The 288,358-nt window shown below is 37.9% G+C and overlaps 3 protein-coding genes and 1 pseudogene across 9 annotated transcripts; 2 read left to right on the top strand and 2 right to left on the bottom strand.

The window, feature by feature from the left end:
* Positions 1 to 14,150: 14,150 nt before the first annotated feature.
* On the bottom strand, positions 14,151 to 26,585 carry SLC7A13 (solute carrier family 7 member 13). Its single transcript, XM_002759098.3, has 4 exons — positions 26,480 to 26,585; positions 22,302 to 22,430; positions 17,612 to 17,975; positions 14,151 to 14,463 (listed from the first exon to the last, which is right to left on the bottom strand). Exons 1-4 carry the CDS (start codon positions 26,583 to 26,585, stop codon positions 14,151 to 14,153), a joined length of 912 nt encoding a protein of 303 aa, XP_002759144.3.
* Positions 26,586 to 119,897: 93,312 nt separating this feature from the next.
* On the top strand, positions 119,898 to 122,850 carry LOC100398304 (uracil-DNA glycosylase pseudogene; annotated as a pseudogene).
* A 6,122-nt stretch (positions 122,851 to 128,972) lies between these two features.
* On the top strand, positions 128,973 to 247,066 carry WWP1 (WW domain containing E3 ubiquitin protein ligase 1). Of its 4 annotated transcripts, none has more exons than XR_013527921.1 (25): positions 128,973 to 129,141; positions 152,850 to 152,942; positions 155,416 to 155,506; positions 162,712 to 162,850; positions 163,482 to 163,606; positions 180,483 to 180,620; positions 180,716 to 180,779; positions 184,130 to 184,314; positions 193,629 to 193,965; positions 206,072 to 206,167; positions 208,741 to 208,915; positions 212,647 to 212,701; positions 212,803 to 212,887; positions 213,012 to 213,140; positions 216,871 to 216,946; positions 217,054 to 217,125; positions 219,664 to 219,752; positions 223,379 to 223,538; positions 226,759 to 226,892; positions 226,982 to 227,122; positions 229,315 to 231,145; positions 236,334 to 236,438; positions 239,024 to 239,120; positions 239,570 to 239,642; positions 245,474 to 247,066. XR_013527921.1 is itself a non-coding variant. In XM_035277006.3 (25 exons), exons 3-25 carry the CDS (start codon positions 155,437 to 155,439, stop codon positions 245,571 to 245,573), a joined length of 2,766 nt encoding a protein of 921 aa, XP_035132897.1. In that variant the 5' UTR covers positions 128,973 to 129,141; positions 152,850 to 152,942; positions 155,416 to 155,436; the 3' UTR covers positions 245,574 to 247,066. The 4 variants fall into 4 exon arrangements, 2 of the variants coding, with proteins under 2 accessions (XP_035132897.1, XP_035132896.1); XR_013527920.1 differs by having other exon boundaries at positions 180,713 to 180,779; XM_035277006.3 differs by having other exon boundaries at positions 231,025 to 231,145.
* A 2,232-nt stretch (positions 247,067 to 249,298) lies between these two features.
* On the bottom strand, positions 249,299 to 288,010 carry RMDN1 (regulator of microtubule dynamics 1). Of its 4 annotated transcripts, none has more exons than XM_002759045.7 (10): positions 287,759 to 288,010; positions 286,059 to 286,176; positions 268,192 to 268,279; positions 266,160 to 266,319; positions 263,203 to 263,292; positions 259,486 to 259,541; positions 258,127 to 258,214; positions 255,923 to 255,953; positions 253,437 to 253,570; positions 249,299 to 253,038 (listed from the first exon to the last, which is right to left on the bottom strand). In XM_002759045.7, exons 1-10 carry the CDS (start codon positions 287,885 to 287,887, stop codon positions 252,988 to 252,990), a joined length of 945 nt encoding a protein of 314 aa, XP_002759091.1. In that variant the 5' UTR covers positions 287,888 to 288,010; the 3' UTR covers positions 249,299 to 252,987. The 4 variants fall into 4 exon arrangements, with proteins under 4 accessions (XP_002759091.1, XP_035132901.1, XP_035132900.1 ...); XM_035277010.3 differs by lacking the exon at positions 287,759 to 288,010 and adding an exon at positions 287,378 to 287,587; XM_035277009.3 differs by lacking the exon at positions 287,759 to 288,010 and adding an exon at positions 287,406 to 287,587.
* Positions 288,011 to 288,358: the final 348 nt, after the last annotated feature.

The raw sequence follows: 288,358 nt of genomic DNA, 5'->3' as shown, positions 1-288,358 counted from the left end.
AACATTTTCAAGTAATTTTTTGAAGAGCCTTAATACTTGTGGGATAAAAGATAATTCTCTCCTAAAACATCAGAAATTGTTTCATCAATTCTATCTCGTTATACAAATAAGAATCAGTAAGGCAAGGATGTCTCAGATTGAATGACTCACTTGCTTATTTTGTGGTCACCTGATTTGGAGCAGCATCTGAGATAATCTATAGAGATACTGTCTCTGTGCAATAGCTACTTTGTACAGCACATATAATGATACCCACTAACATTTGCTGAGCCCTTACAATAGGCTAAACAATTGCTACACATAATTTTATTTAAGCCTCACAACAATCCTAAGAGGATGACATATTGTCATAGACAACACCATCTTCACTGGGAACCTGCAAACGAAAGCTCCATCTCCAGTGCAGAGATGGTGGTAATTGTCATTCCCAAAGTATTCATATACCCACCTGAATTTAGAAACATTTTGGCTGGATATCCTCTCCAACTGGAATTTGAGCCTCCATTTTACTTTCACCAGAGCTGGAAATTTATTCAATGCAGTCAGGTTCTACCCAAACCAGCTACCCTTTCTCATCCATCATGACTGATTCATGAATTTGTGAATGAATGAGTGCCCTCATCAAACCGCAAGCTGAGTATTCCACTGAACTTGAAGCCTACTCATCCCTTGGGACTCAATAAGAGCCATTTTTTCAGCTCAGATCCAAGGTAAAGAAAGCATATGGTACTGTCTCATTAGTGGCTTTTTTCTCTCAACCACGTGTGCCCATTATCTTTCAACAGCTTTCCAGAAGAACAACCAGAGAAACTACAGCATTAATTCTTCAATGGCATTGGCTTTTTTAAACCATAGCTTTAAGATTCTGCCTTTGAGCTCATAAAATATTTAGAAATAAATCATTTACTTCTTTCCAGAAGACTTTGCACAAATTTAATAATTGGTTTAAGTCACTTTCTTTATATTGACCTGAGGTCACTTGGATTCTGTTGAATCGACATCAAAAACATCACAAAGTTTTGAGCTCTTGCTTTTTAAATGATGATTTCTACAGAACTTGGAATCAGGCTTTTAAAAGGTTCCAAAACAAGAATGGGCTTTGAGTTCAGATGTGACGTCAAGAGGTATGTGAGCCAGAAGTTTTCAATAACAAGCACAATGCATGTTTCCTGTGAGAAACAGAAAATAATATTATTTTTCAATGTTAGATATTTCTTTTAAAACATACGAACTGCTGTGATAAGATTGGGACCAATAGCTGATGAAATCTAGCTAGAATTCTGCATGGTGCCCAGAGTGACCCCAATAGTTCAGAAAAGAAAGAGAATTAGTTATAGAGGCCACAGGCTTTTATGAGGAACACCTTGTTCTGTAGAAACCTCTCCAGCACATTCCATTTGTTTTGTTGAGTCTTGTTTATGGCAAAGTGCTACATGTGTATTGTATAAATTGAAACTTGAGGCTACACAAACATGTGAGATTCCCAGATAAAGTCCTAGATAGATAGAGTGAGAGACAAGGTCTGTCTTTAATACAATTCAGAGAGATTTCCCATGAGGGGGCTCTAGGAAAATTTTCCATGGTACAATACACTACTTTATCTGTAGTAAGTGACATTGCACAATGCCCTATGCAGGGCTTATATTTTGCTATTTATCGTGCTATCCTGTTTTCCAGAGGAACTGTATCTATTATGTTTTCCACAGAATTTATTTGGATACCATGCTACTGTTTTTTCAGCCATTTAAAGTAATCAAGTCACTAGGAACTGTTGACACTTACTAGTTCATTCACTTACCCACCTTTTCTCATATTTATTCACTTAGTAAAAACTTATTGTATAGCTACAATGTTTACTTGTTTTTAAAATTTTATGGAGTACTTACTGTGTGCCAGATATTGGACATGAAAAATAAGCTGTGTATGTATCTAACTTGCATACACTCATTAGGCCAAATCATGGATGTTATTAAGACATTTATTAAAATTTAAAAAAAATAGGAGTCTTAATTTAAAACAATTGTTAACTACCATTTCTTTAGCGTGCCAGACACTGAGAAAACACTTCCTCTCTCTTTTTAAAATTTTTCCTTCTTTAAAACAGAATGTCGCTTTGTCATCCAGACTGCAGTCACAGCTTACTGTAGCCTTGACCTCCCAGGCTCAAGTTATCCTCCAGCCTCAGCCTCCCCAGTAGCTAAGACTACAGTCATGTGCCACCATACCTGGCTAATTTTTGTATTTTTTATAGAGATCTGGTTTCCCAAGTTGCCCAGGCTGGTCTTGAACTCCTGAGCTCAAACAATTTGCCCACCTCAGCCTTCCAAAGTGCTGGAAGTACAGGTGTGAGCCACTGCACCCCACCCCTTTTCTCATTTTTAACATGTTATCTCATTTAGTTTTCATTTTTAAAAACCCTAAGTGTTAGGTATTAACTCTAATTTGTAGAGGCTAAAACAGGTTTAAAGGCATTGACTAGCTTGGTGTGGTGTGCTTGCCTATAGTCCCAGTCACTCAGGAGGCTGAGGCCATCAGAGTTCAAGTCCAGCCTGGGCAACATAGCAAGATCTCATTGCAAAAACAAACAAATAAACAAACACAAACTATTTTTGGCTTGAAGTAGAAAAAATGGGCAACAGTGTCTTAAACCATGGCCATGTTTAATTAAGTCACATAATAAGAAGTCTGGAAGCAGGCAGCTTCCTGGTTGGTTAAGTTTGCAGGTAAACAATATGAGGGCTTTGTCTGTTTCTCCATGGTTCTCCCAAGGTGGCCAGCACAGCTTCAAGTGTCACATTTTTACATGACAAAGTTCAAGAAAGCTTAGAGGACGTTTTTGGGTTTTTGTCTTTTAATAGTGGAGGACAGTCTTTTTTAAACTCTACATTAGACTCATCCTTACATTTCACTGGCAAAAACTTGGTCCTGGGCGTACATCAAAGCCAGTCCCAGGCAAGGAGGCTGGGCTTACAGTAACTGGCTAAAAACATTTATGGTACATCCCCTTAAGATAGGCGTGATTTTGCCTTTTATTTGTATAAAATCCATTTTCTCTTATTAAAGGAGAAAGAGGCAAACAGTAAGGTCTCCCTCATCCACTAAAGGGCTCATAGATGCCATGCAATAAAGTATTTTCTGGTCGGGCATGGTGGCTCAAGCCTGTAATCCCAGCACTTTGGGAGGCCGAGGCGGGCGGATCATGAGGTCAAGAGATTGAGACCATCCTGGCCAACGTGGTGAAACCCTGTCTCTATTAAAAATACAAAAAAAATTAGCTGGGCTTGGTGGTGTGCACCTGTAGTCCCAGCTATTGGGGAGGCTGAGGCAAGAGAATTGCTTAAACCCGGGAGGTGGAGGTTGCAGTGAGCCTGGAGCCTGGTGACAGAGTGAGACTCTGTCTCAAAAAAAAAAAAAAAATTTTCCAGCTTGCTACAGATAGCCATCTTCCATAAGACTTTAACTCAGAAATTTTGAATGAGCTATTTTTTTTTTTTAATTTTTTATTGGATTATAGGTTTTGGGGTACATGAGCAGAGCATGCAAGACAGTTGCGTAAGTACACACATGGCAGTGTGCTTTCTTTTCTTCTCCCCTTCACCCACATTTGGCATTTCTCCCCAGGCTATCCCTCCCCACTTCCCCCTCCCACTGGCCCTCCCCTTTTCCCCCCAATAGACCCCAGTGTTTAGTACTCCCCTTTCTGTGTCCATGTGTTCTCATTTTTCATCACCCACCTATGAGTGAGAATATGCGGTGTTTCATTTTCTGTTCTTGTGTCAGTTTGCTGAGGATGATGTTCTCCAGATTCATCCATGTCCCTACAAACGACACAAACTCATCATTTCTGATTGCTGCATAATATTGAATGAGCTATTAACCAAAAAATCTGGGACCCACTGAAAAGGAAGAAAATATTGTACAATACCAGAAACCCCAATGAGGGAATGCATAATAATTATTATATTTTTGTTTTAGAACAATTTGGATTACTGAGACAGAAATTTACAAGTCAAACCTCTTTCAACATTTTTCCTTTAAACTTTATTGAGAGTGGCTATTATTATCAATCCAGATTTCTTGACAGGCATTTTATTTGTTATGAAACATATTTGCAGCTGGGCACTCTGGCTCACCCCTATAACCTTAGCACTCTGGGAGGCCAAGGAGGGCAGATCACAAGGTCAGGGGTTCAAAACCAGCCTGGCCAACATGGTGAAACCCCATGTCTGCTAAAAATACAAAAATTAGCTGGGCATGGTGGCACATGCCTTTAATTCCAGCTACTTGGGAGGCTGAGGCAGGAGAATCGCTTGAACTGGGACCCGGGAGGTGGAGGTTGCACTGAGCCAAGATCTGCTGCTGCATTCCAGCCTTGGCTATAGTCCATCTCAAGAAAAAAATTGCAACATTTTAAGCATTCTTAAATTTATTGAAACTTTTTTTTTCTTTAAGCTGGGGTTTCACCATATTGGTCAGGCTGGTCTTGAACTCCTGACCTCAGGTGATCTGCCGGCCTCAGCCTCCCAAAGTGCTAGGATGACAGGCGTGAGCCACTGCACCCAGCAATTTATTGAAACTTTTTAAGCAACTCCATTAAGACAGCAGACTGAAGAAACATCTAATTTAGGCACCCTTCAAATTCCACAGAAATGGTAATGAAACTTTTAAAATAAATAACCTCTCAAAGAAGAGAGCAAAAAAACATTGGAAACTAGAAAGTGAATGGATAAAGGTAACTGATTTAGCAGTCTCAAGACAGTGTGGATCCTTAAACTAAAAATAAAACAAGTTGGCCGGGTGCAGTGGCTCATGCCTGTAATCCTAGCACTTTGGGAGGCCAAGGTGGGTGGATCACCTCAGGTCAGGAGTTCAAGACCAGCCTGGCCATCATGGTGAATCCCCATCTTTTAAAAAATAAAATAAAACTAGCTGAGAAACAAGCTGATTTATACCACACAATGCTCAAATGAATTATGTGCCTCGATATTAAGCATACTTGGGGAAGGCAGAGAGATTTCAATATTTAAGAAGAATTGGGGGTCAGGCACGATGGCTCACATGTCTGTAATCCCACAACTTTGGGAGGCCAAGGCAGGCAAATGACTTTAAGCTCAGGCTCAAGACCAGCCTAGGCAGCATAGTGAAACAGGAAATTAAATAATAGTAACACAAAACCTTATAATTTGTAGTTGCTTTATAATAAAGTAAATTTTGCTGTGTTGTGTGCTGTTTAATATAATACCTCCCCAGCTCTGTTTAAGGCAGAATATTTAACTGCCTTCCTGCAAACCATTTAACCCTTATCTATCCTCCCTACATTCTTAGCAAAGTTCCCAGTCATCCAGAAATTCCTGTTTTTCTTGCTGACCGGCGGCAAGGTCATAAAGCAAATAAAATTGTGGAATGTGTTTCTCAAGATGTTATTTTTCAAATGTAAAGTACATCACAAGACATGTTACAAGTTAATTAACTGTTCCTTGTTCTGGCTTCTGTAAACCTGCTGTTGCCGCATTATCCTAGGTCCATAAAACGTACCCCACTTTGTTTGTCCTTTGCTCAGAATTAGGAAGCGATTCTGCTGAGTCTGTGTCCACATTAAATAAAATCCTCCTGCAACCCCATCGGTCTCTCCAGATCCCTAAATTCCAGCTACAAGAGCAAAACCCCATCTCTACAATGGTGGTTTGTGCCTGTAGCCCCTATTTGGGGGCTTATGTGTACCGATTGCTAAATGCCAAAACTGCCCTCTCTAGCCCCATTCCTCAGCCCAGCTCCCAGCAGCCAGCAGTCAGAGCCATGTCCTTCAGGGAGAAGATTGGAAAGCTTCTCTGGGCAGCACATGACCAGGCAAGAAAAAAAGATTTACAGATACTGACTTTGAAGATTTCTTAACAATCAGTTCAGCTAGATCACCATAGAGTCCATTTTAAAGTCCATAAGCCTAATGCATACATTCAGATTTTCTCATCAACTTTTTGGTCCCTTACTAGTACTCATGAGAAGATCATTAAGGATTATAAGACAACTGAGGAAGGCCTCTAGTCCAACATGGAAAATAGAAACACAGCAGTTTAAAAGCACATTGGCATGCTATTAAACCATGCATTTTTAAAAATTGAAAGAAATTAATTTTATCCTCAAAGATAAGGGAAGATATTACATCCAAGAGCAAAAAACAACATGCTGTTTAAAAGTAATACACACAAGACCTTGGAAATTAGACATATAATTTAAATGGGAGAGAAGCGAAGCATGAGGAAATCTCCAGAGAGTAAGAAAAAAAGAAAGGAAGGAAGGAAGGAAGGAGGGAAGGAAGGAAGGACAGAGGGAGGGAGGGAGATGGTTTGGATGTTTTGTCCCCTCCAAGTCTTAGGTTAAAATGTGATTCACAATGTTAGAGGTGGGGGCCTGGTGGGAAGTGTTTGGGTCAGGAGGGCAAACACCTCATGAATGCTTGATGGTGTCCTATCAGTAATGAGTTCTCTCTGTGAGTTCACATGAGGTATATTTGTTTAAAAGAGCATGGCACTTCTTCCTCGCTCTTCTGCCATGTGATGCACTTATTTCCCTCTCACCTTCTACCATGATTGGAAGCTTCCTGAAGCCATCACCAAAACAGATGCTGGCATCACACTTTCTATACAGCCTGCTGCACCATAAGCCAGAATACGACTATTTTTCTTATAAATTATTCAGCCTCAGGTATTCCTGTATTGCAATGCAAATTGACTAATACAGGAAGGAAGGAGGGGAGGGAAGGTAAAGGGATGAAGAGAAAAGGGGAGGGCAGAAGAGGGGACAGGATGGGAGGAAGGAAGGAGGGGAGAAAGGGAGGGAGATTAAAAAGAAGAGAAGAAAGATAGGAATATCACATCAGCCCAGGAGGTCCAACATAAAAGTAATCAAAAATTAAGAAAAAGAGAGCAACACAAATAAGGAGGAGGAATTTATCAAGGAAATGACTCAAGAAAATTGTCCCAAACCGAAAGAGAGTATTTTCCATTTTGAAAGGGCCCACTGAAGCTCCAACACACTAGGTGAAAGTAGAGTCACAGAAAGTTGCTATTAAATTTCAAAATACTGAAGCCAAAAAATGTTTTAAGAACAGGTGGAAAAAAGAAATTACAGGCCACCTACAAAAGATTAGGAATCAGAATGTACTAGAAGGTATAATTAGAGCAATTAGACAAAAAAGTAAATTTAAAAATTAGAATAATTTTGATTTTCTCAAAAATTTAGATGTCAGTGGAGTAATGCCTTTAAAATTCTGAAGAAAAATTGTTTCCAAAGAATTGTATACGTAGCTCAAGTGGCAAGATAAAATAGACACTTTTATATCTAGACTATCTGATAAAATGTGCCTTTCATTACCCTTTTTTCATGATGTTACAGAAGAATAAGCCCTTTCGAAATAAAAGAATATAGCAAAAAAGAGAAATACTTGGGGGAAAAAAAATAGGAGAAGCAAAGGGAATTCCCAGAATCCTGGCGAAGGTAGAACCCAAGATAATTGCTGTGCTTCAAGCGCTGAGAGTAACCAGTTCAGATGGGATTACGCTAGAAAAAAAATCTATTTGCGAGACAGAGTCTCACTCTGTCACCCAGGCGGGAGTGCAGTGGCATGATCACAGCTTACCACATCCTTAACCTCCCAGTTTCAGGCGATCTTCCAGCCTCAGCCTCCCAAATAGCAGGATTACAAGTATATGCCATCATGCCTGGCTAATTTTTCTATTTTTTCCAAAGATGGGGTTTCACCATTATTGTCCAGACTGGTCTTGAACTTCTGACCTCAAGTGATCCACCTGCTTCAGCCGCCCAAAGTGCTAGGATTACAGGCATGAGCACTGTAATCTTGGCCTGCCTTATTAAAATAATAATAAGATAACAATAAGGTTGAGTGGTTCACCTCAGACCTATTAAATTATATTTTCCAGGGGCCTCAAATCTATGCTCTTCAAAGTCTTCCTTCATGATGCTAACAATAGGTTGGGTTCGGAGTCACAAAGTTTGGAGACTGTTTCAGCAACATAGATGAGAAATGATGGCTGTCCAATCAATACTACATCAGTAAAAGTAGAAATAATGAGAGAGGAGATTTTTAAAAATTTTATTTTACAAAAGTGGAAAGAACTGCTCATTAATACATCCATTAATGAGCAGTAAACACTAACTTAATATCTGGTATCAATAATGAATAGTATTATGAGCATACTATCAGGCTCTTATATGGCCTATAAGAACCAAACTTTTTTGATGTCATACTTAGCAATCCAGGTTGAGGAACACAGAATGCTTTATAACACCTGCAATGCAGGCTCAAGAATGCTTATCTTCAAACTATACTTTAGGCTATAGTAACCAAAACAGCGCAGTACTAATACAAAAACAGGCATATAGTCCAACTGATGGAACAGAAGAGAGAACCCAGAAATAACCCTGCACATGTACAACTATCTGATGGTCTGCAACAATGTTGACAAAAATAGGCAATAGGGAAAGAACTCCCTATTCAATGAATGGTGCAGGGATAATTGGCTAGCTGTATGCAGAAGAATAAAGTAGACCTCTACCACTCAACATATATAAACATTAACATGAGATGAATTAAAGGCTCAAGTGTAAGTCCTCAAAGTCTAGAAATCCTAGTAGAAAATCTAGGGAACACGCTTCACAGCATCAGCTTTGGGAAAAAACTTATGGCTGAATTCCCCAAAACAACTGCAACAAAAACAAAACAAAACAACAAAAATGACAAGTAGGACCTAATTACACTAAAGAGCTTCTGCACAGCAAACGAAACTATCAATAGAGTAAACAGACAGTCTACAGAATGGGAGAAAATATTGACAAACTATGCATCTGACAAGTGTCTAATATCCAGAATCCACAAATAAACAAATGAACCAAAAAAAATTCAATTAAAAAATAGGCAAAGGACATGAACAGACACCTCTCAAAAGAAGAGGGGGAAGTGGCTCATGGCTGTAATCCCAGCACTTTGAGAGGCCAAGGCAGGTGGATCACCTGAGGTTGGGAGTTTGAGACCAGCCTGACCAATATGGCCAAACCCCATCTCTACCAAAAATATAAAAATTAGCCAGGTTTGGTGGTGCATGCCTGTAATCCCAGCTACTTGGAGGCTGATGCAGGAGAATTGTTTGAATCCAGGAGGTGGAGGTTGCAGTGAGCTGAAATCTGCCATTTTACTCCAACCTGGGCAACAAGGGTGAAACTTAGAAGAAGAAGGAAGAAGAAGAAGAAGAAAAAAGAAGAAGAAGAAGGAGGAGGAGGAGGAGGAGGAGGAGGAGGAGGAGGAGGAGGAGGAGGAGGAGGAGGAGGAGGAGGAAGCCACCGCTGCCAAGGAACATGAAAAAAATGCTCAACAACACTAATCATTAGAAAAATGCAATTCAAAACCACAATGAGATACCATCTCACCCAGTCAGAATGGTGGTTATTAACAGATGTTGGCAGGGCTGTGGAGAAAGGGGATCCCTTATGCACTGTTGGTGGAAAGGCAAACTAGTTAAGCCATGGGGGAAAACAGTTGGGACATTTCTCAAAGAACTTAAAAGAGAACTAGTATTCAACTCAGCAATTTCACTACTTGGTATATACCCAAAGTAAAATAATTCATTCTATCCAAAAGACACATGCATTTGTATGTTCCTCACAGCACTATTCACAATAGCAAAGACACAGAATCAACCTAAATGCCCATCCATGGTGGACTGGATAAAGAAAATGTGGTACATATACATCACAGAATACTATGCACTTCTAAAAAAGAACAAAATTATGTTTCTTGCAGCAACATGGATGAAGCTAGAAGCCATTATCCTAAGCAAATTTATGCAGGAAAGCAAAACCAAATGCTGTATGTTCTCACTTATAAGTGGGAGCTAAACAACTAGTACACATAGACACAAAGAGAAGAACAAGAGACACTGAGAACTGCTAGATGAGAGGGAGAGAGGGGATCATGGACTGAAAAACCACCTATTGAATGCTACACTCACTACCAGCATGATAGGATCATTTTCACCCTAAACCCCAGCATTATGCCATATACCCATATAACAAACCTACACATGTACCTCTTAATCTATAATACAATTTGAAATTTAAAAAAAAGAAGAAGAAGAAGAATGCTTGTCATTTGTTACACCTGGGAAAGATCTGAGAAATAACCCACTTTCGCTTTACAGCTAAATAAAGGGATGCTTATTTTTTCCTTCGTCTTAAAGTAACAGAAGTCCATTACTTAGAATTACAATTCTGAAACTCTGTTCTCTATAAAGTTACTGTGACTTCTGTACATTCAGGTAGTTTGTTTCTCATGCTTGAAAAAAAGCACATATGCTCTATTCTGGGAAATCCTCCAGCATTCCTAACCCTCTGGCACAGAGCTGACACTTAAGCAAAGTGACGTTTTTTTCTTCCTACCAGCTTCATATACAAGGTACTGAACAAGCAGTAACTCAGAGAGACATCATCTCAGAAAGGACTAGGCCTAATGGAAAGATGTGAGCAGATTCAATGAAGCACAATTATTTCCTTCTCACCCACATCATTAGTCAGTATAATAAAACATAATGTAAATAGCAATATCCAGGTTCCTGATTGTCAAGAATTCCTAATAATCTTTGTCCACTGGGACGTCCTGGCATCAAGATCAAAATAATCCAGCTCTGGAGATTACCTGGCTATTTCTCAAGTCTAGTTTAAAGTTTCTTTTGAAATACTGATCCTGCTGTTTTAGGAGACATTGTTAATATATATATAGAGAGAATAATAAAAATAAACCTGTTCTGAATAGAGAGGAGGTAGAAGCTTTTCAGGTAGTGTCTGCTTTGCAAATTTCATGATGCAAACAAGAGATAACACCTTGGAGGCCCTATCTATACAATAAGAAAATGATTACTTTCAACTTCAAAGTACGTCACACACAAGTTATTAATCTTCACAGCCCACCTGTGTCAAAAAGTAGGTACCATTAGCCTCAGTTCAGAGAGCATAGCAAATAAGTCCTTGCCTGACGTCATCAAAGAAATTATTGACGGATGGCTTCCCAATAGACTCCTCTTAAAGGAAATGTAGCAGGAGGGTGAATTACTGGTGTTTGGGAGTAGAACAAAAAAATTGCAAAGCAGAAAATTTATCACAAAAATACTTTATAAGGTCTTATTTCCAAAAATAATATAAAATACAAAAAAATATAATAAAAGTCATGTTGTGACTTTCCTTGAAGTCATGAAATTTTATAACCTGTCTCTTGCTACCATCAGCCAATTTCTTGTTACCTTGCTGTGGAACAAAATCTTCCCTGAGAAATTGTACTGATCTATTAGACTTGCCGACATAATGTCCCACACAGTCTTAGAATAGACATGTCTCAGCCATGACTTACATGAAAGATTTAAAAGGTTTAAGTGTATGGTGGTGCCAAAACAGTGAACAAAACTGGAATATTTAAAACAAAGAAAATGATAGCTCCACTCTGCTCTGCCACAGTCAGACCATGTCCGGAAAAACTGCATTGTTTATGGCATAAAAATTTAAGACATTTTACGTTAAAAAGGGCCTGGCAAGGTGTGGAGGAGTCAACATTTTCAAAAGCAGCAACTTTGGACTACTGGGGGATTTTAATCTGGAGAAGACACAGAGCCACAAAATGGCTATCATCAAATATCTGAAAGGATGTCATGTGAAAGAATATTAGACTTACCCAATTGATCAAAATTGCATTGCAGCTTCGTATTATCAGAAAAGCTTTCGGAAAGCAAAGCTGTCCAAAGATAAGACTAGCATCTTTAGCAAATAGTGATTTCCCCATCCCTAGAAGTATACAAACAGATGAGCGACTCACTTTGCATGGCTACTGTAAACATTTAAGATTTCTCCTAAATCTAACGTCATTCAGATCTTTGGTTCTTCTCACTTGGAATTCAAATATCTTCCAGGTCTCCAGAATCTGAAGCTCTGATCCCGAATTTATAAAATGTGGATGGCTTCTATGAAATTAGCTCAGGAACTATTTTGCCACATAGTGTGTTGAAAGCTCTTAGGAAGAGGGAAGTTGGGCAGCTTTCTAAATGCAGTGGAGGTTTACATGAAGGGAATGTTGAACCATGAGGCCCACATAAGGCAACTGTCTTAGGAATAAATAAGTAGTATGTTGTCTACTTATCTACCCTGCTAACCCTGCTAACTTGGATATGTTATTGGCTTCTCCAAAGAAACAGACCAATGGAAGTAGATATGGAGAGAGAGAGAGAGAGAGAGAGAGAGAGAGAGAGAGAGAGAGAGAGAGAGAACGAGAGAGAGAGAGAGGGAATTTATTCCAAGGAATTGGCTCACAGAATTATGGAGACTGGCAAGTCCAAAATCTGTAGTGTGCCCTGACAGGCTAGAGACCCATGGAAGATCTGATGTTGCAATTCAAGTCTGAAGGCCATCTGCTGGCAGAATTCCGTCTTAGGGAAGTCAGTCTTTGTTCTAGCAAGGACTTCAACTGATTGGATGAGGCCCACCCACGATAGGAAGGACAATGCACTTTACTCAAAATCCAACTATTTAAATGTTAATCTCACCCAAAAACAACCCTTGTAGAAACATCCAAAATAATGCGTGACCAAATGTCTGGGCCCCATGACCCAGCCAAGATGACACATAAAACTAACCATTACACCAGGTGATAGTTCCTCAAACTTGACAAGTTTTTTGACATCTGTGGATGCCACCTCTGAAGGATAAAGGGAGACAGGAAACAGAGCTGGATAATGAAGGTCACTGGACATCTTCCCACATTCCCACTTTCTGAAGACATCTCTAAACCAGATCTTTTACAACTGTAAGCGAAGCAGATAAATTCTTTAAATCGAATGATACTGGCTGAGTGTGACTCCTGGGATGCTATCCACTCAGCCATATATTACACACACAATGTACAACTACATCATTCCCAGTAGGTCACACTTGTTAATAAACCAAATGAAGGCACAGTAATGCTGTTCTTCTAAGACACGTCAACATTTTTTTTAAAAGGCACTCAAAGAAAATTGACCTAAGATTCATACTTCTTTTTTTTTTTTTTTTTTTTTTTTTGTGAGACAGAGTCTCACGCTGTTGTCCATACTGGAGTGCAGTGGCACAAACTTGGCTTACTGCAAACTCTCTCTCCTGAGTTCAAGTGATTCTCCTGCCTCAGCATCCTAAGTAGCTGGGATTACAGGTGCCTGCCACCAACACAGCTAATTTTGTATTGTTGGTAGAGACAGGTTTTCACCATGTGGCCAGGCTGGCCTCGAACTTCTAACCTTGAGTAATCCACCTGCCTCAGCCTCCTAAAGTGCTGGAATTACAGGCATGAGCCACCATGCCCAGCCCCATGCTTCTATACCAGTTATTAGCTTGAAAAAAAAAATACAGCCAGGTGCAGTGACTTATGCCTGTAATCCCAACACTTTGGAAGGCCGAGGCAGGCAAATCACGAGGTCACAAGTTCAAGACCAGCCTGGCTAGCATGGTGAAACCTAGTCTCTACTAAAAATACAAAAAATTAGCTGAGTATAGTGGTGAGTGCCTGCAATCCCAGCTATTGGGAAGGCTGAGCCAGGAGAATAGCTTGAACCTGGGAGGTGGATGTTGTAGTGAGCTGAGGTCACGACACTGATCTCAGGCAACAGAGTGAGACTCCATCTTAAAAAGGAAAGAAAGAAACCAAATGCTACATTCTAGAAGGGAAAAGCCAACTGGAAAAAATTGAATTTTTCTGTTCGTCTTCAAATCAGCATCTTCCCTGACCCCCGCCCACCGCAAAAAAAAAAGGACGCAGGAAAGATGAAGAGAAGGAATGCTTTAAAAATTTTTCATCTTCCACTTTTGTTATAGGATCTCCACAAATTCAGTAGAAAAGGGATGGGATACAGAAATAAAATGAGAGAATGGGAGATATATAATCCCTCTATCCAGATATCCAAACCAGAACTTAGGATTTTTGCCACACAAAGCAGAGCTTTAGTTATGCATAATAATTTCCTAGTGACTTTGAAGTCAGATACTGTCTTAGGCACTTTTATATACATTATTTATTTCATTTGAGAAAAAAGTAATTACCATAGGAATTTCATCATGTATGTTCTATCTTATGTTGAACCTTGATTTGGAATCTGATATATGTTTTTTAGAAGGCTATTTTTTTTAACAATTTGCACTTCAGACATCTGTTCCTCAGATACATCAGGCAGGCAAATATTAAATAGTAATTGGAAATAGCAAGTCATCTTCTCAAACCAAGCCAACCTTATTTTAAAGTGTATTAAATGTATGTAAAATAGTAATCCACTGAGAACTAACAGAAGCACATAGACATAGTACGCATTTGGAGACTTTACCAATGGTATCACAACCGAACCCATGTCAATGACTATTGCTACCAATGGAAATGGCAAAAACACCCGAAAAGAGCAAAGTTTAAAAAAAAATTATATATAAAAGTCTATGATTGATACCTGCATATTTATATACATAAAAATGCAAAGATACAAGCTAATGAAAAAAAAGCAGGCTAAATTAGCTGTAAAGTTGAGTAAACCTGGCTTAAAACTCAGGTAAATGCCTGAGTGAAGGGAGATGTTGAAGACTCTCATTTCAGGTTGGAGGAAATGGGCATCTAGCATTTGACTGTTCATGAATGGAAATAACTAGAACCATTTGCTGATAAGATCATTATTTGCTGATCTGGGTAGCATGAATTTGTTAAGAGGTCATTTTTTTTTGAGACAAAATTTTGCTCTTGTTGCCCAGGCTGAAATGCAATGGCACAATCTTGGCTCACTGCAACCTCCACCTCCCAGGTTCAAGCAATTCTCCTGCCTCAGCCTCCAAGTTGCTGAAATTACAGGCACCTGCCACCATGCCCAGCCAATTTTTGTATTTTTAGTAGAGATGAGGTTTCGCCATGTTTGCCAGGCTGGTCTCGAACTCCTGACCTCTTGATCCACCTGCCTCAGCGTCTCAAAGTGCTGGGATTACAGGCATGAGCTACCATGCCTGGCTTAAAAGGGAGTGTCTAAGGCCCAATGGAAGTAACAACAATCTTCTTTGGAAAATACCTCAAGGCAGTAAGAAATACATGACAGAACAGAAAGATTATCCTCAGATCCTCTGTTACACAGGTAGATACTGACAGGTAAATATTACAAATTTATAGACTCAGTATATTAACAAACAAAACACATCAAGACAAAAATTTTAGCTAAAACAATTTCCCTGTTTCATGTTTTGTTTTTGTTTTGCCAAAAGTCTTAAAGACCAGTCCTTGTTACATGCTTTATGTTAGAATTGTATGAGTTCTCTACAATGTTACCCAACCTAGGGAGAAAATTAATATGAATCTATACCCCAAAGATATAACTAATATGAATCTATATTTTCCAGAGATATAACACAGCTTGTCACAATTTATGAAACAAAACCCTTTAATTACAGGATCATTTGTTGGGGTTTAATCATTAAGAATCTCTTCTTGGCTGGGTGCAGTGGTTCATGTCTGTAATTCTAGCACTTTGGGAGGCTGAGATGGGCAGACCACATGGGACCAGGAGTTCAAACCAGCCTCGGCTACATGGTGAAACCCCATCTCTACTAAAAATACAAAAATTAGCTGGGTGTGGTTGTGGGTGCCTATAATACCAACTACTTGGAAGGCTAAGGTAGGAGAATCTCTTGAACCCAGGAGGTGGAGGTCACAGTGAGCTGAGATCGCGCCATTGCATTCCAGCCTCTCCCGGCTGGGCAACAAGAGCGAGACTCCGTCTCAAAAAAAAAAAAAAAAAAAAAAAGAATATCTTCTTAGTTTATAAAGCATCCCTGAAAAAGATACTTTATTGTCTCCTGGCTCAGTATCAGTTATCAAATAATTGAGAGAGAAGAAAAAAATTCCTGTGGGCATTCAAGATAAATTTCAGCCACTTATACTTAGGGCTGCTCTTGCATTCCTTTCTGATGCAAATCTATGTTGAATAATAATATAAGCAATAATAGCCATCAATGTCAGACTCTGGATTGTAGAGTGCCTTAGCTTATTTAGTACATCCAACATTAATAGGAGGTAGGTTTTATTCATTCCCGTTTTAGATATGAAGAAACTGAGGTTCAGAGGTTCAATAACAAGACTAAACTCAGCTACTAGCCAAGAAACTGGACTTGAGCCCAAAGCTCTTACTGATTAGCTTATACTGTTATTTGTTTGTAACAAATTTATCCTCCAGTTTATAACTTCTTTACAATTGTTTCTATTAGGGTCAGCAATCTAACAAAAGCGTGGATCAGAAAACAGCAAAGGCACATTTAAAAGATGCAGCATGTGAAACTGTACAGAGAGCAGACATTGGGGAGGCACCTCCAAAGGGGACCATGGCTATCAGCCCTGCTCTAGATTGGATCCCTCTTCCTTATGTGTTCTCTGAGCGTCCTCTGCAGACCACTAGGTAGCAATCATCACACCGTGATTTTTGGTTTACATGACTGTCCAAATAGATTATAACCTGCCCAAAGGCAGGAGCTGAGTCTTAATTTTTTTTCTACTGAGTACCCAGCAAGGTGCTTAAAATATAGTTGGTTCTTGACAACTAATACTCAAATACACAACAATTAAGAGATGACTGGATGGAAGAAGTTGAAAAGAAGACTGGAAAGAAAGGATGAGTATAAATCAACCAGGGTAGGGATGAGAAGAACATTGCTTTCTTTCTCTCAGCAGTTCTTTTTTATATTTTGTTTTCAGCGAGAGTCAAACACTCCAAAGAGACTGCCTAAATTTGAATCTTGGCTCTAATCCATGCTGTGTGAACATGGGTAAGTGCCCTAACTTTCCTAAATCTGTTTTCTTATCTGTAAAATTGGAATAACCATAGAACCCACCTTTTTTTCAAATCACTGAGCAGATTAAAGGTGATCATCCAAGCAAAGCTTTGAACATCTTACCTAGCCAGCCAAGATTATTTTATTATTCTGATAACCAGTCTATCAGGGCCATCTTTCTCCAATAACATTCTTATGCCACCAAGTTTTTGCTGCTTGTTTCCTTTTCTACAATTAAATGGTGGTCTCCCCTCCTGTGAAAATTTTTTCATCCAGACTGAAAATCAGTTCAAAATAAGTAAAGTTGAAAAAATGAAATTTGCCAAAAAAGTAAGTTGATATTTCAGAATAGCGGATGTTTCCACTTGGCACCTCTCCTTGCCTCTTCTGTTTCCCATCGGCTAAATCTGACTCCGATTGTGGAGGACATTCATATGCATAACTAGTGACATAAGTAGACAAAATGATATCTGGTCAAAATACTCATAATGATCTGTCCAACCACCCAAAGAACTACTTTTCTCTCTAATAAATCATTAAATGGAATCTAAGAGAGTTTATATTGAGTCATCCAGCCAATAAAAATTAAAATTAAAACCAAGAGCAGATTATTCTTATGTGTTTCACAATAACTGAGTATTCAAAAGATCTGCTTATAGATGTTCTGATTATCATCTTAAATACAGTTATGCACCATATCTTTTATTTCTGACAGAAAAGAATTAGAAAATCCAATTGTACCTTATAAGGTATAGATAGGTTGGGTTCCTGATATCTCCACTTTAGTATTCCTATCATTGCTAGTAGAGACCAGAAAGAACTCCTGGAAAAAAGAGAGTTTATCAATTTAATTAGACTTGTTAGGATAATTGCAAGGGATCCCAAAATGACAAGTAGTAGCACAGCTATACATGGAGAAGCGTGTCTATTAAGTGTGTTAAATAGCAAAGGCAGTTGGCCCTCTTGGCTTGCGAAATATATTGCTCTCAATGATTCAGATACAGAAATCAGAAGGTTGCTAAATAATGAAGTAGAAATAGCAAAAGGTATAATCCATGGTAATGAGGGCAAAACTCGATCAGCCCATGTGATAGCTACAGCATCTGCTGTACAAAACGAAAGTACACAAACAAAAGTACACAAAAGAAAACGCGTTAAAAGAGAGATACTAATGATAAACTTTTAAATATTATTTCAAAATAAAAGCAGAAACAAGTAATTAATAGCATTTAATTTTGCTTGTTTATTGTTTATTTCCTTAGTTACACCTACATAACACCTTATAAAGGTGTCTATTGGACCCCTATCACACTATATAATAAATGGTTATCATTTTATATGTCTTCCCCAGTAGACCAAGAATGTAATGTTTTTGAGGACAAGGATAATCCATTTCTTTCCTGTAAAACTAGTGCATCCCTCTGTGACAGACATATAGTAGGCTTTCAGAAAATACTCGTGAAATGAATTGATTTTGTTGAATAGATGATTGAATCCATGCTTATTTTCTAAAGCTAGTTTATTGAGTCAGGATAGTTACATTCAGAGTCCAAAAAGCATAGTGCAACATTATTGACACCAGAATGAGCCTGTCCTACATCATGGTACGATTTGAAATGCTTAACAGAAAAAGGAACCATGTAGATGAAGAAAATAAATTACACACCATTAAAAATATGTATGACATTTGGGACTTGTCTACAGACCAGTAGTTCTCAGTTGAAAGTGAATTTACTCCTCAGGGTCATTTGGCAATGTCTGGAGATGTTTTTGGCTGTCACAAGCAGGGAGGTAGGAGGTTGCTGCTGGTATCTAATGAGTAGAGGCCAAGGATATTGCTAAACATCCTATAATGCATGAGACAGCTCTCTACAACAAAAAACCATATAGTATAAAATGTTAATGATACTGAAGAAGGATTAGGTGCAGCTCTGCCAGTGCTGGCTGGCAAGAACTATACCTCTTTCTACATAATATTTAGCTCTATGCTACAGGTGACTTTTTTTCTTTGTTACTCTTTTCCACATGTTGTTTCTTTTCTTTTAAAAATGATCTCATGTATGTTTTGGGTGAAAAGTACAATAAATAGCACCGAAGCACATAAAGTGAAAAGTAAACGTCCCTCTCCTCACCAACCCTCCATTCACGCGCAGCAAATGTAACTACTATTAACAGCTGTTTGGATCCTTTTCCTGAAATGTTGTATGAATGTATAAGCATCTGCTAGGGTTGTATATGAATGTGCATGTATGTGTACGCTCACTTAGGCATCTTGCTCTTATTAGTACATTTACATGCATCTAATTATTCTAGCAAATTCTCAGTATTCCATTATATAACTGTCAATTAGTTTATCTGCCCATTTTGTGTTGTTTTATTTTCAGTTCGTTTTCAATTTTTTTTTTTTTTTGCTAACATAAAAGGTGTTTTAATGAAAACATGCATGCCTTCCATTCTTGATAGTTGGTCAAGTCTCCCTAGAGTAAATTTTTAGAAGTGGGACTCGCAAGTTCAAAGGTACGTATATTTTAAAATAAGGGTGATATTACAAAATTGCCCTCTAAAATAATTGCATCAATTTAACAACAAAAGATTCTAAAATTATCACTTTCTCTTCAAAATCCTTTTATTATTATTATTATTTTGTCTATCCTTGGCTATCTTCAAAATTCTTAACCATACCTGGGTACTTGATACCAGCTACTTTTAGGTTGCATCTAGACAGGGAACCCTTCTCAGCTTCTGGTTCCATAAAAAGTATTTACTGTTTTAGATTATGTTGTCCTATGCCAGTTTTCTCCAGTTTTAAGTAAGGCATGGAACTCTCAAGAAATGCAAATGCAAGCACCCCTGTCAGCAGCGTGTGGCAGGACTTCAGGAACAATGTAATCCTTGGTTTTCAAAGCTGGAACCAGGGCTCCTCACTAAGGCATTTCCACATACCTTGTTCTAGGGAACACCCTTCCCTTCTCAGTGGTGGAACTTATTTACAATAAAGGCTATTTTTTTTTTTTCTAAGAGAAAAATAGATAAAAAAACAAGTCAGAGCTCTGATACGGACACAGACAAAAACATTACATAATTAATACCACTGTTTCTTTTTCTATGTAAACCACAAATATTAGAATCTAAAATTTATCACAGCCTGGTGTAATTCTTTCAATATTTCTTAAATAAAGTGTAGCATCCAATACATGCCACATACTGGATGCTCTATATTCATCTGGAAACGTTTCACTTCTTTTTTATTTTTAACATATACTTGTTTCATTTAAAAAATGCATTCCTTAATCTTTAAAATTTCTTAATTTAAGAACCTATATTTGGGCCTTGTGGCTCACACCTGTAATCCCAGCACTTTGAGAGGCCAACAGGGAGAACCACTTGAGGTCAGGAGTTCAAGACCCACCTGGCCAACATGACAAAACTGTATCTCTACTAAAAATAGAAAAACTAGCCGGGTGTGGTGGCCCATGCCTGTAATCCCAGCTACTTGAGAGACTGAGGCAAAAGAAACACTTGAACCTGGGAGGCAGAGATTGCAGTGAGAGAGATTGTGCCACTGTACTCCAGCCTGGGCAACAGAACAAGACTCTGTCTCAAAAAAAAAAAAAAAAAAAAAAAAACCAACCAACTATTTATTTTGCTTATAACTTTCCCTCTTATTTTACAAATTTTGCAATTCATTAAAGAAAAGTTGGAAAATTTGGTGCAAACAATAAAGTAAAAATCCCCTACAGTATCATCCCCATTGATCACCATTGTTAATTACTTATTTATTGTTTTATATCATCATATACATCCTGACTTTTTCTTTATTATTGAATTATAAACATTGTCCCTTTTCTTCAAGTATCTATCAACAATATTATCTTTTACAAATTACAGAAAATTCTATCGTATAGATTTCCCATACATTTTTATGTGTTTCAAGCTTATTGGATATTGTTATGATTTTTAATTTTTTGCTAGCATACATAAAGCTATAATGACTGACCATATACATACATTTTTTCACATATGGCTCTAATTATTTTTTTAATTTAAATTTCTTGTACAATAAACATGCAGATATTTGGACACAAAAATATTAATTCAGAATTTAAACAAAAAATCTAAAGACTATATGCCTGAAATAGTAAGCATTGTAGCCAAATTACAAGTGATGATGGTCAAAACACTTCATGAGTCTTCCAAACATGGCAAAACTATTGTGCCACCTACAAAACTGCTATAACCATTATGACACCAAAAGAGATATTCATGACTTTTTAACAACCTGTATGGCCGGAGCACTGTCAGTCATAACAGATGCCAGCTTCAATGAACTATAACAGCTGTACTAGCTGACCAGCAGCCCTGACCACACCCATAATTAACTTTGTAAATTTATTCTGTACATAATCAAGGCAGTTAATGAATCACTGCTTGTTCTGATCCGGTTTTGCATTTGGTTTGTTCCCACAGACACTCAGAAGCTTGACTACATCTAGTTTATAGGTCCCTAAGACACCTAGACCATTATGAATCAACACTCATGCCATATGGCAGCATCCTGCAGGGCAGTAACAAAAGAATTGAGGCAAAGTTTACCAGAAGTTTATAGCAAAATCTCCCTTAGGTTTACCTCTGTGCCTGAAAGATTCACCAAAACAGTAATAGCTGCTCAAAAGAGATTAGTCCTAAAGGTACTAGGTGATAGATTTATCTCACAAAGTGGTTTAATGCTGGCTTGAGAAAATTACTAGTCTTCAACTTTCCCTGTTTCTCGTTTTTTCACAAAATTTCTTTTATTCTTTAAATCTGTTGCTCATTTTTAAATGTGTATTTCTTTAAGATTTTCTTATTCTTTTGTTCTTTATTCTACAATTTGGTCTCTAAGATAGCTATTTTTTGTCAGATTTCCACTAAGTTCAGGATACTTTGCCCCCATAAATTTTAGAGTTGTTCATGGTAAACAACCATATTATTTTACACATCAATATTAATCATATGCATCAACTGAACATTAACATCTACTCTTCTAACTGCCAATATTCTGCATTTCAAATTGATCATTCTTTGTGACCCCTAGAAGAACACTGAGACTTAAACATTTTGAAAGTTTAAAAATAGATGTAAACACTGATTACACGGTATCACTCTGGTGAGATGAGATCATGAAAGGAATACTAATCTGATCTACACCATACATCAACATTATATACATCTTCCCATATTATCAGAAAAGGCATAACCATGCTTAAAGATGAATCTCCTTTCTGAGACAAATCATTCCCTTTGGCCCTCTGTCATTTTAGAAAATTATAAATTAATTCTGTATGTAGGGTAATGAACAGTAAAGAGAGGTTCTGGCTGTTGAAATGATAAGTAAGATATGTTGAAAGGACCAGCACTTTATTTATTGTTTTAGTCATTTGCATACATATCTGAAGAGAGGATTTCCCTGGGTGTCAGAACAGTCAGGTCGGAAATGTTAACCAGTAAATAAACTACAGTCACCAGAGGTAACGCAGTAAATATGCATTTGGAAATTGTTGTTCTGGGTTTCTTCAGCTCCCCTATAATGCATAAGAGGACAAAATCATAACTGGTAAACATTATTTCTAAAATTCATTATTTTTATATTACTATTTTTGTGTTTGTATAAATGTATGCAGTACAAACATGATTTTATTATATGCATAGATTGTATGGCAGTCAAGTCAGGGTTTTAGGGTAAGTAATTTTTCATTGTCCACCTCCCCACTCCCTCTCCCTTCCAAGTCTCTGTGGCTCATCATTTCACTCTCTACATTCATAAATACACATTTTGTAGTTAATTATGAGTGAGAAGGTATAATATTTGTCTTTCTATTTTTGAGTTATTTAACTTAGGATGGTGGTCTCCAGCTGCATTCATGTTGCCAAAAAAGACATAATTTCATTCCTTTTTATGACTGTGTAGTATTCTGTGGTATATATACTACATTTTCTTTATCCAATTATTTATTGATGGACACTTAAGTTGATTCCATATCTCTGCTACTGCAAATAGTGCTGTGATAAACATGAGTGCAGGTATCTTTTTGATATATTGATTTATTTTCCTTTGGGTAGATACTCAGTAGTAGAATTGCTGGATCAAATGGTAGTTCCATTTTTAGTTCTTTGAGAAATCTCCATACACATTATACTAATTTACATTCCCACCAGCATCGCTTCGTGTGTCAAGAATTCGGCTAGGCTCTTTGTATTCATTCAGCCACCCCCACTACACATACACTAACACACACACACACACACACACACTGTTTGGACTGCTGCACACCCATACTCCTAATACAGCTAAATGAAGAAAAAGATGAAATATGCTTCATTATCTCCGTAGATGGTAACATTTCTGAAGAAAGAAATGAAAAAGAAAAGAAAGAATGAAAAATGAAATCTGAGCCCATAAGTTCTGTACCATTTAAAGCCTACTTATGTGTTTAGCCTCATCTATTAAGTCGTAGGCACTAAGTTTGGATAGTGGGAATACAATGGTGAGCAGAAACTACATGCCGTTTAACCTCAAGAAGAAGAGCTACACGAGTTAAATAATTGCATAAATAAAAGTTAAAATAATAGTGACTATGGTAAGTGTCTATATGAAAAGAAACAAGGTGCTAGGAGCTACATTATGTGACAATGTGATAGTTCCTCTTGCCATCTGTGTTTTATATATAGACAGACAGGCCTTTGCAGTTCCTCAACAAGGTCATATCCCTTTTTGCCATAGGGTCTATTCTCTTACGTGGAATGCTCTTTCTATTTGCCTAGTTGGCCCTACCCTTCCTTCAGATCTCAGGAAAACAATTACTTCTTCTGGGAAAATAGGAAAGAAAACTCTCTTCCTGGTTAGCAAAATGTTCCTAGTTTACGTTTCTCATACCATATATTGAAAGGAGTTAAAGAGCCTGTCATAAATTTATCTCTCTCTGTAGGCTCCTGACCATTCCTTTATGCCAATATTAAGTGCAAAAGAGGCCAAAAAATTGTAATTAACCATCATATAGAGTAGATTTTCTAGGACAGTCTTATTTTTAAATATGGTCCTATTCGTCCCACCACTTCCCCAAATTTTGTCCTACTCTGAGAATTGCTCTGCAGAGTGAAGAAATTATCATCTAGAACCATAATATACAATGACACCCTGTTCCCTGCTCAGTGACAATGAACAAAGAACAGACATCTGATCCACTGGAAGCCAATCATTTTCAGTATACAAGTAAATTTATACAAGAATTTGAATCAAAGGTCAAGAGAAAAGGAATGTAATGGTGTTAAAAAAGAAAGGAGGATGAGAAATTTTGTTTTTTAACTTACAAAACTTCCCTATTTTTTTCATATTTATGGTTTGTTTTTTTTTAATAGAGATGGGGGTCTCGCTTTGTTGCCCAGGCTGGTCTTGAACTTCTGGCCTCAAGTGATCCTCCAGTCTAGGCCTCCCAAAGTGAAGATTAAAAGTGTGAGCCACCACTCGCAGTCTGCTGCCCTATTTTTTGTTGTTCCTGAAGATTGGCTGCTCAAATCTTCCCTGAAATATAGCATTATTCTTCCAGTAAGTTCCCCTTTCATTGTTTAAGTTAATGTGTGTGGGTTTCTGCTACTTAAAACCAAATCCCCCTTACTAATAAATATCTATCATTTGACTACATCAAATTTCTTTCATCTATGTCTGCCTGGGGGGTTGGATCTAATGCCCATGGGGTATGCTAATCTGAGCTGATTAAGAACTTGAATACTAAAAAATTAGAAGGTTCTAATTTTAAACCTGCCTGCACCACTTACAAGTTGTGGAACTTCTGGACAAGGTATTGACTGTCAAGGTTTCAATTTCCTTAGAGTGAAAACTATAGAGACAACAAAATTCCAGTCCGAGTGTTTAGCACATAGTAAGTGCTGAATAAATGGTTGTTAATTACCATAGTTATTAAAGCCCTGGGACAAACAAAAGGGGAATTTTTTGGATTAACTGTACTATCTTCTGAATCTTTTACTTGTTCTCATTGCATATTTGATTAGTAACAGGAGATAGAGATAAATTTAATTTATAATAAAAGGTTATATTGGCTGGGCGTGGTGGCTCACACCTATAATCCCAGCACTTTGAGAGGCTGAGGCGGGTGGATCACGAGGTCAAGAGATCGAGACCATCCTGGTCAACTTGGTAAAACCCCGTTTCTACTAAAAACGCAAAAATTAGCTGGGCGCGGTGGCATTCGCCTGTAGTCCCAGCTACTCGGGAGGCTGAGGCAGGAGAATTGCTTGAACCCAGGAGGCAGAGGTTGCAGTGAGCCGAGATCGCGCCATTGCACTCCAGCCTGGGTAACAAGAGTGAAACTCCATCTCAAAAAAAAAAAAAAGATTATAATAGCCAGACGCGACGAATATCCTTGGCTCTTGAACTTAAAAGATGGGTATTCCGGCCGGGTGTGGTAGCTCACATCTGTAATCCCAGAACTTTGGGAGGTCTAGGCCGGTGGATGACTGGAGCTCAGGAGTTCAAGGCCAGTCTGAGCAACATGGCAAAATCCCATCTCTACTAAAAATGCACACATACACACAAAATAGCTGGGCATGATGGTGAGTGCCTGTAGCTACTCAGGCGGCTGAGGTGGGAGGATCAATTGAGCCCAGAAGGTCAAGGCTGAAATGAGCTGTGATTGCACAGCCACACTCCAGCCTGGGTGATAAAAAATAATTAAAAAAAAAAAAAAAATGTTGGGTATTCCTACACCTTGCAAAGTCTCCTGCCTAGAAATCACTATTTTGCAGGTAAAAGTGTGACTTAAAACTTAGTTATACTTAAGACTTATTTTATAAATTAACAACCCAGGACACACTGAAATTCCTCCAGCTTTTGTTCACCACCAGCAGCTTATGAGGAATTCCATAATAGTTTATAGGTTAGTATGAATAAATTATGTAACTATATTTTCAGTTGACAATAATTATCTAACAATGAAACATCTCTGGCAATGGGATACAATGAAACTGGCTCAAGTAAAAATCCAGAAATATTGCTTCTAGCCTTGAAAGAGAGAAATAATGAGAGGAACTTTTGTTCGTTATGCCAGCTGCTGTAATTGGCCCATTTAATCACAAGCCACGTAAAACATTCATCTCCTCATAGCTTTCTTTTCTCAATAGCTTATTTTTAACTCAATGCAAACTGACTTCCTCTCATGTTCAAAATTCACCAATGACTTCTTACATTATCAATGATGGTGGTCTAGCCAGTTCTCATGCTCCTTGACTTCTGAAGCACTTAACCAGACACACTATCCCCTGCTTTTGGAAACATATTGTGATTTTTCTCTATATCACTCTGAGCCTCCTCTGGCTTCCTTCCTTCAGATTCCTTCTGAATCTTCTTTCTCTACCTCCTGCCTAAAAGTTGACATTGTCCAGTCATCTGTCTCCCTCCAACCCTATGCCATTTTGTCCTTCATCTCTCTATGTGCTTGCATTAGTAATCATATCTAATACCAAGACTCTCAGATGGAAACCATTTTGCAGCCACCGAGGTTTCATGCCATGTCTTGTATCTATGCTGCATGCTTCTGTTCTCCACAGCTTCACTCACATTTTTCTGGAATTTTGTGAATTCGATTCAAATTGCCATCTTTTCCACTCAGTGACAGCAAAAGCTGGCTTTTCTCCTGATTGCCAAAGTAATTATATTGTTCCATTATGGCTACCTATTAAATACTGTATCAAATTATTTGTTTATAAGGCACAGAATTATAGTGATTTTAAACCATGAAGTACATTTTGCAGATAAAAAAAAATGAGGCTGGAAAGGAGAAAATATTTGCTACAGTTGGTAATGGCAGACCCAAATCTAGATATTGCCTCTCCTGCTAGACCATAAGCCTCTTTGATAAAGACTATATCTTACTCATCTTGAGGCACTAGTACAGGGTTTTAAAAACAGTCTTTGAAAAGATAGTGGCTACTCAAATGATTTCAAGAACGATAGATAAATTAGTGGCTGGGGAGTAAAGAAAATTGTGTTTAATAGTTAAGAATCAGATGCATATTTAAATAACAAGGAAAATAACTGTTTTTTTAAAGAAGATTAAAGCTGAGAAAAATGAAATAAAAGAATGTGAAAAGTCCTCAAGGGCATGGGAGGAAAAAGATAAGGGGTTCAGGGAAAAGACTGACTTTGAAAATGAAAACTTCTGTTCTGACATGGAAGGGAAGGGTATTAAATATAGCCTCAGAGGAATCTAGAATATCTCTGCTTCTCTACGCTTTAAAGATACTTAAGAACCTACAAAGGACATTCCAGGGCAAGATGATGGCCTAATAGGAACGGCTCCGGTCTGCAGTCCCCAGAGAGATCAATGCAGAAGGCGGGCAATTTCTACATTTTCAACTGAGGTAACTGGCTCATCTCATTAGGACTGAATAGACAGTGGGTGCAGCTCTTGAAGGGCAAGCAGATGCAGGATGGGGCATCACCTCACCCAGGAAGCCAAGGAGTTGGGGAATTCCCTTCCCTAGCCAAGGGAAGCTGTGAGGGACTGTGTGGTGAGGAACAGTGCATTCTGGCTCAGATACTAAGCTCTTCCCAAGGTCTTTGCAACCCACAGACCAGGAGATTCCCTCAGGTGCCTATACCCCCAGGGCCCTGGGTTTTAAGCACAAAACTGGGTGGTCACTTGGGAAGACACCAAGCTAGCTGTAGGAGTCTTTTTTCATACCCCAGTGGTGACTGGAATGCCGGTGGGACAGAAATGTTCACTCCCCTGGAGAGGGGACTGAAGCAGATAGGGTTTCAGCATGTTGGCCAGGCTGGTCTCAAACTCCTGACCTCAGGTGATCACTTGCCTCCACCTCCCAAAATTCTGGGATTACAGGCGTGAGCCACTGTGCCCGGCCTAGTAAAGTATTTCTTAGTTGTCCCCTAAGAGTAAGTGAAAGTGAAATTACTTGGTTTTGCTTTGGTTTGAGAAAACTGACTGTTTTCTGCCAGACTGCATCCAAGAAAATTCACTGTTAATTTTTATAAATATCTAGATAGATGATAGAGACAAGATTCAGATATAGATATAGGCATAGATATAGAAAGACATGATGTAGATTTAGAGGCTCTGCTTCTCCGATTGATTCCTAATAGAAGGAGCAAAAGACTACGGCATGTTATGCATTTCTGGTGCACTACAGTATTCAGGGAGGTCCATGACTCTAAAAATGAAGAATATAAGATAAGAGATAGGCTGGGAGATCAATCCCCATTTCTATTCACCTTCAAGAATATCAGAGATTCTCCAAACTCAGGAGATATATTCCTTAAAGCAGTGCCCTCTAGTCTGAGGATATTCTTGGACATTCTGTGTGGGGCTACTATTATACATCAAAGAGGAAGATGTGTAAGTTATTCAATATTAGGCTCAGCTGTATAGCTCCTTCAGGGCCCAGATGAATATCTTTCACACAACATGTAGGTATGTTCAGCTTTTGGACAAGAACTTTAGAAACTGTCATGTTTGTATCATCTTATAAGTGACTTGTGAAATAGGGGACTGAAAACAACAGAGAGGAGACATACTGAAGGATGTTAAATGTTGCCACCTGAAAGTTTGTAATGATGTTTCTTTCTAACTTTATTTTTCTTTTTCTGTAATGACACTACTAAGAGAAGAGCTGTCATGATGACAGGCCTGAAAGTATCAATCTTATAGAGTATATATTATTAACTCAATTGTACACCTATGCAAAAAAATATTTAAAGGTTTTAGGAAACTTGTCCATTTCATCTCTCTTAGAAGAGCCAGGATTTACATCTAGTCCTGGGTTATCCAAAGCTCATGATCTTTATGGGCATACTTCAAACATTTTGCAGTTTCAGTTCCAGACCACCACAACAAAGTGAATATTATAATAAAGCAAATCACAGAAATATTTTGGTTTCTCAATGCATATAAAAGTTATGTTTATTCTATATTATAGTCCTTTAAGTGTGTAATAGAATTATGTCTTTAAAAATGTACATTCCTTACTTTTAAAATCCTTTATTGCTAAAAACAAAAAAATGCTAATGATTATCTGAGGCTTCAGCAAGTTGTAGTTTTTTGCTGATAGATGGTCTTGACTCAATGTTGATGGCTGCTGACTGACCAGGGTGATGGTTGCCAAAGGCATGTGCCAATTTCTTTCTATTTTCTTCTTTTCTTTCTTTTTTTTTTGAGACAGTCTCACTCTGTCTGGAGTCGCCCAGGATGAAATACAGTGGCGTGGTCTTAGCTCACTGCAACTTCTGCCTCTTGAGTTCAAGCAATTCTCTTGCTATAGCAGAGATTACAGGCACACTCCACCACACCCAGCTAATTTTTGCATTTTTAGTAGGGATGGGGTTTCATCATGTTGGCCAGGCTGGTCTCAAGCACCTGACCTGAGGTGACCTAACCACTTTAGCCTCCCAAAGTGCTGGAATTACAGGAGTGTGCCACTGCACCTGGCCAGTTATGACAATTTTGGAAAATAAGAAAACTATCAAGTTTGCCTCATTGACTCTTCCTTTCATGAAAGATTTCTCTGTAGCATGCTATGCTGTTTGATAGCATTTTGTGCACAGCAGAACTTCTTTCAAAATTCAAGTTGATCCTTTCAAACATTGCTGCTGTTTTACCAGCTAAGTATATGTAATATTCTAAATCCTTTTTCATTATTTCAACAATGTTCACAGCCTCTTCACCAGTTACAGATCTCAAGAAACCACTTTCTTTGCTCATTCATAAGAAGCAGCTCCTCATCTGCACGAATTTTATCACAAGCTTGTAGTTCCAATTCTAGTTCTCTTGCTATTTCCACCACATCTTCAATTTATTTTTCCACTGAACCCATCAAAGTCATCCATGAGGGCTAAAATCACCTTCTTCCAAATTCCCGTTAATGCTGGTGTTTTGGTCTCCTACCATGAATCACAATGTTCTTAATGCCATCTAGAATGATGAATCCTTTCCAGAAGGCTTTCAATTTACTTTGCCCAGATCCATTAGAGGAATCACTATCTATAGGAACTATAGCCTTATGAAATGTATTTCTTAAATAAGAGGACTTGAAAGTCAAAATTCTCTTTGATCCATATGCTGCAGAATGAATATTGTGTTAGCAGTATTAATTTCCTTGTACATCTCCATCAAAGTTACTGTGTGACCAAGTGTATGATCAGTGATCAGTAATCTTTTGAAAGGAATCTTTTTTCTGAGCAGTATGTCTGAAGAGTGAGTTTAAAATATCCAGAAAAACCATGCTGTAAACAGATATGCTGTCATCCAAGGTGTGGTGTTTCATTTGAAAAGCATAGGCAGGCCCGGGCGCGGTGGCTCATGCCTGTAATCCCAGCACTTTGGGAGGCCGAGGTGGGTGGATCACGGGGTCAAGAGATCGAGACCATCCTGGTCAACATGGTGAAACCCCATCTCTACTAAAAATACAAAAAAATTAGCTGGGCATGGTGGCGCATGCCTGTAATTCCAGCTACTCAGGAGGCTGAGGCAGGAGAATTGCCTGAACCCAGGAGGCGGAGGTTGCGGTGAGCCGAGATCGCACCATTGCACTCCAGCCTGGGTAAAAAGAGCGGAACTCCATCTCAAAAAAAAAAAAAAGAAAAGCACAGGCAGAGCAGAGCTAGCATAATTCTTGAGGGTCCTAGATTTTGGAATGGTAGATGAATATTGGCTTCAACTTAAAGTCACCAGCTAAATTAGCCCCTAACAAGAGTCAGCTGTTCTTTGAAACTTTGAAGCCAGATCTTGACTTCTCTTCTCTAGCTATGAAAGTCCCACATGACGTCTTCTTCCAATAGAAAGATGTTTCATCTTCATTGAAAATATGCTATTTAGTATAACGATCTTCATTAATGATCTCAGCTAGATCTTCCAGAAAAACTTGCTGCAGGTTCTAGATCAAAATTTACTGCTTTACCTTGCACTTTTATGTTAAGGAGATGGCTTCTTTCCTTAAACCTCATGAACCAACTTTTGTTAGGTTTAAACTTTTCTTCTGAAGCTTCTTCACAACTCTCACCCTTCATGAAATTGAAGAGATTTTGGTCCTTGCTCTGGATTAGGCTTTGGCTTAAGCGAATGTTGTAACTGGCTTGATCTTCTATCGAGATCACTTAAATGTTTTTTATATCAGTAATAAGGCTGTTTTGCTTTGTTATCATTCATGTGTTCCCTGAAATAGCACTTTTAATTTCCTTCAAGAACTTTATGTTTGTATGCATAACATAGCTAACTGTTTGGCTCAAGAGGCCTAGCTTTCAACCTATCTCAGCTTTCAACCTGCTTTTGTCACTAAGCTTCCTCACATCTAGCTTTTGATTTAAAGTGAAAGACATGCAGCTCTGCTATTCACTTGAACACTTAAAGCCACTGTAGGATTATGAATTTGCTTAATGTTAGTATTATTGTGTCTCAGGGAACATGGAGACCTGAGGAAAAGGAAAAAGACAGGAAAACAGCCAGTTGGTGGAACACTCAGATCACTCACATTTATCAATTATATTCACTGTCTTATATGGGCACAGATCCTGGTGTAAGATGTAGGTGTAGCTAAATTATAACCAGCCATTGTTCTGAAAGTCACAAGATTTGTAACTTCTCCAGTTACTCCTGTAAACAATATCATGATTAGAACCTAAGATCGGCCTTTTCAGGTGTCTTTTCAGACTTTTGTATTTCTGATGACTGAATGACTCCACCTGGAGCTGGGTCTCATGATTCAACTGGTCCTGTGGCCCTGATCCAGAAGTGGATTTAGTACACGAGGACCATTTTCCACACTGCCAGGTCTGTCCTGCAGATTCTGGCCGATGGAATAAATGAGTACTCAGACACAGGTATGCAGTGTCAGAGTAACTAGGTGACTGCCTAGCTCTACTGGCCAGAGAGCAGCCCCGAGAAGCTGGAGCTGCTTGCTTTTATTCATCGCAGCCACAATGCCAAAAACCTGCAGCAAACACAACCTGTAGGTAATTAACATTTACTGTTCCCCTTTCAAAGAACATCATGCGTGATTATGATCAAAGGTCAGTTCCTGGTCAATATAAGTAAATGAGACTGTTTAAGATAAATTCCCCTATACTTCCTTTTACCTACTCCTTGCCCTCTGCCTCAGAGTTATAGAACAGCTGCCTTCAACTATTCTCTCCTAAGGCTCTACAAAACCTTCTGACCTTTCCAAAGGTTTGCATCCTTTCCCTAAAGTTTTTCCCCACTCTGACCGATCCCCCACACCACACCCCTATGATTGCATTCTCAACCAATCAACAGCACCTATTCCCTAACCCCTTGCCAACCAAACTATCTTTTTGAAACCCTAGCCTCCAAATTTTCAGGAAGGCTGATTTGAGTAATAATAAAACTTCAGTCTTCTGTTTAGTTGACTCTACATGTACTAAATTCCCTATTGCAATTCCCCTGTCTTGATAAATTGGTTCTATCTGGGCAGCAGGCAAGATGAACCCATCAGACTGTTAGAAAACCAGCAGTCTCTCAGCCACTAGAAAGGGGCAAGCCAGGAGCTTCTCACAAGATCCCATTTCCAGAGCTTTTTTTTTTTTTTTTAAAGCAGGGCCTCATTCTGTCACCCAAGCTGAATTATAGTGGTGCAATCTTGGCTCACTGCAGCCTAGACCTCCAGGGCTCAGGTTATCCTCTCACATCAGCTTCCTAAGTAGCTGGGACTACAGGCATACTCTACCAGACCTGGCTAGTTTTTTTGTAGAGATAGGGCTTTCCCATGTTACCCAGACTGGCCTTAAAGTCTTGAGCTCAAGTGATCTTCCTACCTCAGCCTCCCAAAGTGCTAGGATTATAGGTGTAAGGCACTGCACATAGCCAATAGCATTGTTTTTATTTAACATATCTCTTAGCTCTTTGAAGAAGTCTCATTTTCAGGGCACTGTTGTTATTTGACATGAATCAGATATTGCTCTGTGTGAAAAATCCCTATATGAAAAGCAGTTGTCTAAAACAATCAACTGTGATTATCTAACACAGCAGTTGCCTAAGGCAACAATACCAGTGTAGGCAAATAAAATCCTAGCCTGGAATATCTGAAGGGAGAGACTTTTATAGGGCCTTTGAAAGGCCCTGGCATATCCCTAAAGATCTAGAAGGTCAGGTGTATGTTCAGGGCTGTGCAAATGCTCAGGAAAGACCTGAAAGAGCCCCAATCTCTCTCCCCTGGTTCACCTTGAGACCCTGTGAAAACAGGAAGTGAAGCTTAAGGCTGACTGGAAAATTGCCTGAGCATCAGAGTGTCTCAACACAAACACAGAGAGCTCTTTGGCAAACAATGGAAGACTTATTGGTTCAAAGTATTTGTGGAAATCTCTAATCAGTCAATGGCTGAATGCTAGTCCCTTTCAGTAGAGAATTCAGAGGTTGAACACTACAGCAAATATAGATTGTATTAGTTCAATGTGCCAAAAGCTAGATGGCTTTAAACGAAAGAAATGTATTGTCTCACAGTTCTGGAGACTAGAAGTCCAAAATCAAGATGTTGTCAGGGCCATGCTCTCACTGGCAACTCTAGGTGAGGACGTTTTTGACCTCTTCTAGTGATTTCCAGCAATCCTTAGCCTTCTTTAGTTTGTAGATAAACTACTTGGTCACATTCTGTCTTCTCTCTGTGGCTCTTCATATTATCTTCCTACCGTGCCTGTATGTCTCTGGGTCCAAATTTCCTTTTTATAAGAACAACACTAGTATTGAATTAGGGTCCACCCTAATGGCAATGGATTAAGCTGATAACCTGCATGAAGACCCTATTTCCAAATAAGGACACATTCTGAGGCACTGAGGATTAGAACCTAAACATATCTTTTTGAAGAGACATAATTCAAACCACAATATAGACTTTACAAATTAGTCCAAGAAAGTGATTAAACACATGTATGCACACACACACACACACACACACACACATACCACCAACAACAGCAGCAGCAATAAAACAATAGCAACAACAAACTCAGGAAAGGAGGAACCTGATTTTGAGAGTCACCATGTTATACTACCTAAAGTGTCCAGTTTTCAATAAAAATGTATGTGGCTCACTTAAAAAAAGAAAAGAAAGAAAGTATGGCCCAAACACAGGGAAAAGGTGGTCAATAGAAACTCTCCCTAGGGAAGCCAAGATGTTGGACAAACCAGATAAATCAGTTCAAAGAATTAAAGAAAACAGAGTAAAAAAGTTAAAATATGACCGTAGCATCTTACCAAATAGAGAATATTAATAAAGACAAATCATTATAAAAAAGAACCAAATATGATTTGTGTAGTTGAAAAGTATAACTAAAATGAAAAACTCACTAGAGGAGCTCAATAACAGATTAGAGCTGGCAGGAATAAAAGAATCAGTGAACTTGAAAATAGATCAAGTACATATGAAAAAATGCTCATCGTCACTGGTCATCAGAGAGATGCAAATCAAAACCACATTGAGATACCATCTCACGCCAGTTAGAATGGCGATCATTAAAAAATCTGGAGACAACAGATGCTGGAGAGGATGTGGAGAAAAAGGAACACTTTTACACTGTTGGTGGGAGTGTAAATTAGTTCAACCATTGTGGAAGACAGTGTGGCGATTCCTCAAGGCCTTAGAAATAGAAATTCCATTTGACCCAGCAATCCCATTACTGGGTATATATCCAAAAGACTATAAATCGTTCTACTATAAGGACACATGTACACGAATGTTCATTGCAGCACTGTTTACAATAGCAAAGACCTGGAATCAACCCAAATTCCCATTGATAATAGACTGGATTGGAAAAATGTGGCACATATACACCATGGAATATTATGCAGCAATCAGAAATGATGAGTTCGTGTCGTTTGTAGGGACATGGATGAATCTGGAGAACATCATCCTCAGCAAACTGACACAAGAACAGAAAATGAAACACCGCATATTCTCACTCATAGGCGGGTGATGAAAAATGAGAACACATGGACACAGAAAGGGGAGTACTAAACACTGGGGTCTATTGGGGGGAAAAGGGGAGGGCCAGTGGGAGGGGGAGGTGGGGAGGAATAGCCTGGGGAGAAATGCCAAATGTGGGTGAAGGGGAGAAGAAAAGCAAAGCACACTGCCATGTGTGTACCTACGCAACTGTCTTGCATGCTCTGCTCATGTACCCCAAAACCTATAATCCAATAAAAAATTAAAAAAAAAAAAAAAAGAAAATAGATCAAGTAAAATTATCTACTCTGAAAAAATAGAAAAAAGAATGAAGAAAAATGAAAAGAACCACAGAGACCTGTGTGATACCATCAAGCAGATCTAAATAAATAAAAAGACATTTCATGTTTTTTCATTAGAAGAATCAATATTGTGAAGACAGTAATTGCATCCTAAATACACTTATGGATTCAACACAATTCTTATCAAAAATTCCAGTAGGTCTTTGTGTGGAAATTGATAAATCCTAAAAATTATGTGAAAATGAAAAACACCCAAAGTAGTCAAAATAATTTAGAAAAATAAGAACAAACTTGAAGAACATTCACTTCTCAATTTCAAAGCTTATTATAAAAGCTATAATCTATACATAGACATATAGACATATGGATTTTTTAATTAATTTGTTTTCTTTTTTATTTTTAATTTTTGTGGGTATGTAGTAGATGTATATATGGATACATGAGATGTCTTGGTACAGACATGCAATGTGAAACAAGCACATTATGAAGAATGGGGTATGCATCCCCTCGAGCATTTATCCATTGAGTTGCAAACAATCCCATTACATTCTTTAAGTTATTTTTTAATGTACAGTTGTTATAATTGACTATTGACTATAGTCACCCTGTTGTGCTATCAAATAGTAAGCGTTATCCATTCTTTTTAACTATTTTGTTTCGTACCCGTTAACCATCCCCACCTCTGCACCCATCCCCCACCACCCTTCCCAACCTCTGATCATTATCTTCTGCTCTCTATGTCCATGAGTTCAATTGTTTTCATTTTTAGATCTCACAGATAAGTGAGAACATGCAATGTCTGTCTTTCTGTGCCTGGCTTACTTCAGTGAACATAACGATCTCCAGTTCCATCCATGTTGATGCAGATGACTGGATCTCATTCTTTATCATGACTCTGTTGTGTATATGTACACTTTCTTTATTCATTCATCTGTTGACGAACACTTACGTTGCTTCCAAATATTAGCTACTAAACAGTGCTGCAACAAATATAGGTATGCAAATATCTTTTCAATTTATGGATTTTCTTTCTTTTGGGTTTATACCTATCAGGGGGATTGCTGGATCACATGGTAGCCCAATTTTTAGTTTGTTAAGTAAACTCCACGGCCGGGTGCGGTGGCTCACGCCTATAATCCCAGCACTCTGGGAGGCCAAGGCAGGTGGGTCACGAGGTCAAGAGATCGAGACCATCCTGGTCAACAAGGTGAAACCCTGTCTCTGCGAAAAATACAAAAAATTAGCTGGGCATGGTGGTGCGCGCCTGTAGTCCCAGCTATTCGGGAGGCTGAGGCAGGAGAATTGCTTGAACCCAGAAGGCAGAGGTTGCAGTGAGCCGAGATTGTGCCATTGCACTTCAGTCTGGGTAACAACAGCGAAACTCCATCTCAAAAAAAAAAAAAGTAAACTCCAAACTGTTCTCCTTAATGGTTGTACTAATTTACATTTCCACCAACAGTGTAGGAGAGTTCCCTTTTTTCCACATCCTCACCAGCATTTGTTATTGCCTGTCTTTTGGATATAAGTCATTTTGATTGGGGTGAAATGATATCTCTTTGTAGTTTTGATTTGTATTTCTTTGATGATCAATTATATTGAGCACCTTTTCATATGTCTGTGTGTTTGCCATTTGTATGTCTTCTTTTTAGAAATATCAACTTAAATCTTTTGTCCATTTTTAACTGAATTATATTCTCAAACATACAGACCCTCTCTATGGTTTGAACCACATAAAACTGGGAGTGGAGTGACACAAGCATCCCTTTACCCACTACCACTATGACTGTCTTGAGTCAGACCTAAAACCAGCCCAGGACTTCGTCTTGCCCAAGGCCTGCTGTAACCATGCCCTGGCTACTGCCTATGTCTATTCAAGGCCCAGGGCTCTACAATCAGCAAGTGGCAAAGCCATCCAGGCCTGTGTTTTTTTTTGTTTTTTTCATGATGGTGAGGTCCACTAGGCCCCAGGTGGATTCAGAAGTGCCATTGAGAAGTCAGAGACTAGAGTCAAAAGCTTAAAAGTCTACCCGGTATTCTCCTGTACTATAGTTCAGCTCAAGATGTAGTCCTTCCCACTCTGATCTCCCTTTTCCAAAAGCAGAGGAGCTTCAGCCTGTAGCCACCACCACCTCTGACCATAGGAGTACTTAGACACGTAGATTAATGGAACAAAATTGAGAGCTCAAAAATAAAGCCTATATTTTATTCAACTGACTTTTTTATAAAGTTACCAAGGCAATTCACTAGGGAAAGTATAGTTTCTTTAGCAAATGGTGCTAGGACCATTGGATGTCCACATGCAGAAAGATGAACTTAGACTTTCGCCTCAGACTATATAAAAAATTAACTCAAAATAAATCATAAATTTAAATGTAGGAGCCAAAGCAGTGAAGCTTTTAAAGGAAGCTTTACTGTTTTGGCTCCTACATTTAAGTCTATGATTTATTTTGAGTTCATTTTCTTCACTAGTAGAAGAAAATCTTTGAGATATTAGGTTAGGCAAAAACCAGAAGCATGGTTTGTGAAAGAATAGTATTGATAAATTGGACTTCAGCAATGTTTAAAACTTTTGCACTTCTAGAGGCACCATTAAAAAAATGAAAAGATAAGCAATAGACAGGAAGCAAATATTTTCAAATACATATTCATGTGGACACTGCCAAGATTTATGGTTTTGCCTTCCAGAGCAGTGGGTTGGACCACCCTTGGGCCCACTTAAGCCACAGCTAAGGCAGCTGGGGGTGCTGCACCCGAAATCAGGGAGCAGAGTCCCAAGGTGGGATAAGACAGTGAACACTGAGGTCCTAGAGACACCTCTTTGGATATCTTGCCTTCAAGGTTCTAGTTTGACTCAAATTTCTCTAAAATGCCTTTGGGGTCCTTCTTCTATTGTCTTGAACAGAAATTGACTTCCTTTTATCCTTATTAATCTTTTTGGCAACTACTCACTTGGCCACACCCTTAATATTCTCTTCCAAATGCGCTTTTTGACTTTTTACATGGCCAGGCTTGGAGTTTTCCAAATCTTTCCATTCTGCTACACCTTTATTTATAAATTTTGATTTAAATCATTTCTCTCTTCTCTAATTTTACTGTAAGCAGCCAAAAGAAGCTATGTAGCACCTTGAACACTTTGTTGCATATATATATATATATATATACATATTTCTTCTGCCAGATATCCCAGTATATCACACTTAAGTTCTGTCAACAAAGTTTAGGACATGGACATAATTCTGCTGAGGTCTTTGTAACTGAATAACAAGATTGGCCTTTATTCTAGATTCCAGTGCTTTTTTCCTCAATCTGTCTGAGCTCCCATCAGAATGGTCTTTGCTATTTATATTTTTACCAACATTCTGATCACAACCACTAATGTAATCCCTAAGATTTTGGCTCTCACTACAACTCTTGCCTTCTTAGCCCTTGCCAGAATTATCCTTAGTGCTTCACTTATGGCAATCTAGCCTTCTTCAATTGTTAAATAAAAATTATACGAGGCCATTGTTTTAGATTAAGGTCCTGAACTATGCCTCAACAGACCAGACTAAAAATCAAATGGCATCACCTACGCTAAAGTTTTAGATCACCAAACCAAAACTAAGGTTTTATCTGACCTTCCAAGAAATCAGGAAAGAGAGAGCCAATTTCCCAAATAGGCTAGTTTCAATCTCAATCAGCATGATAATGAAGTTCCCTCTGTTTTAGTCTTTACAACAAAAAGTAACCCGAAGTAACCTGATGTTAACCAATCAGTTATTTTTCTATTGTTTGGTCTCCCTGTTCTGTTCTTATAAGGAAAGTATTTTTGAAATGATCATCTGTTTTTCGTCTTTGTTTCTGCTTTCTTCAGCCCTTTTCTGTCTAGAGAACCAATCCCTTATGCTAAATTCATTGGATACTTACTCTATTTTATGAAGTGAAGTGCTGTCTGACTCTAGTATTGCAATAGAAACCAATTAAGATCTTTAAGCTAAACTTGTAATTTTGTCTTTTGACATTAGCCTCCTCTTCCAAATTCTTCCTGCCTTTACCCACTACCCATTTCCAAAACTACTTCTACATTTTTAGGTATTTGTTACAGCAACAGCCACACTTCTCAAACCAATGTTCTGTCCTGGTTCATTTTCTGCTGCTATAACAGAATACCTGAGACTGGGTAATATATAAAAAACAGAGATTTATTTCTTACGCTTCTAATGGCTAGGAAGTCCAAGATTGAGTATCTGCAGCTAGTGAGAGTCTTCCTGCTATGTTATAACATGGAAGAAATCATTACATGGAGTGAGAGAAGAAGAGAAAGAGAGTGATTGAACCTATAGCCATAACCTCTTTTATCATTGACATTGTAAACCAAATATAAAATTCTGCATGCCCCCAACTGACTAAATGGATGCCCCACTTTGGGCAAGGGTATCTCAAAGAAACCTGAAAAACTAATTCAGACCAGGATAGGAAGGGTGCAGTGGGGAGGCAGGGTCAGACGTGCCTCATTATACCCTTCTCCTTTTGGAGTTTAGGAATGGTTAGGAAGTCTAAGCCATTTATTATTACTAAAATGGAGATCATGGACTGACAAAACAGATTCTTTGTACCAATAAGACACTCAACTCCAACCTGACTCTCTTATAGCATCACCACAGTGGCAGTTACATCTGCCCCTAAAATTTAAAACTCCAACCTCCAAAGGGGGAGATCAACAAAAGGCTGAAAGGCTGATCATCCTCAATATGATTAAATTTCAAAATTAAATGACTGAAAAATAACTGAATTGACTTTTACTTAAAAATGAATAAACTAAATTTCCTGCCTCATGACAAAGAAGGCCTAGAGACAAAAATCAAAGTGAACTATATAGAAAGTAAAGAAAGGAACACTTGCAAAACTTCTAGACTAAGAACTCTACCCTTTACTGAGGTTCTCAAACTTTAATTCTGAGAATGTGGCAGGAATAGCTAACCTGAAATTTGCATGAGAACATGCTGGTGGGCACATAATCCCCGTGTATCCTTTGCAAATCTAAAAATGCCTGGACTCTCACTAGTAATGAACTACCAAAGAGTGAGTGATGCATCTAAACAAAACATTGCACATGGAAGAGCTCACAAGGAAACCTGGAAATTCATTATTTACTTATTTCAATAATTTACAGACTGGGCACAAAGGTTTACTTATACAAACATTGATTTTAAAATCAGAGATCTTTCAACTATGTTGTCTGTGAACTTTGGAACCTGGTTAAATAATGTCTATTTAGATTCTCAGGCTAACACAGGCATAATACATTGTTCCAACAGATTCTTTTAAATTTCCTTGAATTTAGTAAAAACTGGAAAACATGTTCTGCTTTGTTCCTCTCATTTAGATATCTTCTAAGTGGCCTTTTCGTGCAAGGAAATAATATAGGTTTGCTTTAAATATGTGTTACTTAACATGAAGCATTTTGTTTTTGGTCCTGTTCAGTTTAAAACATTCATGACAGGCCAGGTGCAGTGGCTCACGTCTGTAATCTCAGCACTTTGGGAAGCCAAGTCGAGTGGATCACAAAGTCAGGAGTTCAAGACCAGCCTGGTCAAGATGGTGAAACCTGTCTCTACTAAAAACTACAACACTTAACCAGGCACGGTGGCAGGCGCCTGTAATCCCAACTACTCGGGAGGCTGAGGCAGGAGAATCACTTGAACCTGGGTGGCAGAGGTTGCAGTGAGCCAAGATCACACCACTACACTCCAGCCGGGGCAACAGACTGAGACTCCATTGCAAAACAAAACAAAACAACAATAACAACAAAAATTTATAACGTACCAATCTGTGTTCTTTAGCCTTGCCTTATTTGTCACACACTACTGCACTTGTGTCATTTAGCTGTACCATTAAAATATGAAATATTTCTCTACATGTAAATAGAAAAACATTGGTAAATAATGAAATTACTATTACTTGACTTGGATATTTTGACTTGTATAAAAATTCACAGTTGTGACACAATGGCATGTACGTCAGACAAAGATGTTATTTCAGAAACAATGTGGGGAAATTACTTGAAACTGAAAATTTGGATAACTTTTTTATTACTAGTTCTGTTGCATAATATGTTATATAACATGCTGGCAAAGGAAGAAAAGCCCTACAAAATCATAAGGAAAATGTCTGTCATGCATTTACTTATAACTTAATACTTAGTTATAAATACTAAGAAAAAATATCTAGATTCTTCGTGAGAAGATATATGTCATTGCACTATGAAATGCAATAAAGAACCAGCTATGGGAAAGAAAAAAATGGAGAGTGGGAGGACTTAAGAGAAATGTTGAAAGAAGAAAGAGCTGCAGAAAGAGAGATGAAGAAAGGAAGCAAAGAGATCTAATTTATCCTTTTGCTATTAATTAAATGAAATGCTTCAAATCCTTAGTTCTTCCGAAGCAGAAATTTTTATATTGACATATAATGTTTCGGGGGAAATGACCAATTTATAAAAGCCTCTGTTTGTAAGCAATACAGTTTGCCCAGCATATGAGGTGACACTTAAAGGCTTATAAATAGAGAAACCTGGCAAATGGAAAGGGGCTGTCGAGTGGGAGCACACTAGTAAGCGCACTTTTCAATGTTGGAATTTGTCTTGAAATTCTTTATTGCATTACAAAAATGGGGCAATCTACATTTTGGCTTCAATATCATCAGTTCTCTAAGTATTTGGAATAATCATACTTTGGTGTAACCATATTTGATATAACCATATTTTGTTGTATTAGTTAAGACTATGTGCAAATAAAGATATTGGAAATCTGAGTGAATTTTTAAAAACAGGATCTTTTTTTCTTGTATCAGAGGAAGCCTAGGGATGACATCAGTTCAATGGCTCTCTTTTGTCAGAGGGACTCCCTGACCATCATAGATGGCGGCTAGAGCTTCAGACACATAATCTAAGCCAAAGCAAAAGGAAGGGGAGGGCAGTCGTGCTGCCTCACATGTTTCTTTTACCAGAATATCAAGAAAATTCACAAAATTCTTCAGCTTGAGAGGTAAGAACTGTTGGGTCAGCTAACCAACCTTCCCAGTAAGTTTTCACAAAAGCTGTTTTTAATTATTTGTCCTAAGATCTTTATTATGAAATAAATCAAGTTCAAGAGCTCCATAATAAATAGTAAGGAACTTACCTCAAAAGAACTAAATCTTCAAGGAACTAGGATAAACTTTAGGTTATTACCTTGTATTATACCAATAATAATATTCCAGTAGTGCCCAGCACTGTACACCTTTCTCCTTGAGAACCTGTTTACCTTCGGCCTGTGTGTCCACCAGGCATACGAACTCAGCCCAAAGGCATATGTAGATCAATGACTTACAGATGTTCTCTGTGACCTGATCAAAAAGATTAGCTAGGCTGGTATATTTCTGTAGCTAAATTAAAATTGAAATTCAAGAGACAGAAATGGTCACAATCATTCATGTGAAAGAGCTCCACACAACTGAAATCGACCCATGGTAGATAATACTGATGTGCAGGAGAAGATGATGAAACGAAAGGCTTAGTGCGCCTAAGTTAAAGTAGTGAGAAAAGAATAATGCAGAATTTCAGAAATCGCTGTTTATTTTATATCTAAGGAAAATGAAATGCTATTTATTCCATTCTTTGAATAAATGTTAACTTACAATCTTGGATCAGCAAAATAAACAGTGTTAAAGTGCAACTAACTCATCTAGAAAATCAAAACAAACTCTTTGCTGATTAGCAATGGTTACAGAAGTTCATGCTTTGTATTTCATACAAATATAATATGTTCTGCTACCTAGGAACTTAGAAATCTCTTTGTAGAGACGAACACTGAAACATATTTTTTTCTGGACTATGGTAACAGATTTTTTTAAAGTGGCGAATCGTGCCAAAATTTGGCTCCCTAAGTACTTTGAATGTTTATTCTCTAGTCTTGCTTAGTTTATTTTTCATGTTTCGTAACATTTCTACATGATCAGCATTCTAGACAATCTCTCCACATGGACATAATTTTTCTTCCTCCCCACTGACTTCACATAATGAATGTTCATCAGAACTCTTCTTAAGGAAAAAGTTCATGAAAAGGATTTAGAAATATTTGAACCTATCTTCAAGGCCAACGAAAAGTAGTGAGCCGAACCATCAGACCATAATAATGCTTCTTTCTATAAACTTTTGGGCGAGTCAGGTAAAACACGTTAATCAACAATGTTAAAGAGTTGCAAGTTGTCTACAGAAGAATCTCCAGGCTTCTCTTTATATATGGCTGTTTTGGTTTCTGGCTGAACATTCTGATGAAAGTAGGACACAGCTACCAAGTCTCTATTTCCCATTCTCTGTCTTAAAGGTATCTGACAGAGAGATTCCTCTGAATTCAGAGAAACTCATGGACCTCACAGGACTCTATCCAGGCACAATGTTTGAGATTATTTAAGTTTTTAAATTATAGTTTATATTTGAGAATGCTTTCAGTTTTCTTTTGCCTCCAAACAAGAGAAAAGCAAAGGCAGAGTGGCCTTCATGGCTCAGCATCTGTAGTCAGAAAAGGTCACACATACAAATTAGGAAACTATTTTTGATAACTTGGACATGGAAAGACCAGCTTAGCTCTCGGTGAGCTATTTAAAACCTTGCTCTGGATTCTCAGGCGGCACCAGCTCTTCTGATTACATGTTTACAAGCCAACCTTTGAAAATCTGTGCAGCCTCCACACTAAAGCCAGGACACCCAATGCTATTCACCTTTAAAGTGACATCCAGTTATAACAGAATTATATCCACAAACACCTATGCCCATAGGTGAATATAATTATCTCCATTTAAGAGACAAGTCAATAAGCTCCTTGTCTAGTATCATCTTAAGAACACATGTTAAATCTGCTTGCATAACTTATACTTTTCCAGTTTAGTCACAGCTCCAGGACAAACCTGATATACTGGAAAAAAAAATATTTGAAGAACTATCAGACGCAACTTGAGGAGTATGAGAAGGTAGCAGTGAAGTTTATATATCTCAGAGCCTGACTAGCTATGACCTTTGGCACTTTGCTTAACCTTTCTGTGCCTCAGTTTCACTATTTTAAAGTGAGGGCTGATGGTAATAAGTATACCATGAATTTGTTGTGAGAATGGAAAGAGCTTAATATTTGTAAAATAGTAAGAATCATTTTCTGGAGCATTGTGAGTGCATCAGGAGCATTAGCCATCATTAGTGCAATTCCGAAGACACTCTAGAAAAATGTATTTCCCAATACCAAAAATAATTCCAAGTCATATATTCCCTCTAAATAAAGACAATCAACACTGATTTTTTTTAATGGTGCCATTGATCTATTTCTTTTATCTTGCTCTGGAATAAAGAGGTCCCTATCAATCATGAAACAGTGGGTGTGAAGATTTTTAACTGCAAATGTTGAGTGAGCAAAAGGCCGTAAGTAACTAATGTTTCTCAGTACCTGAAATTAATTTTACTCTGAAGCCCAAATTTTCATCTGAGGAAGAAAACTCGTTCTCACCAATTCAAAGTAGCTTAGTTACTTTCAGTTTAAAAACTCAGTTTCTTATGACTATCCCACCTCTCCTTCCTCCTTTGCCCCTTTTTTCCTGAGTAAAGTTCCTAGGATTGTATGAGTTCCTGGGTGATTTGTAGTGTGCCAGTGAGAGAGGGAGAGATAGAGGTCCTGAGCATCGACCTATGTGTCCGCTGCCTCCCATATGTATCCTCAGCTGGTGTGACACAGAGTCTATTGCCTTGGCGTGGGTGGTCCACATTGCAGACCCCACTACAGGGCTCTAAAACCTTAGCCCTGGACTTCCCTGGTAGATCTTAATTCTTAGCCAAAAAGACGTGAAGGGGAAGGTCATCTAGCTTGTGCTTTCTTTGCTCAAATATGCCATACAACAAAATGCTTTTGAGGCTGTCTTTTGTTTGTGCTAGACTATGTGTTGCTATGCTGCCTACCACCCCAACATTTAATGGCTTAAAACAACAAACCTGTATTTCTGTTGGGAAAGAATTAAAGAGTGACCTGCCTGTGTGGTTCTAGCTCAGGTCTCTTATAAGGCTACCATCACGATATCAGTTAATGCTACATTTTGTCATGCTGGACCCCTGCTAACTTCAGAAGGAATAGCACCATATTCAAAAGGATGAAGAAGGCATATGGAGCCAGCAATGAGACATAGGGTTTATTGAGGGAACTTATACACAGGGACGTCCAAGGGCAGTGGGCCGCACAGAACGTAAACCGCTTGCAAAAAGCTTATAATTTATACAGCATTTTCAGTTAGCACTCTCTCCCATCAACCTCCACCTGACAATCTTCATTTAACCCAAACGAGGGGTCTCGCTCCCCTGTACAGCTTGCATTCTATGGGATGAATGGGGATTCAGATGTTTCTCACAAATAAGGAATGAAACTCTAGGTTGACCACCCCCAGACTCCTTTGCTTGGAACTCTAAATGCACTGTTCTTAAACCATAAGGTCATTCAGGCCTTTCTGCAGAGGTTCTGAATGCTCCCCAGGACGTGGCAGCTAGCATCCCTCACAGCAAGTGATCAGAGAGAGAGAGAGAACAAGGCAGAAGCCATGCTGTCTTTTCTGGCCTGGCCTCAGAAGTTGTATACCATCACTGCTGCCATCTTCTACTGGTTACAGTGATGCAGAGTAGAAGGGGACTACACAATAATCAGTGCCAGGAGGTGGAGATCAGGGTGGCATCCTGGGGCCATTCTCACTTGACTATTCTGCCAAGTTTCTCTCCTCTTCAAATTCCACATGGTCTGCAAGCACAAGTCATCCTTCTTTATAATCCCCAAACCCACTGGAGATGGCACAGGCTCTGGCATTTACCTGGGTTCTAATTTGTTTAACACTTGTTAACTGTCTGACTCCGGGCAGTTTACTTGACATTTCTGCCTCAAAGTTCTCATGTACAAATGGTAGTAATAATTCCTACCACAAAGTTCTGTTGGGAGAACTGGAGCAATGCCTCACATTTTATCTAAGATCTCTGGCTCTTTTTTCCAAATTCTCCCCAAATATCTTACTCCAGCTAAGGAGGAACATTTTTGGTGGTTGGGTTTCTGTCTTGGGTTTTTTTTTTTTTAATTTCCTTACCTTGTAACTTAAAACTACCTTTTATCTGTATCCTACACTTTCGTATTCCATAATGGTTATAGTATACTCTTTGCTTTAAGCCTACCAACTTTAGTTCTTGGTGATTAAAGCCAAGAATTTGGAATTCTGAGAGCACTTTCCTTTCCCAAGCACCTGGCTGCTCTTGGAAAATTCTTCTTTTTTTTTTTTTTTCTGAGGCAGGGTCTTGCTCTGTCACCCAAGCTACACCTGGCTAATTTTTGTATTTTTGTATTTTTTTTTTGGTAGAGACAGGGTCTTGCCATGTTGCCTAAGCTGGTTTTGGAAGCTTCAATACCCCAGTTTGGAACTCAAAGCCAATAACAACAGTAATAGCTAATGCTGACTACAGCCAGTCACTGACACAGTGGTTTATAGATTAACTCATTCAGTCTTCACAATTGCATGGCATAATGTGATACAATATGAAACATGTATTTGGTCTCTGTCCCAGATCCTGGCACAAAGCTACCAAAACCTTTGTAATTTCCTAAGTGAGAGGGTGATAGGAATATCTTTTGTTTGATATTTAGTCTTAGTTCCTGATTCTTGATGCAAAAGTTTCTAAAACCATTGAAATTTTCTGAGTGACAGATGTGTGCAGAGCATCTTTTGTTATTCATAATAAACCCCTTTTTGTGTACCTGAGTTTATGCTGATGAGGTGACTCTTGAACAATTGGGGCTGGTTGCCAGCAGAACCACCCAGGTGATTAGAGCATTGGAACTTTTAGCACTTCCACCAAACCTCTAGGGAGGGGAGAAGGATGGGATGTCAAGTTAATCACTATTGGCCAATGATTTAATCAATCATGCCTAAGTAAAGGAACCTCCATAAAAACTCTAAACAATAGGGTTTGAAGAGCTTCCTGGCTGGTAAACAGATTCACATACAGTGGCATATCCTGACACTAAAGAACAAAAACTACTGGGCTCAGACCTTTCAGACCTCGCCCCATGTACCTCTTTATCTGGCTGTTCATTGTATCCTTCATAATACCTTTAGTAATAAATTGCTAATAGTAAACCAAGTGTTTCCCTGAGTTCTGTGAGCTATCGTGGCAAATTATCAAACCTGAGGAGGGAGTTGTCAGAAGCCAGGATTTGTAGCCACATCAGACAGAAGTGCGAGTAACTTGAGGATCCACTACTCGTGTTGGGCATCTGAAATGGGAAGCAGTCTTGTGGAATAGAACCCTTAACCTGTGGGGTCTGGGTAGTTAGTTTCAAAAGTGAATTAGATTATAGGATAGATATGTCTGAAGAAAATTAGGGATTCATGTGATGTGGAAAGCTCATACATTTACCAGCAGAAGTGTTTTAAGTAGAGAAACAGTTTTCCTTTACATAAATATTATCATTATTATTATTTTTAAATGGGGTTTCACCATGTTGGTCAGGCTGGTCTTGAACTCCCGACCTCAGGTGATCCGCCCACCTTGGCCTCCAAAGTGCTTGGAGTACAGGTGTTAGCCACCATGCCCAGCCCATAAATATTATTATTACCCAAATTTACAGATGAAAGAGGAACACAGAGGTTTAGTGGGACAAGATTACAGAAAATAACAGAGCTGACTTCAGAACCCAGGCAGCCTAGCTCCAGAGTTTATACTCCTAAACACTACTTTATGTCACGTTTCAAGAATGTGCACTTGGTTTTTTCTGTTCTTTTTCATTCTTTGTTTCTTGTAGCACTATATCCTACCCTTAAGGACGTTCTTTTTAACCTTTTGTTTTGAAATAATTTCAGAGTAAGAGAAAAATTACAAAAATAATGCAAAGAATTTCTGATAACCATTACCCAAATTCACAAGTGTTAACATTTTACCACATTTACTTTATGATTCTCTCCCTCTGTCTCTTCTTGCCATAACTCTCCTATGTCTGTATACTATACACATACACAAACACACACACAAACATATATATAGTCATGCATCCCATAACAATGAGGATATGTTCTGAGAAATGTCTCATAAAATGATTTCGTCATTGTGTGAACATCAGAGTGTACTAACACAAATCTAGGTAGTATAGCCTGCTAGACACCTAGGCTATATGGTATAGCCTACTACTCCTGTAATCACCTGATGTGGGTCCTTCCTGCCCACTGCACAGACAAAACCAATTCACTAGGACTGCAGTATTGCAGTAGAGAAAGAGTTTAATTAATGCAGAGCTAGCCAAGTGGAAGGGCTGTAGTTATCACCCAAATCAGTCTTTCCAAGATCTCAGAGGCTGGGGTTCTTATGGACAATTTGGTGGGCAGGGGGCTAGGATATGGGTGCTGCTGATTGGTTGTGGTTGAAATCAGAGGGGTGTAGAAATGGTCCTCATGCACTGAGTCCACCTTTGGATGGGGGCCACGGGACTGGTTGAGTCATGAGTCACAGGTCCATGTGGGGTCAGTCAATTGCCAGAATGCAAAAATCTGAAAAACATCTCAAAAGACCAATGTTAGGTACTAAAACAGTGACATTATCTATTGGAGAGCAATTGGGGAAGTCACAAATCTTGTGACCTCCTGCCACATGACTCCTGATCAATAAAGGATTATAGAAACTATACTTACATTTTAGCAGAACTCAGGACCCTCCCATAATCCTAATCTCATGGCTTTTTACTAGTTTTACAAAGGCAGCTTCAGTCTCTGAGCAAAGAAAAAGTTAGTTTTAGGGGGCGACTATTATTTTCCTTACTTTCAAGTTAAGCTGTAAATTCTCCCCATGGTTAGCTTGGCCTATACCCAGGAATGCACGAGAACAGCCAGACTGTGAAGTTAGAAGCAAGATGGAGTCAGCCATGCTAGACTTCTTTCACTGTCATAATCTTCACAAAGGCGGTTTCACTCCTAGGCTACAAACCTGTACAGCATGTTACCATACAGAATACCATAGGCAATTGTAACAGAATGATAAGTATTTGTATATCTAAATGAATCTCAACATAGAAAAGTTTCAGTGAAAATACAGTATTATAACCTTATGGGACTACTATTGTACATGCAGTCAATCATTGACCAAAACATTGTTACATGGTGCATGACTGTAACCTCTTGTAAGTTGTAGATATAAAACATCTTTGTCCTTAAATATTTCAGGGTGTGTTTACTAAAAACAATATATTTCCTTATATAATTTTAGTATAATTGTCAAAATCAGAAAATTCACATTGGGACAATACTAAAGGTAGTATGCTGGTAGATGTTTAACAACCAGCTTTCCAGATCTAAAGAGACAAGAGCCCTGATTTGTTGCATTAGCTATTTCCTATAACCTAAATAATTCCACTAAAACAAATTTCAGGCTATAAACCTGATGTCACTAGACTTGGAGATGGGAAGAGGTGCACAACCGTCAGTTCTTGTGAACCAGTACAAGCCCACTCCAGCACATCACCGAGAAAGTACATTTTTATTAGTATAATAGCTGTAAAATTTACAAAGCATAAAAGAAAAAGGAAAAATGTCATAATAAAATATTTTTCTACTACTCTATTTGCCCATGTTCAGTTAATACTCAGCTTCATCTAAGTATTGTTTTTGTTAGTAACCAGAAAGAGAAAGTGCAGTTTACCAGTTACAATTTTATGTAAAAGACTAATATGCATTAGTTGTAAAACAATGTTATTCATGACTCAGTGGTATGATGTGTCTTCCAAAGCAGTTAAGAGAAGTTTATATTTAGAATCAAAGAAATGATAATTCTGCTCTATGATTGTTACCATTTATAATTTAAATTACTGCCAGATACTGTGAATTTGAAGCTGTGAGACTGAATCTGCAAAAATGGGAATAACAACAAGCCTTAAGGCACAGGAATAAAATATTGCAATATAATTGTAGTATTTGATCAGGAAATTGATATGTCTTATTTTTAATTGAATATGTACACACATAATACATTGTTTCCCTAAGGCACTTGAGAATTTTTAAAAATGTACACAGAAAAAAATAGAAATGAATATCAACTTTCACACAGATGAAAAATGTTGATTGGATAAATGGTGTTGTCTTTCTCTTCAAAACAGTAACAGTAAAGTCTGAGCATGGTGGCTCATGCCTGTAATTCCAACACTTTGGGAGGCTGAAGCAGGATTGTTTGAGCCCAGGAACTCAAGACCAGCCTGGGCAATATAGCAAGACCCTATCTTTATAAAAATAAAAAATTTTTAAAAAATCAGCATCAGTAGAAATGTTTAGGAAAACTGAAGAGAATATTTTATTTTAGCTTATTTCCTTTTGAACAGAATTTCAAAATTTTTCTCTGAATTTCACAGAGAAAATACAGAAAGAAGTCATTTAAGAAGGTAAATAGTAACCATCCTTTTGTTTTTTAATGAAATAAGCATGCAGATCAATGCAAAGACATACAAATTGTTTAAAACAATATGAACGTATAATAGGTTAAATATGAATTTAGATGCATTCATATGGTAGCTCATTTCAGAAATGAAATTATTATAGTATTTCATCACTATTGATTTACCACATATTTAATCTTTATTTGAAATTGGGATCATCCTCAAAAAGTTGTGCTTTTTTTTTAAAGCTTTTTGCTCTGGCAGCTATTTTTAAGCTTGTCAGGGAAAGAAGCACTTGACAGTGCTCACAAATCAATGGTGTTCATCAAACAAAATGAACTATAAGTTAGAGAATACTAACAGTCAATAAAAACAAGTATCCCATAAAGAAAATATTACTGACAGGTAAAATGAAGATGTGATCATTGGAAGCAAAACTGTGCTAGATTTCTCAGCATTTGGTTACACAAAGTCTTTATTACACCAATTTTTAAAGAATATTCTCACCTTATAAGCAATTGTTTAAAGTTATAATGGCTTTTTGAAATTTATTTTACTGTCTACACTCAGTCTACCTCCTTTGTTCTTAATCAAGGATTAATATATAACCTTATGCAAGATAATACAATCTTGTATATAATACAAGAGATAATCTCTTGTATTATATCCTTCCAAGTAATTTGTCTTTCTCCGGTTGGGTCTAAGATTTTACTTTTTATATTTGGTTTTTACCAGTTTGCTACTGCAGTCTCTAGATATGGTGTTACTTACATAAATTCTGAAATATTCTGTTCTACATGGATCTATATGTTGAGGACCTAACCTTTTCACTAAGTTTTTGGAATCCTAATTATTTATATCTCTTTCAGAGACTTCAATTGTGTAAACAATATACCTATTAATTTTTATCCAAAAAAGAAAACCATGCTAGATTGACAGTTTTGATTTGAAATTTCATGACAGGCCCATACGTATTTCTATGTCCGAAAGGGACATCTAGGTTAATGACTTGAAACAACGGAGCCACTTCTGAAGTTTTAAACTAAAACTAAATAAGAGAAGATGATTTAATAGGATGTCTTTGTCAGGACTTTGATTAATAGAAGGCACATTTCTGAGTTATCAAACTCCACGTCTGTGTCAGGATTACAGCCGTTTCCTGCCCCAGCCAGGAAATGGTGGTTAAGAAGATTTTCCTCAGGGCAACACCAGCAATCATATCTCAAAGTAGAAAAAGTTCATGTTATAAACACAAAAAACGTCATTTGGCTGTGTGATAGTCAGAATGTAGCAGGTTAATGGTATGATTTAAAAGGTGCAGAGAGAGAAAAAGGAGTTAAAGACATTGACAAACAATTCCCTCAGCCTTTCCTGAGTTTTGTCACTTCCCTTCTCCAAAAATACCTCCACTGCTCATGCCAGTATTTCAACCACTGGTTCCAAACCATACAATTAAGTATTCATCCTTCTTTTCTTGATTTATTCTGTGTTCCGACATTTAATTCTTAAATACTAGTGCTAAAGGTAAACCAATCACTTAACACCTTTTAGGGTATTCATTAGTGAGATAGCTGAGAATGATGGCAAAACGGAAATGGGCAGAAGATAACTAAACAGGACACACAAGAAAAATGTTAGTGAATTTTCCCTTGTAAAGCTTTGCCACTCTTGAAATGCAAATATATATCAGGCAATAATCATAATCAGATGAAGCCTGTAATCCCAGCTACTTAGGAGGCTGAGGCAGGAGGACAGCCAAAGCCCAGGAATTTAAGGCCATCCTGGGCAATGTAGCAAGACCTTGAGAGCCTGTCTCTAAAATAATAATAATAATAATAATGATAATGATAAAAGTTCATCTTTATTGAATGTTTACTCTGAGTCAGACTCTGCTAAATATTTTGCTGACATTCATTTACTTATTTATTCAAATACTAAGTGCCAAATGCTATTCTTGATATATGAGTTATATTAACAAAGAAAGCAGATAATATTCCTGCTTCCTTTTTGTCGTTGTTTGAGGCAGGGTCTTGTTCTCCTGGGCTCAGATGATCCTCCTGCCTCACCATCCTGGGTAGCTGGGACTATAGGCATGTGCCACCACGCCCAGCTAATTTTGTTTTCTTGTAGAGATGGGATCTCACTATGTTGCCCAGGTTAATCTTAAACTCTTGGGCTCAAGGAATCTTCTTGCCTAAGCCTTCCAAGTAGCTGGGACTATAGATGCCCACCACCATGCCCAGCTAATTTTTGTATTTTTAGTAGAGATAGAGTTTCAGCATGTTGGCCAGGCTGGTCTCAAACTCCTGGCCACAAGTGATCCACCTGCCTCAGCTTCCCAAAGTACTGGGATTACAAACATGAACTACTACACCTGGTCATCTCTTGGAACTTCTAAATGAAGGCAAACCATGCCATAGCGTCACCCTGACAGTGATGAAATATCCCTAGTGCCCATTGTGGGTGCCCAGCGCTCCTTGCTTGTTCCTGCATGATGCTCACCATGCTGTTTCTACAATTCTTTATTATTTTCTAGATGTCCCATTGAGCCATGAGCTGCCTGAAGGTTTACAATTACTTTTATATTCACAGTATTAAGCATAGTCCCAAGATCGCAGTTGGTGGCCACTAAATGACTGCTGGATGAATAAATTAGCAATTAAATTAGAATTTGAGAGAAGCCATTTGGAAGAAAGCTGAAATGGGAAGACAGATGTAAAACAGCCCCATTAGTTCTTATTCCAGCTGTTCTTTCCTGCAGCCCAGGACACTCACAGAACATTTTACAGCACAGTCAGAGAAATCCAAGGTTAGATTCTCAGCCAGAATACACATTAATTGCATACCTGTGGCTCTTCATTCAACTTTGTTTAAGCCTCAGTTTCTTTATCCACAAAGCACAGACAATGAAAGTATCTAACTTTTTGCTGATGTGAGTATTAGATATGATAATCTATGCTAAACTCTTAACAATGTGCTTAGCATCTGTAATTGTTTCATACATGTTAGTTGCCATCATCACCATCATCATCATCTTAGGTATATGCCACAAGCTTACTAATTAGAGCATCTTTTCCTAAATAGTTTTTTAAGCCAAGAAGGTTTTGACCAAGAACTTTATCATAGGAATGTTGTTACTCATTTATTCTTGCAGTCAAAATTCTCCTTATCCTTTTGAGGCACTGAAGATCAAATAGTTTCTCCAACCCAAAGGAATAAGATTAAGAAGTTTATGAATGATAGATTAATGGTTATTAAACCTACATGCATGACTATGTAATTGTTCAAACAGATCATTCTTCCTAGACAGCAGTAAAGGTCTTTGTTCAACTACTGCAAGAGCTATCTTCCCTCACTATAGTGAGGAGTTGTTTTGACATATCAAACTTGAGAGTTCTTATTAAGTAGAGTCTGCAAGGTAAGATGCAAAACAACAAACTGGAGAAATTGGAACTTAAACAACATTATCATAGAATAATTTCACAGTTGACTGAGTGGGTAAAGAGTACTCTACACAGATGTTCTGAGTGTCTATCAGATAGCTACAGTAGCATCTTCTTTTTAAGGAAAAAGAATTATATGAAGACATTCTTTCCTTATAAGATCAAGGTTGCTTCAGCTCTTGGCATATCCATTTAAGTTACATTTTCAGTAAGAAGAAAATTTAAATTTGCAAAAGATAATTCATTTATTGAGTGGATTATTTAATTCAATAATCAAAATCAATACACAATAAACACTATCTGGCCAGGAATGATGGCTCACACTTGAAATCCCAGCACTTTGGGAGGCCAAGGCAGGTGGATTACTTGAGGTTAGGAGTTCGAAACCAGCCTGACCAACATGGTGAAAACCCATTTCTACTAAAAATACAAAAAAAATTAGCCAGGCATGGTGGCACATGCCTGTAATCCCAGCTACTCAGGAAGATGAGGCAGAAGAACTGTGTGAACCCAGGAGGCTGAGGTTACAGTGAGCCAAGATCATGCTGCTGCACTCCATCTTGGGCGACAGAGTGAGACTTCATCTAAAAATGAAATAAATTAAATAAATAAATAACCATTATCATCACAGTCCTAATGAAATGTGGGAACATCATGGATGAGGAATGACAAAAGTATCTGGCCCTCTTGGCTTGCAATGCAGTTCAGCATCACAAAAGCAAATACTACATTGATCCAAAAGGTGCTAAAAATAAAAGGTTATTTAACAAATATCTCTATCAAGTCATGTTACAGGAGTTACATATGCAGAAGGCACATTCGGAAAGACTCTCTAGAGATGGGATCATTTTATTGATTCAAAATGGATAAAGCTCTCCTGTGAAAACCTAAGGATATTAAATTCCACTTTTCAGTGAATTTTAATGTAATAGATGCCCCTCATTTGTACTCCATAAAATCATTGAGTATATTCATTATGGCACTCATTGTACTTTTGATATTCTTTTGTCTCCCTACTATATTTTGAACATTTTAAAGGTTGATTCTGTTGTTTTCATCTCTATAAACTTAGTCCCTGCCTTGATTTCTGACACAGAAGCTAATCAAAAACCATTCTTCATTGAATGAATGAATAAATGAATATTCTCTAAGGTTTATTGACCACATGGTGTAGTTAAAATAATAGAGGAAAAGAACAAAACAAGTTGCTGAAAATGGAGAAAGCAAGAAAAAGAAAGGAGGAAGGAGAAGCAGAACAAGACACAACAACAGAAAAGGAGGTAAGGAAAGAGAGAAGAGCCATGTCAGAGTGTTCTTTTAAAAATGGTCAGCACTGGCCGAGCATGGTGACTCACACCTGTAATCCCAGCACTTTGGGAGGCTGAGGTGGGTAGATCAGTTGAAGTCAGGAGTTCGAGACCAGTCTGGGCAACACGGTGAAACCCCATCTCTACTAAAAATACAAAAATTAACCAGGCATGGTGGCGCATGCTTGTAATTTCAGTTACTTGGGAGGCTGAGGCACAAGAATCACTTGAACCCAGGAGGTGGAGGTTGCAGTGAGCCTAGATTGTGGCATTACACTCCAGCCTGGGCAACGGAGCAAGAGTCTGCCTAAAAAGAAAAAAAAAGGTCAGCAGTAAAAGTATGTCGTGCCATGTAGATGAAGGCAGCTGATTCAGTCAACACAGAGGCAGATGCGTATGGCACTTTACAAATTTGTCAGACTCAAGATCAAACCTATGAAGTAGCAGATTATTTTTTACTTACAGGTAAAAAGATAGCAGTGTTTGTAATTGCCAAATTAAGGGAGTCTGCAGAGATAAAATGCATTTATAATAAAAGTCATTGTATATTACAGAGGTCCATGTGAAGATAGATCCTGAAGACTATTCCAGAAGTAGAAAGCAAGACATTCTAAAGCAATTTTTGTTTTGAGACAGGGTCTTGCTCTGTTCCCCAGGCTGGAAGGCAATGATGCTATCACAGCTCACTGCAACCTTGATCTCCTGGGCTCAAGCAATCCTCCCACATCAGCATCTCAAGTCGCTGGCACACATACACCTGGCAAATTTTTTTATTTTTCATAGAAATGGGGTTTTGGTATGCCTCCCAGGCTGGTCTCAAACTCCTGGCTTCAGGAAATCTTCCCACCTCAGCCTCTCAAAGTGCTGGAATTATAGGCATGAGCTACCATGCCCTGCCTAAAGCAATATTTGAATCTTCAGCAGTAGAGTTCATCTCTAAATACATGTCCTTTGGGATGCATTTGTTCTGGAACTCAGTCATTCCAGTTTGTCTTCGATGGCACTAACATTCGCCTATCATAAACTAATAACACTTTATCATAAACTAATGAGACATATGCCATCATATGGTATAGTGATACTGAGGTATTTTTTTTTTTTTCTCAAGGTCTCACTGTGTTGTCAGGCTGAAGTGTAGCAGAATGATCTCAGCTGACTGCAACCTCTGTCTCAAGCAATTTACAGGCTTGCACCACTAGGTGCAGCAAATTTTTTGTATTTTTAGTAGAGATGAGGTTTCACCATGTTGCCCGTTCTTATTTAAAGTTTGCTGTCTTATTTATCGTTCATGTCCAGTGATGATATTGGTGCCGACTGCTCCTCAATGCCCCTTTACGTTGTCCTTCTATACTTTTCTACAAGATGGTTGTCTATAATTTTGAAACAAAAATTCAAAACTGTCTCTCGACAACATTTAAGTAATGGAATCATCAATCAAACAAACACACTAAACCAAACAATGAAACAGGTGCCACTTAAGGTCATACTCTTAACAAAAATGGTCAGAAGAAAAAAACTACAAAATTCCGCTGCAAAGTTGGCCAATGCCATGCGGTGAGCCTCCTCACCCTCCTGTTCTGATCGTCATCTATTACCCTGCTGGTGAAGGAGGAGTCTTTCAACCACAAGTAGTATGAGATGGCCAAACACGTGGCAACCAACACTGAAGAGGTGAAAATGACAGCAATTTGTTAGTCAAATACATTCACAGCTCAGAGAAAGAGGATGCTTCCTGACGTGCAGGGACACACAGAGGCTGCACTTGAGAGTAGACTGAACCAGCAAGGGCTGTGGGAGTCAGGCTTTGTAGTAACAAGTGGATAAGCTGTCTCTGATTCCCATTGGGTTGAGGCCTAGGTGGGGTGTGACTGCTCCAACTAAGAAGTGAACTGGCCACATGGTGAGCCTCTCCTGATGGGTCTGGAGAATATCTGGCAAAAAACAGAGGAACTCACAGTTAGGCCATTAGGACCCTGTGAGGCTCAAAGTATCACAGCAGCATTTGAAATATTAGGACTTATTTTTTTTTGACACAGGGTCTGGCTGTCACTTAGTCTAGAGTGTGGTGGTGCAATTGCAGCTCCCTGCAACCTTGACTTCTCAGGCTCAAGTGATCCCCCACCTCAGCCTCCTGAGCAGCTGGGGCTATAGGTACACACCACCATGACTGGCTAATTTTTGTGTTTTTTGTAAAGATGGAGTTTCTCCATGTCACTTAGGCTGGTCCCAAATGCCTGAACTTGAGCAATTCAACTGCCTCACCCTCCCAAAGTGTTGGGATTACAGATATGAGCCAACACACTCAGAGAGGACTCTTCAAGAGTACAAATTTCAAGTTTTGGTACTATCAAGTCAAACAAATGCCTGCAATTTGTCTCTATGTCCAGTACATTACTTTTGTAGTAAAACTAACTGAGTCATCCTATTTTTATTGTAGGAATGAGTGATGAGAGAAACTGATTCAATAGAGGAAGCTAACTCTGACATGAACTCACTTTCAGGGAAACAGACTGATTTGGCGAACTGACCTGAAGCCAGAGGGGACTCACTCTTGTTGATAAAAAGAGCCAAACTCTGTAAACTATTTGAAGAGATTTATTCTAGGCCAAATATGAGTGACCCACCAATGTTCCATGACACAGCCTGTAGGAGATCCTGAGAACCTGTGCCCGCAATGGTCTAAGCAAAGCCAGTTTTATGTTTTAGGGAGACATGGGACATCAGTCAAATACACGAAAGATGTACATTGATTCAATCCAGAAAGGTAGGACAACTTAAAGGTAGGGGGAAGGGGCTTTCATGTTTATAGGTAAAAATACAAAAATTAGCTGGGTGCAGTTTGGGCACCTGTAATCCCAGCTACTCAGGAGGCTGAGGCAGAAGAATCATTTGAACCCAGGAGGCAGAGGCTGCAGTGAGCCGAGATTGTGCCACTGCACTCTAGCCTGGGCAACAGAGCAAGACTCCATCTAAAAAAAAAAAAAAATTTACCTCTGAGACCTGTGGTTACCAAAAAGATACTCTATGTGGGAGAAGGACAAAATCAGGTAACTACTAAAACCCAGAGTACATAATATAAAAGGATGGTTCATTAGGTAGATTGGTATCAGCGGCCCCTGGGAAAATCTTTTACTATATGGATTGTAAAAATAACTACTTTAAGGATAATATCTTTAATATTAAATACTACAGAATGAAAAAGCTTGTTTGGATTGATGAAGAACCCACAGCTCCCTGCTAAACCATTGATGAGTATGTATATTCCAAATGCACAGAGAGAATGTCTAGCCTAATGAACTGGATAAACATCACTGTAAGGTCTGTTTACCCGGAGGAGACTGCTCAACTCTCCCTATAATATTCCAGATGGAGAATTCCAGATGAAGCAGCTGATATGCATCATATGAAAGCCATGTGGGACTGGCTTTAAAATGACCAGGATATTCTCCTATTAAATATACCTATTACCCAGGTCATGGTAAATGTCAGCTCCTCTTAGGGGCAGTGGAAAGGGAATCAGGAAGCAAATGTATTAGAGCAAAGATAAGTTCTGGACAACACTAACCAAGCAAGAATAAGGTGAAAAGAAATGAGAAGGGAATCTACTATGTCAACAAATAAAACAAAGGCTAAAATTAATATGATAAGAAAAGAACAGAAAGAAAAGAAATGGGCAATTACCAGAATTCGTAAAGAGGCAGAACAACATTATTATGGATATTACAAATAGATTAGAAACATAATAGACGTAAATGTAGAGTGAGTCATTAAGATAGATGAAAGGTTTGAGATAATCACCAATAAAGTTAATCACTAGATAATATTGGAGAAGGAGGTGGGGATTGAAACAATGAAGAATATGGAACACAGATATCCAAAATTCAACAGGAGCATCCTGACGCAAGTCAACGTAGTTCCTGTAACAATAAAAGTTAAAGAACTACTGCCAAAAAGAAAAAAAACAACCTCGAATAAAGGATGATTCCAGCAAACTAAACAGACACACTTGAAAGAACATTTAATATAGAATAATCAACAACAATAAAGCCACGCCTTGGTGAAATAATATTTTAAAGATAAAGAAAACTTTATAAAAGTGCTGAGATTATAGGTGTTAGCCACCTTGCCAAAGCTGTCTACTTTTGCACAGCATGATTCAGTCTAAAACAGTGGAGAAATATACAAAGAAAATTTCTTAAAAAAAAAAAAAAGCACATAGCTCAAGAAGATAGCTCCAAAATTCAAACAATCGTTTTCAAATCTGAAAGAATTCCAGAAACAGGGGATTCATAGGTTCTTATCAGGAGGAACAAAAAGACAAAAACAAATTACTAAACTCAGAAATGGAACATCCACGTGAAAGGACTGGGGGTGGCATGAAATCTACTTAAACATAGAATAAATACTAAAAGAATGTGATTAAGAAACAATGACACCTAAAACAATATAAATAATACAAATTTGACAACACACACAGAAAAGTTTAATCAATGGGAATGCAGGCACCAATGAGAAGGGAGGCAGTAGAATTTAGGAGCCCAGGGGCTCCAGGCCCAGATCTGAATTCTAATTTTGCTGAAATCTTAGTGGCATGGCTCTATGCAATCATGTAAACTTTCTGAGCCTTAGTGTTTAAAAAAAAAAAATAGAAATGAGGACAAGTGCGGTGTCTCACGCTTGTAATCCCAGCACTTTGGGAGGCTGAGGTGGGCACTGAGCCCAGGAGTTCTAGATCAGCCTGGGCCACATGTCAAAACCCCATCTCTACCAAAAAAATTTAAAATTTAGCCAAGTGTGGTGTATGTGTCTATAGTCCCAGCCACTTGGGAGGCTGAGGTGGAAGGATCAACTGAGCCCAGGAAGTTGAGGTTGCAGTGCGCTGAGATACCACCACTGTACTTTGTTGCTTGGGCAACAAAGTAAGACTGTCTCAGAAAAAAACAAACAATAAAAACAGGAATTATGTTTATATCTTATGGGGTTGCTTTAAGGATTACATGACTTAGTACACATAAGGCATTAGATTCGTGCTTGGAACATTGTAATCACTCAATAAGTGTTAGCTTCTGCTAGTAACGTCCTCGTATTTCCATAGCAGGGACTCCTATCAATACTGTTTGAAATAAAGGGAAGTGATTTTTAGTGACTTGAATTTCTTAATACTTTTTATTATCTTTTTTTAAGTGTAGAGAAATCATTTAGAACATTATATCCTTGAAAATTTTATTTCTTTTAAGCTCACATACATTTAAATTTAATATTCTTTATTTAGAATATGATCTCATTAAGAATTACTTCCACCAGTTTATAGATCTATGCTTCCATCTGTATATATGTACAGAAAGATTTTTGGAGTAAAGTTATTTCTATATAGTGGAATTGGCAGTCTTTTTTAAAAAACTTTTTTAAAAAAAACTTTTACACAGAATCTTCAATAAAATACTGGCAAACTGATTGCAACAGCACATCAAAAAGCTTATCCATCATGATCAAGTAGGCTTCCTTCTGGGGATGCAAGGCTGGTTCAACATATGCAAGTCTATAAACATAATCCTCCACATAAACAGAACTAAAGACAAAAACCACGTGATTATCTGAATAGATGTAGAGAAGGCCTTTGACAAAATTCAACAGTCCTTTATGCTAAAAAATCTCAATAAACTAGGTATTGAAGGAACATATCTCAAAATAATAAAAGCTATTTACGACAAACTCACAGCCAATATCATACTGAATGGGCAAAAACTGGGAGCATTCCCTTTGAAATCTGGCACTAGACAAGGATGCCCTCTATCACCACTCCTATTCAATATAGTATTGGAAGTTCTATCCAGAGCAATTAGGCAAGAAAAAAAAAATCAAGGGTATTCAATTAGGAAAAGAGGAAATCAATTTTTCTCTATTTGCACACAGCATGATTGTATATTTAGAAGACCCTATCATCTCAGCCCAAAATCTCCTAAAACTGATAAGCAACTTAAGCAAAGTCTCAGGATACAAAATCAATGTGCAGAAATCCCAAGCATTTCTGTACACCAATAAACAGACTAACAGAGAGCCAAATCATGAGCAAACTCCCATTCACAATTGCTACAAAGAGAATAACATACCTAGGAATATAACTAATGAAGGATGTGAAGGACCTCTTCAAGGAGAACTACAAACCACTGCTCAAGGAAATAAGAGAGGACACAAACAGATGGAGAAACATTCCATGTTCATGGTTAGGAAGAATCAACATCATGAAAATGATCAGACTGCCCAAAGTAATTTATAGATTCAACATTCTCCCCATCAAGCTACAATGGGCTTCTTCACTGAACTGGAAAAAAAACACCTTAAACTTCATATGGAACCAAAAGAGGGCCCACATACCCAAGACAATCCTAAGCAAAAAGAACAAAGCCGGAGGCATCACGCTATCTGATTTCAAACTACACTAGAAAGCTACAGTAATAAAAACAGCATGGTACTGGTACCAAAACAGAGATATAGACCAATGGAACAGAACAGAGGCCTTGGAGGCAATGCTACACATCTACAACCATCTGATATTTGACAAACCTGACAAAAACAAGCAATGGGGAAGGGATTCCCTGATTAATAAATAAATGGTGTTGGGAAAACTGGCTAGCCATGTGCAGAAAGCAGAAACTGGACCCCTTCCTGACACCTTACACTAAAATTAACCCCAGATGGGATAAATACTTAAACATAAGACCTAACACCATAAAAACCCTAGAAGAAAACCTAGGCAAAACCATTCAGGACATAGGCATAGGCAAGGACTTCATGACTAAAACACAAAAAGCTTTGGCAACAAAAGCCAAAATAGACAAATGGGAACTAATTAAACTCCAGAGCTTCTGTACAGCAAGAGAAACAATCATTAGAGTGAACCAGCAACCAACAGAATGGGAAAAAATTTCTGCAATCTACCTATCTGACAAAGAGAGCTAATATCCAGAATCTACAAAGAACTGAAACAGATTTACAAGAAAACAAACAAACAAACCATCCAAAAGTGGGAGAAGGATATGAACAGACAATTTTCAAAAGAGGACATATATGAGGCCAACAAACATATGAAAAAATGCTCATTATCAATGATTATTAGAGAAATGCAAATCGAAACCACATTGAGATATCACCTCCTGCCAGTTAGAATGGCGATCATTAAAAAATCTGGAGACAACAGATGCTGGAGAGGATGTGGAGAAATAGGAACATTTCTACACCGTTGGTGGGAGTGTAAACTAGTTCAACCATAGTGGAAGACAGTGTGGTGATTCCTCAAGGACCTAGAAATAGAAATTCCATTTGACCCAGCAATCCCATTACTGGGTATATACCCAAAGGATTATAAATTATCCTATTACAAAGACACATGCACACGTGTTTATAGCAGCACTGTTTACAATAGCAAAGACCTGGGACCAACCCAAATGCCCATCATTGAAAGTCCGGATAAGAAAAATGTGGCACATATATACCATGGAATACTATGCAGCCATAAATAATGATGAGTTCGTGTCTTTTGCAGGGACATGGATGAACCTGTAAACCATCATTCTCAGCAATCTGACACAAGAACAGAAAATCAAACACTGCATGTTCTCATTCATAGGCGGGTGTTGAACAATGAGAACACATGGACACAGGGAGGGGAACATCACACCCTGGGGTCTGTTGGGGGGTCCAAGGGAGGGATAGCGGGGGTGCAGGGAGGTCCGAGAGGGATAGCATGGGAAGAAATGCCAGATGTAAGTGACAGGGGTATGGACCCAGCAAACTACATTGCCGTGTGTGTACCTATGCAACAATCCTGCACGATCTGCTCATGAACCCCAGAACCTACAGTACAATTAAAAAAAAAAACTTTTTTACATTGCTTAACTTCTTTGTATTGATTTTGTATTAGTACAATAAAATAATAGCTGGGCATGATCACTCACACCTGTAATCCCAGCACTTTGGGAGGCTGAGAAGGGAGGACAGCTTGAGCCCAGAGTTTGAGGCTGCAGTGAGCTATGATCATGCTGCTGCACTCTAACCTGGGCAAGAAAGAAAGATCCTATCTAAAATAATAATAATAACACTTGGAAACTAGAACACTGGTTTCTTGCACTACTTAGATGATGCATCTCTATAGTTAGATGCCTAGGCATATTTACTGCTAAAATATGGGATATTGTACAACTGAATACCATGTCCTTGGCAAAACTAGTTGGTTTATAGTCGACAGATCTTTTGGTTCAGCTCTCTAGTCTCATAGAGCCTACAGGAGCTTTTCATCATATTTGTTTTTGTCCTTTTAATTATTGAAAAAGTGATAAAAATTCTTAGAAAATTTCAAAGAAAACAGGTATCAAGAGAAGAGTAAATCCTCTCATTGACAATCTCCCCTTCTTTTCCATTGTAACAACTTACTGTAACTCTCTAGATAGTTATGTGTGTGTGCATCTGTGTGTGTGCACGTGTGTGTGCATATGTGTAGAAAACACTTATCCAGTCACTATTTTTTAACATATTGTGTTCATTCATTTGCATTGCTACAAAAATACCCTTAAGTATGAGTAAATTATAAAGAAAAGAGATTTGTTTTGGCTCACAGTTCTGCAGGCTGTGCAAGAAACATGGTGCCAACATCTGCTTCTGGTGAGGGTCTCAGGAAGCTTCCACTCATGGCAGAAGGAGAGGGGTACATTTTCTCCCTTCCAGCATATTACATGGCAAGAGAAGGAGCAAGAGAGCAAGTCTGTTTTTAAACAACCAGATCTCAAGTGAACTCAGAGTGATAACACACTGATTGCCATGAATAGGGCACCAAGCTATTCATGAGAGAACCATCCCCATGATGTAAATAGCTCCCACCAGGGCCACCTCCAACACTGGAGGGCACGATCTCAACATGAGATTTGGAGGGGACAAAACTTCTAAACCATAACACATATATAAGGTAAAAATACTCCACATACTGTTTCTGCTTTCATTCAGGTTCCCTGGGAATTAGAGTTGACATAGGGATTACAGGCAGTAATCTCAACAACTCCCATGGAAGAACAAAGGAAGCAAGATTGAGCAGAGACAGAACTTGAATTAGGATACCAAGAGCCCTGATAGCCAGGTTACTCGTGGCAACCACATGATTTGGAATGATTTTTCCTAACCTAACACAACTCATTCTTGTTACCAGAAGTTACTTGCAAATCTGATCAATATCTAGTTTCTCCAATAGAGCAATATATGAGCAAAAAGGTCAGAGTTCAGATCCAGAGCCATGTATAAAAATACATGTGGGTCAGGCGTGGTGGTTTGCGCCTGTAATCCCATCACTCTGGCAAGCTGAGACAGGAGGATTGTGTGAGCCCAGGAGTTCAAGACTAGACTGGACAGCATAGCAAAACACCATCTTTATAAAAAAAAAAAAAAGTTAGCCAGACATGGTGCATGGGCCTACAGTCCCACGTAGTCAGAAGCTGAGGCAGGGGGATTCCTTCAGCCCCGGAGTTTTAGGTTTCAGAAAGTTATTATCACGACACTGCACTCCAACCTGGGCAACAGAGAGAGATCCCATCTCAAAAAAATCCACACGAATAATCACTATATATGTATATATTCAACCTGTTTATTTTTTTATAGCTTTGGCTAAGTGTTTCAATGTTACTCAGTAAAAACACATTGTTCATATATTAGTTATTGCCGCAATAATGCTGCATAACAAACCAAATCAGACTCAATCGCTCACAGAAGTAAGCACTCATTCTCAAGCTCAAACATCTGCAGGTCAACAGCAGTGCAGGTGACTTAAACAGGGCTTAGCTAAGTGGCTCTGCTTCTGGCTTGGGTTCAGCCTACAGCTAGGTTCAGGTTTCTTCTGAATGTATTTGTTCTTTCTGAGGCATGCTCTCCTCATAGCATGCCACTAAGAATGCCAAATTAAGAAACAAGCACATCTAAAGCTTCTGCTCATATGATGACTACTAACATTCCATTGGGTAAGATAAGTCACAGGGCCACATCCAACACAATGAAGTTGGTAAAGTAGATCCCACCTATAGTGAGAGGGGAAGAGGAGTGAATACTTGCTGAACAATTACCCAAATTATCACAGTTCATTTAATGTTATAGATACCATCTCACAAATCCTTGGTACAATTAGTTGATGGAAAACATCCCCCCTTTATTTTTAATTTAAGAAAATATTTCCAGGTAGAAATTCATAATTGCATAATATAATTATCCTAAATTATGGTGAAAATTGCATAACTATAATATATGGCAAGAAAAACAAGTAATATTTCTTAATAATTCAGTGACACTAAACAAATGATGAATGGGAAAATGTTTGTTTTTCTTTTAGTTATGTGCTAGCAAACACTAATAAAGGACTTCACAGAGGGTTTAAAAATGTTACCAGAAAATAAACCACATGACTAGGGAACTACCATTAAACAACTGCAGATGGATTCAATACTTAAATCTAAGACCTGCAACTATAAAAACACTAGAAGAAAACCTAGGGCAATTTCTTCTAGACACTGTTCTAGGCAAAGAATTCATGACTAATACCTCAAAAGCACAAGCAACAAAAACAAAAACAGACAAATCAATTTAAAAATGAGCAAAGCGACATGAATAGACACTTTTCAAAAGAAGACACACAAATGGTAAATAAGACCATAAAAACATGTTCAACATCACTAATCATCAGAGAAATGCAAATTAAAGCCACAATGAGATATCATCTTAATAGAATGACTATTATTAAAAAGTAAAAAAAAAAAACAGATGTTGGCAAGAATATAGAGAAAATGGAACTCTGGTACATTTCTGGTTAGAATGTAAATTAGTACAACCACTATAGAAAACAGTCTAGAGATTTTTCAAAAAACTAAAAACAAAAACTACTATCCAATCCAGTAATTCCAGTGTTGGGAATTATGAAGAAAGACACCTACATTCATATGTTTATTGTAACAGTATTAACAATAACAAAGATACGGGATCAAAATTGTGCCCAGCAATGGATGATCAGATAAAGAAAATACGGTGAATGTATACACAGCAGAATACTATTCAGCCATAAGAAATAATGAAATCATGTCTGTTTTACAACAACATGGATGGAACTAGATGTCATTGTCTTAAGTGAAACAATTCAGAAACAGAAAGTCATATGTCACATATTCTTATTTATAAGTGGGAGCTAAATAATGGGTACATATGGACATGAAGTATGAAATGATAGACTTTGGAGAATCATAAGGGTGGGAGGGTGGAAAAGGGGTGAGGGATAAGAAATTACTTTATAGGTACAATGTACATTATTTGAGTAATGGATACACTAGAAGCCTAAACTTCATCATTACACAATATATTCCTGCAACAAAACTGCACTCGTACCCCTTAAATTTATACCAAAATAAAAAGAGTAGGCAGTCCCTATAATTAAGTCAACTCTCCTTTTGTCTCCTGCATAGCATACTTCCTTTGGTGACTTGAGCCATGTTTATGGCATTATAGATGCTCTGCATTGTAGTCATCTCAGGACTCCATGCCAATTTCAATACACATTCTGCTCTTTTCTGTCTCCTCTATTAGCTTTACCTCTATTGCTTACTCTGCCTAAAATGTTTCCTTAGGGATCATTTTTCAAGGTTCAGTTCAGATTGCCACTTTCTCCATGAAGCCTTCTAATGAAACTGAACATGAGTTTCTATGCGTATCCGTTAAATTTATTTGCACAGCCTTGATAGCTCTCTGCAGACATTGCCTCATTGTTTGTGCGGGAGCCTCAGTTCATGCCAAAGGAAGACAAAGGTGTAAGGAAGTAGCAAATTCATGTAGCAGAGGGTGAGGAAACCAACAGCAGTAAGAGAATGAAACTGATGTGCAGAAAGAAGCTCAAGGTGGGCTGGTTCCCAGAACTTGCTGGTTTTTTTTTTCTGTCTCTCTGTGGGCACCTTTACAAGAATCTCCACAGGCACATCTTTTAAAACAAACTTGAGTGGGTTTGTGCCTCAGGCAATAAACTTATGTAGAAAAATTGTGTAAAATGTCAATAAGGCAGGAGAACAGGGTTTGGAGGCTGGGAACCCAAGGCCTATTCACGCTGACTTTCTAGAACTAAATCAAAAGGAAAACCCCAACTTTCCACACATAAGTCAAAAGGATCAGAGGCTACTCCCTTTGCCAGCCCCCTGCCTTTCTGCATGGCAGATGAGAAACTGAAAGTACCTCTGATTGGTACTTCTATGCAAACCAGACTTTTGCACAGGAGTGTAACTTTGTAGGTTCACTTCAGCTTCTGACTGGTTGCTTTTCACAACCAATCAGACTGATTGTAGGCCGCCACTTCATTTGCATGAGGTGAACACCAAGTGGCCAATGGGAAACCTCTTGTGGGTATTTGGACCACAGAAAATTCTGCAACTGGGCTCTTGAGCCGCGCTATGCTTGGGCCCGCTCCCACCCTGTGGAGTGTACTTTCATTTTCAATAAATTTGCTTTTGTTGCTTCTTTCTTTGCTTTGTTTGTGAGCTCTGTTCAATTCTTTGTTCAAAATGCCAAGAACCTGGACACTCTCCACTGGCAACACGTAATATACTATGTGAGGTATGCTCTTTGCTGGTTTTAGAAACATTTTTACCATGCCAAGGGGAAATGAATGAGAAAGCAGGTGAAGTACTTTTCAGGTTTCTTCTTTTCAAAGCAGCTTCCATGGCCGGGTTCAGTGGTTCACGACTGTAATCCATCCCCACACCTTGGGAGTCCAATGCAGCCACATTGCTTGAGGCCAGAAGTTTGAAACCAGGCTGGGCAACATGGCAAAACTCCATCTCTACTAAAACAAAAAATAAACACACACACACACACACACACACACACACACATACATGAAATCAGTCAAGCATGGTGGCAGATGCCTGTAATCCCAGCTACTGGGGAGGCTGAGGAGGGTGAGTCACTTGAACCTGGGAGGCAGAAGTTACAGTGAACCAAGATTGTGCCACTACACTCCAGCCTGGGTGACAGAGGGAGAAAAATAAAAGTAGCTTTCATCTTTCCTTCCAGTATTCCATCTATTTTCTCATCATACTTAGAGTCGGAAAGCACCAAAAATGAAAGAAATGAGGAAAACTGTAGTGGCACTCTTGGAACAAAATGGACCAAACTCTTGTCAAAGGGAAATTTGGTATACATAGTAGTGAGCTTTGACTCCTTTACAAAAGTGTCTTATAAAGCAAAGGTGGGGATGGAGAAGGGTGACTGACTAACCCGAATTTAAATCCAGGCATGTTTAGTCATGGTACTTGAGGACCGACTATAATATAGTTCCACGAGGCCAAGATTATTAAACCCATTTTATAACAGAAGAAACTGAGTCTCGAAGAAATTAATTGGCTGAAAAGTCAACACGAGTAAGTGACAGAAACAGAGTCTATACAATTTGGTATGTTTCCAATGACTGCAAATACTACTGCTCTGAACAATTGTGTGAAGGTTTTTAAGACAATATAAGTTTTTATTTCTCTGGAATAAATGCATGTAAGTTTTCAGCATACAAGTTCTGTACATCCTTTGTTAGATTTACAACTTATCATTTTTTATATCCCTCGAAAAGACTCATTTTGTCATGATGTATAATTATTTTCATATACAGCTGAACTGTATTTCATATATTGCTAAATTATATTGACCAATATTTTGTTAAAAATGTTTTCATCTATATTCATAGAGATATGATTAGTCTATATATTTTTTTGCACTGTCTTCATCTGGTTTTGATATCAGGTTAATAATAGCTTCATAGAATACGTTAGGAGGTGTTTGTTCCTTTCAAACAAGCAAAAGATTCTGTCCTTTCAATTGAGCAAAAGATTCTGTTTTGTCAATTGGAAAAGATTATATAGATAGATGTTAACTTCTCTTTAAACATTTGGTAGCATTCTCCAGTGAAATCATCTGGGCATGGAAATTTCACTTTGGGGAGGATCTTCATGATGATTTCAATTGTCTTAATAATAATCAAGTTATTCAAAAATTCTGTTCCTTATCAGCTGAATTGTAGTAATTTGGCTTTGTTTTGTTTTTGAAGAATTGGTTCATTTCATCAAAGAGGTCAATTTTATGTGTGTAGAGTCATCTGTAGAATTTTCTTCCTTGTGATGTTTGTAGGATATACGGTGACATATCTTGAATTCCTAATAATGGTGGTAATTTATGTCTTCTCTGTTTTTTATTTTGCCAGTCTTTCTAGTAGTTTACTAATTTTATCTCTTAAAAAAACAGCACTTTCTTTTTTTTTTTGAGACTGAGTCTGGCTCCATCACCCAGTGGCGAGATCTCAACTCCCTGCAACCTCTGCCTCCTGAGTTCAAGCGATTCTCATACCTCAGGCTCCCGAGTAGCTGGGATTAGAGGCATGCACTGTCATGCCTGGTTAATTTTTATGTTTGTAGCAGAGACGGGATTTCATCAGGTTGTCCAGGCTGGTCTAAAACTCCTGACCTCAAGTGAACTGCCCGCCTTGGCCTCCCAAATTGCTGGGATTACTTCACGTGGCCAAGAACTTTTTTTGCTTTTGTTTTTCTGTTTTCAATGAAATTGATTTCTGCATTTATCTTTTTTTCTGTTTGCTTGGGGTTTATAGATCATTTTCTTTTTGATGTTTTATGAGAAAGGAACTTAAATTATTGAGATTTTTCCTTTCTAATGTAAGCGTTTAGTGCCATACATGTTCCTCGCAGCACTGCTTCAACTGTCTCACAAATGTTGATATGCTGACTCATCATTTTCATTAAGTTAAAAGTATTTTCAAATTTCTCTTGAAACTTTTTCTTTGACCCATGGATTATTTAAAAATATGCTGTTTATTTTCTAAGTATTCTGGAATATTCCCATAATCTTTCTGTTATTGATTTTTAGTTTGATTCCATTGTGGTCAAAATCATATTCTGCTAAATGCGTTACATTTGTATTTACCCATATTTTAGCTTGTTTCTGTATTCTCTCTTTCCTCCTGGTTCCAAGATATTTATCATTTACTTTCTGTGCCAGGAACTTCCTTCAGTCCTTCTTTTAGAGTAGGTCTGCTAGTGATAATTCTCTTAATTTTCCTTCATCTAAGAATTTCTTGATTTCCCCATTACCTCTGGAGGATTTCACTGGATGTAAAATTTTAAGTTGTTGTTTCTTTTATTTCAGTATTTGACAAATGTCATACTTCCTTCTGGCTTCTACAATTTCTAATGAAAAAGTCGCTGTCATTGAATTATTTCTCCCCTAGGTAATGTGTCATTTCTCTCTGGCTGTTTTCAAGAATCCTCTTTGTTTTCAGTTTTCAGAGGTTTAACTATGATGGGTATTGGTGTGGATTTCTTTATCCTATTTGGAGATCACTCAGTTTCTAGAATCTCTTTTCTCTCTCTCTTTTTTTTTTTCTTTGCCGAATTTGACAAGTTTGCAGCCATTATTTCTTTTTTCTTTTTTTTTTTTTTTTTTTTTTTTTTTTTTTTTTGGGACGGAGTTTTGCTCCTGTTACCCAGGCTGGAGTGCAATGGCGCGATCTCAGCTCACCGCAACCTCCGCTTCCTGGGTTCAGGCAATTCTCCTGCCTCAGCCTCCTGAGTAGCTGGGATTACAGGCATGTGCCACCATGCCCAGCTAATTTTTTGTATTTTTAGTAGAGACGGGGTTTCACCATGTTGACCAGGATGGTCTCGATCTCATGGCGAGGTGATCCACCGGCCTCGGCCTCCCAAAGTGCTGGGATTACAGGCTTGAGCCACCACAGTCCCATCCTTTCTCTTCCTTTCCCTGAGCACCAATGACACACAATTTATATATTTTATTATAGTCCCACATGTCCCAGTAGCTCTACTATTTTCTTTTAGGCTATGTTCTTTCTATTGTTCAGATTATGCAAAGCTGTTGTTCTGGCTTCAAGTTCAATGATCCTTTTCTTTGTTCTCTGCTGTTGAGCCCATCCACTGAGATAGTTTTTATTTCAGTGTTTATCATTTTTAGTTATAAAATTTCCATGTGGTTCTTTATGACTTTTATTTTTGTTGTGAATTCTACTCTTTTCTGAGATATTCTATTCTTCATTTGTTTCAAGTGTGTTTGTGTTACTTTTCTGAAGCATTTCAATAATGACTGTTTTAAAATTCTCATGAGGTGATGATTCTGACATCTGTATCATCTCAGTTTTGACATATGAGGTTTTCCTTTTCGCATTCAGTCTGAAATCTTCCTGGTTCTTAGCATGACAATTGATTTTTTACTGAAATGATCATTTTAGGTATCATCCTTTAACCTTGTCTCTACTAAAAATATATAAATTAGCTGGGTGCAGTGGTCACATTTGTAATCCAAGCTTCTTGGGAGGTTGAGGCAGGAGAATCGCTTGAACCTGGGAGGCGGAGGTTGCAGTGAGCTGAGATTGCATCACTGCACTCCAGCCTGGGCAACAGAGCAAGACTCCGTCTCAAAAAAAAAAGACTCTATATTTGTATTTTAGCAGGCCTCCTCTGACATTACTCCAATGGGTGATGGGGCTCCTTCTTATCATTTTCATGTGGGGGATGGAAGTCCAGATTCTCCACTCAACCTCCATTATCACGCAGAAGGCCAGGGGCTCCTCATCACTGCTATATAGAAATGAGAGCTCAAGCTCCCTACTAGACCTTTCCTAATACCTCCTTGCTAGGAGGAGCAAGGTGTCTCATTAGTGGTTCCCATGTGCCTTCCACTGACACCATGAGAGGAGTGACCTTCTTACTTTTGAGTTGTGGCTAAAGTCCTAATTGTCCACTAGACTACCTCCCATACCACCTCAGTGGGGAGGGTGAATGTGCCTCATTATCTCAGGAGGGTAGTGGAAGTCCTTTGTCCCTGCTGGTCTCTGTTGACAGGCAGGGAGAAGGGAAACTCTTTACCACCCAGAGGGCATGAAACTCCCAGCTTTTAAGCAAAGGATAATTAGCGACCCTTGCTACAGCCTGACAAGGTGGAAGTCTATGCCATCCACTTGGCCCTTATTGGTGGAATAAGGGTGGAGCACAGTTGTTTTTGTGATGCTTGGATGAAGTAGAATGATTATTTTCTAAAAGTTTTCTACTTTGTTTGGCTTCCCTTTTCCTGACCATTTTGCTAAAGAGCACAAGGTTTACTTGGGTTTTACAAAAATAGTTTCAAATTTTATTTTAGATCCAGGGGGTATGTGTGCAGGTTTGTTACATGGGTATATTTCATGATACTGATAATTGGAGCATGGATGATCCCATCACCCAGGTAGTGAGCATAATACCTAATAGTTACTTTTTCAGCCCATGGCTCCTTCCTCCTTCCCTGCTCTAGTAGTCCCCAGTGTCTATTGTTCCAATCTTTACATCAGTGCTTAGCTCCTACTTATAAGTGACAACATGAAATATTTGATTTTCTGTTCCTGCATCAATTCACTTAAGATAAAGGCCTCCAGTTGCATATGTGTTGCTGCAAAGAACATGATTTTGCTCTTTTTTTATAGCTGCATAGTATTCCATGGTGTGTATGTGCCACATTTTCTTTATCTGATCCACTATTGATGGGCACCCAGGAATCAACATAGGTGCCCATCAATGGTGATTGCCCATCATCAGTTGATTGTTTTGTTATTGTGAATAGCACTGGAATGAACATATGGGTACATGTGACCTTTTTGTAGAACTGTGTATCAGACCAATGACTTCTGGGCTGCTAGTTTCTTCAGTACCTAGTCTGTGAAATATAAGGCAAAAAAAAAAGAAAGAAAACCCAGAGAACTTAACTCATGTCATTCCTTGGGTCTCAAGATCCCTAGCTGGTCTGCCTTCTTCTCTCCACCTTTGAGTTTTCTTGTTTTATATATGATGTTAAGAGTCTTTTATTACGTGTATTGGTAAGAATAGGAAAAAGTATGTTGACTTCATCTTCCTGGAAGCAGAAGTCCTCTACTGAGCAATTTTAAAACAATGTTACATATCAAATGACCACATTTAAACCTTGTCATGCGTCAGAATTTGAGGAATTTTTAAATAGTAGTTAAATATCTGTTAAGGGCTGAATTGTGTCCCCTCAAAATTCATATTAAAGTTTTAACCCCCAGTACATCAAATGTGACCATATTTGGAAATGGGGTCTTTAAAATGATAATTAAGTTAAAATGACATCATTAGGTGGACCATAATCCAATATGAATGACTGTTGTCCTTATAAGAAGAGACAATTAGAACACAGACACACCCAGAGGGAAGACCCTGTGAAGACACCTGGAGAAGGTGACCATCGACAAGCCAAAGGGAGAGACCCCGGAAGAAACCAACCCTGTTGATGCCATGATTTTGGACATCTAGCAATTGTGAGATGAAAAATTTCTGTTGTTTAAGCCACCCAGTCTATGATATTTAGTTATGGCAGCCCTAGCTTACTGATACAGTATCACAGCATTAAAACACAAGGTATTGATTTTATTTAATAGGGAAAAAAATCTACATGATAAAAGATAGCTTATTTTTTTCTTATCCTTCCTTTTGACTTAAACTAAAAATTCACAATTGTAACATCCAGCATATGCTCCAAAAATGATTTACTTTTCTCCAGGAGATATATTCTGAGAAAGTATGTAAAAGTTGAAAATCTGGAAAGTCTTCTGCTCTTGAATCTGTTCCATAGCATGCTGAGTAGAACTCCTAAATTCGTGAGAGAAATACCTGTCTGATGCAAAGACAGATGGTGTCAAAAAAGAAAAAAATTCTGAAAATACGTATATGTGAAAAATAGCCACATTGCACCATACAATGAACCAAGTAAAGACTGAAAGTTAGATATAGGGACAGAAGAATGAAGGAAAGAGAGAAAAAAGGAAGACGAGATTGTGGGAAATAAATAAAAAGGAAAGGGATGGGGAAGAAGGGAAAGATATACTTTGAAAAGAGTGAGAGCAGGAAAGAGTATTAAATAATTTTTCTTCACTAAATGTTACTAATAAAAGTTGATGGAGTTCTTCCAGAATGGAAGTGTTCATAAATGTTGATAATAATGTTTTGGAGAAAACAGCCAATGTGCAAAAAGAAAAATGCTGTGGATGTTTATAAAATGACACATTTGGTTTGCTCAGTTTATTTGCTGAAATTCTCATAACAGCAATGCAGAGTAGAAAAAACAGTAAACAGAGTTAGGAGGAGATTTCAGATATAATGACCTTTCAAAACATTGTAATGCATAGAACACCAGAGACTTTTCCTCTCAATATTTGGTTTCAGAAATGTTGAGCCTTCCAAAGATTTGTACATATTGTTACCAATAACTGTTTAATTCTTATTACTGACTGATAACAGCACATGGCCCTCCCATTCTCCAGAGAACTGACTCAGGCAAATGGGAACCACCTTGGGTGTTCAAGGTTCTCAAGCACATCAGCCCAGCAGACACTGAGAAAGTGACTATATCTGGAGAGTATTGCATTAACAGAGACAGAACATAAAACTGAATGAGGGTGAGTTTGCTAATATGGAAACATTTTCCTCTACCACAGGGCTTAATATCTTGGTCAGGGTCTTGGGTGAGGGATAGCTCCAAGGAAGGTCAGAAAAAGTAGTAGCCTACATTAAAAAAGATGCCAGATCTGCCATGACAAATTAGTGGAGGAAGGGATAAAAAGGCTCAGAGAAGTGGGCATGCTGGAATGGGTTTACATATGAAACTGGAAAACCCTCTAGGTGACCATGTTCTACTCCAGATACTTCTAAGCTTAAAGGAAATAAATTCAGAATTTAATCTCAGTGAGTACATTATCCAGTTCCCTCTTTATCGCATCTTTCTCCTAGGAATGACACGAGATGAAGATGGATTGGGGTGATGGGAATAGATGCACCATCCCAGTGCCTTTTCTTGTTCTCAGAGGTTTCCACTGAGATACATTTCTTACTAGCCAAGACTTCAACGTTTCAGATTATTGTCTCTATCATATAGTTTAGCATGATTTATCCACATTTTACTGGAAAAAACTACCAAAATGCTGTTCTGTTTTCTAACGATATATCTGTTTGATAGCAAATTTTCTTTATATATTTAAACTGAAATGAAATATTGCACAAGAGTGAATCCAGAAGTAGATATGAGAATGCAACTGTCTACTCTCTTGCCAAATATTAAAGAGATTGTACAAATGTAATGCAATACCGCTCTTTGCACATTTTGGGGAGGAGGGGTGGGGGAAATTAGTTGTTTTTTATAAACAGACATTATCTAGGTTAACATGCAATATAATTATTATTGATATTTTAAAATTTGTTAAAATAAAAGGTTAAAGTAAGAAGTGTTTCACGTTTAACTTATAACACAGTTAATAATGTAGGTAGACATAACCCACATTAATGAATGAGGACCCACTTTGAGGTCCTCAATAATCTTCAAGAGTGTAAAGAGTTCTTAAGACCAAAAAGCTTGAGAACCACCTATCTAGAGGATGTTTACCAGGGTCCTATTCCTTCCAGAGACAAGCTGAAACAAAGAGATTCTTGAGCAAGGAAACAAAGACTCTGAAAATGAATGAAATGGCATCTCTTTGAGTCAGTAGAATCCTTACAAGGCAGCTCAATGCCATGAGCCCATGGTTTTCTGTCCTCTGAGCTTCTTGCCCATTCTCAGGCCCAGCTTTCCTGAAGAAATTTCATATCTTTCCAATAAATTGACTTTGCTTAAGTTCAATGGGGTTAATTTCTGTTGACTACAATCAAATCATGCTAATGGGTACAATGTTTAATAATAGCCTTTTTAAAATTTTGCCTGAAATCTTTGATTTATAGTTCAAACTCTATTTTGAGTTCTTTCCTCAAACTCAAGGAGGAAAGTTGTTGTGTGGGGGGCCACAACAACAAATGAGAAATTTAATTGGAAAATCCAATTCTGCTCTCCCCGTGCTGCTTTAAACCACTAATGAACTGTAAGCTCACTAGGTACCACCTCCTTTTTTGATTACATGCTGACAAACCAGTCATTAAAGATCTACTTAGCCCTCTACCCCAGAGTCAGGGTGTCTGTTGCATCTTATCTTCAAAGGGTGCTGCATATATAAGTGGAATAATCTACACAAGTATGGGTATTGCTGGAAATGTTACTAGCCCCACTTTACAAAGTACAGCAATTAAATCTCTGCCCTTAAGTCTTCAAGGGAGTACACTTTAAAAGATTCTGGCTACAATCCTTACACCACTCCTCGTAATCATGGCTCCTAGAATAAAAATGGACATTTAGTATCCACAGAAAAGGAATTTGAAAACAAACTGACTGAATAAATTTTCTGTAAGACCTTATTTTAAAATACAATAGACAATTTGTGTTACAAATTTATTTCACTTCCCTAACAGATAAATTTTATATTTCTCCTTTCTGACACTGTTATCTTATTTCTTTTTATTTTTTTCTAGTAGTATACATTCCATGGGAAGCCGTATTTACTGTCTTTGGTAAATGTAATCCTCAGACCCTAGTTTTGACAAAAGATTGACGAAATCTGAGAGTCAAAACACTTAATACCTAGAATGAGCAAGGATACAATCCTGCTACACACACCCTTTGTAAGCATATATCTGAAGGAGTTGCATTCACTCATGGTCATGACATATTTAGAATGTCCACTAAATAGAGAAAATTGATCAGGTTGATAAATCAAATCAAAATTAGATATTTTATAGAAAAATTTGGGATGTTTAGCCTACAGAAATGTGAACTAGGGGGGATGATGGTTTTCTTCAAGTATTTAAATAAAAGAGTTACTAGACCTCACCAATTCATCAGCAGTTTGGGAAACCTACTGGCACAGCTCAGTTTCTGAAGTTAGAGAATTCCCCACTACTAGGACTGTACAAGCTAAACATGCCCTAGGCACACAGGCATTTTTTTTTCATTCTGAGATGCTTTGACTCTATACCTCTTTTTGTTGTTTACTTCACTATATTCAACATCTGAATCTGAAACTCTGACTCTAAGTTAAGGGGAGTCTGACTCTAAGTTGTATGGAACCTACATCATACAAAATAATTCCAAGCTAAAAGTTAATCATCTATAAGGATAAAAAACTTTAAGTATGTATCTTCTTTGTAATGGTATTTAAAAACATAGTAGTGCTGTCCTCAGATATTTAAGAGTACCAGGAACTGTATGCAGAATGAAATAAATTAAGTTTTAAGTTTAAAATATAGTACTAGAAATTTAAAAAGCCAACAGAGCAAACAAGTCCTCTTAATTTGAAATGAGGGAACAAAATAGGCTTCAGGAAAAATAAAAAGATTTTATTTTCATTAACTTTTATTAAGAGTATGTTATAGATTTAATAGAGAAGGGAAAGACAACAGGAAGAATGGATGAGTGCTAGAGGCAGTTTTGAATTCATCTATCAATGAGAACAGAGTGTGTTTATCATTACAAGAAGCAACCTGTCTGGGCAGATGCTGCCTTCACTTTTGGGCATTAGAACAAGCCATGCCAGTGGCTAGACTACACCCTCCGCGAGCCTGCACATCTTTTAAGAAGCAGCCCCATGGATAAAGGCATTTGATTTTCTTTTTAACAAATGAAAGTTATTTTTAAGACAAATTATGTGCAATTTTTAAAATGTGTCTGTTGCCATATGCTAGAGGCTATATATCTAGGAATATGTATTTGCATATCTATATGATCCCACTTAAAAAATGTATAGAGATTTCACACTGATGGTTACCAAAAATTTATTTTTCTGTAGAATTTGGGAAATCCATTCTTAGACATTTCCTGGAAGGATGTATTCAAAGGTAATTTTAAATATTAAGTGATTGTTTTTCAAACTAAATGTGATAAAATTGAAAGTACATTCAAATTAATTATAATAAAAATTCTCTCTAGCAAAAAGGAGAAAAATGTATCTATGAAGGCTTGATCATTAGGATTCAAGCCAAGCTGAAAATAAGGCTATTTGAACAATAACAGTAAAAAAATTTAATGCTTCTATAAAAATCCAGATAAGATTTTAAGTATCTTCTTTTAAAGACATAACAAACAGCAGATGAATTAATGGGGAGAAAATGAACTAATATTCCATTGTTAGTTTAGACGGATTTTTCAAAGTGATATACATTATTTTTAAAAGGATATTGTCCAGAAATTAATATTTAAGAATTATCGTAGATTGATTAAGCTCTGTTCCACTTTTGGAGCAATGGTGGCATGGCTAAGCATGCTATTGACCAAAGTAGAATGAATCATTTGTGAGGGTTTCCATGGAGCCAAGCTAAGTATCAACATGTTTCATTTAACAAATCTCAAGGCAGAAAAACACCAATGATATAAAAAACACAAATAATACCTTCAAGTCTATTGTTATTCACAGTTGGAAAAGATCAACACTAAATGGTATAATTTGGGGCCTGTGAAAGGGGTAGGGAGTACAGGAGAAATTTAGAAACTTGGCTGAAATAATTCTTAAATTCTGCCAGGAGAAACATAAATCTCCACTGTTAACTCTCTTTTTTGATTTAGCACTTTGAGGATCCTGCACTAAACTGTGCAGCTTAGGAAAAATATAAAGTAGGCAGACGCTTCTGCCATATAATTTGAGAAAAGTAAGCCCTCTTGTCTACCCCAAAAATATCTCTACAGCTAGTCTCAGATTTTGCACCCCATAATTAGATGCACATTCTTTCTTCATTGTGAAAAGCTTTTGTGTTCGGTTGTCTTCTGCCAGTGGAAAATATTCCTGGGAAGAGTAAATCTATCAGTTAACATGTTAGAGAGAAGTAGTTACTAAACAAGGGAGTGAGAGGTCTGAAATCACAGCAAAGAGGAAAAGCACTAAGCAAGGTACACCTGAGAAAAACGTCAAACACTTCTCAGTTGTTCCTATGGCCTTGTAAATTTATGTGCATGATATTGTCAGTAATAATAAGTAATACTGTTTTAATACAGTCTATGTGACAATGTGTCAGTCCCCTTACTTGGGAAGCGGATTAGAAATGAATAGTCAAAATGCTCTCGAATACTCCAAAAAGCGTATCTTTTTTCATTTCTGTAGACTAGAACACAAATTAGTTCATGAGTACCTACGTCTGCTAATCGAGGAAGAACATCAACTTGCCCAAAGTAATTCCAGACACTTCTGATTTTAAAAGAAGTAAATTTAGAATTTAATCTCAGTCAGTGAAAACTCCCTTCTTCCTCTTTGACCTCATCTTTTTGTTGTTCGTTTGTTTGTTTTTGAGACAAAGTCTCACTCTGTTTCCCAGGCTAGAGTGGAGTGGTACAATCTTGACTCACTGCAGCCTTCACCTCCTGTGCCTCAGTCACCCAAGTAGCTGGAATTACAGATATGCACCATCTTGCCTGGCTAATTTTGATTTTTTTTGTCTGTTTGTTTGTGTGACAGACTTGCTCTGTCACCCATGCTGGAGTGCAGTGGTGTGGTCTTGGCTCACTGCAGCCTCTACCTCCCAGGTTCAAGAGATTCTCCTGCCTCAGCCTCCTTAGTAGCTGGGATTACAGGGGCACACCACCACCCAGCTAATTTTTTGTATTTTTAATAGAGATGGGGTTTCACTGTGTTGCTAAGGCTGGTCTCCAACTCCTGGCCTCAAGTGATTCACCCATCTCAGCCTCCCAGAGTGCTGGGATTACAGATGTGAACCACTGTGCTCAGCCTAACCTCATCTTTTCTTTTCTCTGGTAGGAATATGAGATGAGGCTAGAGATGTCACAGAAGGGACAATGCTTTACATAGCTTCTTGATATGGGCAAGGGATGCTCTATCCCAATGCCCCCCTCTGGTGCTCAAAGGCTTCCACTACTGAAGTAGAGTTTCTCTATCCTGGTGGGGCCCATGGCAGTGCCCAGAAAACATGTTACAATGCTCTCCTAGCTCCGTTGTCCATGGACAGTGGTGTGTTATCAGCTTAGTTGGCCCCTTGCCTTGTCATGTGGAAGAGCTGCCCCCTGCCACTGAGGTCAAGGGTCAGTGTGACAGCCTTTTTGGGTAGCCACATACAGTGAATCCCAAGCTGTTGTCTGGTGCCAAGAAGAATGAAGTCATATAGACCAATTAAAGGATGGTGAATGTGGAGAATTTTATTGAGCAATGAAAGTGGCTCTCAGTGGACAGGGGAGTTGGAAAGGGAATAGGAAGGGCAATTAGTCTTTTCCCTGAAGTCCAGCTGGCTCTTCCCCTAAAGTCCAATCACCTCTCTTAAGTTTCCTCTCCTCAATGTCTAGCCATCTTTCCCCTCTACTGACTGAGTCTAGGGACTTTATAGGCACAGGATGGGTGGGCTCTAAGTAGTTTTGGAAAAGGCAACATTCGATTGGTAAAAGGACATTATTCAGAAAGATCCAATCAGGGAGAGAGGGCAAACAGGAATAGAAGTTCTCACTTTGGGCTGTGGGTTTCAGGCTTTTTGGCTTAAAGGTGGGGTTTTGCCAGGGACCTGTGCCCCTGTGCCTCCTGCCTCTGTCACTCTCATCTCAACCTCCCAGATAGCTGGGACTACAGGTGGCACAACCACACCCAGCTAATTTTTGTTTTTGTAGAGACAGGGTTTCACCATGTTGCCTAGAATAGTTCCAAACTCATGAACGCAAGCAATCCACCTGCCTCAGTTTTCCAAAGTGCTGAGATTACAGGAATGAGCCACCATGCCTGTCCTGCCACATGAAGATTTAATTGGGGTACATGTGCAGGTTTGCTGTATAGGTAAACTTCTGTCACAGGGGTTTGTTATATAGTTGTATAGATGATTTCATCACCCAGTCACTAAGCCTAAGTACCCAGTAGTTATTTTTTCTGATCCTCTCCCTCCTCCTATCCACCACACTCAAGTAGGCCCCTGTGTCTGTTGTTCCCCTCTAAGTGTCCATGTGTTCTCATCATTTAGCTCCCACTTACAAGTGAAAATATATAGTATTTGGTTTTCTCTTCCTGTGTTAGTTTGCTCAGGACAATGGTCTTCAGCTCCATCCAGTACTGTAAATTGTTGCAAAGTATTCTGTGGTGTATAGGTACCACATTTTCTGTATCCAATCTGCCATTGCTGGGCATTTAGGTTGATTCCATGCCTTTACTATTGCAAACGGTGCTGCAATTAACATATGCATGCATGTGTCTTTATGGTAGAACAATTTATATTCCTTTGGGCATATACAGCAATGGGATTGCTGGGTTTAATGGTAGTTCTAATTTTAGCTCTTTGATGAATCGCCACTTTGCTTTTTACAGTGGTTGAACTAATTTACACTCCCATCAACAGTGTATAAGCATTCTCTTTTCTCTGCAACTTTGCCAGCATCTGTTATTTTTTAACTTTCTAATAATAGCTATTCTGACTGGTGTGAGATGATATTTTATTGTGGCTTTGATTTGTATTTCTGTAATAATCAGCGATATTAAGGGTTTTTTTTATAAGCTTGTTGGCTGCGTGTGTGTCTTGTTTTGAAAAGTGTCTGTTCATATCCTTTGCCCACTTTTAATGGGGTTGGTTTTCTCTTGTAAATTTGTTTAAGTTCCTTATAAATACTGATATTAAATCTTTGTCAGATGCATAGTTTGCAAATATTTCCTCCCATTCTATAGGTTGTCTGTTTATTCTGTTGATAGTTTCTTTTGCTGTGCAGGAGCTCTTAAGTTTAATTAGATACAATTGGTTAAGTTTTGCTTTTGTTTCACTTGCTTTTGGCATCTTTGTCATGAAATCTTTGCCAGTTCCTGGGTCCCAAATGGTATTGCCTAGGTTGTCTTCCAGGGTTTTTATAGTTTGGGGTTTTACCTGTAACTCTATGATCCACCTTGAGTTGATTTTTGTATATGGCATAAGGAAGGAATCCAGTTTCAATCTTCTGCATATGGCTAGACAGTTACTCCAACACCATTTCAATTGAATTATTGAAAGAAAGTCCTTTCCCCATTGGTTGTTCTTGTCAGCTTTGTTGAAGATCAGATGGCCATAGGTGTGCAGCATTATTTCTGGGCTCTCTATTCTATTGCATCGGTCAATGTGTCCATTTTTGTACCAATACCATGCTGTTTTGTTTACTGTAGCCCTGTAGTACAGTTTGAAGTTGGGTAAGGTGATGTCTCCAACTTTGTTCTTTTAAATACAAGAGAACCAAAATAATACCAAACACACTGTCAGACCATCATGCAATGAATATCAAAATCAAGACTAGAAAAACATTCAGAGCTATGTAATTACATAAAAATTAAGCAACCTACTCCTGAATGACTTTTGGGTAAATAATGAAATTAAGGCAGAAATCAAGAAGTTCTTTGAAACTACTGAGAACAAAGACACAGCACACCAGAAGTCAGTGTTAAGAGAGAAAATCATAACACTAAATGTCCACATCAAAAAGTTAGAAAGATCTCAAATTAAACACCTAACATCACAACTAAAAGACCTAGAGAAGCAACAGTACACCAACTCCAAACCTAGCAGAAGGCAGGAAATAACCAAAATCAGAGCTGAACTAAAGGAGATCAAGACATGAAAAACCATGAATCAATGAATCTAGAAGTCAGTTTTCTGAAAAACTTAATAAAATATATAGGCTACTACCTAGACTAATAAAGAAGAAAAGAGAGAAGATGCAAATAAAAAACACAATTAGAAATGACAAAGAGAATGTTACCACTGACCCCCACCAAATACAAGTAACCATCAGGGACTACTGCAAACACCTCTATGCACACAAGCTAGAAAACCTAGAAGGGATGGACAAATTGCTGGACACATACACCCTCCCAAGACTGAAACAGGAAGAAATTGATTCCTTGAACAGACCAAAAACAAGCTCTGAAATTGAATCCAAAATGAATAACCTGCCAACCAAAAAAAAAGCCCAGGACCCGATGGATTCACCACTCATTTCTATTAAACTCAAGAAGAAGAGTTGGTACTATTCCTACTAAAACTATTCCAAAAAAATGAGGAGGAGGGACTCCTCTCCAATCATTTTTTTTTTAAGACAAGCCCTTTCTTTGTTGGCCAAGATGAAGGGCAATGGTGCAATCACAGTTCACTGCAACCTCAACTTCCTGGGCTGAAGTGATCCTCCTGCCTCAGCATCCTGAGTAGCTGGGACCAAAGGGGCACGTGCTGTTACACTCAGCTAATTTATTATTATTATTTTTTAGAGACAAAGTTCTTGCTATGTGGCCCAAACTGCTCTCGAATCCCTGTCCTGAAGCAATTCTCTGGCCTGGATTATAGGTGTGAGCCACCACACTTGGCTAAATTACTTTTTTTAAAGCTAGTCAAATTAAGTAGTGATGGGGTTGTATACTAACTTTCTAAATTACTTTTAAGGCATCACCTGATAAAACCACTTTTCCCAAATATCCTCTCTCATGCCTCTAAATTTGTGCAGATTTATATTGCTATAATCAGAACCCATTGTGCCTATGATTTTTCCATCAACAACTTCCTCTCTATCTACGGAATCTTTGAAGGCCAAAAAAACTCTCCAGTCCCAAAGGAAGAAAAATCAGATATTGAAAATGGTAGGAGATGAGCTGATGTTTGATGGACAGGAGATACCCTTCACAAGCAGTTGCCTGTTCCACTTATTAAATCTAAATTTGCTAAATCTGAAACTGACTGTTGAGTACTACAGAATACTGTTTCATTAGCAATTCATTAATTTTTTAAAATTTCACCTTTATGCATGAATAGATGCATAAAAATAAAAATGAATCATCTTGTCAAGGGACTAGTAATGACTTTTGCTTAACTGCTTCAGGAAACATCTCCTCTCTCTAATGAGAAAATATATTTATACTCAACTAAAGAAACCTCACATTGGGTAGGGCTTATATATGATACACGCCAATACACTGGAAAATTGGACTTAGACCACATTTTCATGATATGTTTTACAATTAGTTGAGCCATAAATAATTCTTCATACTGGAGTTCTGAATATCTTCTAATACCATAGAACAAATGTCTTTCAAAGAGAAGGAAAATTATAAAGCCCACTAAAACTTAAAACTGGTTTCTTAGTTTTAGTAGTCCTTTTATGAATTATGCCGTTCAAAGAGGATTTGCAAGGTGAAGAGAGTTCATCAAAGTAATTAAACTGATGTGGTCATCAAAATGGTTGCCACAATAGTCACTAGTGGTATAGTTCTAGCTGGAGAAGGAAGAGCTTTAAACTTTGAGAATCACAAAAGGAGGTGGCCCATTTGGCTTGTAGTCCAATTCAATAATGTAAAGAAAATACATTGGTTAAGAAAAAAAAAGTTACCGAATTCTCCTGTAGAAACACCAAAATGAATGACTCATGTTATCAAGAGGGTAACTCTAACAGCCCGTAAGACAGACACAGCATCTGTAGAGAGGGAAGATATATTTGAAATGTCACAGCCACGTTAGAAGACACTTTGGTCATTTCTCATAAAACGAAACATATTACAATTTAGCAAACACATTTCTCTACTTCTAAGGAGACGAAAACATATGTCCACACAAAATCATGTGCAGGGGTGTTTTAGTGGCTTAATTCATAATTGCCAAAATAAGTAACCAAGACATCCTTCAGTAGGCAAATAAACTGTGGTATATTCAGACAATGGAATATTATTCAGTACTAAAATAAATGAGTTATCAAGCCATGAAGAGACAAGAAGGACACTTAAATGCATAAGAAGTCAATTTGGAAAAGTTACATACTGTGTGATCCCAACTATATGATATTTTGGAAAAGGTGAAACTATGGAGGTAGTTAAAAGATCAGTGGTTGCTAGGGGTTAGGCAGGGAGAGAGGGACAAATGGTGGAGCACAGAGGATTTTTAGAGCAGGGAAAATACTCTGGCTCTTAATGATGGATACACATCATTAAACATTTGTCCACATTCATAGAATGTACAATAACAAGAGTAAACTTCAATGTTAACTGTAGATTTTGGGTAATAGTGATGTGTCTGTAGGTTATCAGTTGTAACAAATGTACCACTCTAGTGGGGGATGTTGATAATGGGAAAGGCTATGCATGTGCATACGGCAGGAGGTATTAGGTTATCTTTGCACCTTCTTTTTAATTTTGCTGTGAACCTAAAACTTCTCTTAAAAATAAAGTATTTTAAAAAGATAACTTGAAAAGAATCACAAGTGATATATACTTTAATCTATTTTTAAATGATAGGAAAGAGTTCTATAATAATGAAAAATACTGAATTCCATGTTCCCTTGCATTTAGTTACACTAAATTTACCTTATTTACATGTATATAGTATATTATGCCTAACTCTATTAAATCATTTATACTGTTTTATAAATGTTGATTTTTATCTGTTTCTTCCACCAGATTATGAACCACTCATTGAAATAAGGAACATTAAGAGAGGTTCTAGTAGAGATACAAACAGTTTAGTTCTGAACATATGTCTCCAGCATCCAAGTAGAGATGTTAAAAAGGCATTGAGATACTTAAGTCTAAATATTAGAATTGGGATGCATGAGTCTTGATATTAGAGGAGAAATACGGGTTGAGGAAATGAATTACAGTAGCTGGAAGTAATTGGGACTACCTAGAGGAGAGAGTGTGGGAAGCTTAGAGACAGTGGCTCTGGATTGGATTCTAGAGAATTCTGACATTTAGAGGTAAGAAAGAGAAGAAAGAGCAAACAGAAAACAGAAGGAGCAACCAGTGAGTAGGAGAATCAAGAGCATGTGGCGTGTTTCTAGAGTAATGGGAAGAAAAAAATATTCCCAAAAGGAATAAGTAGTAGAGAAAGTCAAATATTGCTAGAAGGCCATGTAAGATTAAAACAAAAAAAACATATCCACTGGATTTGAAAAAAAATGTTCACCTTTGTGGCACTGACAAGAGCAGTTTCAGCAGACAGATGTGTTTGAAGGTAGCATGGGCCAGACTCACGCCTGTAATCCCAGCACTTTAGGAGGCCAAGGTGCATGGATCACCTGAGGTCTGGAGTTCGAGACCAGGCTGGCCAACATGGTGAAACCCCATCTCTAATAAAAATACAAAAAATTAGACAGGCATGGTGGCACATGCCTGTAATCACAGATACTTGGGAGGTTGTGGCAGGATAATTGCTTGAATCCGGGAGGCGAAGGTTACAGTGAGTGGAGATCACTCCATTGCACTCCAGCCTGGAAGACAGAGCGAGACTCTGTCTCAAAAACAAATAAATAAATAAAAGTAGAATGGAGTGTGAGATAAGGAGAATAGAGTGATATAGGGGAAGTTGGAGGAAGGTACACGAGGCCAATTTGTGCATGTGTGTGAGATCATATTAGTATCTTAATGGAAATGATACAGTGAAAAAAGAGAAACTAATGAAGCACAAAAGAGAGGGTAAAATGTAAGAATAAAAATCCTTGAGTAGGAGACAATACATGAGACTTCATTCACAAGTGGAGACATTGGCCTTGGCTAGGAGAGATACTTTTGTCTATTGTGACAAGAGGGAAGAAGAAAATATGAAAAGGATTGTAGAATTAATTAATGGAGCAAAATGAGAATGCTTTACATTAATAACTTCTATTTTCTTGAGGAAATGTGAGGAAGGTAATTAATCGAGAACAAATTGGGCTGGGCACAATGGCTCATGCCCATAATCCCAGCACTTTGGGAAGCTGAAGTGGACAGATCACTTGAGGTCAGGAGTTCAAGACCAGCCTGGCCAACATGGTGAAACCCTGTCTCTAACAAAAAATACAAAAATTAGCTGGATGTAGTGGCATGTGCCTGTAGTCCCAGCTACTTTGGAGGCTGAGGCATGAGAATTGCCTAAACCCAGGAGGCAGAGGTTGTAGTGAACCAAGATTGCACTACTACACTCCAGCCTGGGCAACAAAGCAAGATTCTGTTTCAAAAAAAAAAAGAGAGAGAGAGAAAGCTAGAGAGAACAAATTGGCAGAGCAGGCATGAAATAGTCATCCATAAGAAGAGAAGAGTAATATTATTATATTATTAGAGAAGTATAGTGGGATTTCTGGTGCTGAGTACTCACTTGACATGTATAGTCATGAATTGAGGTGAAGTTAGTACAGTTGGGTGATTTTCTTTTGCAATATTCTGCTATTTAGCTAGAGGCAGAGAAGACAAATAGTTGGATTCAGCTTGAGCTGGAGTTTTGCCAGCCAATTATATGTAGAAAAGAAGAGGTTTGAGAAGCCTTTGCTAGGGAGAAAATTTAATGATGGACCATGAAATCTAAGCACCTTCCAAAGTGATTATAGAAGAAGATAAATGGATACTAACAAAATGGTAGACTCTATAGTTTGGAGGCTTCAAAATACTGGAAGAATTACAGCAGGGGGAGTACTAAGGCAAGCAAATGGAAGAATAGAAGGTAGTGGCTGGAGAGTAAGATGATTGAAATCAAGATTTTGGAAAAGGTTACATTTATGGTGTTGTCAAGCACTGTAGGGGCAGAAAGTTGTCTACTACCACATAATGCTGCATAACAAACCACACCAAAAGTTAATGGCTTAAAACAACAATCTTTTTCTTAATTCTCATATCTCTGGGTAAGTTTGCTAGTTCCACTAATCTGGTCTGGGTTTGGTTGATCACAGCTGGGCTCACTCATTTTGTCTGTGGGAAGCTTACAGATCTGCTTGTGGCTAACTGGTTCAGGATGGCCTCATCTGGGAAGACCACACATGGTCTCTCATCCTTCAGCAGGCTAGTCTATACTTGTTCTTAGGTGGTGGCAGAGGTCTGAGAGAGAGAGAGAGAGAGAGAGAGAGAGAGAGAGAGAGAGAGAGAGAACATGTATGCATCTGGCTCTCTTGAGGCTCAGACTTAGAATTTACATAATGTTGGTCTACACTATTCTCTTGGTCAAAGAAAATCACAAGCCCGCCCAGACTCAAAAACTAGGAAAACTGACTATCTTGACCAAATAAGTAAAGGGTATGAATACAGATAAGAATGGGAAAACTGGGGTCATTTTGAAATCAATCTACTACAATAAGATCTAGGATGGAATCATATTATTGCATGGCCTCACCCTCTTCCTACTATCACCACTAGGAATACATTCATGAACAGATTGTATTTGCATAGCACTTTTGAGTTTGAAAACCTTTTGTAATTATTTGATTGATCTTCATGTTGGTAAGAACAAATAGTTATTCTTCAAAGGGGTTCAGTTTCTGGTTATTTGTTCTATTCTAAAAATTAATCTTACCCATTCATCTATCAGCCCTCCCTATGTCTGCCGTGTTCAAACACGCCCAAGCATTTCCCATCACCTATGTAACCATCTTTCCCGTCAAAAGTCCACTCTTGCCCCCTCGATGATGTCAACAGTAGTCAATGGGAATTAGCCCAGATTGCGCAGTCTGACCCCAGCCCACAGAGGGAGGACACAGAAACAGGGTCTGCATTAGGGATAAAAACTGCTGCTCTCCTTTGTTCTGCACACTCCTTGCATGCAGGAAGTGCTCTTCTATAGAAATAAATGGTCTTGCTGAGAAAACATTTTCTTGAGTGTTGGTTCCACTTTGTGGCACCAAGCATTTTACTTCTAACAATCTGGGATCTCGCCCGGGATTCCCATTCTCTGGTCTTCTCCCAGGGGGAGACGTGTCCCATTGCCTCATTGCAGTGGCCTGAGAAGCTAAGGATCTAGACCCCCACCTGGACTCTCAGCAACATGGGAAGGAAAGGCTTGCCAACAAAAACACCATGGTGACCAGGTAACTCTGTGCACAGGCCAAGGTAAGAAAAGCCATGGGCTTAGCTAAGTATTTCCTTGGTGGTTGGAATATCTTCGAGGTTGAATGTATGTGAATGGTGACAGGCACCACTGCTGTGCAGAGTGAGTGAGCCCAATCTGCAGTTCCATGGTTACCTCATATAGCTAATGGCAGCCCTCTTGTAGGGATCCTGATGTTGAAATGTTTACAGTCCTGTCAATGCTAAGAGGAACCTAATTTCCCTCCAGTGAAGCAGCCAGAGCAGATGAGTTGAGAGAAGGGTGCAAGGAACCTCCAGCAGGTGGGGCTAAAAAATGCACAAGAAATCTTTAGTATGAAAAACCGAGCCTTAGCAAGCCTTTGGAAAAAGAAGGCGAGAGATCTCTAGTAAAAAGAGGTTGAGCCACACACACACTCTCTCTCTCTCTCTCTCTTTTTTTTTTAAATAGATTTACGGGGTTCAAGTGCATATGTTATATAGTGGTGGAGTGCGCTTCTAGTGCCCATCACTCGAATAGAGAATGTTGCACTCAATAGGTAATTTTTCTTTTTCTTTTTCTTTTCTTTTTTTTTTTTTAAGAAAAAAAGAGAACGAGAAAGGGGGAGAGAAAACAGGAGTCTTGCTCTATTGCCCAGGCTGGAATGCAATCTAAAAATAGGTATTAAAAACCCCTTTTATGGCGATAATTGTATTTATCAGTGGAGACAGGACGGAATAAGGGAAGAAAATAACAAACAAACAGCCAACCAGTATTTCATTTGTCTGTAAAATGCTATGCAAATGCTGAAGAATGATTTACTTCCAATTATGTGGTCACTTTCAAAGTAGGTGTAATATGATACTGAGAAAAATGTATGTTCTGTGGATCTGGGGTGAAGAATTCTATGGATATTCACTGAATTTACTTGTTGCAGGTCTGAGATCAAATCATAAATGTCCCTGTTAGTTTTCTATCTCGTTGATCCATCGAATATTAACACTGTGGTGTCAAAGTCTCCAGCTATTATTGTGCAGGAGTCCAAGTCTCTTTATAAGTCATTGAATCTGGGTGTTCCTGTATTGGGTGCATATGTATTTATGATCCTTGACTCCTGTTGTTGCATTGATCCTTTTACCATTATGTAATGTCCTTCTTTGTTTCTTGTAATCTTTGTTACTATTAAAGTCTATTTTGTCAGAGACGAAAGTTACAACTCCTGTTTTTTTTTTTCTCTCTCTCCATTTGATTGGTAAGTCTTCCACCACAGCTTTGTTTTGAGTCTTTATGTGTCCTTGCTTATGAGATGGATCTGGATACAGCGTTACAGTGTTACACATTCTCAAAGAACCATCCAAAATCTCCAAGATGGGAAACACCCCTAGTAAAACAGGGAAAGGTAAAAACGGGGATAGTCAGATCCCCTATGATAGTCCTTTAGGTCTCATGTTAATATCCTGAAAAGATAATGGCAGACTAAACATAAAGAAAAGCAATAAATAATAAAAATATTGCTGTTCCATTTGGACTCAAAAACCAATCCTCAAACCTTAGTTTTCTGGCCAAAATTTGGGTCAAATGAGAAATGGATTTGTGAACTTTTAATAGAAAATGTTGCTAGTAGGAGACCCACCTCCCAAGAGGAAATAGATTATGCCCTATGTTGGTAGCAAGGGTATGTCCTTTACCCCACAAAGATTGAAAGGAGTGAGTCAAAAACTAATCTTTGGACGAAATTTAGTTGTAAGCATATCCCATCAAGTTAGAACCATCTTAAATCAAAAAGGCAGAAAGGTGGTTTATTGACTCAAGAATCTTAAAATACAAGGCTATTCTGTTAAAAAGAGATAATTTAACACTAACCGCTGAACCTAGCCTAGCAGATTTCTTAACAGGGAGTTTAAACCTAAAAAGAGGATACACACGTTTAGATTTAATTGACATCACACAAAGCTTAGGCTCAATTCAAGAGAGACCCCTTTCAAAATAGTTCAGCATTCATTTATAGATAGTTCCTCCCAAGTGATTGAGGGGGAAAGACACAACAGGTATTCAGTAATTGATGGAAAAGTTCTTAAGGAAATAGAGTCAAGAAAATTGCCTAATGATTCGTCTACCCAAACTTGTGAGCTGTTTGCATTGAGTTGAGCCTTAAAATACCTGCAAAACCAAGAAGGAACCATCTATACTGATTCTGAGTATGACTTTGGGGTGGCTCACATATTTAGAAAAATTTTAAATGGAACAAGGTCTTCTTAACAGTAAAGGTCAAAACCTTGTTTACGAAGAGTTAATCACCTGTGTATTAAATAAACTTCAGGTGCCAAAAGAAACAGCTATTGTCCATTTCCTCGGACACCAGAAAAGCTTGTGTTTTAAGAGTCTGGAAAATCACTTAGCAGATCAGATAAGCCAAGCAGGCTGCCGTTTCTTCTGAAACAACTGCTTTCCACTTAACTCCATACTTCCTTCCTCCTACTGTGATCCCCGTTTTCTCTTCTGCTGAGAAAGAAAAGCTAATAGAAATGAGTGCTAAACAAAACACAGAGGGAAAATAGATATAGCCAGATCAAAAAGAAATGTTGTCCAAATCCCTTTATAAAGCAAATCCTTTCCCATTTGCATCAGTGGACCCGTTGGGGACCCCAAGCCATGTGTGACGCAGTTCTCAGAGTTTATAAATGTATAAGAATTTATACCCTAGCCAATCAAGTTACAGATAGTTGCTTACTGATAATTATGGAAAGGAGTCCAGGCTTAAGACCTTTCCAAAGTACCCAAATTGATTACACAGTGATGCCTCCAGTAGGTCATCTAAAATACTTACTAATGATAGTAAAGTATCCCTTTTCAAATGCAACAGCCAATAATATAGTTAAAACATTAATTAAAAATACAGTGCTCAAGTTTGAGCTAATAGAAAATATTAACTCAGCAATAGAACCCATTTCACAGTGGGTTAAAAAGCTATCCCAAGCCCTAGACATTAAATAAGAATACCATATTCCTTGGCACCCACCTTCATAAGGGAAGGTATAAATAAATCAGACCTTGAAGAACCAGTTAACCAAATTAGTTCTAGAGACTTAGTTACCAAATGCCTTCCTATTGCCCTGTTAAAAATAGCCTTTCCCTCAGAAATTATATACTTGGTCTCTCCTCTGCTTTCCCTTTTCCTAAAACCAAAGGTCTCCTATAACAAGCGCAAACCCTGGAGTTCTCAGTTCATCAACATCAGCCTGAGAATCATGTCCTCATTGAAAGCTGAAAGAAAGAGGAACTTGAGTGAGCCTGTTAAGGATTTTCCTGGTGCTCTCCAAACCACTAAAACCATAGTCCAGACAGCAGAAAAAAGATGGACCCATCACACAGGAGTCAAGAAAACACCACCACCTCCGGGGTCATGGGCCTTACCCAAAGGGAATACCCTCTCAATTTAAAGCTAAGAAAAGCTTAACTCTCTTTCATTTATTCTGTTACTATTTCTTCTTTTCTCATTCTATTGTTGACTACCTTTTATCAATGTAACTAGGTCAGACTCACCCCAAATCATTACCTTTGATGCTTGCCTTGCTATACCTTGTGAGGATGAACCCTGGCAAAGACAAATCTCTACTTTAAAAAAATATCTCTGCCCCTTCAGAGAAGCCACTAACCCTGTATCTTGCTCATGGCAGGGTACCAGGACACCCCAGGTTGGGAGATATGCTCTCAATGGGCAGATATTATCTGGACCACTAGAGATCGGGGCTGGACCTCCCCAGAGGGCTGTACCAATCTAAAATCTCATCTTCACTTTACCAAAAGAACCACCCACTCTTAATTGTCAGTCTCACCATCGTAACCCAGCAACTACCTCCATTAATACCCCTACCTCCACCAACCCCATACCCTCTTTAGAGCACTTTTATGGCTTAGGAGTAGAGGCCAATGGATATGACCCTATAGGCTTCTTTGAAATGCTTTTATTGCCACCCCTTCTTCATCTAGACCTTCTACCCTGCCCAACAACAATGCAGATGTAAATATTGTAGAAGTAGATGATTTAAGGCAAACTCTAGCAATTGAAACAGGCTATCAAGATACAAATGCCTGGTTGGGATGGATCAAATATTCCATCTACACATTAAACAAAAGCAATTGTTATACTTGTGCACATGGCTGGCCAGAGGCCCACGTTGTCCCCTTTCCACTAAGATGGTCCTCCAGTTGACTGGGCATACACTACATGTTAGCTCTCTTTCAGGACTCTGCAGCTTGGGGCAGTACATCATGCCAAGCTATCTCTCTGCTTTATCCCTAAGTCCAACATCCTGTGGGTCAGCACCTAAGGGCCATCCAGCTTCCATCTCCCAACGTCCATTTCACCTTGTGTCTCTCATGACAAGGGGAAAACTTGGCATTCTTTGGAAGCTTAATGGGATGCAGTGAGCTTAGCCCTTCCAGGAGCTTACTCATCAGTCTGCTCTGAGCCATCCTCAAGCAGATACATGGTCGTATTGTGGTGGACCCTTACTGGACACTCTCCCAAGTAACATGAGTGGCACATGTGCTCTTGTCCAATGGGCTATCCCTTTCACCCTGGCATTTCATCAACCAGAGAAAGAAAAATCACAACACCATAAAGTAAGAGAAGCCCCTTATGAGCCTTTTGACTCTCAAGTTATTTTGGCGCAATAGGAGTCCCACAGACGGTATCTGATAGATTCAAAGCCCAAGACCAAATAGCTACAGGATTTGAGTCATTATTTCCATGGGTAACTATTAATTAAAATGTAGACTGGATAAATTACATCTATTATAATCAGCAGAGGTTTATTAATGACACCAGGGATGCTGTTAAAGGAACAGCTGACCAATTAGGGCCTCCTAGCCAAATGGCTTGGAAAAACAGAATGGCTCTAGACATATTAGCCAAAAAAGGTGGGGATTGTGTTATGACTAAAACTCAATGTTATATCTTCATCCCAAACAATACTGCCCCCAATGGGAGCATAACAAAGGCTTTACAGGGACTTACCGCTTTATCCAATGAACTAGCTAGAAATTCTGGAGTTGATAACCCTTTCACAGGATGGCTTGTAAGGTGGTTCGGTAAATGGTAAGGAATTGTGGCCTCAATTCTTACATCTCTTGCAGTTGTAATAGGTGTACTCATTCTTGTTGGATGCTGCATCATAGCCTGCATTTGTGGACTAGTTTAAAGACTTATAGAAACAGCTGTCACAAAACCTTTCCCCAGTTTCTCCCAATCCTATACTAATAGATCCTTTTTCCTGGAAGAACAACAAAACCAAGTCATGTTAGATAAGTTTGAAGAAGAAAATGTATAAATTCAAGAGGGGGAAATTGTTGTTAAGAACAAATAGTTCCTCCTCAAAGGGTTTCAGTTACTGGTTCTTTGTTCTATTTTAAAAAGTAATCTTATCCATTCATCTATCAGCCCTCCCTACTCTACTCTGCTGTGACCAAACATGCTTAAGCATTTCCCATCATTTATGTAACTGTCTTTCCCGTCAAAAACCCACCCTTGCCTCCTCAGTGATGTCAACAGTAGCCAATCAGAATTAGCTTAGATTGTGCAGTCTGACCCCAGCCGACAGAGGGAGGACACAGAAACAGGGTCTGCATTAGGGATAAAAATTGCTGCTCTCCTTTGTTCTGCACACTTTCCCTTGCCTCTACCTTGCATGCAGGAAGTGCCCTGCTATAGAAGTAAATTGCCTTGCTGAGAAAACTTTTTCCTGAGTGTTGGTTCCACTTTGTGGCACCAAGCATTTTACTTCTAATAATCACTACAACAAGCATTTAACCACACTTTGCAAAGGAGAAGCATTTAGGAGTTTTATGCTGTGGAGGGAACATGATCAGATTTGCATATAGTTAGCAGATCCTGGAAGATAGATGTAGAATATTTGGGGGAGGTAAATAAGATAGGAGAGCAGTTAGAAGGCCATTGAGTAGCTCTGCAGATAAATACTACGAGTCTGAACTCAGGTGGTAGACATAAAAAGCAGATGCAAGATTTCACCTGGGTAAAGTAGCACACACCTGTAGTCCCAGCTACTCTGGAGGCTGAGGTGAGAGGGTCATTTGAGCCCAGGAGTTTAAAGCCAGTCTAGGCAACATAGTGAGACACTGTCTCCAGAAAAAAAAAAAAGGGAGATGATAAATTCCAGAAATATGTAGGAAGATAGAAAAAAAAACAGGATTCGTATATTAGTAGATGCAGTATAGGCAAACAAGAAAAGGGAGGAAATAATATTGAATTTTAGGTTTCTAACTGGGGCATATGGATAGATCCTCAAGACAGGAAATGGAAGATGATCAGCTGACTTAAGGCATAGGCATAGGCTAGTGAGTTCAGGTTTGGATATGTGAAGGTAGAGGTTCCTGGAGAACTTATGCAGAAATCAAATTGGCTTTTGGAAATATGAATCTGAAACCCAGGAGCACATAGAGTTCAATATACAGTTTGTAAGTAGAGACTACCAGTGATCAAGGCATTTGTGGAAATAAACATATGGAGCTAATTTATCAGAAAGGGGTTATAGGAAGGAAAGAATTAAAGTTTTAAAGAGATTATAAGATGAAGAGAATTTAAAATAGAGCCCCAAGAAGACCAAGGAGGGAGGATCACTTGAGCCCAGGAGTTCAAGACCAGACTGGGCAACATAGGGAGAACTTGTCTCTACAAATAATAAAAGAAAGTATCCAGGCATGGTAGTGTGTGCCTGTGCTTTCAACTACTCAGGAGGCTAAGGTGAGGTGAGAAGATCACTTGAGCCAGTCGAGGCTGCAGTCAGCTGTGACTGGATCATTGCGCTACAGCCTGGGTGATGGAGCAAGACCCTGTCTTAAAAAAAAATAATGAAGACCCAAGAAACACCCACCCAGAAGTGGTGGTCTGAAAAAAGAAGGGAGTATGATCACAAAGGATACTAAACAGGAGACAATAGAGAGTAACATGAAGAAAACCAAACTAGAATGATACAGAAACCAAGAAAAAAGGAAGACACCAGGAGAGATTTTTAAGAACGTAAAATATAGCTTATGTATATTAAAAACTAATAGGTGCCTAAGACATCATTATTGTGAAGGACAAAGTTCATCTGAATTAAGGTGAGGGCAATAAAGTGTTATGAGGAGGAGCCTGGTTGTAGGACTTGTGATTCTCTTATAAGCAAAGAACACGGTGAAGTGGCACAGCTTGACTTTTTGAGGCTGAGAGGGAAAAAGCAGTATAGTTTCTGCCTTAGTTGCTGGGATGCTCATCTTCGGAGTCCTGCGAGCTTCTGTGGAAGAAGCCTAACTACCTGAGGCTGTCATAGTATGAAGAAGGCCAAGCCACATGGAGAAGCTGTGTGTAAATGCTCTGGTCAATGATTCTGGAGGGATTAAGGTCCCAGTGAAAAGCCAGCATCAATTTGTTTCCAGGTGATTCCAGCCTCCAGCCATCGGGTCACCCTCAACTTTCAAGTGTTCTTGGTTGAAATTCCAGATACTGGGCAGCAGAGACAAGTCATTCCCCTGAGCCCTGTTCTTGTCTCTGACCCACAGAATGCACGGCCATAAGGAATGGTGTTGGAAGCTACTAAATGTTGGTAAAATTTATGACACAGCAACAGTAACTGAAACATCACCAAAAGAAATTACATATCCAGAAGGAAAATATATAATTTTTATGAGATAACAATTTTTAAAGGATCTTAAATTGCAAAATCTCTTCCCAATTCAAGTTCTTATCTTTCCAAGTTTTGGTCATAGATAAAACTCATATCAGCTGTATCTTTTCTCAAGTTTCTCAGGGTTTACACAAAGCAGCTCTTAATATAATTTCCTGTTACTTAATCTACAAAGCCTATCCTAAATCCTATCTTCTCTCTGAAACCTTCAGTGACCACTTTTGATAGAAGTCATCATTCATTCCTTTTTTTTTTTTAAATTTTTTATTGGATTATAGGTTTTGGGGTACATGAGCAGAGCATGCAAGACAGTTGCGTAGGTACACACATGGCAGTGTGCTTTGCTTTTCTTCTCCCCTTCACCCACATTTGGCATTTCTCCCCAGGCTATCCCTCCCCACCTCCCCCTCCCACTGGCCCTCCCCTTTTCCCCCCAATAGACCCCAGTGTTTAGTACTCCCCTTTCTGTGTCCATGTGTTCTCATTTTTCATCACCCACCTATGAGTGAGAATATGCGGTGTTTCATTTTCTGTTCTTGTGTCAGTTTGCTGAGGATGATGTTTTCCAGATTCATCCATGTCCCTACAAACGACACGAACTCATCATTTCTGATTGCTGCATAATATTCCATGGTGTATATGTGCCACATTTTTCCAATCCAGTCTATTATCAATGGGCATTTGGGTTGATTCCAGGTCTTTGCTATTGTGAACAGTGCTGCAATGAACATTCGTGTACATGTGTCCTTATAGTAGAACGATTTATAGTCTTTTGGATATATACCCAGTAATGGGATTGCTGGGTAAAATGGAATTTCTATTTCTAAGGCCTTGAGGAATCGCCACACTGTCTTCCACAATGGTTGAACTAATTTACACTCCCACCAACAGTGTAAAAGTGTTCCTTTTTCTCCACATCCTCTCCAGCATCTGTTGTCTCCAGATTTTTTAATGATCGCCATTCTAACTGGCGTGAGATGGTATCTCAATGTGGTTTTGATTTGCATCTCTCTGATGACCAGTGACGATGAGCATTTTTTCATATGATTGTTGGCCTCATATATGTCTTCTTTCGTAAAGTATCTGTTCATATCCTTTGCCCACTTTTGAATGGGCTTGTTTGTTTTTTTCCTGTAAATCTGTTTGAGTTCTTTGTAAATTCTGGATATCAGCCCTTTGTCAGATGGGTAGACTGCAAAAATTTTTTCCCATTCTGTTGGTTGCCGATCCACTCTAGTGACTGTTTCTTTTGCCGTGCAGAGGCTGTGGAGTTTGATTAGGTCCCATTTGTCTATTTTGGTTTTTGTTGCCAATGCTTTTGGTGTTTTGTTCATGAAGTCCTTGCCTACTCCTATGTCCTGGATAGTTTTGCCTAGATTTCCTTCTAGGGTTTTTATGGTGCCAGGTCTTATGTTTAAGTCTTTAATCCATCTGGAGTTAATTTTAGTAAATGGTGTCAGGAAGGGGTCCAGTTTCTGCTTTCTGCACATGGCTAGCCAGTTTTCCCAACACCATTTGTTAAACATGGAATCCTTGCCCCATTGCTTGTTTTTGTCAGGTTTATCAAAGATTGTATAGTTGTATGTATGTTGTGTTGCCTCCGGTGCCTCTGTTTTGTTCCATTGGTCTATATCTCTGTTTTGGTACCAGTACCATGCTGTTTTGATTACTGTAGCCTTGTAGTATAGTTTGAAATCCGGTAGTGTGATGCCCCCGCTGTGTTCTTTTTGCTTAGAATTGACTTGGCTATGCGGGCTCTCTTTTGGTTCCATATGAAGTTCATGGTGGTTTTTTCCAGTTCTGTGAAGAAAGTCAATGGTAGCTTGATGGGGATAGCGTTGATTCTGTAAATTACTTTGGGCAGTATAGCCATTTTCATGATATTAATTCTTCCTAACCATGATCATGGAATGTTTCTCCATCTGTTTGTGTCCTCTCTGATTTCGTTGAGCAGTGGTTTGTAGTTCTCCTTGAAGAGGTCCCTTACGTTCCTTGTGAGTTGTATTCCAAGGTATTTTATTCTTTTTGTAGCAATTGCGAATGGCAGTTCGCTCTTGATTTGGCTTTCTTTAAGTCTGTTATTGGTGTAGACGAATGCTTGTGATTTTTGCACATTGATTTTATATCCTGAGACTTTGCTGAAGTTGTTTATCAGTTTCAGGAGTTTTTGGGCTGAGGCGATGGGGTCTTCTAGGTATACTATCATGTCGTCTGCAAATAGAGACAATTTGGCTTCCACCTTTCCTATTTGAATACCCTTTATTTCTTTTTCTTGCCTGATTGCTCTGGCTAGAACTTCCAGTATTATATTGAATAGGAGTGGTGAGAGAGGGCATCCTTGTCTAGTGCCAGATTTCAAAGGGAATGCTTCCAGTTTTTGCCCATTCAGTATGATATTGGCTGTTGGTTTGTCATAAATAGCTTTTATTACTTTGAGATACGTTCCATCGATACCGAGTTTCTTGAGGGTTTTTAGCATAAAGGGCTGTTGAATTTTGTCAAATGCCTTCTCTGTGTCAATTGAGATAATCATGTGGTTTTTGTTTTTGGTTCTGTTTATGTGGTGAATTACGTTGATAGACTTGCGTATGTTGAAACAGCCTTGCATCCCCGGGATGAATCCTACTTGATCATGATGAATAAGTTTTTTGATTTGCTGTTGCAATCGGCTTGCCAATATTTTATTGAAGATTTTTGCATCTATGTTCATCATGGATATTGGCCTGAAGTTTTCTTTTCTTGTTGGGTCTCTGCCGGGTTTTGGTATCAGGATGATGTTGGTCTCATAAAATGATTTGGGAAGGATTCCCTCTTTTTGGATTGTTTGAAATAGTTTTAGAAGGAATGGTACCAGCTCCTCCTTGTGTGTCTGGTAGAATTCGGCTGTGAACCTGTCTGGACCTGGGCTTTTTTTGTGTGGTAGGCTCTTAATTGCTGCCTCAACTTCAGACCTTGTTATTGGTCTATTCATAGTTTCAGCTTCCTCCTGGTTTAGGCTTGGGAGGACACAGGAGTCCAGGAATTTATCCATTTCTTCCAGGTTTACTAGTTTATGCGCATAGAGTTGTTTGTAATAGTCTCTGATGATGGTTTGAATTTCTGTGGAATCTGTGGTGATTTCCCCTTTATCATTTTTTATTGCATGTATGGTCTGTCTATTTTGTTGATCTTTTCAAAAAACCAGCTCTTGGATTTATTGATTTTTTGAAGGGTTTTTCGTGTCTCAATCTCCTTCTGCTCAGCTCTGATCTTAGTAATTTCTTGTCTTCTGCTGGGTTTTGAGTTTTTTTGATCTTGCTCCTCTAGCTCTTTCAATTTTGACGATAGGGTGTCAATTTTGGATCTCTCCATTCTCCTCATATAGGCACTTATTGCTATATACTTTCCTCTAGAGACTGCTTTAAATGTGTCCCAGAGGTTCTGGCACGTTGTGTCTTCGTTCTCATTGGTTTCGAAGAACTTCTTTATTTCTGCCTTCATTTCGTTGTTTACCCAGTCAACATTCAAGAGCCAGTTGTTCAGTTTCCATGAAGCTGTGCGGTTCTGGGTCAGTTTCTGAATTCTGAGTTCTAACTTGATTGCACTATGGTCTGAGAGGCTGTTTGTTATGATTTCAGTTGTTTTGCATTTGTTGAGCAGTGCTTTACTTCCAATTATGTGGTCAATCTTTGAGTAGGTGTGATGTGGTGCTGAGAAGAATGTGTATTCTGTGGATTTGGGGTGGAGAGTTCTGTAAATGTCCACCAGGTTTGCTTGCTCCAGGTCTGAGTTCAAGCCCTGGGTATCCTTGTTGATTTTCTGTCTTGTTGATCTGTCTAGTATTGACAGTGGAGTGTTAAAGTCTCCCACTATTATTGTGTGGGAGTCTAAGTCCTTTTGTAAGTCATTAAGAACTTGCCTTATGTATCTGGGTGCTCCTGTGTTGGGTCCATATATGTTAGGATCGTTAGCTCTTCTTGTTGTATCGATCCTTTTACCATTATGTAATGGCCTTCTTTGTCTCTTTTGATCTTTGTTGCTTTAAAGTCTATTTTATCAGAGATGAGAATTGCAACTCCTGCTTTTTTTTGCTTTCCATTTGCTTGGTAAATCTTCCTCCATCCCTTTATTTTGAGCCTTTGTGTATCCTTGCATGTGAGATGGGTTTCCTGGATACAGCACACTGATGGGTTTTGGATTTTTATCCAATTTTCCAGTCTGTGTCTTTTGATTGGTGCATTTAGTCCATTTACATTTAGGGTTAATATTGTTATGTGTGAATTTGATACTGCCGTTTTGATGCTAAGTGGCTGTTTTGCCTGTTAGTTGTTGTAGATTCTTCATTATGTTGAAGCTCTTTAGCATTCAGTGTGATTTTGGAATGGCTGGTACTGATTGATCCTTTCTATGTGTAGTGCCTCTTTTAGGAGCTCTTGTAAAGCAGGCCTGGTGGTGACAAAATCTCTGAGTACTTGCTTGTTCGCAAAGGATTTTATTCTTCCTTCACTTCTGAAGCTCAGTTTGGCTGGATATGAAAATCTGGGTTGAAAGTTCTTTTCTTTAAGAATGTTGAATATTGGCCCCCACTCTCTTCTGGCTTGTAGTGTTTCTGCTGAGAGATCTGCTGTGAGTCTGATGGGCTTCCCTTTGTGGGTGACCCAACCTTTCTCTCTGGCTGCCCTTAGTATTCTCTCCTTTATTTCAACCCTGTTGAATCTGACGATTATGTGCCTTGGGGTTGCTCTTCTTGCGGAATATCTTTGTGGTGTTCTCTGTATTTCCTGCAATTGAGTGTTGGCTTGTCTTGCTAGGTGGGGGAAATTTTCCTGGATGACGTCCTGAAGAGTATTTTCCAGCTTGGATTCATTCTCTTCGTCCCCTTCTGGTACACCTATCAAACGTAGGTTAGGTCTTCTCACATAGTCCCACATTTCTTGGAGACTTTGTTCATTCCTTTTTGCGCTTTTTTCTCTGATCTTGGTTTCTCGTTTTATTTCATTGAGTTGGTCTTCGACTTCAGATATTCTTTCTTCTGCTTGGTCAATTCGGCTATTGAAACTTGTGTTTGCTTCGCGAAGTTCTCGTATTGTGTTTTTCAGCTCCTTTAATTCATTCATATTCCTCTCTAAGGTATCCATTCTTGTTATCATTTCCTCGAATCTTTTTTCAAATCTTTTTTCAAGGTTCTTAGTTTCTTTGCATTGATTTAATACATGATCTTTTAGCTCACAAAAGTTTCTCATTATCCATCTTCTGACGTCTAATTCCGTCATTTCATCACAGTCATTCTCCGTCCAGCTTTGTTCCCTTGCTGGTGAGGAGTTTTGGTCCTTTCTAGGAGGCGAGGTGTTCTGGTTTCGGGTGTTTTCCTCCTTTTTGCGCTGGTTTCTTCCCATCTTTGTGGATTTGTCCGCTGGTCGTCTGCGTAGTTGCTGACTTTTCAATTGGGTCTCTGAGTGGACACCCAGAATGTTGATGATGAAGTATTTCTGTTACTTGGTTTTCCTTCTACCAGTCTAGCCCCTTCGCTGTACGACTGCTGAGGTCCGCTCCAGACCCTGCTTGTCTGGGGTGCACCTCTAGCAGCTGTGGCACAGCGAGGGATGCTACCAGTTTCTTTTTCTGCTCTCTTTGTCCCAGGATGATGCCTGCCTAATGTCAGTCTTTTGGATATAGAGGGGTCAGGGAGCTGCTTGAGGAGACAGTTTGTACTTTATAGGGGTTTAATTGCTGAGCTGTGCACTCTGTTGTTCATTCAGGGCTGTTAGGCTGCTATGTTTGATTCTGCTGCAACAGAGCTCATTAAAAAACCCTTTTTTTTTTTCCTCAAATGCTCTGTGTTGAGGGGTTTGAGCTTTATTTTTGGATGTCCGATCAGGTGTCCTTCCCAGCTAGAAGGCAGACTAGCCACTGTTTGGCTGCCGAGGCTCCGCCCTGCTGTTGTGTGATTCGCGCTGTTCCTGCCGGCTCTGCTGTGGTCTCCGCCACGCCCTGCGGCGGAGTCTCTTCGTTGTAGCGTGTTGCCTCAGCAACGGCAGGCTGCGTCAGCAGTGGGCGTGTATCTCAGTAGGGACGGGTTGCCTCGGCAACGGCTGGCTGCGTCAGCAGTGGGCGTGTATCTCAGTTGGGGTGGGTTGCCTCAGTAGTGGTGGACGCCCCTCCCCCACAGAGCGTCTCGGACCGTCTGCTCAGGATAGTTTGAAATCGCGGTTTTGTTCGTCCCACTGGGTATCCCAATCCCTGCAATCCCTTGGGCTGGCCTACTGTCCAAGTCTCGTTCAGTCTCAAGGCCAGCCCTCTCAAGTCTCAGGTTGCCGGTTCAACAGGGCACCCGGACAAGAGCGCCCTGTGGGGATTGCTGGGTAGGGCCGGCCACCGCCGCCCCGGCTGCCGGCTTCGCCAGGCAGACTTACTGCCTGGTGTCCGTGTCTTTTTTATACTTGGGAGTTTCCCTGTTCTGTGGGCAACAAAGATCAGTCTGGAAATGCCGCTCTGACTCACCGTTTGCGGATTCAACAAGAAGAGCTCCAATCCTGGGTTATTCTCACAGCGCCATCTTGAGTCCTCCCCCATCATTCATTCCTTAAAGTATGTTAACTTTTTTTTTTTTTAGTAACAAACATATAGCCTATCTTAGCAAATAGATCTAACGAGTCTGGGGACACATTTATGTTTCTTTGTATCATACAGATTAACCATCACAGAACACTGTCTATAACAGGTGGTCAATAAATATCTGTTTATTTATTGATAATTATTAACCATTAATGCAAATGTTGTTACTGGATTGTAAATCTGATTATTTTGTCCTGCAACTTAATAAAACAAACTCTTCTTGCTTTCAGAGAGATTGTGTGCATAGTCATTATATAAAGTGTACATCCTCTTAGTGTCTTCAAAAGTTACTTTTGTTAGTAGAATGCTATTTTCACTTTGATTATGCCATCTAAAGAGACATGTATTTAAAGGATGGTGATGTCTATGCTAATCAGTGTAGTCACGTAACATGTTGAGAAACACTGGGCCAAGTTTTTGTTTTGTTTTTCCCTTTTTAGAGACAGGGTCTCTCACTGCCCATGCTGGAGTGCAGTGGTGCAATCACAACTCACTGCTATTTGCATCTCGGGGCTACAGTGTTCTTCCCACCTCAGCCCTAGGGCGCAGGGTAGCTGAAACTACAGACCACCATGCCTGGCTAATTTTTTGTAGAAACGGGGTTACATCATGCTGCCCTGGCTAGTCTGGAACTCATGGGCTCAAGTGATCTGGTCACCTCAGCCTCCCAAAACGTTGGGATTAGAGGCTTCAGCCACCACGCCTGGCCTGGACCAAGTTTTTATTCAATCAAACAATTTTCCAAGAATGAACAAGGAAATTGGGAGAGGAAGAAAGACTGACTCAGTGGGAGGCTGATTCTTAATTAGTAAACAAGTGCTGTATACATAGTGAGCCAAGTGGCTGCTTTTCAAAAAAGCAAAGTACATGAAAAATCTCAGCTGTTTCCTGAAAATGTGCTCACTTACACTTCCCTGATGGAGACATGTTTTATTAACTGTAAGAACTGAGGAGTTTGTTTATCAAGAAGAAAGAGACAGAATGGGGGTGGGGGTGGGGTGAAGAAGTTGGAGAGTCATCTCAGCAGTAGGCTGGAGAGAGAAAGCGTTTGTGGCTGAGGCTTGTTCAACAGAAGCAAGCGGACAGCATATTCTTCTTACCAAAAGAACAGTTATTCTTCATTCTTGGAAAGTTTGCAATATCAGAGTTGAAGGCAGAATTTGGGTGGGGACCAGGTGGGAAGTCAGGCACAGCTGTTTTCCAGATATGTTTGAAATGTAGGCATTCTAACCAAGGACTGTCTGGATCACCAGGACTTTTACACTGTTGCCCAAAGTCCATGACTGTATCACCAAGTTCATGGACTTTTGTTTATTTATTCAATAAATATTTACTGAGAACATACAAAAAGCCAGTCATTGTTTGAGGTGCTGAGAACACAGGGGGAGAAAAACGAGATTCAAGTCTCTGCTCTAAAGGAATTTATTTACATTTTACTGGAAGGGGCTGGAGACAGACAATAAGCAAATAAACAAATGTTCAGATGATGGTAAGTATCATGAAGAAATTAAACCAGAGTGATGTAACAGAGATTGACCTTGACATTCAGTAAAACAAAAGCCTCTTCAAGATACCACCATGGCTCCACTGAGGTGTGACTCATCAGAGTCCCTAAAGGAATTAGAAGACAATGCATTCATCCTTATTGGACAATAGTTCTGACGTCTCCTAACTGGTCCTAGACCTCCTTGGCTACAAGAGGCTCTTTAGGAGCCAGAAGCAGGAATGTTGTCCAGTAGCTCTGGGCTGCTATGAAGTTACAGGCCTCTTTCAGCAGACATGCCTTGACTGAAATAATGGCTCCCTCCAAGCATGCACTGATTTATGATCTGTTGGATTATTTTTCTTGATTGCCTTGGTGTTCTTAATATCAAATTCCATTTAACTTTGAGCCTCCTCTCCTTTCTGTACTGCCATCCCCAGACTATCCTGCTTGCTTTCTGTGACAAGCCAAACTTGCCTAATCCTACGCAGGGCCTAACTCTGCCTGGCTGTTGTGAATTGGATGGAACATGCTGCTGACATGCCCCACAGTGATGGCATCCATGAAAAACCTGGTTTTTTGTTTTCCTTGTGTCAGCACAATGATTTTGGCCAACATGTCTATTCTTTTTTTTTTTTTTTCCTTTTGAGACGGAGTTTCACTCCTGTTGCCCAGGCTGGTGTGCAATGGCACCATCTCAGCTCACCACAACCTCTGCCTCCTGGGTTCAAACAATTCTCCTGCCTCAGCCTCCCAGCGTAGTGGGGATTACAGGCATGCGCCACCATACTTAGCTAATTTTTGTGTTTTCAGTAGAGATGGGGTTTTTCCATGTCAATCAGGCTGCTCTTGAACTACCGACCTCAGGTGATCCACCCACCTCGGCCTCCCCAGCATGTCAGTCTTACAAATGTTCCAGCAATGTCTTCTAAATCTATACTATGCAGAATATTTTCAACTGAAGTTAAGATGTTATAATTTGAACACTTGGTGGTAGAGTATCCTGAATAAGATATCTAAACACTAGACCTGATAATTGGCAGAGAAAAACTCAGTGCATTACAAACAAATGTCAACAGTCTGAGAGGTATACCTGTGGGCACAAGCAGAGGAAGCATGGGCAGCCATGGGAATACCTGGTTAAGACCTGTTAGGTCAAGGGCGTGGTCAGTCTACCAAGGAGTGTAGGGTTCCCTGAAATAGTTAAGCAACTTCTCATTCCAAAACTGTTTGCCTGGGGTGCTGAGAAAGACATTCCAATAGACAAGATAAGAAGGGAATTTATTTGAAGGATACATGGAAATCTCACATAATCCAACTGTAAATACTGCCACTAGGCCTCATAAATGTTGAAAAGATCTTTAGCCGAGCTACTTTCTCTTCTTTTTTCTTTTAAGAAACATGATTTCTTTTCTGCATCTCTCTGTACTTGCATTTTCTTCTGCTTCATGTCTCTAGGCTTCTTTTACCAGGCTCCTCATTTCAGTTCCTGGGTAAACTTCAGCTTCACATGAGCCCCTGTCCTGCTGTGAAGCAATTTGGTTCAGACTTGTCCAGATGGTACAGCTCCAGTACTCACCACTGATTACTAAGTCAAACTCTACACCTCTTAGTTTGAATTCTTGTGAAAGAGACTCTAACTGGCTCAAGTGAGCTTTGGGTTGTTTTTCCCTGGGTTATTTTTCCACTTACCTGTAATTAGTCATTGGGGCTGGAAAATTTACAATCCTATGCTACAAACACAATAGCCATGCATGTGATTGGGGGAAGATTTTCTAAGATGGTGAACAGGAAAGAAATGATCAGCATTCAGGTCCAGTGAAGCTATGGAGTCCAGCCACCATCCACAACTACCAAAGAGGCCACTCTTTTCAAGCCAACAACTTGATAGGTGGTATCTACCATAAAAATTTGATGCCTCTAACTTTCTTTTCTTTTCTCCTTTTTTTTTTTTTTTTTTTTTTTTTTTTGAGACAGGGCCTTGCTCTGTCACCCAGGCTAGAGTGCAATGGTGCAATCACAGCTCACTGAAGCCTCGACTTCCTGGGCTCAAGCTCCTGCCTCAGCCTCCCAAGTAGCTGAGACCACAGGCACAGGCCACCATGCCTGGCTAATTGTTGTTGTTTTTTGTAGAAGGGTTTTGCCGTTTTGCCCAAACTGGTCTTGAACTCCTGGACTCAAGCAATCCAACCGGCTCGGCCTCCCAAAGTACCATGATTACAAGTGTGAGTCACTGTTCCTGGCCACCTCTAGCTTATATGAGTATTGGAATTGCCCATTGTTCAGACAGAATGTAGTTCCAATTTTTCCACTTTCCAAAGGAAATTAAATTGAAGACATGGTAAAGATAAACATTTTGTAAATCTTCATCTAACAGAATTAGAAGCAAGAGCTTGTGAAGCAATAGTGAACAAGAATGTAAATTAAAAAATAGTTGATGGTTTCTAGCTTTATCCATGTTCCTGCAAAGGACATGAATTCATCCTTTTTATGGCTGCATAGTATTCCATGGTGTATATGTGCCACATTTTCTTTATCCAGTCTATCATTGATGGGCATTTGTGTTGGTTCCAAGTCTTTACTATTGTGAGTAGTGCTGCAATAAACATACGTGTATCTGTGTCTTTATAGCAGAATGATTTATAATCCTTTGGGTATATTCCCAGTAATGGGATTTCTGGGTCAAGTGGTTTTTCTGCTCAGCAAACTAACACAGGAACAGAAAACCAAGCACTGCATCTTCTCATTTATAAGTGGGAGTTGAATAATGAGAACATATGGACACAGGGAGGGGAACATCACACACCAGGATCTGTTGTGGGGTCGGGGGCTGGGGAAGAATAGCATTAGAAGAAATACCTAATGTAGATGATGGGTTGATGAGTGCAGCAAACCACCATGGCTCGTGTATACCTATATAACAAACCTGCACGTTCTGCACATGTATCCCAGAGCTTAAGGTATAATCATCTTTAAAAAATAGTTGATAAGAGGCTAGGAAAGGGTGTCAGGCTTCCTTGCACTTGCACATGCTCCCCAGTATGAAGAACTGAAGTCTTCTCTCTAGCATGCCTTTCCCATTATCAGCTCCTTGGCAAAGCCTTATTCATTCTTCAAGAACTCTTACAGATTAACCATCACTTCTTGCAGAATGCCTTTTCTTACAGGGCTTACTTTCCTCCCTAATAGCAAAAAAGACTATTCTTTTGTCACAGGCATTTAGATTGAATTTTTGTAGGCCAGAAATCTGTTTTATTCTTCTTTCAATGCCCCTCAGTATATGCTACAAAACTTACATGGATTTTTAATGAATATCTATTGATTAAAATTATATAACTAAATAGATGTGGTTAGTAACCTCACTTTACACAGAAATTAAGCCAATAGACTATAGATCAAGGCTCTAATGGAGTACTGTACACCTAATTTTAGACAACACACATCACCTACACTGTTCTCATTATTTCATCCAGGTGACAGATGTATCATTAGGAGAATAATTCCTATATTTGTCTTACCACAAAGAGTGCAGGTATTTTTATTCAACAGTAACAAAATAATATGGTATAAAATGCAAATTGTATGAGAAAGTAATTATTGTTTCATTCAAGTATTATTTATAGTGTACTTGCTTTGTGCCACACATTAGCTATAAATGTTGTTGCATACTAAAGCACAAAGTGGAGAATTGTAAGATAAGAACTTGATAAAGTAAACATATTATATAATCATCGGATAATAATTCATACTGAATACAGGCTAAAAAAATTATTACAAACTCTCATACAACTATTCACTTCTGTTTTTTTTTTTAACACCAAGGTATTCGTAAATTATTTGTGGAATATCTGCCTGTTTTTCTCCCTGGACTGTAAGCTCCAATGGGGCCTAATTGGGGTCTGACTTGTCACTATTCTACTCCTGGTGTGTAGCACAATGCCAGCACATAATCAAGTATTTAATAAGCATATGCTGAATAAATAATGAATAGATGGATGTGCAGGGAGAAAAAAAACACCAAGACATTTAAAAAAAAATCCCCAAATAGGAAGAATTATAAAAGGAAATATCAAGCTATCCTTTATCGAAGACAATTGAGAAAGTCAAGTTATTCAAGAACATGAGTCTTTAAAAGTAAATTTAAAGAACGATTTAAAGGCTAAATTTATTGGACTTTGGCAAAGACTAACAAATTCAATAATTTAGTAATTTGTTTAATTCATACAAAGTGCCAGGCATTGTTCTGGGTGCTGAAATGCAGGAGAGACTAAGATGAATTTTATCCCTGTTCACATGAAGCTTACAGGAATTCAGAAGGCACTAGAAGGTTCATAGATTATTTTCCTAACATGTAAAATAAAGCAAAACTCTATTATAAAAAATAATGCATATCTGATCAAAAATATCTACTAGTTTTTTGATAATATTTGGGCAAGTATACTTACTGGTGCCACATTATGTTCCATGGTTTCCTGTATAGTATCTGACTGCTCATGCTATTACTCCTTGCTAGAATCTTTTCCAACCTAAGCCCCTCTTTTACTTGTCTAAATCACTTATCTTTCGGCCCAGTTCAGTGCCTCATGCCTGTAATCCCAGGACTTTGGGAAGCTGAGGCAGGCAGATCACTTGAGGCCAGGAGTTCAAAACCAACCTGGCCAACATGGCAAAACCCTGTCTATACCAAAAATATAAAAATTAGCTGGGCATGGCTGTGCATGCCTATAGTCCCAGCTAGTCAGGAGGCTGAAGTAAAAAATCACTTGAACCCAGGAGGCGGAGGTTGCAGTCAGCTGAGACTGTGTCACTGCACTCCAGCCTGAGTGACAGAGTGAGATCCTGTCTCGAAAATAAATAAATAAATAAACAAACAAACAAATAAATAAATAAATAGACAGAGTCCCCCACCAGGCCCTCCACATCCCCTCAACTACCATAAGCTTCATGTACATACCCCCTCCTGAGTTTACCATAGTATATTGAAATCATGATTCATTTGCCTCTCTCTTTTCTGAACTTTTAAATTCCTTGAGGGCAGAGGCTAATTTTCATTCATTTTTCATTTATAATGTCTGGTACATAACAGGTGATCAATAAATGTATATGAGGTTGAACTGAAGTCTTTATGTTTTCTCTTTAGAAACCTATGTCTGCCTAATATAAGAATAAGAACTTCACTTGATATCCTGTATTTCTAAATTTCTTTAAAAGACATTCTACAATCTGAGTCATCAAGAAAGCTCATCACTGAAAGCATCCACAAGCCTAAATACATTCTAATTTCTCTCTCTTTCTCTTTCTTCCTTCCTTCCTTTCTCTTTCTTTCCTTTCTTCCTTTCTCTTTCTCCCTCCCTCCCTCCCTCCCTCCCTCCCTTCCTATCTTCCTTCCTTCCTTCCTTCCTTCCTTCCTTCCTTCCTTCCTTCCTTCCTTCCTTCCTTCCTTCCTTCCTTCCTTCCCCCTTTCTCCCTCTCTCCCTTTCTCCCTTACTCTCTCTGTCTCTTTTTTTTGGGATGGAGTCTCACTCTCTTGCCCAGGCTGGAGTACAGTGACATAATCTTGGCTCACTGCAACCTCCGCCTCCTAGGTTCAAGTGATTCACCTGCCACAACCTCCCGAGTAGCTGGGACTACAGGTGCACACCACCACACCTAACTAATTTTTTGTAGAGACACGTTTCATCATGTTGGTCAAGATGGTCTCGATCTCTTGACCTCATGATCCACCCACCTCGGCCTCCGAAAGTGCTGGGATTACAGGCATGAGCCACCATGCCCTGTCTCTCTCTCTTTCTCTCTTTCTTTCCTTCTTTATTTCTCTCTCTTTCTTTTTCTCTCTCTTTTTCTTTTTTCTTTCTGCCTTGCCTTACCTTTTCTTGCTCTCCTTTCCTTTTCCAGGATTTTGCCCAGGCTGGAGTGCAATGGCACAATAATCATGGCTTACTGCTCACTGCAGCCTTGACCTGGATTCAAGCAATCCTCTTGCCTCAGCCTCCTGAGTAGCTGAGACCACAGATGTGGGCCACCACACCTGGCTAATTTTTTGTAGAGAGGGGCCTCTCTATGTTGCCCAGGCCAATCTTGAACTCCTGGGGCTCAAGCCGTCCTCTCACCTCTGCCTCCCAAAGTGCTGGAATTACAGATATAAGCCACCACACTCAGCCCATTATTTTTTCTTATTACCCATAGTTCAAATCCACATCAGAATTTGAGGCAGAGAACATCACTGTCTTTACAGTCCTGATTATATAAAACCTATTTACATTTTTACTACCTTAAATGCCTAAATAATTATATATGAGAAAGTTAGCCCTCTTTCTTGCAAGTTCAGTGTTAGAAGGAAACATTCTCTGGTGCCATCACTGCTCCTGGAATAGTAAAACAAGTTTTCCCGAGATGGAAGTAAACAAAAGGAGATATAAATATATGAGAATAGGCTGGGTGTGGTGGCTCGTGCCTGTAATTCCAGTACTTTGGGTGGGTGGATCACTTGAGGTTGGGGTTTGAGACCAGCCTGCCCAAAATGGTGAAACCTCACCTTTACTAAAAATACAAAAATTAGCCAGGCGTGATGGTGCCCACCTGTAATCCCAGCTACTAGGGAGGCTGAGGCAGGAGAATCACTTGAACTTGAGGCAGGAGAATCTCCTTGAACCTCTGTTCAAGGAGAATCACTTGAACAGAGGTTGTAGTCAGCCAAGATTGCTCCACTGCACTCCAGCCTAGGTGAAAGAGTGGAATCTTGTCTGAAAAAAAAAAAGATCTTTGACTGGGCACCAAAAAAATGCAGTGAGTTTACCTCATTGATTAATTACCATTTGAGCATCTCTGTGTTATCTATGTCTATTGCCATGATAATGCTTTATAACAAACCACCCCAAACTCACTTCCTTAAAATAATAAAGTTATTTAGTTTACTACAGATTTTAAATAGGGTTAGTTGGAAAGTTTTTCTGACCTAAGCTGGATGTCCTCATATATCTGTGGCTGGCTGGCAGTTGGCTGATCTAGGACGGCCCTGGCTGGGATGTCAGGGACAACTCTGCTCTCTTCCGCATGTCTCTCACATCCTTCCTGAAGGCTAGCCCAGGGGATGTTCTCATAGCATAGCAGAGGAGAATAGTGGGCAGGCCCAGTCATACAAGAGTGCAATGAAAAAGCACATGCCCTTCAAGCCTCTGCTAACATCCTTTTTTTTTTAGACAGAATATCACTCTGTTGCCCAGACTGGAGTGCAGTGACAAGATCTCGGTTCACTGCAACCTCTGCCCCCCAGGTTCAAGTGATTTGCCTGCCTCAGTCTCCAAAGCAGCTGGGATTATAGGCACGTGCCACCACAGCCAGCTAAGTTTTTGTATTTTTTGTAGAGACAGGATTTTGCCATGTTGGCCATGCTGGTCTCAAACTCCTGACCTCAGGTGATCTGCCCACCTTGGCCTCCCAAAGTGCTGGGATTACAGGAGTGAGCCACTGTGCCTGGCCTGGTAACATCCTATTGGCAAAAGCAAATCACATGCTCAAGGCCAGAGTGGGGACTGATTGAAGACGGCGGGGGCGGAGCTTTAGAGTTATAAGGCAAACATTGTGATTTCATGGAGGATATTAAGTGCAGTCATTAACACAACCAATCTGTGAGACACTTGGATTCCTAAACCTACTATGATACTAAACCTTAAAAGCCTATTTGGGAGAACTAGTATAACATTTCCATATAATAAATTCCAGATACTTCAGAAAGTAGAGTACTCTAAAAAACGCAATGGTGTTTAAAAGTTTTGAATTTTTATTTGGAATTTGGCACCCAGTTTTACTGTAGATTTTAAAAACTATAGATTCAGCATCTGAAGTACACTCATCAAATATAAAAGTGAAGGTAAGCTATGCAATAATAGCAATTGCAATTCAATTGTAAATTGCAACTAATTTTGTTGAATCCATCAAAGTGAACTGATAAGGCAGTAATATAGAGGATTCACTAGAGAAGGAAGTAGGAGGTAACATAACAAAATTTAACCTTCAAAGAGAATGTGTACAGGTGCAGACACAGACACAAGAAGGCTGTGGCCAAATCTTCCGAACGAATCCTTAAAAAAGTTACTGGAACATTGAATCTAGCAGCGTTTTAGAATAATTCTACTGGTTGGCTGGTTGGTATTTTTCAGGCAGCAAAAAAGCCATATGTAAGTAATTTCTGCTGATTCAGAGGCCATATGCAAAAATAATCTCTCCATAGTCATAAGGCCAGGTCTCCTGAAAGACTGAAATGCCATTCAGGGTGCACTGATGCTCCACAGCTTCACAACTACAGTAATCTACATGGGAAACCCATTTGCCCTGTGATCCTCACAGCATGTACCTTTGCTCTCTATTCTTGCTACTCTTCCATATTTGTTGCTAAATGTATCTTTGCTTCTACAGTGTCTGTTTCTGTTTTACCACTACTTCAGTCTAACTGTTTTTACTCTTACCCCGTGGCCCCTGATTATTGATGCTCTCACTTTGTTTCCATGCCAGTCTGTTTTCCGTATCTCATTCTGAGTGTCTGATACTGCCAGACTGTCATCTTCCAGGAGAGAGTTGGCAAGCTCTTCTCCCAATCCCTGTCTAAGGCAATAGGCTGGTTTTCTAAATGAACATCTTTGGGTCAAGAACTTATCACTGCTCTGCTCAGCTGTTGTTAGTGTTGGTGTTATTGGGCAATAATGAATCCCAGAGATGGAGGACTACAGGAACTTGGAGGCCCCTCAGATGAGATGGCCTGTCAAGTGCTTTCCATAGTCTGTTTAATATAAAAAACCACTACAAAAAAGAAAAGATTAGGAATACAAGGATAAATCATTATGAGGAAGCCTATTAATATAATACCACCTGTCAATGAATAAAAAGGGAAAAATTACACATCATCTTGAAAGATAGGCTGGAAAAAAGTAATTGATGTGCTGGTATAGATTTAATATTATTTAATATAGTTTTTCTAGACAAATTTTTAATCTGGTGGATCTATACAAAGAAAACTATAACATTTTGCTGGTGAAATACAAGTGATGTAAATAAATGCCCCATATTCTTTATTTTCTTTAATATTATTCATATTCTTTAATGAAGATTCTGAATATATGCCATATTCTTTATATTCTTTAATATTCTAATATTATATTGTTTAATATTCTTCATATTCTTGAATGAAGAGACTGTTAGAAGTGATAGTGAAGCCAGCCATGGTGGCTCACAACTATAATCCCAGCAATTTGGGTGGCTAAGACAGGAGGATCGCTTGAGTCCAGCAGTTCAAAACAAGCCTTTTTTTTTCGCTTGAGCCCAGAAAGTCAAGGATGTGGTCTTCTCATTGCTTATTAAAGTTATTTCCTTTTCATAATAAGAACAAGACAGTACAAGGAGTACAGTTTTGGTGAATCTCTTTATGTAACCCTTGACTTTTATTCAGCTGCAGTGAGTTATGTTTGCACCACTGCACTCCAGCCTGGTCAACAGAGCAAGACCCTATCTAAAAAAACAATTGAACAAACAAAAAACAAAAACAAAAAAAGAAAAATGAAAGGAACAGAATAGATGACCTAAAAATAGATTATTATTTCTTGAGATGAAAAAAAGTGATTTTGACATTTTCTATGGGTATTTCTCTTGGAAAATACATCATTTTCTTGAGAAAGATATCTTAATATATGGCACAAAAGTAAGAAGCAATATCCTGGGAGCGTGGTTTGGAAGAACACAACGTAACAGAGAGATAAGCAGACCACTCTACTTAAGAATAAAAAATAATTTGTATGAAAAGGGAGTGAAGAGAAGAAGCAGCACCATGTGTGTGGAGAGAAGCAGCTGGTAAGAAATTTCTGGCCATGGGTTGGCTGAAGGGCTTCTGTAAGCAGGGAGCTCCCAAAGACCAATTTTAAATTGGTTGCATTGCTGTATGCAAATCCCTTTTGTCTCCACTCTCAGCGGGGAGGATGCTACAAACAAAGAACAACTTTTATAAGTGACATTTTCTTTTTGTGGGGATAGGGTGATCAGAAGAAATTTAAAAGAGTCTTGAGATTTAAAAGAGTCAAGTGTAGAACAGAAAAGAGGCCAGCCATGTGGGATGTGTATATGTGAAAGCAAAAGTTAATTAGGAGCTTATTCACACAGCCAGAAGAGACCATGTGAACATATGTTTTTGGGAATTCAGAGAGGCTGTAGGAGGGAGAGAGACAAGACTTCCAATGGGCTGTTGGCTAAGGGGTTGGAGCCAATTTTATTTAAATCTCAAAGGGTGGGCCTGTGTATGTAAATACATAGCAAATCATACAAAGACACATCATAATCGAACAGCTCAAAACCAATGATATAGAAAAATATTTTGAAGGAAACAACAACAAAATGGTGCATGTCTTGGTCCATTTTGTGTTGCTCTAAGAGAATACTTGAGACTGGGTAATTTATAATAAACAGAAATTTATTTGTTTGTGAATCTGGAAGCTGGGAAGTCTAAGATCAAGGTGCTGGCATCTGGGAAGGGCCTTCCTGCTGTGTCATAACATGGCAGAAGATGGAAGGGCAAAGAGAAAGTTAGAGGGGACTGAATTCACCATTTTATAAGAGAACCAATCCCACCCATGAGGCTGGAGCTTTCATGACATAATCAGCAACTGAAATTCTCACCTCTTAGTACTGTTACAATGGCAATTAAATTTTTCTTTTCTTTCCTTTCTTTTCTTTCTTTCTTTCTTTATCTCTCTTTTCTTTCTCTTTCTCTTTCCTTCTCCCTTCCTTCCTTTCCTCCCTCGCTATCTACCTTCCCTTCCTCCCTCCCTCCTTCCCTCTCCCTTTCCTTTCCTTTCCTTCCCCTTTCTTTATTTTCCTTCTTTCCTTCCTTCCTTTCTCTTCTCTCTCTCTCTCTCTCTCTCTTTCCTTCTCTCTCTCTCTCTCTTTCTTTCTTTCTTTCTTTCTTTCTTTCTTGTCTTTCAAGACAGGGTCTTGCTGTCACCCAGACTCAGTGTAGTGGTGTAATCATGGCTCATTGCAGCTTCAACATCCTGGGCTGAAGCAATCCTTGCATCTCAGCTTCCCCAGTAGCTGGGTTTATTTATAAAAAGAAGAGCAAATACACCCAAAGTAGAAATGTAGCGATAATTAAAATGAAAGCCAAAATAAATGAAAGAGAAAATAAGCAGACAATAAAATTAATGAAATCAAAGCTCTTCTTTGAAAAGATCAAATTGAAATACCTTTAACCAAACTGATCATGTAAAATACAGAGAATATACAAAGTAATAATATTAGGAATAAAAGATGGGACATCACTACAATTCTACAAATATTAAAGAATAACAAAGAAATATTATTGACAATTCAGGGTCAATAAACCCAAAAACTTAAATGAAATGGACAAATATCTTAAAAGACAAAATTACTCAAACTGGCATGAAAAAAATAGAAAGTGTGACCTGTCTTTAATTTATAAAAGAAATTAAATTTACAGTTTAAACTTTCTCAAAAAGAAAACACCCAGTGTAGGTAATAAATAAGGTGTATACATGTCCAAGCTCATTTTATCAGGTCAGTCTTAGCCTGATAATATAGACAAAGATATTACAAGAAAACTGCAGATCAATATCCCTAATGAACTTGGATTCATTAACACCCTTTAAAACATTAGCAAATAAAAATCCATCAATGTATACAAGGGAGAATGCATCATGACCAAGTTGGTTTATCCCAGAAATGTAAGGTTAGTTTGACATTTGAAAATTTAAAAATTTAATTAATCATATTAATAGTCTAAACACAAAAAACAAAAAGATCCTCTCAACAGATGCTACCCCTTGCCAAGCATTGATACAAATTTAACATTTATTCATTATTAAAAAGCTCTTGACAGGCCAAGCACAGTGGCTCACGTCTGTGATCCCAGCACTTTGGGAGGCTGTGGTGAGAGGATCCCTTGAGTTCAGGAGTTTGAGACCAGTCAGGGCAACGTAGTGAACCCCTGTCTCTACAAAAAATGAGGTGGGCATGGTGGCATACATCTGTAGTCCCAGGTACTCAGAAGGCTGAGGTGGAAGGATCACATGACCCCAGGAGGTTGAGACTACAGTGAGCCATGATCACACCACTGCACTCCAGCCTGGGCGACTGAGTGAGACCTTATCTAAAAAATATAAAAAAAGCTCTCAGCAAACTAAGAAAAGAAGAGAACTTCCTCAAACTCGTAAATTACATATACGAAAAACCTACAGATGGTATCATACCTGATGGTAAAACACTGAATTATTTTCCTGAAAATCAGGAACAAGGTAATAATGTTCTTTCTCATCACTTCTGTTCAACATTGTACTGGATGTTCTAGTTCGTGCAATAGGGCAAGAAAAGAAAATAAAAGCATACAGAATGGAAAGGAAAAAATAAAACTCTCTATTTGCAGAAACATGATTGTATACATAGAAAATACAAAGAAATCTATAAAATACTACTAGAACTAATAGGTTTTTAAACAAGATCTCAGTGTACAGGACTAATATTAAAAAATGAATTGTATTTAAATACCCTATTAATGAACCACTCAAAATGAAATATCATTTATAATATGAGGGACTTCAAAATGTTCATGGAAAAATTGAATTAAGAGATAAAGATAAAGAATATAAACTTTCTTTCTCAACATAAACTCCATCGAGGTCGACATGTGGTTGTAAGTAATGACATCAGTCATTTAATCCATCCCTAACTGAGATTCCTGGAAATTGAACCAGGTCAATGCAATCTTTTTTACATGATTAACTGAATAAAATGGGAGACCTTTACAGATTTTTTAAGATTAAAAAATAAAAAGAAGTTAGAAACAGCCAAATTAGGACTATAAGGTGGATACCTAATGATTTCTCATTGAGAGTCTTGCAAAATTGCTCTTGTTTGATGAGAAGAATGAGCAGGAGCATTGTTGTGGTAGAAAAGGACTGTCTGGTGAAGCTTTTCCAGGAATATTTCTGCTAAAGCTTTAGCTAACTTTCTGAAAACACTCTTGTAGCAAGTAGATATTATTTTTCTTTGGCCGTCCAGAACATCAACAAGCAAGATGAGCATCCCAAAAAACTATTCCCACCACCTTTGTTCTTGGCAGGTCTGCTTTTGCTTTGACTGGACCACTTCCGCCTCTCGGTAGTCATTGCTTTGATTGTACTTTGTCTTCAGGATTATACCGGTAAAGCCATATTTCATCTCCTGTTACAATTCTTGAAAGAAATGCTTCAGGATTTTGATCCTACTTGTTTAAAATTTCCATTAAAAGCTCTGCTTTTGTTTGCAGTTGATCTGGGAACAATGGTTTTGGCACCTGTTGAGTGAAAAGTTTGCTCCACTTTAGTTTTTCAGTCAGATCGCATAAACTATGAGATCGGAGTTTCCTATAGTGTTAGCTATTGTTTCTCCTGCTATTTGTCAGGCCTCTTGAATGTGGGTATGAGCAAGATGAAATTTTTCCTTAAAAATTGATGTGGAAGGTCTATCATTACAGGCTTCATCTTCAACATAATCTTCCTCCCTTCCTAAAATGAATTATCCATTTGTAAACTGCTGATTTCTTTGGTGCATTGTCCCCATAAATTTTTCATAAAATATCAGTGATTCTACTATTGTTTTACCCAAGCTTCCCCATAAATTTGATGTTTGTTCTTGCTTCAACTCTAGCAGAATTCTTGCTACTCTGATAGGGGCCTTTTTCAAACTGATGTCTTATACTTCTTAATGACTCAAACTAGATCCTGCTCATACATGTTGTGACAAGTTAGTATGAGTTCATTTGGGGGCAAAAAATTTTTAAATCCATGCAAAGTTTTTTCAAAATATGCATATTTCTATGAACATGTTGAAGATCCCTTGCAGCATCAAAAAGCATAAAATATGCAAAGAACCTGGAAGAGTCAAACTTGCTTTAAAAAAAACAAATTTGGAAAATTTACACTTCCCAATTTTAAGACTTCCTAAAGTTATAGTAATCAAGACAGTGTGATATTTGCGTAAGGACAGACATATGGTTCAATGGAAGGAATACAGAGTCCAGAAATAGACATAGAGTTTTCATGAAAGTTTCAAAGTAATTCAATGGGGAAAGGATTGTCTTTTCAACAGTGTTGAAACAACCATACATCCATTTAGAGAAAAAAATGAACATTGACTCTTTTCGCTCACCATATGCAAAAATTAATTTAAAATAGATTATAGACCCAAATGTAAAAACTAAAGCTATAAACTTTAAGAAAAAAGGTATTAACAAATCTTCGCTGTTTTAGAGTAAGTAAAATTTCTTAAATATGCCACAAAATGATGCAAACTTTATCAAACTAAAAACATTGACTTTTCAAAACATATTGTCGAGAAAATGAAAATGCAAGTATATTTGTTGAATAAAAAATTTCTCCAAAACCTAGTGGCTGAAAACAATAATAATAATTTATTATTTCTCACAGTTTTTGCAGATCCGAAATACATAAATTGCTTGGCTGGCTACTTCTGACATTGAGTGTCACATGAGACTGCAGTCGTCTGAAGACTTGAGAAGGATTGGAGGATCCAATCCAAGGTGCCACATATGGCAGCAAATTGCTGCTGTCCATTTATTAAGAGACCTCAGTTCCTATCTGCAAGAGACTTGCTAAGGACTGGCTTTCTCTAGAGCAAGTAACCCAGGGGGGCAAGGTGGGAGTTGCAATATCTTTAATGATATAGCCTCAGAAGCCCCATACTATCACTTCTACAATTTTCTTAGTCACATAGGTCAGTCAATAGGAGAAAGTACTGTACAAGAGTGTGTATGTATTAGAAGGCCAGAATCAATGGGGTCCATCTTGGAGGATGACTGCCATAGCAAGCCATAATCTGGGAGGAAATAGTCGCAACATCAGTATCTGACAAATGATATTATAAAAGATAGAATATACACAGAATATCCACACCCCAGTAATAAGAGAAAAAAAATCAGTTTGAAGTAAATAAAAGGTTTGGACAGATACTTACGTTCAAATGCACACATGGCCCATAAGGACAGGAAAAGATACTCAACATGACTGGTTATTAGGAAAATGCAAATTTAAACACAAAAATTAAAAAGAAGAAAGGATTACCAAGCACTGGAGAAGAAATGGAGCAACTGGAGCTCCCATATATTGCTGATAGAAATGGAAATGGTACAACTACTTCAGAAAACAGTTTGGCAGTTTATTGTAAAGTCAGATACATGACCACATGCCCTAGCTATTTTACTCTTAGGCATTATTTGTCCAAGAAAAATGAAAACATATGTCCACACAAGGACTTTTAACCAAACGTTCATAGAATCTTTAGTCATAATAGCCAAAAACTGGAAACAAACCGATTACCTATGAATAGGACAAACATAAACAAATTGTAGCAAATCCATACAAGGGATTACTACTGCACTAAAAAAGAAGAAATAGTTACTGCACACAATATTGTGAATGGATCTCTAAAATATGCTGAGCTGAAACAAACAGGAGAGTATATACTGGATGATACAATTTATATCAAACTCTTAAAAAGGTGGATCCAGGCGCAGTGGTTCCCACCTGTAATCCCAGTGCTTTGGCAGGCTGAGGCAGGATTGCCTGAGGCCAAGAGTTCGAGCGAACCTGGGCAACATGGCAAGACCCCATCTCAACAAAAAATTAAAGAATTAGCCGTGCCCTGTGCCACATGCCTGTAGTCCCAGTTACTCAAGGGGCTGAAGCGGGAGGATCCCTTGAGCCCAGGAGATGGAAGCTGCAGTGAGCTGTGTTTTTGCCACGGCACTCCAGTATGGGTGAAAGAGTGAGACCCTGTCTCAAAAATAAAAAACAAAAGTATGTTAAAACTAGAATTATTCTATAGTGACAGAATGCAAACAAGTAGTTGCCTAGGACCAGAAGTAGTTCGGCGGAGGAAGGGCTTGAGAATACTTTTTACCGTATTGGGAATGTTCTCTATCATGATGTGGTCATAGTTACCCTGGTGTATTCATTTGTTAAAATTTATTGAACGGTACCATTTAAATGAGGTTTAGTGTATATAAATAATACTTCATTCAGTTCCATTAAAAAAGAGTATCGTCCAATTGCTGACCGCCACAGCCAGGACCCGCCTCGCGGGTTCCGGCGGCGCGAATTCGCCGCCTCGAGGAGACGCTCTGCTCCTTCTCCTCCCCTAGCCCCGCCAAGAAGCGACGCGCCCCCAGCCCCAGCCGGCTGACCTGGGGACTGGCGTGGCGGCAGTGGCTGAAGAGAGCGGAGATTCGGCGGCCAGCCCCTCCAAGGCGGCCCCCGCCGAACAGGACGAGCCCGGAACGCCGCCCTCCTCGCCACTGAGCGCGCAGCGGTTGGACCGGATCCAGAGGGGCAAGGCCGCGGCCCTCCTCAGACTCGTGGCCCGCAACGTGCTCATGAGCTTTGGGGGAGCTGGAAGAAACACCTCAGCGGGGAGTTCGGGAAACCGTATTTTATCAAGCTAATGGGATTTGTTGCAGAAGAAAGAAAGAAAACACTGTTTATCCACCCCAACACCAAGTCTTCACCTGGACCCAGATGAGTGACATAAGAAATGTGAAGGTTGTCGTCCTGGGACGGGATCCATATGATAGGCCTAATCAAGCTCACGGGCTCTGCTTTAGTGTTCAAAGGCCTTTTCCACCTCCACCCAGTTTGCAGGACATTTATGAAGAGCTGTCTACAGACGTAGAGAGTTTTGTTCGTCCTGGCCATGGAGATTTATCTGGGTGGGCCAAGCAAGATATCCTGCTACTCAACGGTGTCCTCAGTGGTTCAGGCGCATCAAGCCAACTCATAAGGAGAGAGGCTGGGAGCAGTTCACCCATGCAGCGTGTTCTGGCTAAATCACAACTTGAATGGCCTTGTTTTCTTGCTTTGGGGCTCTTATGCTCAGAAGAAGGGCAGTGCCATGGATAGGAAGTGGCACCATGTCCTGCAGACGGCTCATCCCTCCCGTTGTCAGTATATAGAGGGTTCTTTGGATGTAGACACTTATCTAAGACCAGCTAGCTGCTGCAGAAGACAGGCAAGAAGCCCATTGACTGGAAGGAGCTGTGATCATCAGCTGAGGGGTGGCCTGTCTCCACTGTTTCTTTTTTCTTTGTTTTTGAGAAGCTACTGTTAACGTATTTGTCAGTTACAAAGTTCCATTGAAAATTTTCCTATTAATTCTTAAGTACTCTGCATAAGGAGGAAAAGCTTCCAAAAAGCAGCCATGAACCAGGCTGCCCAGGAATGGTAACTGTATTCAGCCACAAACAGCAAAGTCTACCCTTTGACCAAATGTCTTTTTCTGCAACAGGGCTTCGGCCTAAAATACACCAACTTCTCCAAAGACAGATGATGTCAAATACTCAGTTGGCTGTCTTTATCTCCCTTGCCTTTATGGCAGAAGCGGGGAGATGTGCACATTTTAGGCAGAGCCCTAGTTTGGTGCCTGCTGCTCTGTAGTTTTGCCTGGTTTCAGTGACAGGTGTTGGGGTGTTTTTGCTTAGAAAGGTCCCCTTGTCTCAGCCCTGCAGGGCAGGCATGCTAGTCTGCCTGTTCCATTGCCCCCTTGATCTTTGAAGGAATCCTCAGGCCCCTCGAAACATAGGATATTTTGTAAGTTTCCAGAATCTGGCCCAGAAATTAGGGCTCAATTTCCTGATTGTAGTAGAGGTGATGATTGCTAAGACTGCTGTGAGCCCTGACAGACAGGGGTCGAGGGAAGTAAGCTGGGTCTTGTTATTCCTTGGGTGTTGGTGGAATAAGCAGTGGAATTTGAACAAGGAAGAGGAGAAAAGGGAATTTTGTCTTTATGGGGTGGGAGTGATTTTCTCCTCGGGTTATCTACAGTTGGGGCTTTTACGGCCCCACAGACTGTCAAGTGCTGTTTTTTTACTGACTGAAATCACTTTGGGATATTTTTTTCTGCAACACTGGAAAGTTTTAGTTTTTTAAGGACTCATGCATATATATGTATTTTTTCCTTTATTGGGTCTACACCTCCATCCTTGATCTTAGCGATCGATGCTATCTTTGCTGTTAGTCGGGTTAGAGTTGGCCCTACTGGGGTTTGGTAATTAAAGATTGTTTGAAAAAAAAAAAGACTATCATAAAAACAAAAACAAAAAGGCTAGGCATGGTGGCTCATACCTGTAATCCCAGTGTTTGGGGAGGCTAAGGCAAGAAGGCTAGCAGTTCAAGACTAGCCTGGGTAAAATAATGAGACCCTGTGTCTATAAAGAATATTAAAAAGAGTATCACCAGAGGCCGAGTGCAGTGGCTCACACCTGTAATCTCAGCATTCTGGGAGGCTGAGGTGGGTGGGTCACCTGAGGTCAGGAGTTCAAGAGCAGCTAGTCAACTTGGTGAAACTTTCTCTAATATATATATATATATATGTATGTGTGTATATGTATATATGTATACATATGTGTATATATATGAGTTTCACCAGAAATAATTTTCATAAGATATAACTTCATAATACACTTTAAGTTATATTTTAAGGGGTGGGAACCCCTTAAGACTGGTATACCTGATTACTTTATGTTGTACTTAAAGGAAGGTAAATAGGAGAGAGGACCATCAAAAAAGGAGAGGACTGCCTCATGTTGTTGCTTCACTGCTTCAAAGGGGTTCTTAAGGAAGCACAGATTGTCCTAAGGGGCACTGCTCTCTATGTTATCTGAGGCTTGGGCTTTGACTAGCAGGGAAGCATGAGAATGAGGAGAATACTAAAGAGGGTTAAGCAACAAACACTTGGGTGACAGGAACATTTGCACACCAAGCCTTAGTGACATGCAATTTACACATGTAACAAATCTGCACATGTATCCCCCAACCTAAAATAAAAGTAGAAAAAAGAAAAAAAAGAAACAAGTGAAGCAGCATTCAAATGAGTAGTGGAAATAAAGCAAACCCTACCTCTTTCACATGTACAGGGAAATAAGAAACTTTTAAGGTACAAGGGAAAATAGGTTGGGGCAGATTTTTCTCACCTTCAGCATTAATGCCACTTGGACCTGATCATTCTTTGAGTGGGGTGATGGGGCTGTCTTATGCACTGTAGGATGTTCAGCACCATCTGTGGCATCTACCCACTAGATGCCAATGGAACATTCAACCTACCCCCATGAAAAAATGTGGCAAGCCATTGCCAAAGTCTCCCGGGATATGAAATGGTTCCCAAGAACAACAGGATTAGTGTATTTGTTATCTATTTCTGGACAGCAAATTAACTCCCAAATTTAGTGGCTTAAAAGAGAAAACACTTATTTTACAGCTCTAGTTGCTATGGGTTAAGCATTTGAGAGTAATTTAGTTGAGTGGTTCTGGTTCAAGGTCTCCGATGAGGCTGCAGTCAAATGCAATCATCTGAAGGCTTGACTTAGGCTGAAGGATCCACTTCTAAGATGTCTCACTCACATGGTGATGGCAGCCTCAGACTCTGGTGGTGGCTGGCAGGATGTCTCAGTTCCTTGCCATGTGAGCTTCTACACAGGGCAGCTTCATGTGTCTTTGCCATATAGCAGCTGAGAATGATCTGAGAGAAAGTGGGAGAGGCTCCATGATGCCTTTTTATGACCTAGTCTTGGAAGTGACACACTGTCACTTTTGCTATATTATGTCTATTAGAAACATGTCACTAATTACAGCCTATATTCATTTGGAAAAGAATTAGGCCCCACTGTTTTTTCTTTTTTTTTTTTTGAGAGAGAGAGAGCGCGTCTCACTCTGTCACCTAGGCTGGAGTGAAGTGGCACAATCTTGGCTCACTGCAACCTCTGCTTCCTGTTTTGTTTTGTTTTTTTTATTTTTTGAGACAGGGTCTTGCTCTTGCTCTGTCACCAGGAGTGCAGTGATGCAGCCTTGACTTCCTGGGCTCAAGTGACCCTCCCACCTCAGCCTCCAGAGTAGCTGGGATTACAGGTGCACAGTACCATTTGCACAGTACCATTCCCAGCTCATTTTTTTGATTTTTAGTAGAATGAGGTCTCACTACATTGTCCAGGCTGGTCTCAAACTCCTGGGCTCAAGTGATCCTCTCACCTTGGCCTCCCAAAGTCCTGGGATTACAGGCATGAACAACTGTGCCTGGCTAGGCTTCACTTTTTGAGAGCAGACGTACCAACACATTTGTAGACATATTTTAAGAAATTAAAAAACAATTCTTAAAAGTATAATAGCGACAGCGTGCTTTAGTCTGTTCTTGTGCTGCTAATAGAGACATACCTGAGACTGGGTAATTTTTATAAAGGAAAGAGGTTTAACTGACTCACAGTTCAGCATGGATGCGGAGGCCTCAGGAAACCTTACAATCATGGCAAAAGGGGAGGCAAACACATCCTTCTTCACACGGTGGCAGCAAGGAGAAGTGCTGAGCAAAAGTGGGAAAAGCCCCTTATAAAACCACCAGATCTTATGAGAACTCACTCACTATCACCAGAAGAGCATGAAGGTAACTGCCTCCATGATTAAATTACCTGACATTGGGTCCCTTCCATGACACGTGGATATTATGAAAAACTACAGTTCAAGATGAGATTTGGGGCTGGGTGTGGTGGCTCATACCTGTAATCCCAGCACTTTGGGAGACCAAGGTAGGCCGGTCTCTCGAGATCAGGAGTTTGAGACCACCCTGGCCAATATGGTGAAATCTCGTTTCCACTAAAAATTAAAAAAATTAAAATTAAAATTAACCAGGCTTGGTGGTGTGCGCCTGTAATTCCAGCTACTTGGGAGGCCAAGGCAGGAGAATCACTTGAACCTGGGAAGTGGAGGTTGCAGTGAGCCAAGATCACACTGTGCTCCAGCCTGCATGACAGAGTAAGACTCCATTAAAAAAAAAAAAAAGAGAGAGAGAGAGAGATTTGCACGGGAACACAGCCAAACTGCACAGGGTTTTCTCATGTTGGCCAGGCTGGTATCAAACTCCTGGCCTTAAGTGATCCACCTGCCTTGGCCTCCCAAAATGTTGGGATTACAGGCATGAGCCACTGTGCCCAGCCTGTAGATATATTTTAAAGCCACTACAGTTAGAGAACAATGTTTAAACAAATGGTTTGGGGGAATACCTTGAGCTATTTTTAAAAGAATAAAAGTTAGATCATCATTGCAAAATAAATACAAGAAAATTAAATTATTTAATGAAAAAAGTGAAATAGTCAAGTAGAAAAAAGTAAAGACAGATGAATTATATGATCTCAGGATAGGAAAGATGTATGAAGTAAAAAATAATGGAAGAATACAAAAATGGAAAATATCAATAGCTTTACAAAGGATTAGTATCTACATTATGTGAAGCACCCTTTTGTGAAATACCTCATTGAGAAAAATGGACAAATGACAAACAATAAGCTACCATACATACACATATGAAAACATACCATGATGATCTGGGCACATGGAAGAAGGGCAATCACATACTATCATGTAGTGCTGTGGGAAAATTGATAAATATTATGACAGTAATTTCTTGATTATGTGTTATGCTTATGTAAGTAGCTCTATGCATGTTACAGCAATTTATATATATATATCTTTTATATATATATATACATATTTTATTACAACATGTGGAAGCACTATGCTAATTTTCTAGTTGAGGTACAATAGATTAAACAATTGACCAAATCTCACAGCTGATAGGTGGCAGGAGGGTCAGGTTATCCATTAGGCACACTAGACACAGTGCCTCTGGCTTATAATACTTTTAGGAGCCCACAAAAATGCTTTAATTTCTTTTAAAATCAGAAGGCAAAAAAATTGAATGTTTAGGTCAAAGAAAATGTTTGAATGTATAATGTTAATATATTTGTCTTCATACCAATGCAGTAATAAAATATGTTTCATAGCATTGTTTTATGGAACACGAGGCCCACACAGGTATAAGCACCTAGGGCCTGTGAAAGTTAGAAAGGGGCACTGGGTGGCAGAGCTGTGTTTTGATTCCTGGTGATGCAATACCTGAGTCTATGCTCTTTAAGGAACTTAGTTTAGCTTCAAAAGGGCTAAACTTGTTCATACTTTATTACTTTTAAGGATTTATCTACGACAGTAAATAAGGACATGGACAATGGTTCATGGAATGCTATTTATAATATTGTTTATTTGAAACCAAAGAGATAGTCAATAATAAAAGGCTAGTTCAATATTGGATGTCAACTTGGGGACAAGATGAGTACTAAGAGCTTCTGAGCTGGGGAGGAAACTGAGCAATGAGTGGAGCTGAAGGTGAGACACAGAACAGGAAGCAGGACGCCTGCATACATTCTGGAGGAGGAGAGCAGATCCCTGCTGGGGATATCTAAGGAATTTTTGAGGACGTGTTTGTAAGCACATTATTGCATTTATTTAAAGGGACTGGACAGCAAAAGCAAAAAGATGAAGAAAATCTTAGTACATGTTTAAAGCAGAGATGAGTGAGCACATATGGGGAACTCTTCACAGTTTTTCATAACAGAAGAGACAGAGCATGTGAGCATCAAAGCAACCTTGAATATCATATTAATCTTTGTCAGGAGAGCTCCAAAAAGCCAATGAACGATTTTAAGCAGTGGAGTGACACAGATGGGTATTTCAGAATGATCTTTGTGGTTATAATGTGCACCAAATTCAAGTGTGAAGCCAGAGGGCAAGAACTAATGCATAGTAGGCAGGAATGTGGATTGTTCAGTCAAGAGATTTATCGAATCCTATACACACTCATGGAGTGTTGGCACTGTTTTTGGCACTCAGTTCTTTCAATAAACTCAGTTAAAATGGAAGGACCGAGAGAACTAGAGGTTTAAAAATCAAGGGAAAATTTAGGACCTAGTTTTAAAACGTGATTATGCTGAGTAGTTGTAGGCAGTGGAGAGGGCGAAGTTAAAGATGTGCCAAGGAGGCCAGGTGCGGTGGCTCACACCTGTAATCCCAGAACTTTTGGAGGTCGAGGCGGGTGGGTCACGAGGTCAAGAGATGGAGACCATTCTGGTCAACATGGTGAAACCCCGTCTTACTAAAAATACAAAAATTAGATAGGCGTGGTGGTGCAAACCTGTAGTCCCACCTACTTGGGAGGCTGAGGAAGAATAATTGCTTGAACCTAGGAGGCAGAGGTTGCAGTGAGCGGAGATCGCTCCACTGCACTTCAGCCTGGTGACGGAGTGAAACTCTGTCAAAAAAAAAAAAAAAAGTGCCAAAGGACTGCTCTCAGTGGAGAGCAGGCAGTGGTGTGGGCAGGGACATCTAGCCTCCCAGACAGAAGGAAAACAAGTGTGGACGTAGGGATAATCTATGGGGGAGTTGATTGGGGAAAAATTGTAGAAATCCATGCCTGAAGGCTTCTGCTTCTCTGAAGTAGAAAACCGGATCATCTGTTAAGTAATGCGGTTCCACTGACTTCTATTTGCACATTAGCCTTTCTTCTAAAAGCTACACATAACCAACAGCACTTCCTAAACCAGTTGACTTTTCTGTATAATGGAGACAGTAGACGCTACTTTATGGGATTGCTGTATGGGTTAATTGTGCCAACACGTGTACTTGCTCAGGAAGTATTAGCTTTATCACTGGGCTGATGTGAGTGAGGGCAGGGGAATGAAGGTTTTGATTAATAAATAATGGACTGCAAGTCTTCGGGTATGACCATGGATAAATGCAGTTATTTACTCTTGCAATGGGTTCTAAGTCAAACCCTCAGCTAGGTCAGGGAGTAGTTATGAACAGCCTACTTTTGCCCCAGGACCTTAAGAAGTCTTGCTCTGGGATCGGCCGCCTACCGGAAAGTCGTGTTCTCAGTGCCCAGCGCGGTCTTAGAACAGCCTCTTCCCAAATCTCAGCGGCGGCCCCGCCCCTTCCACAGGTTCAGGCCCCGCCCCTCCCTGCTATTGGCTGTCCCTCCCATTTGCTCGACCGCTCTCAGGACCCGGAGGAGCGGAGTTTTCTAAGGCAGCCTCCGAGCGCCCTCGCTGCGCATGCTCGGGGGAGGCCGATTCCGGGTCCGGAGTTGGAGGCTTTGGGCTGTCGCGGCGTCGCGCGCGGTGCCGGGGCCGGCGGGGAGGCGCGCGCTCGGGGCGCGGCGCCGGCGACGCTGCCACGCAGCGCGCTCCCGAGGAAGGGAGGTGTGGGGTCGCCTGGGGGTGGCGCGTGGCCGGGGTGGGGGTGGGGGGAGGGTCGGGTGTCGGCGAGCTCGGCGTGCGGGTTCCGAGTGTCTGAGGCGGCCTGGGCTGCCGGGGCCGACGCCTGGGTGGCTGCCGCCGCCGCGCCTGCTAAGAGATGGCGATCTTGGGCGCGGAAGGGTGAGGGCGCCCGCCGCAGGAGGAGGTGTCCCTGCCGTGGCCGCCCGGCTGCCGGGAGCCGACAGCTTCGCGCCGGGTAAGGACTGCGCGGCGCGGGGCTGGGGGCGCAGGACTGGGGAGGCGGGCGGGGAGGGAGGGGGCGCGGGCCCCGAGCCTTGGCCGCGGTGCCCGGCACCCGGCGCCGTCCGCCTGCGGGCGGGACCCTCCAAGGGGCAGTGAGAGGACGGTCCACCCTGCCTTGTCTGCCTTCTCCGCCTTCTCCAGCTCGGGAGCCGGGAGTTTTCTGGGGTGGGGTCACGGGTCTTGCCCAGAGTTGGCCCTGGCACAGGCCTGTGCCAGTGATCCTGAGCGGAGCTAAATGTTTCCGTGACTCTGCAGCCGCGGTTCTTCCTCAGCCTTCTCTTCGGTTTCCTTCACCTTTTCCTACCTCACTCAGAACACAAATATAGGGACTCATTGCCCGTGCCCTGAGTTTTCACCCCAATTTCAATGTTGCAAACCAAGGACTCCAGCCTTGGAATGCCTTTTTCTGACGTGTTTTTGTCACTCCCGGTTCTTCACCGACTCTGCAGCTCCCCTCCCTGCCCCCCCAGCGCAACCCCCACCTCTACCTTTTGTGACCTGGTAGGTCCCGGTGACCTTGCAGATTTTACCAGTCCTTTTTACCAGTCCTTATCTTGTCTGTGACTTACACACTTACCTTTCATCTTCGTTTTCTTTTATAAAATTTTTCATTTTCTTGTTTGCCCCTTACCTTTACGACCTTTAAATGATCAGTCTTGTTCACAGTCTTCTCTGCTCTGTGGATTTGGAGTTTTCTTTGCTCTGGTAATTATATGAAACCTTCATTACCAAAGAAGAGTAGCATCTGTTATAATTTTGACATTCACTCTTCCAGTAAAATATTTTCCAGGGGCTTTTGCTTTCTTTTTCTATTTGAAAAGTTTAACAGTTTTGGTTTTTTTTTTGTATGTAGGTTAATGTGGAACAAGATTTTGTGTTTCTGCTTTAAAATGTTACTGGTAATAGTAATGGGGAAAAAAATAATATCCACAGTTGTCTTTGTTTTCTCCGTTTGGTGATTTTGCCAGAAATACATGGGTTTACAGTTATCTGCAGGTTTTATTTATTTATTTTTTTACAAGAGTTCATGTGTATGTGTAAATCCTGCCTCACCAAATCTGTGTGTATTATGCAAGCAAAGAAAGTCGTTCTTGTATTGTGTGACTTGTTTTTAGCTATCAAGTTGGAAATTAGCTGCGACTAGAAATGATCATCTTTCATAAATAGTTAATATTTTAAAAATGGAAAGTATAATGGCCAAGTGTTTGGATCTACTCAGATTGAAAATTGTAAAGTATGTGAAATAGTTCTTTGGGACCTAGCTTATTAACATTTTCAGATAGTTCTTACCTTAAAATGCAAAACTGCTGGTAAGACCTATGACATCAGGATTTTCAAAAGCAATAATTACTAGTTATGTTTTTTGGAAGTCGGCCTAATAGAGAATGTCACAGATAAAGTCTCTGCCTTCAAAGAGATAGTAATCTTTGCTGTTTACCCCATGGTGGCTGAAATTTCCTTTACTTCCTTGTACAGATGTTAGGCATTTACTGCATAATTGTGGGGGATATTTTGGGGAATACAAAAATGAACTGATTAGCAGTTTCTGCTTTTACACTAATTAGGTAGATAGTGCTATAAACAAATGCCCTATTTGTCTTTTAATATATACGTTTCGTAAACAGTACCAAAATCCTCTCAGAAGTCAACTTCAAAGAGAGTAGAGCTCAGATCTTACTTGGCAAGGTAGGGATAAGAGGGTTAGTTCGTAGAGCTTCTGGCTTCTGAAATCGTGGTTTTGAAGGATCACTATGACTTTGGATAGGCAGGAAAGGTAATCCAAGCAGAGAGGGATCTCTAAGAGAGCACAGAGTTCCTGTTTGGGGAGAGGCAAGTAATTATGTTTGGGTGGAACATAGTGTTATTTGTATTTGGATAAAGGGTGATAAAACATGAAGTAGAAATTTGGAACAGTTTATGGGTTGTTTTTAATGCCAGGCTTATGAACCTTGGATTTACTAGGTGGTGGGGCTTCCACAGATGATTTTGAATTGGGAGTAAAACAATTTGAACACTTTGTTTCAGAGGGATTAGTGGGATAGCAGCCTGTAGTGTGAGTTGAGGTAGGGAGCGTGTGGAGGTAGAAAGACCTCCCAAGTGTTGTAGTCTGAGGTGTGGTGCACGCGAATGGAAAGGAAGAAAGGAAGTAGAATAGCCAAAATTTGATGAGAGGGCAAATGAAGAAAGTAAAAGTAACAGATTCTGATCCAGGTTGGTTGGGAGAACGTGGTACCATTTTGAGCAAAATCATGAAGCTTTACCCTCAGCATATGTGTGCTACTTTACAACCTTTTGGGGATTACTACTTCTTGGTGAAACTTAAGAAATCTGCTGGCCTGGAAAACTTCCATATGTACCTGTGCTTTGTGGCTACAGTTTTAGGAGAGTCCGTGGACCATCTGAAGGTCATCCATGGCACCCATCTCAGAATTACTTGGAGCTTTTTTTTTTTCCTGAGGTAGAATTTCTTTCACTCCTTCCAGGCTCATTGCAACTCCCACCTTCCAGGCTCAAGAGATTCTCCTGCCTCAGTCTCTCGAGTAGCTGCAAACACAGGCACTTCCCACCACACTTGGCTAATTTTTGTATTTTTTTGTAGAGACGGGGTGTCACTACGTTGCTCAGGCTGGTTTTGAACTCCTGAGCTCAAGTGATCAGCCTGCCTTGGCCTCTCAAAGTGCTAGGATTACAGTGTAAGCCACTGTGCCCTGCCTACTGGGAGCTTTTTAAAACAGTAGAACCTTCAGATTCTTCGATATACTGGTAAGAACTCTTACTGTAAAAAGAGGCTGTATATATACAGAGACACAATATTACATTTTTGTTGTGGTTTGCAGTTTGCAGTGAATTTTGACTAATGTTATTTACTATTATATTACAGAAAAAACTAGCCCAAGAGTTTAAATGATTTGCTCAAAGCATCGTTCAGCTGGTGGGTAAAGTGGAATCAGGAGATTGTTAACAATGATGGTTTTCTTTCTTGTATGAAGATAATGCAATGGCTTTATCATCAATTGAATATAGTTGCTGCCTTTAAATCACCTTGTCAGCAAGACTGGATGATCCCACAAGATTCCTTCTAGTTCTTAACATTTTGTGATTCTTGAGTCCTAGACTTTTATCAGAGTATCTACCCTCTTTGTTTAATATGTGCATGAGAGCTGGAGTCTGAGGGATGAATTGGGTAGAGAAGAGCAGTTAGCAATGTCAGATCATTCATTTGGATTGTTACTTTCTTTGTCTCAATTTGGGCTGGGGATTAGGGAGGAGACAGGTGATGTAAGTGAAATAAGAAACTTTAAGAACTTTTTGTTCTCTATTCATTTATACCTTACTTCCTAATACTTTCTTTCAGAAGTCTTTATCAAATAAAAATGGAGATTTTACAAAGTAAATGAAGATTCCTATTCAGTTATTTTTGGATGGATTAAGTAGCTAACTAGTATGGTTAAAGCATAGTCTGATTGGTAAACTGTTGACCTTTCTGTACCTATAAGATTCTCTCTCCCTGGTAGTAGGTAATCATAGCATGTTATTACATGTTAATAAACTTTGATTTTATAAGTATTAGAAAGACTGAGTTCTTTTTTACTCTTTGTATAAAAAATATGATATAATTATAATGAGCAATGAATAACCCAATAAATTTCCCTTTAGAGTGGTATCCAAGGAACTAGTTACTAATAATGGAGGAAAAATGATAAAAACACATGTATAGATGAATTTCACTGTTTTTGCTGGCATTATGGAGAGTATTATATTTTATGTTAGTATAGCATTTCACATTTTTAAATAGTAACCATATATATATATGTTTTGAGATGGAGTCTCGCTCTGTCGCCCAGACTGGAGTGCAGTGGCTTGATCTTCGCTCACCGCAACCTCTGCCTCCCGGATTCAAGTGATTCTCCTGCCTCAGCCTCCCAAGTAGCTGGGACTATAGGTGCCCACCACCATGCCCAGCTAATTTTTTTATTTTTAGTAGAGGTGGGGTTTCCCCATATTGGCCAGGCTGGTCTTGAACTCCTGACCTTGTGAACCACCCCTGCTTGGCCTCCCAACATACTGGGATGACAGGCGTGAGCCACCGTACCTGGCATAAAGAGTAACTATATTTATCATTTGGTTCTCTTGACAACTAAGAAGTAGGTGTGTTAGTAAATAATCATTGCTTTATATTTTATTTTTTGAATTTTATTTATTTATTTTTGAGACAGGGTCTGCTCTGTTGCCCAGGCTGGAGTTCAGTGGCAGAATCATGGTTAAACTGCAGCCTTGACCTCAGCCTCTCGAGTAGTTGGGACTACAGGTTTATGTTATGACACCCAGCTAAATTTTTTAAGTTTTTGGAGAGATGGAGTCTTGCTATATTTCCCTAGGCTGGCCTTGAACTCCTCGAATTGTGGTCCTCCCACCATGGCCTTCCAAAGTGCTGGGATTATAGACATGAGTCACTGCGCCCGGCCTGCAACCAAATCTTTTTAAGGTTTAGGCTTGTAAATGGCACAGTATCATTTCTGCCACATTATACTGGTTAAAGCAAGTTACAAATCTAGTCCAGGTTGAAGGGTACAAATGTGTGAATTCATTTGGGGCCACCAGTGTAACAGATTACCATAAATTTTATTTAAATATAGCATCAGCTTTATTACACTAAAACAGGGCTTCCGCAAAACTGTTTTGGAAGCTGAAGCTTAGGCAGCTTACTACTTTTCCCAAGTCTGGATTTTGAATCTGAGCAGGCCACAGGGAAAACTGAGTCTAAAAAGTGCAAATGACAGCACATCTGGCTTACTATACAGATGGGAATAGCTGGCACTATCCTTGATTAGAAAAGAAGAGAACATTTGTGGCCTCTGAGGTTTTTCCTAGTATGCCACTATAATGGGGCAGGATTGACTTGCTTTCTACTTGAGGGCAGTGGGATCTAAGAAAGTACAGGACCCAAGAGTCCATGTTGCTCAGAAGTAGTGATTTACCCGATCTCATGAATTGGAACAGACAGCATCCCATGCAGAGAAGGGGCCACAGATGGGCAGAGATAGATTCCCTCTGCCCTTGTGATTGGATTTGAGATCTAGAGGAGCAGGGTTTCTTTTTCTTTTTTTTGAGATGGAGTTTCACTCTTGCTACACAGGCTGGAGTGCAATGGCGCGATCTCGGCTCACCGCAACCTCCGCCTCCTGGGTTCAGGCAATTCTCCTGCCTCAGCCTCCTGAGTAGCTGGGATTACAGGCACGCGCCACCATGCCCAGCTAATTTTTTGTATTTTTAGTAGAGACGGGGTTTCACCATGTTGACCTGGATGGTCTCGATCTCTTGACCTTGTGATCCACCCGCCTCGGCCTCCCAAAGTGCTGGGATTATAGGCTTGAGCCACCGCGCCTGGCCAGGAGCAGGGTTTCTTGACTGTCACTCTGGCCTTGACCAGAGTGAGCCACCTGTCCCCTGCCCTGCCCTCCCCACCAGCCCGTATGGCATTTTCTGTTTGCAATGTCTTGAAAAAGCTTGGGATAAGCTACTCTTCCTTGGAGAGGTATCGTTATAGAAGAGAGAATTAATTGTCTTTGTTTCTAGAGACTGAATGGAAATCCTCTCTTATGGAAATGCAATGTGTTTCTCCTTTCCAAGAACTGGTAGGTTCATTGATTGCTATCTGTGTTTTTCTTACTTTATCGCTTAACCTTATGCACTATCACTTTTAGACTCAGCTGTATTTTGTTTTGTTTTGCTTTTAGTTCTGGTTGGCTGCTAAGTAATGCCATGGTTAAAGGTGAAATGAAGAAAGAGTGTTTAGTTTTTGCTATAGTTTCTGAGCAGAGTAGTGAATGCATTTCATTTTAAGAATGTAGGTTATTAGTGCATAGCTGTGAAACATTTTTGAAGCATTTCATGTACACTAAAAATGGGCCTCTGCATCCTAATGCAAATCTCTTTGCAAATTTCTGAAAATAGTACATTGGCTGTTGGGAGGAGGAGTTTGGTAATTGGGTATACTGAGAAACATGATTTATAGAAATAGGAAAGGCCAGGGCACAAAAAAGAGCACAGATAAAGTTACGTGAAAGTGCTTCTTGATGGCTCTCCTCCCTACCTTAAATTACTTGGGTAGTTAAAAAACATCCTGGCATTAACAGAATGTAGGTATGATAGCCTTTTCTGAAACAAGGAAAACAAGTTCTTTTGATAGCCGTTCAGTGTACTCATAAATCTGATTGACTAGGCTGGGTGGAAGCAGACTGTTGAGTCCTGACTTGAAATTAGGATAGTATGGTTGTGTATTCGCCTCAACTTGCCAAGATGTACTACTTTTTGTCTATGTTTAGTTAGACTCGGGAGGAGAATTAGTTAAATGAACCTGTTTTGCATGAAGTAGGATATTCTTTACCTTAGAAATAAACAAACTAGATTGCTTTTCTCTTTTTAAGTTTTTAAGAGTAGAGGCATTTTTGGTATATAGGTTAAGAGTCATAGTTTAAAGTCTGTTAGTATTGCTTAATGGTAGGATTGCCTCAGTTTCTCCTTTTGTAAAATGTAAATAATAATTTTCTTAATGGATTTTTGTAAGGATTAATTGAATAATGTTTATAAAGCAGAAAGCAGGGTGACTAGAACACAATAAGCTCATTATTACATTGAAAATTCAAACAGGTCTTCACTGTGCTGTGAGCTACTCATTTCTTAAAGACAGTTCTAGCTTAGTTTTGGCATGGGCAGAGCTCCTTATCAAATTTCCACCCTCCTCTTTTTTTGAGACAGGGTCTCAAACAGCTCTGTATCCCAGGTTAGAAAGCAATAGTGTGATTGTGGCTCATAGCAGCCTTGACCTCCTGGGCTCAAGCAATCTTCCCACCTCAGCCACCCAAGTAGCTGGGGCTATAGTTATACACTACCATGCCCAGCTAATTTTTTTTTTTTTTTTTTTTTTGATAGAGATGTTGCCCAGGCTGGTCTTGAACTCCTGGGCTCAAGTGATCCCCTGCCTCAACCTCCCATAGTGCTATGATTTACAGGTGTGTACCACCACACTTGGCCAAATCTCACTTCTTAATTTAAAAATGTTGCTAAAAGAGTAAACATGAAATCTGGGATACCGACTTAACATTTGCAGCCTGGGAACAAAACATCATTAATACCATCATTAGATGAAATATAGTATACAGTGTTTGTCAAAGTGCAGAGGCCAGATCTCTGATATGGTCCTTGAGAGTGGAGCTTAGGAATCTTCCATTTTGCAAATATCTCAAGAGATTTTATGCGCTTTAGTTTGAGAACTATTGGTAGAAACTGAGTTGGTTATTTGGGGTCCTGGTGTGCTCTGTCAGAGTTTATTTTTCTAGCTAGCTAAAGTATCCCGCCCCCCTTTTTTTTTTAAAAAAGGGTCTCGTTCTGTCACCCAAGGCTAGAGTGCAGTGGTAAAATCATGGCTCACTGCAACCTTAACCTCCTGGGCGCAAACGATCCTCCCACCTTAGCCTCTCTAGTACTGGGAGTACAGGTGTGCCACGACACCTGGCTAATTTTTTATTCTTCATTCATTCATTCATTCATTCATCCATCAAGACAGAGTCTTGCTCTGTCACCCAGGCCGGAGTGCTGTGGTGCAATCTTAGCTCACTGCAACCTCTGCCTCTCAGGTTCAAGTGATTCTTATGGTTTAGCCTCCTGAGTAGGTGAGATTACAGGTATGTGCTACCACGCCCAACTTTTTTGTACTTTTAGTAGAGATGGGGTTTCACCATGTTGGCCAGACTGGTCTTGAACTCCTGGCCTCAAGTGATTTTCCCATCTTGGCCTCCCAGAGTTCTGGGATTGATTGCATGCATGAGCCATTGTGCCCTGCCTAATTTTTTATTTTTTGTAGAGATGGGCAGGGGCGGGGTCTCACTTTATAGCCCAGGCTGGTCTTAAGCTCCTGGACTCAAGTGATTCTCTCACCTTACCCTCCCTTCCAGAGTGCTGGGATTAAAGTTATGAGCCACTGTGCCCAGCCCTCAGGTATTCTTTAAGTACACATGTATAATGTAAATACAAAGAAAGCTTAACATCTGAACCTTCCAGATGTTTAAAATGGCCTAAGATAATTGCCAAGGACTTGATCCAAACTAACTCTGGAAATCTGATACAGAGTGATTACAGTGAGGAGTAGACAAGAGAAGTGATACTGCAGAGAGTCATCCATTAGGCTTCCTTGTTCAAAAAACTTCCTCCATACATTTACAAAAGCAGAAATTCTTCTGAGCGAAGCTAATTCTTTTTAAAAAATGCCTACTGAAAGAGTTAAGCTAAAAGTTATGATTCATTGTTAAATAGTCTGATTGCTTTTCACTTAGCTAAGGTAAGCCACTTAAAAATAGAGATTTTTGACTGAAATGTGTCAAATTTAAAATTTGGTCTTTTGAATAGAAAGTAGGTTGCCTGGGGGCATGATGTGTCTCTAACAGGGAAAAGCCTTTGCTTAGGATAAGGATGTTGACTTGGAAAGTCACGAGAAAAGGTTTGAATTTTAAATTAATGAAAAAACAAAAACAAATTTCAAGTTGATCTCTAACTCTTATTTAGAGCCACAGTGATGACACCTGCAGGCTACCTCACTTAAACCCTCCTCAGACCTGTGACCAGCAGGTCCCAAAATCTGATCCTGTCATCTGAAGAGTAGATCTTTAAATTGGGGAAAGTTCCTGGAAAAAACTAAAAATATGATTGAAATAAACATTGGTTACTCTGTTAGCAATTTTGTGGTCAAAAATATGCCAAACCCATGATATATTGTTTTCTAAATTTGAGTGGAAAGGGTTAGTTGGCATTTCTGTTTGAGGGGCCTATTGTTTTTATTTTTGTTTTTTTTTTTCCTGAGACGGGGTCTCTCTCTGTCACCCAGGCTGGAGTGCAGTGGCTCAGTCTCAGCTTGCTGCAACCTCTGCCTCCCTGGCTCAGGCAATTCTCCTGCCTCAGCTTCCCAAGTAGCTGGGATTATAGGTTCTGGACACCCAGTGGCTAATTTTTGTAGAGATGGGAGTTTGACCATGTTGGCCAGGTTGGTCTTGAACTCCTGACCTCAATTGATTCTCCTGCCTTGGCCTCCCAGAGTGCTGGGATGACAGGCTTGAGCCACAGCACCTAGCCATGAGAAGTCTGTTGTATTTGTGTTTGTTTTTGCTGTCTCTGTGAGCCCTTTCTTTAGGGGAAAAACAGTAGCCATCTCTTTTTGTCTCTGCCCTGTGAAATTATTGTGTCAACATTTACAAGTGAATACCGAACAGAAGGTATATATTATACTTGGGAATACCATTTTTCTAGGTTAAAGGTTTTGCTAATTGTAACTTGTTTTAAAACTTTCTTTGTGATTAATTTTCCATTCAAGTATTGGCTATTTAGAGCTTGGGCCTTAAAGTAAGACAAACGTAGATTTGAGTATTGGCACTCATGGGCTGAATGCTACTGTTTAAGTTAACTGGAGTAAGCCCTAGTTTTATCATATGTATAGTAAGAATAATAATAAGCCCTAGTTTGTCATATGTATAGTGAGAATAATAATACCCAATTCATAGTTTTATTGTGTGACTTAAACCTGGCACTTAGTTTTCAGTACATACTCACCAGGGTGAGTCTTTAATACCTTCTCATTGATGTCAGATCTGTTTCAGAATTTTCTTGAATTTTGGAAGGGTAATCCATTTCATATACTGTTACATAAAACTTCTGTGAAGTCTAGGGCAGTGCCTGTACTTTGTTTGCCAGATGCTTGTGTGTGGATAAGTAAGGTTAATAAATAGCCACATATCAGGTCAGATTTTGTTGCTAAATGAACTTTCAGTTTTTGTTTTTTTTTTTTCTTTTTGAATTTTGGATCTGTGGATAAAGGATTGTGGATTCTAATACTTTCCTCTGAGAATGGAATATCTGATGAAAATTTATACTTTACAGAATGCTTTAAAATGCTTAGGAAGAGTTTGTAAATAGTGACATTAACATTGTGTATCTATTACTTGAATAACTTGAAAATATCTTGAAATTGTGTATTTATAACAGAAAATGTGGCAGTACTATATTCCTCTCAGATTCTTAAATGTAATTTTATTCTAATCCTTACTGCATGTGTGTGAGGGGCTTTTGCTGCATTTCATTTTACAGCATGGCTATGTAACTGAAATGGCTTTACCTACTTTTTTCTGTATTATTGTGAAAGTATAGAAGAAAAATATTGAGAGTTTCTGTGCCTTAGAGTAATTGAGAGTGTGGTTAGAGTGGTGGCGACTGGGGTGGGATGGGGTTAGGAAATTAACAGTTACTGGGCATCTTCTTTATTCTAGAAAGAGTTCCACTTTCCCAGAGTTAATATTAAACACCTTTAAAAAAAAGTCTCACAATACTATATTAATTTGGTGTTAGTATCTCATTTAACAAACAGGAAATTAGACTCAGGTTAAATATGCACAAATAGAGTCGAAGTTTGCATGTAGGTCTGTCTAATTTAAAAACTGTTCTCTACAGTGCATTACCAAAATGTGCTCTTCTCACACTTGAAATTGGCACTTTGGAATTAAAGAGTTAGGAAATCTCCATGGCTGCTTAAATGCTGATAAATTAGAATTCTTAATGTATTAAGAAACAATCAGGATATGTTTTGAGATGAACATAACTTTGAGTGATGATATCCTGATGACCAGCCGTGTGGAAGAGTGCTAGGCTGGTCTCATCAGCAGTTCTGGGTTTGGCCTGCCATTAAGAAGCTCTGTGTTTCTGAGTAATTCTCTTAATCACCTCTCATCCTCAGCTTCAGCTCCAAGCAGTCATGACTGCTTTCTGGTGCTTCATAAATGCAGCAAGTATGTGTATTTCAGGAATGCCAAAATCATAAAAATTTTTGATAAGGGAAAAAGCCTGTTAAGCAAATATACTATTAAAATATCAGTTTGAATCAAGTGACCAGTTATGGAAATGTTTGTGCCATTTTGAAATATGAGATTATACCTAATAGAATTACATGAAGTTTGATCTTCTTAGAGTGAGCATGTCATGTTGTCCTGATTGCTTTCCCAGAATACGTGGAAATTATTTACTAAACATAGTCTCTAAAAGCTTACCTACTCCATTGTTAATGTGCTTTGGAAGACTTATCTTTTTAAGATTAATTGTTCTTTCTCTCTTAACCTTAAGGAAAGACATTTTCAAAGGCTAGCTTAACAGCTCACAAAACTACCTGACTTAAGCTTAAGTTGATAAAACGAGAATAGTAACTTCAGATGGATACAGCAAACTTCTCATTTTAAGGCATTTAGCTCAGCACTTCTTATTTTATGTTTTATTTCTGCAGTGCATATGTAGTAAAAAGAGCTTTGAGCTCAAGAAAATCTGGCTTCAGATTCAGTCTTTTACTAGTTTCATGGCCCTGGGCAATTTACTTCAATTCCTAAAATCTAATGTTTCTTATCTGTTAATGGGAATAATAATGATAATTCTAATAGATAATTAATAATGTTGGTGATAATTTTTTTGTAAAGTGACTGATATATAATAGCTGAATAAATGTTTACTGTTCTTATATTTTGGAGTCAGTGGCCTGGTTTAGGTTCTGTGTTTAAGACTGGCTGTGTTTTGTACATCTGTCAGGAGCCCCACCTAAGTGCACTAGGTCTTAGTTTTATCATCTTACCTTTCTAGCTAGCAAATGTTTACACAGCACTTTTTATATGTTGATTACAAGTTTGGAACCCATGCTTTAATGTACTTAGTATTATTTGAACTATATTTTCTTCAGAAACATGCAGCACAGGAGTGAGAAACTTGTTTTCTGATTATATATATATGTGTAGTAACAGCTTTGGTAGTTTGATATAATATGCAAACATAATATTGTATAAGAAACTGAGAAATTATAGCAAGTTAAAATAAAAAAACTACCTCATTCTTAGTACTGATACCATTTAGGTCTATGTTTTGTTGATATGGCTAAATTTTAGTAATTCTTTTAAGACAGAGAAGAATCAACTCCTTAAGGATAGGAAAAATCAAGTTCATCAGTGAATGATAAGTAAAAATATATTTTGGTTTTTTTAGAGGTGGAGGAGGAGGTGGAGCTGGGAGAGAAAGAAAAATCAGTGTGATAATAGAGTAATGCTGCCAAAGTCCCATGTTTTTTTCTGTCTTTTAAATAGCAGTTCAGGTTAAAAATTGGAATAGTTACTCCTAAGTTTGATGAATACATTTTCTTTTCTTTCTGATGTTTTCTAATAAACATAGTAACTGATATCCTTTCTTGCAATGGAGAAAAGCTATCAATTTCATTTTGGGGAAGTTGGTATATTTTATTTTTTTAAAAAGGTTCATTTTATGGCACAACATCACCACCTTGTGGCCTTCTAGAATATTGTTGCAAAGTTGTTTCCACAACTCTAAGCGTAAATTAAATTGTTCTCTGATGTTGGCCAACGACTCCATCTAGTTGGTAATGGGTAGCTTTTACTGTAAATAGGGGTGGAGAGTAGAAAATAAAGTAATTTGTATACAAGGATTACAACTTTATAAAAGTATATTTGAGGAAAATAATTGTGTGAATCATTGTGAGTTTGGTACAATTATGGATGGTTTCTGGATATTTCATATTTTCATGAAATATGCACTATTTTCAGTGAATAATCCTAAGCTAGAGATTATCAATATGTTCTGTGTTCCAATTCTCATTTAATAAGAAAACTGAGGCCAAGCGAAGTTTAGATGCCCTGTCTCAGCCTTTTAATATGGGACTGTTTGTTGTCTAAAACAGTGTTTTCTAGGGCCAGGCATGGTGCCTATAATCCCAGCACTTTGGGAGGCCGAGGCCGGTGGATCACAAGGTCAAGAGATCGAGACCATCCTGGTCAACAAGGTGAAACCCCGTCTCTACTAAAAATAGAAAAATTAGCTGGGCATGGTGGCACACGCCTGTAGTCCCAGCTACTCAGGAGGCTGAGGCAGGAGAATTGCCTGAACCCAGGATGCAGAGGTTGTGGTGAGCCGAGATCGTGCCATTGCACTCCAGTCTGGGTAACAACAGCGAGACTCTGTCTCAAAAAAACAAAACAAAACTGTGTTTTCTAAACTGATGACTCTTGGAGGGATATTTTCTACATGAATTTTTACACTTTTTTTTTTTATGTGACTGCTAACAGCCAAATACTTTTTTCATTTTGATGATAATTTTAAGGGAAAAAAAAATCAGTATGAAAAGTATGATAGTTCGTTTAAAAGAGTATCTAGAATAAATAGGCCATTTGGTTTTACTGCCCATGTTTACTTAGTTGTTTTGGGGATTTGGTTGACATTAAGTATTCTTCAGTAGCAAATATGTATTAAACACTTCCAAGCTTTGAGGGAAGCAAGGTGGATACAGTGGTGAGGATTTGCCCTGGTACTCTTGGAATTCAGTATTCAGTGAGATAAATAGTTAATTATCAGGGATTCTGGATCAAAGTAGCTTTAATTTGTTTTGTGTTAGGCATCATGCAAAGAGCTTTAGGTACTGTTTTTTAGTGTCAGCAATTTTAGAATTTTGCTTTGATTTTGCAGGAACAGTGTATATGCACACAAATAAGTATTTGTGGAAGCCCTAACATAGCATCGAGGATTTTCCTTGTAAAGTATTAGCAATTTGATTGCTATAGGTCCAGTGGACTTTTGTGGCTTGGTCTTGGTATCCTACCACCATTTGTCACAATGTTTCTGTGGGAACATTTGTCTTAAATTTTGAGAAGCCATCTTTTCCTTAAACTTTCGGGGTCTAATGATAGATAGTTTGGGGATTAGCATACTACTTCTGAGGTGTTTGGAATGTTTAATTAGGGCTGGGGAATATCCAAATGTAATAAGCTTCTTCCTTGTTTATGTTCTTTTGTTTCTTTGAGTATTTAATCAGTCAAACTTGCATTTTGGGTCCTTTACTTTTGTATTGGACATTTTTCTATTGAGCATTTGTTTTGGGTTGTGGAGATGAAATATTGGGGAGGTGAATATGGACTTGAATCTTAGAATTAGGGCAGAGATGGAAGAGGATGTAGGTGGGTATTGTCCCACTTGCATAGTATTTTCTTAATGATATTTTAATTTAAAATTTCAGTTCTGTTCTGTGCTATACAGGTATTTTTTTAACCTAACAACTCTATCTATCTTTTATTGTTGTTTTACCAGTTAACATAATAATATATTGTTTTATTTTGTATCTTCATTTAACACACATTTATTGAGGTTTTTTGTTGTTGTTGTTGTTGTTGTTTTTGAGACAAGGTCTAGCTGTTACCCAGGCTGGAGTGCAATGGTGCCATCATAACTCACTGCTGCCTCAAACCACCCAGGCTCAAGTGATTGTCCTACCTCAGCCTCCTAAGTGGCTGGGACTCCCAGCACACACCACCATGCCCAGCTAGTTCTTTTTTTTTTTTTAATTTCCTTTATTTTGAGTATATATAATTCCATTTTTTTGTAGAGACAAAGTTTCACCATGTTGCCCAGGCTGGTCTTGAACTCTTGGGCACAAGTGATCAACTCACTTTGGCGTCCTAAGGTGCTAGGATTATGGGCATGAGCCACCATGACTGGCCTATTTATTGAGTATTTAGCAGGGTCCAGACATTGGGCTAGAGGCTGGAATTATGATGAAGCATAGTAGTAAAGGCATTTACAGTGAATGGGGGAGATAAAGAAAAAAACATGGTTGAAGTGCTCTGAAGACACAGCAACTAATTCAAAGTTGGAGAGATGACATCTGAGCTGACAGATGATTAGAAATGAAGTGGAGGAGTAGTGGGAGGAACATGTGGAAAGTTGTTGGTGTCCAGATCTGTATGAGAATCACCTAGAATGCCCAACACAGCCCCCAGGTGATTCTGCCATGCAGCCAGGTTGGGGAAAATCGGCAATGAATTAGAAATATGTGTGAATAGTGAACTTTTTTTTCTGGAGAATCATCTTTTTTTCTCTACCTAGATTTTAATGAATGGAAGTAAGAGAGGGAGTGTATATAAAAAATAATGGATTTGAATGACCAGAACTAGTTTGATAATAGTTGCAGTGTGCCCCTTTCTCTTCTGGAACCTATGCTGTAAACAACTCTTAACAGTTTTGTTGTTTCTAATCATGAACTAGTAAAATGTACTGGAAGAAAATTCTTGTCTATGGGGATTGGTGCCACTACTCAGCTGGGCCCTAGTCACATACCTGATAAAACAGTGAATTTTGTCTATTCTTATTGACCATTGTATTCCCAATGCCTCAAAGAGGGTCTCCTACTTCACTGGAGAAATTGGAGACATTTTTTCCAGTTAAGGTAACATTTCCTTAACTTCCTTTCCAGACATTTTCAAAGATACCTGCACCTGCAACCATCCTTTTCTCTCTCAAATCTCAGAGTAAGAGAGATTTTTGTCTATACCTATGTTTAATCTCAGCCAGTTCTGCCTTCTGAAGGATCTTGTGTTAGTGATCATCATCCAGCAAAAGACTACAGCTTCTGCTTGTTTGTAAACAATACTCCAGTCTCTTTCATCATTAAAAACAAGCCTCTAAACATCTTTTATGCTTATGTTTCTCTTTTCTTTTATAGTCAAAATAATCTGAAAATAAGTTTCTGGCTGTTTTTTTCTTTTTTTCTTTTGCTTCGTAAGCCACAGGCCCTCTCCTTGCTAAGGGCCTGGTAGCTCTCATGTTGTCCAGTAAACAATTTGCTCTGTTTACTGATCTTACTTGGTGGGGTTGGCCACTGTTTCCTCCTCCTTGAAATTCTTTCTTGAAGTTTTCTTTTAGTTTTCCTCACTCCTTTTCATAGTTCCTGTCTGCTGTCCAGCCTTTTAGTCCTAGGGTTACTTAGGTTCTGCCTTATGTAGTAGGCCTTTCCTCAGTGAGTGCACGTACACTGGGTACCTGTCACAACATGGTTGGCTTTCAGTTTACTCTCAGGCTCTGCTTATAGGAGGTCGTGCACACCTTTACCTCCAGCGTATATCTCATTGCTGTGCTGTGTCTCAGTCAGTAACTATTGGGGGCCTTTCTGCAGCCAGGCTGGCTTAGGTTCTAGGAAAAGAATGGTGAACAAGGTAGAGTCTCTGTTCTCAGGGATCTTATCTTGGCAGAGGTGGGCATATGGATAGAAGTGAGGGGGCAAAATATATGACGATAAGTAATGGAGAATTACTAGGACAGATAAAATAGGGTGAGGTGCTAGAGTTGGCCTATGGTGATCAGGAATTCTTTTTGAAGAGATCATATATAAGTTGAGTCCTAAGACGGAAAAGGCAGCCAGAAGACTTTCAGATGGAGCAGTGAATCTAAAGGCTCCTCAGCAGCACTCAAGGTAATTAGGTTGAGGAATGGCAGGAATGGAAAAAGAGGAGAAGAGGTAGGGCAACAGATCACATAGGCATTTATGAATTTGGATTTGTTGTAGTTAAAATGAGTAAACATTGGAAACAGAGTTACCATGATGTAATCTGCTTTAGAAGGATCACTCTGACTACTGGATAGAAGATGAATCTAGGGTGGGAGTGAAGAGTGGGGCAGGGAGACCATTTAGGAAGTTGTGCTTAGTTTAGATGAGAAATTATGGGCTTGGAGATAAGAGTTGTAGTGGTGGTGATGGAATTGGCCTAGGCAGAAATCTGGGAGGTCTTGTCTCCCCTTCTTTTACCCCTGCATCTCAGTCCACACAGTTATTATAGATTTTTGCTCCTTAATACCTCTGCTTCCTCTTCTCTTCTCCCTAATTTCAGGTCATTTTCTGCCTAGACTACTTTCAGGCAACCCTCAAAACACTGCCAGAGGAGTTTTTCTAAAATACACATACATTCCTTCTATGTGGGAAAGGTAGTGGTTCCATATGGCTTTCCGGATGCTCTCATGGTATAACTTCTTCCTGCCTTAATAATTTTGTGTCTTACATTTCTCTCCCCATACCCTTCCTAACAGAACTACTTATTACCTGCTTATGCTAGTCATCTCACCTCTCTGGGCACAGAATGTCTTGGAAGCATGTCTTTCCTTTCCAGTTCTTTTCTTTTGTATGAAGCTGCTGCACTGGAGTTCTCCACAACTCAACTGATACCATTTCTCAGAATTATTTCCTGGTAACTCTTTACCTCTTACCTTCAAGTAATATTAAGGTGTTCCTCTTTTGTTCTGTGGTTAGTCTCTGCATACCCCTTTCTGTTGATGAGCTTAAAGTTGAGTTAGTTACCTGTTTCTGCTACGAAATTTTAATCTCACTGAGAGCAAACAGCATATTTTATATGGTTTTTGTATTTCTAGTGTTTAATATATCACCTGAAAACACACACACACACACACACATATATATATATATGCTGAAAAACTTCATTCAAAAAATTGTTAGAATGCCTAAGGCCTTATTGGTTTGATAATTGATCAGGTTTTTTTTCCTTTTTGCCACATGGTAAATTCATTTACTAGAAAGTTAAAATTAGAGGCTTATGCTAGTATTTTTCAGGGAAAGAATGGAGGCCATGTCAGTGTTGACTGAGTGATTGGATTGTAGTATGATGGTGCAGACAGTTCCAGGAGAAAGTAGGTGTGAGATGGCCACTGTTTGGCTTTGGAAGGGGAGCGGAAATATTTCAGTAGAGTGGTGAGAGCAGCAACCAAATTGCAAGGGTAGAAGAGTGAGTGAGAAAGAAGCTTGGGCATTCTTTTAGGAAGTGAGCTCGTCACAGGATTTTTTTTCTCCCTTATTTTTTGTTGCTCTTATTTTTTTAAATAATACATGAGCCCCAAATCTGTTTGATGACCAAAAGAGGAGGGTTTAAATGAGGGAGGAGAAGGGAGGGAAGGCATTATTCTAGAAGGTGACAGTATGTAGGTATTACCACTTCAGAAGGTAGGAGGGCATATTTAATTTCAAAGACTTAATGCTAGAACAGGATCAAGTATAATGTCTTTTTACAGAAATTTCCATCAGATTATTTAAAATAAAAGTTAGGATTAGTATCTCAAAAGCACGTCAGTGTTTAGAATTAACTGATATAGATTATGTAAATATATCAGGACTATGTGTATTTTTCTGTAAGTGAATTATTTTCATTATTGAAAATTGTTCCTTATATTTAATATAATTTAATATTGTTTTTCTCATGCTTAATAATTTAGCATTTATATAGTACTCGATCATTCACAAAGTACTTATATCATCTTACCTTGAAGGTATCAAAAAACAAAATTATAACAAATTTAGTTACAGATCTAATTGGCTTTTATTCACAATTCATGAATGGGGCAGCCCTCATTCTACAAAATAGAATGAAAACTTGTGCTGGGTAGTGGCAGAACACTGGGTTTCGTAAGATGATGACAAAGAAACAACAACAGAAAAAATGCTGACTGGTTAATGTCAGGTTACTTTTTTGTAAAGATTAAAGCAGAGGGGACTTCCTTATTATGTTGACTCAGGCAGACTGTCATCTCTTTTCAGGGAAAGCTGGTCTGCTTTGACTATCTGCTTCCTTGAACTTTTTGTTTGATTATGTAGCATTTAGTGTGAGTGACTTCATTTTGTCTTGGTCTGGTCTGTTGGGGCCTAGTGCAGGAGCTTAGTCCAAAATCAATGGCTTCCCATAATTTTTGTTTGACAAAGCCATCTACTACTGAAAGAGGATAAATTAAATTGTATGTCTATGGGCCAGGCGTGGTGGCTTATTCCTGTAATCCTAGCACTTTGGGAGGTTGAGGTGGGCAGATCACTTGAGGTCAGGAGTTCGAGACCAGTGTGGCCAACATATTGAAACCTCCTCTCTACAAAAAATACACAAATTAGCTGAGTGTGGGTGCCTATGGCCCCAGCTACTCAGGAGGCTGAGGCAGGAGAATTGCTTGAACCCCGGAGGCGGAGGTTGCAGTGAGCCAAGATCACATCGCTGCACTCCAGCCTGGGTGACATAGTGAGACTCCATCTCAAAAACAAAAAAAAAGTATTTGTCGTTTTGTGATTTTATTTATCAAGCATTTATTGTGTGCCAGATAGTATTTTTAGTGCTTTGCCAATTTTAACCCTGTGAGGTGTAGTTACTGTTATCATTCCCATATGTGTAAAAACTGAGGCACTGTGAGGAAAAGGAGCTTGCTGGAAGTCAAACATAGTCAGGTGAAGTGGTGTTTTGGACTCAGGCGGTCTGGCTGCAGAATTTGCTATTAAGCGTTGTGATGCTGCTTCTTAGTAAGTGTGGGTACAAAAATTCAAATCCAAATTCAAAGTAGACTCTGGTAAATAATAGTTTTCTATTTTAAAGGATTTTTAATTCCTCCTTCCCCTCCCCAAAATAATTGGACCACCACCAGACTTTGAAAGTTTGTAAGTGAAAGTTTAGTTGTCAACAGATTTTTACTTGGGTTTCTTAGAACTTCTAACATTACTAGAAGTTTAGGGCTTTACATTAAGTTTTCAGTAAATGTAATTTTTAAGAAATTGCTAACCTCTGATTTGGAAAAGAGCAAAACCAACACTTCTGTCAGCTCAGAATAGAAATATCTTTGCTATTTGATTTTCTGGACTGACCTATACTTTGGTGTGTCATAGTTACTGCTAGCATAGCCTCTGGTCTTCTGTCCACAGTCTGTTATTAATTATCTTAAAAGACAAACTTTAGCTGAATTAAATTTAACAGTGTTTAATTCAGCAAAGAATGATTCGAGAATCAGGCAGCCTCCTAAGCTAGAGTTGGCTCAAACACTCCAGTGTGGCCCTAATGGAAGCCGATTTATGGACATAAAAAGGAAAATGATGTACTGCAAGTGGAAGTGAGGTACAGAAACAGCCGGATTGGTTACAGCTTGGTGTTTGCCTTATTTGAACATGGTTTGAACTGTTGGCCACCTTTGATTGGCCAAATTCAGTGATTGGCACAAGAGTAGGCTACAGTGTGTTTACAGCTCCATTTAGGTTATAGTTCAATATGTACAGAAAAATCTTTAGTCTGAACTTAATATGTAAGGAGGCACTTTTAGGATGAACTTGGTTTAACAATTACTTACTACTTTTTTGGGAAGGAATTTTCATTCTGTATAGATAAGAAGACGCTGTAAATTTTGCTGGCTCAAATTATATGTGAAACACTTTTTGCTTGAAAGGGTGGTTAGTTAGTTTTTTTTGGGGTACGTAATTGTAACTATTTTCTCATTAATTGGGACAAGAACCCTAATAAAAGGAGTACATTAAATTGCTCTGATCATATTTTCTGCTATGACTGAAGCCTTGCTGTTATGCAGGGCTATTTAGAAGGCAAGGAGATAGATGAAATTTAAAGTACTAAAAAATGTACTTGATTAGAATTAATGAGAATGAAAAGAGAATTGGGTTAAATAGTTTCACTAGCTATTGGACTTGAATTTCTGTAAATAAAGTGAATTTTATTTGTTGGTTGCTTTGAGGGAGAGAAATGAATTAGTATTTGTTATGTAACTAATAGTTTAGAGTAGATTTGTCTTAGAATAATTTTGAGAACAAGGCTTTCATATAGCTTAGAAATGGTTAAAATTGGCATTAATCAGGGAATCTACAGAAAAATCAAGACTTGGTGCTTCAAACTCTAAATTGTGATATGTATGGTGCATTTTAGTGTAAGAATGTTTTTTTGCTTATGTTACATTAGACATGTTAGTGAGAGGTGAATTTTGAGGTAACTTACTGTAAAGCAGAAGAATTTTCTGTGTAGTTGCTTGAGAGGAATAAAACTTTAAAAATAAAAAATATTTCAGTGTTTGGGAGGCTGAGGTGGGAGGCTGACTTGAGCTAGAGAATTCTGGACCAGGCTGGGTAACAGAGAGACCCCAGTAGCTGATGCCTGTAATCCCAGCAATTAGGGAAGCCTGAGTGGGAGGGTCACTGGAGGCCAGAGTTTAATGACCAGCCTGGGCAAATAGTGAGACCCCATCTCTATTTTTATATAAAAATCTTTAAAAGAAATCCAATAGCTTCTTTCCCAAATAGTTAGATGGATACATTGAGAACACCAAGTTTATTTGAAGGTAGAGGGAAAGGCATAATAAAGACAGAACCTGAGAAGAAAAGCCCAACGGGAGATAGAAATGAAAACTAATATTAATGTTGCACCGATAAAAAAGGGAACAATTGTACTTAGCCTGTTTTCTTGACATAACATATGTGAAAATTTGAAACTATGAAGTGCTATGCAAATGTAAAGTATTAATGATATTGCCAATAGGTCCTCTACAGTAAAGGAGTGCTGGAGAGTGCTGGAGAGACTGTAGTTCCTAAGTGCACCAATTCTAAGGGGAGAGTATAGTGGTAGAGATAACTGTTGGGAGATTGTGAGCAGAATAGAACCCATCAAATCCAGGATGGGGTCATATGAGCTAGTGAATGGAACGGAGATCAGCAAGATACAGGACAGGTGAGTTGTTGGCATAGATGCAAAGGCTATGATGACATGGGGTATGATGGTATGGGGATGATAATTGATGGCACAGGGTAGGGAAGAACTGTAGCACTAGTTGGAAATGCCTTTGATTAAAGAGATCAGTGGTGATGATATGGACAGTCTGTTAAAAGAAAATGATTCAGAGGGCTAAAAGACCCTGGGTATTGAGAAAGCCTCTTACTATTACCACTTCCCTTCTCCCAACATGTAGTCCCAGTGATACGATTTTGAGCCCCAGTGATGAGTAGTTCTTATCAAATTTTATGCTTTGGAGCTGCTGAATCTTACCTATATCGAGGGGGGAGATTGCATGGTTCATCCATTTTTATCTTTGCCATGTTGATTGAGTTTTAAATTTTGTACTTGATAAAATAGTTTTGCCTAAGTGTGGGCTTTCTAACTTTTTAGGTTCCACATTTATTGGACTACACTACTCTTGTTACATACCATCCTATCTTATTACTGAATTGTCATTTCTTGTGTATTAATATTGTCTTCAAAATTAGACTCAGTGCCAGGACTTTGTCTTCTACCATTTCTGTATGCTTGCCATGCCCACTTTATAAACTAGGCAGCCAATAAGATGGATAATGTGATAGTGTTTTTCTGACTTTTCAAAGCCTTAACACTGCGGAGTGTGCAGAATGAATCAGATCTATTCTAATTTGATGGTTTGCTTTTGTTTTTCTCTTTTCTTTCCTTTTTCTTTCTTTGTTTCTCGCTCTCACAATTTTGCTTCTGACTTAGGAAAGACATTTTGAAGTAAGCAGGCGATTAAGATAAAGCTTCTAAATGAGGATTTGATCTATAAAGTTCTATCAAAGTGTACTGGAAATGTAGTTTATTATCTACACTCAGGACTTTTTTCTGTTCTTTACAGTTGAATAATAGTGAACCTTTATACAAGTCTGTGGCATTTTTAAAGTGTTGAACTGACATAATTAGCTTAGATATTACTGACCATACCCTCTGAGCATAGATTATGACCTAAAACTCAGACTTTGTTTTTTCTTTTGCCAACCCTGCTTCCTAAATTAGTGAACCTAAATTGATAGTACAGTTTTTCTGTTTTCTCATATCCTGGACCAAGGACAACTGGTTAAAAGTCCTACCATTATGCAGACTGTTGTCCCTGAGGGCTTGTGATAAGCACGGTATTAATATGGCTCAGCAGAAGTTGATGCTCATTCTGCTCAACATTTTTTCCAAAATATCTCCTCTGTAAACAAACCCATTGTCTTCCCTGGATGTTAATACTACTTACACATACTGTGACTCCAAGATATTTTTTCTCCTTGGACCTGTTTCCTCAACTGTGTACTTCTCTAACTAGCTATCTATTATACCCAGTTGTTAGCAGCTTTCTTTTGAACTGCATATCCAAATAAAACTTGTATTTTTAACTTCCTTCTTCCACAATAAAAACAATAACTAATCTTTATTCAGTCTTTACTTCCTGCCATGTACGCTAAGTGTTAAGTGTTTTACATGTATTATCTCATTTAATTCTCATTGTAACTTGAGGTAGATGACTTTGTTTTTCCTAGTCTACCGATATAGGAAATGAGCCATGGAAAAGTTAACTTGGTCATACAGCTCTTAAGTGGCAGAACTGGAAAATAAATTCAAATAGTCTTAGTCTTCTCTCTGTCCTGGTTAGGGAGCCATCATCCACCCAGATAATGAAGTGAGAAATTTTAGTCTTTCAGATTCTTGGTTTTTTGTAACCCTCAGCTATCCTACAATCATCTGGTTAAATACCTTATATGTATCCTGAGTTTTTTCTTTCATACTGCCTATAGCACTTTAGTTCAGATAGCTCACTGTCTTAAATCTAGCCCCACAGCTTCCAAAGTTATTTTTCCAAAATGCGGTTCTCATCACTGAAACCATCAGGATAAATGTTAAAGTCCTATACATGGTATATTTTAAATACAATATGAACCATTTCATAGGATCCTATGCAGTTTAGACCCTCTCTGTTTGCCTGATCATGTTACACTGTCCTTATGTCCCATTGTCCACCATGCAAGCAGTTCTCTGGATGTGTCACACTTTCTGTAATTCTCTCTAGAAAAATTATACACTTCAAGATCCAGTTCCCTCAGAGGTTATCTTCTCTGTGGTCCCTTTCTTGATCCCTGTAGGCTGGATTATCTACTTTCTCTTGTGTGCCCCAGATATAGTACTTTACCTTTTGCATCTATTTTAGGAGTTATCACACTGAAAGCTATTTATTTGTTTACAGGGTTTTCTCCTCACAGACTATGAGCTCCTTGAAAGAGGGAATCGTGTCTTGCTCATCTTGGTATCTCCAGTGTCTAGCAGTTCCTGATACATAGTAAGTGATTAACCATTTTTTTAAAACTAAGACTGTATTTAATAGTCAGACTTTATACATTTTGATAGTTAATTATGTAGACCTAGTAATATGTTGTCATAAAAAATACAGCTGTAGACTTCTAACACTCCTGAGACTCAGTTTCCTCATCTGTAAGATGGACAGAGTGCTTCCCTCCTCACACAGTGTTACTATAGTGCTCAGATGAGAGAATATATGACACTATATTATCTTTTAAGTGCCATACAACTTTATTTTATTAAATGAAGTGTGGAGAATAATTGTTGAAATTGATTAATTTTATTTGCTATGTGTCTTCCTTTTTAAGTCAGGATGTTATCATTTTTGAACCATCTCTCATGGTTTTCAGTTTAAATTTGCAGTTACTGGTTACCAGAACATGTGCTCTTAAGTCTGGGGATTGGGTGATATGAAAGAGTTTATATAGAATACAGGGAAAAATAGATTAGGGGTAGGGATCAGGGTACAGAGAGAGTTCCATATAGTAAAGTGAATAGTCTTTTATCTGGTTGGCACTGTTCCCCAGTCTGCACAGTATTATAAGGTTTTAAGATTCTTCTCAAATAAGTAATCTATGCCTCTTGCCTTTATAATCAGTAGTTATCTTTCTGTTTAGTTCCCTAACAAGGTCCTTTGATTTTTTTTTTAATCTACCTCCCAATAATTATGTCTTCACCTATCCTTAGGTCCCTCATTTACTGCCTAGAGGAAGAAGTGTCTTTTTCTTGGAAGACTAAACTTTACTGTAACTACTTCTGTACCTTCCATACATTCTTTAAATTAAAAAAAACAAACATGTAATTTGAATGTACCAGATTATATGTAACATGTAGAAGTCGATAATAAAAACCATTTGTGAACCAACACCTCAAATGAAGAACTAGGTCAATACCAATGTGGTTAAAGAGCTACCTGTGAAGACCTCTCTGATTCCATATTCTTATCTTTTTCCCATCCCCTAAAATAACTGCTATCCTGAATTTGTTTCCATCTTTCCTTTTTAAAATACTACAAATATGATTGTTTGATTTGAGTTTCATAATTATGTTTGTAGGCTTTTTAAAGCTTGCACATATGGTATTTTATTATAGAGAAAAATCTAATTTACAAATCTTTATACATTTCAAGGAAAACATTTAAACATCATAAAAGATGTTTGAGCAGACATAAGAATAGACAGAAATATCTCAGTAGGCAAGTTCAAATTTATACAGAAAGTAATTGCGGAGACTTATTTTTGGACTCTGTAGGTATTGCTGTATCATAGACAAATAAACATTTCTGTATACTAGTTTCTTCATTATGTGCAGAAATGTTTCCATAACATTCATAGAGTATTCCTTGGAAGAGTGACAACTTGTTATTTGGTGGCCATTTGGACCTTAGCAGTTCTTTACTGGGCTTCCTGCAATTGTTTGTTGGACAGACTCTTGAGACTCAGGATCCACAGTACCCTACGTTTCTGGATTTCTTTTTCAATCATGGAATCACAGAGTTTTCAAAGGAAATGCATAATGAAAGATGAGGTCATGATAGCCATCGAAAGAATTCATTTCTTCTTTGTCATTAGGAGTTGGAGGAATTTCTTCATGATTTCAGTGTTGAATGTTAAATCTTGGAGATAGAACTGAGAGGAAGATTTTAATGCTCAGAACTCATCTGTCTTTTTTCTTTTCTACTTGCTGTTGGTTTTCTTAGATACATGCACGTTGTTGCTTATAGCTGTGTTCATTCTTTTTTTTTGAGATGTTGTCTCGCTCTGTTGCCCAGGCTGGAGTGCAGTGGCACGGTCTTGGCTCACTGCAACCTTCACCTCATGAGTTTAAGCAAATCTCCTGCCTGAGCCTACCTAGTAGCTGGGATTACAGACATCTACTACCTCTTCCAGCTAATTTTTGTTTTTTTTTTTTTTGTAGTTGGCCAGGCTGGTCTTGAACTCTACCTCAAGTGATCTAGCTGTCTTGGCCTCCCAAAGTGCTGGGATTACAGGCATGAGCCACCGCCCCCTACCTGTAGTTTATTCATTCTCACTATGGTATAATGCTGCATTGTATGAGTTAGCCTAATTTATTTAACCATTTTTCTACCAATGGACATATATGCTTCTGCTGTATGTTAGAAGTTTCTGCTGACTTGGGCCCTTGCTTACTGTGGGAATCTCAGCTTCTTCCCCTTGTAGCAGGCCCAGTGCTTTGCCTCTGGATCCCAGTATTCCTGCAGCCAGCATATCCAGGGCAACATTCTAATGTTTGTTTTTATTTTGCTTACTACTCACCATTTTTTTCATGTTATTTCAACTTACTTTAGTTTTTTTCTTAATGGGTTGGTAGTAGGCTTGATAATTTCTCCATACTTTTTGAGAACTTCTTAGTTGATTTAAACAAATAGTTTTAACATTTTGAAAATTACAAACTTATGTAACACATGAATAAATTTGCTTTTTTAAAAATAGGTTTTAGCTGAATTTTGGGACATGGCCACTGCTTCACCAAGGTCTGATACTAGTAATAACCACAGTGGAAGGTTGCAGTTACAGGTAACTGGTAAGTTATTTTTATATTTAATATGGTGATTTCCCAATGAACTTTTCTTTTGAATACCTAATTCAGCAGACTTATTCCAGAAATGTAATTTATTTTAGATTCATACTATGGCATATTTCTTGCAACAGGCCTCAAAAGTAGATGTCCTCCAAAAGTATATTATTTATTCAGTGAATATTTATTGAACCTATGCTGGATGAAGAGAAGATATAGCTTCTTTAATGGTGGGAGAATTGGGGCTTTTGAATAAGTGTCATTGAGTTGGTTCTTAAATGATTAAGAGGGTGAAGCAGGATACTAAAGGCTTTCTTACATATGTTTAGCCATTTGTTCAATCATTGGGCAAATATTTAAGTGGGATTACGTAGTACTATAATTCCCATGATACTGTGAGGTTAGTTGATTCTAGGAGGTTTCAGTTAACAGAGCTAGGAAATGTTTATTGTAGAATGCAAAAAATAAAGAAAATTAAAATTCTGAGTTTATGGCCACGTGCAGTGGCTCACGCCTGTAATCCCAGCACTTTGGGAGGCAGAGGTGGGTGGATCACCTGAGGTTGGAGTTTGAGACCAGCCTGACCAAAATGGAGAAACCCCATCTCCGCTAAAAATACAAAATTAGCCAGGTGTGGTGGTGGATACCTGTAATCCCTGCTACTCGGGAGACTGAGGCAGGAGAATTGCTTGAACGCAGGAAGTGGAGATTGTGGTGAGCTGAGATTGTGCCATTGCACTCCAACCTGGGTAACGAGCGAAACTCCATCTCAAAAAAATATTTCTGAATTCATGCTGATATTTCCAATTCATAATAATAACTGTAGTCTCTAAGAACCATTATCTACTAAAAGGAATAAAAAATTTTTAAATTAATATGACTTTATATTCATATCTCTTTTTTTTGTTTTTGAGATAGGGTCTCATTCTGTCTCTCTGGCTAGAGTGTAGTGGCGCAAACACTTGTACCCTCAAACTACTGGGCTGTAGTGATCCTCATGCTTTGGCCTCCCAAGTACCTGAGACTGCAGACGTTCACCACCTTGCCTGGCTAATTTTTAAAAAGATTTTCTTAGAAACAGGGTCTCACTACGTTGCTCATGCTGGTCTTGAACTCCTTGTTTTAAGCAATCCTTTTGTACCACCCTCCCAAGTTGCTGGGTTTACAGACATGAGCCACTGTGCCAGGCCTGTATTTGTTTTCTCTTAACCCCAAAATCTTCATTCAAAATTATCATAATACCTGTTTTACTACACCAGTTCAAAATAACATGAAAATTACCAAAAACAGAGGGAGGAGGAGGTGAAAAAAATGTAATTTAAAAAATTACCAAAAACAATAGGTCCACTCATTGTAGTTTAAGATTTCTTTGTTTGTTTTCCCCCTTTAGGATGTATAATCAAAATACCATGTTTTAAAGTACCTTAGTAATTCTCTATTTGGTTATGTCACCAAAGTGATAAGGTCATTGTTTTCAGTTTTTTATTATTATTATTATTTTTTTTTTTGAGACGGAGTTTTGCTCTTGTTCCCAGGCTGGAGTGCAATGGCACAATCTTGGCTCACCGCAACCTCCGCCTCCTGGGTTCAGGCAATTCTCCTGCCTCAGCCTCCTGAGTAGCTGGGACTATAGGCGCATGCCACCACGCCTAGCTAAATTTTTTGTATTTTTAGTAGAGATGGGGTTTCAACATGTTGACCAGGATTGTCTCGATCTCTTGACCTTGTGATCCACCCGCCTCGGCCTCCCAAAGTGCTGGGATTACAGGCTTGAGCCACCGTGCCCGGCTGTTTTCAGTTTTTTAAAAAATTAATTTTGTTTTATAACCATGTAAGATATTTATATAGTCCCAGAGTCAAAACCAAGGTACATTTAGAGAGGTCTGCCTGCTTAGCCTCATTTTTCCCACTTCTCTCCCTTGCCCTGTAGGTTCACATGTTATTAGTTTTGCTTTATCCTTTTGTTGCTTCTTTTTGCAAAGACAAGCAGATATATATACAGTATATGTATTTCATCTCTCCTCCTAATCCCCTAATTCTTACATACTTTTCTGTGCTTCACTTTTTTTTTAACTTTATTATTTATTATTTTTTTAACAGTATTATTCTGGAGTTTGTTTCATAACAGAATATTGTTTTTTATCATTGCACCATACCCTGTTGAATAGATGTAAAAAAAACTAGTCTCCTATTGCTGGACATGGGAATTCCACTGTTTGTTATTAAAAATAGTGCTGCAAGAAATAGCTTCATGCAAAAGTCATTCCTTATTTCTGCTTAGGTATCAATAGGATAGGATCCTAGAATGAGATTGCTGGGTCAAAGAGTAAATACATGTAATTTTGCCAGTTATTGCCAAGTTCTGCTCCATGGGGCATGCAGCATTTTGTATCTACACCAGCTATACATAAGAGTACCTGTTTTCACAACGCTTAACCAAAATCTATTCTCAAACTTTGGGATTCTTCATAATTAGATACTGAAGTGGTATCTTAATGTTATTTAAAATAGCATTTCTCTCATTATAAGCAAGGTAGAAGCATAAGGGATATTTGTATTTTGTTTTCTGTGAATAATAGGTATGTATATTTTTGAAGCAGTTCTGCTGATGAAATTGATAGGTACTCCACTGAAGAACCACTTACATAATTCCTTCTACTTTTGCTCTGTATTCAAAGCTTAGAGCCACATTTTCACCACATTTTCAGTTCATTGTAACTTGCATAGGACCTATGGACAGTACACCTGAGGTGTAACTTTCAAATGATGTTGATCTATGTGTAAGAGTTCTTAATTGAAATAAGAAAAACCTAGGCTGGGTGCAGTGGCTCATGCCTGTAATCCCAGCATTTTGGGAGGCTGAGGCAGGTGGATCACCTGAGGCCAGGAGATTGTGACTGGCCTGACCAACCTGGTGAAACCCTGTGTGTACTAAAAATACAAAAATTAGCCAGGCATGGTGGCGCATGCCTGTAATCCCAGCTACTTGGGAGGCTGAGGCACAAGAATCCCTTGAACCATGGAGATGGAGTTTACAGTGAGCCGAGATGGTGTCACTACATTCCAGCCTGGGAGATAGAGTGAGCCTCCGTTTCAGAACTTACTAAAAGGCTATCAGGGAATCAAATATGGAGAACCAATTGAAAAATAGATGTGGACCAAGGGAGTCTAAGTAGCCAAAACCGTGCCCTGACAGTATTTATCATTTTGAGCATCAGTTGCTACTCTTCTTTGCAATACGGTGACCCTTTTGGGAAATAATGATTATGGACCTGTACTAAATGGCACCAGATTTTAGTGCCTTCTTTTCTTTTTGTCTTTGTCTTTCCTTTTGTTGATCTAGTTTTTAAAATAAAAATCACCTTAAAATTCTCAGTCTTACTGATCTCATAATAACTTCTGCAGTAAAGATTACTACTCCTGATTTGTCAGTGAGGACACTGAGAGTCAGAGGGATTAAGTGCCTTGGGTTAATAAAGAGAAACCAACTGAGGTCTTAAGACTCCAAGTTGTTGCTCCTTTTATTAGATTCCAGTGACTTCTGTACTGATTTTTCTTCTTTCTTTCTTTTTTTTTTTTTTTTTTTTTTTAGTGGAGTCTTGCTCTGTTGCCCAGGCTGAAGTGCAGTGGTGTGATAGGCTCACAGCAACCTCCACCTCCTGAGTTTAAGTGATTCTCCTACCTCAGCCTCCCGAGTAGCTGGGATTACAGATGCATACCAACATGTCCGTCTAATTTTTTTTGTTTATTTTGTATTTTTAGTAGAGACGGGGTTTCGCCCTGTTGGCCAGTCCAGTCACAAACTCCTGGCCTCAGGCAATCCACCTGCCTCATCCTCCCAAAGTGCTGGGATTGCAGGCATGAGCCACCATGCCCAGCCTTTTCTTTTCTTTTTAAAACAATCAGATAATACCCAGATTAAGGCCCCTCTGATATTGCAGTCTGGCTGTTTATTGTCTGTAAACTGAAATTCTCTGCCCTAAGCCAAATTATTAAAATATCCTAATTTATTTTTATTATTAGCATATTTACTCTTATTCTCATTTCTGTTCTTAACCCTTATCTGATTGGCAGCAACACATAAGAATAAGAGCATTGATCATGGAACACAGGAGAACTGATGTAAAAAATCAAACAGAAAACTACATATTGTAATATGGTTAATATACTGCAATGTACCAGGTACTTAAGGATACTAGCATACAGAAGTGTATTATCTTTGATATTTTAGATTTTAGACTTTCAACAGGAAAGAATCAGAAGCATAAAGTATGCAAGTAGTATAAAAAGGATGAAATTGAAGGACAAATGGGCTATTCATGTTTTTTTTTTTTAAGCTATTGTGTTTTCTAGAGCATTAATATCATGTTTTAAAGTAAAAGTTTAAAATTGTATGCCACTTATTTATGAGTGGTATGAATTATAGACTTCATTCTTTTCAAATGTTTCAACATTTATGGTCTAATCTATCTTTCCATTGATTTAGAGTGCCACTGTTACACATTACCATCTTGTTTGTTCTGTTCTCTTCACTTCTCTTTTACATCACTGTCAAGCCATTTAAATTATTTTCACTTTATGGCACTTTAAAAAAATACTTTAAGAAACCTCCTTTTATTACTTTGCATTTTAAACCTTTGCTGTTTTCAAATTTTCTTTGGCTTTTATTTGAATATTTTAGTCTCTCTTCCTTTTTCTTTTAGCTTTTCCAATCAGTTGGTGTTTTTATTTTAAAGTAATGTATTAAATTGGAGCTAATTGAAATATTTCAGTGTTAAACTTTCCAAATCTAAGAATATATCATATCACTCTCTTTAAGTCTTTGTTTCCATCAGTAAAGCTTTACAGTTCTCTTCATGTGACTCTTACTGTTTCTTAAGTTTATTGCTGGATTTTTTGAGGGGACATTATTGTGAGTGGGATTTTTAAGTTAACTCCCCCTACCTCCCACACGTGATTCATTTTCTGATAGTTTAAAAATATTTATATAGCTTTAGAGTGGAGGACATTCTGGGTATGACACCAAAGAAAACTCATTAAATGGGAAAAAGAAAACTCTATATTCTACTAACTAGAACAACTTTTTGAATTAATAAGGTTTTCTTCTAGTTATTTTAAAACACAGTATTATAGTTATTTATATATACATTTTTGCTACCACATTATAAATTCCTCATGAAATTAAAGATTATCATCTTTTAAAAATCTCCTTTCTTACCTTACCAGCTTGTAATATTGTTGAGCATTTTGTTAATTGAGGGTATTCAGTGGACATATTTTGGATGGATCTGCAATGAACTCAAATGAGTTTATACTGTATAATCAGCTACCATTGTTGGATGCCAGGCATTCATTGATGGTGAAAGCGCTTTGCATGCCTTCACTCACTAATACTAAGAATCAGGTGCTACTGCTTTTCTAAGTTTTTAAGTAAGGTATGGATAAATTAACTGACTGACTATGGTCAGGCTTCTAGTAAGTGGCACAGTTGAGAAATTAACCCAGATATGTCTAACCTTCCATTTTTAACACCATTTTATACTGCCTGTCCCTTCTTCCAGTCTTCTGCTATATGGTTAAGACCTACACGTACTAAGGAAATATATGAGCGCTTTTATTCAAAGAATCTTGGGGAGTTTCTTGGGAGAGAGCAAGTCTGGGCCTTCACATTAGTCCAGTTGTACTGAACTTAAAGAAGATTGGAGCAGTGAAGGATGGAAATGAGTTTTACTAAGACCCCGATAGTAGCACTTCAGACATAACATTGAACACTCTGTAATTGCTATGTTGCCAGTACTTAAATATAGTATTTGGTTTGAATCTTGCATTTGTCACATTAAATTTCAGTGATTTATTTATGTGACTCTTTATTTAGATTATTATTCTCTTATAGTAGAAAGGAAGCTTACATAGCTTTGGTTGTTTTCATATCCTTAACATCCAGTGTGTTGACATGAAAGAGGCTCTCCCCTTCCTCATCTCTGACCTAAGGTGTTCATAGGTAATTGATTATGGAGGTGATGTTGGGTAAGTTGTTCTTACTGCCTGGTCATCAGTATTTTGCCCAGAAGGTAGATAGCCTCTGATTTCTTCATATCTTTGGTACATTAGATTTAAAATTCACTTTCTAGAAGGGGTTAGGATTAACTTTGATAATGACACTTTGATTTTTAAGTTTTTATTTGAAAATAATTCTACTTTTCTTCTTTTTGAAGCTAACTCTAAAGGTAAAGCATTAAAGCAATTTTTTTAAGTGCCACAGTTGTGCAGTTTCAGAAATACAAGTTAATCCTATGTGTCAGGGTGTTAATGGGGATGTTGCATCTGAAGACACTTTTTCCTTGACCTTTAATGCAGTTGTTGGGTAATGGTATGGAGGAATCAGTGTATATTGTTGGTAGGATTATAAAATGGTGCAGCCACTTTGGAAAATAGCCTGGCAGTTACTCAACAGAGGATTACCATATGAGCCAGCAATTCTACTTCAAAGTATATGCCCAAGAGAAATGAAAACATATGTCCACACAAAAGCCTGCACACAATGTTCATAGCAGCTTTATGCACAATAGCCACAAAGTGGAAGCAATTCAGATATTTATCAGTTGGTGATAGATAAAATGTCGTATACCCATATAATAGAATGCTATTTGGCAAGAAAAAGGGTGGAATACTGGTGTATGTTACAATATGGATGAACTTCGAAAATGTAATGCCGAATGAAAGAAGCCAGTCACAGAAAAACCCATGTTATATGATTCTATCTATATGAAATGTTCAGAATAGGCAAATTTAAGGAGATGGAGAGTAGGATAGTGGCTGCCTAGGATGGGGGTGGGGAGAGGGTTGATTGGGAGGAGAAAGGAGGGTGACTGCTTAATGGTATGAAGTTTGTTTTTGTGGTAACAAAAATGTTTTAAAATTGATTGTGGTGATAGTTGTGCCACTCTGAATATAGTAAAACCATTGAATTGTACAGTTTAAGTGGTTGAATTATATGGTATGTGAATGATAGCTCAATAAAACTGTTACTCAGTTTTATTCAAATGGCTCTCAGGCATTATCAATAGCCCTTTTGTATTGTTCCTTCATTCTGCCAATCAGAAGAGTTCTAGTTGCACAAGAAGCACAACCCCATTCTTACTGATTAATTAGTGTGCAGTACTACTTTTTGGCAACATATACTCACTAGTGAATTATCATTTTTCTGTTAGTTTCTAGTGCCAAACTTAAAAGAAAAAAGAACTGGTTCGGAACAGCAATATATACAGAAGTAGTTGTAGATGGAGAAATTAGGAAAACAGCAAAATCCAGTAGTTCTTCTAATCCAAAATGGGATGAACAGCTAACTGTGTAAGTACCTTATATAAAGGATGCAGAATCTTTCCAAGGGAGTATGTTTTTTGGAATATGTTTTTTATTTTGTAAAATGACTTACAAGTAGTGAGTGATTTTTAAAGTATGGATCGACAATTTAAAGTGTGGAGAAATGTTTGGTTAATTTTTTTTAAAGGAGAAGATGCATAATATTGCTTGCTTTGCTTTATAAACCAAATTATTTCCATATAGACATTTTCTCTGTTTTGGTACAGAAAGAGGACTGAAAATTAGTCCTTCTTAATTTGGCATTTCAAAATATAATGGTATAAATTTGTATATAGCAAAAGTATTATGTAAGTCTTTAGACAGTTGTTCAAATAGAAGCAGTGTTACTATGAAGTCTCAATAAGACTTTTGTGTTGGTGTTTTGGCTTGCTAATTCCAAAAATTGTCATCTATTATTAAAGTCCTAATGTATTTGAAAGTAAAATATTTTTCTTTATGATTCAGGTAGTTTCCTGTTTCACGTAATATTTCTTCTAAAATAAATGGAATTCATGTTCTTTAAAACATTACTAAAATAAATGATTTAATAGGAATCGTTATGTATTAATATAATGATGATGTCTACTCCTGTATTTTTGTTATAATTTTACCCTTCCAGAAATGTTACACCACAGACTACATTGGAATTTCGAGTTTGGAGCCATCACACTTTAAAAGCAGATGCTTTATTAGGAAAAGCAACAATAGATTTGAAACAAGCTCTGTTGATACATAATAGAAAATGTAAGTTTTTTGTTCTGATCTTTATTTTTTTATAAGTTTATTTTAGACACTTTGAACATACCCCAAAGCCCAAAAGCAAAAACATAGTTTTGTATTCTTAAAGAACTTCAGTTATTGCTTGTGGTCGATTAATTTGTGGCATTATATGAAATAGGAAATATTTCTCCATTCTGTGGATTTACAAAGTGATCTCAGTCATCCACAAGTACCCTGTTATCAGTGATCATCAGTCATTTATTATTTCTTGTTATTATATACTTTAAAACTTGAGAAAATTATCATTGCGTGATTCTACTCTATCTTGTCATTTGACTAATAATTTTATTTGGGTAAAATAAATTACACTTCTTAAGTCTTCTTTTATTATATAATTATTTTATTGTAAAACATATGAAGAAGATAGAAATTATAAAGTAATATAAAAATTTTCTATAATTTTACTATCCAGGGATACCCAATCTTATCCTGGGTAATTTGGTCTCTGTCCTTTTCTTTTTCATAGACACAAACATATGTTTTTCTTCTTTGCATCTACTGGTTTATCCTCTGCTTTCTAGAAATTTAACAATATACTATAAATATTATGTTTCCATGATAGTTTTTCTAGATTGGGATTTTTAAGGTAGTTTAGATTTAATTATTTGTAAACCTCCTATCATTATATGCAAAAATATGGGGGTATATACATATGTGTGCAGTTGTGGGGAGAGGGTTCATAGCTTTTATCAGATTCTCAAAATGTGTGATTCACTGAATATTAAAAGCCAGGGTTCTGACTGGGAGTGGTGACTCATGCCTATAATCCCAGTACTTTGGGAGGCCAGTGTGGGCAGATCACTTGAGGTCAGGAGTTTGAGACCAGCCTGGCCAACATGGCAAAACCTCATCTCTACTAAAAATACAATAATTAGCAAGCATAGTGGCATGCCCCTGTAGCCCCAGCTATTTGGGAGGCTGAGGCAGGAGAATCGCTTGAACCTTGGAGGTGGAGGTTGCAGTGAGCTGAGATTGCACCACTGCACTCCCAGCCTAGGTGACAGAGTGAGACTCCATCTCAAACACACACACACACACACACACACACACACACACGCACGCATACAAACTGGGGCTCTAGTTAATGACTTTTAAGTACCATATAATGATTTCTCCCACCATAATTTATCTAGTTTCCTGTTGTCTGACACTTAGCTTATAACATTTCACTCAAAATATGCTCTTGCTCAAACCTGTAAACATTTTTGCTCTTCTTATTTCCTAAAGATTTTCTTACTAATTCCTAAAAGTAGATTTGCTGAATGAAGTAAGGGATGAAATGCTAATGTTGAAAATTTCAACAAGTTGATCTTTAAAAAAGTTCTTTCTGCAAATCCACATGTCACTTAAAAAACAGTTGTGATACAGTTTTTGGAAATAAAGAATTGAGTTAAAATATAATATGATATGTCTTACAATAATTAGAAATAGTAATTAGTAGTTAGTAGAAGCCATAGTAATTTTTATATTATTTGACTTAAACCTTTTTTTTTTTCTCTTAAAGCATTGTAAGTTTGATTCTCTGCTATGCTGTGGCTTTTTTTTTTCCCCTCAATGAGTCACGCAATTTATCTTGGTACAGAAATAAGTAATAAGTTTTATAAGTATATAGTAGCTTGCCTGGATTATTATTATTTAACCATGTTCCCATTGTTGGACATCTAGATTGTTTTCAATTCTGTTATGTTAGACCCTACTGAACCTCCATATATATAAAAATAACTATCTTCTTATCTGTCAGATGATCCTAGGAAGTTTGTAATGTCAGTACACTTCAAAATGAAACCCTTAGTTTTTGTATAAACTAAAAATTACCTCTGCTGTGCATAGTGGCTTACACGTGTAATCCCACCATTTTGGGAGGCTGAGGCAGGCGGATCACCAGATGTGAAGAGTTCAAGACGGGTGAAACCCCGTCTACTAAAAATACAAACATTAGCTAAGCATAGTGGCACATGCCTGTAATCCTAGCTACTTGGGAGGCTGAGGCAGGAGAATTGCTTGAGCTGATGAGGTGGAAGTTGCAGTGAGCTGAGATTGCACCACTGCACTCCAGCCTGGTCGACAGAGCGGGACTCCGTCTCAGTAAATAAATAAATAGTAAATAGAAATGATCTCTTAGGATTTAATTATACTAATATACTAGGAAAAATAAAATTTAATAAACATGGATACAGTGAGTAGATGGCTTCAGAAATCGTAGTAGTAGCATCCTGCACACTTAGGAAGTCAGTAAATTAGTTTGCAAGGGCTGCCGTAACAAAATACCACAGACTGGGTGTTTTAAACGATGGAAATTGATTTTCTCACATTTCTGGAGACTGGAAGTCTGTGATGCAGATATTAGTGGGGTTGGTTTTCTTGTGAGGTCTCGTTCCTTGGCTTGTAGATGGACATCTTTTCCCTGTATCTTCACATGGTCTTCCCTCTGTATAAATGTCTGTGTCCAGATTTCCCCTTATAAGGACACCGTCATTAGATTAGGGCCCATCCTGATGACATTATTTTAACTTAATTACCTCTTCAAAAATCTAGTGTCTAAAACGTCACATTTTGAGGTAATAGAGAGTAAAACTTTAACATACAAATTTGGTGGGGGGCACGATTCAGCCCCAAACAAAAGGTAAATAAATTTATTTGAAGAATTAAATCTCATAATAGAATCATAATCTTTTAACGATAGAAGACACTTGTAGGTATTAGTTTTAGTCATTCATTTTATAGACAAATGAGTAATTAAAATAATATAGAGTAAGTAAAATTAGATTTTAATCTAAGTGACTTGCTCAAGCGTATACATGTAACTACCGGGTTGTGATTAAAACATGTTTTCTGATTCTTAGCTGCTTAATTTTTATTAAAAGTAACATAAAATTAATATGATTTAAGACAGCCTTGAAGCAATTTAAAAATACTTCTATAAATGAATGATAGAATTCTTGGTTGCCTTTGATCCAGCCTCTTGGTTTAGCACTTATACTCGGAGTTTTAGTTGGGTATCAGTTCAGTGAGCTCCAGTTAAATTTTGGGGGTGTTACATAGTTACCTTTAAAAAGAAGTAAGACTGGCCATAGCGGCTCATGCCTGTAATCCCAGCACTTTGGGAGACCGAGGAAGGTGGATTACCTGAGCTCAGGAGTTTGCGATCAACCTGGGCAACATGATGAAACCCCATCTCTATCAAAGATACAAAAAATTAGCTGCACATTGTGGCATGTACCTGTAGTCCCAACTACTTGGGAGGCTGAGGTGGGAGGATTGCTTGAGCCTAGGAAGTGGAGGTTGCATGAGCTGAGATTACACCACTGCATTCAATTATGAGTGACAGAATGAGATGCTGTCTCAAAAAAAAAAAAAAAGAAGTAAAAACTACTAAGAACAAAATAGGTAGCCCAAGGAAAACATGACAACCTACTGATGAATAAAAATATTCAATACCAAAAACAGCTTTTGTACCTGTCCTTAAACTCTGATTTGAGGGGCAAAATTATTGATTAGAGGTATTATGTTTCTGAGGTGTGCCCTATACAGAAAATGTTTGATAGCACCTTGAATAAATGTATATATTTGTGAAGAAGGGCCCAGTGGAGGGATGTTCTGCAGTGTGTCTATGTTCCTCACCTTGCAGAGAATAGATTTTTAAGGGATGAAGTGAAAGAGGAATCTCCTGAGAGGAAAGAAAGTAGACTGAGTTTTTAGATGTTGAGGCAATGAAAGAAGGACAACAGCCAAAGACAATCTAGCTCTTCTGGAGTACCCTGGATCTAGCATGCGTGAAAACTTCCAGTATGATTTCTGGCAAGACATTTAAAAAAAAAGTTTATGGTGTGAATGAATGCAGACTGCTAGAAATGCGGTAACCATTAAAGTAAATAATTAGGTTAGAATGGTAATGTTTGGATTATGAATTAAGACTGCTGTTATTCAACCTACATGAGTAATTGAGGAGTAGGCTCAGATTTTACCCAATTGTGTTTGATTGAGTCCTCTTCAACTGCCCACTATAAAGGATAGGATTGTGATAGAGGAAGTACCTTGGATCTAGCATGCATGAAAACTTCCAGTATGATTTCTGGCAAGACATTTTTTTAAAAGCCCATGGTGTGAATGAATGGTGGACAGGATTAAAGTCCTTGAAGGTAGATTACAATATTGAGCAGGTGACTGTGATCAGAGATATATGTGGGGGCTCTCAAGGGTAATTTTAAAGGATGAAAGGACATGGTTTGGTGTTAGTGGGAAAGTTATTGTAGGAATCTGACATAACATTTATTATAACAGTTGTAGACCACAAACAAAATGGAATTAATGAGCAACTTGGAAGTAGAGACTGTGTTTTTTCAGTGCTTCCCACAGTCCACAGCCAAAGATATTTTAAAAATGTTAACAGAGAAACTCGCTTATTCAAGTAAAATCTTATTATGGAATCTTATTCTATATAAAAATTTTACTCTGTGAAACATACAGCAGTATTCAACAGCACAGTCATGAACATGCTCATGTGCCCTTACTCTTGTTATCTGCAGCAGTTCCTGAGTTAATTTCCGGGGGGACCCTCCTCCTGAAACCAGTTTGAAAATCACTTTTCTGTAAGATCAAGTTCAACTCCTGGTTTCAGCACCTTAGAGTCTTAGTTCAGTTTGTCTAATTTCCTGCTTACATCTTTGTACCGTGACAGCTCCGTCCAGCTAGTCTTCTTATTGTCTTCTGAGTATGCTTTGTTGGTTCTCCTATATTGAAAGCAGCCTGTCACTAATCATGTCCTTGTTATTTTCAATAATTATACATATGTTTAGTGTGTTTTTGTATTTCATTCTTTAACATAGATGGAATTGTTATGGAGAGTGCCTAAAAATTATATATAAGATAGCTTCTAAGGAGGGTAAAGCAAAAAGATCTCTTGAGGACCAGAGTTCAAAGCTGCAGTGAACTATCATTGTGCCTGTGAATAGCTGCTGTACTGTAGCCTGAGTACACATTTTATTTTATTCCACTCATATAGCAGGCTGTCCTCTCCTTTCCTTTCCTCCTTCTTTGTGTGTGTGTGTGAGGAGTGGGGCAGGTCTTGACAATGATGCAGGCCCTGTGGTATACTCATTGTTTTTGTCTAAGTGCTTTTGGAGTATAACTTTTACTTAACTATCCTTACCTTTCAACATAAATGCACTTAAACTTGCCCAAAATTTGTTTTGGAATGGGGTGGAGGTATAATTAATAATTCTACAAATGAAAACGTAAACTAATTATAATAACTATAACTGAAAAAAACTGAGTATCATTCAGATGTAGGGATTAAATTTTTTCCGTAGGTATTGCCTTACTGCATTTGTACTGCTATAACAAAATATCTGAGGCTGGGTAATTTATAGAGAACAGAAATTCATTTCTCACAGTTCTAGGATCTGGAAGCCCAAGGTCAAGACGCCAGCAGGTTCGAGTTTGGAGAGGATCCAGTTCCTGTTTCCAAGATGGCACTTCGTTGCTGTGTCCTCTGAAGGGAATGAACACTGTGTCCTCACGTAGCAAAAGGGACAGAAGAGGGCAAATCCACTCCCTCAGCCCTTTTATCAAGGTGCTAATCCCATCTATGAGGGCTCTGCTCTTGTGACTTAATCACTTCCTAAAGACCCTAATTTTTTTTAAAATTTAATTTAATTTATTTTTTATTGCATTTTAGGTTTGGGGGTACATGTGAAGAACATGCAAGATAGTTGCAATAGGTACACATGTGGCAGTGTGATTTGCTGCCTTCCTCCCCTTAACCTAATTCTGGCATTTCTCCCCAACTTCCCACCTTCCACTGTCCCTCCCCTATTCCTCCCAGCAGACCCCAGTGTGTAGTGCTCCCCTCCTTGTGTCCATGTGTTCTCATTGTTCAACACCTGCCTACAAGTGAGAACATGCAGTATTTCATTTTCTGTTCTTGTGTCTGTTTGCTGAGAATGATGTTCTCCAGGTTCATCCATGTCCCTACAAAGGACATGAACTTATCGTTTTTGATTGCTGCATAATATTCCATGGTGTATATGTGCCACATTTTCCATGTATGGCGATTCCTCAAGGACCTAGAAATAGAAATCCCATTTGACCCAGCAATCCCATTACTGGGTATATATCCAAAAGACTGTAAATCGTTCTGCTGTAAGGACACATGCACATGAATGTTCATTGCAGCAGTGTTTACAATAGCAAAGACCTGGAATCAACCCAACTGCCCATCAATGATAGACTGGACAGGGAAGACCCTGATTTTTAATAGTACCACAGTGCTGATTAAGTTTCAACGTAAGAATTTTGTGATATGCCATCAGACTGAGGCAGAGGTGGTCCAACTTTTTTTTAATCTAAATTATTTTTGTTGGTTGCTGTATATTCTTAAATGACCCTTATTTTCACATTCTTTCATTAGCAGTGGTCCTCTGTATTAGGCATTTATCTTTTATTGGAAAGATGCTTATATTAGAAGCACTTAAAGGATAAAATACCAAGAATCTTGTGGAAAAGGTAGAAGGGAGTACCAAAGTAGGCAGTCTGTGAATAATAACACAGATTCTATAGATTCTGCTTTAAATTACCACTTGTCCAGATCATAATCTTGATTTCTAATCTTTTAAAATATATTCTTGTGTAATCTCAGTGCCACTGAATTTTGCTGACACATTCATATTATATATATGTTTGTTTTCTTTTTTTCTCCCCTTGAGACAGGGTCTCACTCTGTTCACCGAGGCTGGAGTGCAGGGATGTGATCTCGGCTTACTGCAACCTCTGCCTGCTGGGTTCAAGCAATTCTCCCACTTCAATGTCCTGAGTAGCTGAGATTACAGACAGGCACTACCATGCACCACCATGTTTGGCTCATTTTTGTAATTTTTGGTAGAGATGGGGTTTCACCATGTTGGCCACGTCGGTTTCGAACTCTTGACCTCAAGTGATCTGCCTGCCTTGGCCTCTGAAAGTTCTGGGATTACAGGTGTGAGCTACCACACCTGGCTAGTGTGTTATATAATTTTATTATATCTTCATAATGAAAAGTTAGCTTTATTTAAGGACCCTCCTCAAAGGCTGCTGTCCAACAGAACTTCTGCAGTGATGATTATGTTCTATATCTGTGCTATCCAGTTTTTAACCTTTAGTCGTGTATGGAAGCTGAGCATTTGAAATGTGGCTAGTAGAACTAAAGGGCTTAATTTTAAACTTTATTTTATTTTAATTAAATTTACATTTAAATAGCTGTATGTGGTCTCTGGCTACTGTATTGGTCAGTGCAGTCTCAGACTATTTTGGTGAATTGCAAAATCAGAATTTATCTCTACCTTTTTTAAAAAATAGCTTTCCTTTCCTTCTTACTTACTTTTATGTTTCTCTTATGTAGAGTTTTAATTTTTTTATCACTAGGTATCAGGTTGTATTTGTTTTCTTTTTTGAATGTTACCCAGACCAGTGACTGTTCACAGGTGGTATCCTAGTGCACCGTATCCTCTAACTCCTGGACTCAAGCGATCCTCCCACCCCAGCCTCCTGATGCTACTGTGCTTGCCTAGGTTGTCTTCTTTGTAAGGATCAATTCTGGAAGCTCTTTGAGTATTTTCTTAATTGTTAGTTTGAAATCTGTTTGTTTTCTCCTTCATTATGATTTGCCACTATTTGCCTTTTGTGTTTCCTCTGGCACACTTACTGATCCAATCTAATCATATTGCTTTTTTTTCCCCCTAGGTATTTCACTATGTCATCTGTTTGACCTATGTTCTGATTTTGATAGATACTGTTTGTCATTCCATTCTTTATTGCTTCCAATATTGTTTTGAAATTTTTATGGTTTCCATTGTACTTTTAGTTTTCACAAAATCATTTATAGTAGTTCTTATAATTTTATTTTAAAATCTTGGTAGATTATATTAACCAATAATTCTTATTTTATTTGCCTAAGATTTTAAAAGTTTTTCATATAAGGATTTATTCTTTTGAATTCTGCAGTCCTTTAAATCAGACCTGGGTTGCTTTTTAATGTTATGTTCCCATTGTCTAACAATTAATAGGCTTTTCTTATTTATGATGTTTTAAAAAATAAAGATGCCTTTGTTATTTTCATATATTTGATTCAAAGCTTCCTATCTTCTTAGAAGTTGCATATTTTACCTCTGATATGCTGTGATAACTTGCTTAAAGTTAGAAACCCTTAAAATTAATTGTGGGCCAGGCGCGATGGCTCAAGCCTATAATCCCAGCACTTTGGGAGGCCGAGGAGGGTGGATCACGAGGTCAAGAGGTCGAGACCATCCTGGTCAACAGGTCGAGACCATCCTGGTCAACATGGTGAAACCCCGTCTCTACTAAAAATGCAAAAAATTAGCTGGGCATGGTGGCGCGTGCCTATAATCCCAACTACTTGGGAGGCTGAGACAGGAGAATTGCCTGAAACCAGGAGGTGGAGATTGCAGTGAGCCAAGATCGCGCCATTGTACTCTAGCCTGGGTAACGAGCGAAACTCCATCTCAAAAAATAAACAAACAAACAAACAAACAAACAAATAAATGAATAAATAATAGTGTTTTTTTACTTTCTCAGATCTGGGACTTTTCTTCATTAAATAAACATTTACTGAGTTTTAGGAAGAAACATACAAAACATAGAAAGAATATGTAGTTTTTGACCAGTCCCCGATTCTACTGTAATAGGAACCCAACAATCTACCATATGAAAATACATTTTGGCCGGGCGCAGTGGCTCAAGCCTGTAATCCCAGCACTTCGGGAGGCCGAGGCGGGTGGATCACGAGGTCAACAGATCGAGACCATCCTGGTCAACAGGGTGAAACCCTGTCTCTACTAAAAATATAAAAAATTAGCTGGGCGTGGTGGCGCCTGCCTGTAATCCCAGCTACTCGGGAGGCTGAGGCAGGAGAATTGCCTGAACCCAGGAGGCGGAGGTTGCGGTGAGCCGAGATCGCGCCATTGCACTCCAGCCTGGGTAACAGGAGCAAAACTCGGAATCAAAAAAAAAGAAAATAGATTTTGCAGTTGTTGAGGTCATGTTCCTTTTCAAATTTAGGAAGCAAGTTTCTTCCTCTATTTAAGGCTCCCTGTTGTTTTCTCATATATTTCATGGTTTTATATCAGTCTTTTCTGATATATTTGGGGTAATGGTAGGGGAGTGATTTATTTGAATAGATATTTTTTCTATTTTTACGATTTTTTATTTCTTCATCCTTGATGGTATGAGTTGTTATAGCCATTCATAACCTTAAATAAAACCCCAGACTAACCAACATAAATTATTTATATGTTTTTCCCAGAATCCAACTAACTGTGGCTATTAGGGAGATTGTTTCACTTCACATTTAAGTTCTAGTGAGTTTTCACTTCTTAACCTTCGTCTGTTTTGTAGAATAAGCCTAGTTGATTGATGCCGAAAGCTTTTTCTCCTGTAGTTCTCTAATACATTGTCTCAGAATGTTTGTGGATTTAAGCCATCATTTGTGCTTCAGTTAACCTTCAGTTCTGTGTTCAGATCACTTGAACAAGATTCCAAACTATGGAAATTATTTATTTGGCTCTGCAAAGGTGTGTGTGGCATTTTTAGCTTTCTTTCCTTTATGTCATCAGTATGACATACTGATACCTGAGGTATGTTTCACTTACTCAGCCTGACTATTTCTTAAATTACAAAGGAAAAAAAATCCCTCTGTTGTCACAGATAAACAAAGCTGGACATTGTTTAGAGTGATCAGGACTTATTTTAATCAGTATTCCTTTTTGCAATAAGGAAGAGATTCCAGCATGAACTGAACTCAACTTTGATTTGTGTAGAGGTTTCTGGGTCTTTTGAAAGGAGAATGGAGTGGGGGTGGGAGGGTCAATGGAGGCTCTGTGGAGTCAGGAAAATGAAAAATTACAAAAACTTGGTCAGTTTTAATGCAATTAGGCCCTCGTATTTGGTAGCTGGCAAGTAACAAAGTCAGGATTCTATCCTTCCGAAGAGACAGACAGACAAAAGCCCTATCCTTCCTGATGATTCGATTTTAAAGGAATGTCTTTCAGGGGTTTGAGAAAGACACGTGTTATGGGAGACAGAGGAAGGATTTATCACTGTAATCCCTTTTAAGTAAATGCTTTAAGAAAGAGTATTCAGGGGCCTATCATCAGGTGATGGCTACAAGAGACGGTAAATTCTTTTGGCAGCCTTAAACTTTCTCAGGCAGTTATTTTAAGGGGAGTTAGGGTCATCTATAAGAGCCTTGAGCTGTTAGGAACTATGGTATTACTTGTTCAAGTCTTTTAGTGTGTGTGCAGTGGTGGTACTGGTGCTGGGAGTTGTGGATGAAATAATTAGTGCTGAGTTTGTAGTTTCTCTAGACCAAGATTGAAGCCTAGTCAAGAAGGCCCTGAGGACCCTGACTGGAGTTTGATTAAAGAGGAATCTTTGTCACTATACCCATAGGTGAAAACTGTAGGAATAGTATAGCTAATATACACATAGAGTATATACAGAACTTCACTTTGTGTTCCAATTTTGAGACTGAGAGAAATACCTTAAATATTTCAGAGAGGGGTGAGATGGCTGCCATGTAAATGCTGATAATTAGACTAAGATTTTTTTTTTATGGTGTTAATAGCACCAAGAATTTAGTTTTTGTCAAGAAAAGCATGTTGAAATCCATTAAGTTCATTTCAAAGTAAATTATGTCCAAAATGATTTATAACAAATAATTCTTTCTTTATATTGAATGGTGGGGAAATACACTAGAGAAATGTGTCATTTGTGGTACTGGACAAAGCATAGTCAAATTTGATTTTATATTATAGTTTTCTTTAGCCTTATTAACTGAATGAATTTCCTTATTTAGTTATTTAGTTTACTATGACAAGTTTTGTTTTATAAATTCATTTACTATCAATACAAACTCAGATATTTTGAAGTCAAAGCTTTGAATAAACAGTATTTTCATATTCTAATGATATAAGTGCCTCTATTCTTTGGAAAAAATTTTGTATTGAAATTATCAGGAGGTAAAAGGGAATGAAAAGTTTTCAGAAAGTTCAGCTTGCCTTCCTGAAAGGTTTTACTAATTTGTATATACATTGTAGCATATGACAGCGCCCATTTGAAATACCTGCCACATTAATAGATAAAAAAGATGAGGAGTTTTATTATCAAAGCATTTCTTTGATTATTAATAAGGTCAGATGTTTATTAGTCATTCATACTTCACCATTTATGGTGGTTTCATGTTCTTTGTAGTTTTTTTATTGGTTGTTTAGTTTTCTTCTCACTGATTTATAAGAGCTCTTATTTTTTATCTCTCTGTTAATCATTAGTCTTTTTATTTTTTAATTTGTATTTATTTATATTTTTGAGCCAGGGTCTTACTCTTGCACAGGCTAGAATGCAGTGGAGTGATCTCGGCTCGCCGGAACCTCTGCCTTCCAGGTTCAAGTGATTCTCCTGCCTCAGTCTCCCATGCGCCACCACGCCTGGCTAATTTTTGTATTTTTAGTAGAGAAAGGGTTTCTCTTTGTTGGCTAGACTGGTCTCTAACTCCTGGCCTTAAGTGAACCACGTGCCTCAACCTCCAAAAGTGCTGGGATTACTGGCATGAGCCACCATGCCCAGCCAGCCTTTTTATTTTTTATTGTGAGTTTTGTTTTATGCAAGTTTAATATTTTTCTAGTCATTAAATTTTATTAGCCTTACATTATTTTTGTGCAGAGAATTGCTTCCAATCCCTAGTTTTGATAGTTATCTATATTATTTTATTTTTACTTTAATTTCCTTTATAAATTCTGAAATTTTTTGTTACATAGTAGGAAGTGGGAGCTTACCTTTTTTAGTTGTTGAACATCAACTCATAGCATGCTATAATGAAAAGACTTAGGAATTAGAAAACCTTGCTATTGTTGAGACTGTCACTTACAAGCTATGTAACCTAATGTGTTCATTTTGTTTCTAAAAATTCTATTTTTCTCATGCTTGTGAGTATTTGTTTCTAAAAATTCTATTTTTCTCATACTTGGTCAGCCTCTAAAAAGGCCCCAGGCATTCATACCTTCTGATATTCTAACATCCTTCTGTAGTCCCCTCCCACACTGAGTCAGAGATGATATGTGTCACCAATAGATTATGGCAGAAGTGATGGTGTATGACCTGAGACTGAGTTGTATAGGCATTTCAGCTTTTGCCTTGTTCTCTTTGAGTACTCACCGTGGGAAATCAGCCACCCTTGGGAAGACCCTCACAACGCCCTGTGGAGGGGCACTGAGGTCTCCTCTTAGCAGCCAGCACCCACCTGCCAGATGTATGTGTGCCCCTCTTGAGTCCCTGGCTGAGTGATTATTGTTATTTGTAGCCAGTAAATTTTAGGATAATTTGTTACTCAGCAATAGCTAATACATTGTTTGAGCAATTTTTAAAAACTGCTTCAAAATGTAGCTCTGAGCTAAGTAGAAATCTGTGAAACACATGTTTTCAGCAAATCCATGATGTATAGGACAGATGACCTAGTTATATGCTTACCTCTTCAGAGACTTAAATTGTTCTGTCTCAAGTTGCTGTATTAATGCTAAGGAAAAATATCTAGGAGATACAAAAAAGAATCAGCTTCTGCCTTAAAAGAGCGAGTTCCCCTAGGACAGGACTACCTTAATCACTTAGTTTAAATGTTTTTTAAGCACCTACCTTCTCTCAGAAGCTGAGGCTACATCACTGAATTAGATGGACAAGATCTCTGCTTTTCTAGAGACTTCAGTTCATTTGGGGAGGTAGATCGAAAAACAAAAACATTCTTTTAGTGGCAAGTGCATTGAAGGATATGAGCAAAGCAGTGGTAAAGAGGTCTCCTTTAGGCTGGTCAGGGTTTGTCCTGCTTCTTCCTAGCTGCGGGAATATTGGGACACAAGGCACTCAAATATTGAATGGATAAATACATCTCAGTTGGTTTGTTTATACTATGACAGAATAATATCCTTATCCCTCTGACAGACACACATATACATACACATGTAGATGGAAATTATTTATGTGATTGTCCTTTCAGTTTTATGATCCAAAATGTTATACCTCAACTTTCCATGTTCAGAATTGTGAAATAATATATACTGTAAACACCCTCCCACTGCAGAATAGCGCTAGGTTCTAGATTGAACAAATCTTTGTGACATTGATGATTTTGCAAATAGGTAGAGGCCCATTCTTTAAAAAAAAAAAAAAAAAAGGCTAGGAGATGAGGGGGTTGGGGTAAAGAAAACCTCATGAACCATAATTAGAATAGTCGGCCATGCTGATAGCAAATTTCATGACACTGAACTTTTGGCTAACAGCCAGAGATAAGGGAGTTAAGCTTGAACTCCTTTAGTCTAAACTCTTGAGTATACCATCAAACCACTGTAAAATTAGGGCATACCGTCAAACCACTGTTAAAAATTAGCTTAAAATTAGTTTAAGCTAACATCAAAGAATAAACATAAGGGAATAAGCTACCATAAGCAGAGGTTTTCCATAAAGAACCAGATTGTAAACATTTGAGCATGTAGGTCACATGGTTTCTATTGCACATATTAACTTGCCATATGGCTGAAAGCAGCCATAGAAAATATGTAAATGAGGCTGGGCATGGTGGCTCATGCCTGTAATCCCAGCACTTCGGGAGGCTGAGGTGGGTGGATCACAAGGTCAGGAGTTCAAGACCAGCCCGGCCAACATGGTGAAACCCCATCTCTACTAAAAATACAAAGATTAACTGGGCATGGTGACGTGTGCCTGTAATCCCAGCCACTCAGGAGGCTGAGGCAGGAGAATTGCTTGAACTGGGACCTGGGAGGCGGAGGTTGTAGTGAGCCGAGATCGCACCAGTGCACTCCATCCTGGGCTACAGAGCGAGATTCCATCTCAAAAAAAAAAAAAAAAAAAAAAAAAAAACTCACAAGAAAATAAGTAAATGAATGAGCGTAACTGTGTTCAAATAAAACTTATAAAAAATAGGTAATCATCCAGATTTTAGCCTACAAACCTTAATTTACTGATCCCTTGAACAGAAGGTAGAGTTGAGGAGATATTTTAAGAGAGAATGGCTGTAAGTTTTTGAACACTAATGAAAAACATGAATCCACAGATTCATGCTGTCCCAAACAAGAGAGCAAAGAGAAAGTCATGCCTAGACATATCATAGTGAAATGCTTAACATCAAAGGCAAATAGATTTAAAAAGCAGCTGTAGAGAAAAATAGGTTATTCGTAAAGGTTTATGAATTAGAATTACAGAATTAGTAATAGGAGAAGATAGTGGGCAAATGTCTAAAAAATGTTGAGAGGAAATCATTACCAATATAAAATTGTATGCCCAACAAGTCTGTCTTTTGAGGATGAGAATGCAAACATTTACAGATAAACAAAAATGAAAGAATTTACCAAGAAACATACACTGAAGAGATTTTAAAAGGCTATTCTTTAGGAACCTTTTGAAACAGCTATATATTTCAGGGAGAAGCCTAATCACCAAATTCCAGACACTTATAATCATGGGAGATGACAAGAATCAAATTGAATGTTGGTCAATATAGTTTTCTTCAAATATTGATTATTGGAGAAAGCTGAAATTCATGCTTTTGTAGTGTGGTTGTTGTTCTTGTTTTTTGAGATGGAGTCTCACTGGGTCGCCCAGGCTGGAGTGCTGTGGCGTGATCTCAGCTCACCGCAGCCTCCCGGGTTTGAGCAATTCTACCGCCTCAGCCTTCTGAGCAGCTGGAACTACAGGCGCATGCTGCCACACACAGCTAATTTTTTTGTATTTTTAGTAGAGACAGGTTTAACCATGTTGGCCAGGATGGTGTTTATCTTCTGACCTCATGATCTGCCTACTTTGGCCTCCCAAAGTGCTGGGATTACAGGCGTGAGCCACCACGCCTGGCCACTTTTGTAGTTTTTTTGTGTGTGCTTTTCTATTTCCTTTAGTTTCTCTGGTTGTTTTCATTTTTTTGTTTGTTTGTTTGGATGTAAGGTAGAAATGAGGTCCATGGTGCTACAGATGGTTGGGGTATTCCGTAAAGTCTTCTTTTGTTACATGTTTTAAACATTTTTTTTGCAAAGAATTTCTTTTTCTTTCCTTCTTTCTTTTTTGAGTCAGGATTTTCCTCTGACTTGCACTAGAGGGCAGTAGTGCAGTCATCACTTGCTGCAGTCTTGAACTTTTGGGCTTAAGGGATCCTCTCCTCTCAGCCTTCTTTTAGTTGGGAATACAGGCACATGCCACTGCATTTGGCTAGTTTTTAAATTTTTTTTTTTTTTTTTTAAATAGAGACAGGGTCTTGCTTTTTTGGCCAGGATGGTCTTGAATTCCCGGCCTCAAGTGATCCACCCACCTTACCTCCCAAAATGCTAGGATTAGAGGTGTGAACCACCCTGCCTGGCCTTATATTTTAATTTTTTTGTAGAGACTGAATCTCACTGTGTTGCTGGTCTCAAACTCCTGAGCTCAAGTGATCCTCCAACGCAGCCTCCCAAAGTGCTGGGGTTACAGGTGTGAGCCACCAGTCCTGGCCACAAAGAATTTCTGTCCAGTGATTAGTAGTTCTAGACTTTTGTCTTGTCTTTCTGTACATGGATAACTTGTGGACATATTTATGCTGGACATTTTGTAAATAGAGAAACTTCCCTCCCCACTCAAATTTGTTAAATATAGGAAAGATCAAAGTTAAGGACTTTATCTAAATCATGAAACGTCCCATGACTACAAAAACTGCAGAAAGCCACTGAAGATCAGATTCAAGTATTTGGCCTCAGTTTGAATAATAAAGTGATCACTGATAACTTTCTCTTTTAGTTTTTATTTTTAAATTATAAATTGACAAATTATAGTTGTATATATTTATGGGGTACAGAGTAATGTTATAATCAGTTAATACAATGTGGAATAATTAAAGCAAGCTTACTAACATATCCACCACCTCAAATACTTATTTTTTTTTTTTTGTGGTGAGAACATTTGGAATTTATTCTTAGCAATTTTGAAATGTACAACACATTATTTACTATATACATCACACTGTGCAGTATCTCAAAGAAACAAAAATTCCTTCTAACCGAAGCTGTATATCCTTTTACCTTCATCTCCTCATTTCTCCAAGCCCCCACTAACTATTAATATATAGTCTAATATATAGAAATCTAATATATAGTTTAATACATAGTCTAAATATATAATATAACATAGAGGTTGAAGCAAAATGACCTTGAGTTTAAATAAGAACTAGATGTTCTAATAATGGGAAGGAAGTATTTGTCCTTACATAAAAATAGTAATTGTCACGATACTTAGCATTTATCGAGCACTTAAACTATCAGAAGTGGTGCCAGGGCTGTCTGTATGGTTTTACGTTTGGTCCTCAAGATTGTCCCTTTAGTTTGAAGTCCATCATCTCCATTTTGTAATTAAGAAACCAAGGCTTGAAGATGTTTGAATAATTTAATACACAGCCAGTAAGTAGCAGAACTGGAATTTGAAACCAGACTTATCTGACTTTTGGGCAGAAATTTTGCCTCAACCACAAGAGTCTTCTGTGGTGCCTTGAGCTGAAGAGCAAGTTTAGACAATCACTACATTCATTATTTAGATATATTTATATGTTCTCCAAAATTTATAATATACACAGAAGCAATTAAAGGTAATGTTGAAAGCATGGGGTGTGGGGAGAAGAGGAATTACTTAACTAGGTATCAAGTGATTCATACTGGTGTGGTATTGAAAAAATGCAAAGAATTCCTTCCAAATGCCAAGTACTGATTAAAGTGATTCTTGAAATGTAGTTTTGATTTTTGAAGCTTTTAAATTAGAATATTCTTCTTTCTAGTGGAAAGAGTGAAAGAACAATTAAAACTTTCCTTGGAAAACAAGAATGGCATAGCGCAAACTGGTGAATTGACAGTTGTGCTTGATGGATTGGTGATTGAGCAAGAAAATCTAACAAACTGCAGCTCATCTCCAACCAGTAAGCTAACTTTATATGTTTGTAAAATTTAAAGGAAAAAGAATGAGCAAGAAGTATATAAAAATCTAGTTTCTTTCTTTCTTGTTCTTCAGTAGAAATACAGCAAAATGGTGATGCCTTACATGAAAATGGAGAGCCTTCAGCAAGGACAACTGCCAGGTAGAATATTTTATTTGAATATGGATGGCGATGTGATTTGGAACATATTTCCTGAATAAGAAGTTTTGTAATTGACCTGAGTTTAGAATTTGCCGCAGAATTTAGAAGCTATGTCCAAACATGTCATTTGGCTAATTTTTGTGAAAGCTGCTTTTTAAAAAATTATAGCTTTATTGAGATCGCATACGTATTTTCATGAAATTCACTTTTTAAAAGTATACATTTTAGTCGTTTTTAGTATATTAACAGAGTTGTGTTACCCTCTCTGCTGTCTGATTTCAGAACATTCTACCTTGAAGATAAATCATGTACGCATGTGTAGTCACTCTCCATTTTTCCTGGCTCCCCAGCTTCTGGCAGCCATGAATCTACTTTCTGTTTCTTTGGATTATCTGTTCTTGCCATTTTATGTAAATGGATTCATATACTATGTGACCTTTTGTGATTGGCTTCTTTTTCTTAGCATGTTTCAGGGTTCATTTATGTTGTAGCATGTACAATGTTTTATTTATTTTTATTGAAAATGGCTTTTTAAAATTTGTATTTAGGTATATTTTATGAGTACAGTCAGATACTATGGATAAATAGGTATAATACCGCTCTCTGGATTGGCATTCTCCTGTAGATCATGAGAAGATAAATGCTCCACAGATTGTGGCCTTCCTTCAGACATCATTGTGGCCGTTTCTCTGACATTATTTTATCATTTCAGGAACTCTCTGGCATTCGTGGTTCATGACAATTAATATAGGTTCTTTGTTTGAAGTAATTTAAATTTGAATAAAATTTATAATAGATCACATAAAGTGGAATTAACACCTGAAAATATAAAAATATATTGTTATAAAATTGACTCATTATCTTGAATAAAGCATGCTGGTATATGACAAAGTGTGACATTTATTAATCTATAGTTATTAGTATCATTTCTTCTAACTTGCCATTAGTGATTCTCATTAGACCACTTGAATAGATAAGTATGCCTTCTGAATGTAATTTGGCTTAGCTAAATATATTTAGTGTCTATATAAGTAAAAAACAATTTAGAAGGGTAGAGGAGCTTGAATTACTACCAAATATTGTCAATTGCATAGTAACATGTTTTGAATTGAAGATTAATTCTATAATACCAGGAGAAATTCAGATGGGTTCTTTTACCTAGACTTCTGAATCACTGATTCTTGCTAGCTGACTGGGGAGGGGTTTACAAATCACAATCATCTCAGTCTTTACCTGCCCAAACTTCCTAAACACATCTTCTTCCAGATATATAGGTGACAAGGGAAAGGAGGGTAGGATTTATTATTTGTTCGTTCAGCAGATACTTACTGAATGCCTGTTTGATGCCAGTTATTAGTCCGAGTACTAAGAATACCAGCCCTGTTCCCATTAAATGTACACTCTGATGGGATAAAGGTAGATAGTAGGCTGGGCGTGGTGGCTCATGCTTGCAATCCTAGCACTTTGGGAGGCTGAGGCAGGTGGATCACAAGGTCAGGAGTTCGAGACCAGCCTGGCCAACATGGTGAAACCGTGTCTCCACTAAAAATACAAAAAAATTAGCTGGGCATGGTGGTGCATGCCTGTAATCCCAGCTATGCAGGAGGCTGAGGCAGGAGATTGCTTGAACCCTGGAGACAGAGGTTGCAGTGAGCCAAGATCACGCCATTGCACTCCAGCTCTGGATGACAGAGCAAGACTCTGTTTTGGGGAAAAAAAAGGTAAATAGTAAACAACAGAAGAAATAAAATATGCTAATTGGACATAGGGATAAGCACTATGAAGTCATTTAAACAGGACAAGATGACAGGAATGGAAGGGAGCCTATTTTTAAAAGAGATGCCAAAGAATCATCTCTGAGGAATTGTGATTTGAGCTAAGATTAAAAAGCCAAGATTAAACTGTCTGTACAGATTTCTGAGGGAAGAGTGTTCCAGGCAGAGGAAATAGCAATTTCAGAGACCCTGAGTTTGTTTAGTTATGTCCTACAAATTTTTCTAACTTTAGAGAATGATATTTAACCTCTTCTGATAATTTCGTAGTTATCATTTTACCACCTGGCTTATAATAATTTGTAATAAACATTTGAAGACTGTTCAGTATGTTTTTTGATAGTAAAATTGATATCTGCTGCAAAGTGAGCAAGTAGCAGCTTGGAGAGAAATAAGTTAGAGAGAGAGAGAGATGGGAAAAGGGTGTGGCTGATTTTCAAAAGTTTTGTTGACTAACCAGGAGAGGGACATGCTGATCTGGTTTATATTTTTAAAATAGTGCTCAGGCTGCTCTGTGAAGAGCAGATATGGGATGACCTGTTTATTTGGAAAAGCTCTCCTGGTCATTTACTTGGTATTTTGCAACTCCTTTACAATTTTTTGTTTGTTTTTCTTAAACATGAGTGTCTCACCAAATTGCCCAACACCTTCCACTGCCAATAAGACTTAAAATGTTTGACGTTGTTGGAGTTATTTGTTTGCTAATTATATATCATATATTTTTATAGTTCTGGGGTATAATATTTAGCTTTTTTTGATCATCCTGTAGTTATAATTTTAGTGCCTAGTACTATAATTTGTAACTAATATTTGCAGACTTTTGCATTCATTTTTCAAGATTTAATAAAGTTATAATAGTTCGAGGCCAGGTACAATGGCTCACACCTATAATCCCAACACTTTGGGAGGTCAAGATAGGAGGATCCCTTGAGGCCAGGAATTTGAGATCAGCCTGGGCAACAAAGGGAGATCTAATCTCTACAAAAATTTAAAAAATTCGCTAGGCATACCTGTGATCCTAGCTCATCCAGAGGCTGAGGCAGGAGGATTGAGTCCAAGAGGTTGAGGCTACAATGAGCCACTGCATTCCAGCCTTGGTGATAGAGTAAGATCCTGTCTCTAAAAAAATAAAAATAAAAAATTACAGTAGTTTGTAGTTGATTTTTATGATTCATGTAATTTCATAAACTTTTTGAAACTACTTTCAGGTCTTTTAAAATAGATTAATATTAGGCTTAAATGTTTAAAATGTATGATTTGAATGTATCGTGAGACTGTATTTTGACTTAGTATGTTTGTATATCTCAGTTTTTTTTTTTTATCTGCAGAATGGATACACTTAGAACTGAAAAGTAATTAGAACTTTAATAAAAACATGCCATATCTTTGTTCATTATTTACTTATCATTTTATTTGAAACATAAGAACTCAGTTGTTTGGAAATAGAATCTTTAAAAGAAAAAAGTAAAGTAACAAAAGAGGAATGTAAGAACTCAGTAAATAATTCTTATGAAAATTCTGATATAATGTTGTTTAATTGTACTTAAATGATTGAAATAAGGCATTTATTTTTTCAAGGTTGGCTGTTGAAGGTACTAATGGAATAGATAATCATGTACCTGCAAGCACTGTAGTCCAAAACTCATGCTGCTCGTATGTAGTTAATGGAGACAACGCACCTTCATCTCCATCTCAGGTTGCTGCCAGACCCAAAAATACACCAGCTCCAAAACCACTCACATCTGAGCCTGCCGATGATACTGGTAAGCAAGGCTATTTATGACACCTTGTTTAAAGGAAAAGTAAATGAAGTTGATGTATCCATCAATGCCTATACTTCCCTTATCGTGCAGTCTTTTATTTTTTTCTGAGATGGAGTTTTGCTCTGTCACCTAGGCTGGCTTGCAGTAGTGTGATCTTGGCTCACTGTGACCTCCGCCTCCTGGGTTTAGGCGATTGCCCTGCCTCACCACCGCACCCAACTAAAAGTTTTTGTATTTTTAATAGAGACAGAGTTTCACCTTGTTGGCCACTTGCTGGTCTTGAACTCCTGACCTCAAGTGATCTGCCTGCCTCTGCTTCCCTAAAGTGTTGTGATTACAGGTGTGGGCCACCATACCCAGCCTGTGCAGTCTTTCTTAATCTTCTATTCTATGATTGGAATTTAAAAATTATAGTGCCTGAAATTTTTCTTAATAATTTGAAACTTTACAGATTAGGAAAATATTTCAAAAGTATTTTAGAGGTCACAACATATTTTACTAAACAAGTGCTCATATGATAGCTAGATTCTTAAGCTTTATGCCATGAATAATATGTGTAATTCATGATATAAAATATATTTCTGAAAGAAATTTAGTTAATTCATTGATTTATTAGTAAAAGTGAGTAATGAATGGTTTTTTTATCCCATCTTTTAGTATACAAATTTATTATTCTTGGCATCTAACTTGGCAAGATGTACTGGGAGTTGAATAGCTCTCAGAAAGTTTATTTTCCAAAAGTAAGCGTTACTGTATTAGAGAAGGAATGCCTAGGGAAGATGTCCTCTATAATTTTTAGTGGACTCAGTTACAAGATTCATAAACTGTTTTTTGTTTGGTCATTGTGTATTAACTCTATCAGGTGAGTCTCCTGAAACTTAAACATCTTAGGACTTGTTAAAGATAATTAGCACACATGTTGGGAATCAAGTTGAAAGCCTGGTCTTTTTATTCAGGAGCCTATGTTCTTTCCTGTGTTTGTCTATTTATGGTAAAGTATTGAAAAGTAGAAATATGTAAAGAAGCAATTCAGTAATTACATTAAAATAGATGGACCTTTTTGATAATAAGGTCCATCTTTTTTTCTTTTTCTTTTTCTTTTTTTTTGAGACTGAGTCTCACTGTATCTCCCAGGCTAGAGTGCAGTGGCAGGATTTCGGCTCACTGCAGTTTCTGCCTCCTGAGTTCAAGAGATCCTTATGTCTCAGCCTCCTGAGTAGCTGGGATTATAGGTGTGTGCCACTATACTCCCCTGATTTTTGTGTTTTTAGTAGAGATGGGATTTCACCATGTTGGCTAAGCTGTTCTTGAACTCCCGACCTCAATGATCCAACCACCTCAGCCTCCCAAAGTGCTGGGATTACAGGCATGAGCCATCACTCGGACAGTAATAAGTCTTAATTGTGTATTTTTACCCAAGGTTGGTGTTTGGGGGATGTTTATCAAGAGTTGTAGAAGAGTTTTTGTAAACATTGGGAACTGACACGTGAATGATATTTGTAAAATTTAATTTCTTTAAGAATGCTGCCCTTTAAAAAAAAAGTAGACTAAAAGTTGGTTTCCCAAGTACTCAAAGTAGGTAGAAATTTTTAGTCTTAAATTAAGTTGCTAGAAAACAAAGAGAAGAGTAGATACACCTATGATGAAAATAATGAGCAAAGTTCATTTATTTTCTGATTTCACCTACTTTCTAGTAAGAACATTTGTCTCTGAGATTTCTGTTAGCAAAGCAGAACAGGAAATATTGTCTTGGATTATTCTGATTATCTCTGAATTGAGAACAGACAGTTAAAACTGCTACTGTTTCTAATACAGTTGGAGTATCCCTAATCTGAAAATCCCAAATCTGAAATGCTCCAAAATCTGAAACTGTTGCTGAAAGGAGATGTTCACTGGAGCATTTCAGATTTTGGATTTTTGGATTAGGGATGCTAAACTGGTGAGTAAAATGCACACAAAATCCAAAATTTAAACAAATATCTAAAATCTGAAAGATTTCTCGTTCCAAGCATTTTAGGTAAGGGATATTAAACTTGAATATGGATTTGGACATTTTGCTCTTATTCCTAAAATATTCAGCTGATCGAATACATTGGTGAAAGTATCCATTGACTACTAATGAGATGCATGTTTTGGCATTTGGATGTATTCAGATGTTGATATAAAAATGAGAAGAAATTGGGGCTTTCCTCATCATAGGATCTTATTTATACCTCTACAGCTTGTCTGATACTTTATAGATTCTTTCTATTGGTAATAAGTTCACTTCTCACATTTCTCTCTTATTTATCCTTGCCTAAAATTTTAAGGTAAATATAAAATGGATGTGGGGAACTTGAAATGAAGGTTCCATCATAAATAATTCTCATGACATTCATAGTTACTGTAAGAAAATCTATGACAATCTGTAAAATAATGTTAATAGCCTGTGTTTGTGCCCTGCATGTTCTAAATAGTATATATCCATTACCTGGTTTATCTCTCTCACAATAACTCTTTGAAAGAGATGGTAGTATTTTTCCTTTTCTCTGATGAAGGAACTGAGGCACCGAGAGGGCACAGCTAGGAAGTAGAACTGTAATTGACATTTCACTATCTGGCTATTGTTTCTGTGCACTTTGCCTTCTTCCTATTCATTTTGATGTGTGTGGTTTTTATAGGATCTCTGCGGTTTTTATAGGATCTCAAAGTTTTATCTTTTATACTGTTTATCTTTTATACTGCTAGGCTTCAAACAGCATTCCCCCAGCCTTTTCACCACCTCTGATTATTGCTAGTGACATCTGACAAAACAATCCAACTGTCATCATTCTATTGGCTGGTTTACAGAGGCTTCCAGAACCTGCTCTGTTGGTAGCAGCCATTTAACTGATGTCTTTTTGTATGATTGTTCATCACTTAATAGGAAGATGAATTCAGGTATCTTTTCAAGGAGTGGGTAATCCCTCTCTGTTCTTTTAAGATGTTGGTGTAAAATGGCATTACTTTTTCTAATTAAGGACTTCAAAAATTAGTTTTTGTTTCTGGAGATGGGATGGGGATATGCATGTTCTATGTATAACATATTAAATGTCTTTAATCTCTTAATCTGCAATTCCACAATCTTGAAATCTCTGAAACCAAAAGTTTTTGTTTTGTTTTGTTTTGTTTTGTTTGTTGTTTGTTTTTAGTAAACTCACTTAATGTCAAAATGACTAGAACTGATGGAAGGCTATTTATGTTTTTTATTTGTCATGCTTCCTATGCATATCTCTACAATTTGCTGCAGAAATATTAATGTATTTAATCACAATGTGTGGTCCCCAAACCCCCTTCAGACATAGTGTAATATACAATATATATGCCATTGCCTTTATTTGTTTTTTGAGACAGGGTCTTGCCCTGACTCCCAGGCTGGAGTGCAATAACACCATCATGGCTCACTGTAGCTACAACCTCCTGGGTTCAAGTGATCCTCCTGCCTCAGGTCCCTGAATAGCTGGGACTACAGGCACGTGCCATCATGCCTGGCTAATAGTAATATTTTTTTGTAGAGATGAGGTCTTGCCATGTTGTGCAGCCTGGTCTCAGTCTCCTAAGTTATCCCACCTCAGCTTTCCAAATTGTTGGGATTACAGGCATGGGCTACTATGTTGTCCACTATCTTTATGAATTCTGAAAAGTTATGAATTCTGGGACACACCTGGCACTAAGAGTTTCAGATTAGAGATTGTGGGCCAATACTAAGGGGTTTAAGACAAATGATATATTTTCATCAAAGACAGTTATTATATATGAGAGCTTCCCCTCTCCCCACCTCCTGTTCTTTTGAATCTTGATTAAGGGGATCCATTTGTTAATTTAGTTGCTATGAAGATTGGCAGATATTCCAGGTTAAAATGGGAGGCAGTCATGATGAAGCAAAAAGATTAGATTTAGCCTCTGACAGTAGGTAACGTGGTGTCTCAGCTCAACCACTTAGCATGTTAATTCTGTAACCTTGGACAAATTTAACATCCTCAATTTATGAAAAGAGGATAATATGTGACTACCTTATAGGACAGTTTTGGAGGTTAAATGAAATAGTCCTTGGATAGTGGTATTAAGAAAAATACATTCTTTTCACTTTGTTTCTCTGGTCATAACTTCTAGTATGAAATAACTTTTTCTAATATAGAGTTATTTTATTAAGAAGTAGATCAGAGCTCAGTTTGATAAGATGCAGAACTAAATGATATCACAAGTTTATTACACTTTTTTTCATAGCTTTTTATTCTGAAGTAATTATAAATATACACAAAGTTGCAAAGAAATGTATAGGAAGGTTCCATGTTCCCTTCACCAGCCTCCTCCGGTGTTAACATCTTGTATAACTATAGTAGAATATCAAAATCAGGAAATTGACATGAATATAACCCATAGAGCTTGTTCACATTTCACCATTTCTGCCTGTGGTGTGTGTGTGTGTGTGTGTGTGTGTGTGTGTGTGTGTGTGTATGTATGTATGTATGTGTTTCTGTATGGTTTTGTTACATATATAGCTTTATGTACCACCAGTACAATCCAAATACAGAACTTTACCATCACCACAAGACTCCCTCATAATGTAACCCTCTTTAAAGTCACATACCCTCTCAAGTTTGAATTGAACATTAAAGAAACTTTCTGTGTATATGCAAGCAGTTATTTTTCATGTCATAGTTTTATAATGGAGTAAAAATGATATTTAGTATGTCTGCTTTTTTCTTCTTTATTTGAATGCACTGTTAGAATGAGAAGACAAATACATGGTGCTTTGAGATGAATATATCATAAAGTTCATGTGAAATTTAACCTCTCAAAGATTAAACTTGAAGTTAGGAAGATAGGTCTTGTAACCCAGAAGTCATAATGGCCGAAAGTAAGGCTTGGGATACATTCATTAAGAAACCAAGTCAGTGGATGTGGTCTTATGTCTTGCAGTGGAGATGAGATGCTTTGCCTAAGCTTCTGCTATCATACCTATTACATAAGATTTTAATTTTTTGCTCCATATTTCTGTGTGAGCAGGGAGCCTACCATCCTGTCATTCCTCTTTCTTTTTTCTTTTTTTTTTTTTTAGTTTTATCTGTTCAGTCTTTCTTATATCCACTTGTCGACAGATGTTTATTTTGCAACTACCATAGGCTACACACTACCAGGTGGCTAGGCACATAGCTATCAGAGTTTCTCAGTTTCAGCACTATTGACATTTTGGGCCTGATAATTCTTTGTCATAGGGGGCTATGTGCATTGTATTAATAGAATATTTAGCAGTATTCCTGACCTGTATCCACTAGGTGCCAGGAACATCTTACCTTCTCCTAGTTGGGATGACCAAATGTATTTGCAGACATTGCTAAATGAATGTCTTTGGAGGTGGGGAGAGCAGAGTCTTCCCTAGTCAAGAACCATTGACATATTTGAACAGTAATCCCTCCAATTGAAGATTATTGTGGCATCTTAATGCGGTTCTGAACAATATTGGGAAACAAATGTTCATTGAATTATTGAATGGGAATACTTAGTTCCTAAGCTAGTTTTGTTAAATTAATAGACTTTATATTTTAGAACAGTTTTAGATTTACAGAAAAATTGGACAGATAGTAGAGAGTTTCCGGATGTCCTCCTATCCCACTCAAGAGTTTTTCTATTATTAACATTTTCCAGTACTGTAATATGTTTGTTACAATTAATGAACCATTATTAATGCATTGTTATTAACTAAAGTCTGTAGTTTACATTACCTTACATTAAGGTTCATTCTTTGTGTTGTACTAGTTCTGTGGGTTTGAGGAATGCATATTGTCATGTACACACCATTACAGTATCATACAGAATAGTTTTACTACTCTAAAATTTGTTTCATTTCTCTATCACTCAAACCCTTTGCAACCACTGTTTTGAAACACTGTCTTCATAGTGTTTTCCTTTCCAGAATGTTACATGGTTGGAGTCCTACAGTGTGTGTAGCCTTTTCAGATTGGCTCCTTTCACTTAGCAATGTACATTCAAGGTTCCTCCGTGTCTTTTGTGGCTTGCTCTCTCATTTGTCACTAAATAACATTCCGTTGTAAGGATATACCACAATTGTTTAGCCATTCACTTGTTAAGGCTTCTTGGTTGCTTCAGTTTTTGACAATTATGAAAAACATTGCTATATACATTTATGTGCAGGCTCTTATGTGACTATAAATTCAGTTCTGTTGGATTGATGAGTGAGACCGGTAGGTTGTGTGTTTAAAGTATGTTTGCTTTTGTTACAAATGGCCAAACTATCTTCCAAAGTGGCTGTACTCTTGCATTCCCACTGCAATGAATGAGAATTCCTAGTGCTTACCAGCATTTGCATTTCAAGAGAGTTGTTTATTGTTTATTATTATTTTAACAATACTGAATCTTCCCATTGAGAGATATTTTATATCTGTATTCATTCTATCCTTTTAGTAATACTTTTTCAAAGTTTTCTTCAAGCTGGGCACATTGTGGCTCACACCTTAATTCCAGAATTTCAGGAGGCTGAGTGGGAGGATCATTTGAGGTCAGGAGTTCGAGACCAGCCTGGTCAACATGATGAAACCCCATCTCTACTAAAAATGCAAAAAAATTTAGCCATTGTGGTGGTGCATACCTGTAATCCCAGCCACTTGGGAGCCTGAGACAGGAGAATCGCTTGAGCCAGGGAGGCTGAGGTTGCAGTGAGCCAATATCTCACCACTGCACTTCAACCTGGGTGACAGAGTGAGCCTCTGTCTTGAAGAAAGAAAAAAAATTTCTTCACTTAGGTCTTAGATATAGTTTTGATGTTGATCTTGTGTTTATTCATTTTGCTGAAATGTTTTAGCTCCAATTAATTGGTTCTAATTTTTTAAAGTTTTGTGTGTGTTCTAAATAAATAATCTTTTTGTCATTTTTGCTACAAATAAATTTTACTATATTCTTTCCAATGTTGTTATAACTTTTCTTAATAGATTGTCAAATATAATCAATATTGAATTGGAGTGGTAATCGTGATCGTCCTGGTTTTGTTGCTGATTTTAATTTATTCTTCATCTTAATAGAAGTTCTTACAATAAATAGGCTGGGCACAGTGGCTCACGCCTGTAATCCCAGCACGTTGGGAGGCCAAGGTGGGTGGATCATGAGGTTGGGAGTTTGAGACTGGCATGGCCAACAAGATGAAACCCCCTCTCTACTAAAAAATAGGAAAATTAGCCAGGTATGGCAGGTGCCTGCAATCCCAGGTACTAGGAAGGCTGAGGCAGAATGATCTTTTGAACCTAGGAGGCAGAGGTTGCAGTGAGCTGTGATTGCACCACTGCACTCCAGCCTGGGCCACAGAGCAAGACACCATCTCAAAAAAAAAAAAAGGTTCTTAAAATGTTTTACAATTGTTGTATATTAATGACTGTAGGTTTGTGATAGATAATCCAGATTACTTGTGAATTTTCCCTGATTCTTCTTATCAGATATTTTACCAAGATTTTTTGAATGCTTTTTGGTTTGTATTGAAAATAATCATATGACTTTAATCTGCTAACATAGCAGATTTTCTTTTTTCTTTTTTTTTTTTTTTGAGACGGAGTTTCACTCTTGTTACCCAAGCTGGAGTGCAATGGCGCGATCTTGGCTCACCATTCCTCCGCCTCCTGGGTTCAGGCAATTCTCCTGCCTCAGCCTCCTGAGTAGCTGGGATTACAGGCACACACCACCATGCCCAGCTAATTTTTTGTATTTTTAGTAGAGACGGGTTTCACCATGTTGACCAGGATGGTCTCGATCTGTTGACCTTGTGATCCACCCACCTCGGCCTCCCAAAGTGCTGGGATTACAGGCTTGAGCCACCGCGCCTGGCCCAACATAGTAGATTTTCCTAATCTCAAGCCATCCTTGAATTTATATATGATGTTAGTCTGTAGTCTTCTTGTTCTGTTGTTTAGTTTCAGCTTCGAAAGGTTGTATTACCCTCCCAGAATGAGTTAGGAAACTCCTTTTCATGTTTTCTCCCCTAATGTATTATAGCACCTTAAATAACATAGGAATGATCTATTTGATAAGGGATTAATAGAATTTTCTCAAAAATCTGTCTGAGCCCAGGCCTTTAGGAGGGATGTTATTGGAACTTTCATCACCTTTTCCATTGCTACTCTGATTTGTCCTTTTTCTTTCCCTTGAGTTAGTTTAGTCAAATTCAAACTCATTGATATAAAATCGTACATGGTATTTCTAATGTTATTTATATTAAACATTTTTTCTTTATAAAACTTGGAAAGGTATATTTCATGGTTTCTTCAAACTTTCCTGATTAAAAACTCACATGTATTTGTTGAAAATGCAGATCCCCAGGTTCCTCCCTAGAATTTCCCCTAGAGACTCAGTAAGTCTAGGATGAGGACTGAGATATTGTATTTTCAGTAAGTTATTGAGTCTTAGCAAGTACATTAGGAAATCCTGATCTGTTTTTTGGGTCTCTTGACCAAAATTTGTTTCCTTCTCCTTACTTCCCCCTCTCTCTTCCCCGTATCTGGAATGAATTCTAAGCTCTTTAAGTAACTATTCTTTATTACATGTTTGGGTACTTCTTTAGCCATGTCCAGTAGCATTTAATATGAGTGGGTTTTTTTTGTTGTTAATTCTCCTGAAATTTGCGATTATGTCTCTCTCTGCCATTTCCGTTAGAAATTTGATATATGGTCTTCCAATAAGTTTTGTTCTGTAATCTATTCACCTTTACAGTAACTCATTTTTATAGTGATATAAAATAGTGAAGTCAATCACACTTAAAATAAAAATTAGGAAAACCATGTCACTGGATTGCAGTACTGGGCTATTTCTCAAAAAAGTTTAGAATGGGTTCTTGCAACCCCTATAGTACTGTCTTAAGAATTGATGCCATCATACATTTCCTACTATTGGCAAAACAGTTATTTGGGTATTAGCTACCATTTGCACAAGGGAAGGGCGATTGAAAGGGATCATTTTAAAGTTTAGTTGGCCCATACAGACTTTTTCTCAGAATTGGTGTTTGGAGGGAAGACGTTGGTTATCTTAATGTTGGTGCCTCTCTCCTTAAGGTTATTATTATACATACTTAAATTTTTATCGTTTACATATTCATTCCTGAAATCTTGAGCAACAAAAAACGTAATCTTTATTTTATTTTATGTTATATATTTTGAAAAGATTACTTTGGCTGCTGTTTGGACAATGTAGTTGCTTAGTCTGGATTAGGCTCTGAATAAGTGTAGTCATTTGATTAGGTAATTGATTGTTTTATCATTACTTGATAAATTGTTTTATTAATTTTCCCTTCTCAGTTAATGGAGAATCATCCTCATTTGCACCAACTGCTAATGCTTCTGTCATGGGTACTCCAGTAGTGTCTGAAGAAAATGCCTTGTCTCCACATTGCACTAGTACTACTGTTGAAGAACCTCCAGTTCAAGAAATACTGACTTCCTCAGAAAACAATGAATGTATTCCTTCTACCAGTACAGAATTGGGATCAGAAGCTAGAATTATATTAGACCCTGACACCTCTAATTCTGGAAGTAGTTCTGCTTTTGAAGCAGCCAAATCAAGACAGCCAGATGGGTGTATGGATCCTGTACGGCAGCAGTCTGGGAATGCCAACACAGAAACTTTGCCATCAGGGTATGTTAAATTTTTAATGTTTGACTTGGTTCAAGTAGCAACTTTCTGTTAACATATAACTATTGAATGTGTATATAAAATGTTTCCATTGTTCAGAACTTTGAAACCTAAGTTGGAATCTGAATCATACTATTTGTTTACTTGCTACAAAGCAAGTACTTTTTGAAATGAACAACAATTGCTCATCTGGTTGAAATATATGTAGTATGAAGGGAAAAGAAAAAACTTGATGTCAATTAGCAAGACCCTCTTGATTTGATTCTTGGTTTATTTTTACTTTTCATAAGCGTGACCATGATTCTCCATATAATATCCTCAGTTCTCCAGCATCCTTGGTGTTCTGTTTTCCAGACCTCATGCTAGAGACCAAATAGCTCTTCTTTTCCTCAGCTAATATTGAGTGCTGGGGAGTCACATACCTTGCTGATTGGTTCTATAAAAAGACTCGGTTTTTCTTTGCTGCTTGGTAATTCTTAATCTCTTTTAAGTTTCTCATTGTAATTATTCCACTCCCCATGATTTTCTTTAAAGGGTATTCTATATGTGTATTCCATTTGGTCATCTCCTCCGCATTCACTTAACAATTTCTTTGACCGTTGGCACTGATAATACTAATATTAATTAATGATGAATTGTCTCTGCCTTCAAGAAGCTTATTTAGTTTTAGTGATTCAGAGTTGTAAGCGTGTACAGTATATACAATATAGTCAGCAAGTGCTGCAATAAAAATAATGGTTACAGTGCTTTCCAACACAGCTTACAGTGATCAGACTGTCAACTCTTATAGCTGTTGAAACTGCACTTCTAGATGTCTCTACACTATTGTCCTCATTTTCTTACCTCAGTCACTATGATAGTGCATCTTGGTTTTTTTTGGAACTGTTTTTTCTCAGTGCCCATCTGATGTTGTCCAGTGCTTAATTATCGTTTCAGCCTTTGGTCTTCTTTTGTGTGCTACTGCAGTAGATCTAGCACTCTCTATCAACATCATCATCACCATTATTATTATTATTTGAGATGGAATTTCACTCTTGTTGTGCAGGCTACAGTGCAGTGGCATGATCTTGGTTCACTGCAACCTCTGCTTCCAGGTTCAAACGATTCTCCTGCCTCAGCCTCATGAGTGGCTGGGATTACAGGTGCTTGCTACCATGCCCATCTAATTTTTGTATTTTTAGTAGAGACAGGGTTTCAACATCTTGGCCAGGCTGGTCTTGAACTCCTGACTTCAGGTGATCCTGCCATCTTGGCCTCCCACAAGTGTGAGCCACCACTTCTGGCCAGCTCTCCATCATTTTAACATTAAATCTATATATTCAGGCCAGATTTTTCTCTGAGTTTATTTTTCAACTGCTTTCCCCTATTCTGTTTCCTGCAAATGTTTCAGACCCTTTGTTAGCTTTCCTTTCCCTCTCAAAAAGCTCTTGTCCTGTGTCTCCTGACTGTGGTATGTTAGTCATTTCTCCTAGTCTCTCATGTGCCAGTCACTGTGGCAAACACTATCATATAAAAAGCTATTCTTACTCTGAAAAACCTCATCGTCTCAGTGGGGTTGGGGGAGCAAAGTAAGCAGTCAGACTGCAAAGTAATTGTACTTACAATTAAAGGTACGCCAGACGTAAGTTTAGGATGCCATGACAAGGAACATATGCAGAAGTGGAATAGGAGTAACCTGTGCTGTTGATGTCAAAGAATACGTTCTGAAAGCTATGGCACATCAGTGGATTCTGAAAGAAAAGTAGGACTTAGCAAATAGTGGAGGCACAAGTGGTGAAAAGTTTCATTTTCAGTAGAGCCGACTGCATATTCAAATCCCTAGCACCCATGAAAATGAGTATGCTGAACCCAGGAATTACTATTTTGTCACAGTTTGAATTCAGCATTTGAGGCAGCAAGATACATAATGCTGAAGAGCAAACAGCCCTATGAAGAATTTTGTGTGATTGTGAAGGGTTTGGGATTTTTTTCTAAAAACCACGAATAAGCATTAAAGAATGTAAAGCAGGGGAGTGGCATAATCCTCTTTGCTTTTATTAAGATTATTTTTGCAGTGGTATAGAGAGCTGAGGAGTTAAAGAGTTGGGATAGCAGCTAGGCTGTTTTATAAATGAGGGAATCTGGCATTCTAGTTGGGACTAGATAAATGCTTCAGCAGGCTTGTTGCCACCATTTATTATCTTTGTATTAGAATTTTGCAGTAATCTAGATTAGTGTTTTTCAAATTGTGGAGTGCAACCCGTTAATAGGTTATTTATGACCAGCATTTGAACACATAATGAAATAAAAAAATATAGGTGAGAATAGGAAATATTGGAAGATGTTAAATGTAGTAGTAAGAGTAAGCATTGCTTCCTGTAAGTTTGTTTTTCTGGGTGTGTGTGTGTGTGTGTGTGTATGTGTGTGTGTGTATGTGTGTATAAAATCAGTAGATAAATAGCAATCTGGCATACACAGAGATGTTTATATAAAACACACTTCTTACTGTCTAAACTGTGGTCAAAAAAATGTAAAAGCCATTAATCCAGGGTAGAAATTAAGAGATCCTGAAGTGAGGTAAATGCTAATCTTTTAGGTTGACATAAGATGGGTCTTGATAATAAGTTGTGGGGAGATAGAATAGAAAAAGAGTGGAACCAAGGTAGATCCTTTTGGTGTACACAGCATTAGGCTGTGCAACCCTTTGGATCAGCAGTTTTCAATTCCACATCATATTCCCTCTTTTCTGAAAAACGTTACCTTAGTTCCTTGTTTTCTTTTGTTTGGTAACTTACTGAGTCATTTAGCTAACAGCAGGATAGGATTGCAGGTGCGTAAATCCTGTTGATTCTTTAAGTACAGCCGGTTTGAGAATTGCTGCTTCCAGTGCATCTGTTAAACAATCCATTACTCTCCACATTTTTTAAATTCACTTTATATAGAGATATGTAGATGAAGTAAAAAAAGTTCTGTGTATCAAAATCTAAAGTGCGTGTCAGTGAAAAATTGGACAGTGTATTAATATTGAGTTACTTTTCAGAGAGATTAAAAATACATTCTGAATCTCCCCTTGCCCCCAGTAGTGATTAGGCAACTGAGTGCTTATATATTTGACTGAAATAATGATAGAAGGTTGGACTTGGGGTGAGAGTGAGGAGAAAGTGTTCTGTATTTTGTAGGGCATCCAGTGGCAATATGTCACCTCATGTCGTATACCATGGAGGCAGTTATATGTATAGTTACAGAACTGAAGACGAGTATTCTAGCCTGGAGATAGCATTTGAATGTTATGCCAAGCATGGTTTTGCCTGAAGACCTTAGTATGTGCTCTTTTGTTTATTCTCAAATGTACTCAGGTTTTTGTTAAAATGTTGCCTCATTCCAGAGGCCTTTCTTTGAGTCTCCTGTCCAAATCAACCCAGTCTCCCCATATCCCTGTACCCTGCCTTATTTTCCCCAACATTTTATGTTGAAAACTTAGAAAAGTGTGGAAAATTATAATTTTACAATGAAAATCCGTATACCTCCCACTAGATTTTACTATGGACACTTTATTGTTCTTATCTTATCTCATTTCTTTATCTGTTTATCCATCCGATTTTTAATGCATTTCATTGAGTTGTAGACATTAGTGTTTTGCCCCTCAAGACTTCAGCTTGCAAATCATTAACTGAAATTCAATACGTTTTTAATTTTTTTTTAGGTAAAGATTACAAAGAAAGAAAAGCACAAGTCTTGAATGTACCATTTTGAGGAATTTTGGCAAATGCATATGTCTGTGTAACTCAAATGTTTACCAAGATACAGAACATTAATATCACCCTAGAAAGTTTTGATTCTGAGGCAATCACTATTCTGATTTTTCTACTATAGATTAGTTTTCCCTGCTGTAGGGCTTACTACAGATGGAGTAAGTATGAACTCTTTTGAGTAGGCTTCTAATCAACATGATGTAACCTTTATTATTTTTCTTTTTAACACTTAAATTACATGACAGATAGTGTTACTGTCTCTTTCCTCTCTACTAGACTGAAGGGGAATTTTGTCTATTTCTGTATTCTTCGTGCTTCATACTGTGCCTACCATATAGCATAGGCACTTAATAAATATTTGTTAACTAAGTGAATTTGTGCTTCATTAAATGATTTAGAATGACTGAACAATAGGGCAAAAGCTCTGACTGGTAAATGCCTCTGGAGGAAATGGTTAACAAGGTCAAAAGCCACTGAAAAATTTTAGTAAGATAAGAACTAAAAGGCACCCATTGAACTTAATTACAAAGAGTTTATTTATTGTTGACCTATGACAGAGTGTGGATTCAGGGAAATACTGAGAGCTGTATTCAAATTGCTGTGAGTTGGGAGTGAATGAGAGGGGAGAAAGTGTGATAGAGAACTCTTTAGAAAGTGTGAACTAATGTAGAAAACTTTCTCTGTGAAGACAAAGGGAAAGAGGACTGTTTCATAGAAGTGAGCAAGAGAACATACAGAACTGAGGGGTAGATTTTTGTTTTGTTTTATAAAGTGAAAGAGACTGACAGGTTGATCCGCTGATAGGAGTAGGTCGTTGGAGGCAGAGATTGGCCAATACTGGACAGAAAGAGGATTAACTCTAGGATTGTGGTTATGACAAGGCAACTCTGAGATTGTGGTTATCTAAGTTTGAAGCCAGCAGCTGTCCAATCAGTCACCAAATTTTATTATTTTTATTGTAATGTATTTCACAAAATTCTTCCATTTTCTTTTCTTTTCTTTTTTTTTTTTTTTAATCAAAGTCTTTGTTCAGTACTAGGTTTTGAAAATTTGATTATAATGTTTTAGTGAGACAGGGAGACCATATCTAAATACTAGGCAGAAGAGGGTTATAGTTGAAGGTGAAGTGTGACAATTATAAATTAGAGTTATATTGAGAATTCTCATTAATCAGTAATTTGGTAATTTGCACCTATTTGAGGGGTGTTCATGAATTTTTTCACTATGGGATTATCTGGTCTCTGGCCAAATCCATTCTGCCACTTTTATAGGGCCCACAGGTAAAGCTCTAGCAGGCTGTTGCTGTGAGTCATGGAGACAAAGCCAGAGTAGCCCCCTTTACCCCTAGACCACTTCTCCCTAAAAGTACCTTACTCCTTTGTTGCTGCCCAAAGTCTGCTCTGGTCACCTTCAGATTTTGGGAACTCACTCTTGGCAGCTACCAGGTCCCAACCAGTAGACATATACCTTGGAAGTGACCGCTCAGCACGGTGACTTCCCTTAGGCCAGCTGCCAGGGGAGGAGAGAGGGCACACACAAGGATTCAGGAGTGTCTGAGGCAGACAGTGAAATTGGCCAGGCTGCTCCCCTGTGGGCCAGAACTGTGTTCAGAGAATGTTGTCAGCAGAGGAAACTGGGTACACAACATGCTGAAAACCTGGTATGCCCCAGCACAGGCAGAGTGGGTGGAGCAGGGCAGGAGTCTCTTTTTATGGAAGTACCTATGTAATAGTCTTGATTTTACCTCTTAGTTCACAAAGCCTAAAATATTTACCATCGGGCTTTTTGTAGAACTTTGCCTGCTCCTCATCTAGTGCCTTATAGATCCATTAAAATGAATTCTATGGGTCTAGAAAATTATGAATAAGATAACCGAAAGCAGTTCTGGAATATAATGTTCTGTGTAGCAAGAAATTTAGTTTGAGAAAGATTAATTCTATTTAGAACCAAAGCACTGAAATCTGGAAGTGATCTAACAAGGTCAATGACTAGCATTGTGCTTGGAATGTAAGTGCTTACTGAATATTTGTTAAATGGTAAATTAGAAATACTTGCTGTTAACTCAGGATAAAACAGAAAAGGGCTTCATAGCCCATTATATGGATGGAGGGCTTGGTTGTGTTTATTTTTTCCCCCAATATTAAAACTGTTTCTGAATACAAAATTAAGACATGACCAAATACAATATTTAAGTCATATAGAAATATTAATACTTATTAAGCTCACCACACAGAGTGGTATCTATATATATTATTCCAGCAGCAAATATTTGAGAGCCTTGTTCTGGGTGTATGCAGCAGGGTGAGAAAGCCCAAGACTCTGTTGTGTAGCACCTGTTGTTTAGAGCTTGTATTTCAGCTGGAAGACAAATAGTGGCCTTATGTAAAAAACTCATTCAGTAATGTCCAATAGTGACCAGTTCTATGAGAAAGATAAAAATGGATGAAGAGGCTAGAGAGCAGCTATATAAATTATAATTTTGCATAAAATATTTTCATAAAATAGGATCACACCGAATATGGTTTTTCAGTTGCTTTTTTAAAAAAGTCATATTTCCAAATCAGTACAAGTAAATTCACACATTGACCAAATATTTAATCAACAAATATTTATTGAACTCATCTATGGCAGGCTCTGTGCTAGGTGCTGTTAGTATACTGATAAGCAAAACAGATGAAGGCCTAAACTTTGTGGAGCGTATGGTCTAAATACGTAGGTCTACCTTAATTCTTTTGAATGGTTTGTAGTGTTTCCTTGTGTATTATTTATTGCTGTATAATAAATTACCCTAAAACTTATCTCACATAGTTTCTGAGCATCAGGAACCTGGAAGTGTGTTAGCTGGGTGTCCTCATGAGGTTTACCATCAAGCTCTTGGTGGGGGCTGCAGTCATTTGGAGGATGGTTAAATGCACCTCACTAAACCCAAGAGAGCTGGATTCTGGCCTGTCAGGGGGAAAAGCTCAGTCTATGCATTGGTAGCATCGGATACCTTTGGAAGTGGGAGTGAAGATGACACTATAAATGGCAAGATCGAATGTTTGAGAAATCCTAATTCCCTTACCTGCAGCCAGAACTTCTGCTCTGCCTATGGGTTTCCTCACTGGAGATATTCGACGCTTGGGAACACCAGGCACATTGGAGGTCAGAGATACTGTCTTAAATCAGCAGACGTAAGTGAACATTTGAAAGGTTAATAAGTGAAGAAGGTTGTAAAGTAAATTTTCAAATACATACCTAACCCATATCCCAGAATATTGACAACCAAGATTTTACCTCTTCACCCAGGAGACTGACAATATCTTCCATTGAAGACCTACCCAAAAGACTGAAAATACTGATTGTTTTATAGCAAAACAGCCCTATTATTATTATTATCACTCTTTAATTAATCCCAGAATCCACAAGCCCCACCCAAGGACATAAAACTCCCAGTTGTTGGTGCTCTGCTCATTAGACATCTGAGGGAAACCTCTTAATTTAAAAGATGGAGATCAAAACAAACAACCTGGAAAATAGTTTTAAGATAACAGACTAGGGCTGGGCGCAGTGGCTCATGCCTGTAATCCCAGCACTTTGTGAGGCCGAGGCAGGCAGATCACAAGGTAAGGAGTTCGAAACCAGCCTGGCCAATGTGGTGAAACCTCATCTCTATTAAAAATACAAAAATTAGCCAGGTATGGTGGTGCATGCCTGTAGTCCCAGTTAGTTGCTGGGCTTAGGCAGAAGAATTGCTTGAACCCAGAAGATGGAGGTTGCAGTGAGCCAAGATCAGATCACTGCACTCCAGCCTGGGGGATAGAGCAAGATTCCATCTCAAAAAAAAAAAAAGATAACAGTTTATTTTAATATCCTCTGAGGGATAAAAGTAGATACCACATACATAAAACAAGAACCTAATGCTGTAAAAATGGAATACTCAAAGAAGTAACAAAAACTCTTGAAATTTAATTCAATGGAAAATTTGACTGATAAAGGTAAAGAAATTTGCCAAAGAGTAAACATAAGGACCAGTTTGGACAGTCTGATAAGAAAAGTTATAGAAAGAGAGAAAATGGGAGGAAGTCGTTAACAAAATAACAGTCTTTCACAAACATGGAGAACCCAAATTTCCTTATTGAAAAAGCTCACCAGCTGGGCGCGGTGGCTCAAGCCTGTAATCCCAGCACTTTGGGAGGCCGAGGCGGGTGGATCATGAGGTCAAGAGATCGAGACCATCCTGGTCAACAAGGTGAAACCCTGTCTCTACTAAAAATATAAAAAATTAGCTGGGCATGGTGGCGCGTGCCTGTAATCCCAGCCACTCGGGAGGCTGAGGCAGGAGAATTGCCAGAACCCAGGAGGCAGAGGTTGCGGTGAGCTGAGATCGTGCCATTGCACTCCAGTCTGGGTAACAAGAGCAAAACTCCGTCTCAAAAAAAAAAAAGAAAAAGAAAAAAAGAGAAAGCTCACCAAGACCCAGTATGATAAATGAAAGCAGATCTATTTTAGGACAGTTTGTTGTGAAAATTTTAGTACAGTGGGGCCAATTAAATTCTAAACATTTTCAGAGATTGAAAAAATAAAGCACATTTCATACTAATCAAAATGGCATCAGATTTCTCAGAATCAACAGGAAAAGCTAGAAGACAGTGGAAGACAATGGGCTCATGCCTTAAATGCTGAAGAAAATTATACCCAACATATAATTCTGTATCCAGCCATACTGTTTAGTGTTTGCATAGAATAAATGCATTTTTGCGCATCCTAGGTTTCCAAAAGTTCACTTCCTATGTCTTCTTTCTTAGAAATCTACTAGGACTTCTGTTTTCCCAAAACTAGGTGGTGAAAGTAAAAGACGCTGGATGCAGGCATTAGAGGATCTGCTAGGAGAGGAGTGAAAGGAATGCCAGCACAATGGTGAAGGAAAGCCCAAAGTGGTCTCAGACAGCAGACACTCAGTGTAGACTGGAAGCTAATCAGAAGGCAGGGGCAATCACAGAACAGCTAATGAGCCTGAATGTTTTAGGAAGAGTTTTATGCAACTGGAAAAGTATTTGGGGTTTAATGATAAGAATGTAGACAATAAGTAAGGGAAGTGGAAATAATTTGTCTAGCTAATAGTATTTTTTTGAAAAGAAATCAGGGTATGTTCCATGTCTCAGCTGTGGGAAGAGTTTTCATAGTTACAATGATAACTATAAGGGAAGGTACAACATATGTGTATGTTTGGAATGGTTGGGAGGAGAGTAAATGTAAATGTGTATGTGTGCAGGAAAGAGACCTGCAGCTTCATCTTTCCTAGTAAGAAGTCTATACATTATGTTTGAAATTAAATAAATCACAATACATCAAGCAAAATAATAAGTAAAAGGTAAATACCTAAAAAATTGACTGAAAGAGTTAAAAATGTTGCCTTGGGGAGTGGAAAATCAAGTGAATTAGACAATAGATGCTGTTGTTTTTTGCAATAAGTTTCATAGACTTCATGACTGTTAGAACTATGTGATGGTATATATATTTGTATAGCTATGAAGGTATATATTAAACTGTCTGAACGTATATATAATTTTGATAAAAAAATTAAAGCTAAGTTAAAAATAATTAAGGATATTTGTGAAGAAATAGTTGAAACCAGGAAATTTTACTGTAAGATAGCAATAAAAATTCAAGGACTGCTTATGGGAATTAGTACCTAAAAATAGCAAAAGTGAAACTTGATCAGGTTTTTAGGTATTCATTTGGTTTTGGTAGTTAGCTTTCATACAAATAGTCCATTGGTACATCTTAGACATATTCCTGAAAGGCCTTTAAAATGAAATTTTATATTTAACTCCTTCTTTCCCATGAGGTTTTTTATAGAAACAAATAGAGTAAACCTTAACTTTCAGAGTGTCTGATTTTAGTGAAATGCTTTATAAAGAATATCTAAGTTTTTGCATTATTGATTAGCATGAATGTTCCAGTGTAGGATATAATAGGTAAGTTGAATAATTTTTTTGTGACCCCAAGTCAGTTGTGAACTTGGGGCTCTTTATTGTTTATGGTTACTACTTAAGCATTTTATGTCTTAGGTTTGTTAGATGCAGCCTAAACAAATTTTTAAATTTTTCTGTGTGCATTTGTCATTTTAAGTATGTATGTATGTGTGGGTGCAAACTAGGGAGTAGTTTCAGTATATATAGTTATTGTGTATAAAAATAATTCAAAGAAAATAACAAACAATTAAAAATAAATTTAGGGCCGGGCGCGGTGGCTCACGCCTGTAATCCCAGCACTTTGGGAGGCCGAGGCGGGTGGATCACGAGGTCAAGAGATCGAGACCATCCTGGTCAACATGCTGAAACCCCGTCTCTACTAAAAATACAAAAATTAGCTGGGCACGGTGGCACGTGCCTGTAATCCCAGCTACTCAGGAGGCTGAGGCAGGAGAATTGCCTGAACCCAGGAGGCGGAGGTTGCGGTGAGCCGAGATCGCGCCATTGCACTCCAACCTGGGTAATAAGAGCGAAACTCCGTCTCAAAAAAAATAAAATAAAATAAAATAAAATAAATAAATAAATTTAATTGGGTTCTTTTGGGGGGTTCTCACAGATTAATATTTGAAAATATAAATTTACCATATTTAACAAATAATAGGAAAAAGCTACTTGATCCTCTCTCAAAACTTTCCAGATGGGGAAGGAAAGTAGAAGGGAAGATTGTTGGATTATTTATGGGAGATCCTTGAGCCTCCCTCTTGGTGCAGGACAACTTATCAAAGCTCACCATTCTAGGTTAGGGCTTCTTGATAAGCAATCACATTTTAAAAAATCGTTTTATTAGGAAACATCACACGTTCACAGAAAAGTGCTTTCCTCCAAAATATATAGATGAAGCTGATTTATCACAAAATACACATTTGTAACCATCACACAAGTCAAAACATAGAATATTGACAGCATCCCAGGAGTACTCTCTCATGTCCCTTCTTAAACACTGCCTTCTTGAGTTCTTGTGTTTAAGAATAAGGAAAGGGAGGCTGAGGCAGGTGGATCACGAGGTCAACAGATCGAGACCATCCTGGTCGACATGGTGAAACCCCATCTCTACTAAAAATACAAAAAATTAGCTGGGCATGGTGGCGCCTGCCTGTAATCCCAGCTACTCAGGAGGCTGAGGCAGGAGAATTGTCTGAACCCAGGAGGCAGAGGTTGCGGTGAGCTGAGATTGCGCCATTGCACTCCAGTCTGGGTAACAAGAATGAAACTCTGTCTCAAAAAAAAAAAAAAAAAAGAGAATAAGGAAAATAAGTTCTGGCTATTTTACTTAAAAATTGAAAACAAGAGTCTTAAACTCAGAAGTACCAGTTTGTATTTATTTGTTTATTTATTTTTATTTTATTTTATATTTTTGAGAGAGTTTTATTCTGTTGCCCAGGCTGGAGTGCAGTGGTGCAGTCTCAGCTCACTGCAACCTCTGCCTCCCATGTTCAAGCAGTTCTCATGAGTCAGCCTCCTGAGTAGCTTGGATTACAGGTGTGTGCCACCATGCCCAGCTAATTTTTTTTTTTTTTCATGTTTTTAATAGAGACTGAGTTTCTCCCTCTTGGTCAGGCTGGTCTCAAGCTTCTGACCTCAGGTTATCCACCTACCTCAGCTCCTGAAGTGCTGGGATTACAGGCATGAGCCACTGTGCCTAGCCCTCCAATTTTTATTTTTAAAAATTATTCTATATATACCATATTAAGAAAAGACTGAAGAGAAATTAACAGGAATCACAGAAGAAAAAAATGAGAATAGGAGAAATGGGAGATTGAGAGTCTTCAAAATAGAATAGGAAAAAGATAAAATAATAATTTTCATAAATTCAGAGACCTACCCAAACCAAAATTGGAATAGATATGCACATATAAAAAAGACACTGTGCACACAGATGAAAGAATTTTCATGGAGCAGTATCACCACATATTTCTTTAAGATGTTTCTGCTAAAAATCTTTTAGATGGGTACTTTTGAAATAATAGCAAAGTCAATATATTACTTAGTAGACATTTTGTGCCTTGGATTTAATATTAAGTTGAAGGTTTCTTTATTCTTGATTCAATTTCTGTTTTCTGATAATTTGGAATTCTATAAATTACTTTTTTAAAATGTGGGGTATTCTGTTCCTTTTCTGCTAACTATACTTTTTGAATATCCAATACTGTAATAAAAAGGGAATAATTAAGAGGTTTAAAAAGTACTGATAATTGAGAAAATGAACACTTGTATATCTATAGTAGCCTTTATATATATAGCTGTGTGTGTAGTCTTTTAATGTAAAGTTTATCGGTCATTTTTCTGATTACAAAGAAGAGTCATTTTTAAGATTGTCCTAGTGTGTTGTTTCTTACTGTTATTTTTGTATTTTTATTAAAGGTGGGAACAAAGAAAAGATCCTCATGGTAGAACCTATTATGTGGATCATAATACCCGAACTACCACATGGGAGAGACCACAACCTTTACCTCCAGGGTAATATAGCACCTTTATGCACCTGCAGTTATATTTTATCACACATGTGGTTTTTAAATTTATTTAGTACAGCAAAATCTGATTCTTTCATTCTGCATATATTCAATTTCTTTACATTTCCTTTTATAAATAATGAATGTTTAGTCAGTGAGAGCAGATAGTCTGTAGGGCTTCCTCAAGAGACTGTCAAACATTGGCATGAGTTACTGAGAAATATTGCAAAATTTGGTCAATTGTTGGTCCTTGTTATTTTTTTAAGGAAAAGTAATATTTAGGACAGTTCATATCTCCATGGATAGTGCTCTAAACTATGTTATTTCATAAGATTTAATGACTTAAATATTAAAGTGGCCCAAAACAATGATCTAGAAAGATTGCCACGAGTGAACTTTTACCTAAAATGGTAGAAGATTTTAAATAAATAATGTTTTTGTTACGTACTAAACTTCATGTTATTAGGCTGTCACTTAAGGCCATTCACAAATGAGTCTTCCTTTAACTTTGTGTTCTTTCATAACTCTACATACTGCACTGATAGCTCGTTGAATTGCAGCTTACATTCATTCATCTCAAAACATTCTGTATGTACCTGGAATATATTTCTTAGATACTCAAATTGCCTTTCCAGATTCAATTTAAAGCCCACCATTATAAAACACATTGAAAAATCTAGCAAATTCAAGGCAGATAATAAGTTATTTTTGTGGGATATTTCTCTTTTATGGAATAAAGCACTTAGGTCTTGATTCTACAGTATTAAATGAGAACTTACTGGAAAACATGGAGCTGACATTTCAATATAGCAAATATGAAGTTCATTTTAACTAAGACAGGATCATCAAATTATGGTCATTCATTTAGCCCATTCATTGAGTGCCATAACATGGGGATTATTTCACTGAAACTGTTGTCCAGAAATCAGGCAGAGATTGTCTTTAATTTCATCTTTAGAGTCTATTGTGAGTCCATTGTATTTTTAGCAACAAGTTTATATAAGAATTTAGAATTGGTTACTGAAAGGATTTTAAGATCATTATATACATTAATGACAAAAATAGGTTCAGTAGTTCCTACATTTGTAGAACAGGTGGGAGTTAGAGTGAACCCTGGAGGATGAGAAGAATTCTGGTTGGTGAGAAATAGGGAAGGGTATTCTGTGAGGCAAAGGCATGACAAAATTCAACACGTGATACACTTGGAGCTAGTGTATCACCCTTGTAGGATCTCAGGGAGATGAGGCTGAAAAGCTGGACAACTCATTTTTATGCCATGCCATTGAGCCATTGTGGGTGGAATGACATGGAGTCCACCTGCATTTCAGGAAGATAATTGGCAGCAATGTAATGGCAGGAAGGTGAGTTAAAAAATAATAAAAACAGTTCAGTTAACTCATCCTGAACACGGGCATGGGCTATAGAGCAGATTGCTTGGTATACAGCAGGCACTGTCAGTAAATGCTTGTCAAAAAAAGAAGACCAGGTCTGGTGGCTCACGCCTGTAATCCCAGCACTTTGGGAGGCCCAAGCAGGCAGATCATGAGGGCAGGAGTTTGAGACCAGCCTGGCCAACATGGTGAAACCCTGTCTCTACTCAAAATACAAAAATCAGCCAGGCGTGGCAGTGGGTGCCTGTAATCCCAGCTACTCAGGAGGCTGAGGCAGGAGAATTGCTTGAAACCAGAAGGTGGAGGTGGCAGTGAGCTGAGATCGTGCTACTGCACTGCAGTGGGCCAAAGAGGGAAACTCCATCTCAAAAAAAAAAAAAAAGATGATGAAGAAGATGGAGAGGCCGGGTGTGGTGGCTCATGCCCATAATCTCAACACTTTGGGAGGCCAAGAGGTGGACAGAAGTTTGAGACCAGCCTAGCCAACATGGTAAAACTCTGTCTTTACTGAAAATACAAAAATTAGTTCAGCATGGTGGCGTGTGGCTGTAATCCCAGCTACTCTGGAGGCTGAGGCAGGAAAATCGCTTGAACCTGTGGGGCAGAGGTTGCAGTGAGTTCAGATTGCACCATTGTACTTCAGCCTGAGCAATAAGAGTGAAACTCCATTCCCCCCAAAAAGAAGAAAGAGTAGCCAGAGTGATACTGAGACTGTTCATTCAGTGACCTCTTTTTAGACAGACTTTGGAAATTATATTAGTGCCTTCCCCTTGCGGGGCTTAAAACCTAGGTGATACGTTGATAGGTGCAACAAACCACCATGGCACATTTATACCTATGTAATAAACCTGCATGTTCTGCACATGTATCCAAGAACTTACAATAACATTTAAAAAAAAAAAAAAAAAGAAAAGGAAAATAAGCAACCACTTCTAGTGTGGGACTAAACATTAAAGTAATTAAAGAAGAAAAAAGATATTGGTAGAATGGGAAGGTAATTTAGCTAAAATAAATAGTTCATAGTTTTTTTATGTTTTTCTGGAAAATATCAATATTTATATTATTTTTAAGTTATTTTAACATATCTTGAACTTGATTTTTAAATCGAGTGAAGTAATAACTGCTTTTCATTTTCTTATATTAAGAGATGATTGTTTATTTTTATCATTGTTTGTTTTATTTGTGGTAGTTGGGAAAGAAGAGTTGATGATCGTGGAAGAGTTTATTATGTGGATCATAACACCAGAACAACAACATGGCAGCGGCCTACCATGGAATCTGTCCGAAACTTTGAACAGTGGCAATCTCAGCGGAACCAGTTGCAGGGAGCTATGCAACAGTTCAACCAACGATACCTCTATTCGGTAATTAGAAAATTATAAGACTTTGACATAACTTCCTCCCTCAGGCATTTGTCCTGTATTATGGTGATTTTTCTTTTTTTTTTGCTATTCCTTAACCATAGTCACATATTTATTTTGTTGCTTTTTGAAATGGTATAGACTTGTGTCACAAGATATTTTTTAGTTAATGTTTAATAAATAGTGTTTCTGATATATATAAGCACTTAATAATATTTAAAAATATAATAGTTTACTAACATAACTCATACACTGTTTTATATCCTTACTAAGGGATAGTTTCATAAATGCAATCCTTAATAAAATAATATTTTTACTAATTTTCAACTTTATAATAATTTTGTTTCCTTTAAACAAAACCAGTTACCTTATGATTTTACTTAGAGCCAGTCTTGCAGTATTCTAGCTATTCTGATTCTCTTCCTAGATTCTATAAAGCAACACTCATCTGTTTTGCCCCATCCAGAGGTATTTCCAGAACTGGAAAGTTTCGTCCAAAAAATCTAATGCTGTCTGAGAATTTGACCAGTTGGTGATTTACTGATTGCCATAAGCAAACATCCATGAGAGGAGTGGAAAAAACAAAACAAAACTCCTTTGATAAGTGCTTTGATCAGAGAAGGTAGAAAAGATAAATTTTAAGTACTGGGCAACTGCAGATAGTGTTTTGAAGTAACTTGAAAAAACCTGAAGTGTAGAAGCTAGCAGTTAAAAAGGAAGTAGGAAAGAGACATAAAAAGAAAATGTAAGTAACTTTCTGCAAAATTCTCCTGCAGTCTGGCTCCTTCAACCAAATTTTTTTTTTTGTCAGAGTCTCACTCGGTCACCCAAGCTGAAGTGCAATGGTGTGATCTTGGCTCACTGAAACCTCTGCCTCCCAGGTTCAAGCAATTCTCTTGCTTCAGGGTCCCAAGTAGCTGGGACTATAGGTACTTGCCACCACACCTGGCTAATTTTTGTATTTTTTAGAAGAGACAGGGTTTCACCACGTTGGCCAGGCTGGTCTCAAATGCCTGCCCTAGTGATCCACCAGCCTTGGCCTCCCTAAGTGCTGGGATTACAGGTGTGAGCCACTGTGTCCAGCCTCAACCACATTGTTTTCAGAGATTAAATAATAAGTTCTCATTTGTAGGTTGACCCACTCTCCTGGTTATATGTAGCTAGCATGGAGGGAGTGGGCAGCCTAGTTTCCATAGCGTCTCCTGCTGCCTTCAATTGCTGGTTATTTCATGACTTGTGTAGAAATCTGTGGTAAGGTTCCACAGTTTAGCTATATATAGCAATAATATTGAGACCGGGTTGCAGGATGTGGAGAAGGCTCACCTGCCGACAAGATGTGTTCTTCCAGGCCCTTGGTCCCTCACTCACCCAAGAATGGGGGAGAGGACCCCACAGGACATGGTGATTTTGTTTAAGTAAATACTGGACCCCAATGAGTTTTGCAGAAAGTGATTTATTTAGGCAGAGAGAGAGAGAGAGAAAGGAGAAAGGAATAGAAAGAGAGTGACCTCCCATGCTGTCATGAGAGGGAATCCAGAAATGTAATCAACATATGCAAGAGAAGGGAAGGGGACTTTTAGCCTGGGAGTTATTCCTGCCGCATTTACGTTTTTTTGTCCTGTGAAAGGAGTTCCTTTAAACTCCCGCTAGAGTGATTGACCTTTGATTTTTGGACAGTCTATCTTACCTTATGAGTGAAAGTTAAACAAAAGCCTCTAAGCTCCCAGATGGAGATGTGAAAAAAGGCAGGTTGGGCATGTCACTGGGAAGTTCTTGTCTTTGAAACCACACCCCCTTGTGGACCCCAGGAGAGAATACATTCCCTTAATATTGTATGGGTTTGTTTTTGGTTGGACTTACCTGTACACATGAAAACCTTTGGTGAACAGGGCAGAATAAGGTAACAGATGTGTATCAGAAGAATGTTCTCTTGCAAGTAATAGAATCTCCTTAAACACACTGAGGTTTAATTATCTCAGTACAACATCAAGTCTGGGTTAGAGGTCTAAAACAAATGCTGCATTGACTCAGTAGTGCCATCAAGGACCCAGGTTCTTTCTGTCTTTTTGCTCTGCCATCTGTATCATGCTTCAGGCCTATTACTTCATTTATATGGAGCACTGTGCTGTGAGCCTCACATCCACAGTCTAGGCAAAAAGAAAGAGAATGAGGAATTGAAAGGGCAGATGGCTCTGTTGTTGCAAGCCCTTGCCTTTTTTACTTAGAGAAGGATGCCCTCATCATGGCCTTCTGTCTATACCTCATTGGCCAGAATTGGTCACCCTATCAACTCAGCTGCAGGGGAGGGGGAATGGAATGATCTTTATGGCCACATTCCTGCCTTCAACAAAACAGGAATTTGGTTCTTAAGAACAGGTGTAAGATAAATATTGAGTATAATTAACAGGGTATGTTACAAGATTATATTCATCAAGATGCATATATTTTAAGAAATTATTTTTCGAGTAATGATTTTTGTATTTGTCACTATTTTAGAATTCTTGACCGAATGCTTATATTTTCTTCAGAATATATTTCTAGGTTATAATAAGAATGTGGAAACATACATAAAAACGTTTTATGTATGTATGAAAATATAAAAGATACTAATTAAAAGTTAATTTCCACAAATGATACTGGAGTTGAGTGTTGGTTTTATTAGTAGGCATTTGCTTTAAAGAAAATTGTGATAATCATTCTATTTTTAAACAAATAATATTGCCACCTTTAAACACTATGATTTCCTATATGTTTATCTCCCATTTCATATTCCCTCTATAGATTAGTATGGAAGGACTGGGAGATTAAAGTATTGATCCCAGTATATTATTTCTAAATCATTTTGGAAAAACTAATAATTAATTTGATTAGTTGATAGTCTCCTTTTCATGACATTTTAAGAACTTTATGTCTTGGCCAGGAGTGGTGGGTCACACCTGTAATCCCAGCACTGTAGGAGTCTGAGGCAGATGGATGATTTGAGCTTAGGAGTTCAAGACCAGCTTTGGAAACATGGCAAAACCTTGTCTCTACAAAAAATACAAAAATTAGCCGGGTGTGGTGTGGCATGTCTGTAGTCCCAGCTACTTGGCAGGCTGAGGTGGGAGGATTGCTTGAGCCCGGGAAGCAGAGGCTGCTATGAGCTGAGATCATGCCACTGTATCCCAGTATTGGTAACAGAGCAAGATCCTGTCTCAAAAAAAAAAACAAAAAAACTTTGTCTCTTGAAATTGCTATATTTCTTTTATCTTTCTATCTATCTATCATCTATCTATCTATCTATCTATCTATCTATCTATCATCTATCTATCGATAACAAAGATATATTTTTGTGACAGCTTCTTGCTCTGTCGCCCAGGCTGGAGTGCAGTAGTAGTGTTACCATACTTCACTGTAGCCTCTACCTCCTGGGCTCAGTTGATCCTCCCACCTCAGCCTTCCAGGTAGCTGGGACTTGAGGCATATGCCACCACATCAGGCTAATTAAAAAAAAAACTTTTTTTTCAATAGAGACAGGGTCTTCCAGGCTGGTTTAAACTTCTGGGCTGAAGTAATCCTCCTACCTTGGCTTCCCAAAGTGCTGAGATTACAGCCATGAGCCCCTGTGCCCAGCCCCTTATCATATTTTTTAAAGATTATTGTAAAATGTGATTCTGCCATGTGCTTGGCTTATTTCTACTTTCATATTAAAACACTGTTATTTTATTTCTCTCCCCCATCTTTTCTGCAATCAGGCTTCAATGTTAGCTGCAGAGAATGACCCTTATGGACCTTTGCCACCAGGCTGGGGTAAGCTGTTATATTTTTGGTAATAATCTATAAGGCATATATATATGAAATATATAATATAGTTATTAAATATTAAATATTATGTTCACTTTATGTTTTAGAAAAAAGAGTGGATTCGACAGACAGGGTTTACTTTGTGAATCATAACACGAAAACAACCCAGTGGGAAGATCCAAGAACTCAAGGGTATGTATATACTGCAGCCTTAAGTCATCTTGCATATATCTGTAGGTAGAATCAACCAACCTTGAATCAGATATTTTTAGTACCTAGAAAATGTTCATCTTATGATTTTAACTTTATCTTTTAGCTTACAGAACGAAGAACCCCTGCCAGAAGGCTGGGAAATTAGATATACTCGTGAAGGTGTAAGGTACTTTGTCGATCATAACACAAGAACAACAACATTCAAAGATCCTCGCAATGGGAAGTCATCTGTGTAAGTGAAAACCTGAAGTTTTCCTTTAAATGTTGCTTAGTGAGCATATGAGATTTATCTTCAAGTTTAGCAAAATGTTTTACTTTTTAGTTCAAGAAAACCTACACAATACCTTAGTATAGCTGTCTTTCCTCTCATTTGAGAATGGATTTGTAGCGTATAATTCCTTAATAATAACAATGGCAACTATTTATGTAGTGATTACTATACGCCAAGGATTGTTCTAAGTACTTTATAGGTGTTAACTAATTTTATCATCCAATAACCCCTTGAGGTAGATACTATTATTTTTCCCTTTACCAAGTGAGGAGAAATATAGAGAGCATAACTAACTGTGCAAAGTTATAAGGCAAGTAATGGACTGGTTTCAAACCATGGCAGTCAGTCTGTCTCTAGACTCTGCTCTTAACTGCCACATCACACCACTACAATGAGATGGTCAGTGAAACTGGATTTTCCAGATTTAAAGATACCTTAATTAAGCAGTTGACAGATCTCTTTTTCATTCTTACTCTAAGGTAGAACGTCTTTGCATAACTAAGAAAATGGTAGCAATCATAAAAGGTCTTTTGCAAATTTGTATCACCATATCTGTTCATCTCCTACCATCTCTCCTCCTCCTGTTCCTATAGTTGAACTGTCATTGTTATTATCAAAGTCTAGTCCCTCTGCTGGTACATTGGATTCCTATCCCCACCTTTTCTACTTAATTGCTCCAACAGTTACATTCTTTGTAGCTTACATCATCGGGTTTTATTTCTTGACTAAATTATTCTTATCAGCATTTATTTTTCCTATATTAAAAAAAGAGGCAAAAAATTACAACTCTTCCCTCTACCAATGTGTTCAATCACAGTTCTTCTTCTTCTTCTTATTTTTTTTTTTCTGAGACAGAGTTTTGCTACTGTCTTTCAGACTAGAGTGTAATGACACAATCTCAACTCACTGCAACCTCTGCCTCCTGGGTTCAAGAAATTCTCCTGTCTCAGCTTCCCGAGTAGGTGCAATTACAGGCACTCGCCAACACATCCATCTAATTTTTGTATTTTTAGTAGAGACAGGGTTTCACTATATTGGCCAGGCTGGTCTCGAACTCCTGACCTTAGGTTATCCACCCGTCTCTTGGCCTCCCAAAGTTCTGGGATTACAGGCGTGAGCCAATGTGCCCAGCCCACAGTTCATTTTTACTGCTCCCCTTTACAGGAAAACTACCTGAAGGGTTGTCTCTGTATTGCTGTTTATAGTTTCTCCTTTAAACCAATTCCAGGGAAGTTCCCCTGATACTGAACTTGTAAGGGCATCAGTGACCTTCACATTGTTAATCCAGGCACTGGTTTGCAGTCCTGTCTGATTTGACTTATCAGGAGCATTTGACACGATCCATTTCTCTCTCCTGGCAAAAGCAGTGCTGTGGACCATACTGTATTGATTTCCCTCTGCCTTTATGGTCTTTTTTCTTTATTTTGCCAAGCCTTCCTTTTATTCCTCAGCACCCCCCTTTTTTTCTAACTGCATTCATTCTCTTGGTGCATCTTATTCAGTATCATGCTTTTAAAACATCTGTCTGCTAATGACTCATAAATTTAGTCAGACTTCTCAATTGAAATTTTGCTTTCTATATTCAGCTGCTTATTGACATCTCCACTTACAACTCCTTCAAAAATCTGCTGCAAAATCTGCTCTCAGGCCGGGTGTGGTGGCACATACCTGTAATCCTAGCACTTTTTAAGTTGAGGCAAGTAGATCACATGAGCCCAGGAGTTTGAGACCAGCCTGGGCAACATAGCGAGGCCCCATCTCTAAAAAAAAAACAAAAATTAAAACGTAACAACAACAAAAACCCAGCTTTACCTGTGATATTTTCTGTCTCAGTTGATGGTGGTGACTGCACTCTAACATGTGGTTGGGTCAAAAATTTTGGAATCACCCGGGCATGGTGGCTCACGCCTGTAATCCTAATACTTTGGGAGACTGAGGTGGGCAGATCACCTGAGGTCAGGAGTTTGAGAACAACCTGGCCAACATGGTGAAACCCTGTCTCTACTAAAAATACAAAAATTAGCCGAGCGTTCCAAAAATGGCACATACCTATAATCCCATTTACTAGGGAGCTGAGGCAGGAGAATCACTTGAACCAGGGAGGCAGAGGTTGCAGTGAGCTGAGATTGTACCATTGCACTCCAGTGTGGGCAACAAAAGCAAGACTCCATCTTAGGGAAAAAAGAAATTGGAATTGCCCTTAACTCCTTTTTTTCTCCTACCTCACAAACAGTCCATCAAGAATTCTACTTACCTCAACTTCAGAACATATCTAGGGCCCAGGTATGTCTCACCACCCACATTGCCACCACTTTGATCCAAGCTACCATTGTCTCACTGGCTTGGTAGCAGAGTCTTCTCTTCTTTCTTCCCACACCTTGTTATGTTATTCACCATACAGCAGAGACTGAATTTCAAAAACAAAAATTAAAAATTGTTTCTTTGCAAAAAACTCTTCAGTGGTTTCCATCTCAATCAGAGTATAAAGCACACTTTACAACAATGTAAGCAGCCTTATAGGACCTGACCCCTCTTGTTTCTTCAACCTTTTCTTGGTTTTCGCTCCTCCTCATTCACCATGTTCCAGCTTCATTGGCCCTAGCTGCTCCTTGAACACCTTGAGCTTCCACCATGGGTCTTAGCCCTTGTGTCTGCCTGCTATGCTCTTTTCCTGAATCTCCATATGGCTTATGCCCTCTCCTACATGTTTTCGCTCAAATGTCACTTTGTCTCTGAGCTCTCCTCATTTTACCCTTTTGAGAATTACAAAATGCTTCTCATATCACTCCTTATCCTTTGTACTTTTAACAATGCCTTTTTTATTCTTTTAGGTCAGGAATGATAAGTCATTTGTCCCCTTCTAATACATTACATACGTACTTTGCTTATTTATTATATTTTTTTGTCTTGTCTCCTTCACTGGTACATAAGCTCCACAAAACAGGCGTAATGCTCTCACTGTCTAGAAGAAAGCCAGGTACCAGCTATGCATTCAGTAAATGCTTGTTGAATAGGTGAATTCACTTGAACCTGACAACACAAGAGAACATTTTTCATCTGTTCCAAAGTGTTCCTTAAGATTATGAAAGTTCTTTATGCCTGTCAGACCCTCAATCTATAGGCAAGAGAACCAGGCTCTGTTAATGTCAGTGAAACCATATTGTAAAACCTGTATTCCTAGGTGCCCATGCCACCAACTCTGCCTTTTTTTTCTCGCTGACCACCTGAACCATGTGATCTGGATGACAGTGTTGTTTCTAGGAATTCGGTTTTGCTTTGCTTATTATCTCCAGGAATATTGATTTGGGTTTTAGATTACATTTAGGATGTGGTAGAATTTCCTTCCATGTCTCCTCTGTCTGGAGCCACTGTCCTCCTTAGATTTAAGGATTATCAAAGATTTACTTTGAAATAGTCTGTAGTAGACTTTGATATTTCATTTAACTCACTACTTAACAAAATATCCAGGCATAAATACAATGTCCCCCTTTCTGTATGTGTGTGTCCTGTTGCTGTAATAGTCCCCATTGCTTGAACTTCTTTTGGCCCACCATGTATGTATACCTTTCTCTCCCAGCAGAAGGTTTCCTACAGTATTTTGTAGGACTTTAGTATACTCTGATTTTTATACTGAATACTAAATATTCAACTTAACTATGAATTAATTTGGTTTATTTTTGTTTTTCTTTAGAACTAAAGGTGGCCCACAAATTGCATATGAACGCAGCTTTAGGTGGAAACTTGCTCACTTCCGTTATTTGTGCCAGGTACTACAGTGGTAAATAAATCTTATACTCACAGTAATTTAGTCTTATCTTTATACAGTACATATACTATAACTTAGATGATATTATGATATTATTTTTGTTTTCAGTCTAATGCACTGCCCAGTCATGTAAAGATCAATGTGTCCCGGCAGACATTGTTTGAAGATTCCTTCCAACAGGTAAGGAAGATTTTAGCAGAATAAAACATGACTGTTTGTCTCATTGTAATCTATACATCTAAAGAAAGAAAGTGTTTTAGAGATTTTTAAACCACTCAGAACACAGCTGTAATAATAATGACTGCCACTGCCACTTATTGAGTGCCTTTTTTTTTTTTTATAGAGATGGGGTTTGGTTTATTTTTATTTTTCTTTAGAACTAAAGGTGGCCCACAAATTTACCATGTTGCCCAGATTGGTCTCGAACTCCGGGCCCAAGTGAACCACCCACCTTGGCCTCCTAAAGTGCTGGGATTACAGGCTTGAGCCACTGCATCTGGCCAGAGTGCTCATTTTAATAATAGTTATACTAAACCCTACCATATTCTGAGTGATTATCATCTGCAAAACACCAGCATCTTACATTTCTCATTTTATTTCATTTATCCTCACAGCATCCTTTCGCCATAGCTCTTCTTGTATCTCCATGTTATAGGTAAAGGTACTAAGACTGAGAGACATTCTATCATGAATTTAGATACATGTTTACTAAAATAAACCTTAAACAGCTTTTGGAACAAGTTGATTCTTGTTTTGATACTTAATTGCTAAGAGTGTATTATCTCAGACAAAAAATGTTTTGATAATCCTATCAAATTAAAATTAAATTGGTAGATATTGTATTCCATTTGAGTATTCCTTTAATAACTGTTTATTCTCACCTTTAAGTTTCTGTTTAAATGTTGCGATCTTAGTGAGACCTTCCCTGAGCTTACTGTTTTAAGATGGCAGTCCTGCTTTTCTCCCTTACAGTCACATTCCAGCCATATATGGTGCTTTATTCTTTTTCTTAACGACCTAACATAGTATATTTTGTCTCTCTAACTAGAATGTGAGTTCCATGAGAGCATGGACTATTGGTTTACTGCTAATTCTGCCTAGTTCCTAGAATAGCGCCTTTGGACATAGAGGGTATTCAGTAAATACTTGATGAGTGACTAAATGAATGCAATATTTTTACCTTTCATCTGCAGATTTTTACCTGAATCATCTGCATAATATTTAAGTATAAAAAATCCAAATGATGTATTGTCAGTTTTTTTCCAATGTAGTGGAGAATTTTTCATAATGAGATATCTCGTTCCCCTGTTTTTAGTATTACAATGATGAACCAAATTTTGCTGTGTACTCAGACATACAGGGACTTTTATTAACTTTGTACAAGCCAAAATGGAGTAATGATACTCTGAACCCCAAGAGAATTTCAAACCATAACTTAATTTTACTATTGGACTTTAGGTATGATACTTAAACTATAATCAAATTGATTTTTTTTTTAGTTAATAAATTCTTAGCAAAGTAAGTGTAAATAGGTCAACTTGTTCTAAACTCTGTTTGGGTTGATTTTAGTAAGTGTACATCTAAATTCAGGGTAGACTATTTTGCCCTGAAGGAGGCATGCTGGTGAGCTATACTCCAACCCAGACTTGCCAGTCTTGGCTCTGGTCCTGACATATGTGTGGTGGAAGTAATTTATTTCTATCCAAAAGTGAACCCTACTTACCAGTAACCTTGATGTAAGCTATTAAGGATTGTGAAAATTGGGTATAGGTATTATTTTTAAGTGATATTAGCCTGTGGATAAATTCATCATTGTATATTCAGAGTTCCTTTCCTACTGAGAAATGGAATGTGTGGTATAAGCAGTATGCAGAACAAAGTTTTTGCTCCTAAGAGCTGCTTGTCCGAAAAACATGCAAGTCACCTGTTGAAAGATTTTGGTACAGCTTGGTGAAACTAGCAGGGGAGATAGTATTTTTAACCTTAAAAGCCTTTTGTGTCAAACTCTTCCTTCTCGCCAATAACCCAAAGTATGACTATCATTTAATACTAGAAGGGGGAAAGAGTATAGTTGACCCTTAAACAACACAGGCGCTAGAGGTGCTGACCCCTTGCACATTTGAAAAGCAGTGTATAGCTTTTGACTACTCAAAACACTGAACTGCTAATGTCTACCATTGACTGGAAGCCTTACCAATAAGGTGAAGAGTCAATGAACACATATTTTGTATAATATATGTATTATATACTGTATTCTTAAAATAAAGTAAGCTAGAGAAAAGAAAATGTTTTTAAGAAAATCATAAGGAAGATAAAATACATATACTATTCATTAAGTGGAAGTGGATCATCATAAAGATCTTCATCTCATTATCTTCACATCGAATAGGCTGAGGATGAAAAAGAGGGCTTGGCCTTGCTGTCTCGGGGTGGCAGAGGATGAAGAAAATTCAAGTATTAGTGGACCTGTTCAGTCACCATGTTGACTTAAACCCATGTTGTTTACGGGTCAACTATATGTGAAAGTGAGTTCGGGATTGATTGATATGTGTGTCTTTATCTAGTTTGTGAAGCAAACCAATTCATCTCTTGAGTTAAAAGCATTGTTGCATAAGATAAGGAAATCTGTAATTTTGCAAATACAGATTACATTTAAATTGTTTTGAAAGGAACTTGCACTGCATGTATTTAAATATTCATGTGTTTGTTGTTAATTAGATTATGGCATTAAAACCCTATGACTTGAGGAGGCGCTTATATGTAATATTTAGAGGAGAAGAAGGACTTGATTACGGTGGCCTAGCAAGGTAAAATGAAAAATTACGTATCTGCTTTGAAATAAGTATATTTCATTGTATACAGGGGAAATATTCTTGAAAACATATGTGAATATATTATATTAAATTTTTGAATTAATCTAGAACTTTTTTTAAAAAATACACAAGGTAACCATTATTATTATTATGTCTCTTCGTTATCTTTCCATATGTTTTCTCTACATATACCTAGATTTGTATATATGTGTAATATATATTTGCTGCTTTTTTAACAGAATTAATATAATGTACAAAATGTAGAATCCAATTTGGGTTTTTTATATAGTGTGGACATCTTTCTATGTTAGCATATATATAGCGTGAGTGAGTGAATAGTTCGTTTGTTTCTTTTTCTTCCTTCTTTTTTTTAAACAAGTTTTCATAAAGTTTTGTAGAGATGAGGGTCTCACAATTTTGTCCAGGCTGGTCTCAAAACTCTTGGGCTCAAGAGATTCCCCCACCTCGGTCTCCCAAAGTGCTGAGATTATGGATGTGAGCCATAGCAATCAGTCTGAATATTTTTTTTTAAATGGCTGTACAATATTGTACAGAAATATCATAATTAATGGATTACCATGCATACATTCTTATTTTTTGCTATTATAACATCACATGGGTTTTATGTTTATATTTTTAATCCAATCTGAGTTTCTTTTGGGAATAAAGTTTTCTACATTCACTAAATATATTAACAGTAGACACTTGTGAAGCAATATGAGTGAAAAATCTTTTTATTTTTTAATTTTGTTCTGCCCTAGACTAATTTGGCAACAGTTTATTGTTTAGCAAAACATTTTGGTTAAATCTTTCTAAAGAATTCACACTTGCTTTTCATAGAAACAACTCATTTTTTGAACTCATGTTTCAGAGGTGCACAGAATCACAAAATCAGTTTTAACACAACTGGCAAAAAGAGATACAGAACCAAGCGTAACTGGTGGGAACAGATACATTATAATATATGTGGGATTATCAGAGTTTTGTTTATATTAGCATACTTCCTCGTTTACATTATCATTAAACCTTTCAGAAACAAAACACTGCCTACCACAATAATCTTCATATTGCATCCACTGTGAGTTTATCTCAATTTCAGAAATGTTCAGACATTAGAAAAGTACATCTTAGAAATGAGGAAATATGGTATTTTTACAATGTCTGTCTTTATTAACATTTACATTCTTGTCTGAGTTCTAATTTGCCTCAACTATTTGGGTCTAAGTTTTATATTTTTATGGTTTTAATGCATATAGCCAGTTCCTTCATAACATGATTTTTTTAAATTCCTAAATTCTTTATTTAATTCATGTATTGGGTGGGCTAGATTCATCATCATATGGTTTATTACAGTTTACAGGATTGATATATTCCTATAGTCTTCGCATAATGTTCCCTGTTGCTTTTACATGTAAACAACAATTTTACTAGATATAAATTTCTTGTATAGCACTTGTTTTCCAGTACTCTACTCAGACATTGCTTCACTGTTTTCTAGCATTGAATGTTAGTACTGCAAAGTGTGAGGCCAGACCCTTGTAGGAACCTCATTTTTCCTCTGGGTGCCCACACAGTTCTTTTTCTTGAAGTTCAATAATTTCATTGTTGATTGTTTTGTATCTTTTTTTAGGACTATATTAAGATCTTCCTTAATGTCAGGGAAGTTTTCTTCTATTATGTCTTTGAATATTTTTTCTGTTCCATTTGTTCCATTTTTCTTCAGGAACATCAGTCATGGGTATGTGGAATCTCCTTTGTCAGTCTTACATGTTTGTCATCTTTTCTCTAATCATTTTTATCTTTGTGCTTTTCCATTTTGTTTTGATTTTTCTCAAGCCTATCCTCATGTCACTGTTTGCAGTACTGCCCTACATTTTGCTGCTTCTAATGTGATTTTTCTTCATTAGTGGTTTTACTGTTTTCTTCATTTTCTTCCTTAGGCTCTGTTAGCTCATCTGTTGTCTCGTAATTTTTCAACCTCTTGTGTCTCTTCAGTTTATTTGAGAGTATCAAGAAGAATATGTTGAAAGTTAATTCTTCTGCCTTTTGCTAGTTAGGAATTATTCTTCCTTTTCTGCTAGCATCAGGAAAAAGGTTAGATACCATGTGTTAGCCATTCTTCTTGTGAATTGATTCAGTTTTCTCTGCACTGTTTGCTAAAAATGATCTGAAGCATCTGGAGAGTTTATTCCTGGATTTTATATACGTATCTAAACACACTCTCACTAGTCCTGCTCTGTCCTCTTACCTGGGGCATGTCTTACTTCAGCCCCATCATAGAGGGAAGTCACTTTGTTCAACTACTGCTATGTTGCAGCTGGACTTAGTTTTAAGAATTGGCATTTACCATTTCTAGTTGATTTTGTTTAGGGACTCCCTTCTCTACTCTTCAGGCAGTGTCAGGGATTGTGTTTTAAAAGCTTTAGAAAAGCATTTATTAATAGGCTGCCAGACCAGATCTAGCCTACAGAGAGGTGGTCTTCATTGTGATTTTACAAGTTTTAAATTACTTGATGACATTTGAAAATCATTATATTACACTTAAGAATGATTTCTGACTTCTTTTTTAAACACTAGACCAACAATCCTGCCTTCTCATGTGTTATCAGTGAGCTGAATCAGACTCACTGTTTTCCCATATATTAGCATATACTCTGTTTCACTGCAGTGTCCTCCACTGCCCAGTTGTCTGAGGACTACAATAATATGCCTATAAATTCTTCTGCCTTAAAACCAATAATTTAGCAGGGATATGAGGAATGGAGGATTGTGGCTAAGCAGAGAATGTGAGCCCCATCTAGAGAATAGAGAAGGAAGCCCCTTGTACTCACGTATCACTGTAAGCATTTCAGTTTGGAACCCTTTTTTGAAAGAAATTCCTGTTGAAAAGAATCTTTTTGGAGACTGAGTTTATCCTATAATAATTTCATCTAATTGGATTTCATATATTGAACTTTAAAAAATGGGTGGTAAAAGGTTAGAGATTGCTTATCACATTTAAAGATTTAACCTTTTAAATATCAGTTTCATTTTTAATGCAGTGACAATAAAGTTAAAACTGTTCTATAGCAGCAGTGTTATGTATCACAGTATCACCTGTAAGCGTATATTAAAACCTATTGTATAAGTGTCCTAGAGGGCTTGTAAGACTTAAGAATACAAAAAATACATGGCTTTTGCCTTTGAGAAACTTACAGTCTGATGGATGGGGCAAGTCATGTGCATAAAAATGAACAATATTGGGAGATTGTTACCAGAGTAGTCAGTGACTGATATTAATACAAATACACTGGAAATTGCTTCAAAAAAATTGTTGAAGTGGGATTTAAGCTGAGTTGAAGTTGAGAAGACATATCCAAGCAAAAGTGTTGCATAAAAATAAGCATGTTGTATCTATATGAGGATCAGTGAATTTGTAGTTTGGCCACATTGAAATTAGCAGGTAACTTAAAGTGGAGAGCCAGATCATAGAAGAACTTGAATGGAGGGCTGGGGAATTGGGCAGTGGAGTTCTTACAGGCTATTGAGCAGAGGTATGATGTATATATGAGTATATTTAAGATCTGTTTTTAAATTCACATGTTAATGCTAAAAAATAACTTTAATTTATTTTCTTATAGAGAATGGTTTTTCTTGCTTTCACATGAAGTTTTGAACCCAATGTATTGCTTATTTGAGTATGCGGGCAAGAACAACTATTGTCTGCAGATCAATCCAGCATCTACCATTAATCCAGACCATCTTTCATACTTCTGTTTCATTGGTCGTTTTATTGCCATGGTGAGTTCTTGACTTTATTATTTTTATTTATTTAAATTTGTTACAAATGTATTAGAGAAGGCTTTTTTTAAAAAAAGATAAACATTATATTTGCTATTCACAAATTTTGTTACCAAGAAAGTTTTCCTGGAAAGAGAGTATAAAAATATATTTTTTGAGTACCTATATAAAATCAGGATTGTGAATATGAAGATTATTGATACAGCCACTTAGTCTTTAAAAGTCCTTTCATTTTTAAAATTAAAACCCATTTATAATATGACTACTTTTATTTGCTTATTTATTTTTAATAGAAAACATTTTAATACTTTTGAGACAGGATCACACTCTGTTACCCAGGCTGGAGTACAGTGGCATGATCTCAGCTAACTGCAGCCTCCATTTTGCAGATTCAACTGATCCTCCCACCTCAGCCTCCCAAGCAGCAGAGACTCCAGGCTCGCCCCACCGTGCCAGCTAATTTTTTTGTATTTTTAGTGTAGTTGGAGTTTCACCATGATGCCAAGCTGGTCTCAAACTCCTGGGCTCATGTGATCTGCCTGCCTCGGCCTCCCAAAATGCTAGGATTACAATGCGAGCCATGGCTCCCAGCCTGCTTTTCTATAAAAGGAAATCTGAGCTATCTAACAATTGTATTTTATTGTTTTTGGCATTTTTAGAGCTTTGCGGGAACTCTTATGGAAGTATTGTCTTTTGGGAAGTGTTTGTATTTATTTACCCATTTATTTTCATTTTATTATCTATTAATTCATTCAGCAAAAATTTATTGACAGCCTACTGTAATGCCAAGCACTTTTCTAGGCTCCAGAGATGAAAAAAATACATAGTTGATGCTCTCAGGCACCTAAAGTCTATTAGACAGAAACAAATAGCCAGTGGATATATTCTGAAGGAAATAGTGTGTTGCTAGGAAGCCTCACTGATGGATGACACATGAACAGAAATTGAAGAAAGCTAGGGACTGAATCTTGCAGGTATCTTGGTGAATATTTGGGAATGACAAGACAAAGGCTCTAGTGTGGAATTGAATTCTTGACTGAGAAAGAGACCAGTATAGCTGCAGCAGAGTATGTGAGAGAGAATATAGTAGAAGATGACATTGGGAGATGCTGTCTGGAATCTTTAGAAAATTCACCTAAGAGTTGACTACGGCAGTGAATGATATGATGTAAGTAACATGATCTGACTTAAATGTTATTAAGCTTGCTTTACCATTATGTAGAAGACAGACTATACTTGGGGGCATAGGAAAACACAGCTAAAAGCAGGAAAGCCATTTGCAACAATCCACGTGAAAGATAATAGTGGCTTGGACTTGTGTCTTGTAGCAGTGGAGGAAGTGAGAAGTGGTTTGAATTCTGGATATATTGCAAGTTTAGAACTAACAGAGTTTTCTGACAGATTAGATGCAGGGTGTGAGGGAGAGTCAAGTATGGCAACAGTATTTATGGCCAGCTTGTCTGGTTGCAAATTTTGGATATGGAGGAAATCAGGAATATTTAGGTTTGGCTCTTTAAGTCTGAAGTAGATATCCAAATGGAGATGTTAAAGAAATAGATGGAGGTATAAGTCTGGCAATTAATGGATATCTAGTTTAGAGATAGGCATTTGGGAATTCTTGGCACACAGAGAGTATTAAAAGTCTATATGATTGTTTATAATCACTATATAAATTCATTCCTTATGAATTCTGGATATTAGACCTTTGTTGGATCCACGGTTGTTTAATATTTTCTCCCATTCTGTAAGTTGTTTGTTTACTCCCTCTCTTGCTGTGCAGAAGCTCTTTAGTTTAATTACGTCCTACTTATCAATTTTTGTTTTTGTCGCAGTTGCTTTTCAGGACTTAGCCAGAAATTTTTTTGCCGAGGATAATATCAAGAGGACATTTCCTAGGTTTTATTCTAGGATTTTAATAGTTTTAGTTCTTACATTTAAGTATTTAATCCATCTTGAGTTAATTTTTGTGTATGATAAGAGGTAGCACTCTAGTTTCATTCTTCTGTATATGGGTAGCCAGCTAGGGGATCACATTTGGAGGAGACAAACATCTAAACTATACTACCAAGTTAGAGGATAAAGAATTTAATAAAGTCAGAATATAAGGAATATGAGAGCAATGAGCTTGAGTTGGAGAGAGGAAGAAATTTATTTAGCACACGTACCAAGTAATAGAAAGATTACCCATAATAAGATTATATGGATTCAGATGCTAGTAGTGAGCAGATATAGTAGAATATACAAAAGTTCTCTTCTGGTTGTTTCTGTTTCCCTCAGTGAAATAGAAAGTAAGGTCATCAACTCAGAATGAGTGGGGAGAAGTAAATATTTGAGGAAAGAGGAGTAGGAATGACATAGTCATCTAGGAAAGTAGGAGACTGAATGCAGTAGGGAAATGTGATTACCAGGAAATAGACCAGTAAGGAAATATGACTGTTGTTCATGGAGCAGTCATCTTGATTGTTTATGCATTTCTAGCATGTTCCATTGCCTAGATACAGGCATTTAGTAACTTGAGAGTTGAACTTAGCTAGGCTTGGGATTTTGCTAGAAATACACTGGTGGAGGTAGGGTTTGAAGGGAATTATTTTTAATGATTGACTGTGGAATCTAAACTGAGTAAGGGGAGATATAACTTCATGAGGGGGCTAAGGTATAGTGTTAATAGCTTCAGTGGATGTTTTAGTTTTCCAAAGTTGCTAGGAGTCTGGGGCTTCCCATGCTGGTTATTGTGAATAGGAGTGAAGGCACAATGGGGTTAGTCCTAAAAACCTCACAGGCAATGGTGAGAATAAGAAAGGAACAGGAGAGTGGCCTTTTCAGGTGCACAGGGCCCTTCTGCACTCCTTATCCAATTAGGTTAATTTAATTTATAAAGCATTTGGGAAGATTGAGGCAGGGTATGGTAATTAATAGAAGTCCTTTATCACCCTATACAGTTTTTGATATATATATTATAGCTATGTGTGTAGTAATAGAAGTCCTTTATCACCCTATACAATTTTTGATATATATTATATAGCTATGTGTTATAAAATAGATTTTGTTTTAGCTTTTTCATACCTAGCATTTTATATATTTTAATTTTCATATTTTATGTCATTCACTTATTCAAATCTTCATTTACTTGTAAAGTGTCATGATTTTTCTGTTATCATTGTTTTCTAAGAAATTGTTATTTTGCAAATTTTATTATAAAATGCTTTATTTTTCTTTGCAGGCATTATTTCATGGAAAGTTTATCGATACTGGTTTCTCTTTACCATTCTACAAGCGTATGTTAAGTAAAAAACTTACTATTAAGGATTTGGAATCTATTGATACTGAATTTTATAACTCCCTTATCTGGATAAGGTTTGAAGATTTTTGTTTTGCAATAAGCCATTTTTTTTGAAACCCATTTTGTTTCATTTTGTTAATTATTGTATATATATTTCACTCAGAGATAACAACATTGAAGAATGTGGCTTAGAAATGTACTTTTCTGTTGACATGGAGATTTTGGGAAAAGTTACTTCACATGACCTGAAGTTAGGAGGTTCCAATATTCTGGTGACTGAGGAGAACAAAGATGAATATATTGGGTAAGGTGATATACCATATTAAGCTTAATTTCTAGAACATGTCAGAACTAAATCCTCTGTCTGTAGCCTTAATTGCATTCCCTTTTCACACTTTTGGGAAGTTCTTCTCACCAGTACCAATGTTCTTAAAAAAAAGAGAATCTATGTTGACCCTCATTTTCCCACTGCCATTTGCTGTGACCATTCTACCATTTCCTTTTCCATATCATTTCCCCTTTTTTAACTTAGGCTTTTAAATAGTGTTCACTACAGCCTCTTTCTTGAAACTCTCTGTTTTCTTGAATTCCGTGGATCCTATGTCATACTGATTTTCTTTACTTTCTTGTTTTTTTTTTTTTTAATTTTGTTTTTAGAGAGGGTTTCACTCTGTCACTCAGGGTGGAATGGTGGCGTGATCATAGCTTACTGCAGGCTTGACATCCTGGGCTCAAGCAATCCTCCTGCCTTAGTCTCCTAAGTATAGGCTTATACTACCATGTCCAGCTAATTTCAAATAATTTTTTTTTGGTAAAGACAGGGTCTCATTGTATTGCCTAGACTGGTCTCAAACTCTTGGCCTCAAGTCATCCTCCTCCTTCAGCCTCCCAAAGTGTTGGGATTACAGGCATGAGCCACCACTTCTGGTCACTTGCTCTTTTTTAATGGCAGTTTTCTAAATCTCCTATTTCTTAAATATAGACCTTTTTCCAAGATGTTATTGCAATCTGCTTCTCTAAATAATTTGCTAACATAGCATCAATTTTCTGTTAAAGTTATATCTAAACTTTAGAAATAATTTCCATTTGCCAGCCAGGTAAATCCAAAGATTTTCAGGAAAGAACCAGGCAGTAAACTTTTTAGACTTATTTCAACTACTCAGCTCTGTGGTATAGTGCAAAAGTAGCCATAGGTAGTGTATAAACAGATGTGTGATTGTCTTCCAGTAAAACATTTATAGACACTGAAATTTCATTTTATATAATTTTCATATCCTAAAATACTTTTAATATTTTTTTAAAAATGCAAAGGCTATTCTTAGCTCACATGCTAGACAAAAAAAAAAAGATGATTAGGCCCACAGGCCATAATGTGCCAACACCTGAACTACAGATGACTCTTAAATGTAATGTGTCTAAAATCCAACTTTTCATTTCTCCTAGCTGTTGCCTCTTACTGATTTCTTCTATAAATAGACTACCATTTTCACCCTCTTAGATTCTAGCTGTCATCTGTCTCTTTCAGATTCTTTGTTTTTTATATTTGTTTTGAAAAATGGATTGGATTATACACATTACTCTGTAGCTTACTTTTTTTCGTCTTAAGGACAGTACAGTTAAATCTAACTTATTTTCTAACAGCTAGGTAAATTGTGGTGTATGTATTCTATACTTTTCAGCTATTCCTGCCAATAGAGATCATTTAGGTTGTGTCCAGTTTGGGCCACTGCAAACAAGACAGCAGAAAACTTCCTTAAGCATGAATCCATACATCCTGCTAGTTAGTTTTGTGGGCTAGATTTTTAAGAAGTGAAGTTACTGGATCAGAATGCTATGTGGCTTTATAAAATGTCATAGCCATTCTTTTTTCCCTTCTTAACTTGTAAATTGCTATGACCTTTCAAATTTACATCCTTAGTGTATCTGCTTACTAAGTTTAATGTACCCTTCTTAGCTTGGCATTCTCAGCCTCTTCTTTTTTCTGCTAAACCAGAAAAAAGTGAGAGAAATTACCAATAACTGATTTCTTCTTTTATACCTTTGTACTCTGTTAGGTATTTTTATTTTGTTTTGTTCTCCAATGTGCATTTATTATGCTAACTGGAAAAAAACAGGAACACTATATTTTGAGGAAAATATATTCACAAAGATGATACATAAAGCACTGGACTTTCTATATTTGTTAAACCTGAGACTTCCACAAAGTCGAACAAAAATAAATAACACAACCTGAGCAGTTAAAAAAATGCTATCAGGGCTTTCAAATATCAAAAGTGCTCTAAATAAAATTTTACCATGTAAGATTTATATTTACTTTCTGTTAAGCACTGTTTCAAGATATTTTATCACTTTAATACTATTGATAGCTAATCATGAATGCAGTAGTTTTTGGAAGATTTTGTTTCAGTCTCAATAACAGACTTCAGTTTCTTTAATCTTGCTCTTGAAAATTATGTGATAACACTCTAGTTGTGATTTTTTTTTTTTTTTTTTTAGTGCACAAGATAGGCCATCAGTGAATCTATAAGTAAATGAATGGTAGAAATGGATATGAAGTACTACTGGAATCCAAAGTGGGAAGAGAACTATTATTTCTGCTGGGAGGAATCAGGAAAGTTCTTCATCGGACACTGTGTATTAAGTTAGGTCTTAAAAGATGCATGGGAGGCTGTTGGCTCCTGCCTGTAATCCCAGGACTTTGGGAGGCTGAAGTGGGTAGATCACTTGAGCCCAGGAGTTCAAGACCAGCCTAAGAAACATGGCAAAACCTCATCTCTACAAAAAATAAAAATAAATTAGCTGGGCATGGTGGCGTGCACTTATAGTCCAGCCACTAGGGAGGCTGAGGTGAGAGGATCACCTGAGCCCACAGAGGTCAAGGATGCAGTGAAACCAGGCAAGAGTGAGACCCTATGTTAAAAAAAAAAAAGAAGATACATGAAAGTTTGCCTTCTAGAGGGAGATGTTTTTGGGACAGGGAAAACAGGAAGAGCAGAATTGATGTTTTAAGGGGATTCGTTGATGGTGAGAATTAGTGGCTATAATGGAGCCTACAGTGATAGCCAGGTTTAAAATTACCTTGGTTTAAAATTTGGTTGAATAGAGGTGAGAAAGTGAAAACACTGAGTATGTTGTACTCTTATAATGAGTGTGGTGGTAAAGAGAGGAGAGAGTAATTTTAAAAAGACACTGGGTTAAAGGGTTTTGGGAAAAGAATAGTCTGAATACCTATGTGGACAAATGGGAAGAAAAGTTGGAGTTGAGGATATGGGACAAAGAGGGTTTAGTAATTGAAGAAAAGTTTTGGAGGCAGCCTTAGAAAAGCATAAGGCCAGCTTCCTCTAGGAAACAAAAAGAGTTGGAAATGGGAGGAGTGTGAATAGCTTGGCTTTTTTTTCATCTGCTATAATCTGTGTATGAAGTGGTGTATGTTGCTTCTCTAGGAAGACCTTTCCAGATCCATCTCCTTTTGGAATCCCCTTTTACAGACTTTGTGTCATACAGATTTTCTTCCTTATTTCCTTTCTATCATACTTCCCTGCTCTTACAGCTGCTTTATATATGTCTCTTTAGAATGTTTTGTTTCCATCTTAATTGAGTTCTTCTGTTCTAGTTAGGAAATCTTCATATTCTCCAAAAAACCATAAACAGGTAAAGAACCTGTTCTCCAGCCTTAAGTCCTCAGACCGTAAACCTACACCAGCACATGGCTTGTTGACATATGGTCATTGCATAGTGAGATAATCCCTTGCCTCCCTTGAGTCAGAGTCCTCAGGTCTGTCATGGCAATGCTTGTTGTAAGATGAGCCTATTAAATGACTAGCTATTCCCTTCCCAAGTGAGCACATGATATTTGTACTTATTTGTCTCGATATAAACAGAAAATAATTAGTGCTAGGATTTGGCTGTCTTACTAGTGAAAAACTTCCTATTTATTTTCTTTTTTCTGTTTTTTTTTTCCCTGACCTTTTTATTTTAAAAGCATCCTTTTTAATAGCTACCTATGTGCTAGAACTGATTTCCTCAAATGTGTTAACTCTAAAATTATATACATGCATACACAAACACCTCACATTTACATATGTGTGTTGTGCATATATATGTGACATTTAGAAAAAGAGAAAGAGCTATAGAAGTTCTTGGTGTTTTTCAGTATTTTACTTCACATATAAATTACCTATTTTTAAATACCATCTTTATTTTCAGTTTAATGACAGAATGGCGTTTTTCTCGAGGAGTACAAGAACAGACCAAAGCTTTCCTTGATGGTTTTAATGAAGTTGTTCCTCTTCAGTGGCTACAGTACTTCGATGAAAAAGAATTAGAGGTTAGGCTCTTTTATTATGCTATTGTAGGGAATGTTAGTGGGGGGAGGGACTAATTTTGTGCTTTTACAGAACAGTGTTCACACATTTTAAAATCCAGCACAATCTTGAATCCTCTCATTTGTCCGGATGTCAAGGTGGTGTTTATTGTAGCACTGGGTAAGAGTCTTGATTATGTTCTCTGAAGCATATGCCATGAACACAAAATCAATCCGTGTAAGTGGTTAGGGGTCTTGAAGAGTTATTGGAACATTACTGATAATTCTGATTTTCAGTTTAGTAGTGAGTTGCTTCAAAGATCAGAGTTTTAAGCCATGAGTACTTAGTGGTCTTAACTGTATTTAGGCTTGTTAGAAGTATATTAGGCGTGTGTGTGTGTGTGTGATAAACATATCTTAAAATATACCATCTTAACTATTTTTAAGTGTTCAGTAATGTTAAATATATGCACATTGTGCATCTAATCTCAGGAATTTTTTCATCTTGTAAAACTGAAACTCTGTATCCATTAGACAATAAGTCCCCCTTTTCCCCAGACCCTGGCAACTACCATTGTACTTTGTTTCTGTGAATCTGACTACTCTTGATACCGCCTATGAGTGAAATTATACAGTAATTTACTTTCTGTGACTGGGTTATTTAACTTAGCATAATATCCTCAAGGTTCATTCCTGCTGCAGTGTGTGTCAGAATTTTCTTCCTTTTTTAGACCGAATACTACTCCACTATAGGTATATACACTACCACATGGTGTTATCCATTTGTCCTTCAAGGGACCTTTGTGTGGCTTCCATCTTTTGGCTGTTGTGAATAGTGCTGCTGTGAACACAGGTATACAGATATTTCTTTGAGATCCTGTTTCTTCTGGATGTATACCCAGGAGTAGTATTGTTGGATCATATGGTAATCCTCTATTTAAGTTTTAGAGGAACTACAATACTGTTTGCTATTTTGGTTGCACCATTTTATATTCCTATTAAACATGTAGAAAGATTCCAGTTTCCACATCTTTCCCTACACTTATGTTCTGTTTCTTGTTTTTTTGTTTGTTTGTTTTAATAGTATCCACCCTAATGGGTATGAGGGGATATCTCATTGTGGTTTTGATTTGCATTTCCCTAATGAATAGTTACCAAGAATTTTTGAAGTCTTATTTTCCTATGTAAATTAGAACATAGGGCATTTGAACAGTCCTTGGCATTTCCTCTCTGCCTACTTTAGGTACACTATTTTAACTTTAGCCCTCTTGGGCCTGCTATTAAGAAACTTTATTCCTGTAATCAAATGTGCCTATGAAAAATAGAGCACTTTGCAGTAATATTCCTTTGTAGGAATTAGACTTTTGGCAATTCTAACTAACCTAGGAAGTACAGTCATCACTTGGTATCTGTGGGGAATTGGTTCTGTAGGGTACTCAGGGACACCACAATCCACGGACACTCAAGTCCTTACAGTATGTAATAGCATACTATTTACATATAACCTACACACTTCTCCCTTATACTTTAAATCATGTCTAGATTACTAATAGTTATACTATATTTTTAATTATTTTATTTTAAAATTGTCATATTATTTTTCTCAAATATTTCAATCCACCATTAGTTTGAATTGCTGATATGAAAGCTGTGGATATGGAAAGCCGATATGTATGAAAATCAGGACTCTGAGCCTGGCTGACATATAGACTGCTACTAATCCTGGTTAACATCTTTTTTTAACTTACACAAATTAACAGAAGCATATTAGAAGACTAGCATGGAAGACATTTTTAGAGTAGCATTTATTAATCTTTTTAAAACCACAGACTTAATTTTTAATCTGAAGACAGACATCTTGCATCCTCTAAATTCATACACCTAAATATTCCATACCTCCATTAAGAATGCTTATTTTGGCTGAGCGTGGTGGCTGACACCTGTAATCCCAACTTTGGAAGGCCAAGAGTTCGAGACACCCCATCGCTACTAAAAATACAAAAATTAGCCAGGCGTGATGGCATGCACCTGTAGTCCCAGCTACGTGGGAGGCTGAGGCAGAAGAACCGCTTGAACTCGGGAGGCGAAGGTTACAGTGAGCCAGGATCACGCCACTGCACTCCAGCCTGGGCGACAGAGCGAGAATCCGTCTCAAAAAAAAAAAAAAAAAGAATGCCTATTTTAGAGGCCCACTCAGTCAGAGAGGGATGTAATAGTGATATAGTGAGAGCCCTATATTGAAGTGGAGATGAAACTAAAACAGGAGATCAAGAAGCATAAGACTAGGAACATATAGTTTATGTACCCTTGGCAGGGTTTGTAATGTTCTCACATACTGCCCTGTATGTGGGGAGGCCATATGATACTTTTCTTTTACATATAAGGTGACGGAAGCCCTTAATGAGTATTTGCTTTGAGCTAATCAGTTAAGAGTACAATTAAGAATGCCAGTCAATTAAGGTGTAGAGCTATGAGAAAATACAGATTTTGTCTTGTTTTGCTTTGTCTTGAGCTTTACTCCTAGTCTGTTGTTTTTTCTTCTACTGCCGTCATTGCCTCTCTTACTACCGTAATGGTCATTCACACTATTATTCACAATAATGGCTATGCATAATCACGCCCCCCTCTTATACGTTAACATCTTTTTAATGTTTAAGAGATATAGTAGTCATTCTTTATGAAAACTCTTACTACACTAGGAGTAGAAGCCAACTTTCTTAGTTTGATAAAGGGAATCATCAACAACAAAAAACCTTAACATTATTCTAAATGGTACTATTTTCAAAGTTTCCCATTGAGTTTGGGAACAAGGCAAAGAGGTCTACTCTTACCACTTCTATTCAATATTTTACCAAATACCCTAGCCAGTGGCATAAGCAGAAATAAGAAGTATTATAAAGATTGGAAATAAGTAAAACTGCCTATATTCACAGAGGAAAACATGGTTTTCAGCTTAGATTGGAAAATGCTAGGCAACCCACCAAAAAACTATTAGAAATAACAGTGAATTTAATAAGGCATGGGTACAAAGTTAATACTTTAAAAATCAATTGTATTTTTATGTATTAGCAACAGACACTTACAATTTAGATTTTAGTTTCATTTGTGACAGCATCAAAAAATGAGCAAATTAACCAAAAACACACAAGGCCTCTATACTTAAAACTCAAAACATTGCTCAGAAAAATTAAGGAAGATTTAAATAAATGAAGAGATGCACCATGTTATATTGTTAAAAAGTGTCAATTCTCTCCAAATTGATTTAGAGATTAAACATCTCAGCAGAATTTTTTATAGAAAGTGACAGGCTGATTTCAAAATTATAAGGATATACAGAGACCCTAGAAGAACAAAGCCAATTTTGAGAAAGGACAGACTTAGAGGATTTACATTATTTGATTTTAATACTTATTTCTTACATGTAAAAAGCAATAACCATAAAAGAAAAATATGGAGGCCGGGCGCGGTGGCTCACACCTATAATCCCAGCACTTTGGGAGCCCGAGGCGGGTGGATCACGAGGTCAAGAGATCGAGACCATCCTGGTCAACAAGGTGAAACCCTTGTTGTCTACTAAAAATACAAAAAAAATTAGCTGGGCATGGTGGTGCACGCCTGTAGTCCCAGCTACTCGGGAGGCTGAGGCAGGAGAATCGCTTGAACCCAGGTGGCAGGGGTTGTGGTGAGCCGAGATCATGCCATTGCACTCCAGTCTGGGTAACAACAGCGAAACTCCGTCTCAAAAAGAAGAAAAAGGAAAAAAGAAAAATATGAATAAATTAGACTTCTTCAAAACTAAAAACTGCTTTTCAAAAGATATTATTATATGAAAAAGCAACCTACACAGTAGGAGAAACTATTGAGACAAAGGTCTTATATCCAGAATATATTAACAAAAAACTTGTATAACTCAGTAAAAAGACAGGAAAACATTTATAAATGGGCAAAGGCTCACTTCACAATAGGAGATACACAGATGGCAAGTAAACACATGGAAAAATGCTTATTAGTCATTGGAGAAATGCAACTCAAAAACACCACTTTGAGATAGTTTTGGTAGTTTCTTAAAATGTTAAATGTACATGTACCTTATGACCTACCGGTTCTACTGTTAGATGTTTACCAAAGTGAAATGAAATATATATCCAAACCAAGACTTGTACATAAATGTTCATCACAACTTATTCATCAAAGCCAAAAATTGAAAGTAACCTAAGTGTTCATTAACAAGTGAATAGATAAGCAAATTGTTGTATATTCATATAATGGAATAGTACTCACTTACAGAAAAGAAGAAATACTGGTTCCAACACCAACATGGATAAATCTCAAAAACACGTTGAGTGGGAACAACAAGAGGACATATGTGTATGTGTATGCACTATATCTGACAAAATATGTATGTTTGCATATACATGAATCTTAAAAATGACAAATATAACCTATGGTGAAATCACTGATCACCTAAAACTAGAGGTGAGGATGATGATTTTGATTACAAAAAGGGATATGATGGAAATATTTTATATCTCAATTGTGATGGTGGTTACACAGGTTGAAAATCTAACTACATACCTAAGTTTCTGCATTTTATTGTATGTAAATTATAGCTCAAAGTTGACTTATGGAAAAAAACCAAGATAAGTATTACATATTTTACTATGACTAAAATAGTGTCTATTTCATATACAAGTTGAAGTTGACAATTTCATATATGTAGAATATTCTTAGATAAGCTGGATAAATGATCAATAGTAGGTTAGTATTTTTTTTTTAAGTATATAAGATAGCATAGATTTTTTAAAAATGAGAACCAGAAATAGGTTTGGAACTAATCAATTTGGATACCCAATTTGGGAGATCTATATTTTACATATAGATATAGATCTCACAAACACACACACACACACCCCTCATACCATATATAAGGAGACATGCTTTTCAGTACAGCTGTTTTCTTGAAGAATAGTCACTCTAAATGTGGTTTTCGGTTTGAGTTCAATAAACATGGGTAAAATAAAGTACCAGGTAATCCATTAGGCTAAATTGCCACAGTTTTGTTGGATTTGCTTATTGTGATCACTATTTGCAGTGCATATAGCTTTTCACATGATTTTGCCGTATGCATAACTGTGCATCAGGAAATTTCAGTCATATAATTATTCTCTTCACTAAATCTTTATTGTGGGCTGATTCTGTGCTCATTTCCCAGGTTATGTTGTGTGGCATGCAGGAGGTTGACTTGGCAGATTGGCAGAGAAATACTGTTTATCGGCATTATACAAGAAACAGCAAGCAAATAATTTGGTTTTGGCAGGTATTTGCTTTTATCTTTTTTGAAACAAAGTACTCAACATATTTTCTGATGAAATGGTGGTTTTAAAAATGGCTTATTATTTTCAATCGAGACTGCTTTTGGACACAGTTTATAATTTTCCAATTCTAAATCTAAGTGAACAGTGTGAACACTCATTAAAAGTACTACTGCTTCTTTGACTATCTTGCTAAAATGGAGTGAATGACAGAATCTTATTTAAGTAATGGTTTAATGGTAATAGTTGTATGTGTAGCTTTTTTTTCTAGTGGTGTCAAAGTAGTCTAAATTCCACTTAATTCTATAAGTAAATGAGGAAGTATGTAAAGAGAGCCAGTGAAGATACTTTAATTCTTCTGAGGTAATATATGCTAGGGAATTAGAATGATTGAGGGAATAATGTCCAAAAATGACTTTATTCATTTACTTACATATTTTATGTGTGTGTGTTTTGCTCAGACTGTAATAGAATGGTCTCAGGAATCCAAGTGTACCACACTAATCTTGAACATCTTATTTTAATAAACTTTTTGTTTTGTGTGTTTATTTGAGAATTAAAAATTTCCAGATCAGGGATATTCTTCAGATAAGTATTCTATTTGGGACTCATTTGAGCAACTTAATGACTGGACCTCTGGTTTACTTCTGCTTAACTGTTTCATTTTCAGGTGAAGAGTAATGCTGGGCTTTGTATTACAAAAGTTGCATCTTTTCATAATGATATATGTCATGAGTTTATTGCTTGATATTTTAAAGAGATGTAGACATTTCTAGAAATTTATCTTAAAATATACTTCAACATGTGTAAAGTGGCACATACCAAAGTATTTAATGCAGCATTATTGGTATACTAACAGAGATTTGAAACAACCTAAATGTCCATAAAGAGGGGACTGAGTAAATAAACTATCATCCATCCATCCATCCATTCTATGTAAGTTTATACCTTGGAGTCATTCTTTTTCTTTCCTTTTTTTTTTTTTTTTTTTTTTTTTTTGAGAGAGAGTCTCACTTTATCACCCAGACTGGAGTGCAGTGGCAGGATCTTGGCTCATTGCACCCTCTGCCCACCGGATTCAAGTGATTTTGCTGCCTCAGCACCCCAACCCTGAGTAGCTGGGATTACAGGTGTGCACCACTACACCCTGTTAATTTTTATATTTTTAGTAGAGACAGGGTTTTACCATGTTGGCCAGGCTGGTCTTGAACTCCTGACCTCAAGTAATCCATCCACCTTGGCCTCCCAAAGTGCTGGGATTACAGGCATGAGCCAACGTGCCCAGCCTTTCTTTCCTTTTTTAAAAATGCAGAATTAACAAAAATATTGGAGAATGATGTTTCAATACAGTATTAAGTGGAAAAGGAAGGTGGTAAACAAAGTGTAAAATGATGATGCTATTTGGTTAAAAAGTTATCCTCCGTATAGTAAAAGTGTATGTTAGTATGGAAATACATCTTCTTTGAAAAGAGAGAGGAAAAAAACTGGTAACGGTTCTAGAAGGGAGCTGAGCAGTTGGAGGCAAAGTTAGGAAAGCTGCTTTTCATATAGTACACTTTCACAACCTTTTGCATTCTATAGTATTATAAATAAATACATAAGTAGGAAGGAATAAATCCATTTTCAAGCCCAAACTATCTGCATTGCATTACATACAGTATGCATACAGCTGTTTGTAATCTTCCCTTCTAGAGTTTTTATCAGCTTCATTACACTTGGTGCTCCCTGACTTTCTGTTTAGACATTTGTACCTACATAGCTAATAAGCCTAAGCTTAGGGTCATATAAATCCAAATGAACACTTGTTTTCTAAATTGGGTTTCTTTTAGGGAAAGTGGTGAGGTTTATGCCAGACCTGGGAATAGGTTTTGTTTCTTGTGTTTTGATGAAATATGTACCTGAGCACAATTCTTCACTGAAACATTTTGGGTCATGATTAGCACAGCTGTTTTGTCTTATCCTAAGCTGAAGTTTGTTCCCTATTTTTAAGATACATGTCTACTCTTAATCTGCTCCCTATGTTCCTTGCTTTCTCTTATACTCAAACCAATCAAATTAGTATTTCACCACATTACCCATTTATGTCTATGAAAATAGTCAATGAAATAGATAATTTTAGAGGAATGTGCATATGTACAATGGGATGCTAATGATAATACCTATCTCATAGAATTGTTGTAAGAACTAAATCCATTGAAAGCAGTGGCACACTGTTTGGCAGGAACCCTTAATAGGTGATAGCTGTTATATTACAAGCTGGCAACAACATCTACCTTGGTTGCACCTTTTGTTGGTATGACCTTAGATAAATGAATTCACCTTTCTGAGTTTCTCATGTATTTCCTGGCTGCAAGATGGATGTAGTAATAATAGTGGCCAGCCTCCATGTTCTTCTGAGGATGAAGTGACGTGAGATTCACAGTGTGCTTAGGATGGTACCTAGCCTTAATAAGTGACAGACCCTATAACCACTTTTTAGCATATCTTTTGAACCAATTCAATGTTATTTCTTAAATTGTCTACTGCTTTCATGATTGAAGATAGTTTAGCATTTATTTCATATTAAAGTATATTTGATTTCATTACACAGTTTGTGAAAGAGACAGACAATGAAGTAAGAATGCGACTATTGCAGTTCGTCACTGGAACCTGCCGTTTACCTCTAGGAGGATTTGCTGAGCTCATGGGTAAATGTAGTTTCACTGTGATCTTTCTGTATATAATTTTGTGACAATAATGGCCTTTGAACATAATATAGACTTGAACCTAAAGATTACTCTTCTGTGCTGTAGGTAGGGCTTCATTTAGAAAAAGAAAAATAAATAGCTAATATCAAAGCTCTTGTAAAACAAAAATGAATGTCTCCTCATAAAGCTGAGGTATCCATTGCTTTGCTCCCTAGGGTGATTGTGAAGGAAGTGACATTCTGTAGAAATAGTTTTCTTCCCGCTTATTCTTATTGCTGGATCTCTGTAGCAGTAAGAAGCTTACTCAGGCAGAAGCAGTTTACATTGTGAATCGCTTCTTTATTTCTGCATCATGCATATGACTATGCAACATGTTCTGTTATTTACATAGTTGTCAGAAGAAAAAGTTTAAAGGACCAGATAAATTTTGTCTTATTTTCCTGGTGTAGGAAGTAATGGGCCTCAAAAGTTTTGCATTGAAAAAGTTGGCAAAGACACCTGGTTACCAAGAAGCCATACGTGGTAAGTTCAAGAATCCTAAATATGAAGGTGAAAACCAAAGAGAATATTTTGTTTTGTTTTTTAAAAAAATATGTAAGATCCGGTATAACTGTTTATTCATTAAAGTAGACAGAATTTCAATTTTGAGAACAGATTGATTATTACAGCATTCTATAAATAAACACTTTAGTGTGTTCTCATTAATAGAAATACTTGAGAAATGCATCCATTGATTCAACCAATATTAGTGTACCCACTATGTATAAAGTAAGATTTAAGTATTCACTGTTTTTTAATAAGTTTGTGGGGCACAAATGACAAATAAATAACTGTTTGCAAATCCTGGCAAGTCCTTTGAAGGGAAAAACGAGAGTACTCTAATAGAGAATAACTAATAGGAACCTACTCTGGGTTTGGTGGTCAAGGAGATTTCTTGGAAGGGGTAATTTGTTTAAATTAAGTTTAATAAGTAGCATGCTGTGGGAATAAGCAGAGAAAGAGCATTCTTTGAACAGAAATGCTGAAGTAAGCAAAGACCCTGAAGTAAGAAATTGTTTTCTAAGGAAATGAAGATTATAGGTATGATTGGAACTTGGTAAATCAGAAGAGAGGGAGATGAAAAAAATCGGGGATGTAGGCAGGGACTAAATTATACACAGCCTTATAGTCTAATATAACTAATTGAGATATCAAAGAAAAATTAGACAGCTTTTAAGAGTTTTAAATCACAAGTATCGAATCCCAGAAAAATTGCTCAGACAACAGCATAGGGAAGGAATTGGATGCAAGGGTGAATGCAGGGAGAGGAGTTACAAAATTGTTATAGTTACCCAGGATGACAGCCTAGAGATAGGTGGTTCTTTCAAGAGGTCAAAACTATTTTCATATTAAGTAATTATTTGCCTTTGAAATTTCTACTTGTGGTGCAAAAGCAATGGTTTGTGAACCTGTGACAATGGCACCAAATGCTACCTCTGTTCAACTCCATACACTTGAGGTTTAAAGCAAAGAAAAAACAAAGCAAAAAGGCAGGTTTACTGAAGTTCTTTATAAAGCAGTAAAAATTAGTATATTTAATCTTGATGCTTGAGTATATGGTTTTTTAACATTGTGTGACAGAATAGTCTGAAATAGTACTTGTACATACCAGAGAGTGATTTTCTTGAAGGAAAGCTTTTGGGCAGTTGTTGGAGTTGAAATCTGAACTAATTTGCTTTCTTTTATGGAACACTATTTTTACTTGAAAAAATGACCTACCAACAGTTTATGTAGATTTGGGTATTTGGCAGACATTTTCTTGAGAAGTAATGAAGTTAGCTTGTTGTTTTAAGGAAAACAACAGGCATTTGTTGGTGGTGATAATTACCACCATGAGCTTGACAGCTTCTGAAGACTTTCTTCGATGAGATTAGTGGTATTTTAACAAATGTAATTTTTTTTCTATTATTTAAATTCGTCCACATTTAGAAAATCCTTATAATTTGATGAGCCATTATTTTCAAATGACCAGTGAATGCTACAATGAGTGTTACAAAATGACGCATGGGTTAAAAGATCTGTTCAAAGTGCAAGAGAGAGGCCAGACACAGTGGCTCACACCTGTAATCCCAACACTTTGGAAGGGCAAGGTGGGAGGATCACTTGAGCTTAGGAGTTCGAGACCAACCTGGGCAACATGGCGAAACCCTCTCTCCACAAAAAATATGAAAATTAGCCAGGTGTGGTGGTGCAGCCTGTAGTCCCAGCTACTGTGGTGGCTGAGCTGGATCACTGGAGCCAGGGAAGTCAAAGCTGCAGTGATCCATGATCACACCACTGCACTCGTCAGTCAGTCACAAGTAAGACCCTGTCTCAAAAAAAAATAAAACCAAAAACGAAGTGCAAGAGAAAACGATAGACTTTGTGTAATGAAGTACAGAGAGTTCTTTGACTTGATTTCAAACCCATATTGTGCATACATTTGTCAAATTTAGTTAGTATCAATAATATGCATAATTACCTGACGAGATGAGGAGAGCATATCTCCACTTTCTATTTATCTGTGTGGGGCCACAGATTAGAATGCAGATGTTTTCTGTTACACCAGATATTTAATAGGTTTCCAAAACTGTAAAACAAGGTCACTCTTTCCACCTTTTTTTCGGAAGTAGTTGGGTTTTTCCCATTAAAATGTTGTTTATTTTCATATCAAGATGAGTATTTTTTAAACTTTTGTTTTAACTACAAATCCAGTAAGTATCAGTAACTATAATTCACATAAATAAAAGCTCTTTGGAGTTGGAATTTTTTTTTTTTCAAGACAGTCTTACCGTCTTACCCAGGTTAGCAAGTGGCACAACACAGCTCACTGCAGCCTCAACCTCCTGGGTTCAAGCAATCCTCCTGCCATAACCTCCTCAGTACCTGGGGCAACCAGTGTACACCACTATGCCTGGCTAATTTTTAAATTTTTTGTAGGGATAAAGTCTTGTGATGTTGTCCCAGGTGAGTCTTAAACTCTGGACTCAAGTTATCCTCCTGCCTTGGCCTCTGAAAGTGCTGGGATTATAGGCATGAGCCACCACTCCCAGCTGAGGTTGACAATATGTTTAAGAGTGAAAAGGGGTCCTGTGACCAAAATTTGAAGACCTCTGGCTTCAGTTAAAGTGGTGGATCCAGTATGTACACATATGTATGTCTGTGTGTGTGTGTGTGTGTGTGTGTGTGTGTGTGTTGAGAGTGATATTTTTGTGGCAAGGGGAAGAGTTAAAATAGATTTCAAATTTTGTGAAAAGAAAGTAATTACCACCCATTGATTTCTGTTTTCTCAGAGTATAAGGAGAAGTCAGTCACTGGCTAAGAGTGAAGAAAGGAAAAACTTTTGAAAGAAAAGAAGGAATTGGGAGAATTGTTAGAGAATAGGAACATATTGATTAGAGGAACATGGCTAAGATTGCTAGGCAAAATTGGATTGTGCACTTGGATTAGAAGTACATTTGAAGTGACAACCTACTTGAATGCATGATTTCTGCCCCCCCCCCCCCGCCCCCAGCAATTTTCAGTTGTTAAGGTGAAAGGAACAAGAAAGCTGAAGGTTGGGTTCATCAGAATTTCAGTTGATTAGTTCATTCAAAAGAGGGAGAGGTGTGAGATTTAAAAGTATTTGTAAGATGGGTGATGTGGCTCACGCCTGTAATCCCTTTGGGAGGCTGATGTGGTCAGATCCCAGGAGTTCGAGACCAGCGTGACCAATGTGGGAAAACACAATCTCTACTAAAAGTACAAAAAAGTAGCTGGGCATGGCAGTGCATGCCTGTAATCCCAGCTACTCAGGAGGCTGAGGCAGGAGATTCACTTCAACCCCAGAGACTGAGGTTGCAGTGAGCCGAGATTGCGCCACTGCACTCCATCCAGCCTGGGATACAGAGCTAGATTCTGTCTCTGTATAATAAATGAAAATAAATGAAAAATAAAATTATTTGCAGATACTTTTATAAATACAAATGAAATACAAATACATTATAATGTATAATGATGGCCCACGATTTCTAAAGTAATTATAGTGATGGGCTGTAGATAAAGCAAAAAGAGAGAACAAGAGGCTGAGGACAGGACGGGATAGGATGATGAAGTCATGGGTCAACAGGCTGGCATTTTAATTGAAATAAACTGGAAAGACATGGTAAGAGAACAGGATTTTTAAATTAGAAACTTCCTTTACTGGTGATGGCAGGGTTCAAGGTATAGTCTTGGAGTCAGTGACTGAAGAAAGCAGAATCGATTTTAGCATGTCTCTGTCTTTTTGTAAAACAGCACAAAACATAATAGCCAGTGTTTTAAAACAGAAGCCTGTTTTGGATGTTTTCAAGTAACCCACTTTCATGCTTTTCAACTCAACATTTATTAAATATCAACCCTATGTGAAACAGATCATCCTTATGAGAGTACAGAGATGACTGCCCTTGTGAATTTTAGAATCTGATGGGAGAAACCAATCAGTCCTAATCCAGAGTAGATTAAAATAGATGTTAAAACAGAAATAAAGGGAGCCTATGGATAGGGATATTATCCGTGTAAGATGTTTAAAGAGGAAGTTGTAGCATTTGGTCTGGTTCTTGATGAAAAGTGTATTCTAGACCATAGAGAGCAGGGTTACAGAGAAGCAAGATGTGTGGTATGCTCGGGAGAGCATGGACCAAGTTGATGGTAAAGAGTATAAGCTTCCTTTCCCCACCACAGTCCCCTCTCAACCCATGGCAACTCAAAAGCAGCAAAGGTTTTTGAAGAGTGGCATAAACTGGTATCTATGTCTTTTTAGCAAAAAGTAAAAAAGAAACAAAACAAAATGGACTCACAGTTAAGTAGCCAGGAAATTCTCTGATGGTCCAGGTAAGAGATGATGGGGAAGTATGTACAGAGGGATGTAGTGGTAGTAGAAATGATCAGGAGGAGCCTGGGCAACATAGCAAAGCTTCATCTCTACAAAATGGCCATGGTAGCATGTGCCCGTACTCCCAGCTAGTCTGGGGGCTGAGGTGGGAGGATTACTTGAGCCTGGGAGGTTGAGTTGCAGTGAACCGAGACAGTGCCACTGCACCCTAGCTTAGGTGACAGACCCAGACCCTGTCTCTAAATAAATAACCAGGAGAAAATATGGAGTATATGATAGATAGAATGACAGAATTTGGCAAAGGCTATATGTGAAAGATGTTAAGAGATCAGAAAGTGACTGGTTGTCCTGTATAGGAAGTATTTTAAAAATATTTTTTTCTGACCTTGCTATCATATTCTACCTTGAAGTATAAAGGGGAGAGCAACATATGGTCTACTTAATTGCTGCTATTAATATCTTTAACTTCTTTTAAAATACAGACAATAATAGTCTTAGAACAACTCTGTTCTAATTAGCTGTCTTGTTTCAAAGGCTCTTAATTTTCAGGTTTCCTCTGACAGGGGAGGCTCAAGGGCACATGGAGTGTGGGAGTGGCAAGAGGGTACCTGGGTAATCTCTAAAAACCTTCCACATGAGAAAATGAGGGTACAGAAAGGTTCTTACTCAGAGCTATCTCATTAGTCACTGCTACTATGAGGACCAAAACCCTGAACATCCAAATCCTAATCTAGCTACTCACTGCTGTACCTCACAAAATGAAATGTTATTCTACCTTTGTAAACTGAAAAATATTGTTATTTTAAGCATTTTTCAGTATTTAAAAATTTTTCATCCCAGAATGGAATTATTTGAGTCTGGCAGGACTGGAAAATATATCATTTTAGAAGTTTTTTATATGTGGTTAGATTATAAAGACAAAGAAACGTATGCATTTGTTCATTGACTGTCTCCACCCCAGAATGTAAATACTACGAAGACAGGGATTTTAGTTTTCTTTATTGTATCACTAGTTTTTAGAACAGTATCTGTTATATAAAGAATCTAGGTAAATAACTGATGAATGAGTGAGTAAGTGGATGAACGAATCCATTAGGATAATGGACTCTTATCCTAAGAGCAGTTAGGAGGACTCATGACACATGTAACAGGAATAGTAAAGAGAAGATTAATGCTTAAAAAGAAAATCCAGTCTTTATCCATATTGCTACACTTAATTCCATTTTTCTCTGGGAGATGTTAAAATCGTTTTTATATGTAAATCTTAAATTTGGATTGCGCTAAGAAACTTAGAAATGTTAATATACCAATTAAGTAATGTTACAGTAGTAAATTGTCTGTTAGAATACTTCCGGCAAAATTTTTACATATATAATATGTATTCACATATCCATTCAGCTTTTCTGTGTGATTTGAAAAATATTCTATTAGAATTTTTTTCATTTTATTGAAAACATCTCATTTTGTTTTTGTTTCTGTTCAGTTTTAATCGCTTGGACCTACCACCATATAAGAGTTATGAACAACTAAAGGAAAAACTTCTCTTTGCAATAGAAGAGACAGAGGGATTTGGACAAGAATGAATGTGGCTTCTTATTTTGGAGGAGCTCTTGCATTTAAATACCCCAGACAAGAAAAATTGCACAGATAGTGTATATAAGCTGTTCATTCTGTACAGTGAATTTTTCAAACCTCTCAAAAGTATGTTTTCCGTTCTTCCACAGAAATATGCAAAACAGTTCATCCTTTTCTACTTTATTTATTGTTCCCTTGAAATGACTGACCAGGAAAAAGATCATCCTTACATTTTGAAGCAAGTGAGAGACTTTATTAAAAATACGTATATATCTATATAACCATATATGATAGTGGCTCTAGTTTTATAGAGCTCCAAGTGTATTAAACATGACAGCCGTTCATTCATAAAGATCTGAATTTGCTTTATCTTGTTAATATTATCTAGGGGAAAAAGTGCAAATTGCTCCATGTTCTTCTCTCCCTTATGTAACATCTGAGGGTGTTTAGTTGCATGGCTATTCAGGAAGGTATTAAGGGCTTAGGCCAAATCTTACTTTGAATATGTTTTTAAAAAAAATGCTGCTGGCTTTTCTGAAGATAGGTGCTTGAACCTGTCAGATTGTTTTAAATAAATACAATAGTTGAAAATTTTTCCCTATTACATCAGTAATATTGTAAAAGCAACGGATAAAACCGTAACTTACACATGAAACTCATATACTAGATCCAATACTATTTAGTTTATTACCGAAATTGGAAGGATTCATTGAGCAGCATAGAAGTCTGTTTACATGTTATTTTGGGATGCTAGGTATTTGTGGAATTAAAAAGAATCAGGCACTTTTGTACTTTGTTTTAAAATCTGTGTTCTTCAAAATTTAATTCATAATAAATTGATGCAATTTCATACTTAGGAACACATAAAAGGTAATTTGAACTCTGCCACTTTTTTTGTGTTCAAAGTTTTGGTTTTATAAAGCCAGATGGATTGAAGAGTTACATAAACATTTGAATGCTCTAACAAATATGAGGCTAATGATTTTCTGTTAGTGTTTGAATATCTTCATTCCTCTCAAATTCGTAACAGCTCTATTTATCTGAATTAAATAAGCATATAAAAATCTTTTGGGTCTCCCCCTTTTTATATAGATAATTATTTTTGTCCTAAGTAACACTTTTTCATTGTTTTTCATCATAAGGCCTTTGCTGAGTTAGAATAATGTGTAACAAATTAAAATCTGATGTTAATGATATTAGTGCCATTTTTAGCAAACTGGGCTTCCTAATACAAAACTTTAAATTTCCATTTGTATCACACTTTTAATATGCACTGTAAATTTCATTAACTTAAACATTTTTTATAGCCATGGAACTGACTTCTTAGAATGTGTTGCCTATAAATATATCACTGCTAAGTATATACAGAAAAAAACTAGTATACATGTTACCTTCCATAAACAGTGTTGTTTTGCCAAAATTTTATTTTTCTACATATTAATCAAGAGTGTGTTCTGTATTTTATTCAGAATTCATAGTAAAGGTGAAAGAAAGGCAGTAATCTGCTTGGTGAATAGACTCCTTTTCCAAATCCTAATTGCAGACACTCTGGTTATTTTCAAGCCTAAAAAATTAAAAAAAAATTCTAAGGTATAAGACAGCTTATGTGATAGAGAGTTAACTGGTCTTAAAAAAGGACTGCCTTAATTATACCATAAACAATTAAGTATTAGAATTACAAATGGTACCACTGCTGTATAAATTTTGCTATGACAGAAGTTATTGACTGTCATTCACTGGAGGTATGATTTAGCAGATTTGACTGAAGAAGATGGCATTCCAGTTGGTTTTCAGGGTACTGGTCTCCCTCCTCAAGAAATTAAGATTCACCAGGTGAGGCTACACAGAGCTTTACAAGAGACCAAACCAGCTTTATTTTGGAGAATTCATAATTCATCAGGGTCATCCAGTTTTCACACCCAATTATAGATATCCAAGACCTATATACAGGCAGAGCTGTCTTGATTTATCTATCTAGTAGCAGTCAGAAAAACTGTAGAAATAATGGTCCCGCGCTCACCTTCTCTATTTTCTCCTTTCCCTTTTCTCCCTTCACTTTCTCTACTTTCTCCCTTCTGTGCTGGATCAACCAGAAAGAAATTAAAAGTGCAAGATTCTCTGTGACCAAAACACAGTTCATGAGGAAACAGACAAGAGAGGGAGGCTCAGAGACAGGTTTATATTGCTACTTCATTTGGGTGGCTCCCCTGCCCCCACCACCAGTAAATGGCCCAGGGAATGGATTACAGGCCCAACACCATTCTATTAGATCAGTTTAATTGTTTGTCTTCCAGGGAAAGTAGCTTACCCGTGTTTTGGGGTTTTTTTCCCTCTATACTTCCCACGTAGTTGAAAATGAAAAGGTTAAAATCTTCTCCCCTGATGACTTCTGTTATCTAGCTCTTCCTATCCTGAAAACTAAATAGGAGGATGGTACGTGTCAACTGTATTGCCAGGCAACTTTGCTTCTGGTAAACACGACCGCTGACTGGTAAGTTTTATCTGGACTGGGAAATCTCCAGATACATGATAGAAAGCCATAGCTTTGGGCATACCTGAGTGGAAAACTTCTACACTGGATGCCCTTTAAAGAGTACCCTGAGCTGTTACCTGGGGAGATGACAGTCCTAGGAAACTTTCATCTCCTAGGAGATACCGTTGCATAGACTGCTATTAGGAAACCGTCTTCTGAAAGGAGGTTCAAAATTGCCCTGCTGGCGAGCTGCTTTTCCTGTCCTATAGCCTTCTGAGTAAAGTGGTGCCAAATATAGCCTACTGTAGGCTTGTTAAGTCTGAATGTTTGTTTGGTTGAACCTAAAAAGACTTGGTGGATGTTGCAGACGTAAAATCTTCCTTTTTTGAAATAACACAAACTACAATTCTCCTGTAACACTTAATTAGTTAACCTTAAAAGCCAAACTTTAGGTCAACTGGGGATTTGATCTAAATCCAAAACTGACATCCCCTAAATTCCAAAATTTCTCTCCTCAATTCTCAACCAAGAACAAAATCAGAGGTAACAGAAGTTATCTCATGGTAAATCCGTTACATAAATTATTCTCTTATTCCTTACAACTCCATGAAATTGGTGGGTTATTTCTTTAATGATGCTTATTTTATAGATGAGGAAAGTATGAAAGAAGTCATTTTTACAACATCCACAGCCAGTACACATCCTCTAATTAAAAACTCAGTTAACTTTGCCATCAAGAAAATGAGAGCTTTTAGGTTCTTATAGGATCATGGCCACTTTCCAAATTCAGCATTCTTTTCATATGCTCAAAAGAAAGGAAGGAACCTCTATAAGGGAGAGATATCGCCTACTTACGTAATAGGCTTAGAAGACAGCATTGTCAACTTCTATATACATGCATGTAGGAAAATAAGCATCTCAAGCCAGCAGTCAGCTCGGGAATGCACACAAAAACAGAATCAGGTGGGGACTGTACAGGAAGGAGAATGTAAGGGATTCCTGGGGTTCATTCTCAGTAGTGGGTCTCACCCTTAGAGGGGAAATGTCAAGAACCAATGTGACATGTGGGGAATCAGGCTCCTGGGAAGTCAAATGGAAGAGACTTAGTGCACAGAATCAGAATCTTGGGAAGGCACCATGTCTTGGAGAAGAAACCTACCCTCAGAGAGTAAAGGGGAAAAAATGAAGATAAAAGGACCCAGTAGCCACACTCCTGGGCATGTATCCCAGAAAGATAAAACAAGTAGACAAACCTGCATATAATGCCTATAGCAGCTTTATTTGTAATAGCCAGTTATCAGGAATAACCTAAATGCCCCTCTGTGTATGGATGATATGGTATGCCCATACAATGAAATACTAGTCAACTCTAAAAAGGAACAAACTATTGATAGAATTTAGGTCTCAAGGGAATTATGCTGAGTGAAAAAAGAATATCACAGGGTCTCACTGTATGACTGATTCCATTTGTATAAAGTTGTTGAAATAACAAAATTATGGAGAAGAGATTATGCTAGAGTTAGGGATGGTGGGGGAGAGGAGGTGGATGGGTGTGACTGTAAAGGAAGAGCACTAGGGATCTTTGAGATGATGGAGCAGGTCTGTATCTTGATTATGGTGGCAAGTTACCAAAAATCTATATGTGATAGAATTGCATACAATTATACATGCAAGTTGAGAGCATTTAAAAGTAAAATCTAAATAAGGTCTGTGGCCTGTATCAATGTCAGTTTCCGGGTTTTGCTATTGTACTATGGTTAAATAAGATCTTAGCGGTGGGACAGGCTGACAGAAAGGTAATCAGAACTTCTGATTTATTTTTTCAAATTTGTGAATCTATAATTATTTGAAAGTAAAAATACATTTTTTTAAAGTTCTCCTAAGGAATCAGGAGGTAAAACCTCATCTCCATAAAAAGCTTTATCATTGTTATCTGATCTCACAAAAATAAAAACTTAGCAAAAAGTATTCTTGAACTAACCCAGATCCTTTCCCTCTTCCCATTTGATGACCTAATATTGTTGGTAACTCAACATAAAATTACATTCCTAGGGGAGAAAAAATAAAGTCACTCTAAAGAGAAAATTGAAAATGAGAAAGAAGAGAGTAAACTTTAACACAATATGTGAATTTAATAATTAAAGATATGAAAAAATCCAAAATAGCAACTTAAAAACTCAGAACTGGACAAACAAAATGCAGACATGAATGACTGGGTATAATCAGGAGTAAAATTTGGAAAAAGAGATAAACACATCTCAGAAGTGAAGACAATTATAAAGTATTTAAGAAAGAATAGATTCAACCAAAGGTAAAATATGGGACATGGAAAATATAAATGAAAAGAGCCAAGAAAATGAAAAAAAAAGTCTAAAAGAAAAATTGGTAAGTGATAAATATGAAAGTCAGGCAAAGATCTAATAGAACTAATTTGAGTCCTGGAAATAAGATGGAACAGCAGTTCTCAAAGTATGGTCAATTAGGCCAATCTTGAACGAGAGAGATCTATGACAACTGGACTGGCCTCTTCAAAAAGTCAATGTTCAAGAAGAAAAAGATGGGGAACTCTTCTAGATTGAAAGATTAGCAACAAATCAAATGTAATGCACAATCTCTGGATCCTGATTTTAAAAAGCGTGAGACATTTTGAGACATTTGAGAAAATGTGAATATGGATAGATATTAGATGATGTTAGATTATTGTTAACTTTTCTAGTTGTGATAATGTTTTTTATTTAGGAAGATGTCTTTATTCTGAGAAAATGCATGCTGAAACATTTAGGGGTGAACTACTATGATGCCTGCATTGAATTTCAAATGGTTTAGTAACGTATGTGTCTAGACACACAGAGACACACACATGTATATATAAATATAGGTTAAACATCCCTGAATCCAAAAATCTGAAATTCATGCTCCATAATCCAAAACTTTCTGAGTGCCAAAAAATGATGCTACAAGTAGAAAATTCCACATCTGACCTGATGTAACAGGTCAGTCAAAACAGAGGCGCACAACCGTTTATTCTGTCTCCCTAAAGAAAAAAAAAAACATTTTAAAAAGCCACCCAGCAAAATGCCACCACATCCCTAGAAAGACCCACTTCCTGACCCTTCAACTGCTTCTGTTTCTCCTCACCTACAAAGATAAAATAGAGCATCTTAAGTGGAGACTGAGAGCCTGCCATTGTTTGTCGTTGCCGTTTAACAGTTGATGCAGGTTTCTGGTGATGCTACTGTTGCTTAGCTACCCTGACCACATTATTTTTTCACTGTATCAATGCTATGTCATATTTTCTTTTAACCATCCTTGTTCCCATGCAAGGTATGTCATTTTTTTTTTAACTGTCAAGTATTTACGCATGAATAAGCATAAGAAAATGCTTATTGGTAGCACAGGAATGATGGTGACATCAAACAACCACAAATTGCCCACATGGGTGGCTGAGATAACACCACCTTTGCTTTTTGATGGTTCAGTGTATACAAACTTTGTCTCAATGCACAAAGTTATTAAAAATAATATTGTCTAAGGTTACCTTCAGGCTATATGCATAAGGTGTATATGAAACAAGTGAATTTCCTGTTTAAACTTGGGTCCCACCACCTCTAAGATATCTTATTGTGTGTATGCAGATGATCCAAACTTTGAAAAAAATCCCAAATCCAAAGTGCTTCTAGTCCAAGGATTTCAGATAAGGGATACACAACCTGTACAGCAAAACTGTTGAATCTTAAGAGATGGGTGTACAAGAATCACTATTCTCAGTTTTCATTTTTGTTTGAAAATGTACATGATAAATGGTACATACCCATACAGTTCATTGTAACATTACAATTCCCAAATACTTTGGGAAAAATCCACCTACACACACAGTCTCTCTTTATCTAAGTGGCATTCAAGATACTCCTTTTTACAAAACTTAAAGATCTGCAGTGGTGCCACTCCAGCCTCCAGTGAGTAGAACAGTCCTGCCTTTTTAAAACATCTTAGTATTCCATTTCACTCTTAAGTTTTGTGTTCCTTCCATTCCATTAGGGAACGGAACTTTGACTTTGATAACAAATTCAATTTACCACGAGACTGCACTATATTTAAAAAAGGAAACTGGCTGGGCGCAGTGGCTCATGCCTATAATCCCAGCACTTTGGGAGGCTGAGGTAGGTGGATCACTTGAGGCCAAGATTTCGAGACCAGCCTGGCCAACATGGCAAAACCCCATCTGAACCAAAAATATAAAAGTTAGCCAGGTCTGGTGGGGCAACCCTATAATCCCAGCCACTCAGGAGGCTAAGGCAGGAGAATCACTTGAACCTGTGAGGCAGAGGCTGTAGTGGGCTGAGATTGCACCGCCGAACTCCAGCCTGGGTGATAGAGTGAGACTCTGTCTTAAAAAAATAAAAAGGAAAAAGAAAACCATTCCATTTTCAATCCTCTCCTGACTTAGTTCTTTCTTTATACAGGTTAGCTCCAATTACATATATTTTTATATCATTTTACTACTTTATGCCAAGAAGCCACAACATCCTAACTCTTTCACCACAACTTCTCTGCAAGATCTCAACTTAGAATCAGCCCAACTTGAAAATCCATCCGCCTATATATCCCCTATAGATCCATTTCTCCTCCTCTACAAAGCTTTCTTTGCTTGATTTCCCATCCCCATGTGATCAATCCTTAGAAATCTCATACTATTTTGCATTGCTGGTATCCAGGATGCAAAATAATATCTCTGCCTGAGCCATGGAGATTTATTTCTACCACTCTTATAGCAATTATTTCTCTTACCTTATTATTTGTGAAGAAACCTAGAATTTTTTATATTTACACTGTTAAATGGTCACAACATTTCAAAAGCCACAGAACAGTTATGCTTCATATGTGAACTTTATAATTCAACGAAAAGGCAGTGTTTATTAGCTATTTCATACATCTTCTCTGAAAAGTTCTCAATTCTTGTCACTGAAACTTGTAAGCAACTGAGCAGCTTCTGTCTGTATCTAAAATGGAAAAATGCATGTTATAAATTTAAGTTTCTTAGAGTTTCCAAAAACCAGATAAGACATTATAACAATAAAATTTCTTGACAGTGACCAGATGAGACTCTCAGCTCTTCCAGTTGAGTACACACTTTAATGTTTTAGAAATCTTAATCTGCCATGTGTCAAATAGGAATAATTCTGTATTATAGCAGGCAACCCATAACATCTGCTTGATTATACTAACTGAACATTTCCTATGTAGAAATATAAATGCCAATGAATTTACACTTGAACACACTTGTTTTCAGCAATATTATGCATTTAGAAAATTAAATTATACTTTTAAAGAAGTTCTTAATTCATCATTTAATAGTGCCTCAAAACCTTTCTGCCTTACTTTATGGGAGATGTCTTACCTGTTTATCCTCTTCTGTGTGTGCTGGATAGTCCCTGGCTTTCGTTAGCCAGAGAGCAGCAAGCTTTTTGTTGTGTAGTTTCAAGTATGTCTTTCCTAAGAGAAATAAGTTTTTGCTGTAGAAGTTTGGGTCCACTGCATATAGGAAAGAAAAAATTATCTCAGATGAAAGAGTGTTGCTTTTATTTTTATTATTTTTAAAGGTTTGCTTCTGGGGTCTAAATTTGAATAAATTTGTGTGGTCAATAAGTGATGAGACTAATGGGAATTCTTTTTTGTTCAACTGTTTATATCTCAAACAAATATTTATAAAATAATAATTACCATTTAATGAATAGCTACAAATGTGCCAGGCACTGTATTACTGTATTATACACATTTCTCATTTTCACAATTTTATATGTGGATATCTCCATTTTATAGATGAGAAGCTGAAGCTCCTGATAGAATGTATGCTATTTGAGGATAGTGATATTCTTTTTAATCTCTTTAGTTTCCTACTGTACCCCAAGTACCTTCAACAGTGTGTGGAACATAACATACATTCAATATGTATCTGCTGAATAAGTGGATGAAATCATGATGACGATATCTACACATTTGATCAACATTTACTGGATGTCAGCTATACTTAAACATAGAGAATGAAACAAAACCTCTGCTGTTTTCAACTTTATAAAGAAAAGGAGAAACATGAACACAACTAAATGTAATATAGGAATGCTTTACTAGATATACAAACTTTGAAGTGCTATGAGAAACCAAAAACAAAAACAAAACAATGGAGACCATGAATGAAAGCATGGAACTATCTCACCCACTTAATGCTTCACACTGACAGATTGTCAGTTTCCTCCTAACAATCAGATATCCTCTGTATTCAAGGCATACTTTTTCCTGTATACAATTAATGATTAACTCCATTTGCTCCTTACCTAAGTTGTTTTACTTCTTTTATTTGGGCAGATTTGTGTGATGCTATGTTAATATACTTAGGTTGTCCTGGGGTTAAATATGTTCATATATTCATTCATCCAATCATTCATCTATTTACGCAAGTCATTCAACAAATTTGCCAAGCATTGTGCCAAGTGATGAGGGTGCAATTGTGAGCCAAAAAGACAAAGTCCCCATCTTCTCTGAATTTACAGTCTTAGACATGTAAATATTCATAGTATTGAGTGTTAAGTCTCATTGGAAAAATAAAAGATACTAAAGTCATAGGAGGTGTTTCTGAACTAAATATTGAACAGAAAGAAATAAGGTCAGATCACTGAAGAATGACTGAAGTGACCAAGGATTATTTTAGCTTCATGAGGGCAGGACCATGTTTTTCTCAACACCCCCAACCCTTAAGTCTCTAAGGTCCTTTATTTTTACTTTGTAATTAACCCTTTTAAAAATAAAAAGGTCATTCCTAGATTGATATTCATGATGTGTAAAACCGTATGATTACAATAGGGCATCAATAGAAGGTAATAATGAATAAATCATAATTGATAAATTACAGAGATATGTAACACTGATAAAATTCTGTAGAGGATATATTTTTTTAAAAACTTACCATAAAAGCATCTGAACAAGTCCATCATGTGTAGGATCTCAAATTTGATAAACATGGTATCTTCTTAATTTTCTTCTAAGTTTTATAGAATATATTCAAATGTTTTTATGGTCTATTTGGTAACATATACTTATGTCTCTTATCCGCACCACTTAGTGTATCAATATTAAAAAGGATAAATTTAGGATGGCTGGTGACAGTTTTATAGGACTAGTCATTTTTTCAAAACAAGCATAACCTGAAACTCTTTTTCACCATATCTGCAATAGAACAAGCCTGACTAAATAGCAGAATTCCTACTAAATGTCTCTAATGAGATGCATAATCTTTTCTTTTTTTCAGACAAGTCTCACTCTGTGGCCCAGGCTATAGTGCAGTGGCGTAATCAAAGCTCACTGTAGCCTGGACCTCCTGGTCTCAAGTGATCTTCCTGCCTGAGCCTTCTGAATAGCTGGGATTACAGGTGTATGCTACCACACCTGGCTAATTTTTATTTTTTGGCAGAGATGAGGTCTTGCTGTGTTGCCCAGGCTGGTCTCAAACTCCTAGACGTAAGTGATTCTCCTGCCTTAGGCTCCCAAAGTGCTGAGATTACAGGTGTGAGCCACCACATCTGGCCAATATGTATAGTCTTGAATTAGACAATTACCATGTCAGAGACTCCTTTCACAAAGGCAGGCTGAATTACATCAAATGAAGGACATTCCAGAACTGCAGCTCTAAACTGCAGTTCAGTAGCAGCCTATTTCTCATTCAGTATATCTTTACTGAATAAAGACTTTAAAAATTGTTTTACAATATCTGGCACCAAAAAAAAAGTATAACAGAATAAATATCTTTCCTTTAGAAATTGCTATTATAGTATATATTCGGCATTCATACAATTTTAACTATATTAATATCTGTAACAAAAAATATCTTACCTTGTTCTGCCCTGTGAAAGTAGACTAAGGCCTGTCAAAAACACAAAGAGCCCAAACATAATGAAAAAGATTAAAACAGATGTTATTTTAAAACCATTGTCTCAAAGATCTATTCCTATATTAAATTTAAATCAGGAAGTAAATCATCTTAAAATAATGGTCAGTTCTTCAACAGTGAGAGCTAACACCCAAACTGATTGTAACACTTAAATCATCATTAAGATAATAATAAATGGACCACTTCAATAACTTGGTTGCTGTTTAGAACTTGTACCAAAGTAACATCAAGTGCTGAAAGGAAAGAACATTATCACGTGTAACTCTGCTATTTTGACAGTTCTCTTAAATTATAACAAGTGACTTTTAGTAAAAACTAAATGTAATAATCAAAAGCTGAATTTATTCAGGTTATACTAGTGAATTTTTAAGAGTCCATTATTATTGAAATTCCTACATATGTTATTGTGAGTCTGAAACTCTCTAATTTCTTTTTGTCCTACTTAAGCTACTGTTTTTGTAATGCAAGCTCTAATGACGTGATTTCTAGGAAACATAACTAATTTGACGTAGTAAAGCTGACTATATTTTTTGTCCTTAGAATGAATGATTTTCTTTTTTTTTTAAGACGGGGTTTCACCATGTTGGTCAGGCTGGTCTTAAAACTCCTGACCTCAGGTGATCTGCCCGCCTTGGCCTCCAAAGTGTTTGGATTACAGGCGTGAGCCACCAAGCTCGGCCGATTTTGGTTTTTTTAAAGACAGGGTCTCACTCTGTTGTCTAGGCTGGAATGCTGTGGTGCAATCACTGCTTACTGCAGCCTTGGCATCCCAGGCTCAAGTGATCCTTCTCCCTCAGCCCAGCTGAGTAACTGAAAGTACAGGTGCAGGCCACCACACCCAGCTAATTTTTGTATTTTTTTGATAGAGGTTTTGCAATGTTGCCCAGGCTGGTCTTGAACCCCTGGGTTCAACTGATCCACCCGCCTCGGCCTCCCAAAGTACTGAGATTACAGGTGTGAGCTACTGTGCCCAGCAAATTCATTATTTTAATAATATTTCGGCCGGGTGCAGTGGCTCACTCCTGTAATCCCAGCACTTTGGGAGGCCGAGGCGGGTGGATCACGAGGTCAGGAGTTCGAGACCAGCCTGGCCAAGATGTTGAAACCTTGTCTCTACTAAAATACAAAAATTAGCTGGGCATGGTGGCACGCGCCTGTAATCCTAGCTGCTTGGGAGGCTGAGGCAAGAGAATCGCTTGAACCTGGGAGGTGGAGGTTGCAGTGAGCTGCGATCATGCCATTGCACTCCAGCCTGGGTGACTGAGACTCTGTCTCAAAAAATAATAATAATAATATTTCTCAACTGTGTGTAAAGAATACAACTTAGTATTCTTTACACCAATTTCTACACTATTGCCTCCCAGAAAGAAAGAAAAGCTCCTTGTTATAATGTAACTAATACAAGTACAGCTTTTTGATTGCCTGTTTTCTTACTCTGAAGCTTGTGATGAGTAAACTGAAAGTTTAACCAGAAATCACTCTAAAATTTTAAACAGGAAAAGCAAAAGGCCTTGAAAATATGAGAGAATATGAACCTTTCATATGCTTTTTAAAATAAAAGTTATAATGAGTGTTCTTTTATCAACTCAAGCATGCGCTTTTTTTCTTTTTTTTTTTTTGAGACAGTCTCGCTCCATTGCCAGGTGCCAGGCTGGAGTGCAGTGGCCCGATCTCTGCTCACTGCAACCTCCGCCTGCCGGGTTCAAGCAATTCTCCTGCCTCAGCCTCCCGAGTAGCTGGGACTACAGGTGCCTGCTGCCATGCCCAGCTAATTTAGCATGCGCTTTTTCTAACTGACTGTTACTGGGTATAATATACCTAAAACATGCTGGGTAATAGTTGCTGTATTTCTTGTTCTATTTTATGACTTCAATATGGTTTAGATTTCAAACAGAAAATGAAGGTAGATTTTAGCCACGAGCCATTTTAGATGACAGTATTCCAGAATTACCAGCCACTCACCTAAAAAGAAAACCACTCACCAGTCATGGATAATAAGTTTTTAGCCTTGTGATAACATAGTTGAATTGGATCATTAGAAACTGCTCAAGTCCCTCACTGAATCAGAGCTCCACATGTGTGAACACTGTAGAATGGCACTGTGGTTAAGAAATTGCTACTGACTTAACAAAGGACATCATACTACCTCCTCATAGGTGGAACTAGGAGGAGATGCAAACAGCATTTCAGCAATTCTTCTTTGATACCAAGGCATTTCAGCAAATGTATAGCACCTACAGAGAAATAAAACAATTTTATACATTCAAATTGTACCTTCTTTTCTCTTAAAGGTAACTAAGCATCTTAATATTATAAAAGGAATCTTCTAATCTATGTTAAACAGCTTGTACTTTACATGATAGCGACTAGGTAATCTAGAGACTGAAATACTTATCCATTTGCTGGGGGGTGTATTTTGTGATTAATATAATAATAAGCAGTCATACTAATAACAGTAATATAATGTTACATCTACCACTGAGTGCAGTGTGCCAGGTACTAGGCTGATTATTCTGTCACTTACTCCTTTTAACAATTATATATGAGATAGGATCATTTACCCTATTTTTTATATAAGAAAAACTCAAGTTAAAAAACCTTACCCAAGAAAAATTACAAAACTAAACATTAAATTTATAAGTAACGGCAACCAACTTAAGTCCATTTTTAAAGGGGCAAGGCAAATGACTAACCTCCAAAGATCTTTACAACTTTCAGAAATAAGCAGGAAAAAAAGTGTTGGATCTTTTACTAGGGTCTAAAGTCCTTAAAGCAGAAATTGCTATTTCATTTGAGTTTGCTTACTAGCACCTGACTTAGTGGCTGCCCCTCAATTATCACTGATCCTCAGTGAGTGAGTGTTAGTTTAATATATCCTTTACCTGAAGAATGTATTTATTTCTCTTTTATAAGAGTTTGATACAGGACAGTTTACACTGGTACCTTTCTTAGATTGCAGTAAATATTTAGCTTTGCAGACTATACTCAAAACAGTGGCCTATCTATCTCAAAATAGACTCTTAAATCATCAAGTACATAACACTTTGCTGGTATTGATAAACCCTCATACCAGCAAATAATAATCTACAGTAGACATAAAATCACATAAAAATAGAAAGATACTGAAAATCAGATTATATAGTTCCTCAGATTAATCAAGACTCTGACACACTTTGAAGATACAAAGACCCTCTTGGGGCATTCTACTATATTACTGTAGTTACACTTATCTAATTTCATTTAGGATGGTAAGTATAGTCCTTTCAGTCTGTACATGTTTCTAAATGACTTGAATAACAATGTTTAACATAGGCACAATCAAATTTAGTGTATTCTAGCAATATATTTACAGTGCTAGTTAATGGATTTGACACTCTAAATTCTGTCAGCTAATATGTTAAAATATTTAATATCTTTATATATGCAAAAGAAGATATTTATATATCCTACAAAATAATATCACACTAACTACTAATGAAATATTAATTTAAAGAAATTTTCTTACCAAATACCCATAAGGTGAATTGAAGTAGCATCTTTAGGGTTCAGGTCAATTGCTTTCTAACAAAAAATGAGAAAAACAAATAATTGTATTTGTTTTCTAAACACCAATAAGTGCTTAACAGTGTTTGCTGAAAAAGCTGTGATTTTTTAAAAATTGCAATCCTGTTTCAATTTTTCTAATTAATACCAACTTTCTTCCTTCTGATTGTTTGATTAAATTCATTTCAATACACTATTAATGACTAGTATTAACGTTACTATTTCATAAGGTTCAGACATTTATAGTAAATGTCAAGATGAGAAAAAACATGAAATACATGAATTAATTTTGCAAATTAATCTGTAGTTCTTAATGTATCTTCCAGATTAAAAGAAAAATGAATAACAAAGTACTTTCTTGGCAAACTGTAGATGAATACTGAATAAAAGTCATTCTTTCCTAAAGACGAACTAAACGTGCATTTTAGTTTTCAGAAAATAACTAATTTTAATAAGTCTCTTCTTTTTTGGAAGTCTTTTCTTTCCATTTTTAGAAAGTCTTCTTTATGTAGATTTTATTCAACTTCCTCATCTGTACTTACCAAAGGAAAAAAAAAAAAACACTTCATAGAATACTAATAGAAGGCCAGGCACAGTGGCTCATGCCTGTAATCCCAGCACTTTGGGAGGCCGAGGCAGGCGGATCACCTGAGGTCGGGAGTTCGAGACCAGCCTGACCAACATGGAGAAACCCCATCTCTACTAAAAATACAAAATGAGCCAGGCATGGTGGTGCATGGCTGTAATCCCAGCTACTTGGGAGGCTGAGGCAGGAGAATTGCTTGAACCCAGGAGGTGGAGGTTGCAGTGAGCCAAGATCATGCCATTGCACTCCAGCCTGGGCAACAAGAGCAAAAATCCATCTCAAGAAAGAAAAAAAGAATATTAATAGAATAATTATGTATAATATCTTAAAAGAATCTTCCTAATTTCTACTTACTATATGAATTAGTGTAAAGCATAAACTAAGAATAACTTCAAAGAAACTGTTCCTCCTTTTATCCATTATTTCATTGAAAACCACTGAAGACAACTTACAGATTAATGTTGATCATATTAAAAGACTCTTTTTTAAAAAAATTAAGATTTCTAGTTTTTGCTTTTCTATAAACCCACATTTCCACTTTCAGTTTAGTAATGTGTGAGGTTTACATTTTCAAATGTTTACAATGGTTGTAAGAGCGTAGTCTCTGAAGCCAGACTGCCAGGATTGAAGTCACAGCTCAATGACTTTGAATGGGTTGTAAAATCTATATTTTTGCCACAACTAAGTTTTCTCTTTTTTATAGAAAAGTCATATACTTACTTAACTCATAAGGTTGTGGTAAAAGTTTAACAAGTATTTTAATGTGTTTATATGCTGTTTTAAGCAACCTTTCCCAGTTGGAGTTCCACTAAAAATTAAGCCCTACAAAAAATTATATAAGTAACTATTTTTTCCATTTTACTAAGAATGATACAGAAATACTGCCATATCATTTTAGATGCATAGGAAGGAAGTTAATTCATCGCAATGGATGCCTTGGGGCCTTAGAGTTTAATTTTCTGTTCTTTTTTTTTTTTGTGCCTTTGCCAAAATAAGGTTTTATTTTGAAAGTCATTTGAAAGACACAGAGGAATCAAGGAGAAGACCTAAGACCCAGTTGATGCAGATTGCAAATTCAGATTCTTGCCAGTCCCACCAATGGTCTCTGTCAGGCCAAGAAGGTGTTTTCTTTGGTAATTCCTGTTTTTTAGCTTCTTGGAGAACAGATCTTTTCCCCTAAGCCATCTTCATCTTTTTTGTAGAGTAGGGCTTTATTTCCAGGAAACAGTGTCTTAGTTGGAGAGGGATATTTTTAAAAAAAAAATCAAGGTTGATCTAATATGTTCAACAAGTGGGGCAGCTGGGCCAGAGCTTTAGTTTTCTTATGGGATGGGTTGAAAGGGGGTACTTTCCAGCAATCTCTTTTATAATCCTTCCTGTCATTGATCTTTCAAAAATAATTCAAAAATGGTAATTCCTTACCACTTTAGATATATGATGAAATTCAAAATAAAAATAGTATAATCTTTTTAATACATAAATACTAAATATTGCCATTTAAACTGTACATTTGAAACCTTATATAAAACATTTTTTTTTACAACCTATAGGCTTCACTGTTTTTTTTTAAATGAAAAATATACAGTTGTATATTTTCTATAGTTTTTCATTATTCACTTTGGAAGTTATGTCATATATTTCTACATCCTGAGGCACAGAGAAATTAAACGATTTACCTTATGCCACTGAGAAAATTACTGTATTTCCCTGAATCTAAACTATCAAAAATGACACACCATTAGTTTATGTGCCACTAAGAATTAAAGTATCACTGCCAATTACAGTGTAAGGTTCCAGTAATTATATCATGTAATCTGATTTCAAGGATTTTAAACTGTAAAACAGGTATGTTACATTATAAAATGTCAATTATTATGTATATATTACTATCCATGCTTCAACAAGAAAAACTAGACCTCTTGACTCCCAGGCGTTCTTTTTCACTAGTTGTTATATTAACTAGGAATTGACACTAAACCATAAAATTATGAAAAGCTATTTAAATAGCACATTCTGGACTATCCCTATGCATGTTCCCATTATTTTTCTTCCTGTAATTTCAAAAGAAAAATATGCTGGGTTTTTGTGACTTTTTTTTTTTTTGAGACAATGACGTTCATACATGTTAAGAAATATACAGATTCCTATGGAATTCTTAGCACCTAACGGCTTACTATAATTAACTTTACAGGAAAATATTTTTAATAAAACATACATGTGATACATACACAGCTATCAATGTTAAACAGAATTATTACTACAAGGAGCGGTGTGTCAATTGTGTTAAAGACTGTTACACTAGACCACGCTTCGCTTTCCATATTCAGAAACTTGTGTCACTGGTCCCCTCCCACAGAAATTGAGCTTGTCCTTGTGACTGGTTTAAATTAACAGGATATTACCAAGTATGATGCAAGCAGAGGCTTGCTAAAAGTTTGCACATTGGATCTTTGCCTATGGAACGCTCATTCTTGGTAGCTAACTACCATGCTATAATGAAGTTGAGCTAGGCCACTGAGTGATAAAAAACAAGTGAGGAGAAACTCTCATAGGTGAGAGGACTTCTTGAACATTGTAGCCTCAGCTGCGTGCCCAGTTGAATGAAGCTGCCTAAATGACCTCAGCTACACCAAGCAATGTAGAAGCACCATTGTGCTCAGTTAACCCACAGAATTGTAATGACAAACTGTTGGCCAGGCACAGTGGCTCATGCCTATAATCCTGGCACTTTGGGAGGCCAAGGTGAGTGGATCACCTGAGGTCAGGAGTTTGAGACCAGCTCGGCCAAACGGTGAAACCCCGTCTCTACTAAAAATACAAAAATTAGCCGGGAGTGGTGGCGGGTGCCTGTAATCCCAGCTACTAAGGAGGCTGAGGCAGGATGCAGGCAGCCAAGATTGTGCCATTGCACTTTAGCCTGGGAGACAAGAGCGAAACTCCATCTCAGAAAAAAGAAAGAAGGAACAAACTGTCATGGCTGTACTCCACCGTTATCATAGGTGGTTTGAAATATAACAATAGATAATGAAAATAAAAATCTATACGGAAAAATTTGACTTTTAAAATTCATGAATTTTAATAATTCATCAGTACCTCAAAATGCTCCTTGATAATGTAAGCATTTGCAATTTTAACCTTGATGCCTTCATAATCTCCAACATCACTAAGGCAGATTGCATACCACTGAAAATTAAAAAAAAAAAATGTAAGAACAATAATATTCTTAATATTCCATTCAATACAAGGTAAAACTGTATAATATTTATTCAACAGTCATTCTTATCCACCAAAAAGTTATTGAGCATAAAAACTGTATTAAATGTAATTTATAAATGTAATGGAATATATAATAAGTATATATTTATTATTTACATTTAATAATGGAATATATAAAGAAAAGCAGACATGGCTCTCTAGAAACTCAGGGATAAATTGGGCCCAGTGGCTCACACCTGTAATCCCAGCACTTTGGGAGGCCGAGGCAGATGGATCACCTGAGGTCAGGAGTTCAAGACCCTGGCCAACATGGTGAAACCTCATCTCTACTAAAAGTACAAAAAAATTAGCTGGGCATGGTGGCATGCGCCTGTAATCCCAGCTACTCGGGAGGCTGAGGCAGGAGAATCACTTGAATCCAGGAGGTGGAGGTTGCACTGAGCCGAGATCACGCCACTGTACTCCAGCCTGAGTGACAGAGTGAGTAAAAAAAAAAAAAACCCTCAGGGACAGGACATGTTTATAGAGAACTATAACACGGTAGAAAGTGGTCAATTTTCTAAGAAAGTTACTGACACGGTGAGATAATGGTTCATGTTTACGGTCTGAGTATCAACTTAGAAAAATATGTAATTGAACGTTGTTTTATGTTCTCATTCTCTTTTCTCGGAGTCTCATCTCCTCCCACATTGCACTGTTACAGTAAGAACTGCCACAGTGTCAATTTTGACCTTGTCTCCACAGCCACTGTTGGACAGCAGACCCAAACTGAAATGACCCAAGTTTCTTCCCCAAGAAATGAATCTAAAATAGCCACGCTTCATAAACTCAGGTGCTGTGGAAAGTTCCAAGATTTAGGATAAGGAGAAAAAATTAAGTCTGCAATGAAAAAGATATTCAGGTAACAGCAGAGTGGAGAGACAATTAAGGAAGCCTTGGAGCAATCAAGCCAATTTTCTCCCAAGCCCCAACTGCACCCTGCCTTTGGGTTCCATGAAGTCCAACAATTTCTTATAATATGATTCCACTCATATGAAATACCTAGAATATATAAAGCCATAGACAAGAGATTCATGTTTGCCAGAGTTTGAGCTAAGAGGGAGTGGAAAGTGACTGCTTAACAGAAACAGGGTATTCTCTTAGGGATGATGACAATGTTTTGCAATTAGACAGAGGTGTTGGTTATACAACATTGTAAATATACTAAATGGTTAGCCACCCTGTAATCCCAGCACTTTGGGAGGCCGAGGCGGGCAGATCACGAGGTCAGAAGTTCGAGACCAACCTGGCCAACGTGGTGAAACCCCATCTCTACTAAAAATACAAAAATTAGCTGGGCGTGGTGGTGTGCACCTGTAATCCCAGCTACTCCAGAGCCTGAAGTAGGAGAAATAGCTTGAACACAAGAGGCAGAGGTTGCAGTGAGCCAAGACTGCACCACTGCACTCCACCCTGGGTGTCAGAGAAAGACTCTGTCTCAAACAAACAAACAAACAAACAAAAAACCAAGAATATTTGTAGAGGTAATGAAGATCATTTTACAATGATAAGAGGTCAATTAATCAATAAAATATAATCCTAAATGTTATATTCTTAATAATAGCACTTCAAAATATATGCTGTCAAAACTAATAGAACTGCAAAAAGAAATGAACAAATCTACAATTATAATGGAGGATTTTACTACTCCTCTCTCAGTAATTTATAGAACAAGTGGGCAAAAATCAGTAAGGATTTAGAAGACTCAAACAGTACTATCAACCAACTTGACCTGAATGGCATAAGACAGTCCTAACAATAGTTGAATACATAATTACAAAGATGAACCATTTTCAGAGCCATAAAACAAGTCTCAGTAAATATTTAAAATAATGTGTACCTATTTTATCCTTTATAAGTAGAATTTTTTGGGGTGGGGGGGTACCAACTCCTAAAAGGAACATTTGGAAATATACTGGTATAGAATTTGGTTGTCATATGACTTGGAGCTCTACTGGAGACAGATAAACATGATTTAAAAAAAAAAAAGGGCTAATCCTTGGCCAGGCTCAAACCTCTAATCCCAACAATTTGGGAGGCCAAGGCAGGAAGACTGCTTGAGCTCCAGAGTTCAAGACAAGCCTGAGTACCAGAAACAGGGCAAGACCTTGACTCTACTAAAAATCCAAAAAATTAGCTGAGGGTGGTGGTGGCACATACTATAGTCCTAGCTACTTAGGAGGCTGAGCCCAAGAGATTGAGGCCACAGTGAGCTAAGATTGCAACACTGCACTCCAGCCTGCACACACACAAAAAAAGAAATGTCCTAATCCAGAAGGCTAATGACCACCACCTCCTTGTCTCCTCATACAATTTACTGAAAAACGTTCTGAACCAATAAGAAATCCTGAAAGCAGCAGAGTTACATGTGAAGTCATTCTAGGCCTCAGTTGCCCAGCTGCTATATTCCTACCTCTAAATAAAACAGAAATATAACATGAGGAAAATGAAAAAATATTTGTGAAGCACTTATACTACTAAGAATATAGATATAGGTAATTCATGAAATTGCTAAACTTCTGTTTAAAAATAAGCATTCACAAAAGTAATTTATCAAATACAAATGAAGTTAGACGAAAGGTTTAAGAAAACAGACTTTTCTTTGAAAAACTTATAAAAAGAAATATATTTCCTACTTCTTTAAAATAGAGAAAATATCCCTAAGATATAAGACTGAATTAAAAAGAAAACCTTAAGATAGAGATATTGTTCTTCCTATGTAAATTAGGGATAATAGAAAATTATAAAATAATGTACCTCTTAGTACATGGTAATAGCCTAGTTAAGCAACTCACCTTATGAGCTGCAAAATTTGATTCATTTTTTTCTAGTGCTCTTTTTGCATACTCTAGGGCTTCATACACCAATAGCTTTTTCTCCTCTTCTGAAGTTCTGCTAAGCTGAGCTACATCACGTGATGCCCGTGCCAAACGCCACAGTAACTCTGCATCTTCACTAATTTGAAATAAAATATAAAACAACCATTTTAGCTCATATTTAAAAATTAAGGGTTACATTACTAATAAATCCATTATGGTCTTTCAGCTTAGGAAGCTAGCAACACAGTATCAAAAGCCATTATTAATAATCCTAAATGTATTATTTTCTTTCAAATAAAACACTTGCTAAAATTTCCTATTAAAAATGTCTAATATTCATAAGTATTAACTTACTTCTAGTATCTAAAATACTGACTTCCTTCAAAGATATCTTTGTATTTGAATTCTTTGAACACTTGCCCTACAAAACTCAACATATTAACCTGAGGCTTGGCCTTACTGGCACTGTGTTTCAAATAGCTCACTGAGTAGTTCATACAGTTTCATAAAATACATAAATTTTATAGACAGGGTCATGCTCTAAAAATACAAAACTGCTGAATCCCTAGTCCCAAATACAGCTTCTGACACCCAACAGGTATATGACAATTATATGCTAATGAATGAATGGTTGAATATAATGTAATCTCAAAATAAATCCTATGTTTGAATACCATGCCATGATGCATGGGTTATTTCAAGTTAAGAGCAGTTGATGCTTTGAAGAACTACCATTTCCATATAATTATATAAGAAATGGTTAATAAAGGATTAACCACCACAACTGACAGAAATAATTATAAAAATTAAATAACTTTTTATTAAATGTTTGCCTTTTAACAAAAAATGAAAATTTGAAGCTGAAGGTTAATTTAGTTAAGGTAGTTATTATTCAATGAATATGGAGTATTATTTTTCAAGTTATCACTGAAATGACAATAAAATGCCAAACCAGCCACCTTGAATTACTGAGGGGAGAATGATAAGAAAAGATCAATCCTGTAGATATCTAGAAAGTAAAATTGATGAGTCCTGGGGTGAAAACTGTTTCAAAAATCTAAAAAAGGCAGATGAAAATGACTCAATATTTCTAGTTTAGCAGATGAGGTAGATTAGTGATCTAGAAATGCTATGTGGCCATATGACTTACTTTATAGGGTTGAGTCTTTCTCTCACTCCACACTCCTCCCAAAAATGAGTGCATGCTGATATTCTACACTAAACATACAATCTAATACAAAAAATAGAAAAAGGGGTATTTTTGGTTTCTCTGAAAGACTATACTTCTGAAGTGATACGCAGTTACCATTCAATAGGGGCATACAATTATGCTAACTCTTGGTGAATTCATTTAATCTATACCAATAAAAAACTGCTTTAAAAGGAATGAGAAATACACAATATAGCTAGAAGGAGTAAACATATATTCAATAACTATACTGTATGATCTAAAGCAAAATGGAAAAATTAAACAAAAAAAATTTTTTTTTTGAGACAGAGTTTTGCTGTTGTTACCCAGACTGGAGTGCAATGGCATGATCTCGGCTCACCGCAACCTCCGCCTCCTGGGTTCAAGCAATTCTCCTGCCTCAGCCTCCCTAGTAGCCAGGACTACAGGCGCTTACCACCATGCCCCACTAAATTTTGTATTTTTAGTAGAGATGGGGTTTCACCTTATTGACCAGGATGGTCTCGATCTCTTGACCTCATGATCCACCCGCCTCGGCCTCCCAAAGTGCTGGGATTATAGGTGTGAGCCACTGCGCCCGGCCAAAAGAAATTTTGAACATTCCACTAGACTAAGTAGAACTATCTTTTCTAAATCAGTGAGATACATGCAACATTTAATGTAAGAAACAAATAGTATATTATAAACTCAAGAAATATTTTGAAGTAAAAACTACAATAATCTATTTTTAAAACCTCAAGCACCAAGGGTCATTTTAATTGTTAAATAACAAAAATTTAGAGAAAACCACAAGCCAAGACCTATCATACATTTGCTTACCTTTCCTTGTACTGGGCTAGCAACTGATAAAGTTTTTCTGTTTCTCCGCTTTCATACAGGTAGTCTGCTTGTTCAAGTATTTCTTCAACTTCAAAGATTATAAAGGAAAAAAGAAACAATAAAATAGGTCTTCCCAAGTCACGATGATAGTAATTTGAAGAAACATAAAAACTTTTAGACATAAGCAAATGAAATCAGATACAGAAATGACCTATAAGAGCAGAAATAATGAAGAACTTGTATGAAAACAAAGTAGAAATAAGCATAAAGCTATCATAATAAATGATTTTTCAAAAAAGGACCAAAAAAGAAATTTTTAAAAACACACAAAAACAAGTTAAAAAATAAAAAGGAACCCTTAAGTTAGGCACCTACTTATAATTAAGCATTTTACATATGAGCCTTCACAAGCACAAAAAAATACTATGAATGTATTAGCATACTTTTCTTCAAGGGGCTTTAAATGTTGTCTAATTTAAGGAGCTAATGAGGCTGAGTGCAGTGGCTCTCTCCTATAAGCCTAGCACTTTGGGAGGCCAAGGTGGGTGGATCAGCTGAGGTCAGGAGTTCAAGACTAGCCTGGCCATCATGGTGAAACCCCATCTCAACTAAAAATATGAAAATCAGCTGTGCATGGTAGTGGGTGCTTGTAATCCCAGCTACTTGGGAGGTTGAGGTAGGAGAATTGCTGGAACCCAGGAGGCGGTGGTTGCTGTGAGCCGAGATCGCACCAATGCACTCCAGACTGGGGGAAAAAGCAAGTCTCAAAAGAATAATAATAATAATAATAATAATAGTATAATGAAAATGTTCTTACAGAAGTGCTTCAGTTCCTGATAACAAGTGGGTATCTGGTACCACCTTGTGGTAAATATAGATACAACCATTTTAAAAGTCAGTCCTATAATCCCATCCAACTAAAATGCCAATGATATTTACACCCTTAAACTTCAACTCATTTACAAAATACTCCCACTTCAGAATGTAACTTCGTTCCAGTAAATAGAGGATGAAAAAGCTTCTAAATTGGCTTTGAATAACCATAAAGCAGATTAAAAGAGAATTAAGCAGAAATTTTAAAGAGAGGAATTATTTGAAGACCCAATTCCTTAAAAAATACTTATATAGCAAATGGAAGAGCGATATAAGACAAAGGAAAACTTGTAAGGTCCAGTGAAGTTATATTTTTATAGAAACACATGGATCATTTTCCAGGGTAAAAAAAAATGTTTCTGTATTTTTCAGTTAATCTTTTTTTCAAAGGCTCTGGCCTGCAGTCTCACAAATTATAAAATTATGCCAATCAACTAATTATAAAGTGATTTTTTTTGCTTGTTTTAAGAAAATTAAGCTGTAGCCGAGGTCCCTCAAAAACTGAAAATTGAACTACTATATAATCCAGCAATCCCATTTCTGGATGTATAGCCAAAGGAACTGCAACCAGTATGTCAAAGAGATATTTGTACTACCACATTCATTGAGGCATTAGTCACAATAGCCACGCCTTAGGAAACAACCTAAATGTCTATTAATGGATGAATGGATTTTTTTAAAAAGTAGCACACATATACAAATGTAGCATTATTTAGCTTTAAAAGAAAAGAAAATTTTATCATTCTGTCATTTGCAAGACTGCGGATTAACATTATATTAAGTGGAAGACATTATATTAAGTGAAATAAGCCAGGTACAAAAAGACAAATATAGGTTGAACATCTCTAATCTAATCTGAAAATCCCAAATTCAAAATGTTTCAAAATCCAAAACTTTGTGAGAGCCACAAGTGGAAAATTCCACACCTGACACTTACTTTCTGATGGTTCAGTGTACACAAACTTTGTTTCATGCACAAAGTTATTTAAAATATTGTATAAAATTACCTTCAGGTTATGCAAATAACCTGAATGAAACATAAATTCTGTTTTAGACTTGGGCCCCATTCCTAAGATATCTCATTAAGTATATGCAAATATTCCAAAATCCAAAATTGGAAACACTTCTAGTCCCAAGCATTTTGGACAAGGGATACTCAGACTACACTATATGATCTCACTTATATGTGGAATCTAAAAAAGTCAAACTCACATAGGTAGAGAGTAGGGCAGTTACCAGAGGCTGCAGCTGAGTGGCAGGAGGGAATGGGAAAGTGTTGGACAAATGGTGTAAAGTTTCAATTAGACCGGAGGAATAAGGTTTACAGATCTGCTGCATAACCACAGTTAATCATAATTTGTTACGTATTTAGAAATTGCTAATGGAACAGACTGCAGAACTCCATAGCTTAGCTCACTTAAGGAGTGGACAAAGCAAATGCTGGGGAAGTGGCATAAAAGCTTGTTGAGGCCAGGCGCGGTGGCTCATGTCTGCAATCCCAGCATTTGGGGGGCCGAAGTAGACAGATCACTTGAGGCAAGGAATTTGAGACTAGCCTGGCTAACACGGCGAAACCTGGCCTCTACCAAAAACACAAAAATTAGCCAGGCGTGGTGACACATGCCTGTAGTCCCACCTCTAGGGAGGCTGAGGCAGGAGGATTGCCTGAGTCCAGAGGGTCAAGACTACAATGAGCCTTGATCATGCCACTGCACTCCAGCATGGGTCATAGAGTGAGACTCTATCTCAAAAAACAAAACAAAACAAAAGCTTGTTGAAGTGTGAAAGAAACCAGTGATCATTTGATCCCTCACCCTCCTCTACTGTGGCTATAAAGGCCTCTTCAAGCTTGTGCAGGCCTCACAGAGGCCTAAGAACTTAAAATGTTATTTTTGGCTGGGCGCAGTGGCTCACACTTGTAATACCAGCACTTTGGGAGGCCAAGGTGGGCAAATCACAAGGTCAGGAGTTCAAGACCAGCCTGACCAATATGGTGAAACCTCATCTCTACTAAAAATCCAAAAATTAGCCAGGTGTGGTGGTACATGTCTGTAATCCCAGCTACTCAGGAGGCTAAGGCAGGAGAATCACTTGAACCCAGGAGGTAGAGGTTGCTGTGAGCTGAGATCACGCCACTGCACTCCAGCCTGGGTGACAGAGTGAGACTCCATCTCAAAAAAAAAAAGTTATTTTTAATTTAACAAATATCAGCTGGTTGTGGTGGATCATGCCTGTAATTCCAGACTTTAGGGCAGGCAGATCACTTGAGGTCAGGAGTTCAACACCAGCCTGGCCAATATGGTGAAACTCTATCTCTTCTAAAACCACAAAAATTAGCTGGGCATCATGACACATGCCTATAATTCTAGCTACTCAGGAGGCTGAGGTGGGAGGATCACTTGAACCCAGGAGGCAGAGGTTCCAGTGAGCTGAGATCGCACCTACACACTCTAGCCTCGGTGACACAGCGAGACTGTCTCAAAATAAAATAAAAATAAATATGTAGTAACTTTTTATGTCCTTAAGACACTTTTTAAAAACTAGAGTAGCCAAGATGGCTGACTAGGTACAGCCAGGAGACCTTCTCCCACCAAGAGAGACCACCATCAAGTAGACTGGCACATGCTGAACAGATATTCAGAAAGAAGACATTGAGAGTGGACATGGGGAGGATGCAAACCTTAAGTCTGAAAAAGGAGGAAACTGGGAACTCTGCATGGAGTTGCCAAGCACCAGGACTCACTCCTGGCACCTAGCGGCTCCTAGGGAAAAGGTGAGTGAAACAGGTGTGGAGTGGCCCACTCTTGTCACAGATCTTAGAGATCTAGCTGCAGAAATCCCCAAGACCCCTTCAAGACATTTGAATTGGCAGGGAGAACTACCTGGAGAGTTGCCAGAGACAGAACGCTAGTCTGTGGAAAGCAGAGGGTTTATCATGGGAACAGCTACAGTGGAGCATGGCCATGGGTATCCATTCCCCAAGGCTCACCATACTCCTCTAGGTGGCCTTAGCCTTTATTAGCATCCAGACATGGAGAGGGTAGGGCTGTCTTTTGCATAGAGTGAGGCCTGTCTGATCTGAACAGCCCTGTCTGCCAGCCTCTCCCAGGATCCCTGCCTGGCCACACCCATTTGCAGCACAGCCTCAGCTGTCCAGGTGAAATGCTTGCTAGTGGTCTCACCTTCCCATGGGAGCACTTTTGCAGATGTACCCCCACAGGTGCACATTCACTTATAGCCTCTGCCCACTGTCTCGCCAGCATGCACACACACGACATGCAAACTTAGGAAATGCAGACAACCCCTACAAACTAGTATACAAAACAACCATTCTCAAGACACATAGTCATGAGATTATCCAATGTCCACATGAAAGAAAAACTCATAAAGACAGCTAGAGAGAAGGAGCAGGTCACCTACAAAGGGAAGCCCATCAGGTTAACAGTGGACATTTTAGCAGAAACCTTGTATGCCAGAAGAGACTAGGGAACTATATTCAACATCCTTGAAAAAAAAAAAAATCCAACCAAGAATTTCATATCTAGGTAAACTAAGTTTTATAAGCAAAGGAGAAATTAAATCCTTTTCAGACAAGTAAATGCTAAGGGAATTTCTTACCATCAGACCTGCCTTACAAGAGTTTCTTAACGGAGTGCTAAACATGGAAATGAAAAACCAGTACTTGCCACCACAAAAACACACTTAAGTTCATAGCCCAATGACACTGTAAAGCAAGTATACAATCAAGTGCACATAACAAGTAGCTACCCACATGATGACAGGATTAAATTCTCACATATCAATATTGACCTTGAACATATACAGACTAAATGCCCCACTTAAATGACATATAGTGGCAAGTTGGATAAAGATGCATAACCCATTGCATGCTGTTTTTTCAAGAGACCCATCTCACATGCAATGATGATGCCTGTGCTCATCCCATAGGCTCAAAGAAAAGGAATGGAGAAACATTAAGCAAATGGAAAACAAAAAATAACAGGGGCTGCTATTTTTATTTTAGAGAAAACAGACATTAAATCATCAATGATAAAAAAGGACAAAGAAAGACATTACACAATGATAAACGGTTCAATTAAACAAGAAGACAACTATCCAAACTATATATGCAATTATCATTGGAGCACACAGATTCATAAAACAAGTTCTTAGAGACCTACAAAGAGACTTAGATAACTACGCCATAATACTGAGAGACTTTAACACTCCATTGACAGTATTACACAGATCATTAAGGCAGAAAACTAACAAAAATATTCAGGATCTTAACTGACACATAACCAAATGGACATTAACAGACATCTACAAGATACCCTGCCCAGGAACAACATAATATACATTCTTCTCACCTGCACATGGGACATACTCTAAGCTTGACTACATGGTTGGCCATAAAGCAATTTTCAACAAAATTAAAAATTAAAAAAATGAAATCGTACCAAGCACTCTCTTGGACCACAGCTCAACAAAAACAGAAATCAATACCAAGAAGATCTCTGAAAATTGTACGATTACATGGAAGTTAAACAATTTGTTCCTGAATGACTTCTGGGTAAATAATGAAATTAAAGCAGAAATCAAAAACTTATTTGAAAGTAATAAAAAAGATTTACCATACCAGAATCTCTTGAGACACACCTAAAGCAGTGCTAAGAGGAAAGTTTATGGCACTAAATGGCTATATCAAAAAGTTAGAAAGATCTCAAACTGACAAGCTAAAATAATATCTAGAGGAAGCAGAGAAACAAGAGCAAACCAAATCCAAGGCTGGCAGAAGAAAATAACAAAATTAAGAGCTGAGCCAAACAAAATTGAGATGTGAAAGCCCATACAAAAGATCAACAAAATCTAAACCTGATTCTTCAAAAGAATAAACAAAATTTATAGACTGCTAGCTGGATTAATTAAGAGACAAAAGAGAGAAGATCCAGATAAACATAATCAGAATTGAAAAAGGGAATATTAACACCAACCCCACACAAATATAAAAACCAGGCTGGACGAGGGGCTCATGCCTGTAATCCCAGCACTTTGGGAGGCCAAGGCAGGCAGATGACCTGGGGTCGGGAGTTCGAGACCCACCTGACCAACATGGAGAAACCCTGTCTCTACTAGAAATACAAAAAGTTAGTCAGGCGTGGTGGTGCCTATAATCCCAGCTATTCAGGAGGCTAGGGCAGGAGAATCGCTTGAACCAGGAGGCAGAGACTGCAGTGAGCCAAGATCATGCCATTGTATTCCAGCCTAAGCAAGAAGAGCAAAACTCCATCTCAGAAAAAAAAAAAAAAAAGTAAACGAAAAAACCCTCAGAGACTGTTACAAACACCTCTATGCGTACAAACTAGAAAACACAGAAGAAATGGATAAATTCCTAGAAACATCCCAAGACTGATCAGGAAGAAATTGAAATCCCTGTAATAGTCCAGTAACAAGTTCCAAAATTGAATCATTAGTTAAAAAAACCTACCAACCAGAAAAAGCCCTGGATTATATGGAGTCATGGCCAAAGTCTACCTAATATACAAATAAGGGCTGGTACCAATCCTATGGAAATTATTCCAAAAAATTCAAAAGAAAGGACTCCTGCCTACTCATTCTATGAGGCTAGCATCATTCTGATACCAAAACTTGTCAGAGACACACTGGAAAAGGAAAACTTCAGGTCATTAACTCAGGTGAGGGCAGATGGGCAGGCCACAGTGGCTCATGTCTATAATCCCAGCACTTTAGGAAGCCAAAGTGGACAGATTGCTTGAGCTCAGGAGTTGAAAACCAGCCTGGGCAACATGGAGAAACCCCAACTCTACAAAAAAAATTCAAAAAATTACCCAGGATTGGCTGGGTATGGTAGCTCACACCTGTAATCCCAGCACTTTGGGAGGCTGAGGCAGGCAGATCACCTGAGGTCAGGAGTTCAAGACCAGACTGACCAACATGGAGAAACCCCGTCTTTACTAAAAATAATTACCCAGGAGTGGTGGCACATGCCTCTAACCCCAGCTATTTGGGAGGCTGAGAGAGGAGCATCAGTTGAACCCAGAAGACAGAGGTTGCGGTGAGCCAAGATCACGCCATTGCACTCCAGCCTGGGAAACAAGAGTGAGACTCCATCTCGAAAAATAAAACAAAATTACTCATGTATAGTGGCATGCACCTGTAGCCCCAGTCACTCAGGAGGTGGAGGTGGGAGGATCACTTGAGCCTGGGACGCAGAGGTTGCAGTGAGCTGAGATTGAGCCACTGCACTCTAGCATGGGTGACATAATGAGACTCGTCACAAAAAAAAAAAAAAAAAGAAAAAGAAAAAAGAATATAGACACAAAAATCCTTTAAAAAGTATTAGCGGAGGGAGGACTCAAGATGGCGCTGTGAGAACAACCCAGGATTGGAGCTCTCGTTGAATCCGCAAAGAGGTGAGTCCGAGCTGCATTTCCAGACTGATCTTTGTTGCCCACAGAACAGGGAAACTCCCAAGTATAAAAAAGACACGGGACGCCAGGCAGTAAGTCTGCCTGGCGAAGCCGGCAGCCGGGGCGGCGGTGGCCGGCCCTACCCAGCAATCCCCACAGGGCGTGCTTGTCCGGGTGCCCTGTTGAACCGGCAACCTGAGACTTGAGAGAGCTGGCCTTGAGACTGAACGAGACGTGGACAGTAGGGGATTGCAGGGACAGAGTGATCGGGGTACCCAGCGGGACGAACAAAACCATGATTTCAAACTATCCCGAGCAGACTGTCCGAGACGCTCTGTGGGGGAGGGGCGTCCACCACTACCGAGGCAACCCGCCCCAACTGAGATACACGCCCACTGCTGATGCAGCCAGCCGTTGCCGAGGCAACCCGTCCCTACTGAGATACACACCCACTGCAGAAGCAGCCTCCCGTTGCCGAGGCAACCCGTCCCTACTGAGATACACGCCCACTGCTGACGCAGCCTGCCGTTGCCGAGGCAACACGCTACAACAAAGAGACTCCGCAGCAGGGCTGTGGCAGAGACCACAGCAGAGCCTGTAGGAACAGGGCGAATCACACAACAGCAGGGCGGAGACTCGGCAGGCAAACAGTGGCTAGTCTGCCTCCTAGCTGGGCAGGACACCTCAAAGGACATCGAAAAATAAAGCCCGAACCCCCCAACACAGAGCATTTGAGAAAAAAAGGGTTTTTTTAATGAGCTCTGTTGCAGCAGAATCAAACATAGCAGCCTAACAGCCCTGAATGAACAACAGAGCTCACAGCTCAGAAATTGAGCTCCTAAAAAGAACAGACTGTCTCCTCAAGCAGCTCCCTGACCCCTCTATATCCAAAAGACTGACATTTGACAGGCATCATCCTGGGACAAAGATAGCAGAAAAAGAAACAGGTAGCATCCCTCGCTGTGCCACAGCTGCTAGAGGTGCACCCCAGACAAGCAGGGTCTGGAGCGGACCTCAGCAGTCGTACAGCGAAGGGGCTAGGCTGGTAGAAGGAAAACCAAGTAACAGAAATACTTCATCATCAACAATCTGGGTGTCCACTCAGAGACCCAATCGAAAAGTCAGCAACTACACAGACGACAAGCGGATAAACCCACAAAGATGGGAAGAAACCAGCGAAAAAAGGAGGAAAACACCCAAAACCAGAACACCTCGCCTCCTAGAAAGGACCAAAACTCCTCACCAGCAAGGGAGCAAAGCTGGACGGAGAATGACTGTGACGAAATGACAGAATTAGACTTCAGAAGGTGGATAATGAGAAACTTTTGTGAGCTAAAAGAACATGTATTAAATCAATGCAAAGAAACTAAGGAACTTAAAAAAAGATATGAGGAAATGATAACAAGAATGGATAACTTAGAGAGGAATATGAATGAATTAAAGGAGCTGAAAAACACAATACGAGAACTTCACGAAGCATGCACAGGTTTAAATAGCCGAATTGACCAAGCAGAAGAAAGAATATCTGAAGTCGAAGTCCAACTCAATGAAATTAAACGAGAAACCAAGATTAGAGAAAAAAGCGCAAAAAGGAATGAACAAAGTCTCCAAGAAATGTGGGACTATGTGAAAAGACCTAACCTACATTTGATAGGTGTACCAGAAGGGGACGAAGAGAATGAATCCAAGCTGGAAAATACTCTTCAGGACATCATCCAGGAAAACTTCCCCCACCTAGCAAGACAGGCCAACACTCAAATGCAGGAAATACAGAGAACACCACAAAGATATTCCACAAGAAGAGCAACCCCAAGGGTTGCTTTATTTCAACAAGGTTGAAATAAAGGAGAAAATACTAAGGGCAGCCAGAGAGAAAGGTTGAGTTACCCACAAAGGGAAGCCCATCAGACTCACAGCAGATCTCTCGGCAGAAACACTACAAGCCAGAAGAGAGTGGGGGCCAATATTCAACATTCTTAAAGAAAAGAACTTTCAACCCAGAATTTCACATCCAGCCAAACTGAGCTTCAGAAGTGAAGGAAAAATAAAATCCTTTGCCAACAAGCAAGTACTCAGAGATTTTGTCACCACCAGGCCTGCTTTACAAGAGCTCCTAAAAGAGGCACTACACATAGAAAGGAACAACCAGTACCAGCCATTCCAAAATCACACTAAATGCTAAAGAGCATCAACATAATGAAGAATCTACAACTAACAGGCAAAACAGCCACTTAGCATCAAAATGGCAGTATCAAATTCACACATAACAATATTAACCCTAAATGTAAATGGACTAAATGCACCAATCAAAAGACACAGACTGGCAAATTGGATAAAAATCCAAAACCCATCAGTGTGCTGTATCCAGGAAACCCATCTCACATGCAAGGATACACAAAGGCTCAAAATAAAGGGATGGAGGAAGATTTACCAAGCAAATGGACAGCAAAAAAAAGCAGGAGTTGCAATTCTCATCTCTGATAAAATAGACTTTAAAGCAACAAAGATCAAAAGAGACAAAGAAGGCCATTACATAATGGTAAAAGGATCGATACAACAAGAAGAGCTAACGATCCTAAACATATATGGACCCAATGCAGAAGCACCCAGATACATAAGGCAAGTTCTTAATGACTTACAAAGAGACTTAGACTCCCACACAATAATAGTGGGAGACGTTAACACTCCACTGTCAATATTAGACAGATCAACCAGACAGAAAATCAACAAGGATATCCAGGGCTTGAACTCAGACCTGGAGCAAGCAAACCTGATAGACATTTACAGAACTCTCCACCCCAAATCCACAGAATATACATTCTTCTCAGCACCACATCACACCTACTCAAAAATTGACCACATAATTGGAAGTAAAGCACTGCTCAACAAATGCAAAACAACTGAAATCATAACAAACAGCCTCTCAGACCATAGTGCAATCAAGTTAGAACTCAGAATACAGAAACGAACCCAGAACGGCACAGCTTCATGGAAACTGAACAACTGGCTCTTGAATGTTGACTGGGTAAACAATGAAATGAAGGCAGAAATAAAGAAGTTCTTCAAAACCAATGAGAACATTTAAAGCAGTCTCTAGAGGAAAGTATATAGCAATAAGTGCCCATATGAGGAGAATGGAGAGATCCAAAATTGACACCCTATCATCAAAATTGAAAGAGCTAGAGGAGCAAGATCCAAAAAACTCAAAACCCAGCAGAAGACAAGAAATAACTAAGATCAGAGCTGAACTGAAGGAGATTGAGACACGAAAAAACCTTCAAAAAATCAATAAATCCAAGAGCTGCTTTTTTGAAAAGATCAACAAAATAGACACACCACTAGCCAGATTGATTAAAAATAAAAGAGAGAACAACCAAATAGATGCAATAAAAAATGATAAAGGGGAAATCACCACAGATTCCACAGAAATTCAAACCATCATCAGAGAATATTACAAGCAACTCTATGCACATAAACTAGTAAACCTGGAAGAAATGGATAAATTCCTGGACTCCTGCATCCTCCCAAGCCTAAACCAGGAGGAAACTGAAACTATGAATAGACCAATAACAAGGTCAGAAGTCGAGGCAGGAATTAAGAGCCTACCACACAAAAAAAGCCCAGGTCCAGACGGGTTCACAGCCGAATTCTACCAGACACACAAAGCGGAGCTGGTACCATTCCTTCTAAAACTATTTCAAACAATCCAAAAAGAGGGAATACTTCCCAAATCATTTTATGAGACCAACATCATTCTGATACCAAAACCCGGCAGAGACCCAACAAGAAAAGAAAACTTCAGGCCAATATCCATGATGAACATAGATGCAAAAATCTTCAATAAAATATTGGCAAGCTGAATGCAACAGCAAATCAAAAAACTTATTCACCATGATCAAGTAGGATTCATCCCGGGGATGCAAGGCTGGTTCAACATACGCAAGTCTATCAACGTAATTCACCACATAAACAGAACCAAAAACAAAAACCACATGATTATCTCAATTGACGCAGAGAAGGCATTTGACAAAATTCAACAGCCCTTTATGCTAAAAACCCTCAATAAACTCGGTATCGATGGAACGTATCTCAAAGTAATAAAAGCTATTTATGACAAACCAACAGCCAATATCATACTGAATGGGCAAAAACTGGAAGCATTCCCTTTGAAATCTGGCACTAGACAAGGATGCCCTCTTTCACCACTCCTATTCAATATAGTTCTGGAAGTTCTAGCCAGAGCAATCAGGCAAGAAAAAGAAATAAAGGGTATTCAAATAGGAAAGGAGGAAGCCAAATTGTCTCTATTTGCAGACGACATGATAGTATACCTAGAAGACCCCATCACCTCAGCCCCAAAACTCCTGAAACTGATAAGCAACTTCAGCAAAGTCTCAGGATATAAAATCAAAGTGCAAAAAACACAAACATTCGTCTACACCAATAACAGACTTAAAGAAAGCCAAATCAAGAATGAACTGCCATTCACAATTGCTACAAAAAGAATAAAATACCTTGGAATACAACTCACAAGGAACGTAAGGGACCTCTTCAAGGAGAACTACAAACCACTGCTCAACGAAATCAGAGAGGACACAAACAGATGGAGAAACATTCCATGTTCATGGTTAGGAAGAATTAACATCGTGAAAATGGCTATACTGCCCAAAGTAATTTACAGAATCAACGCTATACCCATCAAGCTACCATTGACTTTCTTCACAGAACTGGAAAAAACCACCATGAACTTCATATGGAACCAAAAGAGAGCCCGCATAGCCAAGTCAATTCTAAGCAAAAAGAACACAGCAGGGGGCATCACACTACCGGATTTCAAACTTTACTACAAGGCTACAGTAATCAAAACAGCATGGTACTGGTACCAAAACAGAGATACAGACCAATGGAACAAAACAGAGGCACCGGAGGCAACACAACATATCTACAACTATACAATCTTTGATAAACCTGACAAAAACAAGCAAGGGGGAAAGGATTCCCTATTTAACAAATGGTGTTGGGAAAACTGGCTAGCCATGTGCAGAAAGCAGAAACTGGACCCCTTCCTGACACCTTACACTAAAATTAACTCCAGATGGATTAAAGACTTAAACATAAGACCTGGCACCATAAAAACCCTAGAAGGAAATCTAGGCAAAACTATCCAGGACATAGGAGTAGGCAAGGACTTCATGAACAAAACACCAAAAGCATTGGCAACAAAAGCCAAAATAGACAAATGGGACCTAATGAAACTCCACAGCTTCTGCACGGCAAAAGAAACAGTCACTAGAGTGGATCGGCAACCAACAGATTGGGAAAAAATTTTTGCAGTTTACCCATCTGACAAAGGGCTGATATCCAGAATTTACAAAGAACTCAAACGGATTTACAGGAAAAAAACAAACAAGCCCTTTCAAAAGTGGGCAAAGGATATGAACAGACACTTTACGAAAGAAGACATATATGAGGCCAACAATCATATGAAAAAATGCTCATCGTCACTGGTCATCAGAGAGATGCAAATCAAAACCACATTAAGATACCATCTCACGCCAGTTAGAATGGCGATCATTAAAAAATCTGGAGACAACAGATGCTGGAGAGGATGTGGAGAAAAAGGAACACTTTTACACTGTTGGTGGGAGTGTAAATTAGTTCAACCATTGTGGAAGACAGTGTGGCGATTCCTCAAGGCCTTAGAAATAGAAATTCCATTTGACCCAGCAATCCCATTACTGGGTATATATCCAAAAGACTATAAATCGTTCTACTATAAGGACACATGTACACGAATGTTCATTGCAGCACTGTTTACAATAGCAAAGACCTGGAATCAACCCAAATGCCCATTGATAATAGACTGGATTGGAAAAATGTGGCACATATACACCATGGAATATTATGCAGCAATCAGAAATGATGAGTGTGTGTCGTTTGTAGGGACATGGATGAATCTGGAGAACGTCATCCTCAGCAAACTGACACAAGAACAGAAAATGAAACACCGCATATTCTCACACATAGGCGGGTGATGAAAAATGAGAACACATGGACACAGAAAGGGGAGTACGAAACACTGGGGTCTATTGGGGGGAAAAGGGGAGGGCCAGTGGGAGGGGGAGGTGGGGAGGGATAGCCTGGGGAGAAATGCCAAATGTGGGTGAAGGGGAGAAGGAAAGAAAAGCACACTGCCATGTGTGTTCCTACGCAACTGTCTTGTATGCTCTGCTCATGTACCCCAAAACCTAAAATCCAATAAAAAATAAAAAAATAAAAAAAAAAACAGTATTAGCAAACCGAGTCCAGCAGCACATTGAAAAGATAATACACCACAATCAAGTAGGCTTTATTCCTTAGATGCAAGGCTGGTTGAACATGCAGATCAATAAATGAGATTCATCACATAAACAAAACTGAAAACAAAAACCACATGATCATGTGAAAAGACACAGAAAAGGCTTTCGATAAAATTCAACATTGCTTTACGTTAAAAAACCTCAGCAAAACTAAGCAGCGAAGGAACACACCTCAAAATAATAAGAGCCATCTCTGGTTAACCCACAGCCAATATCATACTCAATGTGCAAAAGCTGGAAGTATCCTTGAAAAATGGAAAAAGACAAGGATGCCCCCTCTTACCTCTCCTTTTAAATAAAGTACTGAAAATCCTAGCCAAAACAATTAGTCAAGAGAAGGAAATGAAAGGCATCCAAATAGAAAGGAACTCAAATTTCTCTCTTTAGATGACGATTCTTTACCAAGAATACCCCATAGTCTTTGCTCAAAAGCTCTTAGAACTAACAAACGGCTTCAGTAAACTTTCAGGATACAAAATCAATGTACAAAAATCAGGTCATTAACTCAGGTGCCCAAATACACCAATAATGCCCAAACTGAGAGCCAAATAAAAAATGCAACCTCATTCATAACAGCCACAAAAAGAGTAAAATATTTAGGAATACAGTTAGATCTTTCACCACAATGAAAAAGATATCAGAGATGACACAAATGGAAAAACATTCCATGCTCATGGACAGGAAGAATAAATATTGATAAAATGGTCTTACTGCCTAAAGCAATTTACAGATTCCTATTTGCTATTTCTGTCAAACTACCAACATCATCTTTCACAGAATTACAAAAACTATTCTAAAATTTGTATGGAACCAAAATGAGCCCAAATAGCCAAGGCAATCCTAAGCATAAAGAACAAAGCTGTAGGCATCACACTACCTGACTTCAAACAAGGCTACAGTAACCAAAACAGCATGATACTGACACAAAAACCGACAGAGCCCAATGGAACAGGTTAGAGAACTCAGAAATAAAGCTGCACATCTACAACTATGTGATCTTCAATAAAGCTGACCACAACAAGCAGTGGAGAAAGGACTCCCTATTCAATAAATGGTGCTAACTGCCTAGCCATATGCAGAAGATGGAAACCAGACCCTTACTTTCACCATATATAACAACTCAAAATGGATTAAAGACTTAAATATAAAACCTACAACTATTAAAAAAAAACACTTAGAAAAAAAGCTAGGAAACACCAATCTGGACATAGGCCTTGGCAAAGATTTCATGGCAAAGTCTCCAAAAGCAATTGTAACAAAAACAAAAATAGGTAAGTGGGACCTAATTGAAGAGCTTCTATACAGCAAAAGAAACTACCAACAGGTTGCTTAAACAGACAGCCTACTGAATGAAAGAAAACATTTGCAAACTATGCATCTGATAAAGGTCTAATATCCAGAATCTATAGGGAACTTAAACAACTGAACAAGCAAAATGTAATCCCATTAAAAAATGGGCAAAAGCCATGAACAATGTCTCAAAAAAAGACATACAAGCAGTAGCCAACAAACATGAAAAAATGTTCCACATCACCAATCATCACAGAAATGCAAATCAAAACCACAATGAGATGCCATCTCATACCAGTTGGAATGGCTATTCTTAAAATGTCAAAAAAAAAAAAAGACACTGATGAGATTGTGGAGAAAAGGGAATACTTACACACTGCTGGTGAGAATATAAATGAGTTCAGCCACTGTGGAAAGCAGTTTGGAGATTTGTCAAAAAGTTAAAACAGAACTACCATTTGATCCATCAATCCACTACTGAGAATATACCCAAAGAAATATAAATTGTTCTACCAAAAGGACACACACATCCTTAAGTTCCTCACTATACTGTTCACATTAGCAAACACATGGAATCAACTGAGATACCCATCAGTGGTGAACCAGATAAAGAAAATGTGTTATATACACACCACAGAATACTATAAAGCCATTTAAAAAAAACCCCAAATCATATCAATTGCCGCAACATGAATGCAGCTGCAGGTCATTATCCCAAGCAAATTAATATGGGAAGAGAAAACCAAATATTGCATGTTCTCATTTGTAAAGTGGAGCTAAACATCGAGTACACATGGACACAAAGATGAGAACAATAGACATTGGGGCCTACTATAACGGGGAGGGCTGGAGGAGGGCAACTGTCAAAAAACTAGGTATTGGGTACAATGCTCACTACCCAAGTGACAAAATCATTTGTACACCAAATTCCAGCAACACATAATTTACCCATGTAACCAAACTGCACATGTACCCTCTGAATCTGAAATAAAAGTTAGGAAAAAAAAAACAAAATGGAAAAAAATGGGCTATGATAAAGCCAAAAGTAATTCTGGTTTTGCCTTTCAAAGTTCTGTATTTTATTACTTCAGAAAGCACTACATCTTTGCAATCATTTCTATAATGGTGCCAAAACACACTGAAACTAAATGTGATAGATTCAAAGGGAAACAGAGATAAGGACCTTGGTGTCATGGCTCATGCCTGTAATCTCAGCACTTTGGGAGGTTGAGGCAGGTGGACTGCTTGAGCCCAGGAGTTCGAGACCAGCCCAGGCAACATGATTCTACAAAAAATACAAAAATTAGGTGTGCGTGGTAGTGTGCATCTGTAGTCCTAGCTACTCACAAGGCTGAGGTGGAAGAATCACGTGGGCCCAGAGAGGTCAAAGCTGCAGTGAGTTGTGATTACGCCACTGCAGAGTGGTCTAAGCATCAGAGTGAGACCCTTTCTCAAAAAAAAATAGTTCTAATCTCCACTCTAACATTTTGATTTTCAAGAAGTTTAACTCTGTGAGCTTCTTTTCAAAAATTATTATAATGTGATAAGATAGGAAGACTTGCCCTATTTTATAAGGTTGCTGTGAGAATTAAAGTTTAGGTTGCTTTAAAAATATGATTTTAAGTATTTGCTGAAATATGTCATTCAGTCAACAACAAAACAAAGTCCTATGCTTTGTCCTTCTTCATAAATGTAATACATTAAAAAAAAAAAAGAGAAAAGTGCAGGGTTTCTCAATTATCTGCTATTTTAAGGAAAAGATAATCATAGATAAATGAAATCAATAGATAACTAGCAACCTTTAGATCACATTCTCTAATTCTTCTACCAGAAGTTTGACAAACCACCTATTCAAAATCAAATCTTTACTTTTTCCCCAATCACCTTCTCCTTTATAATTAAAAAGTGAGAATTGTAAAAACCAAAAAAGCTTAACCCATTAATTCCTTCAAGTAATATTGCTCTAATATACTGAAAGTTTGGCTCACAATTGGTTTAACTAATCTTTTTTAACTGGCAAGTCTTTTTTAAAATTGTATTATTATTATTATTTATTATCATTTTTTTGACACAGGGTCTTGCTCTGTTGCTCAGGCTGGAGTGCAGTGGTGAGATCATGGCTTACTGCAGCCTTGACCTCCTGTACTTAAGTGATCCTCCTGCCTCAGCCTCCTGTGTGGCTTAGACAAGTGTGCACCACTACACCCAGCCAATTTTTTGATTTTTTGTAGAGATGGGGTCTCACTTTGTTGCCTAGGCTGGTCTTAAACTCCTTGGCCCAAGCGATCCTCCCACCTCAGCCTCCCAAAGCATTGGGTTTACAGGCATGAACCACCACAACCAGCCAAGTCTTAATATATGTTTACTTATCTATATTATGCCAATAAGAAATTTGATTTTTTTTTCACTTTCAACCTTACTTACCCAGCAGCATTGTTTTATAAAACATATCTACCTTAAAGTACTATGGCCTTTTGTTAACCATATCAAGAAGAATATAACACCCTGACACTGGTTTCATTCATCATTATAAAGCTAACTTTTTCTGTAAAGATCCAGAGAGTAAAACAGTTTAGGCTTTTTGAGCCACACATGGTCTCTGCAGCATGTTCTTTTTTTTAACCCCCTACAACTCTTCAACCTCAACCATTTAAAAATTCAAAAGAATATTCTTAATTTTTAGCTTAGGGGTTCTACAAAAATATAAAATGTTAATAAAGCATCACTGAGGCAGCTAAGGCAGCTTTTCTAATTTCTAGAAAAAATACATATATAAATGAGGTATCAGACTAAGAAGCAGAGAAAGGCAGAAAATAATCTAGACCATAACAATATTAGTTTCATTATATAAAAATATCCAAGCTATTAACAAAATAACAACTCAAAGTGTTTCATATGTTTCATTTTTGCTTACCTTTGGCTGTGGCATGAACCACAGCAGCCTGAGAGATAACCTGGTAAGTTTCAAAACCCAGATAAGACAAAGCTGAGAGTAAAAGGCTTCTTTTGAAAGTTCCTGGGTTTCCCATTACCTATGGAAACAATAATGGTCAGAGTTACAAACTGAAAATTTGAAGGCACTGCTACCCCAAGCAAAAATTACATTAATTTTCTTCCACCTGAAAGCAATCAATCATAATACTGGAAGTTTAAAAATTTTACTTTATCAAATTATTTAGTAAAACTGTCTCAAAGCATATCTTTTTTTTTTTTTTTCTTTTTGAGACGGAGTTTCACTATTACCCAGACTGGAGTGCAATGGCACGATCTCGGCTCACCGCAACCTCTACCTTCTGGGTTCAAGCAATTCTCCTGCCTGAGCCTCCCGAGTAGCTGGGAACACAAGCGCGCACAACCATGCCCAGCTGATTTTTGTATTTTTAGTAGAGACGGGGTTTCACCTCGTTGACCAGGATGGTCTTGATCTCTTGACCTCGTGATCCACCCGCCTCGGCCTCCCAAAGTGCTGGGATTATAGGCGTGAGCCACCGTGCCCAGCCTTCAAAGCATATCTTATTAAGAAAAAGATACCACCTGGAGTGGTAGCTCATCTAAAAAATCACATTCCTGCTGGAAAAGGCAGAGCTACAACTTATTTGCAAATGCATGGATATTGCAAATTGTATGAAGTAAAGTATGAGAAACCAACACAAAATAAAATGAATCTTACAGACAAGATTATCAAATATAGTAATTACTACATATTAAAAATGTGCATGGCTAACTTTTAAATTTTTTTGTAGAGACAGGGTCTCGTTGTGTTGCCCAGGCTGGTTTCACTCGCCTGGGCTTCCCAAAGTCCTGGGATTATAGGCGTGAGCCAAGGAGCCGGGCCTACAATGGGACTTCAAACCATCATTGTTCTAATTTGAAAACTTAAGGCTAGTTTCATACTTAGAATTCCTCCCATCTCTCTCCCTATATTATCTAACATCTTCCCATTTGGTTATAAACTTCCAAGGAAAGGAAATATGCCTAACATTTAACCACCCCTCCCCACCATCAGTCCCATAATAATTCTGAACAATTTTAACTGAGCAGTTAAAAATGTATTTTAGAGCTTAAAATAATGAAACAACTAGTTCACGTGAAATATATGCACTAATGCGGACATCCTTCATTGACTTTATGCAGATAAAACAGGCAACTCTGAAATAATTATTTTTTAACAAAAACCTAAATAGTATGAAATCTCTGCTACTCAGTCGTAGAATTTTTGAAATCACATCTCACACTTTGAAAAGTCTGAAAGAGGGGCAACCTCAAGCGCTGTGGCCCTATCTGTCATCGCCTACAGAGAATAAGTTCACAGCGGTCAGGGTTCTTTCTCGTCCCGTTCTACGTTTCGCACAGGAAGGACAGGTAGGACGCGGCTCCTGGGGCGCGTGGGTGCAAACCCCACTCCTTCCCTGACAGCCCCAGTTTAGGATAGCGGAAGTCTGCAAAAGGGAAGGGAGGGACCTGTCTGAGCGCTCCAGGCATAGTGGCCCGGAATTCCTTCCTCAGTTCAGTTCACATTCCGGTAGGAAGAGCGGGGCCGCCACGCCTGAAGAAGGGGGAGCCGGAACCCACTGGGTAGGAGGTGGGAAGCGGGAGCCAGGGCAGCTGGGGTACCTCAAAGCCGCTGAACCGACAGGGGCCGCAATGCCCGCGGCTGCCCGAAGTCCCAGCAGGTACCCGAGACCCCGGGGCGGCTCCACGTCGTAAAGGCAGAAAACGCCACAGTCGAGCGGCCAGCGCCATGTTCTGCAACTCGCAGGCTGACCCTGCACTACTTCGGTCAGCTACGGAGGCGGGCGGGTCTAAAGAAGCCTCAGCCCATCCGGAGAGAACCGCGTCCGCCAGTCTCCAGCCCAGCCCTCCACTGCCCCCATGGCTTCCGGTCCACGGGCTTGGGGGCGGGAAATACCCCTATTGGGTGGGACTTAGTGGACCTTCCGCACCTGCGCCCAGAGAAGTGAGGCCGTGAGAGCGCTGTTTTCAGGCTCTCTGACTTGTTTCTGCTCCATCTTTCCAGGAGTCTTTCAGGGTTTGGGTACAAGGATAAGTCACCAGAACACTGTTGAAAGCTCAGAAATATACCGGAGAATATAAGTATGCAAGAAAAAAAATTGTCATTTTAATTATCTTCTGCCTTCAAAAGTAGAGTGAATCTTGGCACTAATGGGTCTTTTTTGGAAATAAATAATTGGAAGAATTAAGTTGCCCAATATG

Source organism: Callithrix jacchus, chromosome 16 (genome assembly GCF_049354715.1).
Source record: "Callithrix jacchus isolate 240 chromosome 16, calJac240_pri, whole genome shotgun sequence".
NCBI lineage: Eukaryota > Metazoa > Chordata > Mammalia > Primates > Cebidae > Callithrix > Callithrix jacchus.
Note: the sequence above shows the minus strand (reverse complement) of the source record. Positions and strands in the feature narration are given on the sequence as shown.

Excerpts from the sequence above, each read along its gene's own strand:
- SLC7A13 (XM_002759098.3), bottom strand. The coding sequence starts at position 26,585 with ATGGAACAATATAATTACTTTGGCAATCAGGAGAAAAGCCAGCTTTTG. Across the intron at positions 22,431-26,479 it reads TCACAAAATTCCAGAAAAAT|GGGAGCTGAAGAAACCCAGA; the intron begins GTGAGTGAAGCT and ends TATGCATTATAG. Across the intron at positions 14,464-17,611 it reads AACCTATCTATACCTTATAA|GGTGTTTTTGCCATTTCCAT; the intron begins GGTACAATTGGA and ends TTGCTCTTTTCG.
- WWP1 (XM_035277005.3), top strand. The coding sequence starts at position 155,437 with ATGGCCACTGCTTCACCAAGGTCTGATACTAGTAATAACCACAGTGGA. Across the intron at positions 208,916-212,646 it reads ACCAACGATACCTCTATTCG|GCTTCAATGTTAGCTGCAGA; the intron begins GTAATTAGAAAA and ends TTCTGCAATCAG. Across the intron at positions 212,702-212,802 it reads ACCTTTGCCACCAGGCTGGG|AAAAAAGAGTGGATTCGACA; the intron begins GTAAGCTGTTAT and ends TTTATGTTTTAG.
- RMDN1 (XM_002759045.7), bottom strand. The coding sequence starts at position 287,887 with ATGGCGCTGGCCGCTCGACTGTGGCGTTTTCTGCCTTTACGACGTGGA. Across the intron at positions 286,177-287,758 it reads GTCGGTTCAGCGGCTTTGAG|GTAATGGGAAACCCAGGAAC; the intron begins GTACCCCAGCTG and ends TTGTTTCCATAG. Across the intron at positions 266,320-268,191 it reads CTAGCCCAGTACAAGGAAAG|TGAAGATGCAGAGTTACTGT; the intron begins GTAAGCAAATGT and ends ATTTCAAATTAG.